This window comes from Rhinoderma darwinii, chromosome 5, assembly GCF_050947455.1.
Source record: "Rhinoderma darwinii isolate aRhiDar2 chromosome 5, aRhiDar2.hap1, whole genome shotgun sequence".
In the NCBI taxonomy this organism is placed as follows: Eukaryota; Metazoa; Chordata; class Amphibia; order Anura; family Rhinodermatidae; genus Rhinoderma; species Rhinoderma darwinii.
Window position 1 is genome coordinate 136,188,173 of NC_134691.1, and position 288,358 is coordinate 136,476,530.

Below are 288,358 nucleotides of genomic sequence, written 5' to 3' on the forward strand. Positions count from 1 at the left end.
GCCAGCCCTCCTTCGGAGGAAGATCCTGCATGTGTTTTGCCTCCAGGTATAATCATTTCCTCTGTTGATTCTGACTTAGTCTCCGAAATTGCGGCTAATCAAGGTTCAGCTCCCGGGAATCTTCCTGAGAGCAAGCTGTTTGTTCCCCTGCAATTCCGGCTAAGGGTACTCAGGGAAAATCATGACTCTGCACTATCTGGCCATCCAGGCATCCTGGGTACCAAGCATCTCATTGGCAGAAACTATTGGTGGCCTGGGTTGCTTAAAGACGTTAAGGCCTACGTCGCCGCTTGTGAAATTTGTGCTAGGTCCAAGACTCCCAGGTTCCGAGCAGCGGGCTTACTATGTTCTTTGCCTATTCCCCAGAGACCTTGGACCCATATCTCCATGGATTTTATCACCGATTTGCCTTCATCTCAAGGCAAGTCGGTGGTGTGGGTTGTAGTAGACCGTTTTAGTAAGATGTGCCACTTTGTGCCCCTCAAGAAACTACCCAATGCTAAGACGTTAGCTACCTTGTTTGTCAAACACATCCTGCGTCCCATGGGGTTCCTGTCAATATTGTTTCTGACAGAGGGGTATAATTTGTTTCATTGTTTTGGAGAGCCTTCTGTAAAAAGTTGGAGATTGATCTGTCCTTCTCCTCGGCCTTCCATCCTGAAACTAATGGCCAAACTGAGAGGACTAATCAGTCTCTAGAACAATATTTAAGGTGTTTTATCTCTGACTGTCAATATGATTGGGTCTCCTTCATTCCCCTCGCCAAATTTTCCCTTAATAACCGGGTCAGTAACTCGTCAGGGGTCTCCCCCTTTTTCTGTAATTTTGGGTTTAATCCACGGTTCTCCTCCGTTTCACCTCGTAGTTCCAACATCCGAGGTAGATGTCGTTCATCAGGAACTGTGCACAGTCTGGGCCCAGGTTCAGAAGAACCTAGAGGCGTCCCAGAGCATACAAAAGACTCAGGCCGATAGAAGACGTTCTGCTAACCCCTTGTTTGTGGTCGGGGATCTGGTGTGGCTATCTTCTAAAAATTTGCGCCTTAAAGTCCCATCCAAAAAATTTGCTCCCCGTTATATAGGGCCGTACAAGGTCATTGAAGTCCTTAACCCTGTCTCCTTCCGACTGGAGTTACCCCAGTCTTTTCGAGTACACGACGTGTTTCATGCCTCCCTCCTTAAACGCTGCTCCCCGTCCTTGGCTCCCTCGAGGAAACCTCCGGTCCCTGTTCCCACCCCTGAAGGGGTAGAATTCGAGGTGGCCAAGATTGTGGACAGCAGGATGGTCCAAGGCTCTCTCCAGTACCTGGTCCATTGGAGAGGATACGGGCCTGAGGACAGGACTTGGGTACCCGCCCGGGATGTTCATGCTGGGGTATTGCTCAGGAGGTTCCATCTTCGCTTCCCCAATAAGCCAGGTCCACCTAGAAAGGGTCCAGTGGCCCCTCTTAAAAGGGGGGGATACTGTAAAGGATCTGCCAGACACAGCTTCTGTGTCGACGCCCGTGGGTAATCAGTCTGCACCTGCTCCTAAGTCTGAGAGAGTGACACGATCTTCTGCCAGTCAGGCTGGGAGGCTGAGGAGTGGGAGAGCCTATCACAGCCTGGCCAGACGGAGCTAGCTCCCGCCCTCTGTCTATTTATACCTGCATTTCCTGCTCCTCCTTTGCCTGTGATTCTTTTCTGTTTCCTGGCTCTGCTGCTCCTGCTATTATTATTGACCTTGCTTCATTTTTGACCCTGGCTTTACTGACTACGCTCCTGCTCTGCGATTTGTACCTCGTGCACTCCTGGTTTAACTCGTTCACTACACTTGTTGCTCACTGTGTTGCCTTGGGCAACTGCCCCATTTCCCTTAGCTTCTGTGTCCCTTGTCTGTTTGTCTGTCATGCACTTATTGAGCGTAGGGACCGTCGCCCAGTTGTACGCCGTCGCCTAGGACGGGCCGTTGCAAGTAGGCAGGGACTGAGTGGCGGGTAGATTAGGGCTCACCTGTCTGTCTCCCTACCCCGTCATTACAGAACCAGAACCAAGCTCAGCACATATATACAGCACCAGAACCAAGTTTTGTACATATAGCACCAGAACAAAAGTCAGTACATATATACAGCACCAGAACAAAGCTCAGTACATAACTAGAGCACCAGAACAAAGCTCAGTACATATATACAGCAGTAGCACAAATATATCTCAGGACAGAGATCATTTGCAAATTCAGTTCAACAACTGCCATATAAGTTTGTATTGTGTAAAACTACAGCTCCCAGTATGGCCACAACAATGGTAAGGGTATGCTGGGAGCAGCTGTTTCACAAAAAAAGAATGATACACCCATCATGTGGCTGCAGAACATACAGTGACTACAGTAATGACACAACGCAATGAGAAGAACAAACATGTACATCTAGTGACTCACAGGTGATGTCTTCTCAGATTCTAGTCGTTCTTTTACTCTTATCTTCTCCACCCTGTCCAAACCTCCACGCCGACGTCTCCGAGCCACGACCTATTTCTGTAGCGTTTGCCACTCAGATGTCTTCGGTTCCCCACTTTTCCAATATTTCCGCGCCTACAAACGAAGATAAAATTCTTGTGGTGCCTCATACTTATCCCCTAAATATAATAGCACCATACATTACGCCCCTGAATATAATAGTACCATACACTTTGCCCCTGAATATAATAGTACTATACACTGCACCACTGAATATAATAGTACCATACACTGTGCCCCTGAATACAATTGTGTCAAACACTGTAAAGTAAAGCACCACACACACACACACACAGTAACCCCTGTAGATAGTGCCACTCATAGTGCCCCCTGTCAAAAGTGCCACACACAATGATCCAATAGATAGTGCCTCTCACAATGCCCCCTGTAGTGTCACACACATTGCCCCCTTTAGATAGCGACACACACAGAGCCTCCTGTAGATAGGGCCATTCACAATGTCAGCTGTAGCAGCTATTCACAGGCATTGCAGCATTTTCTCCCATTGAAGTGAATGGGTGAAAAGGCTGCAATACCTGTGAATTGCTACTAAATGTGTGTCGATGACTCACAGTGAGGAAGAGGAAATAAAGGGGAAGCAGCGCTCGTAAGACCACTGCAGCCTTCAAAACAGCTGATCGGCGGGGGTCCTGAAAGACAGACCCCGACCCATCAGCTATTGATGGACTATCCTGAGGATATGCCTTTAAAGGGAATGTGTCGCTAGAAAATTATTATTTTTTTTTTTAGTTAAACAGTTAGTGTATACTTGATTAGACATTGTTATCATTTTTTTCCATTTTTTCACAAGTCAGGAAATATTATAAATTAGATTCTAATTTATAACATTTCCCTCTGCTGGTCACTAGAGGGAGCAATTCCCAAAATTGCAGCATTGGCATGTGGTAAAGCAACCACATTGCTTTATGCTGAAAATTTGGTGTAAACACACATGCTGTAGTGAGCTCTCAGAATCCCCCCTCCCTTATCCTGGCTAGTGCCAGGAGAAAGGAGGGGATTGAATGTTCAAGCCTCCTACACTGTGTGCCACCATTTTTTGAGCTAACACACAGTGTAGTAGGCTTACATACAGTGGTAATCACACCGTAAAACACGTACATACACAGACCTAACTTACCTGCTCCTGCCGCCGCCGCTCCCTCCGGTCCGTCTGCTCCCTCCACTCCTAGTGCTTGCTTCAGAACACATGTCCGGAAGCCGCGACCAGTAGTAGTCATCTTACCGTCCGGACGCGGCTTCCGGTCCACAAGAAAATGGCGCCGGATGTCGCTCGGCCAAAGACCTTCCATTTGGACTGTGTGGGAGCGGCATACGCCGTTCCCACACAGACGGCGTACAGCATAGTGAATGGAACGGCTCCCGTTCGCATTCTCTATGGGGCTGTATGTGCCGTATTCCATGTCTGTATGTGTCGTTAATCGACACATACAGAGATGAAAAAAAAAATGGCAGCCCCCATAGAGAAGAAAAAGTTTGAAAAAAAAAAAAGTAAAACACAAACACACAAATAAATAAAAACATTTTTAATAAAACACCAACAGCAAATTGATCTAAAAAAAAAATTTTCGCGACACCCTTCCTTTAATTTTTAGTGGCTGGAAGACCCCTTTAATACGGATTACATGTTGAGGAAATAATATCAGTGGGATTTCTGTATTACGGCAAAGGGTCATCATTATGAACAGGTAAGAATATGTACAAGATTTTCATCACTTTTTTCTTACAAATGTGTGTAATTTATTTGTTTTAGATAAGCAAGTTTCAAAAGAATGGAATTGTAAAACAGCAACTTCTGACATTATTGCAGCATCCTCTTCTGTCAAGCTGTTAAATATTCAGTCATTTCTTTGTATATCTGTTTCTGGGAAAGCTGGGTAACAGCTAAAATGTCTCCAACACCTTTGTTTCTTTATCCTTATAACTATACAGATTTTCATTCATGAGTCTGCAAAATATCAAATAGTTGCCACTCAGCTTTGCCAGAAACTGAAGGAGCTAAGAAATGGCTGAGTAGACTCTGACAGAAAAAAATCTTGTAGTTACTGAGAGAATGCTCTTCAATGGATCTCTTACATTGTGTTTGATAGGATGATCCTGTACCAGTGACCATCCAATGGAAAAGCTAATTACAAAATGATACATGTCTCTATGGAATGTGGGATAGCGCAGTATAATATTGAGTATAAGCCACCATTATGTGTTTAGGCTTTCTGTTGCATTGCATAGCTCAGTTTAGTCAACAAAAAGTCATTAATATCATGAGGTATTATTCATGAGCCATAAGAGACTAAATACTTTTTAAAGTTTTGATGTAGTTTATTGTCATGCTACAAGTGTGGTCATATAACATACAAAGATATGAATGGCAGACTTCATGAGCCCAGTTTAGGTTCCTTACTGAGTATAATAATGAATACATATAATGTGCCATCAATTTCACATGTATTTTATTATATTCTCTTCCTCATGATAACTTAATTTCCATTGGCTGGTGAGATTTGCCAAATCATGTGGTTCCCTCCAATAAGGCAAAAAAAAAAAACAAGCCATCCACAGAAGCATTTTCCTATTGGCTGTGTAGTTATGGGCGGAGTTTAATTATACCACCCACCTAATTTGCATAAAAGAGGCGTGTATGTATGCAAATCACGTGACTTGCCGTCGTCACAATGATATCACTTTGTCCCGCCCCCTCACTGAGTATGAGTAAGTAACGCGAGACTTTTGTAGGAAAGCTCAATACTAGGCACAATAGAGGGGGTAGGTTAGTGCTTTTAAGGGGGTGCACAGTGGAGGCTTTTTACACCCCCCCAAACTTGGTGTACCCCCAATTCTTCCATTACACTCTGAAATAGTAACTGGAACCCTAAAAAATTTTTTAATACAACAGCGAAGGGGGCGTGGCTTGATTGGGCACTAAGCGCATGCAGATTATAGGGTCTCTGACGTCACTTCCTACCTATATACCCAGCCGCCATTTTCTGGCGGTGAGACAGTTACGGGGGACGGAGCATCGGTAGCGGGAGAGGAGCGGACGCAGTTTCCTGGACAGCACGCCCACCCACACGGTGACTGATAACGTTCATACCCAGGGGGCGGGGAGAGCGGCGGCAGTGGCTCATCCCGGCGGGAGGAAGCGGTGGTTGGAGGCGTAACCCACGGCCGGGGCACTTATAATCGGAGCTGCTCCCTCTCCAGCACAGCCGGGTAAGTGCAACACGTGCGGCTATTGTGTGCGCGGCGCAGCGTTCGCTGATTTATACCCAACAACAAGTGCGGGACCGGGCGCCGGAGCGCGGGCTTTTATCCCCAGCTGCTCTCCTGGCGCTGACTCCTCCCCTTGCTATCTGACGGCAGCGCCATGTTTCTCGGTGGCCACCGGGGCTATTCCGCAGTTGTAGGCGCCCCTTATACGCTGCCCCCTAGGGGGCTGTGCCGAGTACATGTGGAGCGGTGTATTTACATACATGTTTGTATGAGATGTTCCGCCCTAAGCTGTCAGCGGCCTTCATTCTATAATGATTGTATGGTGCGATCTGCAGCTGCCTAGTGACCGATGCTGATCTGGCTACACCGCCTGTAGTGTTAGTATGTGGACACTGACACAGCAGCTGCTGCCGCCGTCTGGAGATGCTGTTACCCGGAGCCAGGCACTAATGTCCCCGTGATAACTGTGTAGGAAGTGTCTGCTCTACATCCAACTTTTATAGCTTTTCTTCTTTTTAATAAACGATCATTGTAGTTTGTGCGAGTTATTTTCTGCAGCTCCGTTAAGAACAGAATACACATTTCTTTTAACTGCCATCCACATGGCGGTACCAAACCTAACGTCTGCAGCTGTCTATAGGCTGAACATACGTATGTTAACCGTTCTGGAGGTTCTTAGTCAGGACAGGTCTGTAGTGATCATAGTCAGGGGCCCTGATGAATAGTCCTGCTCTCCTAACCGGAACCAGATGGACTTCTCTGGTACACTCAGATTTCTGTATGGTTGTATTCAGTTATCCATTTACACACTGGGGGAGACTTACAAAACTGGTGCAAAGGAAAAGTGGAGCTATTGCTCACTGCAAGCCAATCAGATGGCTTCTTTCACTTTCAAAAGGGCCCCTGAAAAATAAGAGCTTGAACCTCCCATTTACACAACCATTTACACATTATTATTATTCCCAATTTGAGTGGCAACTTTTTACCGTTAAGCCATGCCTCTAACCCTGCCCAATTCCTGTCCATACAAGCCAAGTTCCCTTTGTGCCACCACACAGCCAGGGTAGGAACAGACAAGGTTGATACGCATCGTATCTGACCTAGAACCCGCAGCGCCTTCTGGTCCAGTTCTTCACATTGTGGTGCGTTTTTTTGGGCAGAATTTCCGCTTTGGAAAGCAGAGTTAGAAAAAAAATAAATGTTCATACCCTGGCCATACTCATGGCGACTCGGCCCTCTCTTCTGAGCGTAGCCCGGCGTCCGGGGATGATGCTGTAGTCCATGTGACCGCTGCAACCTTTGATTGGCTGCAGCATCCACATGGGCTGAAACATCATCCCAGGAGGCCGGGCTGCACTCAGAAAAGAGGATCGCATCGCTAGAACTACGGCCGGGGGTAAGACCCTACTCACACGATAGGGTTTCACCGCCAAGGACACCCGGCCGTCAAAAAATAGGACGTGCCCGGTTCTCGACCGTTCTCCCGGCCGCCCAACTCCCATTGAGTCTATGGGGCTGAGTAATACACGGCCATCACTGGTATGTGTTCCGAGTAACGGCCGTGTCTTTCGTCGCTCGCTCTCTCCTCCTCCTCCTCCTCACAGTGTGAAATGCATAGGAGGAGGAGGGTATTTTTTTGCTCCCTGTAGGAGCGGAATCCTCAATCCCAACGCTGTGGCCGGGGATTGGGGATTCCGCTCCAGGAGAAGTCCCTGACTTCACTGTCCATATATGGACACTGACATCAGGGACTTATGGGTCTGTGTGCCACTACCTACAGAGGGGTCTGTACCACTACCTACAGAGGGAAGTGTGTGGAAAAAATTTTACAAATGAAATTCATCCATTTTTAAAACTGATAGGGAGAAAAGTGGATGCAAAACGGGTAGAAATCAGGCGTTAAAAACAGACATGGCCCCCGTATTGGCCCCCCTACACACGGTATTGTGCCCTCGTAGGGCCCCCCTACACGCGGTATTGTGCTCCCGTAGGGCCCCCACTCGCGCGGTATTGTGCTCCCGTAGGGCCCCCCACTCGCGTGGTATTGTGCTCCCGTAGGGCCCCCCACTCGTGCGGTATTGTGCCCTCGTAGGACCCCCCCACTCGCGCGGTATTGTGCCCTCGTAGGGACCCCCACTTGTGAGGTATTGTGCCCTCGTAGGACCCCCCCACTCGCGCGGTATTGTGCCCTCGTAGGGACCCCCACTTGTGAGGTATTGTGCCCTCGTAGGGACCCCCACTTGTGAGGTATTGTGCCCTCGTAGGGACCCCCACTTACGTGGTAATGTAAAGTTTTACATGCCCAATAACTTCAAAGGGGAATATCCGCAACAAATGTGCAGTAAACTAGCAACCAGCCTGTTTGTTTTTTACAGTATAGGTAAAATGTAACTATATTGTGATCACTGTTACCGAGGTTTTCACAAACATTGACGTTCCCAATAAGATCTGCATTATTAGAAATGACCAGATCCAACAGATCTTCATCTCTAGTCGGGTCTTCCACAAACTGGCCCATAAAATTTTCCTGCAACAGGTTGAGTAAATGTCTCCCCTTTGCAGTTGAAGCCGAACCATGACACCAATTAATATCCCGGAAATTAAAATCTCCCATTATCACTACAGTACCCGCCTGTGCAGCCCGCTCAATCTGTTTATATAGCTGACCTTCCATCTCCTCAGTTATATTGGGGGGGGTCTATAGATTACACCAAAAGTAATTTTTTTAGTGTTTACCTCCCTTTGTAATTCCACCCACAAGGTTTCAACCTCCTCACAGTCTTCACCCACTATTGTCTCTTTCACACTCGCCTTCATATCATTTCTCACATACAGACATACACCACCACCTTTCCTATTTGTCCTGTCTTTCCAAAACATTGTAAAACCCTGTAGATTTACAGCCCAGTCATGTGAAGAGTCCAGCCATGTCTCAGCAACACCAACTATATCTATATCTTCTTCCAGTCCCAAGGCCTGCAGCTCCCCCATTTTGCTTGCTAGACTTCTGGCATTTGTGAACATACACTTTAACTTGCCTTTAATTTTTTCAGTTTCAGAAATGTGATTATTTGACATTATTTGGGCATTTATAACCCAGCCCTGATCTATACTTCTTCACGTCTTTGTCTCTGACCTGTTTGGAGAGCTCCTTGGTCTTTATGTTGCTTGCTTAGTGTTGCAGACTCGGGGGAGCCTTTAAAGAGGCTCTGTCACCAGATTATCAAATCCCTATCGCCTATTGCATGTGATTGGCGCTGCAATGTAGATAACAGTTTTTTTTTTTTTTTTTTTTTAAAACGATCATTTTTGGCTAAGTTATGAGCAATTTTATATTTATGCAAATGTAACTTTCTAATGGACAACTGGGCGTGTATTGTGTTTTTAGCAACTGGGCTTGTTTACTTCTTTCACTGCACAATCACACTGTGCTGTGGATCATGCTGGGCTGGAACAACGAGAAGTGTATGACACTGATTGGTCAGCCTCATACACTCCTCTGTACAACACCCAGTTGGTAAAAAGTAAAAGCACGCCCAGTTGTTCATTGAGAAACTCATTAGCATAAATCGAAACTAGCTCATAACTTGCTAAAAAATGATCGTTTTTCAAAATAAAAACCACTGCTGTTATCTACATTACAGCGCCAATCAGATTATGTAGGAGATAGGGCACTTCTAATCTGGTGACAGAGCCTCCTTAAAGGGAATGTGTTGCCAGAAAAACCTTTTTTTTTTTTTTTTTTTAATTAAACATTTAGTGTGTAGGTGATTAAACATTGTTCAAATTTTTTTTATTTTTTTCACGAGTCAGGAAATATTATAAATTAGATTCTAATTTATAATATTTCCCATTGCTGGTCACTAGATGGAGCTATTCCCAAAATTGCAGCATTGCAAAATTGGGTAAAAAGCCCTCGCTCTAGTGAGCTCTCAGCATCCCCCCCTCCTTTATCCTGGCTAGTGCCGGGATAAACGAGGGGTTTGAACGGTCTAACCTCCTACACTGTGTGTCGCCATTTTTTGAGCTAACACAGTGTAGAAGGTTAACATACAGTAGTAAACACACACAAACACACATTGAAATCTCTTACCTGCTCCTGCCGCCGCGGCTCCCTCCGGCCCGTCCGCTCCGTCTGCTGCCGCTGGTCCAAGTGCACAAGTCCGGAAGCCGCGACCGGAAGTAGTAATCTTACTGTCCGGCTGCGACTTCCGGTCCACAGGAAAATGGCGCCGGACGGCGCCAATTTCAAATTGGACTGTGTGGGAGCGGCGCATGCGCAGTTCCCACACAGACGGCGTACACAGAAGTGGATGGGACGGGAGCCGTTCGCAGTCCCTATGGGACTGGCTGCCGTATTCCATGTCTGTATGTGTCGTTAATCGACACATACAGAAATGGAACAAAAAATGGCAGCCCCCATAGGGAAGAAAAAGTGTAAAAATAAGAAAAAGTCAAACACACAAATAAATAAACGTTTTTAATAAAGCACTAACATCTTTAACATATGAAAAAAAAATTTGTGATGACACTGTTCCTTTAAAGGGAACCTGCCACCAGCATTTCACCTATTGAACTCCACTCACCCCTCGCTGGCTGCTGCTGTCAAATGTTCATTGCCGTTATCTCCTCACTTAAACTCCTCCTCCGACCGTAAATAACAGTCTGCAAACATTTTATGGTAATAATCCGGCAGTCTCGTTCGTTCCTCTTCTTATGCCCGCCCACCGCCGAAAACTGCCCAACCCTGAATGCCGAAATCTCCTCTAAGATAGCGCGCATGCGCCCATCATGTATGGTCTGACACCCTCCCATGCTCCGTCCGGGCCTAAAATCTAGTATCTGCACATGCGCTGCTATGGTGTGCAGTTGTGCGCACGCACCAGAACAAAAAATCGATGCGCAAGTACAGGGTTTCGTGTGTGCTGGGAGAGGCAAGGAGCGGTCAATCAAAAGTAAGAAGGGAGGATTAACTTGGAAAGGCTTGAGGAATGAAGATATGACTCTTTTCGACTAAAGATATTACTCTTTTATGCTCATTAGCATACGACACAGGAACACTAAAAAAGTAATACTAAAGGTACAGAGCCTACTTAGAAGATCATTTTTGGTTACATAAAAATTCTTTTTTACCCACTTCCACCGGGTAATGCTGGTGACTGGTTCCCTTTAAGAACAGTTGTATTTATACTGGCATCATGTGACCCTTTGATTGCACACAGGGTAGACATTATTCAACGAATTGTGACTTCTGAAGTTAATTGTTTTGACCGGACCTTATTTAGGGGTGTAGATCTATGCACTAACAACTTTTTTGTTTTTTCTTTTTAAACCAGGAATATATTTTTTTTATTCCAGTCTAAGGCCTCATGCACACGAACGTGCTTTTGCGGCCGCAATTCCCCCGAAAATCCACGGGAGAATCGCGGCCCCATTCATTCCTATGGGGCCATGCACACAACCGTGGTTTACACGGTCCGTGCATAGCCCAGGAGCCCGCACCGCAGAAAGAACGGACCTGTCTTATTACGGCCGTGTTCTGCGGTCCGGGCTCATTGAAAATAATGGCCGCGGCAATGTGCACGGCCCGCGATCTGCGGGCGGCTCGCGGCTGTCACTCCGTGGCCGGCCAACCCGAAAATCACGGCCGTGCACATGGCTACGTTCGTGTGCATGAGGCCTAACAATTTGGACTATTTTGTCAGGTCCATTACATAAAATCTAGTTTTTAAATCCTTTTTAATTCCAAAAACTGTAAAAACACCAAGGGGGTGAATACTTGGCTCTGTGAATCCCTGCTTATTGTGGGCTAAAGAGTCCAGTGGGTGGTTTTAACCATTAATTGACAGCCTTCTCTGTGTGAGTATGGCATTAGCTTGTCAAAGACTAGTAGGACCGCCCACTGGACTATTAAGCCCAAAGTTAGAAGGGATTTAAATCAATAAATTACAGGATATACTGTATCTTTTTCACACCACTATATATCAGTCACGTGCATGAGGCCTTAGAATCATTGCCAAGCTCTTCTAATGCACTGCACAGCATTATGGGGGATGTAGTTTTATAATACTATGCACTACAGAGCCTGGTATTAACAATGCATGATGACTAAGACAGCAGGGAGGAACTTGGAGATGTGAAGTTGTTATACAGCCTGACAGGTAACCGATAAGTGATATAATTGCGATTATAGTTGTGAATGGCGTATAAAACATGATTTCACATGATGTTGGTTTTTTTATTTTTTTAAGTGCTGCCAAAATGTTCCAAACACCTGTCACTAATCTTGAGAAAATAAGGAGGGCACGAAAAAGGGTGAAGCAATTGTTGCTGCAGATTGGTCTAGAAACCTGCAGAGATGCATTTGAGGTAAGGAACACAAGCATTTGTATATGTGGTTACTGAACCAAGAAAAACTGTTCAGCTCCCCTACTAAGGCTTCGTTCACATCTGCGTCAGGGCACCGTTTCGTCGGAGCTTTCCGTTGGAACGGAGCCCTGACTGACATAAACGGAAACCAGAGGTTTCCGTTTCCATCACCATTGGTTTCAATGGTGACGGATCCGGTGCCAATGGTTTCCGTTTGTCTCAGTTGTGCAGGGGTTCCGTCGTTTTGACGGAATTCATAGCGTAGACTACGATAGCTACAGTATGACACCAAGAAAATCACTGTTAGGGTATGTTCACACGCACTAATTACGGACGTAATTTGCGCGTTTTTGCCCCGAATTACGTCCGAAAATAGCGCCTCAATAGCGCTGACAAACATCTGCCCATTGAAAGCAATGGGCAGACGTTTGTCTGTTCACACGAGGCGTAATTTACGCGCCGCTGTCAAATGACGGCGCGTAAATAGACGCCCGCGTCAAAGAAGTGACCTGTCACTTCTTTGGCCGTAATTGGAGCCGTTATTCATTGACTCCAATGAATAGCAGCGCTAATTACGTCCGTAATTGACGCGGCGTTCAAGCGCCTGCACATGCCGTTACGGCTGAAATTACGGGGATGTTTTCAGGCTGAAACATCCCCGTAATTTCATCCATTACGGACGCCCTCGTGTGAACATACCCTTAGAACCATTCACCGAGCGTTCATTCCGATGTCCTGGAATGAAAGTTCCATAAATCCTCACATATTCTGTATATTTGATATTAGTTGTCCTAACTTCTCTTGCATTTGTGAGCTAAGCATGTTTGGTATTTGTCTAGAACAATAATTATACGTATATGTGCTGTATTCAAATTATGTATTTTAACTGTGCATCCAGTGTTAACATAGCATAAGGTCACATTATGTATAGGTCCTTACAGAAGTATCAATAGAGATGCAGGGTTTAGGGACAGTCAGTTAGTTTTAAGAACCAGCAGCACCTTGTGTAAATCCATTTTAAAGGGAAGGTATCATGATTTTTTAGCAATTATATTGCTTTTTATATAATGTTAATAAAAAAGACTTTTATTTATGTTGTCACTTTCAAGTTTTTGATGTATTAATACTTTTACTTCTTTATGGGGGCTGCCATATTTTTTTTCCCATCTCTGTATGTATCCATTAACGACACATACTAAGATGCTATACGGCACATACAATCCCATAGAGAATGCGAATGGGAGACGTTCCATTCTCAGAAACGTGCACCGACAGACCAGAACGAAGCTCGTTCCTAGAGAGAAATCCGTCGCCATTTTCATTTGGAACGGAAGCCGCTGCCGGACAGTAAGATGATGACTTCCAGCCGCAGCTTCCGGCCATATGTTCAACGCAGCGAAGGCGCGAGGAAGAGGAGTGTAGGCGTCAAAAACTTGGTAAGACGCTCAGAAAATAGCGCCACACAGTGTAGGCGGTTTGAAAACATTCAAACCCCTCCCCCGCCTGGCACTAGCCGGAAGAAGGGAGGGGGGATTGTGTGAGGACACTAGGAGAGTGTGTCCACCTCAAATTTGCAGCATAAATCAATGAGGTTGCTTTACCACATTGACCATGCTGCAATTGTGGGAACTGCTCCCTCTAGTGGCCAGCACATGGAAATGTTATAAATTAGAATCTAATTTATAATATTTCCTGACTTGTGAAAAAAATTAAAGCAATGTGTAATCACTTAAATACTAATTGTTTAACTGAAAGAAAAAAAACAACTGTGAACTGCTCGCTCTAGTGGCCAGCACATGGAAATATTATAAATTAGATTCTAATTTATAATATATTCTCACTTGTGAAAAAATTAAAAAAAACATTAAAACAATGTGTAATCCGTTATATACTCATTGTTTAACAGAAAAAAATTCTAGCGACACATTCCCTTTAAAGGGTATTAGTTAACCTTTTAGGCGACTTTTCAGAATAAGCGGTCATGTGTGTGCATGAGGAATAACCTCCTTGTATGACTATCCTACATTTTTAGCAGTTTTCCCTCGTCTGCAGAGTCTCTTATTCTCCATTTTCTCTGAGCTAGTGGGTGGAGTCTAACTGCTATGATGTCTCCCATACATTACGCTCATAGGAAACACACCATCCCGTTCCCCAATCGCTTTGTAGCACACCCTCAGAAGCAGCAGCAGCAACATAGAGTACGTTACACAGCAGTTTTGAGCAGTGTAGCTGTGAATCCCTCACTGGGGTGAGATAAAACACCAGAAGCTGCAGCAGCGTCTGTCTCTCTGCGCCTCTCTCCCTGCAGCTTCTCCCTTCCCTCTCCAAAGACTTCTATGGGCAGCATGAAACCTGATGCCTCAGTGAGCTGATAGTTTGTCTCCTCTCAAAAAGGATTTTGGCAGGGAATTAAGAGTAAATGATCAATGCAGGGGGGTGGGCTGTTACAAGTGCTTGATAAGGGGGAAAAAGGCACATTTTTCTCAAAATGCATTACAAATTTCTTATTTGCTTGTACTATTGATTTATGCAAAGCTTGTTGATAGGTTATTGACCATTTAAAGGTAATCTGCTTGATTATTTTGGCACCGCAATTGGTAGATCTTTTAAAAACATGTGCCCATATAGCTTTCGATTTCTTCCTATTACCTTACTTGCTGAGATGATCTTTATTGCAATATGCAAATCAGGTTGGAAGTGCCACTCGCGCAATCTGATTTTCCACAAGTGTTCATGGCATCTAAGCCTGCTAAACTCCTCCCCCTTGCTCCTCCTGATTGACGTCCCCACGCTAATCAAACGTCAGAGTTATCCTAACAGCCTTCTTGTGCATGTGGCGCTCCCAATATGCCCGGCTCATGTGCAGTGATTGGCTGTAGGAGCAGATTTTATTATTTTTTTTTCTTTGAGTTGCAATTTTTGCGGCGGAAACGCAGCATTTCCATCGCAAAAATTGCAATAACTGCTGTTTGTTACGGGTTTAACCTCCCCATTGAATTCAATGGGGAAAAGCAGCAATTCCGCAGCATAAATTGACACGCTGTCGATTAAAAATAATTTTCCTCAGGTTTCCTACGTGTGTGTGCATGAGATTTGTTCAAATCTCATCCACTTTGCTGCTACTGTACTACGTGGTGGATTTTCCGCAATGAAATCGGTTGCGGAAATTCTACAGTGTTTATCCTAGGTGTGAACAGGGCCTTAGGCTGTCAGTCAGTCTGGATTTTAGTTATGCTCCAGAAACAAATGGTGTCAGAGGATTCTTGCAGAAAACGTCCTCCTGATCGCGTCAGTTTTCACCTGGCAGACAAATGAAATTGTTCAAAGGGACGGGGCTTTTTTTTTATTTTATTTTTTTTTTGTCCCTCATTGCATATAATGCACTACAGGATTATGAGGAGGGGAAAATTTCTGATCTCATGGGGACACATAAAATAACATATTATTCAGGTTTGATTGCAATATGATACCGATGTGGATCAAAGGAAAGGATTATGTTGAGAGGAATTGCTAGGATTTATTTATATTTTGACATTTTTGTGTATTTCGTATCTCTTAAAGTTGCAGGGCTTCAATTAACTACTAAATTGGTATCAAACACATCAAAAAATTTGACCGTTAAATTCTTTTTACCATGGGGCCAAGGCTCTCAACTGATTTCTTTTTATCATGGAGCCCTGCTGCAGAGACAGATTTAAAACCTAACATTCTGGCTGTCTGCAGCCACCACTAGAGGGAACATGGGAGCTTTCTGTACACTGTTCTTATTGAGTTCAATGTATAATAGTATGCAGTACGCTTCCTCAATGAGTCGAGTCTAGGGTAAATGCTGCCATCTATCAGTTCGCTGTCTAGGGTAAATGCTGCCATCTATCAGTTCGCTGTCTAGGGTAAACGCTTGAGGCTCTGTTCACATCTGCGTTGGGGTCCCGTTCAAACATTCCGTCTGAGCTTTCCGTCAGAACAGGACCCTGAGCAGACACAAACTGACACAGAGGGAAGCCAGAGGTTTCCATGACCATTGATTTCAATGGTGACGGACCCGTCGTTTTGCCGGAAGCTACGCTATTGCTTACGGCAAAACGACGGGTCTGGTGCACAACAGAGACAAACTGAAACCAAGGTCACCGGATCGTCACCATTGAAATCAATGGTGATGGAAACGGAAACCTTTGGCTTCCGTTTGTGTCTGCTCAGGGTCCCGCTCAGACGGAACGTCAGGATGGGACACCAACGCAGATGTGAACAGAGCTTTATTTATAATTAAATGTGATAATGTTGTTTGTTTTTTTTTTATATTTGGTGCCTAAAAAAATATAATTTTGGCTCTTACATTTTAAGACTTGGTAGCCAAATGCAACCAAGTGATTTTTTTAAATTAAATGGGAGAGCAAGATATAAGCATATTGTCACTTATATTACCTCTGGGACCCTTACGGATTGCAAAAACTGGGGTGGCGAAAACCCCCTCCTCGTTCGTTCTCACTGTATCCTCCGCAGAGAAGAGGAGCTTGCAAGTAGCAGCAGTCGAGCATGTGCGCTCGCTGCTCTATTTAATACCTATGAGAGTGACGGCAACATCCGAGCGGTGTACTTGTTTGTTTCAGTCAGTCCCACAGGCGTTGATTGGAGCGGAAGCGCGCGCGTGCTTGGCCACCACTCCATTCAATGTCCTCTTCACTGAGGTCGAGCAGTGAGGAGGAACAGGGAGTTTGAGACCCCTGTTTTCACGATCGGTGGGGGTTCCAGCGGTGGTGCCCCCAGTGAGCTGACATCTATCACCTACCCTTTTAAGGGTATGTGCACACGATGAGAGGCTTTTACGTCTGAAAAGACAGACTGTTTTCAGGAGAAAAAAGCTGCGTAGTTTCAGACGTAAATGCTGCTCCTCGTATTATGCGAGGCGTCTGTGACGCTCGTAAATCTTGAGCTGCTCTTCATTGACTTCAATGAAGAACGGCTCAAATTACGTAGCAGTCAAACGACGACGCGTAAATTACAGGTCGTCTGCACAATACGTCGGCAAACCCATTCAAATGAATGGGCAGATGTTTGCCGACGTATTGTAGCCCTATTTTCAGATGTAAAACGAGGCATAATACGTCTGAAAATAGGTTGTGTGAACCCAGCCTAATACTTGCACTGTGTGAAGTCAATCGTGTATTGAACACGATGACCTTCATTTACAGGTTTTATACAGCATGAATTTACACATTTTCTTTTCTATCTTCACACATTGACTGCAGTTTACAAACTCCAGGCAAAACGGAATTTTCAGTTTTGCATGGAATCTTCTATGCAGAAAGAACTCCACACGTGCAATGTGACAGCTCAGTCTGCCATGTAGCTCTGCAACAATGTTAAATGGCATGCAGGAAGACTACTGTGATATCTCAAAATGTAAAGTGTACAGGTACGCAGGAATGTTATTAATAAAGGATATATTTCTGAAGTGCATGTTACTGATGTGCTAAACCTACAGCAACAATAAAAAAAAAACACAACCTTCCAGCATGCTGTCTATCTGAATAAAAATCTGGGCTACTTTGCCATATATGAAGTCAACACAACAAGACTGAACATATAGGGCATGACCACACGTGGCGGATTTCCTCCGCAACTGTCCGCATCAATGCCGCACAGAATCTGCGTTGCAGATTCTGCTGCGGATCTGCACAAAATGTGCAGTAAATTGATGCGGACTAGCTGCTGCGGACTGCGGTAAAAGTACTTCCCTTCTCCCTATCAGTGCAGGATAGAGAGAAGGGACAGCACTTTCCCTTGTGAAAGTCAAAGAAATTCATACTTACCGCCCGTTGTCTTGGTGACGCGTCCCTCCTTCGGCATCCAGCCCGATCTCCCTGGATGACGCGGCAGTCCATGTGACCGCTGCAGCCTGTTATTAGCCTGTGATTGGCTGCAGCCGTCACTTAGACTGAAACGTCATCCTGGGAGGCCGGACTGCAGACAGAAGCAGGGAGTTCTCGGTAAGTATGAACTTCTTTTTTTTTTTTACAGATACATGTATATTGGGATCGGTAGTCACTGTCCCGGGTGCAGAAACAGTTACTGCCGATCGCTTAACTCTTTCAGTACCCTGGACAGTGACTATTTACAGACGTCTCCTAGCAACGCTCCCGTCATTACGGGAGCCCCATTGACTTCCTCAGTCTGGCTGTAGACCTAGAAATACATAGGTCCAGCCAGAATGAAGAAATGTCATGTCAAAAAAGCAAGACGGATCCGCAGCACACATAACATGTGCATGACAGCTGCGGACTTCATTGCGGAACTTAGAATCTCCATTGAAGTCAATGGAGAAATTCCGCCATGAGTCCGCCACTGCTCCGCAACAGACAGAGCATGCTGCGGACACCAAATTCCGCTCCGCAGCCTATGCTCCGCAGCGGAATGTTACGCATCGTCTAAACGAACACTTCTAAATAGAAGTGGAAGTCAATGCAGAAACGGCTCCGCTGCGGATTAACGCTGCGGAGTGTCCGCAGCGGAATTTAAGTGAAATTCCGCCACGTGTGAACCCAGCCATACAATAACAGATGGAAGTCTTAACATTGCCAATGTATAGAGAAGTACAGGGTACTATTGCTGAATTCCCCATTCTCTCATGGGCTTAGTGGGAAGGGATGCTGGCAGCAGTGCCATGGTAGGAGGTTTAGTAAAAACTGGTGGATGGAAAGTGCAGGAGTTGGCATTTTTCTAACCTGCATTAGCAGGAGGAATACCTTTTTAGTGATTGGTTTTTTTTGGCTGTTTTTCTGTGCACTAGTTGTTAAGACTTCATTCACTCCACGTTTTGTCTCTGTCACAGTAATATGCTCAGATAGCAAAAAAAGCCTCCAAACAAGTCAAATTATAAAAAGTATCTAAACGTGTAATGTGAAGGGTTCATAGGTTTGGCCAGTATCCTTTTGGCATAGAAGCAAAATAAATATATTTTATTAATTTTTATTTTTAGAGTGAAAGTAAATGGCTTAAGTATGCAACTTTATGACAAACCGTTGAGTAGGGAGATAAACGTGATGCGAAAGGCCTATGGGGTTGTGATCTTGTACAGCCTTTAGCAATAGGTAGTATTGACGTGATGCACCTGGAAATTTTTCTGGCGCTGCATGACTAGTTTGGACATAGGCACAAGGGTCCACAAGGTAATATTGTGACGAGCCTGTGTACTGTTGTATTTTATTTGTAATTGATTTATTTCTCGTATCAGTCTTCGGGCTAGGCCTCATGGGGTGGCATTGACGCGGCTGAAAAATGTGCCACCATGCTGTTTGGCAAGGTTGTCAATTTGCTTGTCAAAAGTTTGCAGCCATAAAGGTCTATTCATTAATGGCAGCGTGATTTTACAGGTAGTTTTCCTGCACGGCCATTAACCAGCACTTTTGTAGCATTCTGGTGATGATTGTGCATCACCGTCGTCCTGTGTCCTTCCAGGTACATTCACAAGATTCATCAAATGCTCCAAATAAAGAGGTGTTTTTTTATTATTTGGGAACCATACTATTTTGTAATATAAATACTTTTAAACTACTGCTCACGTACTTTTCTTGTCTCCTGATCACATCAGCGCTGGCTTCTGTTCATCTGTTCCCTCAGCCTTTCCGTCAGAGGAACTTCTGAATGGAAAGAGAAACGGAAACGTATTGCTTCCGTTTGCATTACCATTGATTTCAATGGTATTATTTTTCCTTTCAGTTGGTTTGTTTGCCTCGGTTCCGCTAGGTTTCCCTTTGTTTTTTTTTTTCACGGAGACAATAGCGTAGTGGGCTACGCTATTGTTTCAATGGAAAAAACCTGAAACCTAGCGGAATGGAGGCAAACTGATAACTGAAAGAGGAAAAATAGCAGTGAAATCAACGGTAATGCAAACGGAAGCGATAGTTTCTGTTCCTCTGACGGAAAGTTCGAAAGGAAAGACTACACTGATGTGAATGGGTCCGAACACCAAGCAGTAGACGCCTGTCTCAGCACAGTCGAATAGTATAGCCTATGGATGTGTCCTGTGTTGTTAATTTTTGGGGCAAACCGAATAGTACAAAACATGGCATTGGTCACATGACCCATGACATTCAATTTGCGTGTCAGAGACATGCGGAACCTGCTGACACTAAAACAGTCAGTCTTGCTGACCCGACTGATACAGGATTCAGAGCAAGGTCCTGGATACACAGTAGCTGTATCTGAAAAAGTAAAAATAATTCTTAATAAAAAGTAATTAGAAAGTTGAACCAATCACCGATATACTATAAAAAACAAAGGCCTGCCCCCCCCCCCCCCCCCCAAAAGAAAACTTACACCATTTTACATCCATGGGCTGTGTATCTAGCATTGCAGATCAACCTTGTTTACCTGAACATAGTGGAAATGAAATACCAAATACAGCCAATAGGCATGAGTGGTACTGCTTCTCGAAAGGAAAACTACCGGGTTTTTTTTTTGTTTTTTTTTTTAAATCCATTAATTAATGCCATTTGCACACAGGTTGGAATGTTGCAGATTTGAGCACCGGAAATCTGCAGTGGATTAACCCCTTAAGGACACGGACAATTTTTGCCTTGAGGACAGAACTATTTTTTTAGATTTCCCTCTTTGCGTCCCAACGCTCCTAACTCCTTTATTTTTTGTATGACGTAGTTGTATGAGACTTTGTTTTTTGCGGGACAAGTTGTACTTTATGTAGGTACCATTTTTGGGTGCAAATACATTATTTAATTTCTATAAATTTTTATTTTGTCAAAAAAGCAGTTCCGCTGCAGTTTTAATATATATATTTTTTTTTACACCATACACCGATCATCATAAATAATGTTCTACATTTGTTGTACAGGTTGTTACGGTCATGGTGATACCAAATATGTCTATATAATTTCATGTTTTGGGACTTATATTTTAAAAAGTTTATTTATTATAAAAAAAAAATGTGTTTCTGTGTATTTTTTATTTACATTTTTTTTCCATTCATTTAACTTTTTTTTTTTTAATCCCATATCCTCAGTATGCCCTAACAACAGGAAATAAGTTCAGACAGCCCTGGGGTCCTTCAATGGACCCTGAGCTGTCTGGCCATACGAGTTGTGGGCTTTGATCGCGTCAGTTATTTTCTGTGACACGATCAAAGTGCAGACCCCCCTCCTTGAACGCCGCGATCCGCTTTTATCACAGCATTCAAGGGGTTAACGCCAGAGAGTGGATGTTTCTCTCCTCTCCGCTGTCAGAGCGGGGCCGTGGCTGTGTATTACAGCCATTGTCCCGCTCTCGATCGCGCACACAGACGGCTGTCACACAGGACGAGAATGCTCGTCCTAATGCGCGAAGTACTCGCCGCTCAGAATGAGCATTCTCGTCCTGTGTCGGCAACCAGTTAAATTGACGTTTATGTGGATGCGATTTGAACTGATCTCACCCACATGCTGCAGAAGCAATTTCCGCCTGGAAATCGGATCATGCTGCAGATTTTCCAATCCTCAATATACTCATTCTGTTATGGATGTTCACAGCAGATTTCCCTTTTCAATGTAAAAGGGGTGAAATCCGTGGGGGACACATGCAGATTTTGGTTTTGGGAAAAAAATTTGTGGGACTTACGCTGTACTGTCATTCACAGCGTGATCTCGTGAGATCACGCTGTGCTGTGATTAAAGAGGCTCTGTCACCAGATTTTGCAACCCCTATCTGCTATTGCAGCAGATAGGCGCTGCAATGTAGATTACAGTAACGTTTTTATTTTTAAAAAACGAGCATTTTTGGCCAAGTTATGGCCATTTTCGTATTTATGCAAATGAGGCTTGCAAAAGTACAACTGGGCGTGTTGAAAAGTAAAAGTACAACTGGGCGTGTATTATGTGCGTACATCGGGGCGTGTTTACTACTTTTACTAGCTGGGCGTTCTGATGAGAAGTATCATCCACTTCTCTTCACAACGCCCAGCTTCTGGCAGTGCAGACACAGCCGTGTTCTCCAGAGATCACGCTGTGACGTCACTCACAGGTCCTGCATTGTGTCAGACGAGCGAGGACACATCGGCACCAGAGGCTACAGATGATTCTGCAGCAGCATCGGCGTTTGCAGGTAAGTCGATGTAGCTACTTACCTGCAAACGCTGATGCTGCTGCAGAATCAACTGTATCCTCTGGTGCCGATGTGGCCGACACGATGCAGGACCTGTGAGTGACGTCACAGATCTGCACTGCCAGAAGCTGGGCGTTCTGAAGAGAAGTGGATGATACTTCTCATCAGAAAGCCCAGCTAGTAAAAGAAGTAAACACGCCCAGATGTAAGACACATAATACACGCCCAGTTGTACTTTTACTTTTCAACATGCCCACTTGGACTTTTGCAAGCCTCATTTGCATAAATACGAAAATGGTCATAACTTGGCCAAAAATGCTCGTTTTTTAAAAATAAAAACGTTACTGTAATCTACATTGCAGCGCCTATCTGCTGCAATAGCAGATAGGGGTTGCAAAATCTGGTGACAGAGCCTCTTTAAGTCCCACACAAACTAAACTGAAGTGTTGGGTGTGTGAATAGACATCGCGTCCTGGCTGGAGGCAATGTCTATTCACTGTTAAGACACTTCAGTAAAGTTAATGCGGTTGTATGTGACAGCACAGCGTGAGCTCGCAAGATCACACTGCTTAGTACAAATAGACATGAACGCCCACTTGGTGAAAAGTTTAAAAATGCCCAGCTGTCTATTAATAAACTAATTAGCATAAATCTAAAATTGCTCATAACTTGCTTAAAAATGATTGTTTTTCAAAATACAAACCACGGTTACCTACATTACAGCGCCGATCAGATGATGTAGGAAATAGGGCACTTATAATGTGGTGACAGAGCCTCCTTAACATACCTTTTGTAGCACAGCTTGTAATTGGCAATGCGAAGTGCTCTGTGCCACGTGTTCTATACATTCTGGGTTGGTCACCTAAAATGTGTAATTGCCCTATTTTATGTTGTCATTGCTTTTATATCTAGCCTTTTAATACTTTGCATGTCAGCTTAGTACTGGTGCTCAATAAGACAGTAACTGATGCAGCTTGATACACTATGGACACATGAGGTTGAAGCTGAAAGATTTGCTGTTTTCCCACTAAAATTTTTTATCACCTATCCACACGAAAGATGATAAAGACCTGATTGGTGGGGGTCCGGCTGCTGGGACCCACATTGATCATAAGAACAAACGTCCTGGAGCGCTCTATGAATGGAGCAGTACTGCGCATTCTCGGCCACCGCTCCATTCTCGTTCTATGGGACTGCTGGAGATAGCTGAACGCTGTACTCGACTACCCCGTAGACAGAGACTGGAGTGGTGACCGAGCATGCGCAGTACTGCTCCATTCACAAAGAACACTTCAGAACGCTTGTTCTGGGGATCACCCATCAGAAATGTTTCACCTATCCAGTGGATAGGTGTTAATTGTTGATTAAAATCACAATGTGTAGAAAAATAATTGCTTAGCTGGGTGGGCTTCTTCCAGATGTGCATGAGTTGTTTCTGGAGCCACAGTAACGCTTGCAATACATAAAGTATCAAAACCTATATATTCTTTTGTTTGTTTTTTAGGAAATCAACACTTATAATCCAGGAGACACACATTTTTCCAGTACATCATGGGAGGATGTCTCGCTTTGGGAATCTTTTGGACGCAGAAATGTATGTCTAACACTAGCTGTTGGAAAATAGTGTAGAACAGGTTTTTAAGTTTTCTGGTCTGTCACATATGCACAGATAAGGATTTGCTGGAGCTAGATTTCTGACTATATTTTCATTCCCTGAAAGATTTCTGTGCATTTTTATTTTTTTTTAAATTTACACCGCATACATTTTCACAAAAAAAATATTTTTATTTGTACATAAAGTAGTTTTTGTTTTGTCGTAATTGCAGAAATAATGTTGCCTTGAAGGTCCTCCATATGCAGACTGCATATTAACTAGTAACTTTACATACCACCCATAAGGAAACCTTGAACTTTCCAAAACTCTTATTCAGATCCTCCCTTGATGTCACTGCCTTGTGTAATGTTAGTCAATTTCCTTATTTTGATTGTTACTGAATTTTAATGAAAGATTTTAACATATTTTAAGCATATGTTAGGCCTCGTGCCCATTCATTTCAATGGGGCCATACACACTTCAGTTTTTTTAACGGAACCGTGCGGCCGTTCTGTCAAAAATAGGACAGGTCCTACTCCTGCCTGGTTTTGACGGAACAGTCTCGGCCTGTTCATTGATTTGGTCCGTGAAACAACGGGCTGCACACGGAAGCGGCCCGTGTTTCACGGAACAGTCATTAGCGGCCGTACAAAGGCCAACGGAAGTGTGCATGCATTCTCAATCTGGTTTCTGGCTTCAGTTGCATGTACTGTTACTGATAAAAGCAGCATCCAGCTGTTTCTGGCACTCCCATAGACTATAATAGTGCGGGCCACACATCTGAACAGACAATGCTTCTCCTTTCCCCCCATAGCCAGACAGATTACAGTAAATTGGAGGTACCCAGTTTTAGCAATATGAGGTGTCCCAGCGACTGGACCCTAACCAATTAAGCATCTATCACCTGTCCTGTGGATACATGATAAATGTTTACGTTGGTAAGCCCCCTTGATGCATACTATTCGTGGTTGTTACTGTGTACACTTAGATATTTTATGATCACTTGTTTACCTTTTGGATGGTGATAATGTGCTGGATTTGCTTTGGAAAGGCTAGATAAATACATATGAGAACTATGCATACGAGCAAGAGGAAATATATATGGAATTGTCACTCCCTCCCCTTCAATAATTTCACTGTAATTTAGAGGAATTATTTAAAGAGGCTCTGTCACCAGATTTTGCAACCCCTATCTGCTATTGCAGCAGATCGGCGCTGCAATGTAGATTACAGTAACGTTTTTATTTTTTTAAAAACAAGCATTTTTGGCCAAGTTATGACCATTTTTGTATTTATGCAAATGAGGCTTGCAAAAGTCCAAGTGGGCGTGTTTAAAGTAAAAGTCCAAGTGGGCGTGTATTATGTGCGTACATCGGGGCGTTTTTACTACTTTTACTAGCTGGGCGTTCTGACGAGAAGTATCATCCACTTCTCTTCAGAATGCCCAGCTTCTGGCAGTGCAGACACAGCCGTGTTCTCGAGAGATCACGCTGTGACGTCACTCACAGGTCCTGCATCGTGTCGGCACCAGAGGATACAGTTGATTCTGCAGCAGCATCGGCGTTTGCAGGTAAGTAGCTACATCGACTTACCTGCAAACGCCGATGCTGCTGCTGCAGAATCAACTGTAGCCTCTGGTGCCGATGTGGCCGACACGATGCAGGACCTGGGGCAGGAAGTGAGTGACGACACAGCGTGATCTTTCGAGAACACGCTGTCTGCACTGCCAGAAGCTGGGCGTTCTGAAGAGAAGTGGATGATACTTCTCGTCAGAACGCCCAGCTAGTAAAAGTAGTAAAAACGCCCCGATGTACGCACATAATACACGCCCACTTGGACTTTTACTTTAAACACGCCCACTTGGACTTTTGCAAGCCTCATTTGCATAAATACAAAAATGGTCATAACTTGGCCAACAATGCTCGTTTTTTAAAAATAAAAATGTTACTGTAATCTACATTGCAGCGCCTATCTGCTACAATAGGGGTTGCAAAATCTGGTGACAGAGCCTCTTTAATATATAAAAATCAGTCTCTTTTTTTTTATTTTAAATTTAATATTTAGATGATTCTGTTGCATAAATGTCATACTCTGTGTTTAATATACAAGTTAAAATTAAGCATAGTGCCAGTCCTGGACAAACATTAACCCATTAGTGACCGCCAATACGGCTTTTAACGGGGCCACTAATGGGCTTTATTCTGATTCATATGCCTTTTTACGGCGCTGCATCAGGATAAAGTAAACAGAGCAGGGAGTGTCAAATCTCCCTGCTCTCAGCTGCCAGATGTAGCTGAAGGCTGGGGTCGTCCCTGCTCTGCTGGGTGAGATCGATGTTAGTATCGATCTCACCCGTTTAACCCTTCAGATGCGGTGCACAATAGCGAGCACCGCATCTGAGTGGTTTTGGAGAGGGGGAGGGAGCTCCCTCTCTCTCCCACCGACACCCGGCGATACGATCGCCGAGTGTCTGTGTCTCCGATGGCAGCCGGGGACCTAATAAAGGCCCCCAGGTCTGCCTGTAATGAATGCCTGCTAGATCATGCCGGAGGCATGACCTAGCAGATGCCTGTCCGTTTAAACGGACAGGCAGTAATACACTGCAATACAAAAGTATTGAAGCGTATTATAATAGCGATCGCAGAATCGCATATTAAAATCCCCTAGTGGGACTAGTAAAAAACAAAGTTTAATAAAGTTAATTTAAAAAAAAAAGTGAAAAAAAAATGAAAAACCCACCTTTTCCCCTCACAAAATGCTTTACTATTAAAAAACCAAAATAAAGTAAAAAAAGTTACGCATATTTGGTATCGCCGCGTCCGTAACGACCCCGACTATAAATCTGTTACATTATTTAACCCGCACGGTGAACGCCATAAAAAAATGTAATAAAAAACTATGGAAAAATTGCTGTTTTCTGTGAATCCTGACTTTTTAAAAAAAATTGATAAAAAGTGATCAAAAAGTCACATCTACTCCAAAATGGTACCAATAAAAACTACAAGTCGTCCCGCAAAAAAAATAGCCCTCATACAACCGCATCGGCGAAACAATAAAAACGTTACGGCTCTTCAAATATGGAGACACAAAAACAAATCATTTTGAAAAAAAAGTGTTTTTACTGTATAAAAGTAGTAAAACATATAAAATCTATACAAATTTGGTATCGTTGCAATCGTAACAACCCGATGAATAAAGTTATTGTGTTATTTATATCACACGCTAAATGGCGTACATCTAAGATGCGAAAAAGAGTGGCGACATTTCCGTTTTTTTTCTATTCCCCCCCCCCCAAAAGTTAATAAAAGTTAATCAAATAATATGTACCTCAAAATGGTGCTATTAAAAAATACAACTTGTCCCGCAAAAAACAAGACCTTATACAGCTATGTCGACGAAAAAATAAAAAAGTTATAGCTCTTGGAATGCGACGATGGAAAGACGTAAATAATGGCTTGGTCATTAAGGTCTAAAATAGACTGGTCATTAAGGAGTTAAGAGACCTTTACAAGCATGCAGTGCCTATTACTCCTCTGTTTTTTAATGTACTTTAGGGCTCATTCAGACAAGCGTATATGTAGTCCATATGATGTCCATTAAAACAACGGGCGTCACACGGACTCATGTACTTCAATGGGGCTGTTCACACGACCGTTGTTTCAATGGAGCGTGTGAAGGGTCCATGGGAAAATGGGACATGTCCTATTTTTTTTGCTCTTCGCATCCCTCCATAGGCTTTAGTCGAGGTTCACCTCGGATGTGCAAATTTGAAAATGGTTTTCGAGTTTTATGTAAATAAAGCTGTATAAGAAGTTTTGCAACTTTATAATAAACAGTGTGGGATTGACACAAAGTATAAGTGGATGATGAAAGCATAGTTATTTACATCCAGAGGCTCAAAACCTGTACATACCGAATACTGCTGAGAGGTAGATACAATTGTATCAAGTCTAGGCAATCATCTGAAGGCGAAGTACATGAGCAGCAACACAAATCTCTGATAGTTTGATTGTCGGTTGATTAAATCTTTTATTTTGGACTGAAAATCATCAGTGTAAACAGGGCATGTGCTGCCAACATTATGTAAACTGAATTGTGCCCAAATGATCGTATTAACGATCGTTTGTTCGCATACAGTCGTCCCTATACAGTTTACATTCGCCTGTGTAAGGGGCCTTTAAACGAGCGCCAATCGACCTGTAATAATTGCAGATCAGCGCTCATTATAGGCACATAACCGTCCGTGTAAACCCCGTTTAAGACTGTACAAACCTCGGTTATTACTTTTCCATCAAGCTTCAGTTGCTTTTTGACAGTCAGAATAGCGTAGCATGCTGCAGTATTGTATCCCGAAAAAAACAAAATGGAAACATAACTGATTTACTATAAGTCAATAGAGGAAAAAAAACAAAACAAACGGATCAGTCTTAACTGATCATTGGTTATGGTTCATGTAAAAAGAAAATGACGCAAGTGTGAACAGAGCTTTACAGAGGATTGTGTAGACTGGATACAATTGTATCCACCTTTCAGTAATGGGGTATATAAGGGCCTGTTCACATCCGCGTTGGCTTTCCGTTCCTGGGTTCCGTCTGAGGTTTCCGTCGTGTGAACCCCGCAACGGAAAGTCAAACTGAAACCACAGCTTCCGTTTCCGTCACCATTGATATCAATGGGGATGGAAACATTGCTAATGGTTTCCGTTCGTCACCATTCCGGCAGGTTTCCGTTTTAACGACTGAGTCGACTGCGGTATTGATTCCGTCGGAAAAACGGAAACCAGCCAGAATGGTGACGAACGGAAACCATTAGCAATGTTTCCGTCCCCATTGATATCAATGGTGACGGAAACGGAAGCTGTGGTTTCAGTTTGACTTTCCGTTGCGGGGATCACCTGACGGAAACCTCCGACGGAACCCTGAAATGGAAAGCCAACGCTGATGTGAACAGGCCCTAAGGCTATTTTGACATCTGCATTTCGTTTTTCCGTTGGGGGTTCTGTACCCTTAGGCCTTATTCACACGAACGTGTCTGTTTTGTTCGCGTAAAAAACGTGGCGTTTTTCCTGCGTTCCATTTCCGTGTGACAGTGTATGGTGCTTGTCAGCGTTTTAAACGCGCGTATGTCATGCATTTTTTCAGTCGGCAAAATAAACTGAAGGAGGTGTTTTACTTTTTCTCATAATTTCTTTAGCAATGTTGCGTGAATCACGCATAGCACATGGATGGTCGTCCGTGTGCTGTCCATGATTTTCACGCACCCATTGACTCCAATGGGTGCGTGATGCGCAAAAAACACAAGTATAGGACATGCAGTGAGTTTCACGCAGCGGAGACACTTCGTGAAAAACACTGAATGGCCCCATTGACTTACATAGGTCCGTGTGACGTGCGTTGTTTTAACACGGATGTGAAATACGCTCGTGTGAATAAGGCCTTAAAGGCAAGAATCGCTTTGCATGCAGTGTGGTCCATTGGGTGCCGTTAAATTTGTCTTGTGTTATGGCTTCGGTTATAAACAGATGTGAACAGAGCCTTAGGTCTGCAGGGATTTTCAGCATCCGAATGTAGACCAAAATGTGTTAGAAAGTTGCAGAGCTTTTCGTTACAAAGTGATCTCTTTAAGTATAGTCACAAAAACAAAGCTTTCATTATTAACCCTTGCAATTGTATTACAACGATGAAGATTAAATGTCTTTTCATATATTTATTATAGTGGAGGATCAGTGGTGATGATTCAGGGGCTTCATATTTGCTCACTTGGTAGGAGTATACCAGAAAGCAATATCACCGAACTTCTGCCCCAAAAATCTTTATACAGTGACGGCGTAAGGGTAAGGTCGCACGGAGCTGCACTGGCCCAGCTGCGGCACAGCCGTGCCGGCACCAATGTTTTGGGTAAAATGGCCCTTTGCCTGCAAAATTGTGCAGCAATTAATTAATACGCTCTTTATGTCCGCACGATTTTGCAAGCAAAAGGTGATTTTACCCGCAATAACGCGCGGCCATTAACAGGCTGTTTAACAACCGCACCGAACATGGTGCCGGCGTGGTTGTTGGCCACTTTGTGGCTGTGTCACTGTCGCACCGTGTGGCCTTGCCCATAAAAACGGAATCCTGTGCCAGCTAGCCCACAGCTGTTTACACTACCAGTTTGAAATTGGTTTAAAGCATAGAAACCATTGTACATGTGATTATACAGGGTTAGTGGTGTTTTTAATAACCAATGAAAATACACATTTATCGCTAGTTTATACCTCTGTTTTAAGGATTGGTTTTTCTTTACACCATTTATATGAATATGCAAATTAATCTACATAAAATACTTTGCTTTCATTACCTTGTACTGTTACCTGAGTTACAATGTGTATTAGTTCAGAGCTGCATTCAAAATCCAGCTGAAGGTCAACAAATCAATCTCTGTACAGACCCTGAACAAGCAGGAAATGCTTACAGATTATGGATCAGCAACGTACAGATTTGTGAATGCAGGTATGGATGATATGTTACAAGACATGTAACTCAAGATCGGTACAAGGGAGAGAGTAACTTAAAATACATTGCTTTTCACATGTTCGGGTCTGTGATTGTGGAATATAAACTGCATACACAGAATTTGGAGATTTTAACTGGTTTACTCTTTCTTTTTAGCATTACAGATCAAAACGGTTCTGCTGCAGTCTCTGCAAATTCTCAACTAGGCTGCTCTCTACATTCAAAAGTCATCTACGACGCTACCATGAAGATGAGAAGGACCAGGAACTTATGTCTGCTTGTCCAAGCTGCCCATTCACATCGCAAACAAAGAATGTTGTAAAGCATATGCGGATATTTCACTCTAGTGTCCGTAAAGTACAGTCTGCTGGTGCAAAAGAAAGTCCAAATACAGTCCGATTTTCTTGTACAAAATGTAGCTATACTGACGTTCTGTATTATAGTTTGAAAAGGCATGGTCTTATGACCCATCATCATGATGAACTTGAACATTATTTTGGGGAGAAGACTGAAGAGCAACTCAAATGTTCTTCTGTATTCAAGATCAATCCAGATAGGTTATACTGCAAAAAATGCAATTTCATTACTAGTAACCGTGATGCTTTGATTTTCCACATTATAACATCTGATAAGCACAGAGATCTGGACCTTAAACTTAGAACTGACATTTCTGATTCTAATCGACCACGGGTTAGAGGAGCATACAAAAAGTCTCTAATTCCCACTGTAGCTCTTCCACCTAAATCACCAGTGTTGGTGCCAAATGCCACACCTGTGCCCCCTCCAGCCACTCAAGATGTAAAAGTAATTTCCCTTCCACAAAATGGTCCTGATGGACCATTAGTGGGGGCACCCAATCCCCTTATCCAGAAAATAGTACCAGTATCTACAGTTTCTGAACCTGCAGGAAGTTTGGGCCAGAAAATCTCTACTACAGTTGCGCCTTCTGCTCAGGTTGGCTTTGTTACTGCTCAACTTTCTCAAAACCAGAGCATTACCCTTCAGGCGTCTCTTCCTCAATCTGTCTTCCTGTCTCCAAGATTTCCTTTGAATCAGCCTGTTACTGCAACTGTCCTTTCTTCAGGAGGTCAAATTATCTCCAGGACTCAGGCTGGTGTGAGATCTGTTCTGCCCATGAACCAAACTTTGGCTTTGAATCAGTCAACTGTTTTAACCTGTCCACAGTCTTTACAGTCTGCTTTAATAAATGTGAATACGGGAATGCGACCCACCGTCTTTCCTGTAAATCAATCAGTAAGGCCTAACAATATTTTATGCAATCAAGCTGGCATTCCTCAAAATACGATCCTTACTTCTCCCATACTTAGACAGCTGATTCCAACCGGAAAGCAAGTAAACGGCATACCGACGTACACACTTGCTCCCATCTCAGTAACGTTACCAGTTACCCCATGTGCTTTACCTGCTGTTAAACCACCAAAAGTGCCAGCACGATTATCTCGGCCTGATAAACGTATTCAGGTTTCAACTTCTCCGGCTAGCGCGCCATCTCCTGTTATACAGCTGGCACAAAATATGTCGCAACAGCCCCCAAATCCTACTGTTGCAAAAAGTCCAGTCATTGCTCCACCTGCTTTAGGCAAGGAGGCGAAGCAATGGAAGACATGCCCTGTTTGCAATGAACTCTTTCCCTCGAACGTGTATGAGGTACACATGCAGATCGCTCACATAAAGCAAGAAAATAGTCCTGACAAACCGATTGAAACTTCTACCACCAATGAGGCAAAGGAAGTTGTAGTCATAGCTGCTCATGCATCATTTCTGAAAGTCCTGAAAGATAAATCCATTAGATGCGTTACCTGCAAGACGTTTACTGATAAAGACGACGAAGTGTTAAAACACTTACTTATGCATGGCATGATATGCCTGTACTGTAAAGCGGTTTTCCACGAACTAAGAAACTTTGTCTATCATATGAAAATTCTACATGTAGGCAAAAAGAAGGTGCATGGGGACTTTGTCAAGAAAGGGATCACAATATCAAATGATGCTAATGGTGAGGTAGTTTTTCCTTATTTTGACTTGACCTTTAATACATCTAGGGAACAGCTCGGAGACAAAGAAATGCACCTTGCTGTAGTTACTGGAAGCAACGCGATGACTGCGAAGCCAATTTATATAAAAATACTATACACGTCAGAATTTGGCGGTATAGAAGAGAAAGCCTCAAAATGTCAATTTTGCAACAGTGCTTTGTCTAGGACTGAGGGATATGAGACCCATTTGAAAGAAAAGCATCACATAATGCCCACAGTGCATACAATACTAAAGACTCCTGCTTTTAAGTGCATTCATTGCTGTGGCGTTTACACTGGCAGCATGACACTGGCAGCCATTTCAGTCCATCTTCAGCGTTGTCGAAATGCACCAAAAGATAGTACCTCAGGAGCGGAGCTGGTTCCTGAAAATGGGGAAAGCGCAAATGATTATGTAAAACCAAATACTACTGGTGATACTCAGGGAGCCTCAAATGAGTCCAAGAACAAGTATGGTCCCAATGCTGCAAAAGTCCTGTCTCCAATGTCTTCTAAAAGGAGGAGGCTTGAACCTGATCCTTTAGAGTCTACTGAGCTGTTGCACTCTCTCGATATCCTTGAGATGATTCCAGACGCTAGTGCAACGGTATCTCACGAATCGAAGAAAGAATTTTTGTCCAAGTATTTCCACAAGAAACCATACCCCAGCAAGCAAGAAATCGAGCTGCTGTCTGGTGTACTTGGAATGTGGAAAAGTGACGTTGCCTCGTTTTTTGGTACGAAACGTTATGTATGCCTGAAATTTCTCCGAAATCATAAACAGAGAGTAATTCTTGGATTTAAAATGGCGGAGCTCAAACGAGTGCAGCATGAAGTAGACTTGCGGGAAGACTATTAAATGCATTATTAGTTGACACATGGCTGCGTACACCCGGTCAGCATTTCCATGTCTTTTATAACGTCATATAGAAAGTTTGAGGGAAGCCTGGTAGAAGTTTGGATGTTAACACTTTTTTTTATTTTGTCAGTTTGCATTTTGTTGTTTTCCCTGTTCTGGTGCTCTCATTTATCAGCCCTTTTTTCCCATTTTGTACATTTCTGTACATTTTGATTTTAAATATACAGTTTTGTCATAACTCTATTTTTGTCTTGGATCATTTATGTTCGAAATAAAACCATGTGTACACACCTATGATGGCAGCTTAGAGACATTCAGTGGCCGTGCTGGATGATGGAAGGTGTAGTACATCATAGGATCTGCATTTGTTTATTGTAGGGATATCTGGGTAAGGAACCAGTGTTCTTAAGATACAGTATAGTACCTACCGCACATGATCTTAAAGGGTTGTCGCACGTAGGGCATTTCTGACCTATTCACAGGATAGATCATAAGTGTCTAATCATTGGGGGTCCCCACAAACACTGGAGCGGGGGGTGGTCCTGAACCATCCTTCCTCCTCACTCCACAAGTGAGGAGTTTAAATGGAGTGGTGGTCACGCATGCGCCATGCCACTTTATTCAATTTCTAGGGGGTGACCAAAACAGCCTTTCGTGGGATAACACCTAAGTGTACCGGGTGTGTTCTTGGGTCTTGTACACAGCGGTTGTTGAAGTCTTTTATATTAAGCTGGCCGTTATCTTGTGTAACCGGTGATCAGACATAACAATATGCTGCTCTGTGGTATTTTGTTGTCCCCCGTCCCCCCCCCCCCCTTTTTTTTTTTCTTCTTCCTATGAAAACTGTCTGGGCAAAGTTCCTCCGGTAAAGATATACATTATCCTTTGGTGGTGGCTGTGCTGAACTTCATACATTGGACTAAGAATTTTGAGCATCTCAACATGTGGCATTCGAACCATGAATGAATTCATCTACGTACTGGGTGGAGCATGATTTTTGGGTGTATTTACCAAGACTATTTTTTTCCCATTATGGAAATGTAATTCTGATTTTCTGCAATTTTTATTTTTTAATGCGTAATACAGGACTTTTTTTTTTTTTTTTTTATATACATATATAAATATTATATAATTTATTAGTAACTTTGGGAAATCAGGAACCCCTAGTTGTAGAATATGTATCTATGGTGCCAGTTGGGCTCCCTCATTTCTACTCTAACGTATTATGTGTAGAACATGAAAATTTCACTTTGGCCAATTTGGACTTGCTTTTGTTTAAAATAAACATATAAAAACATTTTACGTTTGCATTGTCTGTTTTAATATTTTGTTGCACATGTTTCTTTTTCATAAATTGTGTAAATGTAGTTCAATCGTCAAGGTAATTCTGAGAAGCCCGACTCCTGTCACCCAAAATTACAACTTCTCTTCTGAGCACAAGTGTTGGCTGACTGTATAATATTGCAGACATTCACATCATTGGAGGCAATAACTAGACTCTGAGTTTTCTTAGCTTGAGACACCCTGTAGTAACCAGAAATGCCTCCAATGGTAGGGTGGATTTTATATACATTCATTTTACAGTATAATATGGCATATAATACATAAGGTACATTTGGCCTGACTTGAGCTTTGCCTTTTGGCTTCTCTTCATGTGTAATTCCATTTCAACTTTCAACAATGTAATCAGAGGTTAGCTAGTTTCTATTGACAAACAAAAATTATATTTTTTTAATATCTAATAAGGAACATTGTACTTTACCAACTCTGCATCATCCTAATTTAAGTTTTTCTTCTAGAGACCTCTTTAGTAGATATAGACTTATTACAGCCTCAAAAGCTTGGTGAATACTCACGTAGTGCAGTCTTAAAGGGATCCTGTCATCAACATCTTACCTGTTAAACTCGCCTGACCCCTCAATGGCCGCAGCTGTCCAGAGTTCGTTCCTGTTCTCTTCTTTCCTGAAGTCCTCCTCTGTCGGTAAATATAGTCGTTTAAACTTTTCCCGCCTTTTATGGTAATTATTTTCCCCTCTGGGACGCAGCTTCTTAACCACGCCCACTGCCACCACCTGTCTGGCCCTGACTGGCTAAGGAGTTGTCAATCAAAAAGAAGGAGGTGGAGTCCACTCTGAGATGCTGGAGGAATGAAAATCTGACTCTTTTCAGATGAAGATTTGACTCTTTTCTGCTCATTTGCATACGTGTGGGACCACTGAAAAACGGAATACTAAAGCTACAGAGCTTACTTAGAACATATTTATAGCTTAGATGACAATGATTTTTCACCCACTTTCACCAGGTATTGCTGGCTTTATAGCTAAAATGCTGGTGACAGGTTCCCTTTAACTATTAAAGTAAGAAATATTACAATTCTATAAAAAAATTATTTATAACGCGCGCTCTCATTATCACTTAGATCATTATCGTGGATCATGTAATAGGAGATAAATGTTAAATTGTTTTAAACATTGTAACTAGACAAATTTTACACAGTTAAACGCCACAATCTAAGGCGGCAAACGTAAAATTTAAGGGCACGTTCAGATGTGGCGGAATTTTTCCGCTGCAAATGTTGGTGCAGATTTGGGACAATGACGCAACGAATCTGCACCAACATTTGCATATTTGACAGGTAATTCAGACGTTGCAGAAAACACAGCGGACTTGCCACAGATTTCAGCTTCTGCATTGCAAAGGCTGAAATCTGCAGCGAAATTCCGCTTCTCTGCAACGTCATGAGCACGCTGCGGAGGGGAAATTCTGCACCGCAGCCTGATTTCCGCACATTTCTGCAACGTCTGAACTAAGTTTCCTAAAAATGTATAGAAACAAATGTAAAAAACGGCTGCTGCAGAATTCCACTGCGGACTGTCCACAGCAGAATTAAACCGCAATTCCGCCACGTGTGAATGTGGCCTAAAGCAAAACCGCTTGAATTCTGGATGCAGTTGGCAAACATACACGTGGAAGTCTCGTCTCCCGCTTTAAAGAGTTATTGTACTTGATATGGGGTATGAGGCAATTGAGTAGTTAGTCAATTTTAAAGCTCAATTTCACTTTTAGAAACCCTTCAGTTTAAGATCACATGCACAAATACAATGCAAATCTGCAGCGTAAGGCTGGGTTCACACGACCACATTAACGTCCGTAATGGACGGACGTATTTCGGCCGGAAGTCCCGGACCGAACTCAGTGCAGACAACTGTCCCGTACTGTAATCATGTTTTCAGTACGGGACAGTAGTTCCACGGAGAGGCAGGGACTCCTAGCATCGTACATAACTATGATGCTAGGAGCCCGGCTCCCTGCACTGAGTTCGGTCCGGGACTTCCGGCCGAAATACGTCCGTCCATTACGGACGTTAATGTGGTCGTGTGAACCCAGCCTTATACAGTACCAGTAAAGTAAATGAGATTACAAGTAATCTTATCTACAGGTCACAGAATGTTTTTGCATGTAGATTGGCCCGCGGTGCTGATCCTAAAATCTGCTGCATGTTTTTTTTTGTTTTTTTTTATAAATTCTTTTATTTTGTTTTTAAAGCATAAAGAAAAACAGATAATATACTCAGTACACACCAAGTCGGTATTGACATCGGCCTCAGGCCAGTAACTTGCATAGCAAAAGTGCATAACATTACAATGTAAGGCAGTTTACCGCTCTGAATATTATTGGAAGAAATGCAGATATGCACCCTGAACCCGCAGCGATGCATAATACTCCGTGGTCGAGCAGTAAGAGAAAGAAGGAAAAACGGGGACAGAGACAGAAGGGGAGAGGGAGAGGAACGCACCTGACATAATTGGGCCTATAGAAGAGGTCAAGAGGCCATGATGGCCTTGTATTCCACAGAGGATTGAAAACGGATCCATTCACGCCAAGTTCTGAGGAAGGCTGCATGAGACCCTTTCATTGATGCCGTGAGGGCCTCCATTCTCATAATCTCCTGGATCTTGCCACACCACATGCCCACGGATGGGGGACAGGTTTGTCTCCACAACGCGGGAATACATGCTCTAGCCGCATTCACCAAGTGGCGAACAACTGAGCGCCTATACGTGGACAACGGAATCTCACACAGATGGAGCAGGAAAAGGTCTGGTGACCTCGGGAGGGGGAAATCTGTGAATTTCAAGGAAATGCGCCACACCTCGGACCAGAAATCAGCCGGGAGGGGGCAGTCCCAAAAAAAATATGCAGGCTTGTACCCACTTGATCGCCACATCTCCAGCACAGAGGTGAAACCGCCGGAATCATTGCATGCAATCTGGAAGGCACCCTATACCAACGAGACAGAATCTTGAACCCTGCCTCCTGATATCTACTGGCCATTGAGGACTTATGTGTCATGGTAAACAAACGCTCTCGTTGTTCGGGAGTGAATGATAGACCCAAATCCCTTTCCCAACTAAGCAGATAAGATGGGGAGGGGAGATTGGAGGGCGAGATCAGAAGAGCGTAGAGTTTATACAGTGAATGGCGCACCGTGCCCGTGCATACATTTTCAAATGGGGAGCCCTCCCGCGAGTACGCCGCCGGATTAGCTATGGACGCCAGGTAATGTAGCTGGGTGGCGTGCCATGCAGAAAAGGGGACAGGGTCTGACAGAGACTATAACTGTGTGCCCGACATCCATCTCTCCTCTTGCAAAAAGTGTACCGCACGTCCCTTACCTGCCCTCAACCAAAGCAGGAAAGGACCACCTTCCCGCCCTGGTAGAAATGCAGGGTTGCCCAAAATTGTGTACAGAGGGGAGGGGGACGGGGAGATCTCTGTCCTAGGAAAGAGCTGTGCCGCAACTGCCAGGGTGGGCCCGATCGTCGGATGTGACTGCGCAACCAAGGGAGTATGTCTACCCAACCACGGTAAGGCCTGCAGAGGGACTGCCAGAAAAGCCTGTTCCATGGACACCCACTCCTTAATCTCGCTGTGTCTAAACCAGTCTAGAATTCGTGTCAAGTGGGAGGTATGGTGGTATGAAACAAAGTCCGGAAGACCAACACCCCCCTCGCACTTCGCACGAAAAAGCATGGAATGGGCAATACGCGCAGGTTTCCCCGCCCAGATAAATTTGTGTAGAAGAGACAGCAGAGATTGAAAGAACGGGCGTGGGACATGTATCGGGAGGGCCTGAAAGAGATGCAGAATATTCATTTTAAATATGGCGCACCTTCCAAACCAGGTGAAGGTACCCGCCGTCCAAGAATACAAGTCGCTCTTTACACGTTGAAGAAGCGAAGGGAAGTTCACCGCGTAAAGGCGAGAGAGATCACCGGGAAGGCGCACCCCCAAGTATTTAAGTGAGTCCCTCGCCCCTTTTAAAAGGAAAGGACTCGGACAGGTCATCGACCAGGGTCTGTGGCAATGAGATGTTAAGTGCCTCAGACTTCTGGTAGTTGATCTTGAAGTTGGAAAATTTAGAGTATCTACTCAACTCCGCCATCAGGTTGGGCAAGGAAATCCTGGGAGCCGTGAGAAAAAAGTGCAAATCATCCGCATAGGCAGCAATCTTATGGACCCTACCGCCCAGGGCTATGCCCGCAATGTCTGGATTAGAGCGAATATGGCACAGAAAGGGTTCCAGACATAAAATGAAAATTAATGGGGACAAGGGGCAGCCTTGCCTTGTGCCATTGGTGATTGCAAATGAGGGCAAATAGTGCCCGTTGACCTTAACCTGCGCCGATGGAGAGGAGTAGAGACTCGAGATCCAATTCATCATGTGAGCCCACATGCTGCAAGGTTGCCAGCATGAAATCCCAGTTGACTCTGTCGAAGGCCTTCTCTGCGTCCGTCGACAGAAAACAAATGGGAGGGGTCGCAATAACGGCTTGATACATTAAGTTAATTGCTCGTGTGGTATTGTCACGTGCCTCACGCGAGGGCTTAAAGCCCACCTGGTCGTTATGTATCACGTTGTGTAGGAGTGGAGTCATCCTCTGTGCCAGGATCTTGGCAAATAGCTTTAAATCCACGTTAAGTAGAGAAATGGGACGGTAATTCTGGCACAAGGATGAATCATTCCCCTCCTTGGGTATGACCGTGATATGGGCCCTTAAGGTGTCTCGGGGGATGGAGCCCCCTCAGTAATAGAATTGAATGCATGGAGGAAGTGGGGTGAGAGCAAGTCCGGATAGGCCTTGTAGTATTGTAGGGGCAGACCATCTGGGCCCGGTGCCCTCCCCGTGGGTGAGTCCTTCAGTGCCCATGACAGTTCTTCCGGGGAGATGGGTGCCTCCAAGGTCGCTATAGCCTCAGGAGGGATAGATTTCATCCCTGATGACCGAAGATACTGCTCGATCTTCTCCAGGTGACCCCCGCCTTCCGAAGAAGAAGGGGGTGCCCGTGGAAGATTATAGAGAGCGTGGTAATATGCACGGAAGGCTTCTGAGATGTCTTGTGGAAGTTGGAGGCGGTTGTTGTGTGAACCCAGGACATAGGGGACATAGGTACGTGAGAGGGTCTTCCTAAGTGCTCGGGCTATGGTCCTACCAGGTTTATTACTAAATTCATAGAAGTGTCGTCTGCATTTAACTAGGGAGGCCCTCGCCTTTGCAAGGCAGAGTGAACGCACCTGCTCTCTCAACTGTCCCAGCTCCGCCCCCACTACCCGGTCCTGAGATGCCTTATGTGACTGTTCCAGGCGATGTATCCGAGTCAGTAAGTCCCAGAGGTGTGCCGACCGTTCTTTTTTAAGCTTGGTGCCCACACGGATAAAGGCGACGCGCCCCACGCATTTGTGTGCCTCCCAGATACAAAAAGGGTCTACCTGGTGTGGCATTTATTGCAAAGTACTCCACCAGATCCCTGCGAATATCCGAGACCACCGTCGGATCCTGTAGGAGCGATTCATTCAATCGCCACTGCCAAGAACGATGGTGAGCTGACGGGCGGGAAAGAGTGAGATTAATAAGGGCATGATCAGACAGTGTAATGTCGTCAATGGAGGCCGACGTAAGGCTAGGGAGGTGTGAATGACGCAGAAAAAAATAATCGAGTCTGGAGTAGGAGTTGTGGGGAGCCGAGTAAAACGTGTAGTCTCTGGTCGAAGGTTGCAGAACCCGCCATGTGTCCACTAGTTGGTGTTCGTGCAACAATCGTCGTATACGACGGTGTGCTGCCCTGGGTAGAGAGGAGTGCCCTCTCGAGGAGTCTAACATGGGATCCAGTGTGACATTCAAATCCCCCCCAGTACTAGAGTGCCTTCCAGAAAGCCATCCAACGCCCCAAGAACTCTTTCCAGGAAGGCTACTTGACCAGTGTTAGGGAGATAGTATGAGGCCAGTGTGTACAGTGTGTTGTCCAGCTTACCCTTCACGAAAATGTACCGACCCGCTCTATCTGTGCAAGTCTCCACATGTTCCCAGTGCAACGAGCGTGAAATCAGGATAGAGGCCCCCTTAGTCTTGGAGTCAGGGGGACGTACTATGATACACGTCCGGGTAGTTGGAGTCTGTGAGCCTCTGTATACAGTCAGCCCGAAAGTGGGTTTCCTGCAGGAATGCCACGTGTGCTTTTCTTTTCCACAGCAGACGGAGAATGGAGAACCTCTTCTCGGGGATGTTCAGTCCCTGTGCGTTCAGAGAAATAACAGTTATGTCAGACATGATGGCGGACAGAGAAATGGACAGAGGGGGGAAGGGAGGGATAAGAAGACAGAGAAAAAGAAGAAGAGGAAGAAGAAAAGCTCCTACACAGATGCCGCTGAACAGTGGCGATAGGAAACACAATCACTCTAAGGTCGGAGTACCAAATCCCTCCAATACTCAACGAGTGCTATGCCGTCTCGGAGGAAAACCTCCCACCACGACACAGCGCTTGGAACCCTAATGGGGAACGAGGAAAGACAGCAGGGCGGGAAAACAGTGTCTCACGAGTACAGTAGTTAACACAAAGATGTCTCCAAAAAGAAAAATTTACATCAAAGCCCCGGACTCACTGGGTCATCTACCAGATGGGCCCACCTTCCCCTTTATAGCTAAACAGTGGAAACATCCCCATCCTTTGTAAAACCTCCCCCCCCCCCCCCAACCCGCAGCAAGTACAAACGTCTCCGGAGCAACCCCTTCAACGCCATCTGCCGCCGCCCGCAGAGAACCCTGTGGGAGAGAAAGGAGGGAGTAAAGTGCAGTTAACTGTCCACATGTGGAAGCTGAATATCAAACAATCCCTTCGAGGAGAGGGCCGAGGATCAACGGGCCCAACTCCGCGGTCTCCGTGCGGAGATCTTCGCCCTGAAGGTCGGGTCACGGGTAGCTCCGCTCCGGGGATGGGCGGGAGATGAGACACGAACTCCGGAAACAGACCACCTCTGAGAGCAAACGGTGCCGGGGGTTCAGTCCAGTCCGGTAACCGCACCGGTGAGATCTCCAGAAACCGGAACGCCTCCTCCAGGTCGTCTGGGGACCGGACCGCAAAGGATTGTCCCAGTCTGCGAAGAATAATGTGGAAGGGATGGCCCCATCTGTAGGTTGCGCCTGCCGCCTTTGTCGCTTCCAGTAAAGGGCGGACAATTCTGCGCATAGAGAGTGTCAGTCTCGAAACATCTGGCAGGACTGTGATCTCGGCTCCATTGAAGGGAACGGACCCCTTCTCCCAGGCTCTCCGGGCAATCTCTTCTTTCTGTTTGTAGAAATGCACTCTACAGATCACATCTCTGGGTCGATTGCCATCTCTATTGCGGGGGCCCGCCAATCTGTGAACTCTGTCCATCTCAATGGGCATATCCCACGGTCGGTCCAGGAGCTTATTAAAAATGTGTGTCACAGCATCATAAAGTCCATCTGGGGGTACGGACTCCGGTAAACCAATCAGCTTCAGGTTGTTACGTCTCCCCCGGTTTTCAACATCATCCAAGTGCAGGGAGAAGTCCCGTAATTGTGTAGCTTGGGTGGCCAGGGACTGTGAGAGGACCGAGATATCTACTGAGGACATATCCATAGAGTGCTGGCGCTCCAGGGTTTCCACCCTCGTTGCCAGCGCACGCACCTCCTGTGTGACCACGCCTATGGCCCTGTCGTGTTTCTCCTCTAGCCGGGCAAGACGGAGATCCAAGTCGGTTTTGGTGGGCAATACTTTGACCATCTCCCAGAGTTCTGCCAGGGTCCGCTCCATTGATAGTGGGGGGCCCAGGGATGGACCTGTCTGTTGTTCCCCTGAGTGTGTCGACGTGGCCATAGACCCACTGAAGATGGCCGGCGTATCCTGACTCAGCACACATGGCTGTGGTGGCGGGCGTTGTCGCACGGCCGTTGAAAAAGGCGCTTCTGGTGTCCCATGGCCGGGTGCTACCTGGGGTAGTATAGGGGGGGGGGGGGAAGGCCTCAGCCTGGGGCGGGGGAGAAGACCCTGGAAAGCCTGCCACACACTGACCTCCCTCCTGAGACGACATCTCCCCTCCAGGGGCACGAGAACAGCAGCCGAGCAGCGCCTGACCAGCGAGAGGGAGAGGCGGCGAGGTCCCACGAGGCAACGGAGGCTGAGTGCGGCCTACAGGAGGAGAGGATGAGGAGCGCGGCGGTGTGCCGTCCAAGGAGGACCGGAGATACCGGCCGATGGATGGAGTGCCCGAGGCGTCTGGAAGGTTCCTGCGGCTTCTCCCCATAGTCATGCTGCGTCGGGGATCGGTAAGTGAGCCCTTAACGGGCGATTTCTGCGGGGTGAGTCCGGAGCTCCGAGCGAACACGTCCTCACTCCCAAATCTGCTGCATGTTAATTTATCTTGCGTTTCCATCTCAAAATAGTATCTGACAAGTTTATTTTAGAAAAATTAAACGCATCAATATCTGCAGCAGATAATCCGCTGCTATTTCTGCATCAAAATGTACAATCCGCATAAAAATAAAAAAACCTGCAATACAAGTGTGGATTTTACCTGTGGAATTACCTGCGTTATCTACAGTTTTGATGCAGATTTTCCTGCATCAAATTACACAACTTGTTCATATTGCCTAAATCCATATAATTTACTGTTTTTGGACCAGTTTTAAGGTTTTTATGTTTGTTTGTTTTTTTCATGTTTATCTCCATTAGCTAGAAGACAGCACTATTCTACACAGGATGTTGCAAATTTATGTTCGAACTGGATTATGCCTTTTTATTTTATTTATAATATATATACATGTATGTGTATGTGTATATATATATATATATATATATATATATATATATATATATATATAACACACACACACACACACACACACACACACACACTCGTTGGCTGCTACAATATGCATATGCAGTAAACTTTTTTTTTTTTTTTTTCTCGTTAGATACCATGAAGTGGTAGTGGGAATGTCTTCCTTTTGCTATGTGTTAGGGTATGTGCACATGATAACTACAATTAAGTCTGAAATTACGGAGCGGTTTTCAGGAGAAAAAAGCTCCTGAATTTCAGACGTAATTGCATGTACTCACGTTTTGCGGGGGCGTCTTTTACGGACGTAATTGGAGTCAATGAAAAACTGCTCCAATTACGTCCCAAGAAGTGTCCTGAACTTCTTTTGACGAGGCTGTAATTTTACGCGCAGTCTTTTGACAGCGACGCGTAAAATGACTGTGATCATCTACATTACAGCGCCGATCAGATTATGTGGGAGATAGGGCACTTATAATCTGGTGACAGAGCCTCTTTAAAGTTGTCTGTTTATTGTGGGATAGATTTGGGCCATAAGGTCCAAGGCCTCTTGCGTGTCCTGTAGCCTATTGTTAGCTTTCCATTGTTAGATTCCCTGTGACGATTCTTTGCGGACAGCCTCTGTGAGCTTGGGCCTTAAACCGAGCAATATGTGCCTATCAATCTGCCTATGAGGGCAAAAGGAAAAACAGTTTGTACACCAACTGGCCCTATAAAGGGGGACAGGAGTTTGAGGATATGCAGACAAATTCAGTGGTCTGAAGGGGAGAGCAAGAGTCTGCCCTATCAATCACATTTCCGGTAGGAGGCTGAGTTTGGAGAAGTCATTCACAGTAAAGTCCTACACTGAGCAATGTGGTCTTGAAGCACATCGGGGTATAGCAACAACAATTGAAGTACAAGACTTTGTCAGTCAGAAAGTTGCTTCCGATGTAGGTAGAGAAACAGCTGTTGAAGATTGACTATTGTGTGGCACCATCGCTGTGGGTAAAGGTTTCAGACTGGGGAGAACATTATTATGGTACAAAAGGATCTGGATAAGTTGGAGGCTTGGGCAGAGAAGTGGCAAATTAAGTTTAAAGAGGCTCTGTCACCAGATTTTGTAACCCCTATCTGCTATTGCAGCAGATCGGCGCTGCAATGTAGATTACAGTAACGTTTTTATTTTTAAAAAACGAGAATTTTTGGCCAAGTTATGGCCATTTTTGTATTTATGCAAATGAGGCTTGCAAAAGTACAACTGGGCGTGTTGAAAAGTAAAAGTCCAAGTGGGCGTGTATTATGTGCGTACATCGGGGCGTGTTTACTACTTTTACTAGCTGGGCGTGTATTATGTGTCTTACATCTGGGCGTGTTTACTTCTTTTACTAGCTGGGCGTTCTGATGAGAAGTATCATCCACTTCTCTTCAGAACGCCCAGCTTCTGGCAGTGCAGATCTGTGACGTCACTCACAGGTCCTGCATCGTGTCGGACACATCGGCACCAGAGGCTACAGTTGATTCTGCAGCAGCATCAGCGTTTGCAGGTAAGTAGCTACATCGATTTACCTGCAAACGCCGATGCTGCTGCAGAATCATCTGTAGCCTCTGGTGCCGATGTGTCCTCGCTCGTCCGACACGATGCAGGACCTGGGGAAGTGACGTCACAGCGTGATCTCTCGAGAACACGGCTGTGTCTGCACTGCCAGAAGCTGGGCGTTGTGAAGAGAAGTGGATGATACTTCTATACACAACGCCCAGCTAGTAAAAGTAGTAAACACGCCCCGATGTACACACACAATACACGCCCAGTTGGACTTTTACTTTTAAACACGCCCACTTGGACTTTTGCAAGCCTCATTTGCATAAATACAAAAATGGCCATAACTTGGCCAAAAATGCTCGTTTTTTAAAAATAAAAACGTTACTGTAATCTACATTGCAGCGCCGATCTGCTGCAATAGCAGATAGGGGTTGCAAATTCTGGTGACAGAGCCTCTTTAACTCTGATAAGATTGTGCACTTGGGAACAGAAAATACATGTCACCATTACATACTAAATGGGAAAACAATGGGTAAAATGGACATGGAAAAGGACTTAGGACTTTTAGTTGACAGTAAATTGTCTCCTTACAGACATTAATGGCATATCGACCGCATATGCTCTTAATGACTGATGGATTCGGGTCCCACCTTTGAGTCCAGCACCTATCGCAAGAATGGGGCTCCCCATCCCAGTTTCTGCCTGGTAAGGCGGCTGCTGGCCGGTAAGGGTGGCCCGCTTCCCGACACAGCTGAGCTACACTGTTTCTGTAACTACACTCTTTCTGTAAGGCCTTATTCACATGAACGTGTATTACATCCGTGATACACGCGTGAAAATCACGCGCGTCGCACGGACCTATGTTAGTGAATGGGGTCATTCAGACAGTGATTTTCACGCAGCGTAAAACTCACGACATGTCCTATACTTGGCCGCTTTTTGCGCATCAGGCACACATTGAAGTCAATAGGTGCGTGAAAATCGCGCACGGCACATGGAAGCACTTCCGGGTGCCGCGCGTTATTCGCACTACAGTAGTAAAATAAATGAATTAAAAAAGAAAAACACCTGCTTTTATGTTTGTAAACATAAAAACAGAGTGTCATCACGTTGCTATATGAGCGGAAATCACGCAGGCATGCAGCAAATACTCATGCCACACGGAACTTTTGCGCGTGCAAAACGCAGCATTTTTTGCGTGCGCAAAACGGACACGTTCGTGTGAATAAGGCCTAACTCTCAAAAAAGTGAATGGGAGTTACAAAAACAGCATAGCACTTCCCTCTCTTGTGAGAGATGCGGGTCTAACCTCTGGCACCCGCACCTATCAGACATTTATGGCAAATCCTGTGGATATTCTATAAATGTGGGTCCTGAGACAACCCCTGTTAACTGTAACGGCCAGTGCTAGGCAGCTACTGCCAAATCAAATAAGATCATCGGGTGCATCAAATGGGGCACATGACAAGAACATAGTACTACCACTTTATAAATCTCTAGTTAGACCGCACTTGGAATATTGGGGCAGATTTACTATGTGTTGCACCAGAAATTTTGCCTAAGTTGCACCGTCTTTTTGGAACAAATTATTTTAGACAAATTTATCGTGAAATGCGCCAAAAATAACAAATGTTAGCGACTCCCCAAACAAGGGAGCATGGCTTAGCGGAAATGGGGGCGTGGGGAAAGATGTGCCAAATTGCACAAAAATTTTGTTGCAAAAAAGTGGACTAAAATAAGCCAACCAAAGGGTGGTCTAAAAATAGAAGTGTCTAACGGTGCACCAAATTTATCATCCGCTATAATAATTTGGCGCGTCTAGTCTAATTTGTCTGAATTCAAGGGGCATTAGTAAATCTGCCACTTTGTTTATAGTTCTGAACACCAGTGCACAAAAAGAGAGTAGAGCTTTAGCGATTCAAAGGTGAACTACCAAAGTAATAAATGGAATGGGTGGACTTCAGTACCTAGAAAGGGTAAATTAGGGTTATTTAGTTTAGAAAAAGACAGCTGGGGGGGTGACCTATTAACTATGTATAGATATATCAAAGGTCAATACTGAGATCTGTCTAATGATCTATTTATACCCAGAACTGTAACTTTAACAAAGGGGCATCCACTATGTCTAGAGGAAAGGTTCCTACACAAAAAATAGAAGGGGATTCTTTACGGTAAGAGCAAAGACTTTTTAACTTTCTGCCAGAGGAAGTTGTTATAGTGAATTCACTAGTTCCGGTTTTTGATGCGGAAACTGCAGAAAAATTATTTTTTATTATTATTATAATTATTTATTTATTCCTGCGAGCAGAAAAAACTGCTAGCGGGAAAAAGAAGAGTCACGCTCTTTCTTCAGGCGTTTCCGTCTCTGACCTTCCATTGACATCAATGAGAGTCAGGGAAAGTGTTTTTCGCAGCGTTTTTTTGCCCGCGGAAAAGAGTGCAGGCGGATTTTTCTGCCTGCAAAAAACATTACAATTATGTTTACTAGATTACTGGAGATGAGTCGTCGATCCAGAGATTTATGCCGATTGCCTCATGGGAGTTTCTGCTTTTCTCTGGATCAACATTTCAGGATAATAGGATGAATTGAATGGACTGATGTCTTTTTTCAGTATCACATACTGTTAGGGATAGAGGATTTTTATGTCACGCGTTTCAGCCCCGCTTTGTGACTTTACAAGGTCTGTCAATTTGTGACTGCTGTTATTCTTAGACACTTCCACTTCACAATAATATCACTTAGTTGATCAGAGCTGTTCTAGCAGATGAGAAATTTCACAAGCTGACTTGTTGAAAAGGTGGTATCCTGTGAGACTGCTACATTTAGTCACAGCTCTATTGTGTATGTGTGTTTGATTCGATGCACTTATTTGCAATGGGTGTGGCTAGAACAATATTTAGGAGGGGTGTCCACATATTTTTAGGCCATAAAACGTATCTTGAAATGGTTCTTTTTACTGTTGCAATTGTTTCTAGTATAGAAACTGTCATTGCAACTTAAAAATAGGAAACATGTTGCATATAGCCAATATGCAAAATAGCCTTAAAAAAATAATTTTAACTAAAACAGGAAAGTTATCAGTACTGCAAATTACTACACAAATTATAATAATTAAAAGAATCCAGTGTTAGCGGAGCCTAATCTCAAACCTGCGTGCACCATGACGTTCCGGTTGCAGTGACCAGTAAAAACCCAGTCGCAGCAGCACACAGACTATACATTCCATTACGGTCTGCCCATCTTTATAGCACACCCCCCCCCCCCACCCAATGTGGAAGAGTATACTGTTCCACTAATGCTGGGTTCGCAATGTTGTGGCCAACTTACGGTTTTGCTGCAAATCGGCACGATTTTCAAACTGATTAATGGCTGCGGTTAAAAAGCGGTTTACCTTCAAAACCGCTCACCCATTAACAATGAATTTAAAAACCACACAGATTTAAGGCAAAACTACTAGGCGGCACGGTTTTGGACATGCTGTGGCCCTACCATCCCTTTAACATGCTAATGCAGTTTTACTGGATTCGAAATGCTGTGAAAATAACATTCCCTCCAAACAAGAGATTTGAACACCCCCCCCCCCCCCATTTGGTGTAACATAAAAATGACCAGAGGGGATCCGAAACAAAAAAAAAAACTCTCCCCAATAGCATCTGGCTAGAATTTCCTGATTTTGGAATTCAATCTGCATACCTACTGGAAACCATAGCACTTAGGCTATTAAACAGACAAACCCTGTTTAGGAAGCAGGAGAAGAGGGGGAACCCTGCTTGATCATCTGCCCCTCCCACTAGCCGGAATGAAGAGCCGCTGTTCGCGCTCTCTCTCTGAGGACCCAGTTCAGCCGCAAATTACACGAACAACTAATTCATGTCAATGGGTGCAGTGTAATGTTAATTCCTATTGCAGCGTTGCCTTGTTATAGGCACATCCAGCTTTACTAAAAAAAAAAAAAAACTGTTTCAAAACTACCTCCAATGTCAGAAGCCGAGTTATATATAAAATAATCCGGTTTTCATACATTACAAAGGGGAGCGAGAGGAAATGGGATAATCTGCAGGACAATGATTAATACTAATACGGATTTATTTTCTATGGAAGACTGGTATTACAGTATATACAAAAGATATATTTTGAAATAACTTCTATCAGGAAGACTAGATTATAGTGTGTTCGGGTACCTTCACATCCAGCATTTTTTTGGGGAAAAAACACCACATTTTTCCTGACTTTTTGCGGCAAAAAAATGCTGTGGCCAGACGTTTTTTTAGTCTGTTTTTAGTTTTTTAGCTTAGTGCCGTTTTTTCAAAATCGCTCGCAAGCCTGGCTTTGGTATTTTTTTAATCCTTTAGTGGAGTTAATCTATCACAAATCTCCATAGGTTTTATTTTTTGCCTCTCCACAAAAATACTTGAACGTGTGGGGCTTTTTTTCATGGTGTTTTTTCCAGAACATATCGTGTTGAAAAGAATCTTTGTAAATCATGTCATTAAAAGATCATTTGATGCAATGTGAAAAACGCCACCTAAAAAAAAAAAAAACTCCGGTAGTAAAAACACAATATTAGCAAAAAAACAGCAGTCAAAAAACTATTTTACTGAAGAAAAAAAAAAAGGTTTTCTTGTAGATGCGTTTTCTCTTTGGCCAAAAAGAGTCACAAAAAGTGTGTGTGAAGGAAGCCTAACAGTGATCAGTCTGTGCTGTAAAAAGTGCAATGCTGTATTGTCTGTGGCCATGCCCTGCATATGAGCTAGCACAGTTCCCGTCTTCTGAGGCTCAGCTGCTGCTCGGGAAGTAGTCTTCAGTTTTGAACAGTGTGGGAGGCTCGTATCTTCTTGGCTGTGCTCTCGGAGAAGATGTTACTTTCTGTATTGGTAAAAAAAAAAAAAATGTAACAAAATTTGAACAAACCTTAAAATAAAATCCTTAAAAGGTGACCTATCAGGAAAAAAAAAGGCCTTTAACCCCTTGGCGACATTTCACGTAACTGTACGTGATAGTGACCAAGGATAAATATGGTGCGGGCTCACTGGCTTAGACCTTATTCAGAAAACATTCTATACCTCCGTGTGCTGTCCGTTAAAAAAAACGGACAGAACACGGACCTATGCAATTCAATGGGGCTATTCAGACGTCTGGTTTTTCAGGCAGCGTGTTTCTATTGCGTGAAATGCACTGCATGTCCTATTCTGGTCCGTTTTTGCGGACCACGTCGCCCATTGAGGTCCATGGGTGCGTGAGAATCAGGGACAGCACACAGACGTGATACCTGTGCTGTCCGTGTTTCACGCAACAGTTGCTAAAGAAATGTTGAGAAAAAAAAATGTAAAACATTTACACAATTCCCTATTTAGACGAGCGTGACCGTTTTGCATCTGCAAAAAACGGACCGTATTTAACACATTTCAGTTCTGTGTGCAATCAGTGTTTATTCCGTGTGTCATTGGTTTTTAATGTCAGTGTTGGTGTACATTATTTAATTTATTTACATTCTCAACATTTCTTTAACAACTGTTGCGTGAAACACGGACAGCACATGGGTGACAACCGTGTGCTGTCCGTGTCTTCAACGCACCCATAGACTTCAATGGGCGACGTGGCCCCCAAAAACCGACCAGAATAGGACATGCAGTGAGTTTCACGCAACGGAAACACGCTGCGAGAAAAATCACGGACGTCTGACTAGCACCGTTGAATTGGGACAGCACACAGACGTATACATCATTAGTTTGAATAAGGCCCAACACGGACATTAAAAACGGATTCCACACGAAACAAACACTAATGGAACATGGAACTGAAATGCATTAAGTACGGTCCATTTTTTGCGGATGCAAAACGGATACGCTCGTCTGAATAAGGCCTTAGCCAGCTCCATACTCCGTGGATGTCGGCTGACAGCCGACACCTCGCTGCAACGGCCGGGATCAGATAACTCCTGGCAGCTCTGAGACTCCTCTCCACCACACCCAGCTCTACCCTCCCTGTTTCTCTGTATGTCCCATGCATATTGTGCTGCTGAAGATATTATATCTTCTCTATCTAAGAGAGCAGGAGTGCAGTGATATAATAGGCAAGTCCATACAATGATTAGCTGCAGAATCATACAACTCCGCTGACACACACTGCCTGTCTATACGATCTGTGAGTGCTGTGTGCAGAGAGTTTAATGTATTTCTATGAGATGCCACTCCTCACTGCCTACTATGTAAAAACTGACAGGGAGAAATATATCACAAGCAGAATGCAAAGGAGACAGGTTGAAGCTGCATCACATAAAAACAGACTGCAGTGTGAGGACAGATGTTCTATGTCACTGATCTATCTATCTCTTGCTGCACTGAGATAGGATTTATAGCAGAGCAAGTGAAGTGTGATGAGACTCCGCCCCCTGTCTTTGACCCCTGGCTGCATTAGGGGAACCATACCAGAGGGGAAGAGGGAACTAAGATGTCAGACAACCCATATATGGCACATTAACTAAAACAGGCATACACAAGAACCGTTACAGTATTATTTAATAATAGCCTATGCTGCAGTATGTAGGTAAAAAAAATAATTGCTGGGGTGCTTCTTTAAAAAAATATTTTTTGTAAACTAGGTTAGGTGTAAGGTAATGGAAGAAATTCCCTCACCGGTGGTTTTATTGTAAAGTCATTCTCTCTGTTGTGCCGATAGATCACGTGACCCTTCACTCTCACTGTCTGAATCCTACAATGTCTGCTGTGTGGACCGAAAGTTAGTCTCTCTTTCCATGCAAGTCTACAAGAGCCCCAATGTGAGTCACTGTCACTACTCAGACTGTATGTTATGTAGTAAGTCTAGACTACATTGCAGGAACTCTCCAGATAAACAGTGGTAGGAGGGAGGTAGGGGGTGCACAGACCTCATACAAAAAGCCTTTTTGGGCGCACTCATTCAAGATTTGCATTGTGCTTTTAAAACGCAGACAGTAAACTTACACAAAGCCATGTACAAAATGGCTGAACAACTGACCAAGAATTGTTATACCAAACTCCTTCATGAAATTGCACACTCAGATTCTGTGGGCATGCATATTTATTTTAGTAGACAACTCTGGCAATGCCTTATCTTCCCTGGTGACAAGGGATCGGGAATGTTCTATACAACATCCTTCTTCCCGCCCAAAATCACAGCTGTCAGGGAACAGACTGCTGCCCCTTCTACATAGTGGGGGCAATTTATTGAGTAAAAGTGACGTTTTTATACGCCAGTCTTAATATAAAGAGCGCTGGAGTAAAATGTGCCTAAATTATTAAGAGGTGCATGCGAAAGAGTCAATTTCTGCTTTAACTTCCGCCAGTTTATGGTGTCAATTATAGTGAATTTGTCGGTCCGCGGGTGGCCACATCCAATCCCATTAAGCCCCGAGTGCTTCATAAATTCCCTCCCGTGTGTGCGAGCGGCTTAAGGTATTTTTGTAGCTTAAAAATCCCATCACGTCATGTTAACAGATACTCACAGAAGGAGAAAAGAGAGGGGAAGAGCTGATGTTTTGGAATATTTTCTTGAGTGGATTAGGAAACGTCCCAAGGTTGGTTTCAGCCTGTGTAACCTGCTCCTCCATCTGTGCCACGTTACTGCCAACCCTTTTCACAAAGGCCTGTTTAAAAATGAATACAACAGCACAATATTACCATGCAAATTACTGTGAAATCATGAAAACAACGGGCCAGATTTACTAATGTGATTGCGCCAATACCTTATCGTAAAATGCGCCGAAATGTGGGGCATTTCTGGCTCATAATGCTGCATCAAGTTTTAACCCTATTTTTAAAGCAAAAGTGCCAACAAGAATAGATGTTTGTGCCTCTCTAGACACTTTTGAACAGTTTCTCAAAAAGGGGGCTAAAAATGCGCCAAAGTACATCAAAATTTGGCAAAAACAAAACGGTCGCAAACTAAGCCAACCAAGAGGTGGTATAAGGAAGAAAAAAAGAAACGTCTAACTAGATACGCCAAATTTATTCTCCAGCATGCGCCACTGTGATGGATTTGGCAAATCTTCCGACAGTTTGCGCGGTCTAAATCTTAGATGGAATTAGTAAATCTGCCCTATTGTGTCCAGATATACGATGCAAATCTGATTCTTTAACTGGTTCAGGACCGGGCTATTTTGATCCTTCAGGACCAGACACCGTTTAGGCATTTTTAGGGGGAGTTCACAGTCTTTTGACAAGTTTTTTGACGCAGAAACCGCGTCAGAAAACGCGCCAAAAGACGGACGAAAATGCCTCTCTTGATTTCAATGGGAGACGGAGGCGTTTTTTTTCCCGCGAGCGAAAAGTAGGGACATGCTCTATCTTCGGGTGTTTACGCCTCTGACCTCCCATTGACATCAATGGGAGGCAGAGAAAGCGTATTTTGAGGTGTTTTATACCCTCGGAGCTCAATGGCCGTGGGCGAAAAACGTTGCGAAAATCGGCGTGCAGGCAGAGGAAAATCTGCCTCAAAATTCTGTTTGGAATTTTGAGGCAGATTTTCCTCCTGCAAAAAACTCAGCGTTAACCCAGCTTTAGCACGCGTTAGTTAAAACGGCCATAACTTTTTTTTTGTTTGGGCTAGCGACGTGATCTTTAAAAATGATTTAAAAAAAAAATTGCATACACATTCTATTTGCCATTTCAGAATTTCTAGGCTTAAAGTTTGAAAATTATAGTAAAAAATATGCGGCTTTACTTTTTAGCTATTTTTTTCTGGTAATAATGTAGTTTTACCCTAAAATAGACCTTATATTTGTGATAGTCATGGTCTACCGGAAATTTTGATATATTACAAGTCTATTTTAGGGTAATTGGGTCAGGACTAGCGTTACGACAATGATTGGCGGGGACATTTTTTTTTTTTGGGTTGATATTTTGTGTGTATTTATTATTCTTTTTTTTTGCACTTCATTTTAGTTTTATTTTTTTTTATTATTATGGTCTGTCCCTCAAAGGTCAGAAAAGGTCTTTGTGTGACTTTACTTTTTCTTCTTTTACACCATGTTTTTCCACTGTAAGGCTGGATTCACTATAAGGGTATGTTCACACGGCCTATTTACGGACGTAATTCGGGCGTTTTTGCCCCGAATTACGTCTGAAAATAGCGCCTCAATAGCGTTGACAAACATCTGCCCATTGAAAGCAATGGGCAGACGTTTGTCTGCTCACACGAGGCGTAATTTACGCGCCGCTGTCAAATGACGGCGCGTAAATAGACGCCCGCGTCAAAGAAGTGACCTCAATGAATAGCAGCGCCAATTACGTCCGTAATGGACGCGGCGTTCAAGCGCCTGCACATGCCGGTAAGGCTGAAATTACGGGGATGTTTTCAGGCTGAAACATCCCCGTAATTTCAGCCGTTACGGACGCCCTCGTGTGAAAATACCCTAAGAGGGCTGATTTCCCCAGTTAGGCTGGATTCACACGAGCATGTTCGGTCCTTAAAGGACGGAACGCATTTCGGCCGCAAGTCCCGGACCGAACACCTGCAGGGAGCCGGGCTCCTAGCATCATAGTTATGTACGACGCTAGGAGTCCCTGCCTCTCATGGAACTACTGTCCTGTACTGAAAACATGATTACAGTACGGGACAGTTGTCCGGCAGCGAGGCAGGGACTCCTAGCATCATACATAACTATGATGCTAGGAGCCCGGCTCCCTGCAGTGTGTTCGGTCCGGGACTTGCGGCCGAAATGTGTTCCGTCCTTTAAGGACCGAACATGCTCGTGTGAATCCAGCCTAACTGGGGAAATCAGCCCTCTTATAGTGACTATTGTCAAAGGGCTGTGCTGGGTCTAGTTAGACCCAGCAGCAGCCTGCCACTAACAGCACCCGGCGATCATGTGACCAGTCACATGATCACCGGGACCAATAGCCTATGCCTCTATTCATTTACACAGCGCTCATTGAGCGCTGTGTAGAAGAGATCAGAGAAGATAGAAGCAGCGAAAGCTCCTCAGGGTCCCCAGTAGTCACTGACTGCCGGAGACCCGACATTCAGCTGCTCGATCGCTCGGGCAGAAAGCTGAAACCCGTACCGTAAATAGTCAATGGCTCGGATTTTAACCCCTTCAGGACTGAGCCTGTTTTGGCCTTCGGGACGAAGCCGATTTTTTAAATCTGACATGTGTCACTTTATGTGGTAATAACTCCGGAATGCTTTTACCTATCCAAGCGATTCTGAGATTGTTTTCTCGTGACACATTGGACTTTATGTCACTGGCAAAATTTGCCCGATAGATTCAGTATTTAATTGTGAAAAACACCAAAATTTAGCCAAAAATTGCAAAAATTAGCATTTTTCTAAATTTAAATGTATCTGCTTGTAAAACCGATAGTAATACCACACAAAATAGTTACTAGTTACCATCCCCCACATGTCTACTTTAGTTTGGCATTGTTTTTTGAACATTATTTTATTTTTCTATGACGTTACAAGGCTTAGAACTTTAGCAGCGATTTCTCATATTTTCAAGAAAATTTCAAAAGGCGATTTTTACAAGGACAAGTTCAGTTCTGAAGTCGCTTTGAGAGTCTTATATATTAGAAAGTCCCCATAAATCACCCCATTTTGAAAACTGCACCCCTCAAAGTATTCAAAACAGCATTCAGAAAGTGTATTAACCCTTTAGGCGTTTCACAGGAATTAAAGCAAAGTAGAGGTGAAAGTTACAAATTTCATTTTTTTTATACAAAATTCATTTGTAATACATTTTTTTCTATACCACAGAAGGTTTTTCCCAAAAAATTTAACTTATTATTTATTGCCCAGATTCTGCAGTTTTTAGAAATACCCCACATGTGGCCCTAGTTCGGTCATGGACTGAAACACCGGCCTCAGAAGCAAAAGAGCACCTAGTGGATTTTGGGGCCTTCTTTTTTTAGCATATATTTTAGGTACCATGTCAGGTTTGAAGAGGTCTTGTGGGGCCAAAACAATAAAGACCCCCAAAAGTGACCTCATTTTGGAAACTACACCCCTCAGGGAATTTATCTATGGGTATAGTTAGCATTTTGAACCCACAGTTTTTTTGCTAAATTTATTTGAATTAGTTTGTGAAGATGAAAATCTACTTTTTTCTGAAAAAACGTAGAAATTTGTAATTTTTTCAAGGTATAAAAGAGAAAAAACACCCCAACATATGTAAAGCAATTTCTCCTGATTATAGCAATACCCCATATGTGGTAATAAACTGCTGTTTGGACCCACAGCAGGAGGACCATTTGGATTTTGAAATTCTGATTTTGCTGGAATGGTTTTCAGTGCCATGTCGCGTTTGAAATGCACTGGAGGGAACAAAATAGTGGAAACCCCCGGAAAGTGACCCCATTTTGGAAACTACACCCCTCAAGGAATTTTTCTAGGGGTAAAGTTAGCATTTTGACCCCACGGTTGTTTTGCTGAATTCATTGGAATTATTCTGTAAAGGTAAAAATCGACTTTTTTTCTGAAAAAAGGTAGCCATTTTTAATTTTTACAAGGAATAAAGGAGAAAAAGCACCCCAACATTTGTAAAACAATTTCTCCCGATTACGGAAATACCCCATATGTGGTAATAAACTGCTGTTTGGACCCACAGCAAGGCTTAGAAGGGAAGGAGCGCTATTTGGCTTTTGGAGCTCAAATTTAGCTGAAATGGTTTTTGGGTGCCATGTCGCATTTGCAAAGCCCCTGAGAGGCCAAAACAGGGGAAACCCCCCAAAAGTGGAAATTACACCACTTAAAGAATCTATCTAGGGATATAGTGGGCATTTAGACCCCACAAGTCTTTTGCAGAATTTATTAGAATTAGGCCGTGAAAATGAATATCGACATTTCTTCCACTAAAATGTTGCATTTTTTTCAATTTCACAAAGGATAAAGGGGGAAAAAGCTGCCCAACATTTGTAAAGCAATTTCTCCCGAGTACGGCAATACCCCACGTGTGGGCATAAATGGTTTTTCATTAGAAAGTAATTAACCCTTTCTGGACTGATCCATTTTTTTCTTTTCCTTCTTAGTTTTTTCCTCCCCGCGTTCCAAGAGCCACAACTTTTTTTATTTTTCAGTCAATAGAGCGGTATAAGGGCTTATTTATTGAGGGACGAGCGGTCGTTTTTATTGGTGCAACTTTTTGGTACATACAACTTTTTGAGCACTTTTTATTACATTTTTAGGTAGAGCCAAGGTGACCAAAAAAACAGCGATTTTGCCGTTCTAAATTCTTTATTTTTTACGTGAGACGCTCCATACATCACCCCCCACACTACGACATGCTATGTCATGGTGCGCGCAGGGGTTAATGCGCAGCGCATGGTGCGGAGTGAAAATTAAAATTTTCCACTCATATGCCATTTTAGTGCACTATATGTTATGCCCAGTTTGTGCCACTGAAGACAAATAACTCAAAATATTAACCGGGTTCTCCCGGGTATGGCGATGCCATATCTGTGGACGTAAATTGGTGTTTAGGCACGCTGCAGGGCTCAGAAGGGAGGGACGTCATTTGGCTTTTGGGGCACAGAGTTTGCTTGGTAGTTGTTCTGTTTGGGGTTTTACTGGTGTTTCAGTTTATAATGTGGGGGCATATATAAGCTGTGCGGGGTACATCAGGGCATAATAAGAGGGTATAATAATGCAGTAAATAAATAATAATCCGCAGAGGTGTGGCCGGTGTCGCACTGATAAATGGCGCCCGATCTTATCTGCTTTTGGAACACTCTGCACATTTTGCAGCGCCATATTCTGAGAGCCAGAACTGTTTTATTTTTTCTCCACCGAAGCCGTGTGAGGGTTTATTCTTTGCGGGACAATCTGTAGGTTTTCATTGGTACCATTTTGGGGTCCCAGAAATTTTTTGGATCACGTTTTATTCCATTTTTTGGCAAGCAAGGTGACCAAAAACCATCAATTCTGACATTGTTTTTTTTATGGCCTTCACCCTGGGCTATAAATGACCATTATACTTTATTCTGCGGGTCGATAAGATTACGGCGATACCAGATGTATATAATTTTTTTATGTTTTGCAGCGTTTGTGCAATAAAATCACTTATTTATAAAATAAAAAAATTTTTGTGTCACCATATTCTTAGAGCCATAACGTTTTTATTTTTCAGTCAAAAAAGCGGTGTAAGGGCTTGTTTTTTGCGGGACGGGATGTAGTTTGTATTGGTACCATTTTGGCGTACATGCGACTTTTTGATCACTTTTTATTGTATATTTTGGGAGGGTTGGTAACCAAAAAATTGTGATTCGGGCACTGTTTTTCGTTTATTTTTTTCGCGGTGTTCACCGTGCGGGAAAAATAATATGACAGTTTTATAGTTGGGGTCGTTACGAACGCGGCAATACCAAATATGTGTACTTTTTTTAACGTGTTAATTTTTTTCCTATAATAAAAGTCTTATTATAGGAAAAAAAGCATTCTTTGTCTATGTCACTTCTAACTTTGATTTTTACACTTTTTCAAAAAAATTTTATTATCTTTTTTTAACTTTTTTTACTTGTCCCACTAGGGGACACTTAGACTGGCAGCTCTGATCGCTGCTGGAACACATTACACTACACACGTAGTGTAATGTGTTCTAACTGTCATTGTGACGTAACTGTCACACTGACATGAAGCAGAGGAGGAACGGCCGGAGGCTGATCCTCCGAGGCTTCCGTACATGGCAACCCGGAGGTCATTGTCTGGCCTCTGGTTGCCATGATAAGGATCGCCAGCCCCCGCAAATACATGTGGGGGGCTGCCGATCCACTGTAAACCTCTTCGATGTGGTGATCGCAATCGACCACCGCATCGGGTTAATTGCCGATTTCAGCGGCGACAGGCCGCTGATCGGCAACGGGGAGAGCAGGGCTGACACCCTGCACAGTTAACCGCCGCTGCGGTGTAGCGCCGCGCGGCGGTTAACTTTTAAAGCGCGGACGTAACTGCACGCCCAGGTGCGCGAAGTTACTGCTTATCTGGACGTACAGTTACGCCAAGGTGCGGGAAGGGGTTAAGGACCCCGACCGCCGGACATTTATACACAGCCGGCGGTCGGGAATCAGTTAAATAATGTAATAGAGATGGCCTCACATATCTGATAAGTGAGGGTCCCGCTGCGGTGACCCTAATTAATCCTGAGAATGGAAATGGCAGATAGCGGGAACAGTTAGGGTAAGGACACACAAAGCGTAAACATTGCGGATTTTCTGCAACAAATTTTATTACGGAAAATTTGCAGCATATCACAGTAGCAACAGAGTGGATGAGATCTCAACAAATCTTATCCACACACTGCGAAAAAACCACAGAGAAACTGTTCAGCATGCCAAATTATGCTGCGGAATCGCTGGTTTTCTTTTGGGGGTTTTCCTTATTGAATTCAATGGGGGCATACATAATATTGCCATTTTTGCGGTGGAAAAGCTGTGATCCCGCCGCTAAAAACGCTTATCAGAAGGAAAAAAAATACCCTTTTTTTGGTTTAAAATGAATAAAAAAAAGATAATACTTACCCCGGGCGTTGTCATAGCGATGCGTTCCTCCCATGTGACTGCTGCAGCCAATCACAGGCTGCAAAGGTCACACGGATTGCAGCATCATGCCAGACGGCACGAAAAACAGGAGGGACGCGACGCTATGACAACGCCCGGGGGTAAGTATTCTTTTTTTTTTTTCTAGCACTGTTTCTACAACAGAGATTACGCCCAAAAGTCTGCACCACAATTTGGTGCAGTTTTTCAGGGGTGGAATTCCCTGCGGGTTCCGGGATAGATTTTTTACGCAGCGTATCTGCCCTATGTGTCCTTACCCGAAAAGTGAAGTCACACGTGGCAGATTTTGTCGTAGAAATTTTCTACAACTGAAAATCAGTTCACATCTGAATGTGCAGCAGGTGCATGAATCCGGTTCAATTCAGATAATTGGAACAAATATTCATTTGCAGAAAATTTCTAAAACAAAATCTGCCGCATGTGACGGCACCCTAATAGAAAGTGATCGCGCATCTGCCGCCACCTCTCCTCCAGGAACTGCACTCAATAAAACATTGCAAATAAGCCAAAATTGTTGTACCATATTTCTGAATAAACTACCGTATTAGAGTAAACACACTGCAGACTTTTTTCATTGTGTATGTCAAATCAGATCTGCAACGAAATCCGGAAACAGATTTTGGTGCAGATATTACCCTATGTGTTGCAAAGAGTGAAAACTGGTGTGAAAATCTGCAGCATCCCGCCAATTTTGCACTGTTTTTCCCCGATGCATGTGGATGGGATTTTTAAAACTCCATCCACATATATTGTACTGTAAATTGCTGCAGATTTTCTGAGCGGAATCGGCACTGAAAATCGACAGGAATTCTGAAGCGTGTAAATTCATTTTCTTTTGTAAGTAAGGAGCAGGGTTACATAGTCCTGTGTAATGCAACACATTTATCTATGTGATAAGTCATTTATTTACAACAAAAAGAACTGCACACTTATTGCAGGTAGATCTGATCTGAGGAGCAGTTACAACCAGAGATCGGCTCTCCAATCAGTGACGCTGATAGAACGGTCTAATATAGGACTGTGTGTAAAGTTTTACCGTCTCGTGACACTGGCACTTTACCGCACAAGAGACAGTGACAAAGCATATGCCGTGTTCTGTAAGATTTTGAGTCACATGACTCATGAATGAAAAACAAGACAAATACGATCGATCAGTGATGGTAGAAGCGATGAAGTACGTACTGACAAAATCCATTCAGCATTTATCAAGCACCAAGTTCATACCTCAAGCAAGTCAATTTTCTGGTACAGTTTTCTCATTTCGGCAGCTTTAGTATAAATCTGAGGCACCTTTTCATTAACTACTTGAGAAGTATCATTTCTAATCTGGAAAAGAAAACAATACTTTATGAATCAGTGGTAAATGTAGCAGTCAAACGTAAGGCTATGTTCACACGCTTAACAAAAACCGGCGGAAAATACGGAGCTGTTTTCAAGGGAAAACAGCCTCTGATTTTTAGCCGTTTTTTAAGCAACTTGCGTTTTTTCTGGGCGTTACTGAATAAATGAAAAGCGGCTCTAAAAACGGCTCAAGAAGTGACATGCACTGATTTTTACGAGGCTCTTTTTTACGTGGCCGTTTTTAAAAAAGGGGCGCGTAAAAAACGCCCCGTGGGAACGGAACGCCGTTTTTCCCTTTGAAATCAATGGCCAGATGTTTGGAGGCGTTCAGCGTTTGTATTTTCAGCCATTTTTCGAGGTGTTTAACCCCTTAATGACCGGGCCATTTTGCACGTTAATGACCAAGGATTATTTTTTGTTTTTTCACGGTCGCATTCCAAGAGTCGTAACTCTTTTTTTATTCCGTCGACATAGCCGTATAAGGGCTTGTTTTTTGCGGGACGAGTTGTATTTTGTAATTGTACCATTTTTAGATGCTTATAATACATTGATTAACTTTTATTAACTTTATTTTAGGAGAGAATTGAAAATAAGCAGCTACTCCAGCATTAATTTTCACGTTATAAATTTACGCCGTTTACTATGCAGCGTAAATAACATGTTAACTTTATTCTATGGGTCGGCACGATTACGGGGATACCAAATATGTAAAGGTTTTATATGTTTTTTCTACGTTTGCACAATAAAAACCCTTCTAGAAAAAAATTACTTGTTTTTGCATCGCCGCATTCCAAGAGGCGTAACGTTTTTATTTTTCCGTCGATGTGGCCGTACGTGGGCTTGATTTTTGCGGGACAATGTGTAGTTTTTATTAGTACTATTTTGGGGTACATAGGACTTATAGATAAAATAAAAGTTAATTTTTTATGGGGGGAATGGGAGAAAAGAGAGAATTTTGACGTTGTTTTTTGCGTTTTCTTTGGACGCCGTTCATCCGGCGGTTTAATTAATATGTTCATTTTATTGGTCAAGTTGTTACGAACGCGGGGATACCATATATTTGTATGTGTGATTTGTTTTGACCGTTTTACTAAATAAAACCACTTTTTGGGCCAAAAAAGTAGTTTTATTTGACTTTGACTGTAATTATTTATTTATTTTTTTCACAAACTTTATTTAACTGTTTTACATTTTTTTTTTTAGTCCCACCAGGGGACTTCACTATGCAATGTGCCGATCGCATATATAATGCTTTGGTATACTTCGTATACCAAAGCATTATTGCCTGTCAGTGTAAAACTGACAGGCAACCTGTTAGGTCATGCCTCCGGCATCACCTAACAGGCAGATGCTGAAGGCAGACCTGGGGGTCTTTGTTAGACCCCCGGCTGTCATGGAAACCCGACGGCGACCCGCGATTTGTTTGCGGGGGCGCCGATCGGGTGACAGAGGGAGCTCCCCCCTCTGTCAAACACATTAAATGCCGCTGTCACTATTGACAGCGGCATTTAATGGGTTAAACTGCCGGAATCGGCGCGCGCTTCGATTCCGGCAGTTGCAGCAGGAGCCAGGCTGTGTATAACAGCCGTGCTCCTGCCGCTGATCGCGTGGGTACAGTCTCAGTACCCGCGCCATCACAGGACGGATATATCCGTCCTCCTGCGCGAACTAGCAGCTGCTGAGGACGGATATATCCGTCCTTCGGCGTTAAGGAGTTAAGGCCCGAAAACAGGTCGTGTGAACATACCCTCTGTGATATCTACAAATATTACAAAATATTAATGCCGGAGAAAATTAAAAGGCAACAACAACCAAAATAGCGGAAAAGAGGTTTCACCGTCACAGAGAGTGATGGCATATCGCTTTCTGGTCGATGAGGGTCCAACGGCCAAGACCCCCACGATCCTGAGAATGAAGGGGCCGCAGCACAGTTTAGCGGCTGTGCTGGGTTACTGCAGCTCTGCCCCTAGTACTTGAATAGGAGCAGAGCTGCAGTACTACCACACGGCCACTATACAGTGGTCGGAGCCTTCTGCTTCCAGCACCCGGAGACAACCAGAACAGCTGATCGGTGCCGGGTCCGGGTGTCGGATCCCCACCGATCATACACTGATGACTTATCCTGTGGATAGGTCATCAGTATAAAAAAAAACAGATCCTAACCGGGACAACCCCTTTAACCTCCTTCAAAGTTTTTTCCCAGCACATGTGCGCTACTGGCCAACAGCTGATCAGAGAACTGCAGCACAGCCCCATTCAAAAAATGTGAAGTGTCCTCAGCGCTGCAGCACCTTCACTTTCAGGATCGGTGGGGTACAGAAAGTGATGGCACATGCTAGCGACAGGAATCAAGTCTGAGGGATCATTTTTTGGTCACTTCCAACTGGCCTCCATTGCCACTAAAGGAAGCTGTATTGAGAAGCGCCAAAGTCAAACTTCGCAGTATTTTGAGGGTATAACTTTGGTCCCTTTTACACCATGTTTTGGCATACATTTGTTTCCCAAGAAAAATCTAAAAGGATAAGTAAACTTTTAACATGTCATAGTGACATGTCCAAAGTTTTGATCGGTGAGGTTTGAGCACTGAGACCCCCATGATCGGTAAAATGCAGCGGCAGAAGCGTTCGGGCTAGCGCTGTGCTGCTTTGATTCTGAATGTCTTTTCTCGGGAAGACTAGCAGTGTACGGGCTCAATAGAAAGTTTATAAGTCGTACACCGCTCGCTCGGCATTCCGTGAAAAGCCGATGAGAAACTAAGCAGCACAGCGTTCACGCGAGCGTTTCTGCCGCTTCATTGTGGGGTGTCAGTGCTCGACCCCCCCCCCACACCAAAACTTCTGACATGTTATTATGACATGTCAAAAGTTTTTAAAAAGTTTAGTTACCCTTGAACTGTTTGCAATTGTATTCACTTGAAAAACTTTGCCTGATAGACTGAATATTGCTATGCCAGCAGTCACACTCCCACTGATCAAACATTGATCACATATTTTATCAATATACCATCAATGTCTGTGTTGGGAAAACTCCTTTAAATATCGGCTATCACATATTCTATGCTTTCTCTACGGATTAGATTTTTGTAAATATATGAGCCGTTGCTGCAGGGTAATCCCCAAGTCGTGGGAAGGTGTGAAATCCCCACAGCAATATATACATTTGTATGGTATTTGACACAATTCATACGTTCTAAACCCATGCTCCGGAGTCTGGACTTACCATATCCAACATCCCAACAAACTCATCAACTCTTACAAGTAAATCTTCCAAGCTCTTTTCCAAATTCTCAATCTGTAAACACACAGCATGGTTAGACACTTTGAGACTGGCTCCAGGTAGAGATGGGCAGTTTGTGCTTTTTGCTGCTTACTTAGCCCTTGCTTTCCAGTTGGGGGCTACTTTCCATTGTTATCAGACTGTGATTTTCAGTGTAGCTTTTTATTTTACTTTTTCCATAATAAATTATTCTGTAAGATGAAAAAGTGTGTTTTTCATATTTTTTTTGTGACTTTTCATTCATTCATTTATTAAAGGGGTTCTCCACTTTTTGAAAACTGATGACCTATCCACCGGATAGGTCATCAGTATAAGGTTGGTGCATGTCCGACATCCGGACACCACACCGATCCGCAACTCCGGCTGCCTCCGCGGACCGGATGATTGTAACGGGAGGCAATAGCTGGAGTCGGAAGCAGGTGGCTCCGACCACTGCAGCTCGGCCGCTACTCTTTGACCGGAGCCATCTGCTTCCGGCAACATCGTCCGGCACCTGGAAACAGCCGGTGTGGCGGCTCGGTGCGGCGTCCAGGTGTCAGACACGCACCGATCTTATACTGATGGCCTTTCCAGTGGATAGGTCATCAGTTGTCAGAAAGTGGAAAACCCCATTAAACTATTTTATTTAAGTCCCACTATGGGACTTTGCTATGTGATCATTTGATCGCTTTTATAATACACCGCAATCCTTCTGTATTGCAGTGTATACAGAGTTTCAGCAGATTTTGCATGTATTTTTTAAGATAAAACCTAGAACGGAACTTAAACAGAAGAAATATATAAAGGAAGGCCTTATCGGTCTGCTCTCCTGGATCTAATTCTGGTCAAATACATGCAAAATCTGTATTTTAGGGTATAAGGCTCTGGCCGAGCCTAGTATCCAAACATTGAAGGCAGACCAGCTACCATAGGCACCCCGCGATCACGTCTCGGGGCTGCCGCTGGGGTAACAGAGGGGGCCCACTCCCCCTGAAACCGGGTGGGATTGTAGGTAACACTGATCCTACCCGATAGAGCAAGAGCCCGGCTGATTTTTACATGACACGGGACACCCGTACCGGGCTTATGACACAGTGCCATGAAAAGTCGGCACTGCGGCATTAGTTACCTTAATGACCTTAGTGAAAAGGTTATGTACACCGTTGAAAGCTATTTTTATTTCTTTTTTTTAAATAAAAAAGGGCTATTAGGCCCCAAGTACATGACCGTAAAAAATCTCCGTTATTGTGGACCGTAATACGGTCCGCAATTACGGACCCATTCGGTTCATTGGGCGCGACACCTTTCCGTATCGCCACAGATAGGTGTCCGTGCCGTAGAACCGTGCCGGGAATTATGGAGCATGTCCTATTTTTCGTATTTTACGGGCCGCGCTCCCATACTTTGATTACAGGCATGGCCGTGTGCATGAAGCCTAAGGGTGTAACTTTCTAATTAGTTAATTTTTTTTAAAATAACGTTTACTTTTTGAGATACAGCTGCTTTGTATCTTGTATACAAAGCAGCTGTATCTAGCGCTGAATCCTGTATCCGTCAGAACCGCGATTCTCACAGGTTCAGTGTCAGCTGGATCCACCTGTAATCGATCACATCTAAGTTATAAACTTGACGTGATTGATAGTAGCTCAATCCTGCGTGTCAGACACGCAGGACACGCTCACGCTAAACCCGTCAATCCCACGGTCCTGACCGATTCAGGTTTCAGCGCACGTTACATCTGCTCTGTATACAGGATACAAAGCAGCTGTATCTCAAAAAGTCAAAATTATTTTTTAATGAAAATGAATGGTCGCAAAATCGGCCAACACTCAGACCCTGTCGTGTGAATAGTGCTCTTGGCAGCTCCTGAGCGGAGCTTCTTAGGCCTTATTCACACGACAGGGTCCGAGTATCGGCCGATAAAAACGGCTGTTTTTCCCGGTCATTTTGCATCCATTCCGATTCCGTTCCGGGCTGTGTTGCCATTTTTAACGGCCGATTTTGACCCGTTTTGCATGTTTTTTTCCCTGTCCGTTTTAAAATCTGATGAATTTCATTTAAATTTGTTGCCACACACTTCCCTCTTTAGAGAATGCCACAGCCCCCCTGGTAGGTAATGCCACCCAGCTCTCTGCAGGTAATGCCACCCAGCCCCTTGTATGTAATGCCACCCAGCTCCCTGTATGTAATGCCGCACAGCCCCCTGTAGGTTGCACCCCCCCCCCCCCCTTCGAGGAGAAGTCACTCACTTCTCCTGGAGAGGAATTCCCGGCCACAGAGTCGGGGATTCCGCTTCAGGAGTGACGTCGCTGTGTCCATATATGGACAGTGTAGTCACTCACTTCTCCTGTAGCGGAATCCCCAATCCCCGGCCGGGGATTGGGGATTCCGACTCCTACAGGGAGCAAAAAAAGACCCTCCTCCTCCTCACATGCACTCTGAGGAGGAGAGAGAGCACGAGCGATGGAAGACACGGCCGTCACTCGGGACACATTCTGGTAATGGCCGTGTATTACCCGACCCCATAGACTTCTATGGGAGCCGGGCGGCCGGTTAAACGGCCGAAAATAGGGCATGTCCCATTTTTTAACGGCCAGGTTTCCCGGGCCGTCAAAAAATCAGTCGTGTGAATAGCCCCATTAGGGGTCTATTGTTCCTACTGCAGCCGTGTGACGGCCGTCACCCGGCTGGTAAACCCTGTAGTGTGAATAAGGGCTTAGGGAGCATATAGTTTATGGGGGCCTCATATGCTGCCCTCGACTACATCCATGGGCTGGACCTTACAGTCAATGTCCCATGCCCCCTATTTCCATGTGAGAAATAGTCATTGTAACTAGTCAGGGTAACTTTGCCTGGTAGCTTTTTCTAATACAAAGCTCTTATGTCACAAATAGTGGCAGGAGGCGGAGGTTGGATTATGACAAAGGCATCCAGCATAGTGACAATGACCCCAAGGAGTGATACTAGTCAGTGCCAGCAGCACATCCTGTCACTAACCCAATGAACTACCGCAATCCGATCTCTTCTAAATCCAGCGCAGTGTACACACAACGTGACAGATAGAAAGCGGCAGACCGACAGTCACATGATTCTTAAGCCACGCCCTCACCTCAGAGCTCTGTTGTGCAGGGAGGAGGTACGTAGACAGCTGAGCTGTAGTAGACTTGAGTACTTCGTCACATGACTGTGAAGCGACCAATTCCTCATCGTTCAGAAGCCCCACTGAGGCGCCACTGCAGACGCTGTGACTCTGGGAAACATGACCGCTGTCCCCAGGACTGCCGCGGGAAACGCCACCTCCCGCTTCTTCTAACGGCTCCCACTGTCCCATACCAGCCGCCAGCTCCATGCGACCAGAAGACCAAGCGCGCTGCCTTGCTCACGTGACACGATAGACTACATATCCCTTACAGGCGCCGAGTTAGGTCAATCTTGTATAAGAGCGTTTATACCGCAGCCTAGGGCTAGAACACGTGATTGTTGATCGTGTGACCATACTGTGAAGTACTTTCTGGTCTACCTCAGTATTTTTGACGTTGTAATTAACAAGACGTAACTACTTGAAAGGTTCCCGAGTCCCATTATACGAATGTTTAGACCAAACAGCAGACAATGCTGGCTGTCACATGAAGTATAGAAAACTGTGTGTGATATACCTCACTGTCAGCTCCTGGAGATGAGCCATGTGTAGGGTAAGGGTGTGTTCACATCAGTGTTAGGCCCCATTCACATTGCTCCCGAAAGCTCCCGACGTACAAGGTAAATGTGTCCATAGGGCTCCACTATCCCGACAGAGACCAAAAGAGTGTCCTTTTGGCCTCCGCCGGGCTGGTGTACGTCGGTATACCTTTTTTTTTAAAGAAATACAGAGGACTCCGGCCAGGGCCAGCTCCAGGTTTATGTAGGCCCCTTTGCAGGAGAACTCACGACGGCAGTAAAATGGCAGAAAACATCACTTTGTGCCCCCCATACAGACGTTGGGCCCTGTTTATGCCCCCATATAGAAATTAGGCACCCAGTTTGTACCCCTATAAATTTAGTGCCCTCTGTAGATAGTGCGAAACAGCCCCCCTACCTGTAGGTAGCGATTTGGGGTTCCCTCGGAGTGGAATCCCCAGCCAGTGTATTGCCGATGCTCTGTCTGGGGATTCTGCTTCAGGAGAAACCCCTGACGTCACTGTCTATATACGGCTAGTGGTGTATGGGGTAACCCCAGAGCCAAAGTCCCGGGCAGAGTGCTACGAGCACTTTGCCTGGGACACTGCTCTGCTCCTGACATCACTGTTCATATATGGACAGTGATGTCAGGGGCTTCCCCAGAGACGGAGTCCCAGAGCAGAGCCGCTAGCGCTCTGCCGGGGACTCCTCCGGACATCACTGTCCATATATGGGCAGCGACAGCACCCGGCGGCCAAGTGGGCCCCGGCACTTGCCCGGGTTCGCCGGGTACTGACACCAGCCCTGACTCCGGCACTCCTCCTGCTGTCACGTTTCATAAATAAACAGTGACTTGAGGAGTTTTGCCAGGGACAGTCCACAGGCAACATATCTCACTGTATGCCAGACAGTGGGATACATTTGGGTCTTTTGTCTGAGGTATACATCGGGGGTCTTCCCGACGTATACCTCCGCCAGAAGCCCCTAATGTGATGTGAACGGGGCCTTAGAGTTCCGTTGATGGATTCCGTCAGACATTTTCATCGCAGGAACCCAACGGAAACCATAGCTTCCGTTTCAATGGTAATGCTTCCGTGGCTAATGGTTTCCATTTTTTTAGTGGAATCAACACTGTAGTCGACTGCACTATTGTTTCAGCCACAAAAATGGAAGCCTTACGAAACGGCGAGAAACGGAAACAAATCAATGGTAATGCAAACGGAAGCTATGGTTTCCGTTTGCCTTTCCGTTGATGGGTTCCTCCTCCGGAAAGCTCTGACAGAACACTGACGCTGATGTGAACAGGCCCCATGGTTGCCACAAGGCAGGCAAACTACAGCCGGTATTTATACTAGGAGGTTGGTAAAAGTAAAATATTTTCATTAGCAATAGCAAGTGCCGGTATTTTTGCATAATAAAACTGAGTGCGCAGTCAGGTTATTTTCTATTTGAATTGGGTACTTCTCCTTTGCCAGGATGCCCAGCCCTCGGGACGTAGCAGCATTAGGACTAGATCACGTGGAAGATTGGCACCAGAGGAGGAGTGGAAAGCCAGATACACTCACGTTCAGCAGCCAGACATGTGCACGCTGCCTGCACAGCCCCGAGAGCCAAGAAGTCGGAGGAGGATGCTTGAGTTACAGGGAGTCATTGTCTGTCAGGGGTTCCCAAACTGATGAAAAGCACATGCTGGTTGGGCAGAATTTGTTTTTTTTTGCAATTTGCCCACAATCTTGACCCAAAAAACGCTACAAAACTGCCAGGTGTACGTACACTCTGAAACTGGGCAGTGTTTTTAGGTGAAAAAAGTTGCAACACTAGTCATCTGCTGTTTTGTATTCCTGAGGGTAGCAGCCTCACCCCTTACCATTCATCGATGGCCGCAATGTAGACATTCAGATACACCGGAGCCGTCAGTCACAGGGGAAGTGGGGCAATTTTTACGTCCGGCTAACAGTTGGGTTATGGTCACTCGCTGTGTTTTCAGGCATTTTTCTGGGCGTAAACGCCTCAAAAAATGCCTAAAAACGGAAGATGAACGCCTCTAAAAGTCTGCCCATTGATTTCAATGGGAAAAATGGTGTTTCATTCAGCCTTTTCACGGCGCTCTGACATAAGCCCGGCACGGTTGTCCTGTGCCAGCTAAAGCGGTGTGGGGTGGTCTAAAGACGGCCGGGCACCTGCTCTAACGGGGCAGGATAGATATCAACATTGATCTCACACGTTTAACCTCTTAGATGCGGCGCTCAACAGCGAGCACCGCATCCAAATGGTTGTGGAGGGAAGGTGCTCCCTCTCTCACCCCATCGGCACCCTGCAATTGCAATCGCAGGATGGCGATGGCAGCCAGGGCCCTAACAAAGGCCCCCAGGTCTGCCTGTAGTGGATGCCTGCTAGGCCATGATTGAGACATGACCTAGCAGGTGCCTGTCAGTTTTACACTGACAGGCAATAATACGCTGCAATAGAGAAGTATTGCAGTGTATTAGAAAAAGTGATCAGAAGATCGCATAGTGAAGTCCCTGACAAGTGAAAATCTGCAGGCCGGCCACTGACAACTGAGGTCGGTGCCGGGAGTGGACCAATCCAGTCACCTGACATGAGGTCAGGTGACTGAACTGGTCCAGTCCTGTACCGTCACCGACCCCAGACAAAAGCGATCTAATCTTCGCCGCCTGACCACCCCCTCCTCCTGACAGTGGGTCGTGTCAGACAGAGCGGTAGCGGTAGGCTACCCCTCTCCGCTCTGTTTCCACTAAGTACAAGGGAAGGGGGGGGGGCTTTGTGGCGCTACTTACAAGGGAATGGGTGGTGCTATCTAGAAGGGGGGCTGTGTGTGTCTATCTACAAGGGGGGCTGTGGGTAGCTATCTACAAGCGGGGGCTGTGTGGCAGTATATACAAGGGGGGCTCTGTGGCAGTATATACAAGGGGGGCTGTGTGGCAGTATATACAAGGGGCTGTGTGGCAGTATATACAAGGGGGGCTGTGTGGCAGTATATACAAGGCGGGCTGTGTGGCAGTATATACAAGGCGGGCTGTGTGGCAGTATATACACGGGGGGGCTGTGTGGCAGTATATACACGGGGGGGCTGTGTGGCAGTATATACACGGGGGGGCTGTGTGGCAGTATATACACGAGGGGGCTGTGTGGCAGTATATACACGGGGGGGCTGTGTGGCAGTATATACACGGGGGGGCTGTGTGGCAGTATATACACGGGGGGGCTGGCTGTGTGGCAGTATATACAGGGGGGGGGCTGTGTGGCAGTATATACACGGGGGGGGGGCTGTGTGGCAGTATATACACGGGGGGCTGCGTGGAGCTTAATGCAGTGTATCCGCCCTGAATACGCCGTTAGTGTTCCTACCCTTAAACTCCTGACAGCACCTTCAGCTTTTCCCCCCAAATTAGAAAGATCTGAGGAACACAAGACAAAAAACAGCTCTTATCAAAGTGGCAGATATCACAGGTTCCTCATTGCCTCTTAAATGGAAGGTGGTCCACAGATCAATGTTCCCTATAATAAGGGGGGCTGTGTGGTAGTATATACAAGGGGGGCTGTGTGGCAGTATATACAAGGGGGGCTGTGTGGCAGTATATACAAGTGGGGGTCGGTGCGTCAGTATATACAGTATCAACATGGGGTAGTATCTACATGGGGCTGTGCAGCGCTATCTACTTGGGTGTGTGTGTGTGTGGCGCCATCTACTGGGGGGGTCTGTGTGGCGCCATCTACTGGGGGGTCTGTGTGGCGCCATCTACTGGGGGGTCTGTGTGGCGCCATCTACTGGGGGGTCTGTGTGGCGCCATCTACTGGGGGGTCTGTGTGGCGCCATCTACTGGGGGGTCCTGTGACGCCATCCACGGGGGGGGGGGGGGGGTCTGTGTGGCGCAGTCTACAGGGGGGTCTATGTGGCGCTATCTACAGGGGGTCTGTGTGGGACTATCTACTGCGGGATCTGTGTGGCGCTGTCTATGGGGGGGGGGGGGTCTGTGTGGCAATATCTACGGGGTGGTCTGTGTGGCAATACCTACGGGGGGGGGGGTCTGTGTGGCAATATCTATAGAGTGTCTGTGTGGCGCTATCTACAGGGGGGTGATGCTATGTACAGGGGGATGTTTGTGACGCTATCTATACGGGGTCTGTGGCGCTATCTATAAGGACAGTGGTGTAGTGAAGGATTCTTTCATTGAAGCCTATAATTGGTGTTTATAACCAGTCTATTTTACTGCTGGACTTGTAATATTATAGTATTTGAAAAAGTAATTAAAACGAATTAAAAGTTTTCTTATTCTCTTATGTAGTATGATATATTAGCGATTACTGGGGGTCATCAGATCACCCACCATTGATGGAGACTCGCCCTGCTCCCTAACTGACCCGCTCAGGAGCTGCCAATACTTAAAGGGAACACTGCCACGGATCACAAGATACAGTTCTCCACTCTCTTTTTGATTGTGATTCACAGAAGTTAAGACACTAAACATGAGCTTGAAATATTACATTGCTTCCTCGAGAGACTAAATTATATGACCAGGCAGCCATTTAAAGCTAAACAAGCACTGAGGGTGATAAAGTACCCCTGAATTTTCACTTGAACTAAGAGTGCTGCCTACTGTTTTGAAAGATTATATATACACACATATAAAATACATTAAAAAAAAAAAAATCTCTTTTCAGAGCATACGTTCCACAGACCTCTTTACCCCTTCACCTGGTTAGCTGTCAAATTATCTCTTTAATATCATCTGTTGGAGGGAACTATCCTGTATGTCTATGTCTGACTCGTAGGGCTTGTCCACACGTAGCAGAATTGCTGCATATTTTTTGTCCGTCCATCTGGAAAATACGTAGCAGAATACAGTAGCAGCAAAGTGGGTGAGTTTTAACAAATCTTATCCACACACTGTAAACTTTCCGAGCAGAAATTGACCTGCGGTGTGTATTTTTTGTACCACAGCATGTGAATTCCTGCTGCGGAAAGTGAACTGAATTTCTCCGTTTTTCAGAGATGTCACCATCTCCCAGCATTGAGAGAAACACTGCAAAATCCGCACCATTTTCTGCAGCGGAATTTCTGCTAGTTTCTGCACCAATTCAGTTACGGGTGGACAAGCACTTAAACAAGCCTTGCAACATGACTAAGGATACCAGGGTACTTACCCCTCGTCAGTACAATACAGGGTATTGGTTGGCTAAATGAGATGTAGTAGATGTATTGGTTCTCATAAAGGAGATACAACTGAAACCTGACAGGCTATGCTCCATGCTCCGAGCCTTGCTACATGACTAGACGATTAACCTCTTCACGCGCTGCTCTGCAATTGTACGTCCTGTAGAGGGCTTGCTTCCCGCATCAGGACGTAGAGTTGCGGAGTAGCTCCCGGCACACTCTGTCCTAATGGTCAGTGTCCGGGAACTGGGCGGTCAGCTGTCCCCCACAGCGGACACTCCAGTCTTGACGGTCAGCTGACCATCGCCGCTGATTTTGGCAATTAACCCCATAAATGCGGCGACAAATTTTGATCGCCACATTTAAGGGGTTTGAAGCACATCGGCAGCCCCCACGAAGTGATTGTGGGGGCTGCCGATGCTTGTCGTGGCAATCGGAGGCCAGATAATTACCTCCGGGATGCCATGTACAGAAGCCTCGGAGGAGCAGCCTCCGGCCGGTCCTCCGAGGCTTCCTGTCAGTGTGACTGTCACTTCACAATGACAGAATACATTACACTAGGTGTGTAGTGTAATGTATTCCAGCAGCGATCAAATCTGCAAGTCTGAAATGTCCCCTAGTGGGACAAGTAAAAAAAGTAATAAAAAGTAATAAATATTTTTTAAAAAGTGTAAAAATAAAAGTTAAGTTTTATAAACAAAAAATGCTTTTTTTTTTCCTATAAGACTTATATTATAGGAAAAAAAATTGACACGTTAAAAAAAGTACACATATTTGGTATCACCACGTTCGTAACGACCCAAACTATAAAACTATAATGTTATTTTTCCCGCACGATGGACACCCCAAAAAAAAAAAATCAATAAAAAACTACACCAGAATCGCTATTTTTTGGTCGCCACCCCTCCCAAAATAGAGAATAAAAAGTGATCAAAAAGTCGTATGTACCTGAAAACAGTACCGATAAAAACTACAACCCGTCCCGCAAAAAACAAGCCCTTACACAGCTTTTTTGACTAAAAAAAGAAAAGTTATGGCTCTCAGAATATGGTGACATAGAATTATTTTTTTATAAAAAAGAGATTTTATCACGCAAATGCTGCAAAACTTTAAAAAAAACGATATACATATGGTATCGCCGTAATCATACCGACCCGCAAATTAAAGTAAAACTATCATTTATAACACACGGTGCCGCAAAAAATAAACGAAAAACCATCAGAATTGCTTGTTTTTGGTCACCCGGCTTGCAAATTTTTTTTATAAAAAGTGATAAAAAATAAAAAAATAAAACTAAATAAATAAATCAATCAAAAAAAAAAAAAAAAAAAAAATCGCATGTACCCCAAAATGGTACCAATAAAAACTACAGATTGTCCCGCAACAAATAAGCTCTCACAGGGCTCCGGTGGTGAAAAAATAAAAAAGTTCTGGCCCTCAGATTATGGCGATGCAAAATGTGCAGCGTTCCAAAATCGGATAAGATCGGGCGCCATTTATCAGTGTGACACCGGCCAAACATCTATGAATTATTATTTATTTACCCTCTTATTATTCCCTGATGTTCTCCGCACAGATTAAATATGCCCCCACATTATAAACTGAAATACCAGCGAAACCCAAAACAGAAACCTACCAAGCAAAATCTGCGCTCCAAAAGCAAAATGGCGCTCCCTCCCTTCTGAGCCCTGCAGCGTGCCCAAACAGCAGTTTGCGCCCACATATATGGCATCGCCATACCCGGGAGAATCCGCTTAACATTTTATGAGGTATTTGTCTTCAGTGGCACAAACTGGGCACAACATATTATGCACTAAAATTACATATCAGTGGAAAATTGCAATATTCACATCATCCGCTGTGCATTAACCCCTTTGCGCACTATGACTTAATTGCACATCATGGTGCGGGGTTTGATGTATGGAGCGGGCCCACGTGCCGAGCCCGCTCAATACGCTGCGGGTGTCAGCTGTGTATTGCAGCTGACACCTAAGACTAACTGACAGGAACAGCGATCGTGCGGTTACAGAAGCCTGTAAAAATAACAATATACTGCAATACATTAGTATTGCAGTATATTGTACCAATAAAATATTGTACCAATAAAAACTACAACCTGTCCCGCAAAAAATAAGACCTCCCACTGCTCAATCAACCGAAAAATAAAAAAGAGTTACGGCTACAGAATGTGGTGAAACAAAACAATTTTTATTTTAACAAATAGATTTTTCTTTGTAAAAGTAGTATAATAGTTAAAAAAAAAAACTATATAAATTTGGTATAACTGTAATTGTATTGAGCCGCAGAATAATGTACATTTTTAGTTTTCACCGCATGGTGAAAGCTGTTAAAACAAAACCCCCAAAAAATGGAATCAGATTTTTTTCCTATATCAGCCCGCAAATAATATTTTTTTCAGTTTCCCAGTACATTTTATGGCACTTTATTGGTGTCAATAGAAACTACAGATCCTCCCGCAAGAAATAAGCCCTCACATCACTCTATTGATGGAAAAATAAAAAAGCTATGGCTCTTGGAAGGCAGGGAGTGAAAAAACGAAAATAAGAAAGCAAAAAATGGATCAGTCCTGAAAGGGTTAATTCATTTCTAATGAAAAAAACGTATGACCACATGTGGGGTATTTCCGTACTCGGGAGAATTTGCGTTACAAAAATTGGTTGTTTTTTTTCTCCTTTATCCCTTGTGAAAATGAGAAAATTCCACATTTTAGTAGAAAAAAATTGTGATGTTCATTTTCTTGGCCTAATTCTAATAAATTCTGCAAAAGACCCGTGGGTTTTAAATGCTTACTATATCCCTAGAAAAATTCCTTGAGGGGTGTAGTTTCCAAAATGGGGTAACTTTTGGGGGGTTTCCAGTGTTTTGGTCCTTCCTGGGTGTTGCAAACGCGACATGGCACCGAAAACCATTCCAGCAAAATCTGTGCTCCAAAATCCAAATGGCACTCCTTCCCTTCTGAGCCCTGCTGTGGGTCCAATCAGCAGTTTATTACCACATATGGCCGTAATCAGGAGACATTGTTTTACAAATGTTGGGGTGCATTTTCTTCGTTATTCTTTGTAAATATTAAAAATGTCTGTTTTTTCAGAAAAACAGTAGATTTTCATTTTTACAGACTAATTCCAATATATTTAGCGAAAAACCTGTGTGGTCAATACCCCTAGATAAATTTCTTGAGGGGTGTAGTTTGCAAAATGGGGTAACTTTTGGGGTGTTTCCACTGTTTTGGCACCACAAGACCTCTTCAAACATTACCACACTAGGGCCACATGTGGCATATTTCTAAAAACTGCAGAATCTGGGCAATAAAATATTGAGTTGCATTTCTCTGGTAAAACCTTCTGTTACAAAAAAAAAAAATGTATTAGAAATGCATTTCGGCCAAAAAAATAAAATTTGTAAATTTCACCTCTATTTGCTTTAATTCCTGTGAAACGCCTGAAGGGTTAAAACACTTTGTGAATGGTGATTCGAATACCTTGAGGGGTCCAGTTTTCAAAATGGGGTGACTTATGGGGACTTTCTAATATATAAGGCCCTCAAAGCCACTTCAGAACTGAACTGGTCCCTGAAAAAATGGCCTTCTGAAATTTTCTTTAAAATATGCGAAATTGCTGCTAAAGTTCTAAGTCTTGTAACGTCCTAGAAAAATAAAAGCACATTCAAAAAACGATGCAAACATAAAGTAGACATATGGGAAATGTTAACTAGTAACTATTTTGTGTGGTATTACTATCTGTTTTACAAGCAGATACGTTCAAATTTAGAAAAATGCTAATTTTTACACATTTTTTCTAAATTGTGTTTTTCAGAAATAAATACCAAATTTATCGACCAAATTTTTTCACTAACATAAAGTACAACATGTCATGAGAAAATAATCTCAGAATTGCTTGGATAGGTAAAAGCATTCCGAAGTTATTACCACAAAGTAACACGTCAGATTTGAAAAAATTGGCTATGTACTGAAGGCCAAAACAGGCTCAGTCCTGAAGGGGTTAAGGATATTAGCCAAGGACTACATCCTTAGGCTTCATGCACACGACTGTGCCCGTAATTACGAGCCGTAATTACGGGGACAAGCGGACATTTTTACGAGCTGTGCTCTCATTATAAAGTATAGGAGCACGGCCCATATAATGAAAAAATAGGACATGTCCTATTTTTTCATCAGGTTTCTACGGCACGGACACCGTCCTGAAGAAATACGGGAAGGTGTCCGTTGGCCATAGAAATTAATGGGCCCGTAGTGTGGAGAGGGGTGTCCATTTTTATATTTCCTGTCCAGCAGATGGGAGGTCCTTTCCTCCAGGGGTGCGGTTATGGGTTAGAGAAAAATAGATTGCCTGTAAGAGTAAATGTAGTCAACTTTTTTTAAGCTATGTTAGAAATGATTCTAAGTATTCGAAGCCTAAAAATTTAGTTAGCCAAATTATATTTTTTTGCCTCCAAGTTAAGAATCAACAAGAAGGAATTTACACTGGACTGTGGACTGACTAACCTCAGCATTTACATAAAATGACTAAATTGTATGGAGTGTAGGAGCTTATTGCACATTGTTATACACGCCAGCAATTTGGGGCAGTGATTGGCTCTCAGTATCACGTGACTGCTGCCTGCGCTTCTAGGACCAGAGCAGCAAACGGGTGTCAGCGCTGGAGTGTGAGGGTGTGTACCTATAAGTTTATTATATTATGCACTCCTGCATAATTTTAAAGCTCCTGGGTAACAGTTTTAAGCAAAATGGGGAAAAGATTTCTATAGAAGTAAAAAATAATTTAAAAAAAAGTATAACTTTTTATCATACATTGAATAAGATTATTTTTTTTTTTAAACCAGAATACAACTAGGCATTTTATGAGGTTAGATAAAAGGGCATATTTTTTCCCACCAGAAATGGTGCCATCCTTGTCCACGGGTATTGCAGCTTATCTCCCTTCAAGTTCACACTATAAATCTGCAACAGGCTCAATCGTGGCCTTAACCCCTTCCCCCTGCTTGCATTCTGGGCCCTAATGACCAAGCCATTTTTTAAGTTTTTCCATCGTCACATTCGAAGAGCTATAACAATTTTATTGTTCCGCCGATGCAGTTGTATGAGGGCTTGTTTTTTGCAGGACGACTTGTAGTTTTTATTGGTACCATTTGAGAGTAGATGCGACTTTTTGATCACTTTTTATCACATTTTTTTTAAGTCAGGATTAACAGAAAACAGCAATTTTTCCATTGTTTTTTATTTTTTACAGCGTTCACCGTGCGGGTTAAATAATGTAACAGCTTTATAGTCGGGGTCGTTACGGACACGGCGATACCAAATATGCGTAACCTTTTTGCTTTATTGTGTTTTTTTTAATAATAAAGCAGTTTGTAAGGGGAAAAAGTGGGTTTTTAGATTTTTGTTTTTCACATTTTTTTTTATTAACTTTATTCAACTTTTTTTTTTTACTTGTCCTACTAGGGGACTTTCATATGCGATCATCCGATCGCATTTATAATACACTGCAATACTTTTGTATTGCAGTGTATTACTGCCTGTCCGTTTAAAACGGACAGGCATCTGCTAGGTCATGCCTCCGGCATGACCTAGCAGGCATTTATTACAGGCAGACCTGGGGGCCTTTATTAGGCCCCTGGCTGCCATCGCAGACACTTGGCGATCTTATCGCCGGGTGTCAGTGGGATGAGAGGGAGCTCCCTCCCTCTCTCCAAAACCACTCAGATGCAGTGCACGCTATTGTGCACCGCATCTGAGGGGTTAAACGGGTGAGATCGATACTAATATCGATCTCACCCGGTCGAGCAGGGACGCCCCCAGCTGCCTCTGGCAGCTGAGAGCAGGGAGATTTCACGGCTGTTGAATAAAACTCATTAATGACCGCCGTGAAAAGGCTAATCGGCGGTCATTAAGGGGTTAAAGTGAATCTCTACCTTTTAAAGCGTACCTAACCTTTTCAGTTGACTTTTCAAAATAAGCGGTCATACGTGTATACACCATTTCTAGCCATTATATGATTTGTAGTTTTTCAGCAGTTTTCCCCTCTGTATGCTCTATTATAAATTGTCAGTTTTCCCCTGAGTTCAGTTTCAGAGGGGGAGAAGACTAGCTGCTATGATGCCTCCCACACCACAACAGAAAGAAGAGGAGAATCCTGCTCACATATAAAGCTGCAGCAGCATGAGGACACTATACAGCAGTACTGAGCAGGGTTACTGTAAATCTAGATCTAGGGTGAGACAAACACTTACTAGAAGCTGCAGCAGTGTCTGCCTTGCTCCAGCAGCTCCCTCCTTCCCATAGACTTCTATGGGCAGCAGTTATAAACTGTTCTCTCAGTGTACAGAATTTATCAGTGAATTCAGAGTATGTGATCAGTGCAGGAGGCCGAAGGACAGCAGTCTGAGAAGTTCAGAGGCATTTTTGTGTGGCAACATATACACAATATGAACAAAAGTATTGGGACACCTACACATTATACCTGCAGGAGCTTTTATGGTATCCCATTCTAAATCTATATGCATTAACAGGAAGTTGGTCCTCCTTTGCAGCTAAAACAGCTTCCACTCTTCTGGGAAGGCTTTCTACAAGACTTGTGTGTCTGTAGGATTTTTTTTCCCCCTTTCATCCAGAAGAGCATTTGTGAGGTCAGACATGGGTGTTGGCCTAAAAGGCCTGGCTTGCAATCTCAGTTCTAGTTTATCTTAAAGGTAGTCGATGGGGTTGAGGTCAGGGTTCCGTGTGGGCCAGTCAAGTTCTTCCACACCAAACTCATCCAACCATGCCTTTTCGGACCTTGCTTTGTGTGCTGGGGCCCAGTCATGAGGGAACAGAAAAGGGCCTTTCCCAAACTGTTACCACAAAACTCGAAGCATACAGTTTTAAAAATGTCTTAGTATGCTGAAGCATTAAAATTTCCCTTCATTGGAACTAAGGGGTCTAGGCCATCACCTGAAAAACAACCCCATAACATTCACTCTCCTTCTCCCTTCACTGGAACCGAGGGACCTAGTCCAACCCCTGAAAAACAACCCCATAGCATTATCCCTTCTCCACCAAACTTTACAGTTGGTACAATGCAGTCAGGCAGATAACGTTCTCCTGACATTCACCAAATCCAGACTCATCCATCAGATTGCCGGATAGAGAAACATGATTCATCACGCCACAGAACACGTTTCCACTGCTCCAGAGCTCAGTGGTAGCGTACTTTACACCACTCCATCCGACACTTGGCATTGTGCATGGTGATGTAAGACTTGCATGCAGCTGCTCAGCCATGGAAACCCATGCCATGAAGCTCCCGGCGCACAGTTTTTGTGCCGATGTAAATGCCAGAGGAGGTTTGGAACTCTGCAGTTATTGAGTCAGCAGAGGATTGGTGACTTTTGTGCACTTTGCGCCCCCATCTCTGTAACTTTACGTGGTCTGCCACTTTGAGGCAGAGTGGCTGTAGTTCCTAAACACTTCAACTGTGAGCGGTATTACTGCAAAGTGGATCGTGGAATATCTAGGAGGGAAGAAACTTCACAAACTGACTCTGCAATGGTGACACCCTATTACAGTACCACCCTCAAATTCAGTGAGCTCTTTAGAAGTACCCATTCTTTCACAAATGTTTGTAAAGACTGACTGCATGGCTAGGTACTAGATTTTATACACCTGTGGCAACAGGACTGAATGAAATCGATGATTAAGAGGTGTGCCAATACTTGTGTAGTGAATTACTGAGTTTGTTATATTCGCTTATACTACAAATGTAAAAACAATTAAAGTTTAGGTACTCAATAATTTTAGGTCCAAAATTATTTTCGGATTAATTTAGAAATATTTGTATTGGAGAGAAAAAACAAAATCGAGCGCTTCATGGTGAAATTAACGTAAAGGGTTAATGGACAGTAGGGAAACTGCTTACCTTTATGGTTGTGCAATATCAAGCCACAAGACTGTAGGAATATTTAAAACGGAGTTTCTCTTTGCTGTTCCACCCCTGGAAGATCGTGTAAATCGTCAACGACCGTAGTGAGGAAAAAAAATGGGAAGAGTAGGGTATTTGGGCACGGACTAGTCCTCCGAAAAAAATCGACATTCAATGTAAAAGTCTAAAACATAAAACTTTTAAGGCTATTTTCACAGATTGCGTATTTGTTGCAGAATTTCAGTTGCGGAATTCGCACCAAAGTACAGTACAACGTTAGTGAATGGTGTTTTAACACACCCCATTCACTCACAGCATATAAAGTCTGCTGCGGATTATAGGCCGACTGCACATTATTAAAGATTGAGGAAATGCTGAAGATTATTGCTCATTTTATTCGTTGAAAGAAATGAAAATCAGCAGCTAACTTCCGCCATAAAAACAACAACGAAATACATGCGTATTTCTTTGCAGATTTTTAGACTAGTTCCACATTGCGTAAATATAACAATGTGTTAATATAGCCTAAACTTTTTACATTGGATGCCATTTTTCAAAATACTAGTCAGCGCCCAAATACCCTGCGCTTTCCAGTTTTTTCTCACTAATTTTGTAATATAGTTTTATAGCAGTCCGAGCTCAGTTTGTCAAATACAGCGCTTCAATTTTCTGCAAATACAGAGTTAAAGGATACTATTCTTGTTGCCTGCAGCCACCACTAGAGGGAGCTTACGGAATAATATAATTGGGTTCAATTTATGAGACTATGCAGTTAGCTCACATACTCCCTCTAGTGGTGAATGCATGTAGCCAGCATGTTATATTTTAACTATGTCAACGTAGGGGATCTGGGGATCTGGAGATCTGTATCTGTATCTGACTGCTATAAAGACATGTTAAAGAAATGAATGCACACTGATTTGTTTTAGTTATATAGATTAAAATGGTTTTAAAGGACAGAAATTCACTTTAAGGTGCGTTTACCAAGATAGCAGTTTACGTTAACAAGGCTGGTATTAACAAAAGCAGGTGGATCCCAAGTTGGCATTTTGTTCCAAACAGAAGAGGGAGGCATTACTATTTGTAACCGTGTAATGAATTGGTTTAAGAAACCCGACAATTATGTCATTAACATTTATTTTAACAGACACCACATGCAGATATACATATAAACGCAAATCATGACCATTAAAAGTTAGTGTTCTGGCTTTATTTAACATCTTTTAAAATACAAATGTATAAAAACACTGATAGCTATGCATTTAGATTTGAGGCCTTAAATAAAGAAAAATCAATCTGGAATGTATTGTATATATTTCATGATTTAGTCCTTGTTCTCCACCCAAAGAATAAAGAGGTTTTTAAAGGCAAATTCTCTGGGCTATTATAAATGACACAAAAGTGGCAAAAAAATATTAAAAATGACCTTTTTGATATTTAGTGGTATTTTATATTCAACAACAAGCAGACAATTTAAGATGACTGCACAAAACAATTAACAAACCAAATGTTTAAGGGTCTATTCACACCGTATTTGGAGTATTTCCCAACGTATACCTCCGACATAGGCTCCAATGGTAGAAAAAAAAAAAGTATGCTGCGTGGTATATTTTTTTGCAGAAGACTGCACTACTCAATACAGTTGAAAAAAACCCAAAACAAAAACAGTTAAGGGCCTGTTCACATCAGCGTTGGCTTTCCATTCCAGGGTTCCGTAAGAGGTTTCCGTCGGGTGAACCTCGCAACGGAAAGTTTACTGCGCTATTGATTCCGTCGGAAAAACGTAAACCTGCCGGAACGGTGACGAACAGAAACCATTAGCAATGTTTCCGTCACCATTGATATCAATGAAACGGAAGCTGTGGTTTCAGTTTGACTTTCCGTTGCGGGGTTCACCCGACGGCTTTCCGTTCCGGGGTTCCAACGCTGATGTGAACAGGCCCTTACAGACCTACCAGCCTGATAGAGGCCAAAAGGATGCTCTTTTGGTATTCCCTGGGTGAATGGGGGCCTATGAATAAGTTTAACCTATGCGATGGGAGCATATGCCAAGCAGACACTGGAGTGTGAATTCAGCCTAACACAAAAATCCAAACTGACGGTACTGATGCGGTTTGTATACTATAAAGTAAACAGCGCTGATTTTGTTTTTTGTTTTATTGTAAAATAAGATAAATATTTTGTCAAGAATATTTTTTTCTTTTTCTAAATTGTAACAGGGTTGATGAACACATTTCTTGCAATCCTTGAGATCAGTCACCACTTTTTTTTTTTTTTGCGGTTTTTAGAATTCCTAAACTCCCACAGTGTAACAATACGGCATATTTATTGTAAATTAAAACACATTGGAAGATGTTGGAAGCACAATGATCCATTATTTCAGGGATGGTCTTAACAGGACTTAGACACGATCTGATTTAGGCAGCATAACATGATTCACAAACCACAATATTCACAGACAGAAAAAAAAAAAACGCATTGACACTCGTGGTGCACGGAGTATTTTTCTCCATTTACTGTAGCTCAAACATGATTGTTTTCTCAGAGTTTACCACAGTTGACCAGCAAGTGGAGCTGTTGAGCCAAGTAACCATGATGCAGTTTGCATTGGCTCCCTAATTGAAGACATCCTAGACTGGAAAAAAATATAGTTAGAAACCTAAACCTGGAGGGAACTAATAAGAGCTCTGAATTTTGCATGTACTGTTAACATGGTTATTATAGAGAAGTTGCAGGCCACCACATAAGGAACGTACCACAGAAATACTGAGTAGTTTCAGATTAATAACCAGATGCTGTGACCAGATTCTACTTACTGTTTCAACAGTACAAAGCCCTGCATGTATTAAACATAAAATGAGCTACATTTTCTACTCCTGTAGATTCACTATGAAAAGAGAAGTTTGGTAATGTGCCCCGTGAAGAAGCAGAGGCGAACAGCTTCACACCGGCAGGCACAAAACAGCATCCAAGCAAATCACTTCCCAGTACTAGCATGGAACTGGAAAATATACTTAGGGAACATAATGTACCATTAAACTGCTCAACATCAAAGTCACAGGCAAATGTTCAGATTTAAGCATTTCTCCTTTAAGACAAGTACCCTGTATGCCAATGAACCCATTGACAGACGATACCAATCATTAAAGTGTAATCACAGTGCCATCCTCCTCAACCCCTCCCTTGGGTATAACCAAGCTATTCCTTGGGTCAGCCTTTAAACTGCTCAGAATTTTGTGGATGCTTCCATTACTTTCCCGACCAGAATGGTTAAGAGCCATGTCCCTCTCTAATCTGTGGCTGAGGCTGCTGCCGTTGATTCTGGAAAGGCTGCCGGAAGGTAGACTGTGAGATTTGGGAATGTTGCGTGGCTCAAGGCTACCTTCAATGACAATATCAGCGTCATCGTCACTCTCCATGTCATCAGGGTTAAAATTCTGTAATAGGTGAGCAGATGGTAAGCTGTGGTGACTGGCCGTGCTATCTGTCGATTGCCCAGAGCTGCCAGACATCCGGCTACTCCGGATTACATTGTTTCTTTGGTTTGCAGGTTTGACAGTGATAATTAGATTGTGGCTGTTGGCAATCATCATATCTGTGACCTGGTCAAGAGTCTTTCCAGCTACCTCAATGCCATTGACTTCGAGCACCTCATCATTTACAGCTAGCAGCCCAGTGCTCTCTGCCAATCCACCTGGAACCATCCGAGAAATGAATATCCCTGGTACTTTCTCCAATCCATGAGGGGTAACTCTGACACTAGTTCCATCACGAATATAGAATCCCAGAGGTTTTTCACATCCATGCCTGTACAATCTCACGCGTCTATGTGTCTCAGGAAGTATGTCCACATCAATGATGGAGGAGACTGGTCTAAAGTCATGAGGCATGCTAATGTTGATATGAGGTTTCTTATGGCGAAGGCTGTCATTCCGTAATGCCACCAAAGCATTTTTCTTCTTTCTGTTCAATGTTGCAGACCCAAAGGTGCTGTAGTCAACTTCTTCTGCAAATAGATGGGACAAAATATTAGAATAAAAAAAACACATTGCAGCAACCATATAGAATGCTAATCTAGTCTACGAACAAGATCTTCATGACAGAATGGGGTCAGAAATGAGAAAGGAAATTGAGAACATTGAGCATATCAAATTTACAAGTAAAATGTTCCAAATCATTAAAGGAGCTTACCGGGACTTAAAGAGACCGTCAACTTCAAAAACCTACCTAAACTACAACAAACAGTTAAAGGGTAACTAAACTTTTTAAAAAAAACTTTTGATGTGTCATAGTGACATGTTAGAAGCTTTGATTGGTGGGGGCCAGAGCACTGGGACCCCCACTTATCGCTAAAACAAATTGGCAGAAGCACTAGGGTGAACGTTGTGACTTAGTTTATGACTGGCTTTCTTCGGAGAGCCGTGCGAGCAGTGTAGGGGCTCAATAGAAAGTCTTTGAGCCCCTAAACTGCTCGCTCGGCTTCTTTTAGCGATCGGTGGGGGGTCTCAGTGCTCCGGTATTATAGTTTAGTTTTTTTTTTCAAAGTTGACAGTCTCTTTAAACATTAATGACCTATCCTTAGGCTAGACCATCAATGTTTAATCTGTGGCAATCTGACCCCCAGAACCCCCGCTAATTAGCAGCATGAAGGGGTCACACTATACAAGTGTGGCTGTGCCTGGTACTGCAGCTCCGTTCCATTCACGAGCTACTATGCCTGTGCAAACAATGAAGGGGATGTGGAGTGGTGGAGGTCCCAGATGTCAGCCCTCCACAGATTTTTAGAGGCTATGTCACTAGTTTAGTAATGTCCTATCTCTCAGATAATCTACTACACGCTGTCACATGGATAATGCTAGTGAAAATTGTGTCCCAAAACGTTTATTATTTTAAAAGTGATGAGCTTTTTACTAAATATGTAAATGAGCCTTTATTACACAAGTGGGAGGCAACAGCAGCGATTCTGAGGTGGAGCTACGTCACAGCCTGTGACTCTGTCCTATCAGCATGCAGCTGCTTCACACACAGTATGAGAGACTGAGGCTGAAGGGAAGGGGGATCACTTCAAATAGCCATATATCTGGCTGTGGACCACCAAGAACAGCAGTTCTGGTGGCATATGAAAGATGAGATTCTAATCCTTCATATGACACCAGCAGTTCTAGCTGTGACACAACCGGAGATATCGCCAGTTGAATACACCGTCTGAAATGGGAGCTTTACTATAAGATCAGGCTGTGTTGCTGGGCAGGGAAGGGGGAGAAGCTGTATGCGGATTGGACAGAGTCATGCAGAAAACATTACACTGCCCAGAGTCAAAAGAAAGAGTCACCTCCTATTTGGCTATTAGAGCCACATTAGAATATTTTGAAAACTACTCATAACTTAAAATAAACATTTTTTTAAAACAAATCACACGTTAGTTATCAGCAGCAAAGCGCCTATTAGATTAGTTAGGAGATAGGGAATTAATAAACTGGTGACAGAGCCTCTTTAATGTTTAAAGAGGTTCTGTCACCAGATTTTGCAACCCCTATCTGCTATTGCAGCAGATAGGCGCTGCAATGTAGATTACAGTAACGTTTTTATTTTTAAAAAACGAGCATTTTTGGCCAAGTTATGAGCAGTTTTGTAGTTATGCAAATGAGGCTTGCAAAAGTCCAAGTGGGTGTGTTTAAAAGTAAAAGTCCAAGTGGGCGTGTATTATGTGCGTACATCGTGGCGTTTTTAATACTTTTACTAGCTGGGCGCTCTGAAGAGAAGTATCATCCACTTCTCTTCAGAACGCCCAGCTTCTGACAGTGCAGATCTGTGACGTCACTCACAGGTCCTGCATCGTGTCGGCCACATCGGCACCAGAGGCTACAGTTGATTCTGCAGCAGCATCAGCGTTTGCAGGTAAGTCGATCTTACCTGCAAACGCTGATGCTGCTGCAGAATCAACTGTAGCCTCTGGTGCCGATGTGGCCGACACGATGCAGGACCTGTGAGTGACGTCACAGATCTGCACTGTCAGAAGCTGGGCGTTCTGAAGAGAAGTGGATGATACTTCTCTTCAGAGCGCCCAGCTAGTAAAAGTATTAAAAACGCCCCGATGTACGCACATAATACACGCCCACTTGGACTTTTAAACACACCCACTTGGACTTTTGCAAGCCTCATTTGCATAACTACAAAACTGCTCATAACTTGGCCAAAAATGCTCGTTTTTTAAAAATAAAAACGTTACTGTAATCTACATTGCAGCGCCTATCTGCTGCAATAGCAGATAGGGGTTGCAAAATCTGGTGACAGAGCCTCTTTAAGCCCCAGAAAACCCCTACATGGGTTTGTTATCTTAAAAAGAATTGTACAAATAGGTACACAATAACTTTAGCAAAGGATCATCTCTAGGGAAATTTGGCTTATTACAAAATTGCATTTCATGTGACCATAATATAGCATTATTTTAGCGCTGTATTATGGCCACAACACCTGGATTCCCCCCACACGTCTATTGAACGGAACTTAGATTACCCTAGTTATCGACGTTCAGTTTGGTAGAATGATGGGAGATCCAGGTGTTGCAGCATTGTAAAACCAACCTCATGCCTGAATTGCACCCTTTGCCACTGGTAGCAATATGATTACTAGGGAAAAGCAGATGCAGGAAAATTTGCCCGTAGTTGCTCTCCCTTGCCCTTCAAGCAGAATGCTGAGAGTGTGGAAGGAAATCAGAGGAGAACATACAAACTCTAAGCAAATGTTGCCCCTGGTTGGATCCAAACCTAGGACCCCAGTGCTGTAAGGCACAAGATCTGACCACTAAACCATCGTACCTCCCAATTGCAGGTTATTCATGGAGTATTTAGAAAGTGAATTGTTACAAAGTGATTGTGTGAGCCCTTACTCCGCAGAAAGCTTGCAATAGCTGAAATGCCTATTGTGACTTTTACACAACTAAAGTGAAATAAGCAGATAGATTTTGGGCTTAAAGTATTACCTAGAAGCCATTTTTTGCAGAGTAAAAAGAGGTTTTCCCCACAGAATTAAGGTGCCGCAGTGCTACTTAAACACGGTTTGTGCCACTGATTTTTCCTGCACATCAGTGGTCCCGGTTACCCGTTGTGCAGGGAACTCCTAAACAGCCCTACTCTCAGTCCCTTTGTATTAGGGATCAGTGGGTAATCGGATGTCCAAGCAATATGCCATAATATTACTAAATGGGCATACCCTGTTTATCAGGTCGACCAATAGAAAAATACTGGTAAGAAGATATACCCAGATCACCAGGAGAAACATGAGGATATTGTAAACCACAATTAAAGCCTAGGTTTTTTCCAGTTTATAAAAACATGAATAAAAAAAGAAGAAGAAGAAAACAGACTGAAAGAGAGGGGGAAAAAACTGTTGACAAAAGGTTGGCAGAACAGAGTAGGATGTCATTGTTAGCAGAGATTTTATCAGTCCATCTGTCAGGTCCAGTCATGTCACAAGCACAAAGACACCACAACATGGATTAACAAATCCACCGATGGCATACCAGCACACAAAATACATGGAATAAAAGGGGTAATGTAACGTACAATGCATACATGCAAACGTATAGATAAAATAATAGCGTCTAATATTCTAATACCTGCATTCGTTTTTTACTAATGTAATCCTATTCGTGTACACAGACATACCGCATAAGTGAGTATAACAATCCCGCCACAGAGTACAGTATTCCGCAGACCTCGGTCTTGTCACATTAAAGCAGACCATACTCAAGATTAGAATCGGCCACAATGGGACCAGTCACGTCAGATCATTTATACCACAAACTGACCAACATACTAGAGTAAACTGGCAGATCAAGGACACAGGTTTTAGACAATTTCAGCCATTGACCTGCCGAAAAAAATCCCACATGACCTATTGCATTTTCAGCAGACATTGGCCATCATTCCCATACAATTTTAAAACAATGATCAGTCAAACTCTGCCACTATGAATGACTTTCATCTCATTTGTATGGCCAACTTTTCTGGGAAAATGGATGAGGTCTACTGAGGGCGCTTTAGTTTCTGCATGTCAATCCAAAGTTTTATAACCATCTATTTATATTCCATAATTCGTACAGCAACAACATTTACGCATTCACGTAAACACACAAACTACCTGGACATCCCATTGTTAGCAAATTAATAGCATCCCCAATAGCAGATTTAGGATTATCACAAGTTTTAGTCAGTCTTTAGATTTCTTCTACAAATGGACTGATTGTTTGAACTGTAGAGCACCCTTAAAGAGGCTCTGTCACCAGATTATCTCCTACATAATGTGATCGGCGCTGTAATGTAGATAACCGTTGTTTTTATTTTGAAAAATGATAAATTTTAGATTTATGCTAATTCGTTTCTTAACCCCTTTAGGACACAGCCTGTTTTGGCCTTGTGGACACAGATGATTTTTGCAAATCTGGCATGTGTCACTTTGTGGTAATAATTCTGGAATGCTTTTGCCTATCCAAGCGATTCGGAGATTGTTTTCTTGTGACATATTGTACTTTATGTTAGTGAAAAAAATTTGGTCGATAAATTCAAAATTTATTTGTGAAAAACTTCAAATTTTGGCAAAAATTTGCATTTTTCTAAATTTAAATGTATTTGCTTGTAAAACAGATAGTAATACCACACAAAATAGTTACTAGTTAACATTTCCAATATGTCTACTTTATGTTTACATCATTATTTTTCACGTCCTTTTATTTTTCTAGGACGTTACAAGGCTTAGAACTTTAGCAGCAATTTCTCATATTTTCAAGAAAATGTCAATAGGCTATTTTTTCAGGGACCAGTTCAGTTCTGAAGTGGCTTTGAGTGCCTTTCTATATTAGAAAGTCCCCATAAATCACCCGATTTTGAAAACTGCACCCCTCAAGGTGTTCAAAACCACATTCAGAAAGTATTTTAACCCTCTAGGTGTTTTACAGGAATTAAGGCAAAGTAGAGGTGAAATTTACAAATTTCATTTTTTTTGCCAAAATTCATTTGTAATAAAAAAACATCTGTAACACAGAAGGTTTTACCAGAGAAACGCAACTCAATATCTATTGCCCAGATTCTGCAGATTTTAGAAATATCCCACATGTGGCTATAGTGTCCTAATGGACTGAAACACCGGCCTCAGAAGCAAAAGGAGCACCTAGTGGATTTTGGGGCCTCCTTTTTTTAGGAATATATTTTAGGCACCATGTCAGGTTTGAAGAGGTCTTGTGGTACCTAAACAGTCTAAACCCCCCAAAAGTGACCCCATTTTGGAAACTACACCCCTCAAGGCATTTTTCTAGGGGTATAGTTAGCATTTTGACCCCACAGTTTTTTTGCAGAATTTAGTGGAATTAGTCTGTGAAGATGAAAATCACCTTTTTTTCTATGGAAACATAGAATTTATTCATTTTTACAAGGAATAAAGGAGAAAAAGCACCCCAACATTTGTAAAGCAATTTCTCCCGATTATGGCAATACCCCATATGTGTCATAAATGAATGTTTGGACCCACAGCAGGGCTCAGGAGGGAAGGAGCACCTTTTGGATTTTGGAGCACAGATTAGGCTGGATTGGTTTTCAGTGCCATGTCGGGTTTGCAAAACAGGGAAACCCCCCAAAAGCGAACCTATTTTGGAAACTACACCCCTCAAGGAATTTTTCTAGGGGTATAGTGAGCATTTTGACCCCACAGGATCTCTTTTAGAGCGAAGGTGACCAAAAAACAGCGATTTTGGCGCTTTAAATTCTTTATTTCTTACAGCGTTCACCGTGCGCAATAAATTACGTTTTACTTTATTCTGCCGGTCGGTACGATTACGGCGATACCATATGTGGACATTTTTTTTAAAGTTTTGCAGGGTTTGCACAATAAAATTTCATTTCTATAAAAGAATTTATTTTCTGAGACACCCTATTCTGAACCATCACTTTTTTATTTTTTCGTCAAAAAAAGCTGTGGGAGGTCTTGTTTTTTGCGGGACGGGTTGTAGTTTTTATTGGTACTATTTTGGGGTAAATGCGACTTTTTGATCACTTTTTATTCTATATCTTGGGAGGGGTGGTGACCAAAAAATATCGATGCTGACATAGTTTTCCGTTTATTTTGTTTGTGGCGTTCACCGTGCGGAAAAAATAACATTATAGTTTCATCGTTTGGGTCGTTACGAACACATTGATACCAATTATGTGTACTTTTTTTTTTCTTTAACGGTTTCATTTTTTCCCTATAATAAATGACTTATAGGAAAACAAAAATACTTTTATTTTTACACTTTTCTAAAACATTTTTTTTTTTTTTTTACACTTTCTTTTTTTTACCTGCAGCTCTGATCGCTGCTAGAATACATTACACTACCTAGGTAGTGTAACGTATTCCAACTGTCAGTGTGACGTCCCAGTCACTCTGACAGTTAGTCCACGAGGGCCAGCCAGAGGCTGGTCCTCAGGCTTCCATACGTGGCAGACCCGGAGGCCGTTGCCTTGCCTCCGGATGCCATCACAAGCATCAGCAGTCCCCATAATTGCATGGGGGCATGTCATGAGGGATCGTATTTCCTTCCACCCTACATGTGATTAATTACATTTTTAGTTGCTTTGTGAGGTAGCCTACTTGCGGTGTTTAACTGTCCCGCGAGATTTACTTACAATCCATTATCGTGTAGCGCTTACCTTCTCCTATTTTGGCAGTCTGGGCGAATTGTCCCTGACTTCTACTGCGCCTGCGCGTGCGGTTTGATGCGGCCGATGATGACCCCTGGTTGTCAGCTGACGGCGGGGGGTCACATGGGCAGGTGTCACTAATCGTGAGGGTGTGGGGATTGGTCAGTTCATGTTTGCCGCTAGAATACGAGGGGTGGAGTTTAGCGTTTATAGTAACGTAGCGCCTGCAATGAAGTATGCCGTTGACATCAATACGTGCATCTTTGCCGTGACGCACAGCAGAATATCTGCTGTTAAAGGATTCTATCGCTGGTGTGAAGGCCAGAGTTACCATTATACGGACCCCTGAGGATGAGTACCTGAAACGCGTAGGGTCGTTGTACTGTTTATGGAATGTTTGCATTGGGGATAGTCATATCGTGTTACACCCAGCACTAGGAGACCCGATCTATTCGGACGCCTGTGCTTTATTTTGGGATTGTACTACTGATGTGCCCTGGATATATGCTGTTTCCAGACATAATATTGTTATAAACACCGAGTTAGATGTATCACAATGACTCAGTGTTTTTTGTTTAATACGTTTTTTAACAATCACGGTGGGGCTTATGTCACAGTGGTGTGTTACCCCTGTTTTTAACTAGTTACTAATTAAAAGGTATTTTTTACTTTATTGTTACTTCAGTGAACTATATAATTTACTCATATTGTGGGAGCACAATTAGATTTCTATCAAACTAGACAGTGAAATTACATTTAATCCATACAGTTAATAATTTCAGTTTATCTAGGTATGGCAGCCTTTGCACTTTCTGAATTAAACACAGATGGGTGGATGAGTGAGGCCAAAAGCGTCTTTTCAGAGTGTGAACTGACGTATACAGTTCAGGGTGCATCTCTCAAATCCACCTTTAAAAATCTTAATAGACTGCACAAAGATTATACTAGAAGTTGGTGGGAGATCCAGAGTCTGGAAAACTATTTAAAGAATAAGATAGTTCCCAGAGGTCTCAGGGTCCCCATTTTCCCAGCATTAAGATTAAAAACCGCTAATATTAAAGAAAGGTGGGAACAGGAGATTACAGGGAGCTCACTTAGGCTGATGCAGATCTTGGTAGAGGAAGAAAAAGTCCAGTTTGACTTTATTAGTGTTGAGCTTAAAAAAGAGATTGAGGCAGCCAAGTCCTTGGTAGATACCCCAGGTTTTGAAAAAAAGGACAAAATCCTCCAACAAACTTTGGAAAGGTTTACTAATCATCTTAAGGAACGAAAACACTTCCAATTCCAGAGAGACCTACAGGAATTTAGGGAGAAAAAAGCGTATGATTTTGTCACTACACAACAACAGCAATATCAACAGACCAATAGGGGGCCGAGGGAATCTGACCCTTCCACATCAGAGAGTGAAACTACAGACTCTGAAAGAGTGGGCCCATTCTTTGGCGGTAGTGGTGGGAAACATAAATTTAGGGGAGGAGCAAGAAGTAGAAATAGAGGCCGTGGGAGAGCCTCTTCTAATAGTGGCAATAATTTTTTAGCCAACAATCCTCCCATTTCCCGCTATATGCTGAGGGGTCAAAAGGATTAGTGAAGGGGAATAACATGGATAGGCTTCAAATCATTAACCTTTCTGAATATAATTTGAGTGCATCAGAGATTACACTATTAGAAAAGGGACTTTCCTTTGTCCCTACAGTTAAATTTGACTCATTTTCGTGGATAAAAGATCTCAATTTATTTGCTCGCAAACTTAAATGGATAAAATTTTTTAAACACCATAATAGAAAAAAATGCATGGAATTAGGCCTAGAGGAGTCTGATATGGAAGGTCTTTCGGTCCTTGAGGGGCTATTAGAGGAATCTGGACGCACTCCAGGTATAGGTCCCTTCACCAACCTTAAAATGAAGAGTAGGAAATTGCCACCTATGGGAGACTTTACCAATGTGGATTTATTTGTGGATATGGTGGGAGATGAGATCAAAAGTCTCAGTCAGGATAGCAGGGGAATGGATAATAATTTGTCTTGGTCTGAACGATTAGCTCTGACCACTTTAGAGAAAAAAGAGAATATTGTTCTCAAATCATCCGATAAAGGTGGGAACATTGTGGTCATGAGCAGGGATGGCTATAAGAAGATGTGTGAGGACATTTTATTTAACCATGACTGCTATACCATTTTAAAGGATAACCCCACGGCATTATTCAAGAAAGAGTTGCTGAGCATTTTGAGTGATGCAAAGAGCAGATCTTTGATTAGTGCAGGGGAATTTGGGTTTTTATACCCACAATTTCCTGTTATGGCGTGTTTCTATAGCCTGCCCAAAATCCACAAAGGTTATCCTCCTTTACGTGGCAGACCTATTGTTTCAGGCATAAATAATTTAACTCAAAATGTGAGCACGTATGTTGACCAAGTGTTGCGTCCCTTTGTTTTGAGTCTCACATCATATGTGCGTGACACAATGGATGTCCTGAAACAGATTGATGGCATTTCCCTGGAGAAAGATACAATTTTGGCGAGTCTGGATGTCGAGGCGTTGTATTCATCCATACCGCACAAATGTGGCTATAAAGCGGTCGAGTACTATTTGGGATCTAGAGGTACCCAGTTTGTAGCTCATAACCAGTTTGTCATGCAGTTATTACAGTTTGTTCTTGAAAGAAATATATTTATTTTTGAAGACAAAATTTTCCATCAGAAATGTGGTACTGCAATGGGGAGTCCTGCTGCTCCCACCTATGCAAATTTATTTCTTGGCTGGTGGGAGGAGACAATTGTCTTTGGGGACAAATTTGTCAATTGGACTTCATCTGTTGGATTATGGATTAGATATATTGATGACGTGTTGATCCTCTGGAACTCTACAGCGGATGAGTTCCATAATTTTGTAGCAGCCCTCAACAAGAATGATGTAGGACTTAAATTCACATGTGAGATCAGTGAGAAAGAATTGTCTTTTTTAGATTTGAAAATCACAAAAACATCAGATGGCACAATCCACACTAAGGTACATAGGAAAGAAACAGCAACAAATAGTTTCCTGCAATGGAATAGCTGTCATCCCCATTCCCTCAAAAGTGGCATACCAAAAGGCCAATTTATGAGAGTACGTAGGAATTGTAGTTCTATGGGTGATTTTGAGTTCCAGGCCAAGGAGCTCAAAACAAGATTGAAGGACAGAGGTTTCCCCGAGAGGGTTATCAGGAAGGCCTATGAGGGAGCAAGGGATGCTGATAGGCAATGTCTTCTGGTCCCTAAAAAACGGAAAGAAGAACAGGTCACAAGACTCATAGGTACCTATGATTCCAAACAAAATGATATTATGCAGATACTGAATAGGTATTGGCGTATTCTCAGTTCTGATACAGATCTGGTAGATCAAATCACACAGAGGCCGTCTGTCACCTATCGGAGAGGGAAAAATATAAGGGACAGAGTCATGCACAGCTGTTTTGACCCCATTTCACCTAGGGGCACGTGGCTGGACAGACAAATACCAGGCACTTTTAGGTGTGGTAGTTGTAAAGCCTGTGATTTCATTTTTAAAGGTAATAGCTTCACTAGCGTCACCACACAGAAACAATACACTATTCGGGATTATGTCAATTGCAAGACTGCGGGAGTGGTCTACCTAATCACATGTCCATGCCCCCTTAACTATGTGGGAAAAACAGCACGACAATTTCGTCGCCGTATTAGGGAGCATGTTGGAGATATTGTCCATGATAGGGACACCCCAATATCTAAGCATGTGCATGCCAAACACCAAGGCCAGGCAGCATGTTTAAAGTTTCAAGCTATTGAACTTGTTAGACCCCCCAAAAGAGGAGGTGATTGGGATAACCTGATTTTACGCAAAGAAGCACAATGGATCCACAGACTGGAATGCATACATCCAGCAGGTTTAAATGAGCAGACTAATTATACATGTTTTATTTAACACTCCGTATGGACGACCTATCTCCCTTGGGTTGCCCAGGGGGTGGGTGAGTTCATTTTTGCCTAACACATGTAGGTTTGAGATGGCCCTATTGGTCTGCCGTTTTTTAACGGCGATCGTCTCTCGGTCCCCCATGTCATGAGGGATCGTATTTCCTTCCACCCTACATGTGATTAATTACATTTTTAGTTGCTTTGTGAGGTAGCCTACTTGCGGTGTTTAACTGTCCCGCGAGATTTACTTACAATCCATTATCGTGTAGCGCTTACCTTCTCCTATTTTGGCAGTCTGGGCGAATTGTCCCTGACTTCTACTGCGCCTGCGCGTGCGGTTTGATGCGGCCGATGATGACCCCTGGTTGTCAGCTGACGGCGGGGGGTCACATGGGCAGGTGTCACTAATCGTGAGGGTGTGGGGATTGGTCAGTTCATGTTTGCCGCTAGAATACGAGGGGTGGAGTTTAGCGTTTATAGTAACGTAGCGCCTGCAATGAAGTATGCCGTTGACATCAATACGTGCATCTTTGCCGTGACGCACAGCAGAATATCTGCTGTTAAAGGATTCTATCGCTGGTGTGAAGGCCAGAGTTACCATTATACGGACCCCTGAGGATGAGTACCTGAAACGCGTAGGGTCGTTGTACTGTTTATGGAATGTTTGCATTGGGGATAGTCATATCGTGTTACACCCAGCACTAGGAGACCCGATCTATTCGGACGCCTGTGCTTTATTTTGGGATTGTACTACTGATGTGCCCTGGATATATGCTGTTTCCAGACATAATATTGTTATAAACACCGAGTTAGATGTATCACAATGACTCAGTGTTTTTTGTTTAATACGTTTTTTAACAATCACGGTGGGGCTTATGTCACAGTGGTGTGTTACCCCTGTTTTTAACTAGTTACTAATTAAAAGGTATTTTTTACTTTATTGTTACTTCAGTGAACTATATAATTTACTCATATTGTGGGAGCACAATTAGATTTCTATCAAACTAGACAGTGAAATTACATTTAATCCATACAGTTAATAATTTCAGTTTATCTAGGTATGGCAGCCTTTGCACTTTCTGAATTAAACACAGATGGGTGGATGAGTGAGGCCAAAAGCGTCTTTTCAGAGTGTGAACTGACGTATACAGTTCAGGGTGCATCTCTCAAATCCACCTTTAAAAATCTTAATAGACTGCACAAAGATTATACTAGAAGTTGGTGGGAGATCCAGAGTCTGGAAAACTATTTAAAGAATAAGATAGTTCCCAGAGGTCTCAGGGTCCCCATTTTCCCAGCATTAAGATTAAAAACCGCTAATATTAAAGAAAGGTGGGAACAGGAGATTACAGGGAGCTCACTTAGGCTGATGCAGATCTTGGTAGAGGAAGAAAAAGTCCAGTTTGACTTTATTAGTGTTGAGCTTAAAAAAGAGATTGAGGCAGCCAAGTCCTTGGTAGATACCCCAGGTTTTGAAAAAAAGGACAAAATCCTCCAACAAACTTTGGAAAGGTTTACTAATCATCTTAAGGAACGAAAACACTTCCAATTCCAGAGAGACCTACAGGAATTTAGGGAGAAAAAAAGCGTATGATTTTGTCACTACACAACAACAGCAATATCAACAGACCAATAGGGGGCCGAGGGAATCTGACCCTTCCACATCAGAGAGTGAAACTACAGACTCTGAAAGAGTGGGCCCATTCTTTGGCGGTAGTGGTGGGAAACATAAATTTAGGGGAGGAGCAAGAAGTAGAAATAGAGGCCGTGGGAGAGCCTCTTCTAATAGTGGCAATAATTTTTTAGCCAACAATCCTCCCATTTCCCGCTATATGCTGAGGGGTCAAAAGGATTAGTGAAGGGGAATAACATGGATAGGCTTCAAATCATTAACCTTTCTGAATATAATTTGAGTGCATCAGAGATTACACTATTAGAAAAGGGACTTTCCTTTGTCCCTACAGTTAAATTTGACTCATTTTCGTGGATAAAAGATCTCAATTTATTTGCTCGCAAACTTAAATGGATAAAATTTTTTAAACACCATAATAGAAAAAAATGCATGGAATTAGGCCTAGAGGAGTCTGATATGGAAGGTCTTTCGGTCCTTGAGGGGCTATTAGAGGAATCTGGACGCACTCCAGGTATAGGTCCCTTCACCAACCTTAAAATGAAGAGTAGGAAATTGCCACCTATGGGAGACTTTACCAATGTGGATTTATTTGTGGATATGGTGGGAGATGAGATCAAAAGTCTCAGTCAGGATAGCAGGGGAATGGATAATAATTTGTCTTGGTCTGAACGATTAGCTCTGACCACTTTAGAGAAAAAAGAGAATATTGTTCTCAAATCATCCGATAAAGGTGGGAACATTGTGGTCATGAGCAGGGATGGCTATAAGAAGATGTGTGAGGACATTTTATTTAACCATGACTGCTATACCATTTTAAAGGATAACCCCACGGCATTATTCAAGAAAGAGTTGCTGAGCATTTTGAGTGATGCAAAGAGCAGATCTTTGATTAGTGCAGGGGAATTTGGGTTTTTATACCCACAATTTCCTGTTATGGCGTGTTTCTATAGCCTGCCCAAAATCCACAAAGGTTATCCTCCTTTACGTGGCAGACCTATTGTTTCAGGCATAAATAATTTAACTCAAAATGTGAGCACGTATGTTGACCAAGTGTTGCGTCCCTTTGTTTTGAGTCTCACATCATATGTGCGTGACACAATGGATGTCCTGAAACAGATTGATGGCATTTCCCTGGAGAAAGATACAATTTTGGCGAGTCTGGATGTCGAGGCGTTGTATTCATCCATACCGCACAAATGTGGCTATAAAGCGGTCGAGTACTATTTGGGATCTAGAGGTACCCAGTTTGTAGCTCATAACCAGTTTGTCATGCAGTTATTACAGTTTGTTCTTGAAAGAAATATATTTATTTTTGAAGACAAAATTTTCCATCAGAAATGTGGTACTGCAATGGGGAGTCCTGCTGCTCCCACCTATGCAAATTTATTTCTTGGCTGGTGGGAGGAGACAATTGTCTTTGGGGACAAATTTGTCAATTGGACTTCATCTGTTGGATTATGGATTAGATATATTGATGACGTGTTGATCCTCTGGAACTCTACAGCGGATGAGTTCCATAATTTTGTAGCAGCCCTCAACAAGAATGATGTAGGACTTAAATTCACATGTGAGATCAGTGAGAAAGAATAGTCTTTTTTAGATTTGAAAATCACAAAAACATCAGATGGCACAATCCACACTAAGGTACATAGGAAAGAAACAGCAACAAATAGTTTCCTGCAATGGAATAGCTGTCATCCCCATTCCCTCAAAAGTGGCATACCAAAAGGCCAATTTATGAGAGTACGTAGGAATTGTAGTTCTATGGGTGATTTTGAGTTCCAGGCCAAGGAGCTCAAAACAAGATTGAAGGACAGAGGTTTCCCCGAGAGGGTTATCAGGAAGGCCTATGAGGGAGCAAGGGATGCTGATAGGCAATGTCTTCTGGTCCCTAAAAAACGGAAAGAAGAACAGGTCACAAGACTCATAGGTACCTATGATTCCAAACAAAATGATATTATGCAGATACTGAATAGGTATTGGCGTATTCTCAGTTCTGATACAGATCTGGTAGATCAAATCACACAGAGGCCGTCTGTCACCTATCGGAGAGGGAAAAATATAAGGGACAGAGTCATGCACAGCTGTTTTGACCCCATTTCACCTAGGGGCACGTGGCTGGACAGACAAATACCAGGCACTTTTAGGTGTGGTAGTTGTAAAGCCTGTGATTTCATTTTTAAAGGTAATAGCTTCACTAGCGTCACCACACAGAAACAATACACTATTCGGGATTATGTCAATTGCAAGACTGCGGGAGTGGTCTACCTAATCACATGTCCATGCCCCCTTAACTATGTGGGAAAAACAGCACGACAATTTCGTCGCCGTATTAGGGAGCATGTTGGAGATATTGTCCATGATAGGGACACCCCAATATCTAAGCATGTGCATGCCAAACACCAAGGCCAGGCAGCATGTTTAAAGTTTCAAGCTATTGAACTTGTTAGACCCCCCAAAAGAGGAGGTGATTGGGATAACCTGATTTTACGCAAAGAAGCACAATGGATCCACAGACTGGAATGCATACATCCAGCAGGTTTAAATGAGCAGACTAATTATACATGTTTTATTTAACACTCCGTATGGACGACCTATCTCCCTTGGGTTGCCCAGGGGGTGGGTGAGTTCATTTTTGCCTAACACATGTAGGTTTGAGATGGCCCTATTGGTCTGCCGTTTTTTAACGGCGATCGTCTCTCGGTCCCCCATGTCATGAGGGATCGTATTTCCTTCCACCCTACATGTGATTAATTACATTTTTAGTTGCTTTGTGAGGTAGCCTACTTGCGGTGTTTAACTGTCCCGCGAGATTTACTTACAATCCATTATCGTGTAGCGCTTACCTTCTCCTATTTTGGCAGTCTGGGCGAATTGTCCCTGACTTCTACTGCGCCTGCGCGTGCGGTTTGATGCGGCCGATGATGACCCCTGGTTGTCAGCTGACGGCGGGGGGTCACATGGGCAGGTGTCACTAATCGTGAGGGTGTGGGGATTGGTCAGTTCATGTTTGCCGCTAGAATACGAGGGGTGGAGTTTAGCGTTTATAGTAACGTAGCGCCTGCAATGAAGTATGCCGTTGACATCAATACGTGCATCTTTGCCGTGACGCACAGCAGAATATCTGCTGTTAAAGGATTCTATCGCTGGTGTGAAGGCCAGAGTTACCATTATACGGACCCCTGAGGATGAGTACCTGAAACGCGTAGGGTCGTTGTACTGTTTATGGAATGTTTGCATTGGGGATAGTCATATCGTGTTACACCCAGCACTAGGAGACCCGATCTATTCGGACGCCTGTGCTTTATTTTGGGATTGTACTACTGATGTGCCCTGGATATATGCTGTTTCCAGACATAATATTGTTATAAACACCGAGTTAGATGTATCACAATGACTCAGTGTTTTTTGTTTAATACGTTTTTTAACAATCACGGTGGGGCTTATGTCACAGTGGTGTGTTACCCCTGTTTTTAACTAGTTACTAATTAAAAGGTATTTTTTACTTTATTGTTACTTCAGTGAACTATATAATTTACTCATATTGTGGGAGCACAATTAGATTTCTATCAAACTAGACAGTGAAATTACATTTAATCCATACAGTTAATAATTTCAGTTTATCTAGGTATGGCAGCCTTTGCACTTTCTGAATTAAACACAGATGGGTGGATGAGTGAGGCCAAAAGCGTCTTTTCAGAGTGTGAACTGACGTATACAGTTCAGGGTGCATCTCTCAAATCCACCTTTAAAAATCTTAATAGACTGCACAAAGATTATACTAGAAGTTGGTGGGAGATCCAGAGTCTGGAAAACTATTTAAAGAATAAGATAGTTCCCAGAGGTCTCAGGGTCCCCATTTTCCCAGCATTAAGATTAAAAACCGCTAATATTAAAGAAAGGTGGGAACAGGAGATTACAGGGAGCTCACTTAGGCTGATGCAGATCTTGGTAGAGGAAGAAAAAGTCCAGTTTGACTTTATTAGTGTTGAGCTTAAAAAAGAGATTGAGGCAGCCAAGTCCTTGGTAGATACCCCAGGTTTTGAAAAAAAGGACAAAATCCTCCAACAAACTTTGGAAAGGTTTACTAATCATCTTAAGGAACGAAAACACTTCCAATTCCAGAGAGACCTACAGGAATTTAGGGAGAAAAAAGCGTATGATTTTGTCACTACACAACAACAGCAATATCAACAGACCAATAGGGGGCCGAGGGAATCTGACCCTTCCACATCAGAGAGTGAAACTACAGACTCTGAAAGAGTGGGCCCATTCTTTGGCGGTAGTGGTGGGAAACATAAATTTAGGGGAGGAGCAAGAAGTAGAAATAGAGGCCGTGGGAGAGCCTCTTCTAATAGTGGCAATAATTTTTTAGCCAACAATCCTCCCATTTCCCGCTATATGCTGAGGGGTCAAAAGGATTAGTGAAGGGGAATAACATGGATAGGCTTCAAATCATTAACCTTTCTGAATATAATTTGAGTGCATCAGAGATTACACTATTAGAAAAGGGACTTTCCTTTGTCCCTACAGTTAAATTTGACTCATTTTCGTGGATAAAAGATCTCAATTTATTTGCTCGCAAACTTAAATGGATAAAATTTTTTAAACACCATAATAGAAAAAAATGCATGGAATTAGGCCTAGAGGAGTCTGATATGGAAGGTCTTTCGGTCCTTGAGGGGCTATTAGAGGAATCTGGACGCACTCCAGGTATAGGTCCCTTCACCAACCTTAAAATGAAGAGTAGGAAATTGCCACCTATGGGAGACTTTACCAATGTGGATTTATTTGTGGATATGGTGGGAGATGAGATCAAAAGTCTCAGTCAGGATAGCAGGGGAATGGATAATAATTTGTCTTGGTCTGAACGATTAGCTCTGACCACTTTAGAGAAAAAAGAGAATATTGTTCTCAAATCATCCGATAAAGGTGGGAACATTGTGGTCATGAGCAGGGATGGCTATAAGAAGATGTGTGAGGACATTTTATTTAACCATGACTGCTATACCATTTTAAAGGATAACCCCACGGCATTATTCAAGAAAGAGTTGCTGAGCATTTTGAGTGATGCAAAGAGCAGATCTTTGATTAGTGCAGGGGAATTTGGGTTTTTATACCCACAATTTCCTGTTATGGCGTGTTTCTATAGCCTGCCCAAAATCCACAAAGGTTATCCTCCTTTACGTGGCAGACCTATTGTTTCAGGCATAAATAATTTAACTCAAAATGTGAGCACGTATGTTGACCAAGTGTTGCGTCCCTTTGTTTTGAGTCTCACATCATATGTGCGTGACACAATGGATGTCCTGAAACAGATTGATGGCATTTCCCTGGAGAAAGATACAATTTTGGCGAGTCTGGATGTCGAGGCGTTGTATTCATCCATACCGCACAAATGTGGCTATAAAGCGGTCGAGTACTATTTGGGATCTAGAGGTACCCAGTTTGTAGCTCATAACCAGTTTGTCATGCAGTTATTACAGTTTGTTCTTGAAAGAAATATATTTATTTTTGAAGACAAAATTTTCCATCAGAAATGTGGTACTGCAATGGGGAGTCCTGCTGCTCCCACCTATGCAAATTTATTTCTTGGCTGGTGGGAGGAGACAATTGTCTTTGGGGACAAATTTGTCAATTGGACTTCATCTGTTGGATTATGGATTAGATATATTGATGACGTGTTGATCCTCTGGAACTCTACAGCGGATGAGTTCCATAATTTTGTAGCAGCCCTCAACAAGAATGATGTAGGACTTAAATTCACATGTGAGATCAGTGAGAAAGAATTGTCTTTTTTAGATTTGAAAATCACAAAAACATCAGATGGCACAATCCACACTAAGGTACATAGGAAAGAAACAGCAACAAATAGTTTCCTGCAATGGAATAGCTGTCATCCCCATTCCCTCAAAAGTGGCATACCAAAAGGCCAATTTATGAGAGTACGTAGGAATTGTAGTTCTATGGGTGATTTTGAGTTCCAGGCCAAGGAGCTCAAAACAAGATTGAAGGACAGAGGTTTCCCCGAGAGGGTTATCAGGAAGGCCTATGAGGGAGCAAGGGATGCTGATAGGCAATGTCTTCTGGTCCCTAAAAAACGGAAAGAAGAACAGGTCACAAGACTCATAGGTACCTATGATTCCAAACAAAATGATATTATGCAGATACTGAATAGGTATTGGCGTATTCTCAGTTCTGATACAGATCTGGTAGATCAAATCACACAGAGGCCGTCTGTCACCTATCGGAGAGGGAAAAATATAAGGGACAGAGTCATGCACAGCTGTTTTGACCCCATTTCACCTAGGGGCACGTGGCTGGACAGACAAATACCAGGCACTTTTAGGTGTGGTAGTTGTAAAGCCTGTGATTTCATTTTTAAAGGTAATAGCTTCACTAGCGTCACCACACAGAAACAATACACTATTCGGGATTATGTCAATTGCAAGACTGCGGGAGTGGTCTACCTAATCACATGTCCATGCCCCCTTAACTATGTGGGAAAAACAGCACGACAATTTCGTCGCCGTATTAGGGAGCATGTTGGAGATATTGTCCATGATAGGGACACCCCAATATCTAAGCATGTGCATGCCAAACACCAAGGCCAGGCAGCATGTTTAAAGTTTCAAGCTATTGAACTTGTTAGACCCCCCAAAAGAGGAGGTGATTGGGATAACCTGATTTTACGCAAAGAAGCACAATGGATCCACAGACTGGAATGCATACATCCAGCAGGTTTAAATGAGCAGACTAATTATACATGTTTTATTTAACACTCCGTATGGACGACCTATCTCCCTTGGGTTGCCCAGGGGGTGGGTGAGTTCATTTTTGCCTAACACATGTAGGTTTGAGATGGCCCTATTGGTCTGCCGTTTTTTAACGGCGATCGTCTCTCGGTCCCCCATGTCATGAGGGATCGTATTTCCTTCCACCCTACATGTGATTAATTACATTTTTAGTTGCTTTGTGAGGTAGCCTACTTGCGGTGTTTAACTGTCCCGCGAGATTTACTTACAATCCATTATCGTGTAGCGCTTACCTTCTCCTATTTTGGCAGTCTGGGCGAATTGTCCCTGACTTCTACTGCGCCTGCGCGTGCGGTTTGATGCGGCCGATGATGACCCCTGGTTGTCAGCTGACGGCGGGGGGTCACATGGGCAGGTGTCACTAATCGTGAGGGTGTGGGGATTGGTCAGTTCATGTTTGCCGCTAGAATACGAGGGGTGGAGTTTAGCGTTTATAGTAACGTAGCGCCTGCAATGAAGTATGCCGTTGACATCAATACGTGCATCTTTGCCGTGACGCACAGCAGAATATCTGCTGTTAAAGGATTCTATCGCTGGTGTGAAGGCCAGAGTTACCATTATACGGACCCCTGAGGATGAGTACCTGAAACGCGTAGGGTCGTTGTACTGTTTATGGAATGTTTGCATTGGGGATAGTCATATCGTGTTACACCCAGCACTAGGAGACCCGATCTATTCGGACGCCTGTGCTTTATTTTGGGATTGTACTACTGATGTGCCCTGGATATATGCTGTTTCCAGACATAATATTGTTATAAACACCGAGTTAGATGTATCACAATGACTCAGTGTTTTTTGTTTAATACGTTTTTTAACAATCACGGTGGGGCTTATGTCACAGTGGTGTGTTACCCCTGTTTTTAACTAGTTACTAATTAAAAGGTATTTTTTACTTTATTGTTACTTCAGTGAACTATATAATTTACTCATATTGTGGGAGCACAATTAGATTTCTATCAAACTAGACAGTGAAATTACATTTAATCCATACAGTTAATAATTTCAGTTTATCTAGGTATGGCAGCCTTTGCACTTTCTGAATTAAACACAGATGGGTGGATGAGTGAGGCCAAAAGCGTCTTTTCAGAGTGTGAACTGACGTATACAGTTCAGGGTGCATCTCTCAAATCCACCTTTAAAAATCTTAATAGACTGCACAAAGATTATACTAGAAGTTGGTGGGAGATCCAGAGTCTGGAAAACTATTTAAAGAATAAGATAGTTCCCAGAGGTCTCAGGGTCCCCATTTTCCCAGCATTAAGATTAAAAACCGCTAATATTAAAGAAAGGTGGGAACAGGAGATTACAGGGAGCTCACTTAGGCTGATGCAGATCTTGGTAGAGGAAGAAAAAGTCCAGTTTGACTTTATTAGTGTTGAGCTTAAAAAAGAGATTGAGGCAGCCAAGTCCTTGGTAGATACCCCAGGTTTTGAAAAAAAGGACAAAATCCTCCAACAAACTTTGGAAAGGTTTACTAATCATCTTAAGGAACGAAAACACTTCCAATTCCAGAGAGACCTACAGGAATTTAGGGAGAAAAAAGCGTATGATTTTGTCACTACACAACAACAGCAATATCAACAGACCAATAGGGGGCCGAGGGAATCTGACCCTTCCACATCAGAGAGTGAAACTACAGACTCTGAAAGAGTGGGCCCATTCTTTGGCGGTAGTGGTGGGAAACATAAATTTAGGGGAGGAGCAAGAAGTAGAAATAGAGGCCGTGGGAGAGCCTCTTCTAATAGTGGCAATAATTTTTTAGCCAACAATCCTCCCATTTCCCGCTATATGCTGAGGGGTCAAAAGGATTAGTGAAGGGGAATAACATGGATAGGCTTCAAATCATTAACCTTTCTGAATATAATTTGAGTGCATCAGAGATTACACTATTAGAAAAGGGACTTTCCTTTGTCCCTACAGTTAAATTTGACTCATTTTCGTGGATAAAAGATCTCAATTTATTTGCTCGCAAACTTAAATGGATAAAATTTTTTAAACACCATAATAGAAAAAAATGCATGGAATTAGGCCTAGAGGAGTCTGATATGGAAGGTCTTTCGGTCCTTGAGGGGCTATTAGAGGAATCTGGACGCACTCCAGGTATAGGTCCCTTCACCAACCTTAAAATGAAGAGTAGGAAATTGCCACCTATGGGAGACTTTACCAATGTGGATTTATTTGTGGATATGGTGGGAGATGAGATCAAAAGTCTCAGTCAGGATAGCAGGGGAATGGATAATAATTTGTCTTGGTCTGAACGATTAGCTCTGACCACTTTAGAGAAAAAAGAGAATATTGTTCTCAAATCATCCGATAAAGGTGGGAACATTGTGGTCATGAGCAGGGATGGCTATAAGAAGATGTGTGAGGACATTTTATTTAACCATGACTGCTATACCATTTTAAAGGATAACCCCACGGCATTATTCAAGAAAGAGTTGCTGAGCATTTTGAGTGATGCAAAGAGCAGATCTTTGATTAGTGCAGGGGAATTTGGGTTTTTATACCCACAATTTCCTGTTATGGCGTGTTTCTATAGCCTGCCCAAAATCCACAAAGGTTATCCTCCTTTACGTGGCAGACCTATTGTTTCAGGCATAAATAATTTAACTCAAAATGTGAGCACGTATGTTGACCAAGTGTTGCGTCCCTTTGTTTTGAGTCTCACATCATATGTGCGTGACACAATGGATGTCCTGAAACAGATTGATGGCATTTCCCTGGAGAAAGATACAATTTTGGCGAGTCTGGATGTCGAGGCGTTGTATTCATCCATACCGCACAAATGTGGCTATAAAGCGGTCGAGTACTATTTGGGATCTAGAGGTACCCAGTTTGTAGCTCATAACCAGTTTGTCATGCAGTTATTACAGTTTGTTCTTGAAAGAAATATATTTATTTTTGAAGACAAAATTTTCCATCAGAAATGTGGTACTGCAATGGGGAGTCCTGCTGCTCCCACCTATGCAAATTTATTTCTTGGCTGGTGGGAGGAGACAATTGTCTTTGGGGACAAATTTGTCAATTGGACTTCATCTGTTGGATTATGGATTAGATATATTGATGACGTGTTGATCCTCTGGAACTCTACAGCGGATGAGTTCCATAATTTTGTAGCAGCCCTCAACAAGAATGATGTAGGACTTAAATTCACATGTGAGATCAGTGAGAAAGAATTGTCTTTTTTAGATTTGAAAATCACAAAAACATCAGATGGCACAATCCACACTAAGGTACATAGGAAAGAAACAGCAACAAATAGTTTCCTGCAATGGAATAGCTGTCATCCCCATTCCCTCAAAAGTGGCATACCAAAAGGCCAATTTATGAGAGTACGTAGGAATTGTAGTTCTATGGGTGATTTTGAGTTCCAGGCCAAGGAGCTCAAAACAAGATTGAAGGACAGAGGTTTCCCCGAGAGGGTTATCAGGAAGGCCTATGAGGGAGCAAGGGATGCTGATAGGCAATGTCTTCTGGTCCCTAAAAAACGGAAAGAAGAACAGGTCACAAGACTCATAGGTACCTATGATTCCAAACAAAATGATATTATGCAGATACTGAATAGGTATTGGCGTATTCTCAGTTCTGATACAGATCTGGTAGATCAAATCACACAGAGGCCGTCTGTCACCTATCGGAGAGGGAAAAATATAAGGGACAGAGTCATGCACAGCTGTTTTGACCCCATTTCACCTAGGGGCACGTGGCTGGACAGACAAATACCAGGCACTTTTAGGTGTGGTAGTTGTAAAGCCTGTGATTTCATTTTTAAAGGTAATAGCTTCACTAGCGTCACCACACAGAAACAATACACTATTCGGGATTATGTCAATTGCAAGACTGCGGGAGTGGTCTACCTAATCACATGTCCATGCCCCCTTAACTATGTGGGAAAAACAGCACGACAATTTCGTCGCCGTATTAGGGAGCATGTTGGAGATATTGTCCATGATAGGGACACCCCAATATCTAAGCATGTGCATGCCAAACACCAAGGCCAGGCAGCATGTTTAAAGTTTCAAGCTATTGAACTTGTTAGACCCCCCAAAAGAGGAGGTGATTGGGATAACCTGATTTTACGCAAAGAAGCACAATGGATCCACAGACTGGAATGCATACATCCAGCAGGTTTAAATGAGCAGACTAATTATACATGTTTTATTTAACACTCCGTATGGACGACCTATCTCCCTTGGGTTGCCCAGGGGGTGGGTGAGTTCATTTTTGCCTAACACATGTAGGTTTGAGATGGCCCTATTGGTCTGCCGTTTTTTAACGGCGATCGTCTCTCGGTCCCCCATGTCATGAGGGATCGTATTTCCTTCCACCCTACATGTGATTAATTACATTTTTAGTTGCTTTGTGAGGTAGCCTACTTGCGGTGTTTAACTGTCCCGCGAGATTTACTTACAATCCATTATCGTGTAGCGCTTACCTTCTCCTATTTTGGCAGTCTGGGCGAATTGTCCCTGACTTCTACTGCGCCTGCGCGTGCGGTTTGATGCGGCCGATGATGACCCCTGGTTGTCAGCTGACGGCGGGGGGTCACATGGGCAGGTGTCACTAATCGTGAGGGTGTGGGGATTGGTCAGTTCATGTTTGCCGCTAGAATACGAGGGGTGGAGTTTAGCGTTTATAGTAACGTAGCGCCTGCAATGAAGTATGCCGTTGACATCAATACGTGCATCTTTGCCGTGACGCACAGCAGAATATCTGCTGTTAAAGGATTCTATCGCTGGTGTGAAGGCCAGAGTTACCATTATACGGACCCCTGAGGATGAGTACCTGAAACGCGTAGGGTCGTTGTACTGTTTATGGAATGTTTGCATTGGGGATAGTCATATCGTGTTACACCCAGCACTAGGAGACCCGATCTATTCGGACGCCTGTGCTTTATTTTGGGATTGTACTACTGATGTGCCCTGGATATATGCTGTTTCCAGACATAATATTGTTATAAACACCGAGTTAGATGTATCACAATGACTCAGTGTTTTTTGTTTAATACGTTTTTTAACAATCACGGTGGGGCTTATGTCACAGTGGTGTGTTACCCCTGTTTTTAACTAGTTACTAATTAAAAGGTATTTTTTACTTTATTGTTACTTCAGTGAACTATATAATTTACTCATATTGTGGGAGCACAATTAGATTTCTATCAAACTAGACAGTGAAATTACACCCTATTCTGAACCATCACTTTTTTATTTTTTCGTCAAAAAAAGCTGTGGGAGGTCTTGTTTTTTGCGGGACGGGTTGTAGTTTTTATTGGTACTATTTTGGGGTAAATGCGACTTTTTGATCACTTTTTATTCTATATCTTGGGAGGGGTGGTGACCAAAAAATATCGATGCTGACATAGTTTTCCGTTTATTTTGTTTGTGGCGTTCACCGTGCGGAAAAAATAACATTATAGTTTCATCGTTTGGGTCGTTACGAACACATTGATACCAATTATGTGTACTTTTTTTTTTCTTTAACGGTTTCATTTTTTCCCTATAATAAATGACTTATAGGAAAACAAAAATACTTTTATTTTTACACTTTTCTAAAACATTTTTTTTTTTTTTTTACACTTTCTTTTTTTTACCTGCAGCTCTGATCGCTGCTAGAATACATTACACTACCTAGGTAGTGTAACGTATTCCAACTGTCAGTGTGACGTCCCAGTCACTCTGACAGTTAGTCCACGAGGGCCAGCCAGAGGCTGGTCCTCAGGCTTCCATACGTGGCAGACCCGGAGGCCGTTGCCTTGCCTCCGGATGCCATCACAAGCATCAGCAGTCCCCATAATTGCATGGGGGCTGCTGATGTGCTACAAACCTCCTAAATGTGGTGATCGCAATCGAGCACCACATTTATCGGGTTAATTGCGGAAATCAGTGTCAATGAGCCGCTGATCGGCAACACTGGAGAGTCAGCTGTCGGGGACAGCTGATCTCCCAGTTCCCGATGCACACCTCGTCACCGACAGTGTGCATCGGGAACGACACAGTGACTTCCTGTCACTCTGACAGGAAGCCTATCAGGACCAGCTGAAGGTTGGTCCTGATGGCCTTCCGTCCATGGCAGACACGGAAGCCATTGTTTGGCTTCCGTTTGCCATACTAACTATTGGCAAACCCCGCGATTTCGGACCGGGGTCTGCAGATATGCTAGAAACCCCTAAAATTTGGCGATTGCAACCGATCGCCAAATTTAAGGGGTTAATTCGCCGAAATAAGCGACAAAGGACCGCTGGCCGGCAAGAGTGGAGTGTCAGCTGTTGGCGACAGCTGACCTCCCGGTTCCCGATGCACACTGTCGCCGACAGTGTGCACCGGAAAAAACTCAGTGACTCTACGTCCTCGTGCGGGAAGTAACCTCCCGCAACGACGTACAATTACTTACTCGTGCGGATAGGGATTAATAGACAACTGGGCGTGTTTTTACTCTTTACCAACTGGGCGTTGTGCAGAGAAGTGTATGACGCGGACCAATCAGCATCATACACTTCTCATTGTTCCAGTCCAGCTTCTTTCACTGCACAATCACACTAACAATGGGCTGGAACAATGAGAAGTGTATGATGCTGATTGGTCACCGATTGGTCAGCGTCCCAGTTGTCTATTAAGAAACGAATTAGCATAAATCTAAAACTGCTCATAACTTGCTCAAAAATGATCATTTTTCAAAACAAAAACCACTGTTATCTACATTACAGCACCAATCAGGTTACGTAGGAGATAGGGCACTTATAATCTGGTGACAGAGCCTCTTTAAGATAAGGGTTTCCTTAAAATATCATGTGTGAGTTAAAAAATGTCATATACATTATGCTTTGTGCATTTGGCAAATCCTGCAGCTCATAGGTTTCTGCTAGTAGGCCTTTTTTGTTCAATTAAGAATGCCTACTAAGATCTGAAAAATTACGCTGGAAAGGAAGAATCACATATTACAATATAAAAAATAATGGAATTCGTGCTCTGTCAGTACTAGTATTCAATAGGGGTGTCAACAATATAAACTTGATGACTGACGTTTGGGATTTAGACTTGAAGTTTGGTTCTAGGGCAATTATGTGGGCAAGGAATGTTAACTGCGTTTTAAAGTTGAAAGATTTCACATCAATCAATACAGTGGCATACATAAAGAACGGAGAGCCTAAAAGGAAAGAAAAACAATGAGACCCCTTTCAGGTCCTGCTTACAACCACACTACTTACCACTCAGAGCATCATCCCATTGTCTGGGCAAGGAAATATGCCACTTTCTTGTTTCCCAACATTGCCTGTGGAGTTTCTCACCACCTATTAAAATAGATACGTGGCCAACCTTGAATGATCCCCTCTTTCTAGAGGCCTCACATCAGCCGCATGAGCGGACTCCATGGTATGTATGCCCCTGCTGGTATAATAAATTCACTGGGGTTTCCTGATCCAGTGAAATTCAGGTCACATGTGTCTGTCTGTCCATTTACTTCCCTGCACTAGACTTTTTGCATGTCCAGTATCAGAAGCCAGCAAAGTGTATGCAGACCAGCCGTCACAAATTACTGGGGCCTATCCTATATTAATACAGTAGCAGCAGCGTGGATGAGATTTAAACAAATCTCATCCACATGCGACGTAAAAAAACTTTCATAAAATCCACCTGTGGTGCCTTTTCTTTTTTAATACACAGTATGTCAATTTATGTTGCGGAATAACTGGTTTTCTGCTGCGTGTTTTCTCCTTTGAAATCAATGGGAAGGTAAAACCTGCAACAAATAGCTGATGTTGCAATTTTTGCAGTGGAAAAGCTGCTGCAAAAATCGCAGCTCAGAAGAAAAAAAAAACCCTATACTTACCCAGATCTCTCTGGTCCTGCATCCAGCCCAGCCTCTAGGGATGACTTCTCATCCCATGTGACTGCTGCAGCCAATCACAAGGGTAAGAATAGACTTTTTTTTAATGCGCTATTTTTCTCAGCGGACATTCCGTCCGAAAAACTGCACCACATTTTGGTGTGGTTTTTCAGACGCTATTTCCTGCAGCGCCCAGGGCGTATACGCTGTGTACTTTTACGCAGCGTATCAGCCCTGTGTAAACATGTCCATATACACGTTTAGCCATAACATTAAAACAAACTGACAGATGAACTGAATAACTGATTATCTGGTTACAATGGCACCTTCAGTGATTGTTGCATTTTTTCTGCTATCTCCACCACTTTAAAAAAAATGACGGTGGGGCTTAGCAAAAGAGGCAAGGCTACACAGACCGGCAAAAATGTATTATAATTTACGCCAGAAACAGTTGTAACTTATAGTGGAGATAGACTCCAGCTTATATCTGGCGTAGATTTCCCTTTCTGGCGCACGGATAGCCAGAGATTCTCCTAACTTATTAAGAGGCGTGCGCCTCTTAATAAATTAGGAGTATTTTACGGCCGTATACGATCTGCAACTGCGGATAGCATAGGACACATGCTTTCCTATGGGCCAATGCACACGGTTTCCCCGATCTGTGCATTGCCCGGAGCCTGATGGCAAAAAAGAGGTCATGTCATTATACGGTCCGGGATCATTGAAATCAATGCACATCTTGTGTGTGCACGGTCTGTGATTACGGCCGCCCCTTGGATGACACTCCGCGGTCCGTGCTGTAATCACGGACCGTGCACACAGCTACCGCCGTGTGCAGGAGGCCTTAGAGGTCTTGTGGAGTCCATGCCATGATGGGTCAGAGATGTTTTGGCGGCACAAGGGGGACCTACACAATATTAGGCAGGTGGTTATAATGTTATGGCTGAATGGTGTATGTTCGATTCTATAAAGTGCACATTTCCCAAATCAAAGACAGACAAACTACAGTGGTAAATACTGCTCTCACTTATGCTTATTTTAAGACAAAGCTGCCAGATAAGTTTCTATAAACAGTCTTCCACAGACTGTCAAGAGGGACACGTGGTCTCAGAACCACATACCAGTCTATGGACTCTCCTTTGGGAACCAAAGAACACTAATCGAGAGTTCTGGAAAACACTTCAAAGACACGATTGCTTCCAAGGAGGAGGAAATCTCTTCACACAGCTTAGTCAGGCCAATACAGATGTATCATCCCTTTGAACTACAAATGACTGGGCAGTGTCAAGATTAGACAGAGCTTTTCCCCCATAGTCATTTTAAATCATTTACTATTTAGGCCACCGAGAATGATCAGGGCCTCACACAGGCAGTGTCTAACGGTCTAACAGAAGCAATTTATAAAGGCAAACTCTTTTCATGTTTAAAGGCTATCGACACCTTTGGGGTCGTCTTGTCTTTTTTTTTTTTTTATTGAAATGCATTTATTAAGAAAAACTACTTTTGTCATTAATTCACGGTTTAACTTCTGCAGCTTCAATGTATCACAGTACATAGAAGCTGCATACAGCCATTCTGAGATGTATACATAAGAGAGTTTTTCACGCAGCCATAGACTTTAATGGGCGACAAGGTGTGCAAAAACGCACCAATAAAGGACATGCAGTGAGTTTCACGCAATGGAAACACGCTGCGTGAAAACTCACGCATGTCTGAATAGCCCTGTGTGCTGTCAGTTATTTCAATGGACAGCACACGGACGAGAATTACGCTAGTCTGAATGAGCGCTTAAAGAGGCTCTGTCACCAAATTTTCCAACCTCTATCTCCTATTGCAGAAGATCAGCGCTGCAATGTAGATAAGAGTAACGTTTTTTTTTTTCAAAAACTAGCATTTTTGGCCAAGTTATGACCATTTTTATATTTATGCAAATGAGGCTCTTAAGTACAACTGGGCGTGTTTAAAGTTAAAGTACAACTGGGCGTGTATTGTGTGTGTACATCTGGGCGTTTTTACTTGTTTTACTAGCTGGGCGTTGTGAATGGAAGTGTATGATGCTGACGAATCAGCATCATCCACTTCTCTTCGTTACCACCCAGCTTCTGGCAGTGCACAGACACACAGCGTGTCCTCGCGAGATCACGCTGTGACGTCACTCACTTCCTGCCCCAGGTCCTGCATCGTGTCGGACGAGCGAGGACACATCGGCACCAGGCGACAGAGGCTACAGTTGATTCTGCAGCAGCATCGGCGTTTGCAGGTAAGTCGATTCGTCAGCATCATACACTTCTATTCACAACGCCCAGCTAGTAAAAGAAGTAAAAACGCCCAGATGTACACACACAATACACGCCCAGTTGTACTTTAACTTTAAACACGCCCAGTTGTACTTAAGAAAGCCTCATTTGCATAAATATAAAAATGGTCATAACTTGGACAAAAATGCTCGTTTTAAAAAAAATCAAAAAAAACGTTACTCTTATCTACATTGCAGCGCCGATCTGCTGCAATAGGAGATAGGGGTTGCAAAATCTGGTGACAGAGCCTCTAAGCCTCAAGCAAACATCTGTTGCCATTTATACGGCCGCAAATTACAGATCCGCAAATCACGGACCATACACATATGGCTTCTGTGTGCGGTCCATAGTTTTAACGGACCAATGAATAGAATGGCCGAGACTGATTTGCAAAATCGGGCAAGAATAGGACCTGTTCTATGTTTTTGCAGAACGGCCACACGGTTCTGCAAAAAAACGGAAGTGTGCATGGCACCATAGAAATAAATGGGTCAGTGTGCGAGCCGTAAAAAAAACGGATAGTACACTGAAGCATTTCACTGAACTGTGCTTGAGGCCTAAGGCAGCGTTTTGCAGCGGTTTGCGTGGTGTTTTTTCATGCAGTTTTGAGTGCGGCCAGATGTTACATTTAAAGTCTATAGTAAAATATTAAATGCACTACACAAAACTGCATTTGGGTTTGTGGCGTTTTTGAGGCATTTTTGTGATCAGTTGAGTTTTTCTTATGCCATTTTTTCCCATAGGCTTTTCTGTAGGACTTAAAAAACGGCAGAAAAAAAAGCTTGTACAAAATGACACTAAATGAAAAACGGCACAAAAATAACGCACCAAAAACACCAGAAAAAATGCACGTTTTTTTTTTTAAAAAAACGCTAGCCTTTTTTTTCTTAGAAGCGTTTTATTGTGCAGTTTAGTTTAAAAAAAAATCTGGTTTCTATGCTCGCTGCCAAAATAATGAACAAACTTTAGGAGTGATTGACAAGAATGGTTTGACTGCGACCATTGATCACAATACACACTGCGTGATCATGCAGTTCTCATTAACTAATTGGAGTCATCTGTACTGCATTACAGGGAGATCTGCACTCTTAAGCAACAAGGTTACATAGTCCGAGCACATGGAGTGGTGACACTTTGTAATAGGGCTAGACAAAGTCACTCATCAGGTCCCCTTGGTAACTAGAAAGTGGTCCTTTGTGATCCGGTCTGTATTGCATTCCTGTTTTATTTAGAAGAATGTGCTACCACCCACAGCTGAATGCATGGAGAAGGGCTGCCAGTCACCGTCTCCAATCTGCCAAGTGGTGACATCAATGTGTGTGGCAAGGTCACCACTGTGGCCAATTCTTCACTGGGGCGGTGACGCTTTGAGGACGAGACGTTATCTCGCTGAGTATGTAAACAGGTCATGACAGGGGGACCTCTGCACCAGTGGCTTGGCAACCACGTAGAACTTAAAGGTTATATTACTAATCCTCATTTAACCCTCTTGGAGCCTGTACGACCGTAAAATCGGCCGTAATTACAGGCCCATTCATTTCTATGGCTGACGGACACCTTCCCGTATGTTTACAGGAGGGTGTCCGTTCCCTAGAATCCTGCCGAAAAAAAAAAATAGGACATGTCCTATTTTTTCATTTTACGGACCATGCTCCCATACTTTATAATGGGAGCACGGCTCGTAAAAACGTCCGGCTGTCCACGGCCGGCCGTGCCCGTAATTACGGGCTAGTTCGTGTGCATGAAGCCTCAGGCCTCTACGGCATGGACACCCTCCCGTAAACATACGGGAAGGTGTCCGTCGGCCATAGAAATGAATGGGCCCGTAATTACGGGCGATTTTTTTGGGTCGTGTGCATGGGGCCAAACTGACTGCTACTTCCTCACCCCTGGTTCTCCACAACCACTCAAGTTGTACATTCTTTATATTACAGCGTGCGAGCAGTCCACGTGATATGTGATCGCAGTATGTAAGTGTTTTATAGGAGTTTACAACACCATACAAGAGTATGTGCCTCTCCCGTGGCACATCATCCAGACATGTAAGAATAAGTTCACTTTTGTCTGTCTGTGATTCAAAACCCCCAGTGATCAATAGTTACCAAAGTTCTTTAGAAGCTTAGAAATATGAAAGATGTTCACATTTCACACTTCTTTATCCTTCTGAAAGTCTGATTATCTTAATGCGTTCCTTGCAGCATATATAGTATAAAACAGTACCGTGTCTGATGGTATTTGGATGAGCGGAGGATTCAGATTCACTCCTGTTGCTTTGCAAGTCCGTCGGCAGCAAAGGGTTAGATGGAAGAATTATTTATAGGTGTATATTCAGCAAAGGTGAATATACACTTTAAAGAGGCTCTGTCACCAGATTTTGCAACCCCTATCTGCTATTGCAGCAGATCGGCGCTGCAATGTAGATTACAGTAACGTTTTTATTTTTAAAAAACGAGCATTTTTGGCCAAGTTATGACCATTTTTGTATTTATGCAAATGAGGCTTGCAAAAGTACAACTGGGCGTGTTTACAGTAAAAGTCCAACTGGGCGTGTATTATGTGCGTACATCGGGGCGTGTTTACTTCTTTTACTAGCTGGGCGTTAGGAATGGGAGTGTATGATGCTGACGAATCAGCATCATCCACTTCTGTTCGTTAACACCCAGCTTCTGGCAGTGCAGACACACAGCGTGTTCTCGAGAGATCACGCTGTGACGTCACTCACTTCCTGCCCCAGGTCCTGCATCGTGTCGGCCACATCGGCACCAGAGGCTACAGTTGATTCTGCAGCAGCATCAGCGTTTGCAGGTAAGTAGCTACAGCGACTTACCTGCTAACGCCGATGCTGCTGCAGAATCAACTGAAGCCTCTGGTGCCGATGTGTCCTCGCTCGTCCGACACGATGCAGGACCTGTGAGTGACGTCACAGCGTGATCTCTCGAGAACACGGCTGTGTCTGCACTGCCAGAAGCTGGGCGTTGTGAAGAGAAGTGGATGATACTTCTCGTCAGAACGCCCAGCTAGTAAAAGAAGTAAACACGCCCCGATGTACGCACATAATACACGCCCAGTTGGACTTTAGCAAGCCTCATTTGCATAAATACAAAAATGGTCATAACTTGGCCAAAAATGCTCGTTTTTTAAAAATAAAAACTTTACTCTTATCTACATTGCAGCACCGATCTGCTGAAATAGCAGATAGGGGTTGCAAAATCTGGTGACAGAGCCTCTTTAAGGCATTAACCACTAACACAAGTTGTCTGGTAAATTCATGTTTGATCAGTCTTATGTGGCAGGTGAATATACCCCTCTGCTCCATTTTAATGTCAGTCTGAGTGTGACTGGGTGGTTTTAGCGGACTGGAGAATACATACATGAATAATGTCGGTCTGATACCTACTATACGGGTTTCCCTAGCTACACAATAAAAGGGAAGAGGATTAGCAGCTTCTCTCCTACGCACTTTCATATTTCCTTAGAAATCAACCCAGTGATAATGCAATTTTAAAGAAGCTCAGGTAAATTATTTATTGCCCTGCAATTCTGAAAGCTGACTGAGCAAACTAACCTAATGATCTGTCCATTATTCGATCTACTGGGCAGCCTAATACAGGCATAAACCATCATAAGTGCTTCTTCCATTGCTTATTATACTAAACGTTATTCAGATAATAAACAATACATTTCTACTATACTGTATAAAGTGAGTCCTATTCTCTTGCTTGGTCCAGAACACTGTTCTATGGAGGGGAGCAGGTCTTAAACTGGCCACAGACAAAGATTTGCTGCGGTATAAGGCTGGGTTCCCATATAGCGTAAACGCTACGGAATTCTGTTCGGAAATTCCGAAGCATTTACAGTAGCAGCAAAGTGAATTAGAAAATCTCATGCCTACGCTGCAGAAAAAAAAACGCACAAAAGTCGTGCGGAAAGTGTTCTGCGGTGCGTTTGTCAATTCCGCAGCATGTCAATTTATGCTGCGTGTTCTATGCGGAGATGCTGAGGGTTTGGCTCATAGACTTCAATGTGGACCAGAAATTCCGCAACAGATTTGTTGTTGTTGCGGTTTTTACAGCGGAAACCCAGTAGAAACCGCTGGAAATCTGCAGGTGCACATATACTTTGCTATAACCGATGTTCAACACTAAATCCGCAGTCAAAACTGCTGCGGAAAAAACGCAGCGTTTCCACAGCAATATGAGCAAGAAACACGCACTATTTGGTGCAGATTTCTGTGCCAGATATACCAGCGTTTTCTAGAGATTCTGCTGCAGAAAATCTGCAGCATATTTTGTGTGTGGGAACATACCCTTAAGGTTTTATCCATCAGGATTTCTGGCATATCCACAGGTGGCGATCCCTCCTCTGGGACCACACCTATTAGGAGGGTGAAGGGGTAACCAGACCTGTAAGCAGAAATAGCCGCATTCGAAAGAAAACTGAATGGATAGCTAGCCGCACATGTGCACTGCCAAGCAATGGGATGCCTGTTCTGCTCTGATAGGTGGAATCCTCACATTGCATGTGCAATAAATGTCTAAAGTGGAAAACCCCTTTTAAACAATTTTTACTTAGATATTGCCATTTTTTTTATGCAGTTGTGACGGTCAGAAAGTGTGCCATATTGGTTGCCACTTTTGAATTGAGAAAATGGTCAACTTTCTATGAAAAGTGGTTTGTTGTTAGTTTATGAAGCTACTGCAAACTTGGCAAACAATATGGTTGTACTTACTCTGATCACGTTTGCAAAAATGTGTATCTATAAAATAATAATATTAACCATACTTCTCTAGCTGCTGGCTTACTAATATATGGCCATTGTGTTTTTAGTGGAAATCCTCTTTAAAATGGCAAAATTAATTTTGCCTGTAGCCACTGCAAGAGGAGGAGCTTGCTTAAAGAGGATCGGTTACCAGATCCTCTGCATGTAATCTGCATACATTATTAAATAGATCTTAGACCTGATGAAGCTGGTGTACTTACTTTGAAAATCCATGTAAGACTGGCTGTATAATCCTCTTTAAAAGTTTTCCTGTCGAATATTAAAATAAGCATTTTATGAGACCAGGTATATGTAGGAGATAAATTCAAAACTCCTTCCACTATTCGTGTCCCTCCTCCAATCCACCATGCTGGATTCTCACACAAACTCAGTACAAGTTTTGGTCTGCAATTACAGCTTCTATCTCCATTTGCTGTTCTTTTTTTTTTTTTTTCTACGGCAAAGCCAGGGAGACTGCCACTTGTGCAGAGTATGTGCGTTATTTCAGCATGGTGCAGAGAGGAGGGACGCTTTTGGGAGATTGTCAGCTGTAGGCGGGTGGAGATTCAGATTACATCATACATATAGTCTCAAGCATATAATTGGTCTAAAAAAAATGCTCATTTTAATATTAGAAAACTTTTGGAATGGATTATACAGCCATTATTACACAGATCTTTAAAGTAAGTACATCAGTCTCAACAGGTCTAAGAGAAATATTTAATAATGGATGCAGTTTGTAATGTGAAACCTGGTGACAGATCCTCTAAGTCTGAATTATACAGCAATATTAAATATGTATGCATTTTCTTCTCCAAGTTCCACTTAGTAGAGCCAAAATGGTATTACCGTATTTAGCTCACATATACCTGTCAGAGGGTTTGCAGCTCTGCATAAAATAAATAAAAACAGAGCTCAGAACTCTAAAAATATATTATAAACATGAATCTGCACAATTTTGGGCCACTTTAGATAACAATAGGTACTATTTAACAAGTATATAAAATCTTGAATCATTTGTAACCTCTTATCTGAGTGCATGCATTTCCTTCATAAAGTAGTAGTACCACAGAATTATCAGAAACTAACAGCTGGAAAGTCCAGCTGCGAAATAACTCCTGCTGGGGTTTGTCCTTGACCATTTGCCAAGTGCATTTACAATAACCTTGCCGCATCAGATGCTTTGCAAGTTCTTTAGCACTGCAGCTTTTTTTTTTTTTTTTTTTTTTTTTTTTTAGCTTTGACCACGTTCCATAACAGAAAACAGAATTGTAAACCTGTTTGCTTAAAGCTCTGTCTTCTTTAGACTATATAAAGTACAACGTAAAATAACACTTAACAGCTCATTTCTTATCTACAGTTTTCCTTTTTTCATTTAGAAAATAGTCAGTGGAAAAAGCTTTGGGGAAATTACGCAATGTTATGAGCCAGATCAGAAGGGTTCTCACACTCCCCAGCACAGCGCCGGCACCTGCCCAACCGAATAAAATGCTTAAGGCAGATTTCCAGCTGGCTTTCCATACAACTGGAATTCCATGCACCCTCCAGCAGCACAGTAGCCTTGTGACCAGCTCCGAGGATCACTGGCATCAGGAACCCATCAGAGACCTGCATGTTGCTGTACACATCTGAGACTATTCTATCGCTTGCTTACTCACATAGGAAATAACGTTCAAAACCTCAAGTCATTGAGGGAGGTTAATTCTGGAATGGAATTTGTCCACAATATCAATTATAGAGATCATACCAGGGGGTGATAACTCGCACAAAACAGGTTATTCTGTACGGATTTGCAGAGTTCAAATAAAACTGCAGAATTGTTCATATATTGCACTGGAAAATGGCGATTAAAAACCCACACAATCTGAATCCGACATAGACGTGGCAGCTGCAATCTAGTATAGTACAGCTGCTGCATTCATACAACAGCACATGTCTGGCTGGCAGCAGTCATGATCTAGAATTTATTTATAATACTTCTAAACAAAAAACATAATATTTTCTGTAATTACAAATAAAAATAGAAACCTTTTAGCAAAAGATTTCCTGGAAACCTTACACTTAGGCGAGGTTCACACGAACGAGTGCACACTCGGACGTGCAAAACGGCAGTTTTTCACGGATCCCCATAGAGTTGAGTCTATCGAGGGATTCGTGAAAATGGAAGAAAATAGGACGTTACATTTCTAACAGACCCTTCGCATGGTCTGTTGAAACAACGGCAGTGTGGACAGCTCATTGAAATACAAGCGTCCGTGTGACGGCCGTAAATTGTCGTATACTTACGACAAATGGATGGCAACAGCTCAGAAGCTGAGTCAGTGCCATCAGCCCTGGATGTCAGCTGTATCTTACAGCTGACAACCTGCTGTAATGGCGGGGACCGAATTTAGCTTCGATCCCCACCATTAACCCCTTAAATGCAGTGTTCAAAAGCGATCGCTGCATTTAAGGTGTTTGCAGCTCATCGGCACCCCAGCAATGAAATCGCCGGGGTGTCGGTGGCTGCAATGGCAACCGGAGGCCTAATAGTGGCCTCCTGGTCTGCCTAGTACTAAAAACTTCCAGCCCCCAGCCTGGAGGCAGGGCCTAAAAGGCTTTTTGTAGCCGCCAGCAAGATGTCGCTGTCTCAGGAGAGGAACCGGTGTCATCAGCGGTGGATGTCAGCCGTATGTTACACCTGACATCCACCTGTAACGGCAGGAACCGGAGCTAGCTCTGATCCCTGCTATTAACCCCTTGGATGCAGCGATCAAAAGCGACCGCTGCATCTTTGTGTTTGTCAGCAGATCGGACGCCAACCGAAGGCAGGGCTGCCGACTGCTACTATGGTAACAGGAGACCTAACAATGGCCTCCTGCTCTGCTATGACAGAAGCCGATCAGGCCCCGCCCGGAGACGAAGCCTAATTGGCTTGTGGTCAGTGAATGACTGACAGATCTAAAACATTTCACTACATAGGTAATGCAATATATTAGAAAAGAAAATCTGACAGTTGGACCTTCAAGTCCCCTAGTGTGACTAAAGAAAAGTGTAGTTAAAAAAAAAAAAAAAAAAAAAAAAAAAAAGTGTACAATAAGTTGTCAAAAATAATAAAAGTTTCAAGTAATAAAATAAAACACAATCCCCCTTTTTCCCTAATCAAGTCCTTTATTATTGAAAAAAAATAATAAACCATACATATTTTGTATCGCCGCGACAGTAACGTCTTAAACTATAAAAATGTTATGTTATGTATTACACGCGGTGAACTGCGTAAAAAAAAACCTTAAAACACTATGCCAGAATTTCAGTTTTTAAGCCACTTTGACCTCCAAAAATTTAAATTGATCAAAAAGTCGCATGTATCCAAAAATGGTACCTATAAAAATAATAGATTGTCTCTCAAAAAACAAGCCCTCATACAGCTCCATCGACTAAAAAATTAAAAATCTATGGTTCTCACAACATGGCGACAGAAAAAAAACAAAAAACATTATTTTTACAAAAGTAACTTTACTGTGCAATAAGTTGTAAAACAAAAAAAAAGTGCTATAAATTAGGTATCGCCGGAATCATACTAACTATGCCAGAATTATGGTGTTTTGGTCACCTTGCCTCCCAAAACAAAATAGGATAAGAAGTGATCAAAAAGTTGCATGTACCCCAAAATGGCACCAATAACTACAGCTCATCCCACAAAAAAAAGCCCTCATACCACTAATAAAATTAGTTAAGGCTCCAATAAGTCAGGAAATAAAAATATGCGGTTGTGCCAGCCCGAGGGAACATTTCTTCTGTTTCAAGAGAACCAGGAAGGGGAGGGCCCAAACATATCTGCTGGAAGCGACGGTGCCCTTATTATACCAGGACAACACTTCACAGCAAAATTTCCCAAACTGCAACGGTGTAGAGTGTGTACCAAAAGAGGATAAGAAAGGACGCCATATATAAGTGCAACACTGGCTTGTGCAGAAAGGGTTGCTTCACAGCGTAACACACATCTATGTATTATTATTTTTATTTTTTTTACCCCATTATTATACCACCTGACTGCCCCTGATGTACTCTGCCCAGCTTACATGTACCCCCACATTACACTGAAATACCAGTAAAACTCCAAACAAAACTACCACCAAGCAAAATCTACACTTCAAAAGCCAAATGGCGCTCCCTCCCGTCTGAGCCCTACAGCGTGCCCAAACTGCAGTTTATGTTATATAGTTACATAGTTACATAGTTAGTACGGCTGAAAAAAGACACATGTCCATCAAGTTCAACCAAGGGAAGGGAAAAGGGAAGGAAAAATTTCTACACATAGGAGCTAATATTTTTTTGTTCTAGGAAATTATATAACCCTTTTTTAAAGCCATCTACTGTCCCTGCTGTGACCAGCTCCTGCGGTAGACTATTCCATAGATTCACAGTTCTCACTGTAAAAGAAGCCTTGTCGCCTCTGCAGCTTGAACCTTTTTTTCTCCAGACGGAGGGAGTGCCCCCTTGTTTTTTGAGGGGGTTTTACAAGGAACAGGATTTCACCATATTTTTTGTATGTGCCATTAATATATTTATATAAGTTAATCATGTCCCCCCTTAGTCGTCTTTTTTCAAGGCTAAATAGGTTTAATTCTTTCAATCTTTCCTCATAACTTACATTCTCCATGCCCCTAATTAGCTTCGTTGCTCTTCTTTGTATTTTTTTCCAACTCCAGGGCATCCTTTCTATGAACTGGAGCCCAGAACTGGACTGCATATTCTAGATGAGGCCTCACTAATGCTTTGTAAAGTGGTAATATTACATCCCTGTCCCGCGAGTCCATGCCTCTCTTAATACACCACAATATCCTGCTGGCCTTTGAAGCAGCTGATTGACACTGCATGCTGTTATTGAGTTTATGATTTACAAGTACACCCAGATCCTTCTCAACAAGTGAATCCGCCAGTGTAGCTCCCCCTAGGACATATGATGCATGCAGGTTGTTGGTACCAAGATGCATAACTTTACATTTATCTACATTAAACTTCATCTGCCAAGTGGACGCCCAAACACTTAGTTTGTTTAAATCTGCCTGTAATTCATGAACATCTTCCATAGTCTGAACTATATTACATAGCTTGGTGTCATCTGCAAAAATAGAAATAGTGCTATTAATCCCTTCCTCTATATCATTAATAAATAAGTTGAATAATAGTGGTCCCAGCACTGAACCCTGGGGTACACCACTTATTACCGGGGACCATTCAGAGTAGGAATCATTGACCACAACTCTCTGGATACGGTCCTTGAGCCAATTCTCAATCCAATTACAAACTATATTTTCTAAACCTATAGTCCTTAATTTACCCATTAGGCGTCTATGGGGGACAGTGTCAAATGCCTTTGCAAAGTCCAAAAACACTAAATCCACAGCGGCCCCTCTGTCTAGACTTCTGCTCACCTCTTCATAAAAACAGATTAGGTTAGTTTGACAACTTCTGTCCTTAGTAAAACCGTGCTGGCTGTCACTTATAATGCTATTTATTGTCACATAATCCTGTATATAGTCCCTCAATAGCCCCTCAAACATTTTCCCCACGATGGATGTTAAGCTTACTGGTCTATAATTACCTGGGGAAGACCTAGAGCCCTTTTTGAAAATAGGCACCACATTTGCCCTGCGCCAGTCCCTTGGCACTATACCAGTCACTAGAGATTCTCTGAATATTATGAAAAGGGGGACAGAAATAACTGAACTAAGCTCTTTAAGAATTCTAGGGTGTAACCCATCTGGTCCCGGGGCCTTGTGCACATTTATTTTATTTAATTTAGCTTGGACCATCTCTACATTCATCCAATTCAGTATATCAACTGATATATTAACAGCACTGGCACCGGCTACATCAGCTGCTCCTTCTTCAGTTGTATATACAGAGCTAAAGAACCCATTTAGTAACTCTGCCTTCTCTTGATCCCCTGTGATCAACTCCCCATTACCACTATCTAGGGGTCCTACATGTTTAGACCTGGGCTTTTTTGCATTTATATGCTTGAAGAATTTTTTGTTTTTGTTTGTAATTGTTTTACTATCCTTGGCCACCTGCCTTTCATTTTGTATTTTTGCTAATTTTATTACATTTTTACAGATTTTATTAAGCTCTTTATATTTTACAAAGGCTACAGCTGTACCCTCAGATTTGTATTTTTTAAATGCCCTTTTTTTGTCATGTATTGCCCCTTTCACAGAAGGTGTAAGCCATGTGGGGTTTAATTTGAGTCGTTTATACTTGTTACCTATAGGAATACATTTTGCACTATAATAACTCAAAGTAGATTTGAAAATCTCCCATTTATCATTTGTTCCATTATTTGACATTAGTTCTTCCCAGTCTATATCCTGAATTGCCGCCCTCATCCTGGGGATATTGGCTTTCTTAAAATTAAATGTTTTTGCCCTCCCAGCCTGTGTTTGTTTTTTACAGTATAGGTAAAATGTAACTATATTATGATCACTGTTACCGAGGTTTTCACGAACATTGACATTCCCAACAAGATCTGCATTATTAGAAATGACCAGATCCAACAGAGCTTTACCTCTAGTCGGGTCTTCCACAAACTGGCCCATAAAATTTTCCTGCAACAGGTTGAGGAAATGTCTCCCCTTTGCAGTTGAAGCCGAACCATGACACCAATTAATATCCCGGAAATTAAAATCTCCCATTATCACTACAGTACCCGCCTGTGCAGCCCGCTCCATCTGTTTATATAGCTGACCTTCCATCTCCTCAGTTATATTGGGGGGTCTATAGATTACACCAAAAGTAATTTTTTCAGTGTTTACCTCCCTTTCTAGTTCCACCCACAAGGTTTCAACCTCCTCACAGTATTCACCCACTATTGTCTCTTTCACACTCGCCTTCATATCACTTCTCACAAAGACATACACCACCACCTTTCCTATTTGTCCTGTCTTTCCGAAAAACTGTAAAACCCTGTAGATTTACAGCCCAGTCATGTGAAGAGTCCAGCCATGTTTCAGCAACACCAACTATATCTATATTTTCTTCCAGTATCAAGGCCTCCAGCTCCCCCATTTTGCTTGCTAGACTTCTGGCATTTGTGAACATACACTTTAACTTGCCTGTCAGTTTTTCACTTTTATTATCAGAAATGTGATTTGACATTAATCGGGCCTTTTTATTTACACTGATGTTTTGTAACGAAAGGATCTCCTTATCTTGTTGTCTAGTCCTCTCCCCACATTCTGTTTCTCCCCCCACCAATATAGTCTGACCCCTCTCTAACCTGGCTACCCAGGTTCACATATATGGCACCATCACACCCGGGAGAACCCTTTGAACAATTTTTGGGGTGTGTCTCTCCAGTTGCATAAGCTGGGCATGACATATTTGCCACTGAATTGGCATATCTGGGGAAAAATGTAAATTTTTTACTTTGCACCATCCACAGCGCATTCATTTATGGAAAAGACCTTATGCTCACTACACCCCTTAATAAATTCCTTGAGGGGTGTAGTTTCCAAAATGGGGTCACTCCTTAGTGGTTTCTTTTATTAGATCACATAAGAGCCTCTGCAATTGTGAACCAATACTTTGTAAATCGCCAAATTAGGCCTCAATTTCGCATGGTACGCTTTCTCTCCTGAGCCCTGTCGAATGTCCAGGCAAAAGATTAGTGCCCCACGTAGGGTGATTCTAAAACCGGGAATCACAGCATAATAATTAGAGAGCTGTCTTATGGTGGCACAACATATTGGCATATCTATGGAAGACTTATAAGAGAAGACATTTTTTTAACCTGTAGATCAAACTTTGTGATCTATGTTCTTATGAGTCCATGTAAACTATTGTATGTAGGTGAGACTCAATACACACAAATCTACGATCAATACAAAGAAGACTGAATTACCTATCCCCAGACATTTCTGTGAAGCCCAACATAGGGTTAACCAGCTTCGCTTTCTTATCATAGATCATGTACCCCCTCTTAGAAGGGGTGTTGATAGGGAGAAAGTATTAAAAAGGAAAGTGGTGGAGTGGATTAGTAGACTTGATACGCTGCAACCTAAGGGACTCAACTTTGAGTATAATCTAAAAGCATTTTCATAGATTTCTTCTGACTTTGGATTGTGATATTTTCCCATACTGTTACTAGAAGATATTGTCCCCTTATGTAGTAAGTGTTAATTTAATTATTTTTTATTTATTTAATTTAGTTAGGGGTTTATATATTTATTTTTATATTTACATTATATTAGATCGCACATATTTTTTCTGGAATTTTGAGTTTTTTGCGAGTTTGGATAATTATCATTTTTTTATTTTTCAGGTCTGATTTATAAATAACTGAATGTCTTCTCCGGATGCTGACCCAAGCCGAGGGACACATGGACGTTTAGAGTGCTTTTCCCGTTGTGGATGTATATACTGTATAATATTATTGTACTTTATTACTACACATGAGAACCTTAGAACCCTTTTCGTATCTAGACACTATGACGTGGTTTTATCCACAGTCATACTGGTCATGTTTTCGGACCATTTTACCTACATTGGTGATATTGGTCGGGTCAAGTAGGAGTCTTTGACTTTAATAGATTTACGCTGGGGTCTGTGACTTGTATTCTCGATGCTTGTTCTTTATTTTCTCTCCGGCGTACTTGTACGCATGCGTGGTAGCTAAGGCGCTAACATGGGGCTGTTTTGACAGTCGCTCACGTGATAGCTTTATCGCATGACTTCGTGCTTGTTCATGCGCAGTTGGACTACATGAACGCCGTAGATGTTTGAACTTGGCGCACTACACGTCCCATGTTATGTACCTTCGTTTTGGGTGAGTGCCAATGTTTGTATGTTCATCTATAAAATATACATACATGTGCATTGATTTCTTCCACCTGAGTCTGCGCAGCTGCAGAATATTTTGACTCTGATCAGGATATCTTGTGCGATCTGTCACTATGTCACTTTATGTGAATAAGACACCTTTTTTGATGTTCACTAAACACAATTTTACAAATGTCATAACATTATGATGATGGACCTTGTATGGTCGACTTAGTATACACTTATACATTTTAAATTCTCTATTTGAATGTTTATATCCGTTTTGTAACTCCTTCCATTGTGGGATGTATAAAAGCACTGAATTGTTTGAGATATATTGCTTGACAAAGGCAGCATTGAGCAGCTGAAACGGTGCACCTTTTTCACCGATGGGTGAATTCACTACCTACTTTTTTGAACCTTGGAGTTCTGCCTCTTTCTCCTTACATATGGAAAAAAAAACACATTTTCACTCGGCAACATCGAGTGCACACTAATTTCTGCAAAACACCTGCGGGGTTAACATGCTCACTACACCCCTAGTGGAATACCTTGAGGGGTGTAGTTTCCAGAATGGGGTCACTTCTGTGGGGTTTCCACTGTTTTGGTCCCACAGGGGCTTTGCAAATGCGACATAGCGACCAGAAACCAATCCAGCAAAATCCATACTCCAAAAGCGAAATGGCGCTCCTTCCCTTCTGAGCCCTACTGTGTGCCCAAAAAGGAGTTTATGACCACATATTGGGTATTGCTGTACTCGGGAGAAATTTCTTTACAAATGTTGAGGTGCTTGTTCTCTTATTTTTTTGAGAAAATGAAATATTTTGAGCTAAAGCTACGTCTTATTGGGAGAAATTTTTATTTTTTATTTTCACTGCCGAATTCAAATAAAATCTATGAAATAACTGTGGGGTCAAAATGCTCACTACACCCCTAGATGAATTACTCAAGGGGTGTGGTTTCCTAAATGAAGTCACTTTTTGGGGGTTTTCACTGTTTTGGTCCCTCAGGGGCTTTGCAAATGCAACATGGCCTGCGCAAACCATTTGAGCTCCAAAAGCCAAATGGCGCTCCTTCCGTTCTAAGCCCTGAAGTGTGTCCAAACAGCCGTTTATGACCACATGTTGGGTATTGTTTTAGGTTGTGGTGCTTTTTCTCCTTTAGTCCTTGTGGAAATGTGAAAAAAAATATATCTAAAACCTACATTTTCTTTGAAAGAATGTAGATTTTAATTTTCACGGCCTACTTCCAATAATTTCTGAAATAAACCTGTAGGGTCAAAATGCTAACTATACCCCTAGATAATTTTCTTGAGTGGTATAGTTTCCCAAAAGGGGTCACTTTTAGGGGATTTCCACTATTTTGGCACTGCAAGAGCCCTTCAAACCTGACATGTTGCCTAAAAAATATTCTAATAAAAAGGAGGCGTAAAATCCTCTTGGTGCCTCTTTGCTTCTGAGGCCTGTGCTTTGGTCCAGTAGCACACTAGGGCTTCACATGGAATATTTCCTAAAACTGCAGTAACTGGGAAATAAATATGGAGTTTCTCTGGTAAAACTTTGTGTTACAAAATTTTTTTTATTAAAAATGAATTTCTGCAAAAAATAAATAAATAATAGAATTTGTAAATTTCACCTATACTTTGGTTTAATTTCTGTGAAATGTCTAAACGGTTAAGAAACTTTCTAAATGCTCTTTTGAATACTTTGAGGGGCGAGGGGTGAAGTTTTTAAAATGGGGTGACTTATTGGGGGTTTCTAAGGCCCTAAAAGTAACTTCAGAACTGAACTGGTCCCTGTAAAAATTGTCACTCACTTCTGAAGCAGAATCCCCGACCCTGTGGCCAGGGATTCCTCTCCAGGAGAAGTCAGTGACTAAACTGTCCATATATGGACATTGAAGTCAGTGACTTCTCCTGGAAGGGGGGGGGGGACTTGGGTGGCATCACCTACAGGGGACTTGGGTGGCATCACCTACAGGGGACTTGGGTGGCATCACCTACAGGGGACTTGGGTGGCATCACCTACAGGGGACTTGGGTGGCATCACCTACAGGGGACTTGGGTGGCATCACCTACAGGGGACTTGGGTGGCATCACCTACAGGGGACTTGGGTGGCATCACCTACAGGGGACTTGGGTGGCATCAGCTACAGGGCGCTGTGTGGCATTACCTACAGAGAGCTGTGCGTGGCAATAAATTTAAATGAAATTCATCCGATTTAAAACGGACAGGGAAAAAACTGATGCAAAATGGGTAAAAATCGGCCGTTAAAAATGGCAACACGGCCCGGAACGGATGCAAACCGGCCGGGAAAAACGGCCCAAAACGACCAATTTTATCGGCCGACACTCGGACCCTGTCGTGTGAGTGAGGCGTAAAGCAGATACATTTAAATTTAGGAAAAAATGCTAATGTTTGCAATTTTTCACAAAAATTTTGGTGTTTCACAGTTGAATACTAAATGTACCGAGCAAATTTTACCAGTATCCTAAAGTCCAATGTGTCACGAGAAAACAATTTCAGAATCGCTTGGATAGGTGAAAGCATTCCGAAGTTATTACCACATAAAATGAAACATGTCCAATTTGAAAAATGAGGCTCTGTCAGGAAGGTCAAAAGTGGCCAAAGAGGGAAGGGGCTAAAAGGATATTTCCATATAATAATGTTATGGCATATCATTAGGATTTACCAGAACATTAGGGTCGTTGTGTCTGATATATGACCAGAAAACGAGAACAAAGGTGTGTGGAGGGAACTGCAACAAAGCCCCATTCAAGTGAACGGGGATGTGCTACAGCACCAGGAGTGTCGCTGTTCAGGAAAGATCTCTAAAGGAGCAGCAGAAGTGGCCCTGGCAATCAGACCCCATGATTAGTGAGTGATGCCATAACTGGGCAATATGTCATCCCTTACTTTGGTGGAGAAACCCCTTTAAATATTATGGGCAAAATGACAAACCGGTCCGAATGTCATACAAGGAAATGTACAAGCATGTCTTTTATAGTAACTTTACTCCCTGTCTAAATTATATGTTAGTAAAAACAAAAACATTTTTCCGGTCTCCAGAAATTCAATACAATCTCTCGTGGCCAAGTTCCCTGTGCCACATAATTTCATCTAAAAGCAGGCCTGACAACAGGAGGAGAGTTATGTTTACTCCGCTCTAAACGGTTCTATATGGAAATGTGGATCAGTTTAATTACAATGTATTTAGCTCAATCACATAGTGCTTGATGTATCATTCTTGTGTGACATAACCAGCACTCTACATGCCTATACAAGAACCACCTCCTCCTGAATAGAAAAGTGCAGAGGCGGCCCACACAGCTGTAAACCACTCACAGCCCTTCCCTCCAGACAAAACCAGCCTGGCTACATGTGACATGCATCTAGGGCATGCTTAGCATAGCCCGGTTGAACAAGGTTAATAAAATGTTTAATATCTTGACAGAAGTTTTTCAACTTAAGTGCTCCACATATGGACTGAGCCGCCACCATAAAGATGAAATGTGGCACTGCAAGATGGGGACTTTTCTGGGTCCCATTCAATGACTATAAGCGGAGATTAAAACTAGCAAGGAACAGGCACAGAAAGTAAATTGTAAAATTGCATATCTTCATTATATAATGAAATAGCTTTATTTTCTGAAACTGGAATACCCCTTCAATGATCTGGTGTTTGTGCACTTCAATTTAGTACCTTCGTCCACATCTAGCAATGTTCCTGGGGAAAGGTGGATGGTCCTTTTGACTCACAGGGTTTCCTAAACTGGATACAATTTAATCAAAACCCTAGGACTGCTTCATACGGCCGTGTTTGGTCCATGAGATACAGACCGTATGTGTGCCAGTTCAGGGTGCCGGACTCCTAGCATCATAGTCATCCATGACACTGAGTCACTGCCTTCCTGCGGGACTACCGTCCTGTAATAAAAACATGATTACAGTATAAGGCAGTATTCCAGCGGGGAGGTAAGGACTCCTAGCATCATAGATCGCTATGATGCTAGGAGTTTGGCTCCCTGAACTGTGTTCGGTCCGGGAAATATGGCTGACATACTGTGCGTATCTCACAGACGGAAGACGTCCGTGTGAAGCCGGCCCCAGGCTTAGTTCACATCGCGTTTTTACTTTACATTTAGAGTACATTCTGGGAATGTTCTCAGTGTATGAACTGAATGAGAAATTTAGTTTTAGTTTAGTTCTTTTGCCATACTATCAACCAGTTTGTTTCAGCATAGCTTTTTTTGTTTTTACTTTACAGAAAGCGTAGTTAAACATGATCTCCAATACTAAGGGTCCCAAAAAGCAACAACATATACCACGTGGGGCATACCTCAGGATACCCCCGGTATGTATTTTTTTATATGTATATTTATTCTCAGTATGAATATTTATACATTCAAAGTATACACACTGAGCATAATGCAAAAATAATATGTGAACAGAGCCTAAAGGTGTTTTTACACCGGACAATTTTAGCTGGAAAAACGAGCGTAGATCAACAAGACAGCTTGTTGATCGGCACGCTCTTGTGCCTTTCACAAGGAGCTATGCCTAGTAATGTATGGGGACGAGCGGTCGTTACCACGATCATTGTGAGTAGAAGTGTATGACGCTGACATCAGCGTCATGCACTTCTCATCATTCCCACCCAGCTTCTTTCACTGCAGACACAGCGTGACGTCATCCACAGGTCCTTCAACCTTGGCGTCGGACAGAGAAGATACATGGGCTCCAGCCGTCCGAGAGGGTAATATGCTAGTCTCTAGGGAGTTTGCTATGATTACCTGCACATGGTGTTGCTGCTGCAGATTCAACTGTACCCTCTGACGCCTGGAGCCGATGTGTCTTCTCTCTTCCGACGCCACGGTTGAAGGACCTGTGGGTGACATCATTCCCATCCAGCTGGTCACTGCAGACACACAGCGTGACGTCACCCACAGGTCCTTCAACCTGATTTGTCAGCGTCATACACTTCTATTCACAACGCCCAGTAGGTAAAAACACAATACACACCCAGTTGGTAAAACGAGAAAACACGCCCAGTTGTCCATTGAAAAGCTCATTTGCATAAATATAAAATTGCTCATAACTTGGGCAAAAATGATCGTTTTTAAAAAAAAACAAAAAACTTTGCAGTTATCTACATTGCAGCGCCGATCAGAATCAATAGGAGATAGGGATTTGATAATCTGGTGACAGAGCTTCTTTAAGTATGGTGTGTAAAGATAACACTTATCAGAATGCAAATCACCAGAGCAAGCTGTGCACAGACATTGAAATTGGAGATCTGAGCTAAGTAGCCTGTTGAATTGAGAATGCAGGCTGTACCTCAGGATCGGTAGAAGTCAAGTGATGCACAAATAAAGGCAGCAAAGCTTGAGACAGAAAGATTGATAAATAACCACACTGTTTTCTGGCACAAAAAAAGTTGCAAAAGGGCCCAAAAGTCACAATTTGCAGTGCAGATTACCTCTTTTGGCCTTTTTACACTGCACTTGCCACTTTTGTGGAAAGGGGCGTGGCCACAGCGGACTGACAAATTTAGTATAATTTACGCCATAAAAATGGAAAAGCAGATTTTACTGCCCCCTACCCCTCCAATAGATAGTTAAATTAAAAAATGATGCTCACCTCCCCTCCAGGTCCCCTCAACATGATGCGACTCATACAACATACTGGCACTGGGCAGCACAAGGACGTTGTATGCGATGCAACACTGATGAAAATTTTATGGCCGATATGGGGGGAATGGATGGCACATGGCCACAATAGTTGTGCCACAGTTGTGGTGCACGGCATGGCCGAAAGAGGACATTTAAGAGTTTTTCGCCTCTTAATTAACATGCCGGATCTTATACCAACTTTTCTTTTTATTAAGGCTGGCATGTGGAACGCCAGTTCTAATAAATTGCCCCCACTGAGACTCATTGCCAAAGACAGTGGGGGAGATTTATTTAAGTTGGTGCAAAGGAAAAGTAAAGTAGTTGCAAATAGCAACCAATCAGGCTCAAGCTCTTATTTTTTTGAGACCCTCTGATTGGTTGCAATGGGCAACTACTCCGCTTTTCCTTTGCACCAGTTTTGCTGAATCTCCCCAAGTGTGACTGAAGGCCCTTTTGCACTGACCGGCCTGTTCAACATTCCCATCGATCAGCCAACGAAAAAGCAGTCGGAGGATCAGTTTTTTTTACGTGGCCAAAAAAATGAATTTGTGCTGCCGACAAGATTCAAACCTTAAAGGGATGAACGTTTGTATTAACGATCATTTGGCTCCATAATCATGATCATTGATCCATATACATGGAGCAAACTAGTGCAGATCGATGTGTTAATATCGTTGATCGGTGCTGGTTACCAGCCAGGAAATCCGGCTGTGTAGAAGAACCTTAAATATTCTATAAATTATAAAAAGGTTAAAACTTAAAGAGTTGGCCCTTTAAAAAGTAATGAGGGAGAAATTGTGGAGGGTCAGGAGAAAGCAAGTTTATGAGAAAAAAATCATCTACTGTGTTTGCAATCGTATTGCACGCTCCCACACTAATAATTTTTCACTAAAACTGGAGGTACGCTTTAAGGATTTAATAGTGACAGGGTCTATTTCACAGGTCTGACTCATAGCAAACATAGTGCCAATATTCAAAAGAGGGGTAAAAAAAATAAAGTGAGCCCAGAAAACAATAAGCCTGTAAATTTAATCTCTGCATTAAATACAGTGCTGCAAGTAACTGGGTAAGTAACTGGTTTAGTGATAGAAAACAGCAGGTGGTTATTAATGGTACATATTCAGATAGGGACACCATTACTAATGGTCAGTATTTGGTCATATTCTATTTAATATATGCTCTATACTCTCTCATGATTTATTTATAGCCAGGTTTGAAACAAGAGGCATCCTCTACATCTGAAGGAAAGAAGATTTCTACACCAACATAGAAAGGGGTTCTTTACTGTAAGAGCAGTAAGATTATAGAACTCTCTGCCAGAGGAAGTTATGGTGAATTCACTAAAATAGTTCAAAAGATGCCTGGATGCCTTTGAGTGTAATAATATTACAAGTTATGGTTACTAGATTACTGGAGATGGGTTGTTGATCTAGGGATTTGTTCTGATTCTTCTATTTGAAGTCTGTAAAGGGACTTTTTCCCTAAGAGGAGGAAAATTGACTTTGGACTTCCTCTGGATCAATTATATTATGGGATAAAAGGCTGAACTGGATGGACTGATGTAAGTTTTTAGCACTACAAACTATTGACTATGTAATGCTTTTTCCAAAGTTACATTTTTTTAATTAAGAACAAAAGAAACAGCACCAAGTCCTTTGCATTCTTCTGGCAGGTGAGGGGGAGGAAATGTGAATAACAAAATACTAAGGGTGAACACTAGTACAGATGCTCCCTATACTTTAAAGACTTTATGAGGCAAGGAACACTAGTGCCTACCTGCTGAGATGGCACAGGGGGACCTAATTACACAATAAATCCCCTTTTTAAAAGTACTTCAGATGTGGAAAGAAGTTCAATGTTTTAAGAACAAGGAGAACAGGATCAACAGGAAGAAATCCAAGATAAGGGATGAGTCAGGGCGTGGTAAGAGCTTACATCGCCTCTAAAGAGCACACTAAAATATCTTAGCAAGAACGGTTTTATACAGACCAAGGCCAAGCATTGAGTTTTACATTTTTCCTAGGTATAAAATATGTACGCAATGAAGACTTTTTTTGGGGTCAAAGTAATAAAAAAAAACGCACAAAAAAAACCACAAAAAAAAACAACAAAACATACTTGTGCTCATAACTGCTCCTTTTTTCTTTTTAGCAGTTTATGCTCAAAGCTGCAAATCCTAATACAACTAAGGAAAGGAAGTTGCAACCATAGTCAGCCATTTTGAAGTCATGTCACTGAGCCTTTAGGTCACACCATGATGTACTTGCACACATATGTCACCCACTGCATGCGACAGCATTGGCAAACAAATATGCAAATAATTTTCTTTTATTCTTTGCACCTGTGGCAACAGAAATATACAGGCAGTACAAACCACTAAACATTTTACCCCTGAGGAAGCCGAATGAGCTAGCGGCGATACACGTAGGACCCCTATTGCAGTGAACTTGTGGACCAGATTATCGCAAACCACGTGCATTTGGATATAATATGACCTTTTTTCTAATTGGGTTTTTAGATTATCTCACTTAGATGCTACTTTATTACTTTTTGCATTTGCACTTTATTCCCTCCGTAGGGGACATAATAGGGGCTTTGATCACAATCAGCCTGGTAGTCCTTGGACTACAGATTACATCCCTGTCCTTTTAGCCCTCTGTACAGGATATGAAAATCTAGGCTCTATAGAGTATGTCTTAGGGAGCACTATTGTAGCATAACCTGTAGGGTTAGGGTGACTAGGAAGTATAGGAGCCAGTAGCCTTTAAAATGCACACACTTGATTGGATTGCCAAACTTTATAAATGTCATGGCCTGGTAAAACGAGTGAGACTTAGCAGGTAAGCAACACAATTAGCAAATTCCTGTTTGCAAAACTGGAATCCATCTCCACTCTTGATAACAGATAAGAATGTCAGGCAGTTCTCTGGTGATAATCACAGACCTCAATAAGACTCAACCTGCAATTGTAAAACAAACCATAGAAAAAAAGTCACCCAATGTCTGAGGTTGTTAATAAAAATAAACCAAGTCAGAATTCTGGACTAAAAGTGGTTATATACGCCTCACTTCCCCATAAACATACACGCTCAGCTCGTCAGAGCACACATGTTGTTTCAATAGGAACAGGGGCATGAGCCGCAGCCAGACACATCTAGAAGCAGCCTTTCTCCTGTGAGAAAAACGATGGGGCTTGTAGAAATCCAACATGCCCAATATTTCTTTCACCCCATCTGACGTAGAGGAGGAATCGGGTAGCCCCCATATACATTACATCACCAGCCGTTCCTGCTTTGTCTAATGAGTAGAGGTAAAGTCTAGTAAGACTTTGAAAGTGAGGTGTGTGTGTGTGTTTGTGTGTGTGTGTGTGTAGCTCTCAAATTAGTTCTTAAAAATAATTTTTACTTTTTGAGATACAGCTGCTTTGTATACTGTATACCGAGCAGCTGTACCTTTCGCTAAGACCTGTATGTGTCAGTTCTGCGGAATGAACTTAGATGTGATGGATAACTGGTGGATCCTGCGTCTCAGACAAGAAAAACCCGCTTTCACTGAACCGGTCAGTCCCGCGGACCCGATTGGTACAGGATTCAGCGAAGGATACAAAGCAGCTGTATCTCAAAAAGTAAAAATAACTTAAAGTGTAACGAAACGTTTGACAAACTTCTGACATGTCATAGTGACATGTCAGAAGTTTGGATTGGTGGGGGTCCGAGCAGTGAGACCCCCACCAATCTCTAAAATGTAGCAGCCGAAGCCCTCGTGTGAGCGCTCAGCCGCTTCGTATCTGTTCGGCTTTTTCCGGAAAGCCGACGTATCGGAGTACGGGCTCATAGACTTTCTATTGAGTCCGTACACTGATACATTTATTTAAAAATAAAAATCACTTTTAAAGGTTTACATAGCCTTAAAGCCATACATTAGTGACTACTCATTCATAGTTCATTGGTGTTGATCGACATCTACATAAAATCTTTTATGCAAAGGAAAATGTATACAAATTAACTTATGACATCAGCTTGCTCATGCCCAAAAAACAAATGCGTGTTGCGTGTAGCCAATTATGTCAAAGAACATTCGTCCAGGAGGATATTGGTGGGTGTTTTCATGACATAATTTGTTGGCACATGCTTTTTACATATCAGTCGTACGAAATGAATATTTCTGCACGCTGTCAACGATGGTTCAAGAAAAATTCCCCAAAAAATCCAATGTGTCAAATCAGGTCCCAGTCAAATTTCGGGGGTTGGTCAATGTCGAATATGACCATTCCTGTTTGAAAAATGAATGATTGATAGACAATTCTCTAAATCTGTCATTTTGGGCGATCAAAATCAGTACCGTATGGCCAGCTGAAAGGAGGGGAAAAAAAAACAGGTCAATGTTTCGTAACTAATTACCCAATTAAAAAAATATATATTAAGAAGGGAGAACAAAGATCACTGAACTCGGCCATTACATCTGACACCCGCTGCTTATGGCGCGGCTCCAACTCCTAAGCCAGTGCCATCATTGTGCCGTAAATGTATGGCAATTCACGTTCAAGCACACCCGCCCATGTCAAATATAAGCCATGGGGCAGGAATGGGGTGAAAAGCAAGTGATGTAAACAATAGTAAAGGTAAAAAAGATCCACGGCACTCACCATTCAGTTGAATTTTCATTTAATGCTGCGGCAGACTAACACAGGCAGTATGGATGTGGAGCACAACGGCCATAGGCTTGTGCTCCACATCCATACTGCCTGTGTTCGTCTGCCGCAACTTTAAATGAAAATTCGGAGTGCGCCATGGATATTTTCTACCTTAACTATTGTACCTGTGCTTGTCTCATCATACCACTGAGCACCACCTGTTGTGGATCCAATTGAATCTGTTTAGACCTGTGCGGTCGTCTGATTACTGTGACTTATAGTGCTCCAAGAGCCAAAGCAGTGCCGATCTTTCTTACTTTGAATATTTGTCCAGTGATGTAAACTGTACTCTATCAAATATAAAAAAATAATTACGTATCGTTTGAGAGCACTCACAAGTTCCATGACCGGTTCAAAGGGGAAAAAAAAAAAAAAGACCTCCTGCCAGGGCCCTGTGCTTTAATAGAACTTGTCTGTGCCTTCTATTATATTCTTATCGTTTAAGGCAGTACTATATTGTCACATATGGTCCTTTTAATGTACTGAATTGTAACAGCATAAGGCCTCATGCACACGACCGTATTTTTTCACACCCGTAAATACTGGCGTAAATACGGGTCCGGTGTCACACGTATTCCACCCGTTTTGCACCAGTATTTACGAACCCGTGCTCGTAAATATGGGTCCGGTGTCACACGTATTCCACCCGTATTTACGAGCACGTTTTTGGCAGCAAAATAGCACTGCACTAATCGGCAGCCCCTTCTCTCTATCAGTGCAGGATAGAGAGAAGGGACAGCCTTTTCTGTAATAAAAGTTAAAGAAATTCATACTTACCCGGCCGTTGTCTTGGTGACGCGTCCCTCTCTTAACATCCAGCCCGACATCCCTGGATGACGCGGCAGTCCATGTGACCGCTGCAGCCTGTGATTGACCTGTGATTGGCTGCAGCGGTCACATGGCCTGAAACGTCATCCAGGACGTCGGCCCGGATGTCGAGAGGGACGCGTCACCAAGGCAACGGGCGGGAGACCGGACTGGAGGAAGCAGGAAGTTGTCGGTAAGTATGAACGTCTTTTATTTTTATTTTTTACAGGATAGGGGATACATGTCTTTTGTTTATGGCAGAGCGGGGAGATACCTCCCCGCTCTGCCATAGTTTTCATTGTAGTCCCGGCGGTAGTTACGCCACTGGGCTGTGGCCTGCAGACCGGGTAGTCCCCTGACCTCGCCTCACCTCGCAACGCTCCTGTAATCACGGGTGAACACACGCAGCCACCCATGATTACGGGAGCCCCATAGACTTCTATGGGATGCCCGTGCCGTTATTACGGCATGAAATAGGGCATGTTCTATCTTTTTTAACGGCACGGGTACCTTCCCGTGAGCAAACGGGAAGGTACCCGTGGCTAACAGAAGCCTATGAGCCCGTTATTGCGGGTCGTAATAACGACCCGCAATAACGGGTGTTTTTACGGTCGTGTGCATGAGGCCTAAGCAGAGTTAAAGCATATTTTCACCCAGAACTTTCCTCTACACAACACACAGGCTCAAAATGGACAATCGGAGAAGTGGCACTTTCAGTTTTAATCATATTTGTAATAATAAAGAAATAAAAACACAAAAAGGTTTTAATTTTGTTTCTGATTATTATATAATAATAATTTGCAGCGCAAAATACAAAGAATTTAACATCTTAACTCCCATGCAAGCTTGACTGCTAACTTTGGTCAAAAGTATGAATCTCACAATTGAAGATCACATTCAGAAGTGCTTACCACATGAAGTCCCACTGAAGTGAATGGGAGATTCTGACTACATACTCTATGATATAAAAGGTGTCCAAGTCAGAAGACAAGAGACATTGGATTTACACTCAAGCTGGGTTCACACACCCTATTTACGGACGTAATTCGGGCGATTTAGCCTCGAAATACGTCCGAAAATACGGCTCCAAAGCGTCAGCACACATCTGCCCATTCATTTGAATGGGTTTTACTTTGTACTGTGCCGACAGAAGACGGCGCGTAAAAAAGATGCCTGCGTCAAAGAAGTGCCTGTCACTTCTTGAGATATAATTGGAGCCGTTTTCCATTGATTCCATGGAAAAACAGCTCCAATTACGTCTGTAATGGACGCTGCGAAAAACGGCTGCACATGCCATTACGTCTGAAATTCCGGAGTGGTTTTCTCCTGAAAACAGCTTCGTAATTTCAGGCGTAACGGAGGCTGCCGTGTGAACATACCCTCACAGGAGTGTCACAACCACCTTGTTCTAACAATCAGTAAGGCAGGGTAAATCACAGAGCAAAGACCCTTAGGCTGGATTCACACGAGCACATTACATCCGTATTGAAAACATGATTACTGTACGGGACAGTTGTCCTGCAGTGAGGCAGGGACTCCTAGCATCGTACATAACTATGATGCTAGGAGCCCGGCTACCTGCACTGTGTTCAGTCCGGGACTTGCGGCCGAAATACGTTCCGTCCATTACGGACGTAATGTGTTCGTGTGAATCCAGCCTTATGGATGACATCTGACATATCCCGGTGACATTGTAAATCTTCACTTTAAGCTCACAACGACATTCGTCTACTGATATTGCTACGGAGGCCGTTTGGAATTTAGCAGTAACAACTGCAACAAAGGATAGGTCAGGCATCTACAGTTGACCAGGTAAAATTAAACAAACTGACTAGTTGGTAGTTAGGCATGCTCTAACACCATCATAAGTAAGATCTGCCTGACAACGTTGCTCGTTACCCTGCTGGAAGAAGAGAAAAAAAATTAAACTAAAAAAGCAAAACACAGCCTGCTGCACCAGCAAGGGTGTCTGCCACCTATGGACACTAAGCTAATTATTTGCCCCTTCTTCAGTATAAGGCCCTGTTCACACTGAGTTTTTTTGGCGCGGAAACCACTCCGCAAAACTCGTCAAAAAACGCCCAAAAATGCCTCCCATTGATTTCAATGGGAGTTGGACGAGTTTTTTTTACCACGAGCAAAAAAAAACGCGTCACGGTAAAAAGAAGCGTTGACCCATCTTGAGGCGGTTTCCGCCTCCAAAACCCCATTTCAATCAGTCAGAAAGGGTAAAAAAAAAACAAAAAAACACCTCGACGAGTGTTTTGACGAGTTGATGTCAAACCACTGTGCAAAAAAAGTCTGGAGCAGTTTTTGCAGGAGGGATTCTCCTCCTGCAAAAAACTGTGTAAACACAGCCTAACCCCTTCGACAGGCACGGAGTTAGTCAGTCTGTACTGAAGCAGAAGGAGAAGCAGAACACAAGTTAACAGAACCATATAAAAGAAAAAAAAACACTGAAAAAACAAACATGTCAACCTTTTAAACTTAAAAAAAAAAAAAGGGATGGGAGCTGTGTCCTCCTACTGACTGGACGAGAAAAGGATTTTATGGTGAGTACTCAAAAAATCCTATTTTCTCATTCGTCTCATCGGAGGACACAGACCATGGGACATTCAAAAAATATTCACATGGGTGAAAAGAAAGGGACATCAGCATCTACTCCACAGTTGCTCGCAATACCTTGCAACCAAGGGAAGCATCTGCTCATGCAAAGGTATGTATCCTTAAGAGTTTTGTGAACGTGTGCAATGACGACCAGACAGCCGCCTTGAGGATCTAAAGAGCAGCTTTATGGCGCACAGATCAGAATACACCAATCGACTGAGTGAAATGGGCCGTGGAGTTTCTTCTCTTTCAGCCAGTAGACTTGCGAATATCAAACCGCAGACATTGTAGTTTTAGAGACCGCCAAGTCTTTCCTCGGATCCACCAGACCACGAACAAGCTGTGGTGAAAGGAGGAAGTGACTAATAGGTAGTCCTGTAAGGGGCAGACCACATCCAATTTGTAAAAGAGTGTTCATTAGGGTGCATGTGACGGGCAGTAGGCTGGCAAAATGTAAACTATGTCCTCGTTAAGACAGAAGGAGGCAACCTTGGGAGACGCACTGTGCAGTGCACAGCTTTATCTTGATGGAAAGTCAAATACGTAAACCCTCCAAATAGAGGTCACCGCCACAAATAGAGGTCACTGCCACAAGGAACACCACCAGGTGTAACGAAATCTCAAAGGAGGTTTAAAATAAGCTAACTGCATTGCAGAGAAAATGAAAGTCAGATCCCAAGACTGAGTTGGGGGGACGATAAGGGAGCATAGCATGTGCAACCCCCTGCAAAAAAAAACTTTGGACATGGGATTTGGACACCAGAGGTTTGTTGAAAAACAAAAAAAAAAAAACAAACCAGACAATGCGAATACCTACGCCCTCCCTGAGGAACGCCAGCAGCTTGGGCAAGGAGAAAAAACAAAGTGAGGAAGACATCGATCCCCACACCCCTGCAGATACGTCTTCTAAGTATGGTGATAAATGCGGGTTTGGAAAAGGTTTCCAAACCTTCAACAGTTTTGGATTGCCCACTGCGATTAGCCTCAAGCGTTTAGCGCTGCAGGTTCAACAGTCATGCCATTGAACGGAGCAACTGTAAATTCGGGTGGAAGAGAGGCCCTTGAGGGAGTAGAAAGTGGCAGAGGTAAGCGTCAGGGAACGTCGGCTAGTAGAGCCACCTCGGAGTATCAACAACGGCGCGGCAAAGATGGTCAGAATCTCATTAGCCTAGTTCCTCTTGAGGAGCTTGGGGAAAAAAAAAAAAAAAAGATAGCGGGGAAACCTGTAAATCAAAAGTGATCCTATGGAGACACCAGAGTGCCAACCGGGTATGCCTCGGAATCCTGAGACATGGAGACGAAGTGGGAACCTGGCAAGTCGAGATATCAGAAGGTGCACATTCGGTATGCCCCACTTGGAACAGATTTGTTCGAACACCTTACAGTAAAGGGCTCACTACTCCCCTGGGTTGCCCCATTCATGACAGATAATTCGAAAACCAATTGTCAACTGTGGGAATGTGGATGGCAGAGAGAACAGGAACTTGAAGCACCACCTACTCTAGAATCTTGGCTGCTTCTGCCATTGCCGCCGAACTTGGTGTCCCACGCCTTGGTGATTGGTGGAGGCATACAAGTGCCAGACATTGTATGTCTGGACTCAGACCAGACTGCCATCCAGAAGAGTCGTCTAGTAACAGAGGAAAATCGCCCTCAGTTTCAAAATGTTGATTGGAATACTGGCTTACTGGTGAGACCAGAGGCCCTGGCCTGTGAAATTCCAGAAGGCACCACCCCAACCCAAAGCCTGGTATCTGTGGAAAGGACCTGCCAGCGGAGCAAGAGAAAGGAGCGACGGAGGGAAGAAACCGGTGGATGGTCAAGAGATGGATTTGGTGGTCTAAGGAATCCAGACAGCGGTTCCACTGGGAAAGGATCACCCTCCAATGCAGACAATTGTAAAACTGGGCGTGGCCATAATTGAAGCCACAATGGTGCCCAGAACCTTCATACAATAGCGGAGTGAGGTGGGACTAAAAACTTCAAAATTCTTAGCATGAAGAAACAGGAACGACTCCTCCTTGACTCAAGATTGAGTCCAATGCTTGGAAAAATCTGGGTTGCCCTAGCAGGGCGTGCGGACTGGAAGATCCTATCGGGTTAAAGGCGTACAAATTCGATTTTGTATCCTGAGAGGACTACGTCCTGCACCCAAGTGTCCGAGATTTGAGAGAGCCAGACGCCTTTTAAGAGTACAAATCTGCAACCCACTGGAGACAAGTGAGGGCTCATCTTTAGGCAAAAATGGTCTTACTCGCTTCTGCAGGCTTTTATAAATAAAATAAATGAAAGACAACTAAATAAAAAAAAAAATTACAAATTTACCTTATTACTCTGCTACTTGCCTCTCCGGAGTTTCTGAGGCTTCCACATACGATGGCAGCGCATACATACAGGACCTGATAAGAGAATGTTGTGTGCTGCTTCAGACACTGGAGGTGGTGTGTTGCATGCCTGCATTGTATAGAACGCCTTGCATGCACCGCAGCCCAATGTAGGAGCTTCAGAACATCGGTGGGCGAGAAGTGGAGAAGTAACATTTTTGCAATTTTATGTCCGATCGGAAGGGAAAAAAGGGATGGGGCCCGCCAATATGGCCATAATTGTTAAGCCACAATTGTGGCACCTCCTAATAAACCTGTCGCATCTTGCTCCTGCGAAGCAGAAAGCAAAGACTGCTGTATGAATTGCAAGTCTTAGTAAATCTGCTCTAGTGTTTTACCAACAGTGGTGTATAGCTAAAACTGAGAGATGAATGAAAGCATTCTTATGAAACTTTTCACTGTTAATTTTTGATCACTAGGTTTGTACTCGGTTATTCAATTATGTTTCACTGTAGATATTCAGGTACTCATACGCTTAACTCAAGAGGTTAAAAAGAAGAATTGTGTTTATTGATTTACTCTTAAAAAGCCATAGTCCCAGCTAATATATTAAAATAAATAAAAATGGGGGGAGGGGGGAGGTTTCATATACTTGGTATAAGTTTGAAATTGGAGGATTTCTTGGGGACGGCCTCTTTAAATAGAACAGCTTTGCGGTCTTTCAGGTTGCTTTGTCACATTCTCCCTGCTCTGTTCCTGACAGTATTGTGTTTCCCTCTGGCAGTAAGCTACAGGTGGACTATACGCTATCAGACCTGTCCCTTCCTCTTTGGGGTATGTTCACACGATGTGTTTTCAGACGTAATTCGAGCAGTTTACGCCTCGAATTACGCCTGAAAAAACGGCACCATTACGCCTCCAAACATCTGCCCACTGCTTGCAATGGGTGTTCTGTTCCCACGAGGCGTAATTTTACGCGTCGTTTTCAAAATACGGCACGTAAAAAGACGCCGCTTCAAAAGAAGTGCAGGTAATTTCTTGGGACGTTTTTGGAGCCGTTTTTCATGGACTCCATTGAAAAACAGCTCCAAAAACGGCCATAAAATACGCCGCAAAAAACGCGAGTTGCTACAAAAACGTCTGAAAATCAGGAGCTGTTTTCGCTTGAAAACAGCTTCGTATTTTCAGACATTTTTGAGTTTGCGTGTGAACATACCCTTACTGGTATTTAATCAGACCCTACGCGTTTCCATATCTGTATTTCTTCAGGGGTCTTAGTAACAAATTACAATTTTCTGCATTTGTTATTGTGCTGTCCGGCAACATAATGGCCTGGATTGGCATCGATAGCAGCCTCCCTTCGCGCTGGACACTGTGTGTACTTACGCAGGAGTCTCCTCCCATCTAATCTGGACAAGCCCCTTTCTAGACCAATCGGCGAGAGTTCCGCCCACCTGCATCATAAAATCACATGACCGGGTGACGTTACCTCCCATTTCCTTTCCAATTGGTCAATCTAGTGTTATGGGGCGTGTCTGGAGGTATCCTCCTCCGTTTCCAGGGATACGCTAATGCTCCGGTCAGTGTATTGTGCAGGCTTCTGACCTACCATCTGTGTTTATTAACCCCTTAGTGACCAGCCCATTTTAGGCCCTAATGACCAAGCTATTTTATTCGTTTTTCTATAGTCGCATTCAAAGAGCTATAACGTTTTTCTTTTTCCGTCTACATAGCTGTATGAGGACTTGTTTTTTGCAGGATTAGTTGTGCTTTTTAATGGCACCATTTTTGGGTACATATAATTTTTATATTAACTTTTATTAACCTTTTTGGGGGGGGATTATAAAAAAAAACTGAAATTCCGCCATTGTTCTATGCGTTTTTAAATTGACGCCGTTCACTATGCGACATAAATAACATGTTACCTTTATTCTATGGGTCGGTACGATTACGGCGATACCACATATGTAGAGGTTTTTTTATGTTTTACGACTTTTGCACAATAAAAACACATTTGAACTAAAATTATTTGTTTTTGCATCGTCGCTTTCCAAGAGCCGTAATTTTTTTATTTTTCCATCAATGTAGTGATTTTTTGGGCTTGTTTTCTACGGGACAAGACGTAGTTTTGAATGGTACTGTTTTGGGGTGCATGGGACTTATTGATTCATTTTTATTATGACTTTTTTGGGGGGCAATGGAAAAAAATTGCAATTTCGCCATGGTTTTTTGCGTTTTTTTTTTACGGTGTTCACTTTGCGGTTTAAATTACATATTAACTTTATTAATGGAGTCATTACGGTTGCGGCGATACCACATATGTGTACTTTTTTATTTTTTTTACACTTTTACTAAATAAAACCACTTTTTATGGAAAAAAATGGATTTATTTTTTTACTGTACTTTTTATTAATAATCTTTATTTCACTTTGATGACTTATTTTATTAGTCCCACTAGGGGACTTAACTGTTCGATATTCCGATCGCTGCTATAATGCTCTGGTATACTTCGTATACCAGAGCATTATTGCCTGTCAGTGTAAATCTGACAGGCAATCTGTTAGGACGTGCCTCCGGCGCGTCCTAACAGGAATATGTCCAGGGCAGACCTGGGGGCTTTTATCAAGCCCCCGGCTGCCATGACACCCCATCGGAGACCCGCGATTTCATTCGCGGGCGGCCGATGGGTGACAGAGGGAGCTCACTCCCTCTGTAAACAAAGTTAAATGCCGTGGTCGCTATTGACGGCGGCATTTAACGGGTTAAACGGCCGCGATCGAAGTAAACGTCGATCGCGGGCGTTGGAGCAGGAGCTCAGCTGTCATCAGACAGCAGAGCCCCGGCTCCTGCCTGCACGGGAGACCCGTGCAGGACTTAGACTAGGCTGACGTGAAAAGGCGTCAGCCTAGCCTAAAGCCCATTAGTGAATCACGTGAAAAGGCGTATTAGTGGTCACTAAGGGGTTAAACAAAAGTAGCGATGGACAAATAGAGGTATTTGTAGATGGTTCTCATTAACATTGTAACCATTTGCTGGAAGTTTATCATCCTTTTAATGTATGATTGTCATTGATCTCCTTGTATTATGTCTACAGAAGGGACACTGGGACTATGCCTTTTTAATAACAAATCAATATACGCAATTCTTTTTAACCTCTTCAGTTAAGAGTATGAGTACCTAAAGGTCTACAGTGAAACATTCTTATTAAACCCAGTGTTGATAAGCGGAGAATTGTGTTCTATCACAAAGTATCAGTAACACCAGTTATAAACAAACCCTCTCTTCTTGACCAGGTGTTCCCTAGCAGGAGAGGTTTGAATGTCTCTGGAATGCCAGATCCTTCAAGGGATCAGACTAAAGCTAGGAATAACACACATTTAAACGCATATTTATTGCCAAACAAGAACATGAAAAGTAAAAGTGAAAACAAGAATGTGATATGAGGCCTCAAACCCTTACAAGAATGTGGAGGATTACATACAAAATGTACTTCAGTAGCCACAGCCCTACTCTCATAGGAAAATGGTCTGTTTATGTAAGACTTCAATTATCCCAAAATAAACCAGAATAGGAACACAGTAAATGCTCAGACATAAATGGTAAACCATGTTCCGACCTTTTTTTTTATCCCTACAACCTTATATAAAACTCAACTGTCCCTATGAAACAAACATTCTTGAATACAGTGTAACTTACTAAGCAGAAAGCGACCAACTTCAAAATAGGGACTTCTAAAGTTCAGTAACCTAATTAAACATTAAATTTGGCTATCTTTATCATGTTTTACACACCACTTAATGCAGCGCAAATAATTTCCCTCGCCAATTCTTGCACTACTGGAGCTTACAATCTATTGTGCCTACCATAAGTATAAAAAAATATTCACGAGAAGCCAGTTAAATATTCTATTCACAGTGCCTTGCAAAAAAAAAAATAATAATAATTCACACGCGCCCCCCCCCCCCCTTTGGTGTTTTTCCTGTTTTGTTGCATTACAACCTGAAATTAAAATGGATTTAAAATTAGTCCAAATTGTTACAGTGGAATGAAAAACAATGCCTTGTTAAAAAAAACAACAACAAGTGCATATGTATTCACCACTTTTGTTATAAGACCCCTAAATAAGGTCTGATAAAACCAATTAACTTCAGAAGTCACCCGTTAGTGACCGCCAATACGCCTTTTCACGGCGGCCACTACTGGGCTTTATTCTGATACATACGCCTTTTCACTGCGGTCATTAGTGGGCATCCCTGCTCGAACGAGTGAGATCGATATCAGTATCCTTCTCACCCATTTAACCCCTCAGATGCGGCGCTCAATAGAGAGCGCCGCATCAGAATTGTTTTGGAGGGAGCTCCCGCTCTCTCCCACCGACACCCGGCGAGAAGATCGCCGAGTGTCTGTGTCTCCTATGGCAGCTGGGGGCCTAATAAAGGCCCCCAGGTCTGCCTGTAGTAAATGCCTGCTAGGCCATGGTTAAATAAAGGTTAATAAAGTTAATTTAAAAAATGTAAAAACATTTTTTTAAAAACCCACTTTTTCCCCTTACAAAATGCTCTAATATTAAAAAAACAAAATAATGTAAAAAAAAGTTACACATATTTGGTATCGCCGCGTCGGCAACGACCGCAACTATAAAGCTATTACATTATTTAACCCGCGCGGTGAACACCGTAAAAAAATAAATAAAAAACAATGGCAAAATTGCTGTTTTCTGTGAATCCTGCCTTAAAAAAATGTGATAAGGGATCAAAAAGTCGCATCTACTTCAAAATGGTACCAATAAAAACTACAAGTCGTCCCGCAAAAAAAAAGCCCTCATACAGATGCATCAGCGGAACAATAAAAAGTTATGACTCTTCAAATATGGACACACAAAAACAAATAATTTTGAAAAAAAAAAAAAAAAAAGTGATTTTACTGTGTAAAAGTAGTAAAACATACAAAATCTATACAAATTTGGTATCGTTGCAATCGTAACAATCCGCTGAATAAAGTTAGTGTTATTTATACTGTACGGTAAATGGCGTAGATTTAGGACACAAAAAAAGTGGTGACATTTTTTTTTTTTCTATTCCCTCCAAAAAAAAATAAAAAATTATATGTACCCCAAAATGGTGCTATTAAAAAATACAACTTGTCCCGCAAAAAACAAGACCTTATACAGCTATGTCGATGCAAAAATAAAAAAGTTATAGCTCTTGGAATGCGACGATCGAAAGACGTAAAAAATAGCTTGGTCATTAAGGTTTAAAATAGGCTGGTCACTAAAGGGTTAATTGAATAAGTTCACCCTGTGTACCAAAGGGTCACAAGATGTCAGTATAAACACACCTGTTCTTAACCCCTTAGTAACCAGGCCTGAAGGACAAAGCTATTTTTTAAGTTTTTCCATCGTCTCATTCAAAGAGCTAGAACTTTTTTTATTTTTGCATCGACATAGCTGTATAAGGTCTTGTTTTTTGCGGGACAACTATTTTTTAATAGCACCATTTTGGGGTACATATGATTTATCGATTAACTTTTTTTTTAAACTGTGGCAAAATTGCTGGGTTTTTTCTGTGTCCTAAATTTATGCCGTTTACCGTGTGATATAAATAACACAATAACTTTATTCAGCGGGTTGTTACGATTGCAACGATACCAAATTTATATAGATTTTGTATGTTTTACGACTTTTACACAGTAAAAATTTGTTTTTGTGTCTCCATATTTGAAGAGCCATAACTTTTATTTTTCTGTCGCTATATGAGGGCTCTTTTTTTGCGGGATGACTTGTAGTTTTTATTGGTACCATTTTGGAGTAGAGGCGACTTTTTAGATAAATTTTGTTCAAATTGTTTTGTTTTTTTTAGGGAGGTTTCACAGAAAACAGCAATTTTTGTATTGTTTTCGTATTTTATTTTTACGGCATTCACCGTGCTGGTTAAATTATGTAATAAGTTCATAGGTGGGGTCATTACAGACGCGGCGATACCAAATATGTGTAAAAAGTGGGTTTCTCATATTTCTTTTCACCTTTTTTTTTATTAATTTTATTCAACTTTTCTTTTTTTTTTAAACTTTTTTACTAGTCCCACTAGGGGACTTCAATATGCGATCGTCCGATCGCTTTAATAATACACTGCAATATTTCTGTAGGAAGGTGGGGTGAGAGAGGGAGCTCCCTCCCTCTATCCAAATTTACTCAGATGCATCTGAGAGGTTAAACGGGTGAGATCAATATGGATATCGCTCTCACCCGTTGGAGCAGGGAGAGCAGGGAGATTTAACGGCTCCCTGCTCTTTTTATTCTGATGCAGCGCTGTAAAAAGGCAATTGCATCGTCGTTTTGACGGGATGAATACCGTAGTCAACTACGGTATTCATCCCGTCAAAACGATGGAACCCTTGCACAACGGAGAACAGCTGAAACCATTGGCACTGGATCCGTCACCATTGAAATCAAAACGGTGACGGAAACCTTTGGTTTCAGTTTGTGTCAGTCAGGGCTGCGTTCCAACGGAAAGCTCAGATGGAACATCGGAACGGAGCCCTGACGCAGATGTGAACATTGCCCATTAGTGTTTTTACGGCAGCCACCAAGGCTGTCACAAAGCGGTTAAAGGCCCCTGAGTCTGCAACACTAAGCAAGCAACATGAAGAAAAAGGAGCTCTCCAAACAGGTCAGAGACAAAGTTGTGGCGAACTATAAATCAGGGTTAGGTTATAAAAAATAGTCCAAACTTTGAACATCCCACAGAGGACCATTAAATCCATTACAACAAAATGGAAAGAATATGCAATGACTACAAACCTGACAAGAGAAGGCCGCCCCCCAAAACTCACAGACCAGGCAAGGAGGACATCAGAGATTCAACAAAAACACCAACGATAACACTGAAGGGGCTCCAAAGATCCACAGTGGACATGGAAGTATCGGTCAACAGGACCACTATAAGCCGCACACTCTACAGAATAGGGGTTTATGGTTTAAAGCACAACATAAGAAAACAAATTTTGAAACAGCATGTGACAGACTCCCCAAAAACATGGAAGGTTATCTAGTCAGACGAGCCCCAAAATTAAGTTTTTCACCATCACAGGAAATGTGCCGCAAACCCAACGTTTACAATCACCTCAAGAACACCATTCCCACAGTGAAGCGAATAGAGACATACCCCAAGAGACTTGCATCTGTAATTGGAACAGAAGGTGGCTCCACAATGTATTGACTTCAGGGGGTGAAATCTTGCACATTAAAAGTTTTTTTTGTCTTGGTTATTGTTTGCAGCCCGTAAGTGAGAGTACTACATTATGCAATATACAGTAAGTCTTGAGAAATTCCACATGTATTGTCCATGCAGTCGCTTATACGAATATCAACCTACCACATTACTGGGGCCTGCAGCCCTTGATCCCGAAGGGCTATTTAATATATTTTGTCTCTCAATTGTATCAAAAATCAAACACTTATGGCAGATCAATTCAATATCTAGTAAAGGTGTATAGTGTAAATACCAGTTTAGTAATGCTGATTATGCCCACACATACAAAAAACGTCAGCGCTTGACCATTAAAGATGTTACACTTTGTGCAGTAATATAGATCATCTTCATCAGAGTGCAATGACCGTAGACACCTCTGTGTGCGCGCTGCTGCCGCGCTTCTCTGACACTTTCACAATTATTTGTTTTTGTGTCTCTATATTACGCTCCTGATCTGCCAGGGAAACAAAACCGCTAGTATCAGTATGAGGAGCCCTCCAATTCTGTTGTGCATGCAACTGTTGCAGAAATTTCAGGTTACTGTTACATGAGACTTTTCCAGCTGTCAGAAGAAAACCTGTCTGTCTATCTGTATCTCGACAAAAAAAAATAAGACTGTTACCAGATAGTTTCAGGAGCACACAGAATGGCCTGCCGAGGCAGGTTTTTCTTCTGTTTACTTTTAGCATTTATTTTCATGTTTTTTTTTATATTATGAAACACATGGAGGTTGTGTTCTCTCTCTTCCCCCTTCATGCCATGTGGGGAAAGGGAGTGAGAATTCTGGCCAAAACACTTTAAAGAGGCTCTGTCACCACATTATAAGTGCCCTATCTCCTACATAAGGAGATCGGCGCTATAATGTAGGTGACAGCAGTGCTTTTTATTTAAAAAAAACAATCTGTTTTCACCACTTTATTAGCGATTTTAGATTTATGCTAATGAGATGCTCAATGCCCAAGTGGGCGTGTTTTACTATTAACCAAGTAGGCGTTGTACAGGGGAGTGTATGACGCTGACCAATCAGCATCATGCACTCCTCTCCATTCATTTAGGCAGCGCATAGGGATCCTGCTAGATCCTTATGTGCTGTCTTATACTAACACATTAACGATACGGAAGTGTTTAGACAGTGAATAGACATTCCACGGGATGTCTATTCACAATCTCTGCACTTCGTTACTCTGTCTGTGGTAGTTACAGCAGAGGAAGTCCTCTTCTGTAACTACCACAGAAACAGTAACGAAGTGCAGAGATTGTGAATACACATCCCGTGGAATGTCTATTCACTGTCTAAACACTTCAGTATTGTTAATGTGTTAGTATAAGACTGCACATAGTGATCTAAAAGGATCCCTATGCGCTGCCTAAATGAATGGAGAGGAGTGTATGATGCTGATTGGTCAGCATCATACAATCCTCTTTACAATGCCCACTTAGTCTAAAGTAAAAACACGCCCACTTGGGCATTAAGCAACTCATTAGCATAAATCTAAAATCGCTAATAAAGTGGTGAAAACAGATAGTTTGTTTTTTTAAAAAAAAAGCACTGCTGTCACCTACATTATAGCGCCGATCTCCTTATGTAGGAGATAGGGCACTAATGTGGTGACAGAGCCTCTTTTTAAGCTGTGTTCACACTTGCATTACTCCATCGCACAACATATACAGCTGGGCCTGACCCCGACTGACGCTATTGAGAACTATTTTTCCCTTCAAATTTGAAAGGGGTCTCAAAACGAAGATATAGACGTAGTCTTGTTGCAACATTTTTTTGTCCAGGTAATTGTAAATATTGTCAAAGTGCAATAACTATGAATGATCTGTAATATAGAATAGTAATTACAGGGAAAGGTTAGTCAACAAAGAACATTTGGCAAATTAAACCGGTGTAGACAAAAAGTGGAGAAGTTGCCTATGGCTCCCAATCAGATTACAACTTATTCTTGTAAAACGCGCCACTTTTTTTTTCTGTTAACCCCTTAATGACCAGCCTATTTTAGACCTTAAAGAGGCTCTGTCACCAGATTTTGAAACCCCTATCTGCTATTGCTGCAGATCGGCGCTGCAATGTAGATTACAGTAACGTTTTTATTTTTAAAAAACGAGCATTTTTGGCCAAGTTATGACCATTTTCGTATTTATGCAAATGAGGCTTGCTAAAGTCCAACTGGGCGTGTTGAAAAGTAAAAGTACAACTGGGCGTGTATTATGTGCGTACATCGGGGCGTTTTTACTACTTTTACTAGCTGGGCGTTCTGATGAGAAGTATCATCCACTTCTCTTCAGAACGCCCAGCTTCTGGCAGTGCAGATCTGTGACGTCACTCACAGGTCCTGCATCGTGTCGGACACATCGGCACCAGAGGCTACAGTTGATTCTGCAGCAGCATCAGCGTTTGCAGGTAAGTAGCTACATCGATTTACCTGCAAACGCCGATGCTGCTGCAGAATCATCTGTAGCCTCTGGTGCCGATGTGTCCTCGCTCGTCTGACACGATGCAGGACCTGGGGAAGTGACGTCACAGCGTGATCTCTCGAGAACACGCTGTGTCTGCACTGCCAGAAGCTGGGCGTTGTGAAGAGAAGTGGATGATACTTCTCATCAGAACGCCCAGCTAGTAAAAGTAGTAAACATGCCCCGATGTACGCACATAATACACGCCCAGTTGTACTTTTACTTTTTAACACGCCCAGTTGTACTTTTGCAAGCCTCATTTGCATAAATACAAAAATGGTCATAACTTGGCCAAAAATGCTCGTTTTTTTAAAATAAAAACGTTACTGTAATCTACATTGCAGCGCCGATCTGCTGCAATAGCAGATAGGGGTTGCAAAATCTGGTGACAGAGCCTCTTTAAAGACCAAGCCATTTTTTACATTTTTCCATCGTCGCATTCCAAGAGCTATAACTCTTTTATTTTTGCGTCGACATAGCTGTATAAGGTCTTGTTTTTTGCGGGACAAGTTGTACTTTTTAATAGCACCATTTTGGGGGACATATTATTTATTGATTAACTTTTATTAACTTTTTTTTGGGGGGGGGAATAGAAAAAAACCTGAAATTTCGCCACTCTTTTTCGAGTCTTAAATCAACGGCGTTTACCGTGTGATATAAATAACACCATAACTTTATTTAGCGGGTTGTTACGATTGCAACGATACCAAATTTGTATAGCTTTTGTATGTTTTACTACTTTTACACAGTAAAAACGCTTTTTTTTCAAAATTATTTGTTTTTGTGTCTCCATATTTGAAGAGCCGTAACGGTTTCATTTTTTTGCCGATGCGGTTGTATGAGGGCTTTTTTTTTGCGGGAAGACTTGTAGTTTTTATTGGTACCATTTTTGAGTAGATGCGACTTTTTGATCACTTTTTATAAAAAAAATTTAAAAGTCAGGATTCACAGAAAACAGCAATTTTTCCATCGTTTTTTATTTAATTTTTTACGGCGTTCACCGTGCAGGTTAAATAATGTTATAGATTTATAGTCGGGGTCGTTACGGACGCGGCGATACCAAATATGTGTAACTTTTTTACTTTATTTTGGTTTTTTAATAGTAAAGCATTGTGTAAGGGGAAAAGCTGGGTTTTTCATTTTTTTTCAAATTTTTTTTTTCATTAACTTTATTAAACTTTTTTTTAACTTTTTTACTAGTCCCACTAGGGGACTATAATATGCGATTCTCCGATCGCTATTGTAATACACTGCAATACTTTTGTATTGCAGTGTATTACTACTGCCTGTCCGTTTAAAACGGCCAGGCATCTGCTAGGTCATGCCTCCGGCATGATCTAGCAGGCATTCACTCCAGGCAGACCTGGGGGCCTTTATTAGACCCCCGGCTGCCATTAGAGACACAGACACTCGGCGATCGTATCGCCGGGTGTCGGTGGGGGAGAGAGGGAGCTCCCTCCCTCTCTCCAAAACCACTCAGATGCGGTGCACGCTATTGCGCACCGCATCTGAAGGGTTAAACGGGTGAGATCGATACGAATATCGATCTCACCCGGCAGAGCAGGGACGCTCCCAGCCCTCAGCTGCCTCTAGCAGCTGAGAGCAGGGAGATTTGACGGCTCCCTGCGCTGTTTACTTTATCCTGATGCAGTGCCGTAAAAAGGCTATTGCATCAGAATAAAGCCCGTTGGTGGCCGCCGTGAAAAGGCGTATTGGCGGTCACTAACGGGTTAAGTGCTAACTACATCCATACAGAAATACATACCAGAGTCGAAAACTTTTTTTTTATCCCAAGACTTGCATAAAGTACCTGGGAGTGTTTCTGTTGTGCAAATTCCTTTTTCTGTGCACTCTGGAAAACAAGTTCACGTGACCTGAACGCGGTCTATGTAACCACACGCTACTATTGAGAGGCAGACCCCAGCTGGCATGTCCAGATATATAGCATGCCTACTGTTACCAGACACGCCACCGCTCTATACCTACCAGATATAGCATATAGAGAAAATGAAAAAAATAGAACTCTACAGGATCATTGTTTCTCAGCCACATTTAGAAATGAGAGCCAGTACCCAACCGTGGTTGGCACAACCAGCACCATCATCGAAACAGCTTCATATTCACAGCGAAGACGAATGCACCATAACCAACCCACCTCATAACAGTGCAAATACTCCCTCATTTACGCTACCATCACATTTTACAACATTTGCTATACAGTTATATGTTGTCTATAGATCAAGGCCCGGCTGAATATTTTAAGGGAATGTAACACAGCCACAAATTCAATATGTATGCAAAGAATGTGCACTCCAACTGTTCCGCTACTGTGCCAGTTAAATGTCATCAGCTCTGCTAGTAGGACAAGGAAAGCATCGATACGCGGAAGACACTGAACACGTCACTGTATATGAATCGCTTTCTGATCCATCTGGAGTGCCAAACGTCAAAGGTGCAGAAGTAGAATCTGAAAGATGAATTGATGTTTAAAGCAGAAAATGTTCAGCGCACACACGAAGACGCAGGCAAGGTGTAGACGGTCTCTGTAATTCACAACCAACTATGTCTTCTACCATCTAGAGAAATTGGAGGCATTTTGCAGCCTTGTACATCTGAAGTACTGATGTTGTCCGTTACAGTTTTGGCATATGAGAGGCAATGTATAAAGTCAATAAAGAAAGATTCTGGGATAAACACAAGCAGAGTTTTGCTCATGGTGCGGAATCTATCACCACTCTACTTTCCTGGCAATCTCAACATGTTTTATTATTCATGCAGGCCGCCTGCACTCTACTCTATGTACGTTAGGGCAGGTCTAAGGGTGTGTTCACACGTATATATCCCTCTGGTGTGATACATAAAAAAACAATGGGAAACTGATGCCAGAACTGATCTCATGGTTTTCAAAGAAATCAGTTGTGGTATTTGGTGCATCAGTGATGGACCAGTCTACTAGATGGATCATTAAACGTTGACTACAGCATTTCTCTTTCCAAGCTAGTTGACAAGCCTGGCGCTGTGCCCCATTTAAGCGTATGGAGCGCCAGACGGGACGCCGGGTACGGCGCATCCATGCATGGTTGCTTGCAACTCATAATACAGATGACTTATGTGTCCCTTCACAACTAGTGCGGAGAATAGTCCACATACAGAATACATTGGATCTTATATATGTATATATCAGTCAGTTGGAATATCACAATCCCTGGCTCCAGTGTGACGGTCACTACACAAGTGCTAGAGCATAGAGAGAGATGAAATCCTCAGATGTCATTGTATTTAATGAGAATACATGTTACCTTACCGTAAACATTAAATTGTAAGTTCTTAAGGCAAACCGTAAAAGTACAAAAGCAAATGAAGGAAATTCGTGAATCTGTGCTTTCATAACAATGAAATCTAAATCTGGATTGCGAATAGTAATCTGCAGCATTGTAAAGGGGGATGATGCTGATCATGCAGATATCAGATATTACAGGTTAGAGCAGACCTGGAGCATCCAAATCATGTTGCGACAACCAACAAATTTCATAACATAAAACAAATTAAAATGTGTTTTCCAAATACGTAAATTTATCACCTATCCACAGAATGGGTCATAAATGTATGATCGTGGGGGGGCTACAGCTGGGACCCCCAACGATCCCAAAAAATGGGGGTCCTGTTCTTCCCGACAGCTCAACCGTGGTAAGGAGGAGTTTGAATGGGATGGCGGTCAAGTATGCCCGCTGCCAGTCCATATAAACAGTTTGGCCCCCGGCCATCATACTTTTATCCCCAAATATTCTGTGCATAGGTGATACATTTTCTTGGGAATATTGTGCTTTATAAAATACATGGTATATGGGGAGAACATGCAGATTTTGGCTGGATTTGAACTCATTGCTGCTGTAAAGTGCTAACCAATGAGGCACAGTATTGCAGTTCTGCTATAAAATAAAACAAAGATATCATGTGACACTGTGGTCACTTAGGCCCAGTTCACGTGGCGCTCAAAGTGTTTTGCAGTGTGCACATTGACCTATGGAGCCGAGTGCTGGCGGACACACATGCTCAGTCAGGTCTCTGCATCGTGATGCTATGTTCACTGCAGAGCAGCCAATATAAATAGCTTTCTGCCCTGCTGGTCAGGGAAGGAGCAGACCCTCTGCAGTAACTTGACAGTTTAGATGAGAAAAAAAAAAAAAAAAGTCATGTCAGCCAGAGGGGAAAGTAGACCTATTCTGCTTAGCCCCTCCCCCCAGCAGCACATATTAGCAGCTGCTCCAAAAGAGACACAGGAAAGCAAACTGGGAGAAAAGTGTTTTTTAATTCGAGAAACATTGCGCTTTTTAAAAAAGCTATTCACAGTATTTCTGGACTTTTGGTATTGAAGAGATTCATAGAAAAATTATACAACCGGTTGTTAAAAAAAAAAAAAAAAAAAAAAAAAAAGGAGAAATATCATACAGCTGAAAATAGTAAACACTTCCTCCATGGGGAAAAAGGTTGATCTTGGATGGCAAATTGTTTTTCCTGATGACATACTTGCTGCATCAGCACTTTTGCTCAGCTCTGCTTTCTGAAACTCCTCCACTGGAAAAAATTCAAACACTCACTCACTACTTATTCATAAGAGCTTCTGCATTAGGCCTTGAGTCACTAGTTTTATAGCAGATGAACAGCGAGCACCCAGCTGTAGCCAAACAGCATAAGGTGAAGTTCACATCTGCGTCAGTATTTCCGATATTCTGTTCCATCATAGGAACAGAATACCGAAGATAACGGATGTGACAAATCTGTCAAGTGACGGATATCAAAGGCGCCCGATGGAACCTATTGACTTAACCAAGTTCTGTAGGGTTTACATAGTGTTCCCCGTTTTATCGGACAAAATAGCAGAGCACGCTGCGCTATTTTGTCCGGCATTTTTTACAGGCTGTGGCACATTTGATTTTCAGAGCTCTGGTTGGTGCTTTACAGAAAATACTAGAGAATGCATAGGTGTTAAATCCTTGATATATTTATATAATAGATCCAAATATAGGGCAGGATAGCTACTCTATTTTCCACCGCTGTCCCGTGATCTGGTACAGGGCTGGCTTTAGGTTAACAAATCGTATACGAAGCATCTCTTTCCACAACGGGCCCTGGCATCTGCCCAGCTTTGCCAGGTGCTGACACTGGCCCTGATCATGTTAGCAACCTACAGACTGATAGTCACAGCACTTTATAGTCTGCAAATCGTACACAGCAGCTGTAGCCAGCCGTGGTGCATAAATGGAAGCTACAGGGAGTTTAAAGAGGACCTGTCACCTCTCCGGACAGGTCTATTTTAGTAAATACTTGTATTCCTTCTGAAATAACAAGTCTGGAACATATTTTCTTAGAACTCGGGAGTTGTGCCATTCTTCTGTTACTTCCAGAAATGTAAGAATTTATGAACAACTGGGTGCTCTTTAAAGGGGTTCTCATTGACTTTTATATTGATGGCCTATCCTTAAGATAAGGATGAAAAGTGATGCAAAGACAGGAATCCCTGTTTTTGAATCACTTCCGGATTCTTTTGCGGTGGTGAATCACACCGACCGGTTTGGGGATAGCTGCAGCCAACTGGACACTATATACGTCCTTCTTGCCTACACCAGGGTTGTACCTGGATTGGTACAACCTGACCAGTTGGGAAACTCCATTACTCTCTTCTACTACTTAATTTATCCTGATTGATTTGCACGATGTGGCACTGTGAGTCATCTTTTCTCTTTTAGATTTACTTATCCTTACGATAGGTCATCAACATCAGATCGATCGGGGTCTGAGCCCCGGCACCCCCAAAGATCAGTTGTCTGAGGAGTCTGCAGCGACGAACGCCTGACGTCTTCATAGTTTTTTTAGGCACAGTGCCTTACAATTTTGTAGCTGCTGTGCCTGGGATTGCAGTTCCCTGCAGCCCGGTCCCATTTATTTGAATGAGACCTGAACCGCAATCCCAGGCAAAGCCGCTGTGGAAGTGTACGGCGCTGTGCGTAGTAAACTATAAAAGAGGCCGCATCTTTCGGTCACCAGTGCCCCATTAGACAGCTGATCGGTAGGGATGCCAGGAGTCAGACCCCCACTGATCGGATATTGATGACCTTTCCTGAAGATAGGCCATCAATAAAAGTCCTAGAGTACCCCTTTAAACAGACCTGGCTGTCCTGCTCCATTTTCGGATTACATAGTCCTGCAGTTAGGAACAGTATAATCGTTATTAGATCTATAAAATAAATTATTGATGGTACTGGCATTCTTATATTTTATCCAAACCAGAAGTACGCTTTAAAGAACACTTGGAGGATCACCTACATGAAATGTTTTTTTCCCAAAGTTTAAAGGCTATGAAAACCCTTTGTGACATTTTTTTTATTATTATTATTCTTGTAACTTACAGTATGTATATGTTGATAAGTAAAATACTTGATTATACGCTCTTTTGCAATGTACATTTATTAAAATGTTGTACCATTTTGGCGCTGCAGCTTCTATGTTTCCACTTTACATAGAAGCTGCATAACGCTGCTGCAAGCCGAATCCATGAGCTGGAAAAAAGATTTTTGTATTTCTCGTGTGGATCCATTGGAGGACACAGCACCCAGTGTATATGCTCCTGCCACTAGAAGCATGGTGGCTCAGTGGTTAGCTGGGGTCCTGGGTTCAAATCCAACCAAGGACAACATCTGCATGAAGTTTGTATGTTCTTCCCATGCTTGCGTGGGTTTCCTCCCACACCCTAAGAACATACCAATAGGGAATTCACATTGTGAGCCCCAATGGACCTCTGTACAGCGCTGCGGAATATGTTGGCGCTATATAAGTAAAGAAATAAATAGAAGGTGACACTAGAAACAGGCGGATCCACACGAGAAGACGCTCACCACAATGAGATCAAATTCTGCTGAAATGGAAACAAAGTATCTGCGCAACAACATGTCCGGATGTTTCCTCTCCTTGGTTAATAACTTCTCAAACTCACTAGTTTTAAAAACATTGCTTGTGGCGCCACTGGCGCTGTAAGGGTGCTTCTTAGAGAGAACAGGAGATGAGGGTCATCCCTTACATCAGCGGTCCCCAACCTTTTTTAAACAAGGACCAGTTTCATGCGTAAATACTGCAGATTCCGTTGCGGAAAATCCGCAGCATAATACAGTAGCAGCAAAGTGGATGAGATAGAACAATCTCATCCACACACTGCGCAAATAGTGAGTGGAAAAAACGCTCAGAAATTGACATGCGATACAGAGTTTTATTCCGCAGCATGTCAATTGTATTTGCATAAACGCTGCTATTTGTTGCAGGTTTTACCTCCCATTGAATTCACTGGGAGGTAAAGGCCGCAACAAATAGCAGTTGTTGCATTTATTGCTGCGGTATCGCAGAGGATCAGCCGCAAAACGGAAACTCCGAAAAAAATAAATCTACTTACTCAGAAGTCTGTTTCTTCCTCCAGGCCGTCCTTCCCTTGAGACTCCTGCAGCCAATCACAGGCTGTAGCGGCAGTCACATGGGATGAAACGTCATCCCAGAAGGCCAGCCTGGATGAGGTCAGAGGGCCAGCTTCCTGGGATGGCGCTTCATCCCATGTGAATTGTATATTCCCAGTAATAGATCAACGGTCTGGTTCCCATTATACCCTCCTACTTAGAAACAAATATATAGAGGAAGGGATAATATATAAAATATAAATTTTAACCATATAAAATGGAACAACAATAATAGTATCAATTGTGCTATTATGACTAATAGCAAATACACAGCTTAGTATTCAGCTTGCCAAACACTAAATTTCCATTCCATAGTGTGTACAGCAGGATTGCTCAGGATCATAGGAGTTACACAATGGTATTCTGTCTGTCCCTATAGCTTAATGTATTCCTAGCTGTAGACAACGTACCGGGCACCTGTTCTAAAAAGATCGACCCCGTTGCCTCTGGAACCTGTCTCTGTAATATAGTACGTAAATTCTAACTACAGCTCCTGCTCCTACGCGTTTCACCAGGTTTACTGGCTCGTCAGGGAGATAGTGAGCATCACGACATGACAGATATTATGGCAATGGCAGCGGGTGTTTGAAAACATGCTCTTTTTGGAGCGAATACATACACAAAAAGAGCGTGTTTTCAAACACTCGCTGCCATTGCCATAATATCTGTCATGTCGTGATGCTCACCATCTCCCTGACGAGCCAGTAAACCTGGTGAAACGTGTAGGAGCAGGAGCTGTAGTTAGAATTTACGTACTATATTACAGGGACAGGTTCCAGAGGCAACGGGGTCGATCTTTTTAGAACAGGTGCCCGGTACGTTGTCAACAGCTAGGAATATATAGGGACAGGCAGAATACCATTGTGTAACTCCTATGATCCTGAGCAATCCTGCTGTACACACTATGGAATGGAAATTTAGTATTTGGCAAGCTGAATACTAAGCTGTGTATTTGCTATACGTCATAATAGTACAATTGATACTATTATTGTTATTCCCTTTTATATGGTTACAAATTTACATTTATATTTTATAGATTATCCCTTCCTCTATATATTGTTCATCCCATGTGACCGGCTGCAGCGGTCTCCTGGGATAAAACGTCATCCCACGATGCCGGCCCGCTAGCAGTCAGGCTGAATGCTCAGCAGTTTTCTGCAGCGGACATTCCGGGTAAAAAACACGGCACCACAATTTGGCCACCGGGGCGGATACCAGATACCGCGGCCCAGTACCAAATGATCCACGGCCAGGTATTAGTCGGCGGCCCGGTGGTTGGGGATCACTGCCTTACATGCAAAGTGTCTCTTACAGCACGTATTAACGTCTGCATAGCAGTTGACATCTGCGATTCCTGTTTTGATTCTGAATCCGAGTCAGCAGACACACAGTAAGAAAGAGAATGATTCACATTGGAGGCAATATTATCATTGAAGACTACAATTGGACCCCCCCCCCCCCCCTGGAAACAGTTTGACTAGGAATGGGACCTGTCCAAGGCACTTCTGCGCCTTATAGGGTCTACTGCGAGAAGTAGACTGAGTATTATCCAAAGGAAAGGAAGTAGGGCCTCAATCTTGGAAGGCAAATGCTCCAAAGATTGCACCATGGACTGGGATAGTCTTGAAATGTCCCCTAGGGCCTGGGTAAAAAGAGACATCGCCCAGTCTGGGGGTACCACATTCTAAGGGGGAGCCGTCTGGGGGCCCAGGATAGCAAGCAGTGCGGGCAGAATGGGTAGACCGGCTGCGAGTAAACTTTATATCCCAACCGGGTGAGGCATAAGTAGCCTTGTCCACGTTTATAGACTGCTTGGTAACATCCTCTCGAGGAGAAGACATGACAGAAAGGAATGAAGAACATAAACAAGCAGCAACGTCTGAAAAATAAAATGAACCCGTGGGAAAGTACAAGAAACAATAACAGACAAAAGGCTGGCCTACCAGACCCTTGGAGCGGTGTACCCCTGTGGATGAAGACAGGAGAGGGATGGCACCACAAAATGAGCAGTAGCAATGCTGAAGTCCTCAAAACTTTGAACATGGTGACAGAGTTCAAAAGACCTAAGCCCCGCCTTCAACCTCACCTCCAAAAAGTTCTTCCTCCAATCAAGAACAGACACTAGGAGGGAGGCCATAGGCTGAAAAAGGAACACCTGACAGGCCGGGGACGGAGGCAAAATGGAACAAGCAAATGCGGTCTAGGCCTGACAAAAGTCGTGGAGCTATATTAGAAATCCAGGCCGCAGCGATTCTCATACGGAAGGGACTCCCAGCACTTCTTCAGACAGCAGAAGAAACAGAGGGGAGGAGAATATACTTATCATTGGGTGCACGCAAGGTCACCTCCTCAGTAACCTCACACATATAGTGGGGTACAGGTACTCAGTCTGCGAAAGAAGAAAATATAAGTTAGGTTACTGATGGAGAGGGAGAAACAGAGCAAAGGACTGCCTGGTTTCCCGACTCCCGAAGGAGGCAGCGATGTGCAGCCACATAAACAGAGATTAACGTTAATCAAGTATTCCTGATAATGAATACACATGAAATCCAGCCTGGATGTCATGTGTATTCAGAATCATGACACTTCTGACTCTTTTCTTTGAGATTTCTAGCAAGGGAAATGAAATCTCGCAAGATTACGGAGCTAAACAAGATTTTGTTTCCCTTGCTGCAAATCTCACAGAAAAGAGTCAGAAGTGTCAGGATTCTGAATACACATGACGTCCAGGCTGGATTTCATGTGTATTCATTATCAGGAGACTTGATTAACGTTAATCTCTGTTTATGTGGCTGCACATCGCTGCTGTGTAAATCAATGGAGAGGAGTGTATGATGCTGACTGGTCACTGATTGGTCAGCGTCATACACGTAAACACGCCCAGTTAAAAACACAATACACGCCCAGTTGTCCATTTCAAAGCTCATTTGCATATATATAAAATAGCTCATAACTGGGCCAAAAATGAACGTTTTTGTTAAAAAAAAAACACGTTACTGTTATCTACATTGCAGCGCCGATCACATGCAATAGGAGATAGGGATTTGAGAATCTGGTGACAGAGCCTCTTTAAGTGTACAGTGCTACAGACAGACAATGAGAAATTCAGCTCTGCTACATCTGTATTAAAAATACACCCATAGATATCTAAACTGTTGGAAGGCATCTGGCAGACAAGAGAAGTAAAGAAGTTCCGTATTTTTTCACATTGTCCATCAAGGTCAAAATGAATGGATAGATTTAACAAAAAAAAATAAAATTCAATTAAAAAAAAAAAGCCAAACAAAATGTACAATTATTCACCATTACACAAATATATAAAAAGACTATGGTTTATAGTGAACAGGAACATTGCACTGGCTGTCCTCAAAGTACCTTTACAGAATAAAGTCAACAAATACATAAAGACATTTAAAATAAGATATGACAAAGGCAAATATTGAAACCTAGCACATGATAAGAAAACGATAAACTGTCTCTACAATGTGAGAATGATCACCTTCTGTTTAGTTATGTGATATATCCTACTTAAAGTGCTACTTTTTTTTATACAAATACACACTCTCTCATGTACACCAAAGACACATGCAGAATACACCACTTCAGGTTTCAATAGATTATAATTGCAAGATATCTACGGGAAACGACTTAAAAATGTCCTGTTCTTGTAAGACTTCTGATACAGTAAGTGAAGATATCAAACAGAGATCTGCAAAAAACGGACCGCGCGCGAATGCCTTCCGTGTACGGTCTGTTTAACAGGCCATTGAATTGAACGGGCGACACGGTTCCACAAAAACGGACAGGAATAGAACCTGCTCTGAGTTTTGCAGATCGGGCACACAGATCAACAAAAAAAAAACAAAACAGATGTGTGCATGTCCCTATAGAAAAGAATGGGTCAGATAAAAAAAAATAACGGATGAAGCGCGTGAGCCCTAAACGTTATCATTTGGTTCTGCCGACATTTCCCTAATAACCAGTTATAGAATATAGACCCTTTTACACATTTCATATGAATATTCGTTCCCGATGTTTGCCCTATGTAAACAAGGCAAAGATCAGCCGATACACGAGCAAACCCTCGCTCATCGGCTGATCGCATCTTTTATGCGGACAAAAAAATTGTCATAACGATTGTTCATCCCCATACTAAACGAACATTGCTCAGTTTAATAGGGAGAAACGAGCGCGGATTAACAGTCTGTATTGTCGATCGGTGCTCGTTTTAAAAGTTGTAAACACGGGCGACATCTGTCCGTGTAAAGCCATCATATGCCTCCTCTGCCCCCTAGAGAATAAAACAACTCCATGATGCCTACGGTAAGCTCCTACTCTCAGTCTTATCAAGGTTTGTCTGACTTTAATAACTAAAACCTCTGAATCGGCCAATTTCATAAAACACTGATCTGTAGGTGATCAACCAGCCCACATGCAGATAAGGGTCTGTTCTCATTGGAGTCATGGCTTTCCATTTTACAGTAGCCCTGATGGATACGTCTTGCAATGAATCCTGACAGATCCTATTTTCTACTAAAAAGAATAGTGCACTGGAAAAGGGAAGCCAGCAAAATCAGTAAGTTTCCCATGTCTACGGCGAGCTTGAGATCACCGAACAGCAACATGCATAATACAATTAATATTCAGTCAGATGACAAAGACACTAATTGAATAGAATCTTAAATAACTAAGGTCCAATATAATATCTTGTAAATTCTAAATCGGATATATATATATATATATATTCATTTTCTATTAGAGTGTGCGAGTATGCGTAAAAACTACAGTTGAGTTTTGTCTAGAGACAAGATGCTCCTCTCACGCGTAAAGCATGGTGGTCAAATTGTGGAAATTCATTAGTGGGACACCTGGCCTCAGAGTAGAGTGTCAAGGACCGCCCTGTATCACAACAAAGTAGGAGGTAGTCCTTGCAATGCACATAATGCTTGCTCCGGGGGACGCTGCAAGCGGCAGAGCCGCTACACCAGCTGTTATGCGGAACAGAGCCAGCATTACAAGTAAAAATTGCAAGTGGAGATGTGTTTTTCTTAATAGATACTGAAGTCAACAGGGAGAAAAACAGAACATGCTGTGGTGGAGAAAGGGAAAAAACAGCTGGGGCTGAAAATTGCACAGTGCAATTTGGGGGTGAGAACTTGAAGATTCTCGTTCACTCATGTAATGCCCTGCATAAGGTCGGCCATACTGATACTCTACTAATGTTACAGAGGAGCTGTCACCTCTCCTGACATGCCTATTGTAGCAAATACTTGTATTCCTCATGACAGAATTCTGCATTGTGCCATTCCTCTGTTATTTCTCGTAGAAATGTATGAATAAATTGACAGCTGGGTGCTACCATTCCCCTTGTTACTCTTGGCACTGCACTGATTGGACATGGTCAGTCTGTGTAGGGACACGCCCCCAACTAGTAACACCCAGTTGTCAGTTTATTCATATATTTCTAGGAGGAATAACAGGGGAACAGCGCAACACAGAGTTCTAAGAAAGTACGTCCCAGGATTATTTAATGGGGGAATACGATTATTTACTAAAACAGACATGTCAGGAGAGGGGACAGGTCCTCTTTAAAGGAAATTGCTAAAGAAAACATTCAGTGCAGTGCACAAAGTGTTAGGAAAACACATTCTATTTTCAATAGACGAAAATGGAGGGAGGTCTCCTGTTTCTAAAGTCAGGTATTTCAAAGGCCAGCAACGTACCGTGTGTTTTTCTGCCATTGCAGGGAGATTGCGAGCAGGAGGTGTATTCATTAGTGAAACGCGTACACTAGTGACCTGCTATCAGCAAGAGAACGAAGGATTATTAAGTGTCAGCGTCTGACCTCAGGGTTATTGCATGGTCTCATGTACTCTCACCACCATTAACAAACCCTATTCATCAAACATCAAATGTGTTGCTAGAACCAAATTGGTATATCAGGCTCGGTACACCAGAAAGCATTTTCAAATCTAAATTTACAAAACAACATTTTGTTAGAGCATAAAAATAGGTATTTTATCCTTATTTAGGAATGGTTTGGAGAGACAAGTAATTTGCTTCTTTGCTGTCCCTTTAGGCCAACTAGACAGAAGTTCCTCTGGTTTATATCTTAGAGACAACCGTATGGGTATGTTCACAAGGCTTAGCAAAATACGTCTGAAAATACGGAGCGGTTTTCAGGCGAAAACAGCTCCTGATTTTCAGACGTTTTTGTAGGAACTCGCATTTTTCGCTGCGTATTTTACAGACGTTATTGGAGCTTTTTGTCAATGGAGTCAATGAAAAACGGCTCCAAAAACGTCCCAAGAAGTGACATGCACTTCTTTTTTCACGCCGTATTTTGACAGCGACTCGTAATATAACACCTCGTGGGAACAGAACACCGTAAAACCCACTGAATGCAATGGGCAGATGTTTGTAGGCGTAAATGGAGCCGTTTTCTCAGGCGTAAAAAGCCCGAATTACGTCTGAAAACAGTGCGTGTGAACATACCCTATATCAGGCCACTTATCCAGCTTGTAGATGGTCTTTACAAGCGTATTAGCAGTCAACACTATATAAGAAAAAATTAAATAAATAGTCTAAACCTAATTTGGCACTACAACCACAATTTAAGAATTTATCCCAATATTTTCAGGTGTGTCACATCTATATAAAAAAACTCCATCAGGGGTTACATCACTCTTGATGGCAGAATAGCACAGCATGTAACGCTAGTCTTGCCGTCAAAATAATAGAAACCCAGAAAAACTCCATTATAAGTCAATGGGGTCCGCTGGTGACCGGTTGGATCTGTTAGGGTATGTTCACACACACAGTTTTCAGATGTAATTCGGGCATTTTACGCCTCGAATTACGCCTGAAAAAACAAAACGGCTCCATTACACCTACAAACATCTGCCCATTGCTTTCAATGGGTTTTACGATGTTCTGTTCCCAGGAGGTGTAATTTTCCGCGCCACTGTCAAATTACGGCGTGTAAAAAGACGCCCGCGAAAAAGTGCAGGTCACTTCTTGGGACGTTTTTGGAGCAGTTTTTCATTGACTCCATTGAAAAACAGCTCCAATAACGTCCGTAAAATACGAAGCGAAAAACGCGAGTTGCTACAAAAACGTCTGAAAATCAGGAGCTGTTTTCGCCTGAAAACAGCTCCGTATTTTCAGACGTATTTTGTTAAGCCGTGTGAACATACCCTTATAGCCTCATGGCATGTGACATATCAAACGTTCCTTGCCTGAAAATATAGACCAACTGCATGTAAATGGTAATTGGGCTCATGTTGACAGAAAATATGGAAAAGTTATATAAAATTGTAATGTAATTTTGGATGAAGTTACATAAAAGGGATTCCATAGAGTTATATAAACATGGCTGAAGTAACAAAGCACATATAGCAGCACAAAGGCCCATTTATACTTTCTGATAATCGGCCAAAGAAGTGTTCGTAAGAAGTTTCGTTCCCGATCATTGTCCCGTGTAAACATGGCAGCGAACAGCTGACAAATGAGCAAATGCTTATCTGTCCGCTAGATGCATATTTTAAGCTGCCTAAAAAATAAATCGCTGTTGGCAGCACATCTCCCTGTGTAAACAGTGCTGCCAACAAAATGTAAACTGGGGACGGTTGATATTTTATAAAAATAGATTAGGGGCTGCTTACATCATGTTTTTAGCCTTTGTTTCGCACATACATCGGGAAAGCGCCCTACGTATATGCTAAACGTCTCCAGAGAGCTCCATTAGCCCGATGGTGGCCAAAAAAAGTGTCCTTTTGGCCTGTCGGGCTGGTATACCTTTTTTTGGAGGATCGAATAACGTAGTATACTTTGCTATTCCATCCTTATGGATCTCACAAAAAAAAACAACCCATATACCACGTGGTATACGTTTTTATTTTTAACATGGGAGCCTATTTGTGACTGATGCCACTGTATGGCATCCGACACACGTATAAAGTTAAATGTGTACCTTGGGTTGCTTCCCCAGAGTCGGAATCCCTGGGAAGAGCATCAAGTAGCGCTCAGTCCGGGGATTCCAGCCCTGGGGAAGCCCACAACGTCGATCTATATATCCCGGCCAGAGCATCGTTAGCGCTCTGGCTGGGGACTCCAGGACTGGAGTAGCCCCTGACATCACCATATATGAACAGGGACATCAGGGGCTCCTCTAGTAGCGGAATCCCCGTTGCCGACACACTGGTTGTGAATTGTAGGTTTTTAAAACTTCTAACGTCACTGTCCATATATGGACAGTGACGTCAAGGGCTTTCCCAAGACAAGTGTCCTCGGCCAGAGCACTTTCAATGCTCCGATCCGTGACTCCGTAGTTCAAAGCCCCTAACATCACATATAGGGACAGTGACGTCAGAGGCTTCCCCAGGCACAGCGCCACTTGAAGCGCTGTGCTAGAGAAGTTAGGGTGACGTATCCCACTGTATGACTATGCAGTGGCATATGTCGCTATCTTCTGTCGAATATATGTCGGGACTCTTTGCGACTTATCTCTCAGACGGAAGAAAAAAAAACAGATGTGGACAGGCCCTTAATATAATATTACATAATAAAATTGGAAACATGGAGCAGTGCTGTGCAGCTTTAACTCGTGGATAGCCCTATGAACTACTTTGTGCATTTTAGCTTTACCATCTTTGCAAGTCTAACCTGCACATACTGTGCACAGTTTGCTAGTAAAGCAAAAAAAAGTGATTGCCAAGTAATTTGAAAAACTGTAGATTTAATTCTCATGTGTGAGGAAGGAAAAGGTAAAGCTGTTCTATGACCTGTGATTGTTGTGAAAATGATGCCAGAAAAAGAGCTCATGGAAATAAAACCAGTGTCCAGCATGACACCAGAGAAGTCAGGTTTTGGAGTTATTCTGGAATAAATCGCTTTAATTCTTCATATTTTATTTCCATTCCTTCACATTGTCTATCAAAAGACTGTGAATATCTCAGCAGCAAGAGGAAGAGGACCGCAGGCAGAAAACGGCATTCATTAGTACTCGCAGGAGGTAGGACACACACGTTTACTCTTAATAAATGTGAATGACATGGAAAAGGAGCAACAAGCCTGAGATCAGTCAGACATGGCCTGTTTAAGACCACAAAAGACTGACCTACTGTGGAATACGTAAGCGGGCCTTTCCCTTGAGATATCAAACAGGCAAACTGCCGGCTGAAACTATTCTTCCTGACTCCACCATAAACATGCACGCTTGGCACGGCAATTGGGGCCATTGCGGTGGCTTATCTCCCGTGAGAACACGGGAACGGGCATGTTGTAATTCCATAACATACTGACTAATGAAACTTAGGCACACTACAAGCATTAAAAAAAAAAAAAAGTCTCTTTGTAGATTGTAAATAGACAATTATGTTAGTCTGTTTTAGGTTTCTGGGGACAGCCTGATCTGATGGTGCCCAATATGAATCCAAAATGATTTAACCCTACCTGATGTTATTGTTCCCCAAGATAAGCCCTATGCTCATACATTAGGGTCCTGCCTTATCAGTTTACAAGTGGGAGCGACAAACAATTCATTTAATGGACGTCACATTGGGTGATGGAAATCGCAATCACCACTCTGTGGTCTCCATTGAAATAATCGTCACCTGCAATTTGCTCTGGGACAGAAGTTGTGTAGAATTTGTTATTCTTGCAGCCCGCTGCGCCAGTGCCATTTCATCGAGTCCGCCAGTGCGAGAACTGCTGCTTTTATTAGCAGCTCTCCACTCAGTCATAGTGCGGGGGTTTGGAGCAGCAAAATTCACATTGAAATCCCCTGCAAAGTCCACATGTAACAAATGCGAATTTTACAGCAAATTTGAGGCAGACTTCATTGGGCACATGGTTTTAGAGTATAAAACCCCACTCCTACAAAGAGGATAGTGGATAATGCGGTTTACTCATATACAAGTTTAGACCTTTGCTTTAATTCATTCAGTGGTTATTGAAACTAGAAACATTTGGGCTTTTTGAAGCTTCAAAACAACATACATATCACTTTCTCATTCGCATTCCTTTTCAGGATCTAAAAATTGGAACAGCAGCACAGAAATTCAAAATCATTATGATTTGGAGGCCTCGAAACGATTAACACAACGAATGCTTTGCAGCTTTGAGACTGCGTGGTCCAGTATTCGGTTATTTAGAGAAATGCCACCATAGTCCATAGTCAAAAAACGTATTAAACATTTCTATTACTGAGCGGACATCAGTGTACAGATGATAGACAGCCACAGCCAGTAAATGTAATAAGCCAAGGTTTGGTCAGGCATCAGTACACGGCTCAAAAGGGAGTTAATATATAGCTAATAAAACCCTACAAATACATTCCTTACAATATCAGATGCACATCAAAGACGACGAGTACTGCCCCGATTACTAAAACAGCGTAACTTTTGACATGATGAGCGTCTATAGAGGTTTTGTATTCAGCTGAAGTGGTCAAGTACTACTATTCACATCTGGCAACCTGTTTGCATTACATCTATAGACTGCCATAAGCAGCGGTTATAAGCCTTCCATCTGATTTACTGAGCAACCACAAGGAATTTAGATTCCTAATGCAGTCTTTATGGGGAGTTTTATATAACAAAGTAGGGAATTGCTATTTAAGCAGCTTTCTGAAAAGGAGGTCCAAGGTAAAATCACTCTACTCTTTAATTTACAGGTTAGGAACGAAGTTCATTTTTATTTGATATGAAGGTATTACAACTTGAAAACAGACAGCCTGCAGAAACTAGCGTGCGCTTATGCCAAGACCATATGTAGATGGCTGACGTCGGCGTCTGCTACTTTTTTGTTCTGCACGTGTGTTTTCAGAGAAACAGAGGCCAGAAGCTTCTCACGAAATGGTAATATTGACAAAGGAAAAACACTTAGACGATGGCGTCTTCTGTACAAAATACATGATACAAATACCGGCCTCCGGTCTTCTGCAGCCATAAAGGACAGATAATCTTATACAGGAGATGCTCTACATAGCAAAAATTATCTAATAATTCAGAATATTAATGTTTCTTATGTAAGCAGCTACAGCTATACAACAGACTAGGACTTCATGCTTTTCCTACTGGGCCTTATCAGCCAGAATATGGTGATGCCTGGGCCTAACCCATTGGTCATCGTCCACAACAAAATTAAAAACGTATTGCAATTTGTCTTTCATATATTTATTTCTCTCCTTAAACGGTTTTTCCTCCTTAAACGGTTAGTCCAGAAGTTCAGAAGAACGGTCGGGATGTCATCGGATGTACTGAATTTCAATAAGGATGGCGTTTTCAATAGGGTGGAAAAAATCCATCAGGAAAGCCAAGTTTGGTACGGGTATGTTGCCCCCGAGTACATTCAAGTTGTTCCTCTGGCAAGGTCCTTTTGAGGACCAAAGGACCTTTCTTGCAGAGGAACAACTTGAATGTACTCGAGGGCAACATACCTGAATGACACTTGGCTTTCCGAATGGATTTTTTCCCCGCTTTTGAAAAGTTACATTGAGGCTATTAATACCTGCCGGATATAAAAATAATGTTAGATTTAAAGCCTGGCTACTCTGGGATCATGCCTGGGAAAAACTGAATTCCATCGGAAGCCTACAGAGGAGTATACTCTTGCCTTGCACATGGTATAACAGTATACAGACATATCTACTGGAGGGGACATTAATAAGATACGTTTTTTTCCCCTATTTTGTACTAGATATATAATTATTGTAATCTGATTATTCAGCATTATATGCAATCTGTTGGCATCCTTAATAAGGAATAATCACAATCTTTGTATATAGCCTGGCCAGGTGCAGCTGGGGGGGGGGGGGGGGGGGGTTTATATTGTATTGTCATTTTTAGTGATTTATGTTTGGTATTAACCGGGAAATTGGTATTTTTTAATTATTCACTTAATAAATTTGATATAATTTTTTTTCCCCCAGTGTGTGCTGGTTATGTCCTTGAATTTTGCTTTTTTGTCAACTTTATTTATATTTGAATGCTAGTTTAATACCCATTTTTTATATATTACTTAGGCCTCATGCACACGACCGTAAAAACTCCCGTTATTACGGGTCGTAATTACGACCCGTAATAACGGGCTCATAGACTTTTATTGGCGACGGGTGCCTTCCCGTTTTCTCACGGGAAGGTGCCCGTGCCGTTGAAAAAGATAGAACATGTCCTATTTCAGGCCGTAATAACGGCACGGACAGTCCATAGAAGTCTATGGAGCTCTCGTAATGACGGGTGGCTACATGTGTGTACCCGTCATTACGGCAGCGTTGCTAAGCGACGTCAGTAAATAGTCACTGTCCAGGGAGCTGAAAGAGTTAACTGATCGGCAGTAACTCTTTCAGCACCCTGGACAGTGACTACCGATCAGTATAAACCTGTAAAAAATAAAAATAAAAGACTTTCATACTTAACGACAACTTCCTGCTTCCTCCAGTCCGGTCTCCCGCCCGTTGCCTTGGTGACGCGTCCCTCTCGACATCCGGCCCGACGTCCTGGATGACGTTTCAGGCCATGTGACCGCTGCAGCCAATCACAGGTCAATCACAGGCTGCAGCGGTCACATGGACTGCCGCGTCATCCAGGGATGTCGGGCTGGATGTGAAGAGAGGGACGCGTCACCAAGACAACGGCCGGGTAAGTATGAATTTCTTTAACTTTTATTACAGAAAAGGCTGTCCCTTCTCTCTATCCTGCACTGATAGAGAGAAGGGGCTGCCGATTAGTGCAGTGCTATTTTGCCGCCAAAAACGTGCCCGTAAATACGGGTGGAATACGGGTGACACCGGACCCATATTTACGGGCACGGGTTCGTAAATACTGGTGCAAAACGGGTGGAATACGTGTGACACCGGACCCGTATTTACGCCAGTATTTACGGGTGGGAAAAAATACGGTCGTGTGCATGAGCGCTAAATCATTTCTTTTTAAGTGGAAAACCCCTTTAACCCAGTAGAATAAAATAAGCACAAACGGAGTCAATTTTGTTACTAAACCAGATTATATCGGTACAGCAAGAGAATTGCTTTTGCATCATATGAACATTTATGTCAAAACTGCCTCCCTAGCTGCTCCTCACCAAGAAGTGTTTGGCGTCTCACCAGTGGGGCCCAACTCCGTTTGAGAATCACGGCTTTAAATCAAAATCAGACTGACAACTGCCTGAAGAGGACCCTTATACACATTAATGTTTTCTATACTTGGATACAAGTTTTAGACTGACAAAAAAACATTAGAAAGCCGTCAGCTGAAAGCTTGTTCGGCCGACAGATCTTCCTCCCGATTTCCACCATACACTTGCACGCTCGGCCGAGCAGCCAATATCGCTTGGCCCACATTAATCTGTGTATGGCAACCTTAACAGGTAAAACGTTCCCTCCATAGCAAAATAAAAAGGTCTTATTCCCCATAGCGAGGTTTTCTGTTCTTATCAACAACCATGACGGATTCGTAGAAATCTTTTCCAACAGGTCAGATTATAGAGATTCGATCATTTTTCTTATCTGTATATAGGTATAATTTCTATGTTCAGAACATATTAAACAAGTTCTTAGCGCTACATAAGAATACCAGGAGCAGCAATTTCTTTCCTGTCAATTCAAATATTTATATTACTAGACACAACACTAAAGCCTCGTTCACATGAACGTATTTCACATCCGTGTGTTGTCTGTTTAAATAACGGTCAGCACACTGACCAATGCAAATCAATGGGGCTATTTACACATTCGTGTTTCATCACGGAGCGTGTGTCCATTTCGTGAAATTCACGGCATGTTGTATTCTAGTCTGTTTATGCAGATCAGACTCGCCCATTAACCCTTTCAGGAACAGACAAATTTTCAGTTTTTATGTTTTTTGTTTTTTTCCCCACCCTGCCTTTACAGCCGTATGAGGGCTTCATTTTTACAGAACAAATCGCCCTTTCTGATGGTACTATTTAATATTGTGTATAAAGTACTGGGAAGCTGGAAAAAAATTCAGAACAGGGTGGAATTGAAAAAAAAAACAGGAGATCCACCATCTTCTTACAGGCTTCGTTTTTACAGAATTCACTGTACGGTGAAAATGACACATTACCTTTATTCTGCCACAAGCAGGTCTCAATACAATCTTCCGATAGAAGGACTGGGAGCTTTCACAAGGTTCCCAGCTGCTATAAGAATACACCAGCTCCCGTCACGTGGGAGCCAGTGACCGACCCTGACGTGAAATGGCCAGTAAAAACCCCTCAGATGCTGGTGGTCACATCTGACACCGGTATCTAAGGGGTTAAATGCTTGCGATCAGAAATTATTCATTGCCGCTGGGTGCAACACAGAAGAGACCCGGCAGCTGTGGCGCGCGTTCGGCTTCTGAGTTGGCACCATTTTTAAAAACCCTTTCCCAACGTAAGTAGGCATATTAGTGACGGGAAAGGGTTAAAAACTATAGGTGCATGAAAAAAAGGGGACAGCACACGGACGACATACGTGTGATGTTCGTTTTTCAAGCTTCAGTTGTTAAAGGAACGCAGATAAAAAAAGAAAAGTAAAACCAGGTAGTGCTTACAGTGAAACATGAACGAGAAAAAGGGATGACACATGGAAACCACACTGACAACACTGAGGGCTTATTCAGACGAACGTATAATACGTCCATGCAATCCAGATATTCCTCCAGGACAGGATAAATATTTGACGTTTGATTTTTAGGGATCACTCACTACACAGGCTTCTGAATGCTGCGTAATTTGGCTGGGAACATGTAGTGTTAATATATATTGTATTTTAACCAGTCAAACGCTTTCGGGTTATTTTATTTCCTAAAAAGATATTTCATTTCAACGTGGAGGTGACATAACTGGGCCAAGTCTCGTTTTAGGGTACACAAATGATGACACATTCAAAGAGGATTAAAAAAAAAATGAAGGAGCGGAATAACTTTAGAGAACAAAACAGCTAAGGATACTTGTAGGCAGAGAAAATCAGGCTGCTGAGAAAATTAGGATTTTTTTTGCATATAATCCTTGATTTTTCTTCAATTCGAGGAAAGAAATTACTATTTAGATAAAATGCAAGACACACTGCCCATATAGCTTAACTCCACTATGACACATACTTGCATGATTTTTTTTTGGGTGACCAAAGATGACCATATCTTTGGAGTCTATCCTTAAACTGGCCATAGACTTAGAATGAATGTCCGCCATTAAACAAGCTACTTAAAGAGGCTCTGTCACCAGATTTTGCAACCCCTATCTGCTATTGCAGCAGATAGGCGCTGCAATGTAGATTACAGTAACGTTTTTATTTTTAAAAAACGAGCATTTTTGGCCAAGTTATGACCATTTTTGTATTTATGCAAATGAGGCTTGCAAAAGTCCAAGTGGGTGTGTTTAAAAGTAAAAGTCCAAGTGGGCGTGTATTATGTGCGTACATCGGGGCGTTTTTAATACTTTTACTAGCTGGGCGTTCTGATGAGAAGTATCATCCACTTCTCTTCAGAACTTCTGCCAGCTCACGCTGTGACGTCACTCACAGGTCCTGCATCGTGTCAGACGAGCGAGGACACATCGGCACCAGAGGCTACAGTTGATTCTGCAGCAGCATCAGCAGGTAAGTAGCTACATCGACTTACCTGCTAACGCCGATGCTGCTGCAGAATCAACTGAAGCCTCTGGTGCCGATGTGTCCTCGCTCGTCTGACACGATGCAGGACCCGTGAGTGACGTCACAGCGTGATCTGGCAGAAGCTGGCAGAAGTTCTGAAGAGAAGTGGATGATACTTCTCATCAGAACGCCCAGCTAGTAAACGTATTAAAAACGCCCCGATGTACGCACATAATACACGCCCACTTGGACTTTTGCAAGCCTCATTTGCATAACTACAAAAATGGCCATAACTTGGCCAAAAATGCTTGTTTTTTAAAAATAAAAAAGTTACTGTAATCTACATTGCAGCGCCTATCTGCTGCAATAGCAGATAGGGGTTGCAAAATCTGGTGACAGAGCCTCTTTAATTTCTTAATACGGTTTGATTTCTGATACCTTGCATAGACAGAGTTACAACGTGCCGACTGCCTGCCGCTCTCACTAGAAGGCGCTTACTGTATTCTCACGATAGTACAGAAAAGCGTGTGGTAACACAATCCTAGATAACCATATGAAAAGTGCACATCTTACACTATGGTAAAGTCTGGACAGTACAAAAATCACACAGAGAGTATGAATTACTTCAATTACCTGTAGCTGGCATTTTGGCTGCTCATGGACCCCAAGGAAAAATACCTCGACGCGCATTTCGCACCCTTCATCAGGTGTTTTTCCTTGGAGTCCATGAGCAGCCAAAATGCCAGCTACAGGTAATTGAAGTAATTCATACTCTCTATGTGATATTTGTACTGTCCAGACTTACCATAGTGTAAGCTGTGCACTTTTCATATGGATATCTAGGATTGTGTTACCACACGCTTTTCTGTACTATCGTGAGTTTATACGGCATTTATGGTTTTTAGCTTATGGTCTCAGAGGTATCATTTTTAATTGTGTTTTAAATTTATTTTTTGTATGTATATTTATTGTTTTTGAGGGGGTCCACAATTGTGTCGTAATAAAGGATATTTATGGACTTTTTGTGTCTGTAATGATTGCTGGTTATGTCGAGACTTTTTTTTGTTTATTTACGTTTGTAGTATGTCTTGGTATTATATTTAAGCTTTAACGATATTATAGGTGCTAATGCTCACTGTATCCTGTCTAAACACTGAACTCAATCAGGACTGGGTTAAGTTTTGAGGAGGAAATGGGAAGAAAAATTTGGTTTAGACTCCCATCTACTAACTCAGAGACCCGGTCCCCATCTTAGTCACATACAGGAAAAATGGCTGAACATGCACGTGGTCCTCTCCACTGAAGTTTATGGTAGTATAGTGTCAGAAACTCCCTTATACTTAAAAAAAAAAAAAAAAAAAAAAAAAAGAGATCATGCATGTACACCTCTCCATCTGTTCCCAGCTAGATAGGAACACCTAACGGCCATCAGGGACGGTGAGTTTGGAGGTCCCTAGATCCCCAAGGACAGAGGCCACAGGGCACGTTCCCCATGACTCCGCTCTACAATCCCGTCTTAAACAGAGGAGGCCGCCATCATGAGGTCTAAAGGTCCTTTTACATGGGCCAATAATCAGGCAAGTGAGCAATCATAAGAACTCTCATTCACGATTATTGCCTTGTGTAATCAGGACAATGATCAGCCAATGAATGAGCAAACGCTCATTCATCAACTGATCGGCTCATTTATGTGGCCTATGAAACGGTCACTAGTCAGCAGCACATCTCCCTGTGCATACAGGGAGATGTGCTGCCGACACGATGGATATGTATAAAGATGATTGTAGTAATGTTCGCTTGTCCCAATACATAACCTATCATTGCTCCTTGTGAAAGAAGCAAATGAGCGCCTATCAACAACTGTCTGGATCGCTGCATGTTTTTACGGCACACATCGGGCCGTGAAAAAGGAACCTTAACGATAAAATGTGTGGTTCTATCAGTTTAAAGAAAAGTGATTTTGAAAGTCGAATTAGACCTTAAAGAGTTTCTTCATGAGCAGGTACCTAAATTTCACTTACCGGAACACAACAGTGCTTTAACTTTGTAATATACAATGCGTTTTAATCTGGTACCCAAATGCTGAGGGACTGCGTAAGTTTATCGAAAACTCACCTACGAAAGAGGAAGATGGATGTAGATACCCAAATTACAGATTTCACAGTACAGAGTGGCAGATTAACTAAATATTTATTTGGCCAGGATCACACACACAGTTTTGGCTCAATTTTTTAAAACCAAAGCCAGAAGTGGATCCAAAAGGAAGAATGGGTATAGAGAAAAGACTGATCGGTTTTTTTTCTGGTGTCCACGCCTCTGTTTGGCTCAAAAAACGGAGCCAAAAGCTGCCACAAAAACTGCACCAAAATAGTGTGTGTGAGATTCTGGCTCAACAAGGGGTATAACTAAAAATAAAGGGGTGTGGACTAGTGGAAAGGAGGCATGGCTTTAAATGCCTCAAAATTGTGGAGAGAAAAAAAAAGGATGATCAGAAGTAAGCCAACCAACAAGGTGGCATACGGTTAGACAGAAGTGTCTAAAGATGCACCACATTTTTCATACAGAAAGAGCAATTATGATAAATTTGGCCATCTAGTCTAGTCCTAAGCTGTCCTTATTTAAGACCGTACCAGTAAATCTGCCCCAGTGTATTACAAAGCTTCTTACGCTCTATTAACCCTTTCATGACCGAGGGTCACTGATGCCTGTGTCCAGGTCAAATTTTCCATTTTTGATATGCACTTCTTTAAACGATAATAAAATGTAAACAATATTATTGCAAATGCTTTGAATATCACAACTATTTTTACTTTGTTTTTATTACAAGACTTTTGGGGCTTTCAATTTCTAGATTAGTGTAATTAATTCTGTGTTTTTAATTTTTATTGAGCAGACAAATCACTAAAAATGTGAAAAAAAACCACTTGAGATTATATGAACACACACACACACACACACACACACACAGTAATGCTCTGTAACAATTAGCCTTCTTCTCTCTCGTCTCACCCTGGATCCCTGTGAGGGGAGAGTGAAGAGGGCTATAGAAACACGGCAGTGAAAAAACGTCAGTCAACAATGGATCGCCGGTCAGTTTATCATGGCTGTTTTGCATCAATGTGCCTCAAAATTTTAATCCATTTCCCAGCCGTCTGACCGTTTTTAACCGCTATTTGCCATCCGTTTTTCATGGACGTTAAAAAAAATGGATGCATTTTAATAGTTAGGGTTTTTATGTCCCCAACCCCCTGAAAACACCAGAGTGTCCATGTAGATAATGACGCAATACCACTGTAGATAGTGCCACCGTGCCCACGTAGATCATGCCAGTGCCCAAATAGATCGTGCCCACTGTAACTAGTGCCAGCTCTCTGTAGATAGTGCCCATGTAGATAGAGCCAGTGTCCCCTGTAGGTAGTGCTAATATATTGCCACAGTGCCCAAGTAGTGCCACCCCCCCTGCAGATAGCGCCACCCCCCCCACCCCCCCGTAAATGGCACTACCTTCCTGTAAATAGCAACACTGTAGCTCCCTGTAGGAGCAGAATCCCTCTGGCTGGGGATTCCGCTCCTACAGGGAGCCCCTGAGGTCTCTGCCCATATATGGACAGTGACGTCAGGGGTTAACTAATCCCCTGCCAGAGCGAGGATTCCGCTCCAGGAGTAGCCCCTGACGTCACTGTCCATATATGGATAGTGACCCCAGGGGCTTCTCCAGTAGCGGAATCCCCGGCTAGAGTGTCGGCCAGGGATTCCGCTGCTAGAGGGAGCCACTAACGTCACTGTCCAAATGGACAGTGACGCCAGGGGCTCTCTCTAGAAGCGGAATCCCCGGCCAATACAATCTGACACCGGGGATTCCACTCCTAGAGGGAATTCAGGTGGCGCTATAAACAGTGGGGGGTGCAATGCTATCTACAGCAGGTGTGTTTCTATCTGCAGGGGGCATGGATCTATCTACAGCGGGGATGGACAGACGGCGGGGGCTCCCTCTAGGAGGGGAATTCTCGGCCAGAGCGCTGGCCGGGGATTGCGATGCTGGAGGGAGCTTAGGTGGCGCTATCTGCAGAGAGTTTTGCACTACCTACAGGGGGGCACTATCTACAGTAGAGGGTGTATTCCGTGCCTGTTAAAGCCCCGGCCGACATGAGAGTGCAGCGCTGCTCACACTGAAGCAGCACTGCACTCATTACACGTTCCAAGCTGCCAACGTCTATATACGAGACAACCGCACAGGGAATCGGCAGTTGGAACGTATATAGCCGTAAGGCAGTCGTGAAGGGGTTGAATACGCTTTACCCGTTCCTGGAGAACATACTATTTCAATAATACCAACACAAGTTTTAAGAGACCGATATGAGCCCTCAGCCACTCGCACAGCAGCAATAGTGAAGTTCGTGAAGAGAAAAAACAAACTTCAGTTAGTGGCAGTAAAAATAGTCTCAACATAGCATGGCATTGAATTTAAATATGTATAAAACGGCTCCTCATACTACCTTACCCAATGAAAACAAATAACTTTATGACAAATGCCTTAGGTTAGTGATTGTGTGCTTTGATCTCACTACATTGCTTTATTAATTCTAAAATGATGTTCTGAAATTAATGTAATTAATGGAGCTTCAGAAATCTCGTTAGTTAATGGTATGAACGTTAATGCTCCTCATTACTTATTACATATGCAATGACACCACAGCCCATCACTTTTCGATGCAAAGGGATGTTAATAATGTGTTATCACCCAGTTAACTGGTTTTAGCTAAGCACTTTTAGGACTGTAACAATGAAGCTTCAGTTGTGATGTATCTGATATATGTTGCTACGTGGTACTCATTAGTAGACTTTTTTTTTTTGGTTTCCTAGTAAATATAAATGCAATTTCATGGCTTTTACAGCACATTATAGGTCAACTGTATTACTTGTGTTCTTTGAAAAGGAGCTATTAAGGTCATGCTCAAAGGGCTTCAGGGAGATACGTAGGGGGATGGGTCCAATACACTCACGCAAGCTGTGAACTGACCACAAAAATCTTGTAAAATACTTAAAGTAAATTCATGAAACCTTTTGTATGCTAGAAACTATGTAAAATGAGCCAAACTTTTGCAAAGTCAACTGCTGTTTTTGTATACCACGAAGGTCAATAATACTTACGCTCATAAACAGCTTTTGCTAACCACACTGAAGAAAATAAAAAAAATATTGCTAACCTGAAGGCAAGGTCTTATCACCCAAATGTCATGTCCAGTTAAACAGAAAGTTGTCAGTGAGTCAACCAAGGCTGTAATGGCCTCTAGTTATCTAGATTGTAATCTTAATAACTGAAGCATAGGAAGCTGCAGAATAGAAGATAAAATCTTAAATTCTGTGCACCAATGTAGCATACTACTTCCTTTAGAACAATTAAATAAATAGTGAACCCTTTGGAATTATCTGGATGTATGGCTCAATAAAATAAGCTAACCATCTAGGGTAAAATAATCACAATAATTAACAGTCCTGAATAACAGAAAACAAACATTATAAAGCACCATGGGTATAAAGTGATAGCTTTGCATCGTAGAACACACAGAATCGAGAAGACGGACGGGGGGGGGGGGGGGGGGGAGGATTTATTAATTGCTTTACATTTTTGTGCCGTCAAAAAGTCGCAAGTTATGGCGAACGCCATATTTGTGCAAATTATTTGTGACTATTTTGTCATTTTACACTTTTCTTGCCACTTTTAAAAAGTGGCAAACACATTCTGGTGTTGTATAATGAGGGGGTGTATAGCCTCCACACACTGAGATAAACTATAACTTACGCCAGAAAAAGGATTTGGTTTTTTGGCGCACGGACACGCAAAGATCCGCCAAAATAATTAAAAAGTATGCACCTCTTAAGAAATTTGGCTAATTTTACTCCAGCGCAGTTCGGTTTAAGCCTGGCTTATAAAAACCCCAGTCCTAATAAATAAGAACATTCTTTTCAGAAACATTCTTAATTGCATACAACAACTATCTGAATATTGATCTAAGAGCTTTAATTCCCCAAAAAACTGCTAAATTCTGCACAATATAATGGGAAGTATGTAATATTTAAAAAAACTCACAAGAGCTAAATAAAAGAACAACAACAAAAAAACAACCAAAAGCTTAACATAGATCATACAACTTAAATCAGGGGTTAAGCTTCTCTATACCACAGTCCCCATTTTGGTGGACTGGCAGAACCAACAGTATGGACAATCTTAAAAAAACATTTTTAGTTTGGAATTTGTGTTGATCATAAGTGACATTTTGGAAGTTCTTCAAATTAACAAGAATTTAAATGTTTTTTTTTTTTTTTTTCTAACAAAGGGAGCGCATGAGCGGTGTACGCAATTTTATGTCATTCGTCAGGGCCATACTTTCGGGAAATATGTCAGGATATTTTCCCAGCCCCAGCAGAGACTGAGCAACCGGGACCATTTTTCAAAAACACAGACTAGTTTCTAGGATTCACATACTTTATGAGTGAGTTTCCAAGGATTTTATAATGTATTATTTATAATGAAATAATTTATGCTGAAAAAAAGCACATTATGAAAAAAATGAAAAAAAAAAAAAAAAAAAAAGAGAAAGAAACATGGTTAGCATCTGTGTGGTCCAACTAATCCTTTTAAACCACAACCATTGAACACAAACATCCAAGTAACATGCTAGCATTTAACTTGGCAGTACATCAAGCTGAGTGTTCTTTAATGCTTGGACCCAACCTACCACTACACAGTCCGAATACAAACGTGACATCCTTTTAACTTGCATAAGAAATCAGACCATTGTACTTCCAAAACACGAAGAATAAAGAGGTCATCTTACCTAGCTTTTGTATGAATACTCGGAGGAGTGGGTTGGCACTTGAAACCGCTTTACAGAAATTGTCATCATTGTTAATTGGAAGAAGATCACCATGAACATCGGCATAGCCAAGCATCACATCTACATTGGAGATATTATGGACCTGAAGGAGAAGATTGTAGAAGTCCTCAAACGTCCCAGGCTTGTATCGATTTAAGGAGAATCTTCTAAACTCTGCTCCATACTGAAAACAAGATACACAAAGTCAATTAAAACTTCTTGATCATAGTTAGGAGTCTTCTAAAAGGCAGACACCAGAAAGTATTAAGGCTGGGTTTTCACGCTCGTTTTTTTGCGGATTTTCACTGCAAAACATCACATTTTTGCCGCATCTCACAAAGCGTTTTGCCAAGATTACATGCCAATTGCTGCACAAAATGCACCAAAACAGCAGCATGAAAATCCAGGCTAAAAGTGAAAATCTACGAATTGCTAACATTTGTCTGGACATCCAGATTCCACCACCATCACATCATATTTGTCTACTATTTCAAACTCTCCAGGAGTCTCGAGAAATAGGGGAGATTTACCGTATGTCCGGCAGAGCAGACAAGTCTCCCCAACGGCTTTTAGCCGGTCTGTTACTCAGAGGGCACTGGGCAGGCATTTTTAGGGGGGCACTTTGCTGGCACTGTGAATAGAGGCACTTTTGCTGACATTATGTGGAAATAGTCTATATTTTTAGGTGGAATTTACATAGAAAATAAATGTCCACAGCATGTTTCAAGTCTTCTGGAAAATTATTGTAAAAAGTATTCAAGCATGGATACATATGACGGGTTAATATCCAGAAGGCCATGCAGCATGTGTTCTCTATCCCAGACGCTACATATTGATTAACCAAACATTGCAGAAAGGTCAGCTGCCAATCTCCAGCAATGACCCAAGCTTTAACTAAACGAAAACATAGAAAACATAAAATATTTTATTTGATGTACACAACCGAAGTTCACAACTCATGCAATGTTTTTAACACAACCAAAAAAAAAGTGTACGCTAACCCTTAGCAATGGTATAAACCACAATAGTAGATTGACTAACTATGGAAAAAACTCAAACCACAACAATCCTTCTAGCTCTACTTTCCATAAAACCAGTAGAGACTTACTAGTAAGACATCACCATGGTACATAAAAGATTAAAATGTTGATAATATAGAATCACTGATAAACTAGTAAGAATTCAAAGCCCTCCTTTATCTTCCGGTGTAGACCTAAGTTATCATTAGGACAAACAGTTCAGCCAGAACCAGCCCTTGGATTGCATTTCAAGAAGAAAACATTAGTACAGGAGAAAGTAGATTAATGTCATGAAATTATAATGTGATTTCCACCCCACAAACGAGAAGGAATCCATACAATAGAACACAGATGCCCACGTAGCAATAGTATATATACATTTCACATGGACAATCATTAAATACACAGAATAGCCTCTAAGCAGGAACTATGCACTACACGCTTGAAAGTACAATGAGCTCTGCGTATTCCCTCAACTATGTATATAGAATATCCTGAAATAAGCGAAGTAGAATGGTTTAGCGGGAGATTATTTTAGTATCGACCGTCACAAAGTCAGGGAAGATAGACTATATACAGACAGAACTGCTTTCATGGGTACTAGTGATGTAATATGATGAACTATACAGGGCACAAAACAATAAGACACCCCTATATCTGCGCATCCACTTGTTATAGTAGGATTGAAAAAGCAGCTTTATGTAAGCGGATTAGTATTCCTACAATAAAGCAATAGAAAATTATTTGTGCCACATTCTGTGCCGCAAGTCCACATGTCAACAAGACATTTGCCATGCTCACAAGCAGCGGATCATTTCAGCTGCAGAAATGTTCTGAAATCCACCTCAAAATTTGTAGCCTGTTCACAATCCACACAGATTTTTTTTTCTGCAACATGGGAATGGGGTTTTGTAAAGCGCTATTCACACGCATTGTAATGTATTTTGTATTCAGAACACACAACGCAAATCCACAACAAATGTGCCACATGCGAACGTGGCATAAAGGAGTATTCAGATGGTAGACATTTATACCATATCTATAGTTCTAACTCGGGTAGTGTCCCTCGCTGCTCCTTAGAACCCGACCGCAAAGGGGAGGAGAAGCAGGAGTGTGTAGGTAGAGCATTCGAGCACATTATAGTCTTTCAGTAGATACAGGAACAACTTTGCTCGGCTATATCCATAACTCCCCATAGACTATAATGGAGAGTGTTGCTCACACATGGCCAACAGTCTCTTCTCCTCCCCCTTGCAAAAAGCTTTCCACAATACACATTACGAGATCAGATCTGGCTTTTGGCACTAAATGGTTCCTATAAAGAGCCATATTACAGCTGTCTGTATGCAGCCTTAGGACTCATGCAGGAGTGTACTATGGCTCCATACAACCTGCAAGTTATACATAGCCATAATACGCACCCATAGATTTCTACTCTACCTCTGGATGCTTCCGTGCAACTACAGCATCATTCAAGCAAACTTAAAAGGGGTAGTATAGGACTAGAAAAACCATGTCTGCTTTCTTCCAAAAACAGCTCCACACCTGTCCATGGATTGTATTGCCGATAAACTTCATTGAAGTGACTGAGGCGGAGCTGCAATACCTCACAACCGGTGGACAGGTGTGGCAATGTTCTTGGAAGCTAGCAGTCATGTTTTTCCAATACTATGATACCGATTTGATTGCTAGGATGTAAGGCTGCGTTCACATCTGCGTCAGGGATCCTTTTCCATCGTTCCATCTGAGCTTTGTCGGAAAGGAGTCCTGACTGACACAAACGGAAAACATAGGTTTCCGTTTCCATCACCATTAATTCAATAGTGACGGATCCGGTGCCAACAGTTTCCGTTGGTCTCCGTTGTGCAAGGGTTCCGTCGTTTTGACAGAATAAATACAGTAGTCGGGTACGCTATTGATTCAGTCAAAACGACGGAACCCTTGCACAAATGAGACAAACGGAAACCGTTGGCACCGGATCCGTCACCATTGAAATCAATGGTGATGGAAACAGAAACCTAGGGTTTCCGTTTGTTTCAGTCAGGGCTCCATTCGGATGGAAAGCTCAAACGGAACGTCAGAATAGAGCCCTAACGGATATGCGAACGAAGCCTAAACATGTATGAAATTCCCTATACATAAAACATAATAGTAAAAAGTGCACAACAACACAGTAAGCATGGCAGATCTCCATGCAAATGTGCATTTAAAGAAAACAGTTAATTTAACTTTTTCAAAACAACCCATTAAAATTAACTGCAGACTAAGGCCTCATTCACACGGCAGGGTTTCCCGGCCGGGTGCCGGCCGTTCATAAATCGGCCGGCACCCGGCTGCATTAGGAATGATAGACCCCTAATGGGGCTATTCACACGACCGATTTTTTGACGGCCGGGAAATCCGGCCGTCAAAAAATAGGACATGCTCCATCTTCGCCCGGGTACCCGGCCCCCATAGAAGTCTATGGGGCCGGGTATTACACGGCCATCACCGGAATGTGTTCGAGTGATGGCCGGGTTTCCCGGCGCTTGCGCTCTATCTCCTCCTCCTCACAGCGCAGAGTGCATGTGAGGAGGAGGAGTTGATGCCATTCTGACGAATGGCATCGCTGTACACTGTGTTGCAGGGCCGGGGTGTACAGCAGGTGGAGGGAGCGCTGCGCTGGCTCCCTTCCCCTGCTTGTTAAAAGCACCCTGGCTCGGCGACACCTTCGATGGCGCCACTAGTAGCAGCAGCTGCTGCGGCTGCTACTACTGTAGCGACGCCACTATAGCAGAGCGGGGAGGTATCTCCCCACTCTGCTATGTGCTAGCCGCACTTTAGCTCCTTGAAGGAGCGGAATCCCCGTGTTTTCGGGGATTCCGCTCCTGGACAGAGCGCTTGATGTCTCTGTCCATATCTGGGCAGTGACATCAGGGGAAACTCCTGAAGCGGAATCCCCGAACACATGGGGATTCCCCTTCAGGAGCTGCCGCTGATGTCACTGTCCGGATCTGCCCGGCCCGGCACGGATGCATAACTTTATGCAAACCGGCCGGGCAAAATGGCCGATTTTACCGGCCGACACTCGGGCTCGGGAACGACCCGGTCGTGTGAATCCCGCCTAAAGGCTATGTTCACACTGGGTATTTTGCCGAGTTTTTTGACGCGGAAACCGGGTCGCAAAACTCGGCAAAAACGGCCCGAAAATGCCTCCCATTGATTTCAATGGGAGGCGTCGGTGTCTTTTTCCCGCGAGCAGTAAAACTGCCTCGCGGGAAAAAGAAGCGACATGCCCCATCTTCGGGCGCTTCCGCCTCTGACCTCCCATTGACTTCAATGGGAGGCTGAGAAAGCGTATTTCGCGCTGTTTTATGCCCGCGGTGCTCAATGGCCGCGGGCGAAAAACGGCGTGAAAAACTCCGCGAAAATCGGCGTGCAGGGAGAGGAATATCTGCCTCAAACTTCCAAACGGAATTTTGAGGCAGATATTCCTCCTGCAAAATACCCCGTGTGAACATAGCCTAATTGTGATGTATTTTGAATCTTGCAGAGCTGAAAAAATAAAATCTCAGAATGTGTTTAAAGCCTCTAATAAAAAAAAATAAAAAAAAAATCAGGCAAATGTGCAAGTTGTTTAATTCAATTTCACTTAGGTTTAATTATCTCTTCATCTGAAAGTTACATTAAATGCTAGTCCCCGAGGACAAGTTCACCACAGGTCTGAAAGCTATAAACGGAATCACAGAAAAAAGTACAGAGATATTCCTCTGAAGCTGTACAAATCTAGCAAAAACATTTTTGTCTAAAATTCGCAACGGACACTAAAAAAAAGTGATCTGATTTATAAACAGGTCAGATGTACCTAACAGGATTGTAATACAATGTTATAAAATTAAGTTGCCTAAGACGCCAGTGACCAAATTGTTCAAAAAATATGGACAGAACCTGGACAGAAAAGTGGTGGATAACGTTTGTATGTCAGTACCATTAAGTGCAATTTGAAAGAAAACGCCAACAAAATTTTGTACGATTCTGTTTTTATTTTCCACCACTGAACCTCAGATATACAGTATTAAAAATTCTATGACTGGCCCCTTCTACTGTGGGTGCGCTGCACCAAAGACTGTAATACACTCCTGCCAACATTAGAGCAGTAGCACATTATGCAGCCTTCCTCTTGTGCCCCCTCCTTGGTGGCCACCATCTCGTTCCACAGCACCTAATTAACTTAGGGATATGCAATATTTAGATGTTTATATGTAAATCTGAAGTCTGACATCCTAAGGGCCCTTTTACAAGGGCCAATAAACATACACAGGACTGATTGATTCTTTTATGTGGGCCAAAACATATTTGCGTGTCGCAATGGGGAGGTGCTGCCGACAAGATGAAAAATGTATGGGGACCCATACGTTCTGATCGTTGCTCAATTTAAATGGAGCAAACAAGTGCCTATCGGCATGCTGTTATTGTTGATCGGCACTCATTACCAGGCAAAAATCTGCCCATGTAAAACCACCTCAATCCCAGGCCACTGTGCCCATTCATAGAGTTGGTGCTACTAGGAGAGTTTGCTAATATACAGTTACCATTTTATGACTACATTATCCAGTGAGAATAGGTTAGGCCCCATGCACACGAACGTAAAAATCCCCGTAATCACGGGCCGTAACTACGGCCCGTGATTACAGGACCATAGACTTCTATTGGCCACGGGTACCTCCCCGTATGCTTACGGAATGTGCCCCGGCTGTTTAAAAATATAGAACATGTCCTATATCAGGCCGTAATTACGGCACGGGCAGGCCCATAGAAGTCTATGGGGCTCCCGTAATTACGGGTGACTACGTGTGTGCACCCGTAATTACGGGAGCGTTGCTAGGCGACGTCAGTGTAAAGTCACTGTCCAGGGTGCTGAAAGAGTTAAACGATCTGCAGTAACTCTTTCAGCACCAGGGACAGTGACTGCCGATCACAATATAGATAAAGCTGTTAAAACAAAACAAAAAACAAAACAAAAAAAAAAAAAAAAAAAGGACATTGATACTTACCCAGAACTCCCTGCTTCTTCCTCCAGTCCGGCCTCCTGGGATGACGTTACAGCCCATGTGACCGCTGCAGCCAATCACAGGCCAATCACTGGCTGCAGCGGTCACATGGACTGCACGTCATCCAGGAAGGTCGGGCTGGATGTGAAGAGAGGGACGCGTCACCAAGACAATGGCCGGGAAAGTATGAATTTCTTTTACTTTTATTACGGAAAGGGCTGTCCCTTCTCTCTATCCTGCACTGAGAGAGAGAAGGGGCTGCCGATTACTGCAGTGTCATTTTGCAGCGAAAACGTGCCCGTAAATACGGGTGGAATACGTGTGACCAAGGACCCGTATTTACGCCAGTATTTACGGGTGGACAAAAATACGGTCGTGTGCATGGGGCTTTTTTGGCCTCATGCACACGACCGTAAAAACTCCCGTTATTACGGGTCGTAATTACGACCCGTAATAACGGGCTCATAGACTTCTATTGGCGACGGGTGCCTTCCCGTTTTCTCACGTGAAGGTGCCCGTGCCGTTGAAAAAGATAGAACATGTCCTATTTCAGGCCGTAATAACAGCACGGACAGTCCATAGAAGTCTATGGAGCTCTCGTAATGACGGGTGGCTACGTGTGCACCCGTCATTACGGCAGCGTTGCTAAGCGACGTCAGTAAATAGTCACTGCCCAGGGAGCTGAAAGAGTTAACTGATCGGCAGTAACTCTTTCAGCACCCTGGACAGTGACTACCGATCAGAATAAACCTGTAAAAAATAAAAAGACGTTCATACTTACCGAGAACTTCCTGCTTCCTCCAGTCCGGTCTCCCGCCCGTTGCCTTGGTGACGCGTCCCTCTCGACATCCGGCCCGACGTCCTGGATGACGTTTCAGGCCATGTGACCGCTGCAGCCAATCACAGGTCAATCACAGGCTGCAGCGGTCACATGGACTGCCGCGTCATCCAGGGATGTCGGGCTTGATGTGGAGTGGGACGCGTCACCAAGACAACGGCCGGATAAGTATGAATTTCTTTAACTTTTATTACAGAAAGGGCTGTCCCTTCTCTCTATCCTGCACTGATAGAGAGAAGGGGCTGCCGATTAGTGCAGTGCTATTTTGCCGCCAAAAACGTGCCCGTAAATACGGGTGGAATACGGGTGACACCGGACCCATATTTACGGGCACGGGTTCGTAAATACTGGTGCAAAACAGGTCGAATACGTGTGACACCGGACCCGTATTTACGCCAGTATTTACGGGTGGGAAAAAATACGGTCGTGTGCATGAGGCCTTAGGCCTCATGCACACGACCGTAAAAACACCCGTTATTGCGGGTCGTTATTACGACCCGCAATAACGGGCTCATAGGCTTCTGTTAGCCACGGGTACCTTCCCGTTTGCTCACGGGAAGGTACCCGTGCCGTTAAAAAAGATAGAACATGCCCTATTTCATGCCGTAATAACGGCACGGGCATCCCATAGAAGTCTATGGGGCTCCCGTAATCATGGGTGGCTCCGTGTGTTCACCCGTGATTACGGGAGCGTTGCGAGGTGAGGCGAGGTCAGGGGACTACCCGGTCTGCAGGCCACAGCCCAGTGGCGTAACTACCGCCGGGACTACAATGAAAACTATGGCAGAGCGGGGAGGTATCTCCCCGCTCTGCCATAAACAAAAGACATGTATCCCCTATCCTGTAAAAAATAAAAATAAAAGACGTTCATACTTACCGACAACTTCCTGCTTCTCCAGTCCGGTCTCCCGCCCGTTGCCTTGGTGACGCGTCCCTCTCGACATCCGGGCCGACGTCCTGGATGACGTTTCAGGCCATGTGACCGCTGCAGCCAATCACAGGTCAATCACAGGCTGCAGCGGTCACATGGACTGCCGCGTCATCCAGGGATGTCGGGCTGGATGTGAAGAGAGGGACGCGTCACCAAGACAACGGCCGGGTAAGTATGAATTTCTTTAACTTTTATTACAGAAAAGGCTGTCCCTTCTCTCTATCCTGCACTGATAGAGAGAAGGGGCTGCCGATTAGTGCAGTGCTATTTTGCTGCCAAAAACGTGCTCGTAAATACGGGTGGAATACGTGTGACACCGGACCCATATTTACGAGCACGGGTTCGTAAATACTGGTGCAAAACGGGTGGAATACGTGTGACACCGGACCCGTATTTACGCCAGTATTTACGGGTGGGAAAAAATACGGTCGTGTGCATGAGGCCTTACTCTGTTATTTCTGAACTTTTGTTCTCAGATTTGCAAAACCCTCAGACAGCACCACTGTTCGAAATTATCCTTGTAGAAATATTAAAGCAAGCTAACCCCTTCCCGCCGCAGCCATTATTCAGATTTTCACTTTAGTTTTTTCATCCCCACCTTCCAGAAACCATAACTTTTTTATTTTTCCATCGATATAAACACATGAGGGCTTGTTTTTTGCGGGTACGAGTTGTAGATCTTCACGACACCATTTATTGTACCATATAATGTAGTGGGGAACTGGCAAAATTTTCTTTATGGGGTGGAATGGGGGGGGGGGAGGGGACTGCGATTGCTCAATTTTTAAGGGGGGGGGGGGGGTTGGTTCGTTTTTGCGGTGTTTACCGTGCAGTAAAAAAAGCACATTAACTTTATTCTGCGGGTCAATACGATTACGGTGGTACCAAATTTATATAGGTTTTTTTTAAATGTGTTACAAGGAAAAAAATGGTTGTTAAAAATAAAATTTGTGTTTCGTCACCATATTCTGATAGCCATAACATTTTTATTTTTACATTGACTGACTGGTAGGAGGGATTATTTTATGTGGGGTGAGCTGTAGTTTCTATTGGTACCATTTTGGGGGACATAAGAGTTTCTGATCACTTTCTGGTGTTTTTAATTTTTAGTTTTGTTTACGGCTTTCACCGTGCAGGTTAAATAATGTTATATTGTAATAGTTGGGACTTTTACTGATGCGGCAATACCAGTTAGAGGGAAAATATATTTTTTTAACATTATATATATAAAAAAACAACTTTAACTGTATTTAAACTTTTTTTTTAATAGTCCCCCTAAGGAACTTGAACCAGCGATCGTTTGATCGCTTGCACTATAAACTGCAATACTAATGTATTGCAGTATATCATTATACTGACAGCCTACAACGAAGCCCTGCCGGACAAGTTTAGTTCTGAAGTGGCTTTGAAGGGTCTATATATTAGAAACCCACATAAATCACCCCATTTTAAAAACTGCACCCCTCAAAGTATGCAAAACAGCATTTAGAAAGTTTCTTAACCCTTTAGCCATTTCACAGGAATGAAAGCAAAGTAAAAGGTTATTTCAAGATATACCGGTAATTATTTTTTTTGCAGATATTCAAATTTAGGGCCAGTTCACACGTTGCGTAAATACTGTGGATTTTCCGCAGCGGATTTCATTGTCGAAAATACAGTAGCAGCAAAGTGGATGAGATAAAACAAATGTCAGCCACACGCTGCGTAAATACTGAGAGGAAAAAACGCTCAGAAATTGACCTGCGGTGCAGAGTTTTATTCCGCAGCATGTCAATTGTATTTACGTAAATGCTGCTTACTTGTTGCGGGATTGCCCCATTGAATTCAATGGGAATGTAAATCCTGCATCAAATAAAAATTTTCCGTTTTTTTTGCAGCGGGTTCGCAGCGATCCCGCCGCAAAAAACGCACCTCAGAAAACAAAAATTATATTAAAACTTACCTAGGAGTCTGTGTTTCATCCTCCTGGGGTGACGCTTCATCGCATGTGACCGCCACTGCAGCCAATCACAGGCTGTTGCAGAGGTCACATGGATGCAACGTTATCCCAGGAGGCCGGCCGGCTAAGTGCTGCAGTTTTTCGCAGTGGACATTCCGGGTGAAAAATTGCACCACAGTTTGGTGCGCTTTGTCGCTTTGGAATTGCATGCGGCGCACAAAGCACATACGCTGCGTGCTATTACGCAGTGTATCCGCCCCGTGCGAACTCAGCCTTAATCCTTTTTTTCTGTAACACAGCAAGTTTTAACAGAGAAAACAACTCAATATTTATTCCCCCCCCCCCCCCCGATTCTAAAGTATAGAAATATCCAATATGTGTCCCTAGTGTACTACTAGACTGCAACACAGGCCTCAGAAATGAAGGAGAACCTAGAGGATTTTGGGGCCTTCCTTTTATCAGAATATATTTTAGGCACCAAGTCAGGTTTTAAAGAGGTCTAGTGGTGCCAAAACATAGGAAAAACCCCAAAAAAGGACACCATTTTGGAAACTACACCCTACAGGTGTTTCATGGATTTTATTAGAATTGGGACACGAAAATGAGAAATTATTTTTTCCCGAATAAGATGTAGATTTAGCTAAAAATAAAATCATTCCCACAAGGAAAAAAGCACCCCAACATTTGTAAACCAATTTCTTAAGAGTATGGAAATACCCCATATGGTGTCAAACTGCTGCTTGGACACATGGCAGGGTTCAGAAGGGTAGGAGCGCTATTTGGCTTTTGGAGCGCTGATTTTGCTGGATTGGTTTCTGGGCGCCAGGTCACATTTGCAGAGTCCCTGAGGTACCAGTACAGTTGAAACCCCTAAAAAGTGACTCCATTTGGGAAACTACAACCCTTGAGGAATTCATCTAGATATAGTGAGCATTTTGACACCAAGTTTTTTTTTTCTGAATTGATTATAATTGGCCAGCGAAAGTTAAAAAACATTTTTTTTCCAATAAGATGTAGTTTTGCCTAAAATGTTTTAATTTCACAAAAAATGAGAGGAAAAGCCCCCCAACATTTATAAAACAATTTCTTCCCAAGTATGGCAATACCCCATTTGTGGTCATAAACTCCTGTTTGGACACATGGCTGGGTTCAGAAGGGAAGGAGCGCTATTTGGCTTTTGGAATGTAGATTTTGCAGGAATGGTTTGCCATGTCGCTTTTGCAAAACCCCTGATGTACCAAAAACAAAAAACACAAAGTGACCCCCATTTTAGAAACTATACCCCTAAACTTGAATACACTGTAATGATGCAAAGTGAAAATTGCAATTTTTCCACTGATATGCCGTTTCACCACACAATATGTTGTGCTCAGCTTGTGCCACTGTAGAATGGTACCCCATAAATTAAGCGGGTTCTCCTGGGTATGACAACACCATACATGTTGATGTAAACTGCTGTTTGGGCACACTGTATGGCTTAGAAGGGAAGGACCGCCACTTGGGGCGTTGATTTTGCTTGGTAGTAGCTTTGTTTGGAGTTTTATTGGTATTTTAGTTTATAATGTGGGTGCATATGTAATCTGTGCGGAGTACATCAGGGCATAATAAGAGGGTATAATAATGGGGTAAATAATAAAATTATCAATAGATTGTAGTATGCTGTGAAGCAATCACAGTTATGCACATGCCAGTGTCACACCGATAAACGGTGTCCTTTCTTATCCCCCTTTTGTAACACTCTGTACCTTTTTGGGACTTTTCCTCCTTTGTAGTTTGGGAAATTTTGCTGGGAAAGTATTGCCCTGGTATAATACGGACACCCTCGCTTTCAGCAGATGTGCTCTGTCCCTTCCCGCCTTGCTCTCAGATACTAGGGCCTTGATAACCACTTCTTAAAGTTGAAGCAATGTTCCCCTCAGGCCTGCACATCGGGATATTTTTTCATCACCGCCTTACTAATGCCATAACTTTTTTTTTTTGATGGAGCAGTGTGCAAGCTTCTTTTTTTGCAAGACAAGCTGTAGATTTCATTAGTACCATTTTTGGACACGTGCAACTATTTGATCACCTTTGATTTAATTTTTTGGAAGAGGAAATGACCAAAAAACAAGCAATTCTGGAGATAAAATTATTGGGGCTTTCACCTTGCGCCATAAATCGAATGTATTGCAGCTTTTGCACAATAAAATCACTTTTTTTTAAAAAACAAACAAACATTTGTTTTCTGCGTCGCCATATTCTTACAGTTTGTTCATACGCTGTGTTTTCAGACGTATTTTTTGGTGCGTAAACCCCCCCAAAATACACCTGAAAAAATGATAGCTAAACGCCTACAATCATCTGCTCATTGTACGAAACGCAATTTTTCCCATTGATTTCAGACTGGGCGTTTTTTACGCCGCCATTTTAAAAAAAACTAGCATGTCAGTTCTTGAGTCGCTTTTGGAGCGGTTTTCATTGTGTCAATGGAAAACCTGATCCAAAAACGTATAGGAAAAAAAAGGCCTAAAAAAAACAGTTTCAGCTTAAAAAACGGCTGAAGATTAGAGACTGTTTTTTCTGAAAACAGCTCCGTAATTTTCAGCCGTTTTTGACTCCGTGTGAACATACCCTAAGACCCAAAACATTATTTTTTGTGCAGCAAGAAAGCGGTGTCAGGGCATTTTTTTGCGGGACGGGCTTTCGCTTTTATTGGTACTATTTTGGGGTAAATGTGACTTATTAAATTTTTTGGGAGGAGATATGACCTAAAAACAGCGATTCTGGGGTTGTTTTTCATATTCTTTTCTTACGGCGTTCACTGTGTGGGATAAATTATGTAATAGTTTTATAGTTTGGGTCGTTACGGACGCGGCAATACAAATTACGTATAGTTTTTTTATTTTTTCCAATAATAAGACTTTATTTTTATAAACTTTTTTTTTTCGCCCCACTAGGGGAGATGAAGGCTTGCAACACTGACCGCTATACGAATACATTACACTACCTACGTAGTGCAATGTATTAGAGCGGTCAGTGTGACAAGATCAGCAAGTCTATTAGGACTTGCCAAAGGCGGGTCCTAACAGGCTTCGGTACTTGACAGACCAGGAGCCCATTGTTAGGCCTCCAGTTGCCATATCAATCATCGGAACTCCCGCAATCGCGTTGCGGGGATTGCGATTCGCTGAAAACCCCTCAGATGCTGCGGTCGCTATGGAGTGTGGCATCTGAGGGGTTAATCTGCCGGATCGGAGGCTAGTTCTGGTCCTGGCCGTACAGGAGGGTATCAGCTGTAGTATACAGCTGATATCCGGCAGTGATTGTTCGTGCTCCGCTTCAGAGACAGCACCATTACGTAACTGTACTTCGGTTTGTGGGAACCACTTCCCGACTGCACCGTATATATAAGGTGCATGTCGGTAAGGGGTTAACAAAAACCCCCCGCAAAATGATAGGAAGTAAAAAGCAACACAGGGGGAATCAATGGAGGTCCCAGTTTATGTCCTCCATCCTCACAAACTAATGTAGCCTTCTAACATGTATATGGGTATTTATATTTTGTGAATTATGAATATCTAGAATACTGTATTGTACACCAATAATCACTCCAAACATACCATGTTAAATGTAGGGGCAGACCTACCATTGGCGCAGTAGGTAAGGGGGCCCACTGTCACCTTAAGGCAACCCTCTTCTGTCTGTTAGATTGCATGTAAATGCCTGAGTTGATGAATTTTAAAGAGGCTCTGTCACCAGATTTTGCAACCCCTATCTGCTATTGCAGCAGATCGGCGCTGCAATGTAGATAAGAGGAACGTTTTTTTTTGGTTTTTTTAAACGAGCATTTTTGGCCAAGTTATGACCATTTTTATATTTATGCAAATGAGGCTTTCTAAAGTACAACTGGGTGTGTATTGTGTATGTACATCTGGGCGTTTTTACTTCTTTTACTAGCTGGGCGTTGTGAATGGAAGTGTATGATACTGACGAATCAGCATCATCCACTTCTCTTCGTTACTACCCAGCTTCTGGCAGTTCAGACACAGCGTGTTCTCGAGAGATCACGCTGTGACGCCAGGTCCTGCATCGTGTCGGACGAGCGAGGACACATCGGCACCAGAGGCTACATTTGATTCTGCAGCAGCATCGGCGTTTGCAGGTAAGTCGATGTAGCCTCTGTCGCCTGGTGCCGATGTGTCCTCGCTCGTCCGACACGATGCAGGACCTGGTGCAGGAAATGACGTCACAGCGTGATCTCTCGAGAACACGCTGTGTGTCTGTGCACTGCCAGAAGCTGGTTGGTAACGAAGAGAAGTGGATGATGCTGATTCGTCAGCATCATACACTTCCATTCACAACGCCCAGCTAGTAAAAGAAGTAAAAACGCCCAGATGTACACACACAATACACTCCCAGTTGTACTTTTACTTTAAACACGCTCAGTTGTACTTTAGAAAGCCTCATTTACATAAATATAAAAATGGTCATAACTTGGCCAAAAATGCTCGTTTAAAAAAAAAAACTAAAAACGTTACTCTTATCTGGATTGCAGCGCCGATCTGCTGCAAAAGGAGATAGGGGTTGCAAAATCTGGTGACAGAGCCTCTTTAAGGCTAACAATTACTGATGAATTGTTGGGGACATAAGGGGGTGATTTATGATGAAATATTGGAGAGCAAAGGGCCCATATAGTGTTCTTGCACAGGGGCCCTCAGCTGCCTGTGTTCGCCCCTGGTTAAATGTATATATTGTTAACAAGGCAATTTCTCAATAATAACCCTAGTTAGTAATGTTGGCTTTAAATGGACAAAAATCAAGCAAATGTAGTAAGGGCAGCTACTGGATGCATTTGAGACCTATTCATGGATGGGCAGATAACGCACACAATTGCTTGTCCATGATGCAGGTTTGTTGTACCTATTTGAATGGGGCTTGGCTGCAAAATAGATTTAAGCTGCTCACAGGCATTAGGCTTTCTTCAGCAGATCCAGCTCAGCTATATTCTCTATGGTCCTCATAAATCCTGGCCGTTCATTTTGTCCCTGCAGCCTCAGATCAGCGTCACCAGTTTTATTCTGTTGCAGATCTTTCTTCCCGCCATCAAAAAAAGATGCATAGTAATAGGGGGTAAACTCAGGTGGGATATCTGCACACAACCTTTAGCTGGCAATTATCTAAGGTCTATAGTAATATTTGCTGAAGCCTTCATTGATGTCTACCTTTCCTCTCTACTTCATAGACCAGTACAAAACCAAAAGACTAGCACATGAAAGACTAGAAGAACAGAACGTGATGTGTAGATAACAGGATGATGGATTTTTAGCTTAAAATTACCCAGGAGAAGCAGCAAAGACTAGACATTTACAAATACCAGTGTTTAAACCATGCAATAGTTAACTATTAAAAGTTACACTCTGTTCACACTGCCTTCGCCCTGTGCCTTGGACTTGTGTCGGGAAAGTTCCCGGCCAAAATAACATAAAAAATAGCAACACGATTAAGGCTATGTTCACATCAGCGTCAGGTTCCGTTCGACCTTTGTCGGACGAACGGAAAGCCAAAAGAAAACCATAGCTACCGTCTGCATTGCCATTGATTTCAATGGTAATGTATCAGTTGGTTTCCGTTCCGGAAAGTTTTTTTTCGCGGAAACAGTGTAGTCGACTTACCTAAGGCAAACATTTACCAAATGGAATAAATATTTATCCTGAAAAAATAAGCTAGTGTGGGCATAAAACATTAATTTCTCACTGACAACCTCACATCTCTACATATAGAAGTTTATACTATGATCACGCACATCTCTACTTCTTGGAGTACACCTTAGATGACATATACAAGAAGATTAGTCACAACTGTTTTCATACTGTAATAATGGTCTTGGAGTTCTACCTACAGGTCTGACAAGCGTATATTACAAACAAAACGTCCTATTATTCATCTCGGCCTCTCCTATATATAGCTTCTGCTCGGTGTGTGATGTAGACCAGTTTCCTGTCCTCTATTTTAAGAGAGCAATCGGTCTAAAAATGAAAAGGTAACGAATGACAGGGCACATTTTAGGAGTTATGCTGGCGACGGAGGAGAAGATCATTAAAATGTTGTTCCTTATGTCACAGAGGGCAGGGTGAACTGAAGATTAAATAGTTGATAAAGTCTGTAATTTAGAGGTTGTTGAAACAAACATTTCTGTTAGAACCGCCAGATAAAACACAGTGCATCTAATAGGAGGGCACACGTGCTGGAGGAAGGAACGCTTTTTCAAGTCTAAACAATCTTTCTTTGTGCATACCATTAGCTCACTGGCTGCAAATTGATTTGGCCTGTAAGAAGTCGACGACCTTGCAGAACAAGTCACACAAGAACAGGGACAACTGTGGTCTTTTCAATGTTCTCATGTTACCGATGGCCATAGACACGAGATTGAAAACGGATGTCAGATGCGCAATACTTTTGAATGATAGCGTCACAAACATATACAATCATGCACATAAAAAAGTTGTCCGACAAAATGTAAACCCCCCTTCGGGTGCTCTTTTATAGAATCTGATTAGCTGTAGATCGCCCATTTGTAACATAAAGTTCCCATTATGACACTAGATGATTTTTTTTAAAGAAAAAAATCTGTCAATTAATGGGCAACAATCCTGAAAAAGCTATAATCGTGCAATTCAGCCAGTTTATGATTGCATTGATTAGCAGTTATCAAATAATGGTAAAAAATCTGGCTTCACCCCTACAAACAATTGGAAAAAAGGCTTTGCCGCATATAAACAACACTGGAAAGTGAAGAGCCATTTAAAAACGTACATTTTAAATGATGATAATTTTAGACTAAAAATATACAACATTTCATCATATAAATGTCCCAAATAAATAAGTCATTTCATATTGAGCTTCAATATTGTCCCAAAACCAGTGCAGATACTTCTACTTCCAACCATGGTTCCGACGTTCTTTTCACAAGGTATGCCACGAATGGGAAGCGGGGATGTTTTGTGGTTGGGACATTCTTTTCTTCACAAGGGTGGTGTGCCCATTATAAAAAAAAATGGCCCTATTATTCAAACTCGTTCAGTCCTTCTTCAGTAATAGGGTAATTGTAACTACATGGGCCCTGTACGGGAACCTGTCCCAAAGGTACCTTTAATATGCCCCGTCTTCCCAACGCATTTCATTCTGAAGTATTTTAGAACTCCTCAGGGTAGCAAAGTTGACTTAAGCCTGGCTAATCACAATAATGGGGCGTGAACTGAACCAGGGCAGGAGGGTGAAGTACACACGTTGGATTTAGGACAATATTGGAGCACAATATGAAGTTACTTGTTTAATAGGATATTTTTAGTTTCAATTTATTATCAATTAAAAGTAGTCCTTACCAGTAAATGCGGGTCTATTACAGTCTGGATACCTCTCTGCACACGGAAAGAGAATTTAATGAAGCATTAAATTAAAATGACTAAATTAGAAAATCTATTAGACCAGAAGACCTGTTTCAGTTCACAAATTCTTCAGCTTGCTAGGAGAAAATAGAGTACTGCTTTGGGAAGACCAGACCCAGATGATTTGCAAGACTGAAGAACAGTTTATTCTAGTGTCAGAATGGAAAACTCCATCCGACTTTCTAAGTTGAACTTCCTGAATTAGCGAACAGTGACTACGAGGCAAAGCTTCCTCAGAATTCACATTTAACTTAGTCCAATGCGATCTGGAAATAGATTTATGCATGTTATGAATACAATGAATAGTTCCTACAGTGACTCAATGTTTATTGGCCTAAAACTTTGTAGTATATCTAAACTGTGTTGGTATGAAGTTGTGTGAGAGTTATATATTTATTACCCAAAACAGGAAAGGATCCCATCATTGCTAAGGCAGGAAAACAATTAGGAAATGTTTTCATGCATTCCCATGAAGCGATCCAATCCAATATTTGGCTATATACACACATAGATAGATATATATATAGATATAGATAAATATATATATATATATCTATCTATATCTATATCTTATAGTGTCCTAATAAGGCCTTAAACTAGCCATAAATCATCCTCTCAGATGTCAGGGGACAGTCGGGCTGCCACCATATACATTAAATTGTTGGAAGATCCCGTCACCGTATGTGAACGTCCAGCTTTACCGTAAGGCTGACTAAACTAGATCCTGTTGGAAAAACATACAAAAATATTGATCCTAAGATTGCATGTGAAGTTTAACAGAAAATATAGAAACTGCTTCAGCAGTTATTCTTTCTAGCCTCTATATTTCTGTATGTAATTTTTCTGAAAATAATCAAATAAAAGCAACCCCTCTACTTCTATCAGATGTGAAAGAATCTGCTACATTTAGTCGGGTTGAGAGTGAAGCACAGCTCTATATAATTAAATTATGAGGCACAGAACATTAATTCAGAAGTCTACATGAGGTCTTCCTGACGCCCATAGCGCTTTATTTATATGCCAATATCCTGCTGGACTTTTCCACTGTTTAACTTCAACAATTTGCCTCAAAGTTATTTGAAATATCTCCAAGTCTACCTCTGACAATAGATCAAAACACGCTCATATTTTATCATTTCTTTATTTAGTTAAACATTCATCTATGAACAGGGCATAAAATAAAAGCTCCTTCAAAGTTTGAACATTGCTGCCTACTGAGAAGGAAGTCACTGTCCATCGGTCAGAAAGTTCTTTTAGTTTAAGAGGAATTCATGATACCCTAGTTGAGAACTTTAAAAATAAATAACTATCAGGTTAGCCAGCACAAAGTGTGGAGACATGCATACACTGTAAGCCAAAAGTAAGAAAGACCCATCACATGGGTAAAATCTAGCGGTTATTTTTTTTTTAAAAACACAAAAAAAAACTAAAAATAAAACAGCACGGATATCGGCAGCACAACCAGCCTCAAGACCAAACAATATATCTCCTAACCTCAGGGGAGTGCCCACAGTATGGCCTCATGCACGTCCATTATTTTTTATGAGCCTGGACCACAGAACACAGCCGTTATAAGACATGTCCGTTCTTTCTGCGATCCAGGCTCCTGGGCCATGCACGGACCGTACAGGCTCATAGAAAATAATGGACGTGGCCATGTGCACGGCCCGCGATTTGCGAGAGGCTCACGGGTGACACTTCGCGGCCGGCGGACCCGAAAAATCACGGTCTTGTGCATGAGGCCTTAATAACCCTGGTCCAAGGGAAACAAATCCAAAAATTAGGGGTCCAAATTAATTTAGGGGTCTGATTGGGGTGTGTATTAATTTAGGGGGTCTGGTCAGGGTTCTAAATTAGTTTATAGATCTGGTCGGCATCAGAATGAATTTGGTCATCTGGTCTGATATCTACACAGGTGACATGGGTGCCATGTGTGAGGAGAAGGTGGAGACTTCATTCAGGTGTGCCACGAAAGATGTAAGAGCCTACAGGAGCGAGAAGCAGCAGCCAGCACTGGAACTTGGCGAGTGACTCCACTGTGTAAATGCAACAGCTTGAGTGCAAGGATTTTTTTTTATTATTTTTTTGCTCCTCTGCACACCTAGTGTTTCCACCTTGGCCTTCACAGAGGCCCTGCCCACCAGTCTCTCCCCCCTGCCCGGGTGCGTATCTCCCTGGCCCCACTCCCACAGAGTCCTCCCATTTAGCTTCTCTCCCTTGTCCGCTGACTATCTCCCGTATCTGTCCTGCCCCACCACAGAATCACTGTCAGTTTGCGTTTCACCCTGACCCAACACCTTGACTGAATGGGGCCCAGAAGTTTCTGAAGGCGGCCCCGATATCAAGAATACAGCTATGTCTCCATACAACAATAGTAGGAGAAAGGGACATGCAATCACATTTCTAACCATCTCGAGTTACCAAGGCAACGGTTATTGTGAGGTAGCAATGGCTAGGAGTAACAACAGCTCAGCCACAAAGCAGAGAGTCAAAATACAAAGTCACAAAGAAGGGAGTCAAAATACAAAGTCACAAAGCAGGGAGTCAAAATACAAAAAGTCACAAAGCAGGGAGTCAAAATACAAAGTCAAGTGTTGAAGTTTGTAGCAGGTAAACCTCGATAGTTTTCAGCTGCAACACTTACTACTGAGTTCTGAACTACTACTGGAAACAAAACGAATAGTCGGGAGATACATGGATTGATTTTCCCCAGCAGAATAGATTTATACCTGAAAACACCATAAGCAGCGCAAAGCGTTAACTAGAACGGCCTAGACTGGAGCAGTGGAAATATGTTCTGGAGTTAGAAATCTCGTTTCAACATCTGGCGGTCCAATGGATGACTCTAGTAGACCAATTCCAAGATAAATGTACAATGCTAACTGTTACGTATGACGGAGGAGAATAGTTTTTGGCTGTTGACTAAATGAGTTGATCAGGGTCTATTCCTAGCAGTCAAGGAAATCTTACATTATATAGTATACAAGGTCATTCTAGAGAATTGTACACGGACAACAGCTTGAAGGTCCCCTCCGTTTTAGCATGCCAAAACCCCAGTGCACAGAATTTGGTCTAAATAAAAAAAATTTGGTGTGGGAGAAGGTGACTGGCCTACCTAGTTCAAATACAATATAAAAGTTTAGGGATGAATTGGTATACTGACTATAAAGCCTGGTTCACACGTAGCATAAACACTGCAGATTTTCCGCAAGAGAGATTTAAATGTGGAAAGTTGGCAGCGTATTACAGTACCAGCAAAGTGGATGAGATCTGAACAAATCTCATCCACGCGCTGCGTAAAAAAAAAACGTTCATTAGTGACCTGTGGTACGGGTCTTGTTAATCTGCAGCATGTCAATCCATGCTGCGGAATCGCTGGTTTTCTGTTGTGGGTGTTCCCTATTGAATTCAACGGGGCAGTAAAGCCGCAACAAAAAGCAGAAGTCGCGATTTGTGAAAAAAGCTGCGATTACGCCGCAAAAAAACCACGAATGCGAAAAAAGTCTATACTTACCCAGATATCTCTATTCCTGTATCAAGCCCAGTCTCCAGGGATGACGTTTCATCCCATGTGACTGCTGCAGCAATCGCATGGGATGAAATGTCATCCCAGGAGCCCGGGCTGCAGGACGTAAGATGGGATGCGTTGCCATGGCCAAGCTTAGACTTTTTTTTTTTTTTTATGTGCGGTTTTCCGCAGTAGTCATTCTGGGCAAAATAAACTGCAACAAAATTTGGTGCGGATTTTCCGTCAGAATTCCCTGTGGCGTCCAGGCTGGATACGCGGTGTAGCTTTACACAGCGTATCCGCCCTGTGTGAACATGCCCTTAAAGTTTCACCAAACATTGACGGCCGACCTCAATAATGCGCTTCTGGTTGAATTGAAGCAAGTCTCTGCAGCCATGGTTTAAAATGTGGCGGAAAGCCTTCCTAGAATAACAGAAGGAGAGGTAAAACATTGCATAATAATCTGACCCCACAAAATATTGTTATAATACCGTAAGAACATGGCATATATGTTCCGGGGTGGAAAGGAAGGGGGGAGATTTCAAAGGGCGACAGAGCAGGTTTTAGTTTTAATTGTCCTATTATCCAAATTATAACGTAAGAGTTTTGGTTTTTTTTTGACAGTCATTTTTTTCTGTCTAAACCTAGTCACACCAAACATTCACATTCTAAACCTTCCTCAGCTCTGCAGTGAATAATCAGGTTAGACATATTACCATCTAAGATTTATTACATGCCTTAAGGCTGGAAAGAAGTATTTGTCAGCATTCAAGAACCTGAGAAAATACTCCACGTATAAAGGGATTGGTTTTCCCCACGACACTATTTTCATGGCTTCAGCTTAGCACAAACAATCAGGGTATATTTCACACATGGCAGATTGGTTGCAGCAATGTCTGTGACTGTTCCACTCATCTGAACGGGGGTGCAGAAATCCATGCACATGCTGCAAAAACCACCTCATTCAGATGTATGGAATGGAATTTCACTCGCAGAAATTTCTGAAACAAATCGGACGATATGAACATACCCTCAGGATGGATTCACACACAGCATTTTGCTGAATTTTCCGTGGAATTTTATTTGGCGTTTTTCAGTGTTATTTTTTGTGGTCAAAATTGCTACGCCAGCTGTTATTTTAAAGTCTATAGTGAATTATTGAAAAGGCTACAAAAAAGCATATGTTTTTGGTGGGTTTTTTTTTTTTTGTTTTTTTTTTTTATAAAACTCTGCATGGTGAGGGTATGGCGTTTCTCTATAGGACTAGAAAAACGCATGTTTTAAAAGGTTCAGGTTCCGACAACATGTTCATAGACCTGACAATAATCATTAATGATCAGACTGCAAGTGACGACCATTAACAGTCCTTATGTCTATAACACTAAATCACCAAACCGCATACCATGGGCGAATCAATTGGCCGAGTTTTCACTTTAATTCTCTAAAAGAGAATCAGACACAGGAAATTGAATTCAGTATTGCAAATCTACAAGAACTGAAATGCATCATATTTAATTGGAGTAGTTGAAATGTAAGATGTTGCTTAGACAAGTACGGGTGTTGGCATCCGGTGGCTCTCTTCACAGCGTGCAAAACTGCAAGTCCCGGCAAGCAATGAAAGACAAATCTAGTGGTTTTCGGGACGGCAAATAGTGTTTCTAAGGGCTCATTCAGACGAGCGTACTACTCGTCCTTGTGCTGTGCATTAAAGAGGCTCTGTCACCACATTATAAGTGGCCTATATTGTACATGATCTGATCGGCGCTGTAATGTAGATTACAGCAGTGTTTTTTAGTTCGAAAAATGATCATTTTTGACAGAGTTATGACCTATTTTAGCTTTATGCTAATGAGTTTCTCAATGAACAAGTGGGCGTTGTACAGAGGAGTGTATGACGTTGACCAATCAGCGTCATACACTTCTCCCCATTCATTTACGCTGCAGATAGCGATATAGCTATATCGCTAATTGCATTTACATAAACATACTATAACGCTACTCATGTGTCATGACAATGAATATACATTACCTCCAGCCAGGACGTGATGTCTATTCATTCTCCTGACCACTTCTGTAGCGTCTCGGTGATTTACAGCACAGCAAAGAAAGATCTCGCTGTGAATGACCGCTTACAGCGTAATCTCGCGAGACTACACCTGCTATGTTGTAAATAGGAGACGCGCTACAGAAGTGGTCAGGAGAATGAATACACATCACGTCCTGGCTGGAGGTAATGTATATTCATTGTCATGACACATGAGTAGCATTATAGTATGTTTATGTGGCTGCACATAGTGATATAGCTATTTCGCTGGTGCTGTGTAAATGAATGGAGAGAAGTGTATGACGCTCATTAGTCACCGATTGGTCAGCGTCATACACTCCTCTGTACAACGCCCACTTGGTCATATAGTAAAACACGCCCAGTTGTCCAATGAGACACTCATTAGCATAAAACTAATATAGGTCATAACTCCGTCAAAAATGATCATTTTTCTAAATAAAAAAACACTGCTGTAATCTACATTACAGCGCCGATCACATCATGTACAAGATAGGCCACTTATAATGTGGTGACAGAGACTCTTTAAAATCACTCACATCACATGGACCCAGGCAATTTAATGGGGCTATTCACACATGCGTTGTTTTTCACGCATCGTGTATCCGTTGCGTGAAACTCACTGCATGTTCTATATTGGTGCGTTTTCACCCACCTAGTCGCCCATTGAAGTCTATGGGTGCATGAAAACCAAGGACCGCACACGGACGACATCAGTGTGAAGTATGTGTTTCACAAATAAAATACATAAAAAAGCAGAGAAATAAATGTAACAAAAAAATAAAGTGCTTGCACGGACGTGATAAACGCATGCCACACGCAAAGCACACGGATGTCAATATGCAGCGTACACGGAAAAGAAATGTGGGAAAAACTACCAGAATTTGGACTTCGATACCGATACTTTGTGTAGTATTGCGATACTCTAATACCAAAACGATATTGGCAACAAAAGAAAAAAAAAATTATGTTATGTGAGTCATGTGGTGTGCTGAATTTTGAACCTCCATGTGCCTCACGATAATAGTAATTAACCCCATCATATTCCTCCCAGTCATAATGGACAACATTGGGTAATGCGTGAGGTACATGATGGGGTTAATTAGTATTAATGTGAGGCACATGGAGGTTCAAAATTCATAATACCTCGTGCCTCAGAAAGAAAGTAGTTTTTATTTTCTTTTTTAACAGCGTAAACATAATAAATGAAGCTATATATTTGTTAGGGTCATGACAATACCGAAAGTGTGTATATTTTATGTATTGAGACTTATTTTAATTTTTACTGTTAAATTTTTGTTATTTTTAAACTTTAATGTACAGGCATATATCTATATACCAGTCCATTAGCCTGTGTACTGATAGTACACAGGCACTAGTTAGGCCATACCGAAGTATGCCCTAACAACAAGAAATATGGTCAGACAGTCCTGGGGTCCTTGAATGGACTCTGGGCTGTCTGCCCATATATGGTATGTCTCTCAATCACGTCACAGGGATTCCCCGTGGCGCAATCCAAAGGGCCCCCCCCTTCTAATTTTCCCCTTGAATGCTGCGGTCAGCTTTGATCGCAACATTCAAGGGAATACCGGCAGAGGTCAGAGATTTCTCTGATCTCTGCCGTTAGAGCGGGTTTGCGGCTGTGCAATACTCCGCTCCTGACAACAAGTGTATGGGCGCAGTCAGCATGAGGTGATGCGACCAGCGCTGCACTAATAAGCGGCAGCGCCGGCACTGAAGACAGAGAACATGGGGGTGTTTTGCAGTGCAGCGAGGGTCACATCACCTCATTCTGAATGCACGCACCCACTTGTCAGGAGCGGGGCAATGGCTGACGGAAACCTCCAAGGGAATCCCTCAACAGAAGGGCAACAGTGATGTGAACAGGCCCTAACAATGCACAAGTTAATAAAATGTAACCTGCTCGATAATCTCTAAATAGAACACTATGGAGCAGGTTTACACTCTACAGAAGACAATAATGCTCTCCAGATTAGGGATGGGTAACCTTCAGCCCTTGTGCTGTTCTTCCGCCAGCTCAAGAAAATCCTTATTGTTGGAAAATACCATATGTGGGGATAGTTTAGAGAGTGCCTTTCAGGGTAAAATGAATGTATTAAACTGGCTTTTCTTCATTGTTCATATTGCAGGACATTATTCAGAAACCATCCCTGCAATGTGTTGTTTGTGCATCTGTGGGGAATACAGAAAACATATAGAACATTGGTAAATAATCTATTTAGAAGTAATCCACTAAGAATTTAGAAAAATAGTAAAATTGTAAGACCTCATAAAATGTGCCGCAGTTTCTTGTGCACCATACAATGATGTAATGCAGAGGTATTCTCTCCTAGAAGAAATTCTTAGTAATACGCCGCCCGAAAATGCATGTCACTTTTTTATCTATTTTTTTCGAAATTGAGACATGAGCAATTGACAACAATGGAGCTACAATATGGCCCAAAGAAGTGTATGAGTTGAACAGAGCCATAATACACCAACACGCACGAGGCTTAAAGGATTTGTCCAGAACCCAAAAAATTGACGGCCTACGCTCAGGACAGGCCATCAATATCTGATCAGTTGGGGGCAGACTCCCGCCAATCAGCTGTTTTGAAGGGGACGAGGTGCTCATATGAGCGCTGCTTCCACTTCATTTCCTTTGCTGCACACACTGTAAATTGCCTACACACTTGTAGCGCCGGTTCACAGTATTACAACCGTCGCCATTGTCCAAGTCCAGGAGCCAATGGGACATCTTTACGAATACTGGTGCACCAGTACTAAAACCGTGTTGATGAATACAGCGCAGATACTGAGCTGTAACAAGGTCTTACACGTCATAGCTCAATGACACGGTTTTTGTAACTATGTTATATGGCAATGAACTTGAAAGACACCATCTTTTCCCTATACTTTAAGTGGCAGGGAAAAAAAAAAACATAGCTTTGATAGAGGACATTCAGCTGGAACTTCATTGCACTAGAAAAATAGCACAATGACATTTATAAATATGCCCCAATGTGACTTGGACATCAATCTGAACTTTCACCGACATCAACAGAAAACACCCCAAAAGAACTCCAGCAGAAAATTTGTAGCTGCACGCTCTACCTGTTAGCCCCGCAGTAAGGTCTCAGCAGTCACTTGCATGCATATTGCAACAGAGGTAAAAAGATTTGTCATATACTTGATCATTACCATCATACACAGCTGCAAGAAGACAAAAATAGTTTTTTTTTTTTTATAAAGCTCCAACATGTTTTGCAGCGGTTTCCAATTAGGAGAGGCAACAAAAAAGTAAAGTGCAATCAAAACAAATGAACAATGAAACAAAAGTGGAAAGGACCCAATAAGATGGATATTACCAAAGAAATCAGAAACATGCCATTGATGTGCCTGAAGAACCAAACAGAGTGAAAAAAAACAACCTTTATCCACATAAACCTGACACCACATAACAAAAAGGCCATCCCTTTCTCAATGTAATAACCTACTTTTCATAATATAACCATGTAGTTACATAAGGCCTAGGAAGACTTCTGAATCAAATGGGTTATTATTCTAGGGAGAAATGAAACACCACAAACAATATTGTGAAAATGTGAAATACGGTGGGAAGTCATAGGGGACTGGATGGAAAAGTATCAAGAAAAATCTTGGAGACTTAACAAGCGTATATTCTCTGAAAGAGGTTCATGGCTACGCTCATGTTCCCTATTTATAGTCATTTTTCAATAATAAAAGTAATGGGAATTTACAACCGCACACAGCCGTCTACAGCAGTGTATATGCCATACAACATTTCTGCAAGGACATAGAACTGAATGCCCATTTTGGTGCCCAAGCAGACACCAGAATTCCAGTTAACGCTTTTGGTAGATAGTAGAGGATGATTCTTCTGGTTGGAAGGTCTTTGTCTATCAATGACAGGAAAACACATCACGCATAGTATGATTTGTTATGCATGATGTCACGCCTGTCCTATCACGCACACTGATTTAATGATGGGAAACATCACTCTGCTTTACCAATAAAGAAAGCAAGAGCCTAGAAAACTGCTCCGAGCTCCAGCTGCAAGTTGGGACAGGACAGGAGATGAAAGCTTAAGTGATGAGTATACACTGAACCTGCGCTGACTCACAGAGGTGTGGAAGGAGGCTGCTGCTTTTCAGAAAATGCCACTTTATGATCGGTGGAAAGCTCACATTAAATTGTTTTACAATCGCAAAGGTAGATGAACGCATTTGTGTTGCGGAAAACCGAGCCCTCTCCTTGTACTGCGGATAGAAATGATCTGGTAAAGGGGCCTGAGCGGTGCTGCAGTCTTAGGAGGCCTTTCCATGCATAGCTCACCAGTGTCCTTCCAAGTGTTCTCAGCTGCCAGCCTATAGCATACATCTCCAGACCACAACATGTGCATGCTGTTAACGCCAGGCATTCCCAAAGAACACCCCCTCCCCTGCAATCCATGAAAACACACAATCCTAGGGCAGTTCTCAGAATGAAATGACAATTCCTGTTCTTTAAATAGTAAACACTCAAGTAACACAACTAGTCATGTCACGAGGCGACTCCAAAGCACGGTGCTCATGTCACAGTCATTTAAACCCCTTACAGGATCTGATATTTTCTATATGGCTTGGCATTTTTTAGGCATATCAATTAAAGTGGATGTTGATTTCCATAGATTCCTATGCAGGAACAGACACTCATCTAGGACAAGGACCCCCTTTGAGGCCTGTTTCTACACAGTAGTTGGCATAAGTGAGTCAAATTAGGGATATGGTTATGATGCCAATCCTCCTGTTTACACATATCAAGGCAATGTACCAACCTAGTAATATCTGGCCTGAGAGTGCTTTATATTGTATGTATACACATCAGTTTCCACAAATGTCTATAAATACTCATTATCTGCATTCAAGCAATCGCTTAATGTAAACAACTGCAACAAAAAGCAAAATAAACACAAAACGGATACAATGTATCACTCTCAAGCAGCAATTCCAGCCAAGCCAGGAGCCGGGGCTCATTCACACATGACAAGTCCAGGTGACATGTCCTGAGCTGCCCAACATAGGATACATTCCCTGGCTACATGGACCTCTAGCTGGAGCTCATACACGAGGTTCCCAGCACATTCTTCACATTCCCCAAGTGAGCGCCACACAAGAAACAAAAGAGCTGGATGTGAGTGTGTGACCACCATAGGACGGACGGGCTCCCCAACCGTCCCCATCCCTCAGCCTCTATGCAGAGCTCCATTCATTAGCAGGACAATACATGGCAGCTAGGAGGGGTGTGGATACGACCTGGACGGGGGACACAAGCCTCACCTTGCTCTTCACCTCCACGGCGCTGCTCGCCACATAGCGCAGAGTCTGGGACTTACTAAAACTTCGATTCATCTTCACTGCTCGCCCCCCCTCCCCAACGCCACCCAGCCAAGTTATCCCCAGACTGTAGTGTGGGGGGCACAGGTCCCGAGCTTCCCCGGCTATCCGCAGCACAAGCCGGATCCCCACAGACACACGCAGCTGCTCGGTGTCCCTCTGGCTGATGTATTGTGTATCCAGTCCCAGCGTTCCGCTCCCACAGCCCCGCAGTTCTCCCAGTCACGAGCGCCTACTCTGGTAACAGCGCCGCTGCTGCTCCTGTTTGGAATGAGCACAGAGCTGTGAGATCCACAAGAGGCCGAACAGTCCAGCACCGCTCTGTCTCCTTCACAGGAGCTGCAGCGCCATCTTGGCGGCTACTGTTGCTGCAAGCTTGAAGCTGTCACTGGAAGCAAATCGTAATGATTCTCATAAATCACAGGGCTGAGCCTCACAGTAGTACAAGGATAATTCAGAATAATGGAATTAAACACGACAAATCATTTTACATAGCAGCTGTGCTATCGTTTATTATCTCTCACAGTATGCAACGTACATTCAGATATATCTATGGTTTATAATGTGGCCCCAAACTTCCAGCATAATAAATACCCGATAATAGGGTTCCAGCAACAACTGCCCTATAATAGATGCCTCTATATCACATTGACAATCACAAATACCTCCATGTTATGCAAATTATAGATGCCCCCATAAGTACTAGCACCTTAATACTAGCCACAGATGCCTCATAATAGTGTACCAGACCCAGACGCCCACTTAACATTGTACCAGCCTCCGACCCCCGCAACAATTTGACAACCACAGATTCCAGGCACATATGCATACCTCCCAACTTTTGAATTCGGAAAAGAGGGACATTTTTAAGCCACGCCCCTAACCACGACCAATATCCCGCATAAACACATCAAATCATGGCCAGATCCTTCTTCAAATAACAAGATCATGTTCTCACTTCGGATCTCTAGACTTACAAAAAAAAAACTATAGATATCACCAATATTATGGATCAGGTTATATCGTCTTTATGTTACTTTTCCTATCTTGGGTATAAAATTTGCTCATCACGGCGGCAGCAGCTGCAGGACAAACCAAAAGGCTAAGAACAAAGAATGACAAGAGGGAGACCCTGTGGTGGATGACTTTTCAATTGACAGGTAGCAGAGTTACATGATGGGGATTTTTTTTCCAGTTGTGTAACTCGAAACTCTGCTACCGGTCAATGGAAAAATCATCCACCAGAGCCCCCTTGTAGATCGCTCAACACACAGCCCCCTGTACATAGCGCCACACACAGCCCCCTGTAGATAGCTCCACACACAGCCCCCTGTAGATAGCTCCCGACACAGCCCCTGTGTAGATAGCTCCACAGACAGCCCCCTGTAGATAATACCCCACACAGCCCCCTGCAGATAATACCCCACACAGCCCCCCGTAGATAGTGCCACACACAGCCCCCTGTAGATAGAGCCACATACAGTCCCCCTGTAGATAATACCCCACACAGCCCCCCCCGTAGATAGTGCCACACACAGCCTCCCTGTAGATAGCTCCACACACAGCCCCCTGTAGATAGCTCCACACACAGCCCCCTGTAGATAGCGCCACACACAGCCACCCTGTAGATAGCGCCACGCACAGCCCCCCTGTAGATAACGCCACACACAACCCCTTGTAGATAGCTCCACACACAGCCCCCATGCAGATAGCTCCACACACAGCCCCCATGCAGATAGCTCCACACACAGCCCCCTGTAGATAGCTCCACACACAGCCCCCTGTAGATAGCTCCACACACAGCCCCTCTATAGATAGCGCCACACACAGCCCCCTTTTGTACATAGCGCCACACAACCCCCTCCCCCTTGTACATAGTGCCACACAACCACTCTTCCCCCTTGTACATAGTGCCACACAACCCCCCTCCCCACTTGAACATAGTGCCACACAACCCCCTTATACTTTGTGCCACAATGCCGCCAGAGTGGAGAGTGGTAGAGGTAGCCTACTGCTGCTACTCTCCGCTTTGCTTTGACGTCACTCACCATCAGAAGAAGGTAGCAGAAACAGATGTCCCATAACTCACAATTCAGCAACAGATGTCCCATAACACTGCCAGCCACAGAGGTCCCATAACCGTGCCAGCCCCAGATGTACCATAACACTGCCAGCCACAGATGCCCCATAACACTAGCAGCCACAGACATACAATAACACTGGCAGTCACAGATACCCCATAACACTGCCAGTCACAGATGTCCCATAACACTGCCAGACACAGACGTCCTTAACACTGCCAGCCACAGATGCATCATAGCACTGCCAGCCACAGGTGTCCCATAACATTGCCATCCACAGATGTCCCATAATACTGCCATCCACAGATGCCCCATAACATTGCCAGCCACAGATGTCCCATAACACTGCGAGTCACAGATGTACATAGCAATACCAGCTACAGATGTCCCATACCCATACACACTGCCTGCCTCGGTTGTCCCATAACACTGCCAGCCACTTATGGCCCATAACACTGCCAGCCACAAATGTCCCATAACATTGCCAGTCACGTATGTTCCATAAGTGCAACTGAAGGCCCTTGTTCAAAAGCTTTGTGTTGACCCTCACTCTAGCACCTGTTTTTCAAAATTGTACCTACTCACAATAGCTTGCTCCTTTATTTTATTTTTTTTTTAAATTTGTTTTTATTAATTTTCCGTATAAACAACAAAATAACAACATAAAGTCATCTCAGGCGACTTAGTGCACTTGAAAAACATATACTGACTTGCAAGTCAGGCAGATAAGAAAAAAAATAAAATAAATAATACATTCTCTGTGCCTTTATACAGAACGAGAGTTTATACATGTCATTACCATGTCTCCATTGTGCTTATCTCGTCTCAGCGAGTGAACAATCGTGCACTTTAGCCCCCTTCTCGGCCACACAACCGTGGGCCATACTGCTCGGACACATAACCAAACATAGAAACCAACATACTATCAGAAAATAAAACCTTCATTGCCCGCCGCCTCTCCTGTTTACCACGTGACATCCCCCCAGTCCTCCTTTTAGAAGTCTGTTGCATCCATTTCCTGTCCCCCGCTGTCTACACTCCCCCCTTCTACACCCTATCTCAGGCATGTATGGAAGTCCTACTGCAGAATATCCCCAGCCAGCCTCCTCCTCTGATACCATGTAGTGGGTTGGAAGCAGGTATGTGTTTTATCTTTTACTCCTTGGGGTAGTAGAGAAATAAAGCCCTCCCAGATCTGAAAGAAAGTCTTAACCCTTTTTTCCTTCTGGTGTGAAGCCTCCACCCAATCCATCTTCATCATAAAGGATAATTTTTCCAGGAAAACCTGAAGTTGTGGGGCCTGGGTGTGGTTCCACACTTGCAGTATTGCCTTCCTGCCTGCTGCTGCCAATAAATGTAGGATGCGAAGTTCGTGTCGGGTATGATCCTGTGTGCCTGTTTCCACATACCCCAGTATTGCCCATTGGGAGGTCAAAGCAAACTGACCCGTCATGTTGGTCTTTGCAAAGTCTCCAACCCTCTCCCAGAACTCCCGGATACGAGGGCACGCCCATAGGCAGTGGTACAAGTTTGCCTCCGTCTCACCACATTTAAAACAGTCCGAGGTCTCATACAGTCCCATCCTGTGGCCCCTTTGGGGTGTAATATATGCTCGATGGGTCACCTTGAGCCACATTTCCACATATCTTGCTGAGGGCAAGAATTTGTGCGCAAAGATTGTGGCCTGTAGTATAACTGTAGGGGTTAAAGTCGCATCGTCCGCCTCCCATTTCGCTAGGCCTGAGTCAGGGGTACTATATTCTATGGAGGGATGGAGAAATTTGTACAATCTAGATATTCTCGCAAGATGTGTTCCTGGCTCTAGTATCAGTGATTTAAAAGGGGAAGTCCATTCCTCAGGTGAAATGTGACCCAGCACCACCTGCGCATAACTCTGGGCCTGTATATAGTTAAAAAAGGGGAGAGAGATGTGTGGGTATTTAATTTGTAAGTCCTGTAGGGAGAACATTGTATGGAGCGTGGGATGCAAGAGGGCCCCCAAGGAATTAATACCATTATCATGCCAGGAGGTAAAAATACGGTGTGAGGTACCCTGCTGAAACCGCAGGTTCCTGACCAGGGTCAGTGCTGGAGAGAATTGGGTGTCTAGGTGTAGCATGTGGCGGATCTTATGCCAGGTCCTCCAAATTGTAATTATGAGCGGGTTGACCCTAGAGTCAGTAGGCAACATGTCATATGGGAGATGTAGAAGGTTTATAAGGGATATCCCCGGGGTAATAGACTGATCCACCTGAGGGGTAGTGTAGTATGAGGTGCCTTGTGCCCAGTCCGATATCACCCTGGCCAACGCCGCCAGATTATAAGTCCTAATGTTGGGGAAGTTCAGACCGCCGTTAGACCTGTGTTGTTGTAAAACATGAAACGGGATTCTCGGCCGGCCCCCCGCCCAGATAAATTCCCTGTAGAGTTTATTTATAAGCTTTTCATCCTTCGGTCTCAAATACACAGGCAGGGATTGAAAAAGATAAAGAAGTTTAGGGAATTCCACCATTTTCAGTAAATTTGCCCTGCCCATGAATGAGAGAGAGAAGTGTTGCCAAGATTTCAATGTGGATTCTAAGGCTACAAGATATTTCGAAATATTGCAGTTATAAAGGGTAGAAGGCGCTCTAGTGATCTCAACTCCCAGGTATTTTATCGAGGAAATGCACCATTTCAGGGAGAACTGCGATGACCATAGGGGCGTGCAAGGGCCTTTTAGAATTAGGGCTTCACTTTTATCCACGTTCAGGGTGTAGCCGGAAAGTTTCCCCAGCGTTTGTAGTTCCTCCAGGGCCCGGGACAAAGTGTGCCTGGGGTCCTTGAGCACAAGAAGAAGATCATCCGCATATGCCGTCATCTTCAATTCGTATCTCCCCAGATGTACACCTCTGAACGTGGATGACATGGAAATGTGGTATAATAGGGGGTCTAATGACATGTTGAATAGGATAGGGGAGAGGGGACAACCCTGTTTTGTGCCCCTGAATAAATCTATCGTTTGAGAAAGGTGTCCGTTAATAAAGAGGTTCGTAGTGGCCTGCGTCTGTAAGGAGTGCAGGTACGTCAGAAAGGTCTGACCAAAATTCCTACCCCGCAGCGTTTCGTTTAAAAAGGGCCAAGAGACCTTATCAAAAGCCTTTTCAGCATCTAGACTGAGTAGCATGGTCGGAAGTTGGTCAGCCTCCTGTGCCCGCACTGTCGCAGCAATCACCGCCCGAATGCTTTTAGAGGAGTATCTGCCAGAGACGAACCCCATCTGGGAAGGGTGGGCGATTGCGGGAAGGAATGTCTGTATACGATTAGCTAAAATTTTAGACAGGAGTTTGTAGTCCTGATTGAGCAGGGAGATAGGTCTGTAGGACTGGGGTAAGACTGGGTCCTTATTTGGTTTAGGGATAATTATGGTTCGAGAGTCAAAAAACGAGTCTACTACCAGGTTGTTGCGGTAAATGTCGTTGAGTAAGCGAGTTAGATGTGGGACTATGTCTGGGGATAGCATCTTGTAGTACTCAATCGGAAAACCGTCTGGCCCTGGGGATTTGTGGTTGTGTGAAGAGGAGATAGCTAGGCGGACTTCCTCTTCCGAGATGTCCGCCTCTAAAAGCGTGTTTTGTTCCTCAGAGACCCTAGGCATGGAAAGAGTTTCCAAAAAGGCCTTCACTTTTGACATATCAGTGGGAGCTGCCCTGTAGAGGTCTTCATAGTACTCCGCAAATATTGCTTCAATTTTCTCAGTTTCCGAGTGTAGATCCCCTGAGCGTGTGTCCCTTGCCAAAAGCACACGGCCCGTGTTGCGTGGGGGTCGCGTGAGATATGCCAATAGGGATCCTACCCTGTTCCCCCACCTGTAAAATTTGTTTTGGGAGGTCTTCACCTGCCACATTGCGTGCCCCTGTAAGAAAGTGTTCAGTAGGCCCTGCGCATCTAAGAATTCTTTTTTAGAGTCAGGGGTGGGGTTGCCCGCGTGTATGGATTGTGCTCTAAGGAGATTAGATTGTAAATCGAGAAGTTGTGTCTGTGTTTTCTTACGTTTTAAGTTTACATAACTTATTATATGCCCCCTCATCACTGCTTTAGAGGCCAACCATATCAAGGCTACGTCATCTAGCTGCTGGATGTGATCATGGATATAGTTATTCCAGTGTGTTTTTAGATAGCTTCTGAAGTCCTCTGACTCATAAAGGTACGATGGGAATCTCCACAGATTCGTCCGGGGCATAGGGGGCAGCCCCTCTAAGGTTAGGGACACAAGGGCGTGATCTGATATGGCGATGGGTCGGATATCAGTCCGTGTCACTCTTGAGAACAAGTCTGTAGTGAGCATTATGTAATCGATTCTGGAAAAAGAGTCGTGTACTGCAGAGTAGAAAGTATAATCTCTCACTTGTGGATTATGGAGTCTCCAGGGGTCACATAAGGAGAGATGTTCCATGAAGAAGGCCATCTGCGAACTGGGAGGGGAGTCAGCATGGTCTCCACCCGATTTATCGAGGGGAGTGTAAGAAGCTAAATTATAGTCTCCAGCCACAATCAGGTCCGAGCATTCCCTTTGCAACAAGAATTCCAGTAGTTTAGGATAAAAACCGTCAGTCGTCAGGTTGGGGGCGTAAATGTTAAGAAGAGAGTACGATTTGTCAGCTACAATAAGTCGGATGTACACAAAACGGCCATCAGGGTCAGAATACCTATCTTGGATGGAGTATGGCAGGCCTTTCCTGAAATATACAGCGACCCCACGTGTCTTGGTGGAGTACGTGGAGACCACTGGCGCATCTAACCAGGATGCCCGGATAGGAACATAGTGGTCCGTTCTCCAGTGAGTTTCCTGCAAACAGATGATATCTGCGCGTTGGCGCTTTATATGTGTGAGCACTTTGCGCCGTTTTTCAGGGGTATTCAGACCTGCCACATTCCATGACACTATGTGTAGGGTGGGGGGTGTATGGGACTCATGTGATGTGCTTATTAGGGTACTCATCCTGTGTCTAGACGTATGACTTCTGTCAATATGATCCAAACGCTATTACGACGCCACTTCCCGTCCCAGCGAGCGCGAAGTGTAGTCAGCATACAAGAACGGGGGGACCGTTTCCGGTCACAAGAGGCTACAGGTAACCTAAAAGAGAGAGGCGGCAAGCATGAAAACCTAACCAAAAAACAAAATAACATCATCATACCAGTAAATACATTACATTGAGTAAGGTGGGTACTATAAACCCTCCCCCATCTACAGGCGAAAAAACACAGATAGCTTCCATAGAGCAAACCAAGGATCTCACGACCCATTTAACCAACAAGAAGCCAATAGGCCAGAAAGTGAACAGTCTCCGCCACAGTATAATGAATACATATCAGTCCGCCACCGCTGGAGGATATCTTCTGGCAGCTTCCTCCGGGGAGTCGTACAGCCGGGCCCGACCATTCTCCACCACACGTAATTTTGCCGGATATAGCAGCTGAAAACGGATATTGTGGTCATGGAGATGTTTACAGATTGGTGTGAAAGCTTTGCGCTTCTGGGACACTTGAATGGAAAAGTCCTGAAACATTAGGATTTTGTGGCCTTGAACCCGAAGCTCTGGGGCCTGTCTGTACGCCCTGAGGATCCTTTCTTTAACTGTCCAGTTATGGTAGCGGGCTATGACAGCCCTCGGCCTGCCCCCTCCACCCTGGTCTCTCCTCTGTCCCAGGCGGTGGGCCCGCTCAATGGACAGGGGATCTTCCGGCGTTTGAACTCCAAGAGCCCTGGGCAGATCAGTAGACAAATACTTGGCAAGTGTTTCCGCCGTAACATCCTCCGGGATACCAACGAATCGCAGATTATTGCGCCTTTCTCGATTTTCCAAATCATCTAGTTTTTCTTGCAGTGTGTGAATAAGGGCATCTTGATGGGTGGTTAGACCCTCCAGACGAGTCACCTCCGTCTCACAGGACATGGTTCTGGTCTCCAAGTCCCCCAGCTTCTGGGAGTTTGCGGTCACCTGAGCCAGCACCGTGTTAATAGAGGATTGTAGAAGGTCCAATCTTTTGTCAAAGATAGGGATGATGAGGCGGGATACCTCTTGTGCCACTTCAGCGGCCTGGGTGTGCATTAACGATACTTGGGAAGACGGACTCGGAGGCCCTGAAAGATTTGGTGGTGTTATGTCTCCAGACACTGACTCGCCGGAAGGCGTCTCCTGGTGTGATTGTGCGGCCGCCACGGCCAGGCCCTTTGATGAGCCCTTTCCATTTTTCCGCTGTGTAGACTGCATCGTGGAGGCTGTCGCGGTAGAAGGAAGCGCCGTCGAGGAGGATCGGGTGGCTCTAGCTTGCCCAGATTTATGCAAGTACTTGTCCATCCAGCAGATGGTAAAGGCCAGGCGGGCCGAGAGCTTTTATATACGGGATAAGTGCACTGTGGGGGAGGGCCGCTCAACTCACATATACAGCGGCATGAAGATCATCAAAAGCAGGAGAGGGTCCCTCAGAAGACCAAATACACGTCCCAGGAGGGATTTTCTATGGTTATTCCCACCGCTCAGGATGTCTAGGCAGTAGGTGAGATAGTGGCTATGTCAGCAGAAAGATGTAAATTAGGCGTCCATACAGCGTTTCAGGGTATGATTTGCCACGCAGACTTTGTCCCCTCTCAGTGGGAAGTGGGTGCAGGGATATAGAGCAGTCCTGTGTTATGTGGGGTGTTATGGGGTCCTCAGCAGCCTGCAGGGTGTATTCGCTGTGTAGCAGGGTCTACTAGCAAGGGGATAGGGAGATATGTGCCTCCTCCCCCCCCCGCGTTTGACTTATCTGTGCCGGTCCGGATCGGCTTGCCCACCGACTCCCTTCTCTCCTCGGGGTCCTCTCCGGTGCGGCAGCGTCCTCACATCCAAGCCCTGCTATGGGCCGGGAAGCAGGCGTTTAGGTCCGAGGGCCGCCCGTGCTCTGCGATCTCCCGCCTGCAGTGGAAGCGCCACGTGGTCCGCTCTCCAAGATGGCGGGGTCCAGCCTCACCACCGCGCGCGGCGTCTCTGTGCCCACTCTCTGGGCCGACTTCCAGTGCCCTTATGTCGCTCCCGCGACTCAGCAGACCGGCTCCTCTGCTCCTGCCCGAAATCCGCGCTGTGCAGCTCCGGTATCTCGTCCGCCGGGCCGAGTTCTTAACAGCCTGCGGGAGCTCAGCTAAAATCTTGCTCCTTTATTTAAAAAACACTACTAGTATTGTGAGTTATTCTCATAATAGATATCTACTTAAGGCTGGGTTCACACAGAATTTTTTGCAGGCAGAAAATCTGGCTGCACGCCGATTTTCGCTGCATTTTTCGCCCACGGCCATTCATGGCAAAAACCACCGCGAAATACGCTTTCTCTGTCTCCTAGTGATGTCAATGGGAGGTCAGAGACGTAAACGCCCGAAGATAGGGCATGTCGCTTCTTTTTCCCGCGAGAAAAAAACGCCAACGCCTCCGCCTCCCATTGAAATCAATGGGAGGCATTTTCGGACGTTTTCTGCCACTAACTCCAAGTGTATAAAAAAATGAATGTTCCGTGGAGATGAGGATGGGAACTCTGCTCCCTGGATGTTGTTTCCTCTGGTATATAGTGGGGGATGTTCCCTGTTGTCCAACAGTAGAAGGAGATTTTGGATGTTAGCGTGCTTGGTGATCATTGTGATTCGCCGATGTTACACTTAGTGAGGTCTGACATCAGGGTATGTTCGCTGGTGCCCAAGTGTTGGCTCAAAAATATATGTATATATATATATATATATATATATATATATATATATATATATATATAACTTCTGGAGCTAGGATTATACACAGCTAAATGTAGCATGGTACTGTATATACACCATGACAATATTTTAGGTACTATAGTATCCTTATAACAGTGACAACCACAGTGACAGCAACTGATCACCCATAACAGTAACAGTGCCCTCAATCTACCGTGCTTTGTAAAATAGCAAGCCATTGTGCCCCCATAACAGTCAGGTCATAAATTTAACTCATGCACACTCTGGTAGTAGTGACTAGCATGCACTGCAAACATTGGTGTGTCATCGCTGAGAGGGGGCTGACAATGAAGACATAGTGATCAACTCCACTGTTCCAGATGAAGTGGGCTCCCTGATGGGCCCTATTCTCTCTGTTGTAGCTGGGCCGCATTGTCAGTCACTTATAGCAGGGAGTATTGTGCCCTTCTCGCCCTCTATACCTCTATGCAGATGACCTGGCTGGCAAATTAAATAGAGCCATGTGTATTTTACAATGGAGCATATGCATAGCATCATGCATTACCTTAATTTAGTTACAGCATATGTGACAAGTTAGACTATTGTTTTTTCGCATGACAAATATGAAAACTGTCATAAATATTATTAGCTAATTTAAAAATTTCTATGCACCAACAGATGTTTCCATTTCTCCCATAGAAAAAAAATGAGAGTGCCCGTAAATGTGTGGCCTCTTCTGTGTTCTTCTCCCCCTTGACCCCTGAATCCGGCTCGGCCTGCCTTGACTGATAACCCTACACTCCATTACACCTTTGTTAGACAGTTTTGTGCCCAATATCGCTGACCGTGTCTTAGATACAATCTCGTCTGCTGACTACTTGGTATGGAAGACCATGTGTATTATTCCCTGTTGTTACGGTAAGTAAACTCCTTCTTAGGTCCTTTTATCCAAAGTTATTCCGTAAATAAACTTGGGGAAAACCACCATTCACCCAATTCTTGAGGCCAACAGCTTAATTTTGATCAAAACCAGTCTATGGGAAGGGAGGTCCTATAGATGAAAAGTGTAATCCGCTGGGGTTTTTCTGGGATATTTGTTATGACCGGAAGCATTACACATGTCACATCTAGCATGTAACAAGCAGGTAAATGACTCCTGAAAATCAGAAGTGACTGAAGTTAAAGAGGCTCTGTCACCACATTCTAAGTGGCCTATATTGTACATGATGTGATCGGCGCTGTAATGTAGATTACAGCAGTGTTTTTTATTTAGAAAAACAATAATTTTTTACGATGTTATGACCTATATTCGTTTTATGCTAATGAGTTTCTCAATAGACAACTGGGCGTGTTTTACTTTTTGGCCAAGTGGGCGTTGTACAGAGGAGTGTATGACGCTGACCAATCAGTGACCAATCAGCATCATACACTTCTCCCCATTCATTTACACTGCACATAGCGATATAGCTATATCGCTATGTGCAGCCACATAAATACACTATAACATTACTGCAGTGTCATGACAATGAATATACATTACCTCCAGCCAGGACGTGATGTGTATTCAGAATCCTGACCACTTCTGTAGCGTCTCTGTGATTTACAGCACAGCACAGCCAGATCTCGCTGTAAATGACAGCTTACAGCGTAATCTCGCGAGACTACGCCTGCTATGCTGTAACTCACAGAGAAGTGGTCAGGATTCTGAATATACATCACGTCCTGGTGGAGGTAATGTATATTTATTGTCAAGACACTGCAGTAACGTTATAGTGTGTTTATGTGGCTGCACATAGCGATATAGCTATATTGCTATCTGCAGTGTAAATGAATGGAGAGAAGTGTATGACGCTGATTGGTCAGCGTCATACACTCCTCTGTACAACGCCCACTTGGTCAAAAAGTAAAAAACCCCAGTTGTCCATTGAGAAACTCATTAGCATAAAGCTAATATAGGTCCTAACTCCGTCAAAAATGATCGTTTTAAAAAAAATAAAAAATACTGCTGTAATCTACATTACAGCGCCGATCACATCATGTACAATATAGGGAACTTATAATCTGGTGACAGAGCCTCTTTAAACACAATCTCTCACTTCCCAAGTCATATTCACTTGGAACAAGCTGAAGGTACTCTTTGTAGCCGTCCTTGACCTTGCAATACTGATACATAAGAACAAAGGGGGAGTTTTACTAAGGCAATTGTGCTAGAATTCTGGCTCAAATTGAGCCCAAAAAGTGGCACACATGACATTCGCTAAATATATTACTTGTTGCGCCTCCTCAACAGTTTTGAAAATGTCTAGAAAAGGGACGTGGCTAAGGCTGTGTTCACATCAACATCGGTTTTTGTTGAGGGGTTCTGTCTGACCTTTCCGTCGGAAGAACCCCTCAACGGAAAGGCAAACGGAACACATAGGTTCCGTTTGTATTACCATTGATTTAAATGGTAATGCCTCCGTTGCTAATGGTTTCCATTTGTCACCGTTGTATAAAGTTTCCGTTCTTCAATAGCGCAGTCGACTGTGGTTAGTTGTCATCAGTTTTTACCATCCATTTTTAACATCAGTTTTTACCACAATGTTCCACGAAGAAGGTAGTCTAGGGTCTGAAAATGTGGCAATTTTATCACAGTGGTGCATAGTTTGTGATAGATTGGATACATGTTGTGTACCATGTCAGGCATACCTCCCAACTTTCAAGTATCACAAAGAGGGACAACCAAAGCGGTGCGCGCAGCTCATCGCAACATTTTTTTCTTTTAAGCCACGCCTCTAATCCCACCCAATCCCCGCCCATACACACCCGATTCAGCCCACACAATATCATGCTCCCATAGTGCCTCCCACACAGTATAATACCAAATAGCTGCCCCCACACAGTATAAAGCCCCATAGCTGTCACCATACAGTATACTGCCCCATAGATGCACACATACAGTATAAAGATGACACAGATGCCCCCATACAGTATAATGCCCACACAGATTCTCCCATGTAGTATAAAACCCATACAGATGCCCCATGCAGTATAATGCCCAAACAAATTCCCCCATACAAAATAATGCCCCCATAGCTGCTCCCATACGTTATATTGCCCCCTTTGCTGCCCCTAGTGCTAGTGCCCTTGTGGATAGTAACAGAGTGCACATGTAGATAGTGCCCATGTACATAGCACCACAGTGTCCAGTGTAGATAGTGCCCCTATATAGTGCCACTGTGCCCATGTAGATAGTGTCACACCCCCCTGTAAGATAGCACCCCCCCCTGTAGATAGCGCCATTGGGGATTCCTCTCCTAGAGGGAAGCCCTGATGTCACTGTCCATATATGGACAGTGACGTCAGTGGCTATTCGTTGAGCGGAATCCCTATTGCCGACTGTGGCCGGGGATTCCGCTCCAGGAGGAGCGACTGACGTCAATGTCCATATATGGACAGTGACCTCAGGGGTTTCCTCTAGGAGCAGAATCCCCGGCCAGATAATCGGCAAAGGGGAGTCCGCTCAAGGAGTAGCCACTAATTCTGAAGCAGGGAACAATCAGTTCCCTGCTTCAAAATGAGTTCAGAGCGAAGGAGCAGAGGGAGCTCCTCCGCTTGCTAAGGACTCCCCGGGCACAGCGCTACTTTAAGCGCAGTTCTCGGGGAAGCCCTTAATGGTACTGTCCATATATGGACAGTGACTTGAGTGGCTACTCCTTGAGCGGAATCCCCGTTGCCGGCTCTGGCAGGGGATTCCGCTCCAGGAGTAGCCACTGACGTTACTGTCCATATATATCTGTCTTATAATAGCGCTGTGCCTGGGGAGTCCTCGGCGAGCGGAGGAGCTCCGTTTGCTCCTCCGCTATGAACTAATTCTGAAACAGGTAGCTGATGGTTCCCTACTTCAAAATTAGGTTGACAGCAGAACATACCCCCGGCCACCCAGGACAGCGGGTCACAGCCCGGATTCCGGGAGTGTCCAGCTGAATCCGGGACAGTTGAAGTATTTGTCAGGGCTCTCCTTCTCTGCTCCGGCCTTGGCGATACACTGAAGTCTGACACACACATTGTAATGTTATGTGTGTCATATTCAGTGCAGCGCCAAGGGCGGCGCTGACAGAGGGAGCCCAGAAGGCAGCTGCTGTCCGCTGACCTCCCCTCAGATCTTCGAAGCAGTCTTGTGAGCCTGCAAAGACGCCAAGCACTAGCCCTAACTTTAGGGAGTAGCTAGTTTTTGGCGCCTTTACAGCTACCCAATCCCACCTCACATCTCCTACCCACCCCACACGATGCTGGGGTTGCTGTTGTTTTTAAAAGTCCGGGTGTTGGCTGTTAAAACGTCCGTCTAGGTCCGTTTTTGATGGCAGTTTTACATCTGTTTTGTATCCGTTCCTTCTCCGTGTTTCCATTTTCGATGAAATTTTAAAAACAGATGAATTTCATGTGTAGATAATGAAACAGTGCACTCTGTAGATAATGCCACACCCCAGCAGATAATGCCACTGTTCCCTCTGTAGATAGTGCCACACTGATCTCTGTATATAGTGTATAGTGTCACACCCCCCTGTAGATAATGCCGCAGTGCCCTCTTTAGATAGTGCCACACAACCCCCTGTATATAGTGCCACACCCCCTGTAGATAATGCCAAGGTGCCCTCTGTATATAGTGCCACAGTGCTCTCTGTGTATAGTGCTACACCCCCCCTATAGATAATGCAGCACCCGGCGTGGTAATCCCCAGCCAGAGCATTGCCGATGCTCTGGCCGGGGAGCAGGAGCGGAATTTAGTGCCACCCATGTCCCCCTGTATAGAATGCTACCCCCCTTCCCCCATAGATAGCGCCACTGTATCTCCCTCTAGAAGCGTGATCCCCGGCCAGAGCACGCTGTGGCTGGGGATTCCCTCCAGGAGTAACCCCTAATGCCACAGTCCATATATGGACAGTGACTAGGGGCGTAATTAGGAAAGACTGGGCCACATACCAAACTTTGACTGGGTCCCCCCTAGGTGCCACACGTAGCCCCCCTTATAGATAGTGCCCCCTGTAGATAGTGCCCCCTGTAGATTGTGCCATACAGCCCCCCCTGTAGACAGTGTCACACCCCACATGTAGATAACGCCTGCCACCTCCTTCTTGTAGATAGTGGCATACAGCCCCCCTGTAGATAGCGCCATAAACCCCCTTTATAAAGTGCCACGCAGCCCCCTCCTCTGTATATAGTGCTACACAGTCCACCCTAGTAGATAGTGCCACACAGCTCCCTGTAGATAGCACCACACACAGATCCCTGTAGATTCTGCCACACACAGCCCCGCCTAGTAGATAGTGCCACACAGCCCACCTTAGTAGTGCCACACAGCCCTCCTTGTGTTTAGTGCCACACAGGTCCCCTGTACAGTGCCATACAGCCCTTCTTGTATATAGTGCCACACAGACCCCCTTGTAGAAAAAAGCAGAGGATTGGAGCAGCACTGTGAACAAATGCCTGACTATGCTGGTGCAAAGCTTCAAAAATAAAGGAGTGACCTCTCCTTATGTGTTAGATATCCAAAAAAGAGAACGTGAAGCAGCACTCAAATTAAGTGAAATTATTCATCCAACATGGAACCGCAACGTTTCACCTCCTCTATGAAGGGTGTAAAGGATCTGCCAGGCACTACTTCTGTGGATACTCCCAGGATTAATCCGTCGACACCTGAGGCCAGACCTCTTAGACTGACACCGGCTCCCACCAATCAGGGTGGCAGGCTCAGGAGTGGGAGAGCCTATCGCGGCCTGGTCAGTCGGAGTTAGCTCCGCCCCCTGTCCATTTATACCTGCCGTTTTCTCTTCCTCATTGCTTGTGATTCTTCTTGCATTCCTGGCCCCACTGCTGCCTTGCTCCAACCTGCTTCTGCCATGCTTCTGCCTTGCTTCAGTTCCCGCTTATCCTGCTTCGCTCTGCCCCTGGCTTGCTTCCTGCTCCGTGCTCTGCGTTTGTATACTCCACTACATCCTGATCCTGACTGGCTCGTTCACCACTCCGTTTCCTCACGGTGTTCCGTGGGCTACTGCCCCTTCCCTTGCTTGTTCCCTGTTTGTATCCCCTTGCACTTAGTCAGCGTAGGGACCGCCGCCAAGTTGTACCCCGTCGCCTAGGGCGGGTCGTTGCAAGTAGGCAGGGACAGGGCGGTGGGTAGATTAGGGCTCACTTGTTCCCTTCACCTCCTTCCTGCCATAACATAATCACAAGCCCATACCTAGTCTACCATTTCTCCTACGCTGACGCTATCATGGACCCCCTTGAGACCCTGACCCAGCAGATGCAGGGCCTCTCCCTACAGGTCCAGGCCCTGGCTCAGAGGGTCAACCAGTCTGATGCTGCCATAGTAGTACCCCTCACCTCACCTCTAGAACCCGACCTCAAGTTACCTGACCGGTTCTCAGGGGACCGTAAGACTTTTCTCTCCTTCCGGGAGAGTTGCAGACTTTACTTCCGTCTAAAACCTCACTCCTCAGGTTCCGAGAACCAGCGGGTGGGTATCATTATATCCCGACTCCAGGAAGGGCCCCAAGAGTGGGCCTTCTCCTTGGCTCCTGACGCCCCTGAACTTTCCTCCGTTGATCGTTTTTTCTCTGCCCTCGGACTCATTTACGACGAGACTGACAGGACTGCCTTAGCCGAGAGTCAGCTGGTGACCTTACGTCAGGGTAGGAGACCTGTTGAGGAATACTGTTCTGATTTTAGAAAGTGGTGCGTAGCTTCTCGGTGGAACGACCCGGCCCTAAGGTGCCAGTTTAGGTTAGGATTATCTGACGCCCTGAAGGATCTGCTTGTTAGCTACCCCTCTTCTGACTCCCTAGACCAGGTTATGGCCCTAGCAGTACGACTTGACCGACGTCTCAGGGAACGTCAGCTTGAACGTTTCAATGTTTTCTCCTCTGACTTCCCTGCGATTCCCCCCGAGGTCCCGTCTCCTCGCTCTTCCACGGAAGACTCGGAGGTACCTATGCAACTCGGGGCCTCCATGTCCCCTCGACAACGTAGAGAGTTCCGCAGGAAGAATGGTCTCTGCTTCTATTGTGGGGATGACAAGCATCTACTGAACACCTGTCCCAGGCGCAAGAATAAGCAGCCGGAAAACTTCCGCGCCTAAGTGATCATCGGGGAGGTCACTTGGGCGCACAGGTATTTCCCGTTAATATGAAACACAATAAAATTTTGCTTCCCTTTCAGGTCTCGTTTGCTGGCCGGTCTGCCACTGGCAGTGCCTTCGTGGATTCTGGCTCATCTGCTAATATCATGTCTGTGGAATTTGCTATGTCTCTAAAAATGCCTTTTATTGATTTGCCTTATCCTGTCCCGGTAGTGGGTATCGACTCCACTCCTCTTGCTAATGGTTATTTTACTCAGCATACTCCTGTTTTTGAACTCCTTGTTGGCTCCATGCATTTGGAGCAGTGCTCTGTACTGGTGATGCAGGGATTATCGTCCGATCTGGTATTAGGTCTTCCCTGGTTGCAGCTGCATAATCCCACGTTTGATTGGAATACTGGGGATCTCACCAAATGGGGTAGTGAATGCCTGACGTCATGTCTTTCGGTTAACTCTATTTCTCCCCGTGAGGAGGTAAACACGCTACCTGAGTTTGTTCAGGACTTCGCTGATGTGCTTTCTAAGGAGGCCTCCGAGGTGTTGCCCCCTCATAGAGAGTACGATTGCGCCATCGATTTGGTACCTGGTGCTAAGCTTCCTAAGGGTAGGATATTTAATCTTTCATGTCCTGAACGTGAAGCTATGAGGGAGTATATCCAAGAATGCCTGGCCAAGGGTTTCATTCGCCCCTCGACTTCTCCTGTAGGTGCTGGCTTCTTCTTCGTGGGGAAGAAGGATGGTGGTCTTAGGCCGTGCATTGACTATCGGAACTTGAATAAGGTCACAGTAAGGAACCAGTATCCCCTTCCTTTGATTCCGGATCTTTTTAATCAGGTTCAGGGGGCCCAATGGTTCTCTAAGTTCGATCTACGGGGGGCATATAACCTTATCCGCATCAAAGAGGGGGATGAGTGGAAGACTGCGTTCAACACGCCCGAAGGTCATTACGAATACCTGGTCATGCCCTTTGGGTTGTGTAATGCCCCTGCCGTCTTCCAGAATTTTATTAATGAAATTCTGAGAGATTACCTGGGAAATTTTCTTGTAGTGTACCTTGATGACATACTGGTGTTTTCCAAGGACTGGTCCTCCCACGTGGAGCATGTCAGGAAGGTCCTCCAGGTCCTCCGGGAAAATAATCTGTTTGCGAAAACCGAAAAATGTGTGTTTGGGGTACAGGAGATACCATTTTTGGGGCAAATCCTCACTCCTCATGAATTCCGCATGGACCCTGCCAAGGTTCATTCTGTGGCGGAATGGGTCCAACCTGCCTCCCTGAAGGCGCTACAGTGTTTTTTGGGGTTCGCTAACTATTACAGGAGATTTATTGCCAACTTCTCGGTCGTCGCTAAGCCTCTTACGGACCTCACTCGCAAGGGTGCTGATGTCCTCCACTGGCCTCCTGAGGCCGTCCAGGCTTTTGAGACCCTCAAGAAGTGCTTTATCTCGGCCCCCGTGCTGGTTCAGCCCAACCAAAGGGAGCCATTTATTGTGGAGGTTGACGCGTCCGAGGTGGGAGTGGGGGCCGTCTTGTCCCAGGGTACCAGCTCCCTCACCCATCTCCGCCCCTGTGCTTACTTCTCTAGGAAGGTTTCGCCCACGGAGAGTAACTATGATATTGGCAACCGCAAACTTTTAGCCATTAAATGGGCTTTTGAAGAGTGGCGTCACTTCCTGGAGGGGGCCAGACACCAGGTAACGGTCCTTACTGACCACAAGAATCTGGTTTTCCTAGAATCTGCCCAGAGGCTTAATCCTAGACAAGCTCGATGGGCGCTATTCTTTACCAGATATAACTTCTTGGTTACCTATAGGGCTGGGTCCAAAAATATTAAGGCTGATGCACTGTCACGTAGTTTCATGGCCAATCCTTCTTCTGAGAAGGATCCTGCTTGTATTTTTCCCCCTGGTATAATCGTTTCTGCCACTGATTCTGATTTAGCCTCTGACATTGCGGCTGATCAAGGTTCAGCTCCCGGGAACCTCCCTGGGGACAAGCTGTTTGTCCCCCTGCAATACCGGCTAAGGGTACTCAGGGAAAACCATGACTCCGCACTATCTGGTCATCCTGGCATCTTGGGTACCAAACACCTCATTACCAGAAACTATTGGTGGCCTGGGTTGCCTAAAGACGTTAGGGCTTACGTCGCCGCTTGTGAGGTTTGTGCTAGGTCCAAGACCCCTAGGTCCTGACCTGCGGGCTTACTACATTCTTTGCCCATTCCCCAGAGACCTTGGACCCATATCTCCATGGATTTTATCACCGATTTGCCTCCATCTCAGGGCAAGTCGGTGGTGTGGGTGGTAGTAGACCACTTCAGCAAGATGTGCCACTTTGTGCCCCTTAAGAAACTACCTAACGCCAAGACGTTAGCTTCTTTGTTTGTTAAACACATTCTGCGTCTCCATGGGGCCCCAGTCAATATCGTTTCTGACAGAGGGGTACAATTTGTTTCCTTATTTTGGAGAGCTTTTTGTAAAAAGTTGGAGATTGATCTGTCCTTCTCCTCTGTCTTCCATCCCGAAACTAATGGCCAAACGGAAAGGACTAATCAATCCCTGGAACAATATTTAAGGTGTTTCATCTCTGACTGTCAATTTGATTGGGTCTCATTCCTTCCCCTCGCCGAATTTTCCCTGAATAACCGGGTCAGTAACTCGTCAGGGGTCTCCCCGTTTTTCTGTAATTTCGGGTTTAATCCAAGGTTCTCCTCCGTTTCTCCTGGTTGTTCCAATAATCCCGAGGTAGAGGACGTTCATCGGGAACTGTGCACAGTCTGGGCCCAGGTTCAGAAGAACCTAGAGGCGTCCCAGAGCGTACAAAAGATTCAGGCTGATAGAAGACGTTCTGCTAACCCCCGGTTTGTCGTCGGGGATCTGGTGTGGTTGTCGTCTAGGAACTTGCGCCTTAAGGTCAGTTGGAGTTAGCTCCGCCCCCTGTCCATTTATACCTGCCGTTTTCTCTTCCTCATTGCTTGTGATTCTTCTTGGATTCCTGGCCCCACTGCTGCCTTGCTCCAGCCTGCTTCTGCCGTGCTTCTGCCTTGCTTCAGTTCCCGCTTATCCTGCTTCGCTCTGCCTCTGGCTTGCTTCCTGCTCCGTGCTCTGCGTTTGTATACTCCACTACATCCTGATCCTGACTTGCTCGTTCACCACTCCGTTTCCTCACGGTGTTCCGTGGGCTACTGCCCCTTCCCTTGCTTGTTCCCTGTTTGTATCCCCTTGCACTTAGTCAGCGTAGGGACCGCCGCCAAGTTTTACCCCGTCGCCTAGGGCGGGTCGTTGCAACTAGGCAGGGACAGGGCGGTGGGTAGATTAGGGCTCACTTGTTCCCTTCACCTCCTTCCTGCCATAACAAAGGGATTTTCAAGTGTAAAATGCCTTCATAGGGGAGGTGAAACGTTGTGGTTCCATGTTGGATGAATAAATTCACTTTATTTGAGTGCTGCTTCACGTTCTCTTTTTTGGACAGCCCCCCTTGTATATAGTGCCACACAACACCCCTCCCTTGTAGATAGTGCCACACAGTCCCCCTAGTAGGTAGGGCCCCACAGCCCCTATAGATAGCGCCACACACAGACCCCTGTGGATTCTGCCACAAAGCCCCCCTTAGTAGTGCCACACAGCCCCACTTGTATTAAGTGCCCACAGCCCTCCTTGTATATAGTGCCACACAGCCCCCCAGTATAGTGGCATATAGCCCCCCTTGTATATAGTGCCATGCAACCCCCCCTTGCAGATTGTACAACACAGCCCCCTCCCTTGTAGATAGTGCCAGACAGCCCCCTCCCTTGTAGATAGTATCACACAGCCCCCAGTAGATAGCGCCACACAGCTGTAAGCTGTCATTTACAGCGTGATCTCGCGAGATCACGCTTGCTTTCATTAAGTCCCACACAAACGTTACCAAAGTGTCGGGATTGTGGATAGACCGCGTCCTGGCTGGAGGTGATGTCTATTCACTCTCAAGACACTTCAGTAACGTTAATGTGTGAGTATCTGACTGCACATCATGATCTAGCAAGATCAATATGTGCTGTGTAAATGAATGAAGAGATGTGTATGACGCTGATTGGTCAGCGTCATACACTTCTCTCCACAACGCCCACTTGGTCAAAAGCTAAAAAAAAACGCCCAGTTGGGCATTAAGAAAGTCATTAACATAAATCTAAAATAGGTCATAACTCCGTCAAAATTGATAATTTTTCTAAATAAAAACCACTGCTGTAATCTACATTACAGCGCCGATCACATTATGTATAAGATGGGCCACTTATAATGTGGTGACAGAGCCTCTTTAAAGAGGCTCTGTCACCAGATTATAAGTGCCCTATCTCCTACATAATCTGATCGAGGACACATCGGCACCAGGCGACAGAGGCTACAGTTGATTCTGCCGATATGTCCTCGCTCGTCCGACACGATGCAGGACCTGGGGCAGGAAGTGACGTTTGAAAATCTGGTGACAGAGCCTCTTTAAAGACCAACTGGGCGTGTTTTTACTTTTGACCAGGTGGGTGTTGTAAAGAAGTGTATGAGGCTGACCAATCAGTGACCAATCAGCCCCATACACGTCTCATTGTTCCAGCCCAGCTTCTTTCACTGCACAATCCCACTGTGCTGTGGATCATGCTGGCCTGGAACAATGAGAAGTGTATGAAGCTGATTGGTCACTCATTGGTCAGCCTCATACACTTCTTTACAACACCCAGTTGGTCAAAAGTAAAAACACGCCCAGTTGGTCTTTAAGAAACTAAATCTAAAATTGCTCATAACTTGCTCAAAAATGATTGTTTTTCAAAATAAAAACCACTGTTATCTACATTACAGTGCCGATTTGATTATGTAGGCGATAGGGCACTTATAATCTGGTGACAGAGCCTCTTTAACTACATTGTCCAGCATGCTCAGTTGCTAGTTAGTTCACTGAGGTACTAACAATGCGTGCCTATATATTATTCAATGTGTGCTTTCAATGCTAACATACATTATTTATGTACGTAGATGTGTGTATGTGCTTATGGATTGACTTTATATCTTTACATCAATGGTGTGCAACCTGTGACTCCCCAGCGTGTTGTAAAAGTCATCTTTATTTTTTATTATCCCTGAACCTTTTCCAACATGAAAATTTGTTTGATTGGTCAGAATACGTATAGTATATGTTTTTACATTTTTCATGGACATGAATGATATATACAACATTGGGAAGGTTTCCCATGTAGAAAATAATTTTCATCATACAAATATCACTTAATGTATGTCAAATGTATTCCACTTTAACAACTATTGGACTGAATGTGAAAAATTTGGGAATGCTGGTTTGATTGAGGAAAATGCTCCTGTCTATGGTCAGTTGTAATCTGGCTATACACTTGTGATTTTAATCATCTATAATGTCAGATTTAGACCATCTCTTGCTATCATCAGCGACTTCTCGTGACACATGACACAAGATTCTGACCAAGGACAAAAACTTTATCTGATGTGTGGAAATCTTCCTGAGGCCTCATTCACACGAGCATGTTCGGTCCGTGATATATGGACCGTATTTTGGCAGTATTTCCCGGACCGAGCACGCTGCAGGGAGCCGGGCTCTTATCGTCATAGTTATCTATGACGCTAGGAGTCCCTGCCTCGCTGCGGGAAAACTGTCCCGTACTAAAAACATGATTACAGTACAGAACAGTTTTCCCGCAGCAAGGCAGAGACTCCTAGCGTCATAGATAACTATGAAGCTAGGAGCCCGGCTCCCTGCAGTGTGTTCGGTCCGGAAATACTGCTGAAATACGGTCCGTATATCACGGACCAAACACGCTCGTGTGAATTAGGGCTTAATGTAAGAAGGATCGGTGCCAAAATGTATGCGCTACTATTGTTGACACCTCAATAATATTCTCTTCTGGCTATTCACAGATCTATGCGGAGACCTATCTGCATTTTGTCGTTCATCTCTCCGCCGCTAATATATGGACAGCTTTAGTTGCTGCAGGACTACTGTGAGTTTTTCCAGCTGCCCACAGTGCTGATCATCTTATGCAACGGAAAGAAAGCTTGATGTCAGGGGCGTAGCTAAAGGCTCATGGGCGCGGGTGCAAGAATTCAGCTTGGGCCCCCTTACCCCTCCCCAACACCACCATCATCAGACCCTTGCGCGCGCCTATGCCCAGACGCCTTGCCCAACAGCCCCCATAGTATAATGCCCCCACACAGTATAATGCTCCCATAGCTGCCCCCACACAGTATAATGCCCAATAACGTATAATGCCCCCAATAACAGCCCCATACCGTATAATGCTCCCCATATCAGCCCCCACAGTATAATGCCCCACATAGCTGCCCCATACATTATAGTGCCCCCCATATCAGCACCCATACAGTATAATGCCCCCATATCAGCTCCCCATACAGTAAAATTCCCCCCATATCAGCTCCCCATACAATACAATGACCCCCATATGAGTTTCCCATACAGTATAATGCCCCCCATATGAGCTCCCCATACAGTATAATGGCCCTCCATATCAGCTCCCCATACAGTATAATGCCTCCCATATGAGCTCCCCATACAGTATAATGCCCCTTCATATCAGCCCCATGCAGTATAATGCCCCCATATCAGCCCCATACAGTATAATGCCCCTCCATATCAGCTCCCATACAGTAAAATGCCCCCCATATCAGCTCCCCATACAGTACAATGCCCCCCATATGAGCTTCCCATACAGTATAATGCCCCCCATATGAGCTCCCCATACACTATAATGCCCCTCCATATCAGCTCCCCATACAGTATAATGCCCCCATATGACCTCCCCATACAGTATAATGCCCCCATATGAGCTCCCCATACAGTATAATGCCACCATATGAGCTCCCCATACAGTGTAATGCCCCCATATGAGCTCCCCATACAGTAAAATGCCCTCCATATGAGTTCCCCATACAGTATAATGCCCCCCATATGAGCTTCCCATACAGTATAATGCCCCCATATGAGCTCCCCATGCAGTATAATGCCCCCATATGAGCTCCCCATACAGTATAATTGCCCCCATATGAGCTCCCCATGCAGTATAATGCCCCCATATGAGCTCCCCATACCGTATAATGCCCCCCATATGAGCTCCCCATACAGTATAATGCCCCCATATGAGCTACCCATACAGTATAATGCCCCCTATATCAGCCCCATACAGTATATTGCCCCCTATATCAGCACCATACAGTATAATGCTCCTCCATATCAGCTCCCATACAGTATAATGTCCCCATATGAGCTCCCCATACAGTATAATGTTCCCCATATGAGCTCCCCATACAGTGTAATGCCCCCATATCAGCTCCCCATACAGTAAAATACCCTCCATATGAGCTCCCCATACAGTATAATGCCCCCCATATGAGCTTCCCATACAGTATAATTCCCCCCATATGAGCTCCCCATGCAGTATAATGCCCCCATATGAGCTCCCCATACCGTATAATGCCCCCCATATGAGCTCCCCATACAGTATAATGCCCCCATATGAGCTACCCATACAGTATAATGCCCCCTATATCAGCCCCATACAGTATATTGCCCCCTATATCAGCACCATACAGTATAATGCTCCTCCATATCAGCTCCCATACAGTATAATGTCCCCATATGAGCTCCCCATACAGTATAATGTTCCCCATATGAGCTCCCCATACAGTGTAATGCCCCCATATCAGCTCCCCATACAGTAAAATACCCTCCATATGAGCTCCCCATACAGTATAATGCCCCCCATATGAGCTTCCCATACAGTATAATGCCCCCATATGAGCTCCCCATGCAGTATAATGCCCCCATATGAGCTCCCCATACAGTATAATGCCCCCCATATGAGCTCCCCATGCAGCATAATGCCCCCATATGAGCTCCCCATACAGTATAATGCCCCCCATATGAGCTCCCCATACAGTATAATGCCCCCTATATCAGCCCCATACAGTATAATGCCCCCCATATCAGCACCATACAGTATAATGCTCCTCCATATCAGCTCCCATACAGTATAATGCCCCCATATGAGCTCCCCATACAGTATAATGCCCCCCATATCAGCTCCCCATACAGTGTAATGCCCCCATATCAGCTCCCCATACAGTAAAATGCCCTCCATATGAGCTCCCCATACAGTATAATGCCCCCATATGAACTTCCCATACAGTATAATGCCCCCATATGAGCTCCCCATGCAGTATAATGCCCCCATATGAGCTCCTCATATAGTATAATGCCCCCCATATTAGCTCCCCATGCAGTATAATGCCCCCATATGAGCTCCCCATACAGTATAATGCCCCCCATATGAGCTCTCCATACAGTATAATGCCCCACAGTATAATGTGTAATACAGTATAATGCCCCCTATATCAGCCCCATACAGTATAATGCCCCATATCAGCCCCATACAGTATAATGCCCCTCCATATCAGCTCCCATACAGTAAAATGCCCCCATATCAGCTCCCCATACAGTACAATGCCCCCCATATGAGCTTCCCATACAGTATAATGCCCCCCACATGAGCTCCCCATACAGTATAATGCCCCTCCATATCAGCTCCCCATACAGTATAATGCCTCCCATATCAGCTCCCCATACAGTATAATGTCCCCCATATCAGCCCCATACAGTATAATGCCCCTCCATATCAGCTCCCATACAGTATAATGCCCCCATATGAGCTCCCCATACAGTATAATGCCCCCATATGAGCTCCCCATACAGTGTAATGCCCCCATATGAGCTCCCCATACAGTAAAATGCCCTCCATATGAGCAACCCATACAGTATAATGTCCCCCATATGAGCTTCCCATAGAGTGTAATGCCCCCATATGAGCTCCCCATGCAGTATAATGCCCCCATATGAGCTCCCCATACAGTATAATGCCCCCCATATGAGCTTCCCATGCAGTATAATGCCCCATATGAGCTCCCCATACAGTATAATGCCCCCCATATGAGCTACCCATACAGTATAATGCCCCCCATGCAGTATAATGCCCCCCATCTTATCAGCCCCCATGCCATATCAGCCCCCCATGCAGTATAATGCCCCCCTGCAATATCAGCCCCCCATGCAGTATAATGCCCCCCCCCCGCAATATCATCCCCCCCATACAGTATAATGCCCCCATATGTGAATAATAGAAAAATAGCATAATTACTTACCTATCCCCGTTCCCACATCGGGTGGAGGATCCTTCGCCTCCTCCGGTGTGTGCTATGAGTGACTCGGAGCAGACAGGCGCGGAGATGTCGCTACATCCGGCCAGCCTGCGTCGAGCCGCTCAAGGCACAGTGAATGCTGGATCAAGGAGACGTCAGCTCCTTGCTCCAGCATTGAATGGAACCGGGACCTCGGTGAGTGACTCGCGACCCCCCGGAGGTCTTCACACGAATCCCCAAGGGGACGCAACCCACAGTGTATAATGTATTGTGTTGTATTGTGCAGTTTGCGGTGGAGAGAGGAGGGGGGGGGCTGTAATTTAACGGCCCTCCCTCTCCACTGCAAACAGCACAATACAACACAATACATTACAAAGCAACACAACACAATACATTACAATGCATTACATTACAATACATTACATTACAATACATTACAACACAACACATTACAATACAGACTGCAGCTCACCTGCGGCTCTTCCACTGCACTGACTGGAAGACGTGTCACGTGACAACACGGTCACATGGTACACTAGGTGTACCATGTGACCGTAACCAGGAAGTGCCGGCATCACGGCACAGAAAATTCATTTGCTGCATGGCAACGGGGGCCCGTGGGCCCCCAGGCTTAGGGGCCCGGTCGCAACTGCGACCGCTGCGACCCCTATAGCTACGCCACTGCTTGATGTTATCATTCAGTTTTAGACCCTCTTCACACAGAATTTTTTTGCAGCCAGAAAAAAATCTGCCCCAGAATTCCTTCAGGAATATTGGGACAGAGTTTGACCTGCCTGCTCTTTTTTGCCACGGTTTTCGTGGTGTTTTTCTCTGCATTTTTTGCCCACGACCATTGATGCTAATGTAAGGTCGCGGGAAATAAATGCAGTGAAAAAAGCTCGGAAACAAGCGCCGCAGGTTTTTTCTGCCTCCCATTGACTTGCTTAAAGCCGTCTGGGAAAATAAACGTGTCTGCCTCCCATTGAAAACAATAGAAGGGCGATTTCTGGCGGTCCTTGGCGCTGATTCCGACGCGGTTTCCGTGTCAAAAATCAGTGCCAAGAAACTCTGTGTGAACAGGGCCTTAGGCTACAGGAAATCAGTGCAGGAAAAAGAACGGAGATTCTGTCTGTCAATTGAAGAAGCGCTCTTGCTGCGTCTGTTTTACATCTAAGCTTCTAAAGTTGTGAACACGCACAGATGTAGTAATAAGTAAGTGGTGGACATCAGAAATAAAAGGGGCGTCCACCTACCGAAAAGTAAAAATAGTTCCTGAGCACTGTGAGAAAGTAAGACAGATTTCCAAATCCAGTGACTCATGGCAAGACCATGAAAAGTTGGTCAGTATACTTATGAATCACAGACTTCCAGGCCATGGATATACAGAAACACTCTATATAGCAAATAACAATAGAAACACATAAAAATAATGGTGCCCAAGAATTTTATAGGGGCGCCCCATAGAAATGGTAATTAAAGGCAAACTTCAGGTTGGTTGCTATGAGCCCAGTATTTCTGTGTACTAGCTTTTAGTAATGTCCACTACTGTTTCCAAGTGTATTACAATGTGTGGAACTGTATAGGCAAATGTAGCTGTCAATCGGTCACTAAGTGAATCCCCAGACCTTTATTACTTATATATACCTTTACTAATATAATATGAATATACTCAGCAATAAGCAGTAGGTGGACATTAATAGAAAGGTGTAACATTTATTCATGAGAAACATACTATTTCTTTCCCACACAGCACAATATTACTGACAAGTAGGGAGGATTATATATCGGAATCATAAGAGATATTTTGGAATATGTGGAATTCTGAATTAATAAAAGGGGGGCTCCCGTTCAGGACCCTCATCTATTAGCCAGGGTAGAGAGCTGCTACAAAGAGCATTTCTCACTATGGAGGACCGGTCATTACATGATTTCAATGAGAACCGTGTAATGCTTTATTTTCCCTGTGGTGGTGCTGCAGAAGAATTGAATACTGTAGGTTCCCATGCAGATTACAGTTTATCACTGAGGACTCAACGGGACAGCCTGTAATCAGCGTTTCACCTTGGGACTCTTCTTATAAAACGGCATTCTCCAAAGAGTTTAACCCCTTGAAATATATTAAGCTTTTTACTCTGTGGTCATGACATAGATATTGGAAACATATTTTTTAATTAGGGAAATAAATTTTTACTATCAATAAAAATGTAACTGGAATATTATAACAATATGTATCATAGTGACCTAGATTTACACTTGTTTCTATTTAAGAAGCAGCAGTCATGACACGAGCCTGTCAATGACTGAAATTTTTGGTAAGTTATTGTATTGATAGAACTAGCTGTGTGACATTCTGAACTGGATTTTCTAAGTAAATATGCTTGAAATTTCTTCGCTGGAATGTATAAGACACAACATATGACATACAGCATTACTCACAACACAGGTTATGCATTACTGCAAAGTTTATTATCTATCTATGCAGATGACACTAAAAAATGAAAGTGTGCACATCATTAAAAGTAATAGTGCAAGTATTATTGTTACTACAACAGACTTTTACTTGTCCCTTGAGGCACATTCAATGGCTGGAGAGTCATACTTAGGCACCAATGATGGCCAGTTGTCTGTGTTGTTCTTTTTGAAGTTACAAAATAACTGAGATGCCAAATTGATATCTTGGAAAGGAACATTTTCAATGTGGCACTGTTGAATGATGAATACTACTTGTAATGTGCTGGCATCTTCTAATCCCTGTTATCTAGATCCTTGACCCTTAAACCATCGAGTTATATTCTCATCTGTTTTTCAATCATCAGCATGTGACCGTCCTATGCTAGCCATAAACATTCGATTTTTTGTTACCTAATGAAATACACATGTATGTTTGGACAATATGAGTGTTCATGTTTATGGAAAAGTCAGGAAAGTTAGCTAAAATGTTCACCCGACAGTTATTAAGGCCCTTTTACACCGGCCAATAAGCGGCCGGTGCAGTGAGCGCCGACCAACGAGACATCGTTGATTGGCACTCGTTGGCTCCTGTCACACGGAGCTATGGGTGGGGACGAGCGGTCGTTACTCTGATCGCTCGTCCCCACATGTCGGCACCGCATCTCCCTGTTTACACAGGGAGAGGTGCTGCCGACAACAATAATATTTTACTTTTTTTAAAACAATATGATCAGCAGATGATTGAGCATTTGCTAGTTTATCTGCTGATCGCTGCCCTGTTTATACAGGGCAATTATCGGCAACAAGCGTTATATGAACGCTCGTCTTCACGATAATCGCCCAGTGTAAAACCCCCTTTAGTCTATTGCCAGTTTAACATGTCCAATCCTTTGTTCCCCTTGGATATAGGTGTGGCAGAGGTTTATGGTACCTGCTTATCCCTTTTCCCTATGGATTGAGTTACTTATTCCAAATGATGCTTAATAGAAAAACAAAGAGAGAGAGAAAACGGCGCTCCTCTAAGGTAATACCATCGGGGATAATGTGTGGAAAAGATAGGTGAATTTGGTTTGACTCACCTGATGGAGTTGTGCGGGATCGTCGGCACAACTCAACTTTAGAGCAGATCGGGATGCTGTACCCCTATATTCGGCACTCTCGGCAGGCCTCCAGAGTTGACCCTGGGTGTATGGCTCTGTGGATGGAGACATCCCCCGTGGTCCAATAATTAGTAGACAGTGTGAAAAATACTCCTTTTGTGGGGTGCTCTCTTGCAATATTCTTAAATGATCCACCATAAGTATTCGCAAAAAATAGTGAATTATTCCTATACATACATAAAAATACCAGTGTTATGCATTACTACCTCGAACTAAGGTCTTCGTTACTATTTTTTCGAATACTTATGGTGGATCATTTAACCCGTTAGTGACCGGCCCATAGTGTTTTTACGTCGGTCACTAACGGGCCTTATTCCGATGCCATAGACTTTTTACGTCGCGGCATCGGAATAAGTAAACAGAGCAGGGAGCTGTCAAATCTCCCTGCTCTCAGCTGCCAGAGGCAGCTGAGGGCTGGGGGCGTCCCTGCTCTGCCGGGTGAGATCGATATTAGTATCGATCTCACCCGTTTAACCCCTCAGATGCGGTGCTCAATAGCGAGCACCGCATCTGAGTGGTTCTGGAGAGAGGGTGGGAGCTCCCTCTCATCTCACTGACACCCGGCGATACGATCGCCGAGTGTCAGTGTCTCCGATGGCAGCCGGGGGCCTAATAAAGGCCCCCAGGTCTGCCTGTAATGAATGCCTGCTAGATCATGCCGCAGGCATGACCTAGCAGATGCCTGTCCGTTTTAAATGGACAGGTAGTAATACACTGCAATTCAAAAGTATTGCAGTGTATTATAATAGCGATCGGAGAATCGCATATTAAAGTCCCCTAGTGGGACTAGTAAAAAAGTAAAAAAAAAGTTTAAGAAAGTTAATAAAAAAAAAATGTGAAAAAAAAAGGAAAAACCCACTTTTTCCCCTTACAAACTGCTTTACTATTAAAAAAACAAAATAAAGTAAAAAAGTTACACATATTTGGTATCACCGCGTCCGTAACGACCCCGACTATAAATCTATAACATTATTTAACCCGCACGGTGAACGCCGTAAAAAATTAAATAAAAAACGACAGAAAAATTGCTGTTTTCTGTGAATCCTGACTTTAAAAAAATGTGATTAAAAAGTGATCAAAAAGTCTCATCTACTCCAAAATGGTACCAATAAAAACTACAAGTCTTCCCGCAAAAAAAAAGCCCTCATACAACCGCATCGGCGAAAAAATAAAAACGTTACAACTCTTCAAATATGGAGACACAAAAACAAATAATTTTGAAAAAAAAGCGTTTTTACTGTGTAAAAGTAGTAAAACATACAAAAACTATACAAATTTGGTATCGTTGCAATCGTAACAACCCGCTGAATAAAGTTATTGTGTTATTTATACCACATGGTAAACGGCGTAGATTTAGGACGCAAAAAAGGGTGGCAAAATTTTAGATATTTTTCTATCCCCCCCCCAAAAAAAGTTAATAAAAGTTAATCAATAAATAATATGTACCTCAAAATGGTGCTAATAAAAAATACAACTTGTCCTGCAAAAAAAAAAGACCTTATACAGCTATGTTGACGCAAAAATAAAAAAGTTATAGCTCTTGGAATGCGACGATTGAAAAACGTAAAAAATAGCTTGGTCATTAAGGTCTAAAATAGGCTGGTCATTAAGGGGTTAAGAATCTTGCACGAGAGCGCCACACAAAGGAGTATTTTTCGCACTATCTGTCTACGAATTATTCCAAATGATGGAATGAGATAGTACACTGATGAGGTTGTGACAAAAGTCAATGGAAATTGCATTGAATACTAATAAGTGTTTTACATTGTGATGTGGTGTAGGTGACAAGCCTCAGACTTGAAATACACAGAAGTCACATCAGGTCAGACACTGTGCCAGTACATGTAGCCATGTAGATTTAGCATAAGCACCAAAGCAACATATTAAAAATGATTTGAACATGTCCTTAGTCATCCTCATAAGTAAAGGAACATTATTGACTAGATGTATAATTATCTGACATGTTCGTATACTGAGTTATAAAACAGGAGACCTTATAACAACTCCTTTAGTCAATGAAATACAATATATTTTCTAGGAGCTAAGCTATTTCACATTCTTTATATTTAAGTAACTTTCCTTCTACAACTACAACATGTTCCAGGCACTCTGTGTAGTTGACCAGAGAACAAAGGAAGGATTGTTTCCACTCTGTGAACATTATAAACAAAACACAAAAAAAAATTAAATATCTAATACTAAAGACAGATGCAAAGTTCAATAGGCACCAACCCTTGAAATAATGGTCAGTCCTAGACATGCCAATGGAGCTCCCCTTAATTACATTCCATTGTGTTTAATCTTCCTGAAAAGAAAATAGTGTCAGGGCCAGAGATAGCATGAGGGAAAACATGACCACATTCTGCTTATCACATATTCCATCACGTTCACGGATCCCCACAAGGGAGAGAAAACGGACTATATGTACAAGAAAGCAAAAGACAAGAGGATAGGGAATGTACCCAAGTGACTTCGCTTACCCGTGGGTGACAGTCCAGAATGCATGGGACTGGGAATGTTTGTAGTACATTGATTTTGCATCCTTGAGCAACAACACTAAAACAAAGACCTTTTCACAAGTGTTCATACTAAGAGCAAGGACTAGAAATCAAGGCTGTTTACAAAAAGAACATAAAGTATATTGCTTTTAAACAGTCCATAATTAATAAAAAAAATAAAAAATTCCATATATATTTATATATATGGTGTTGTTTTTGCAGTGTAAATCTGGTCCGTGTGCATTGCGTTATTGCATCTGTGCTTTGCGAGTGGCATGTTTTTTCACGCACTCACAAAGCACATATTTTTATTTTTCAATGGAATTGATGCGCATCCGTGTGCTGTGCGTGATTTTCACGCACCCATTGACTGCAATGGGCGCATAGGTGCGTGAAAAACGCACCAATATGGGACATGCAGTGAGTTTTACGCAACGGACACACGCTGCGTGAAAACTCCTGCATGTGTGAATGGCTCCATTGAAATTAATTGAGTTTCACGCACAGCACACGGACGAGTTTTACACTCGTCCGAATGAGCCCTTAAAGGAACACTCCGGTCAAAAGTGAAAATCAGCCAGCATATGGTATTTATACATGTGTTCCTTACTTTCACATTGTATAGTCTTTGTGCTTCATGTTGTTTGCTGTTACTACACATTTTCCACATAGCAGCATCAAGTGGCTGCTCTCCATGACGTTGAATCAGCTACGCGTTAATTATCTCTCCTTACATAGATATCAGTTGGCGGGTGCACACAACTAAGCTCCTCCCAGTCTGGGAAAATGAAACTTCCAGTTAGAAACGATGCGCCATAGTCTTACTGACAGGAAATGAGGGATTTATTCATGATAACATTGTCCCAGCCTTATCATCACTGGTGTCCTATTAAGGGGGTTTTACACTGGGAGATTATCGGGCAGACAAGCGTTCATAGAACACAGGGCAGTGATCAGCAGATGAACAAGCAAACGCTCGATCATCTGCTGATCGTATCGTTTAAAAAAAGTAAAATATTATTGTTGTCAGCAGCACATCTCCCCATGTAAACAGGGAGACGCGCTGCCAACATGGTAATAACGTATGGGGACAAGCGATCGGAGTAACGAGTGCTCGTCCCCGTCCATAGCTCCGTGTGACAGCAGCAAACGAGCGCCAATCAACAATGTCTCGTTGATTAGCGCTCGCTGCACCGGCCGATTATCAGCCGTTGTAAAAGGGCCTTTAGTATCATGAAGGGGGTGGTCATCATTGTAAAATTATGTGATTCTGTTTGTGTATATTTCCTAAACTGATTTCCAAGCGACTCAGGACAGCACTGCTCTATTTTTATGGCAGCACAGGCTTCAACTACGGCCTAGTAGGGGACAATAGGGGAGTAACATTCAGATACATGAAACTTTGGCGACTTGTAGAGCTCCATGACTCTGACCAAAAGCTGATTTTTAAACTTTTGACTGTAGTGGCACTCAAACGATTCCCGACTGCCGGCTGTATATAAACATCTGGCGGTTGGGGTCCTTAAAACCTGCGCCATAGAGTATTTATGGAGCAGATTTGAGCTCGCTGCCCGAGCGATCGGGCAGCTGAATGTCGGGTCCCCGGCAGTTAGTGACTGCCGGGGACCCTGAGGAGAAGATAGAAGCAGCTTTCGCTGATTCTATCTTCTCAGATCTATTGTACACAGCGCTCAATGAGCGCTGTGTATATGAATAGAGGCAGCGGCACTTCCTCTATTGGTCCTGGCGATCATGTGACTGGTCACATGGTCGCCGGGTGCCATTTTTGGCATGTTGCTGCTGGGCCTAACTAGACCCAGCATAGCCTTATTAGTGACAACAGTCACAATAAGAGAGCTGATTTCTCCTGTTACAGTGTCTTTTCTGACCTTTGGGGAACAGGCCATAATAATAAAAAATAAAAATAAAGTGCAAAAAGTCGTAATAATAGATAAACATAAAATACCCAAAATAAAGGTTCCCTCCCGCCAATCATTGTGGTAACGCTAGCCCTGACCCACTTACCCTAAAATATACATGTAATATATGACAATTTACAGTAGTCAATGATGATCACAAATAAAAGGTCTATTTTAGGGTAAAACTATCTTATTACCGAAAAAAATAAGCTGAAAAGTAAAAAAAGCATATTTTTTTAACTATTATTCTCAAACTATAAGCCTAGAAAATTTAAAATAGCAAAAAGGATGTGTACAAATAATTCTAAAAAAAGAAATCTGCATTGTCCACGAAAAAACATTGCAAAAATCACGTTGCTAGCCCAACAAATAAAATTTATAGCCGTTTAACGCATGCTAAAATGGCTAAATGGCTAAAGTGTCTGGTCCTGAAAGCTCAAAGTTGCCCAGACCTGAACCGGTTAAGTCTAGTATCCACTGCTGCTGTACACTACAAGGAATCAGCATTTAGTTTTAAATATGATTCAAATTACATTTTTATTATATTTAATATTGGTGTATTTGTTTTGCAGATACCATTTGGTTAATAAGATCTATACTGAATGTTCTTTAACCCCTTCCTGCTCCTTGACGTACTATTCCGTCATGATGAGCGATGCGTTCGCGCTCCATTTCGGCCGTCCTCCCAGCACATAGAGGAGCTGTGACAACTGCTGCCTCATACAGCAGTTTCCGCAGCTGCTTCAGCGGGGACCGATCGCGGTGTTCCCGGCTGATTAACCCCTTAGAAGCCGTGTTCAATAGTGATTGCGGCTTCTTAGGGGTTAAAGCACCATCGATGTCCCGCTACATAATCGCGGGCGTTGCTATATCAACCGGAGGCCTAAAAATGGCCTCCGGCTATGCCATCTACAGAAGCCTAGTGGGTACTAACAAAGTCAGGACCCACTATTCTTGCTCTCAGCGAGTAGCTAACAGCTCTAATACACTGCACTACGCATGTAGTGCAGTGTATTAGAATAGCGATCAGGACCTCCTGCCTTCAAGTCCCCTAGTGGGACAAAGTAACAAAGTTAAAAAAAGTTTAAAAAAAAGTTGTATAAAAATAGAAGAATAGAAAAGTTTGAAAGTAAAAATCCCCCTTTCTCCCTTATCAGTCATTTATTATTAAGAAAATACATAAATAAACAATACATAATTGGTATCGCCGTGTCCGTAACGGCCTGAACTATAAAAGTATTTAGTTCTTTATCCCGCGCGGTGAACGCCATAAAAGCAAATAATAATAAACCATACCAGAATCTCAATTTGGTACTGATCGAAACTACAATTCGTTAAGCAAAAAACAAATCCTCACACGGCTTTCTTGACGGAAAAATATTGTCATGGCTCTTAGAATATGGCAACACAAAAAGTAATTGATTTTTTATAAAAAGTGTTTTATTGTGCAAACGCCATAAAACGTAAAAAACCTATAAACATAAGGTATCGCCGTACTCGTATCGCCCCGCAGAATAAAGTGAATATGTCATTTATATCGCATGGTGAACGCTGCAAAAAAAAAGGAAATAAAAAACAATAGTAGAATTGCTGTTTTTTTAGTCACAATGCCTCTTAAAAAATAGAATAAAAACTGATCAAAAAGTTGCATGCACCACATGAAAACTACAATGAATTCCTCAAAGGGTCTAGTTTCCAAAGTGGGGTCACTTTTTTTTTTTTTTTAATAAATTCTTTTATTTTCAAATTTTCACAAACATAACACGTTAATGCCATAAGAATATGCAACCGTATAGTACGTCGGCACGCAGGCCAGTATAAGTGTGCACTCTGAATGGTAAGTATACAATCAGAAATAAATAAATGAGACACACCCCATGCATCCTGGACCTGCAGACATGCACTAAAGCTCACGGGTAAACATATCTTAAGAAGAGGGAAGAAAAATAAAAAGAAGAGAAGAGGAATGACAGAGAGAGGAAAGGAAGGGACGAGCTCCGTTGTTGTTTGCCATGCAGTAAAGACAAATCAAGAGGCTACGATGTTCCTGAACTCCAGTGATGATTGGAACCTGACCCAATGATACCAAGTCTTAAGGAACTTGGCGTGGGTACCTCTCATGGATGCCGTGAGATCCTCCATCCTCATGATCTCCTGTATCAAACCACAAGCTGAGCGACGGCGCACTGGATTGTCTCCACAGCGCTGGAATGCATGCCCTGGCAGCATTCACCAGATGGCGGACCACAGAGCGACGATATGTGAACAGCGGAACCTCGCACAGATGGAGCAAGAAGAAGACCGGTGTGCACGGGAGCGGGAAGTCGGTGAATTTGGAGGTGATACGCCACACCTCTGACCAAAAGGCAGTCAGCCTCGGGCACTCCCAAAAAACATGCATTATCGTTCCCACTTGGTCACCACATCTCCAACACAGCGGGGAGACCGCCGGAATAATGGCATGCAATCTGGAAGGCACCCTATACCAACGCGTTAAAATTTTAAATCCCGCTTCCTGATACCTGCTGGCCATGGATGATTTATGTGACATAGTGTACACTCTATCTTCTTGTTCAGCCGTGAGTGTGATTCCCAAGTCCCTCTCCCACCGGAGCAGATATGCAGGTGTGGAGAGGGTGGATGGGGAGATCAGTAGGGAGTATATTCTGGATAGTGAGTGATGCAACGAGCCGGTGCCCACGCAGAGGAGTTCAAATGGGGTTTTTTCCCGAGCATGTTCCGCAGGGTTAGGCAAGGACACAAGGAAATGTCTCAGTTGAGTAACCTGCCAGGGAGTGAGGGGGAGAGGGTCTATCAAAGACGTCAATTGCGGGCCAGTCATCCAGGACTCTCCATACAGGTAATGAGAGGCTGGACCCCTGCCTGTCCGCAACCAGCTCCTGAATGGACCCCCCTCCCGCCCTGGAGGAAACGCCGGGTTACCCAAGACTGGGAACATGGGGGACGGAGAAGGGGAGATCTCTTTCCGGGGAAAGACCTTAGACGTAGCCGCCAGAGAGGGCCCTATCGTAGGGTGTGTCCGCGCTGACAGAGAGGTATCCCTGCCCAGCCAAGGCAGGGCCTGCAGGGGGACTGCCATAGAAGACTGCTCCATCGACACCCATTGTTTGACCTCCGTGTGGCGGAACCAGTCCAGGATGCGCGACAAGTGCGAGGCCTGGTGGTAGGAGACAAAGTCTGGGAGCCCCACGCCCCCTTCACTCTTAGAGCGAAAAAGCGTGGAGCGGGCTATACGAGCCGGTTTCCCCACCCAAATGAAGCGGTGGAGTAAGGACAACAAAGTTCGGAAGAAGGTACAGGGGATGTGGATCGGTAGAGCCTGAAAGAAATACAAGATCCGCGGTAGAATGTTCATTTTAAAGATTGCACATCTGCCGAACCACGTGAAGGTGCCCCTCATCCAGGAATCCAAATCGCTCTTTACACGTTGAAGGAGAGGAGGATAGTTAACTGCATAATGGCGAGAGAGATCCCTGGAGAGCTGGACCCCCAAGTATTGGAGCGAGTCTCTAGTCCACTTAAAGGAGAAGGACCCCGACAGGTCGACTACTAGGGACTGCGGCAACGATATATTAAGAGCCGAAGACTTCTAAATGCTAACTATACCCCTCGATACATTCCTTGAGGGGTGTAGTTTGCCAACTAGGGTCACTTTTGGGGGGTTTCCACTGTTTTGGCACCGCAAGACCTCTTCAAACCGGACATGGTGCCTAATAAAAACTAGGACTCAAAATACACTAGGTGCTCCTTTACTTTTGAGGCCGGTGCTTCAGTCCAGTAGCATACTAGGGCCACATGTGGGATATTTCTAAAAACTGAAGAATTTAGGCAATAAATATTGAGTTGCGTTTCTCTGGTAAAATCGTCTATTTTACAGAAAAAAATTGAATAACAAGAATTTTCTGACAAAAAAAAGGAAATTTGTAAATTTCACCTCCACTTTGCTTTAAAGAGGCTCTGTCACCAGATTATAAATGCCCTAGCTCCTGCATAATCTGATCGGCGCTGTAATGTATATAACAGCAGTGGTTTTTATTTTGAAAAACGATCATTTTTGAGCAAGTTATGAGCAATTTTACATTTATGCTAATTAGTTTCTTAAAGACAAACTGGCCGTGTTTTTACTTTTGACCAAGTGGGTGTTGTAAAGAAGTGTATGAGGCTGACCAATCCGTGACCAATCAGCCTCATACACTTCTCATTGTTCCAGCCCAGCATGATCCACAGCACAGTGTGATTGTGCTATAATATAGATGAAAGAAATGAAAATGCGGCACTCACCCATTTGCAAATCTTCTTAACTTTATTGTGTCACCTTGGCGAGGGTAAAAGCATTACAGGGAGGACAGCTAGTTGTAGATTACAGCCTGTTTCGCGCTGGAGATCGCGCTTCTTCTGACCTGTACAATGTACAGTGTGATTGTGCAGTGAAAGAAGCTGGGCTGGAACAATGAGAAGTGTATGAAGCTGATTGGTCACTGATTGGTCACTGATTGGTCAGCCTCATACACTTCTTTACAACACCCACTTGGTCAAAAGTAAAAACACGGCCAGTTGGTCTTTAAAGGGAATGTGTCGCTAGAATTTTTGTAAAATTTTTTTTAGTTAAACAGTTAGCGTATAAGTGATTAAACATTGTTCTAATTTTTTTAATTTTTTCACGAGTCAGGAAATATTATAAATTTGATTCTAATTTATAACATTTCCCAGTGCTGGTCACTAGATGGAGTAATTCCCAAAATTGCAGCATTGGCATGTGGTAAAGCAACCACATTGCTTTATGCTGCAAAATTTGAGAATACACACTCGCTCTAGTGAGCTCACAGAATGCCCCCTCCTTTATCCTGGCTAGTGCCAGGAGAAAGGAAGGGATTGAACGGTCAAACCTCCTATACTGTGTGTCGCCATTTTTTGAGCTAACACACAGTGTAGTAGGTTTACATACAGTAGTAATCACACACTAAAACACGTACATACACAGACCTAACTTACCTGCTCCTGCCGCCGCCGCTCCCTCCGGTCCGTCTGCTGCGTCTGCTCCCTCCGCTCCAAGTGCACAAGTCCGGAAGCCGCGACCGGAAATAGTAATCTTACTGTCCGGCCGCGGCTTCCGGTCCACAAGAAAATGGCGCCGGACGTCGCTCGGCCGAAGACCTTCAATTTGGACTGTGTGGGAGTGGCGCATGCGCCGTTCCCACACAGACGGCGTACAGCATAGTGGATGAAACGGGCCCCGTTTGCATTCACTATGGGGCTGTATGTGCCGTATTCCATGTCTGTATGTGTCGTTAATCGACACATACAGAGATGGAAAAAAAATGGCAGCCCCCATAGACAAGAAAAAGTTAAAAAATAAAAAAAAGTAAAACACAAACACACAAATAAATAAAACATTTTTTAATAAAACACTAAAGGCAAATTGATATAAAAAATTTATTTTTCGCGACACTCGTCCTTTAAGGAACTAAATAAAAAATTGCTCAGAACTTGCTCAAAAATGATTGTTTTTCAAAATAAAAACCACTGGAGATAGGGCACTTATAATCTGGTGACAGAGCCTCTTTAAATTCCTGTGAAATACTTTAAGGGTTAAGAAACTTTCTAAATGCTGTTTTGAATGCTTTGGGGGTCTAGATTTTAAAATGGAGTGTTTTATGCGGGTTTCTAATATAGAAGGCGCTCAAAGACACTTCAGAACCGAGCTGGTACCTAAAAAAAAGATTCTTTTGAAATTTTCTTCAAAATATGAGAAATTGCTGCTTATGTTCTAAGCCTTGTAACATCCTAGAAAAATAAAAGAATGTTCAAAAAACGATGCCAACATATAGTAGACATATGGGAAATGTGAAGCAGATACATTTAAATTCAGAAAACTTATCTTTTTTTCCACATTTCCTCTAAATTTTGCTATTTTTCAAAAATAAACACTGAATATATAGATCAAATTTTACCACTAACATAAAGTCTGCATTGTCTGCAAGGTGGGGTTCCAATTTTAGAGGCATTTCGCAACTCCCATAAACTATAATGGAGTGAACAGCATGCATGCATGGCCACGTCTTCACCCCTTTTGAAGAAGCACTCTGAAAAAACCTGACACACTGCTTTATGCGTAGTGCAGGGCCTGCGGAGCCTGGGAGGGCAGAGAGGGCAAGGATTCAAAGGGCACCAAAGAGAGAATACCAGTGATGCACTGCCCCCTCAGGCTTGTACTCGGCATAACACAGTTACAGTTTATGCCCCTCTTAACAGTGCCTCCCAGTAGTGCCAGCAACATGGTACCCTTCATAACAGTGCCAGCCACATAGTGCTGCTGGGAGACCGCACAGAATGGCTTCATGGGCCACAGGTTGTACATCCTTGGTATAATCTAGTATCCTCCCTGAAAAGATTGTATCTTGCAGCCCAGGGTGGTATGGCATGGCAGGCAGGTTAAAGAGGCTCTGTCACCAGATTTTGCAACCCCTATCTCCTATTGCAGCAGATCGGCGCTGCAATGTAGATAAGAGTTTTTTTTTTAAAAAAACGAGCATTTTTTAACGCTGATGCTGCTGCAGAATCAACTGTAGCCTCTGGTGCCGATGTGTCCTCGCTCGTCCGACACGATGCAGGACCTGGGGCAGGAAGTGAGTGACGTCACAGCGTGATCTCTCGAGAACACGCTGTGTCTGTGCACTGCCAGAAGCTGGGTGTTAACGAAGAGAAGTGGATGATGCTGATTCGTCAGCATCATACACTCCCATTCCCAACGCCCAGCTAGTAAAAGAAGTAAAAACGCCCCGATGTACACAAATAATACACACCCAGTTGTACTTTTAATTTAAACACGCCCAGTTGTACTTTAGAAAGCCTAATTTGCATAAATATAAAAATGGTCATAACTTGGCCAAAAATGCTCGTTTTTAAAAAAAACAAAAACGTTACTCTTATCTACATTGCAGCGCCGATCTGCTGCAATAGGAGATAGGGGTTGCAAAATCTGGTGACAGAGCCTCTTTAAGTCTCTGGACTGTTGTTGAAAATTGAGGTGTGGCTAGTCAGACAAAAGTTTGAGAGTATACAAAGTAATCCAACGCCCATCCAAATCAGTAGACAATAGCAGCCACATAAAGAGGGCCATGATGATCTCCACGGAAGATACATAGTGGCAGTTTTGCCAGGACCACAGGGTTTAATGTATTGGGCTGGGTTCACACACCCTATTTACGGACGTAATTCGGGCGTTTTAGCCCCGAATTACATCCGAAAATACGGCTTCAAAGCGTCGGCACACATCTGCCCATTCATTTGAATGGGTTTTACGATGTACTGTGCCGACGGTCATTTTTTTTACACGTCAAAAGACGGCGCGTAAAAAAGACGGCCGCGTCAAAGAAGTGCCTGTCACTTCTTGAGAATTAATTGGAGCCGTTTTCCCTTGACTCCATGGAAAAACATCTCCAATTACGTCCGTAATGGACGCAGTGAAAAGCGCCTGCACTTGCCATTACGTCTGAAATTCCGGAGCTGTTTTCTCCTGAAAACAGCTCCGTAATTTCAGCCGTAACGGAGGCTGCCGTGTGAACATACCCTTAGAATTCAGTTGTCACTGAGTTACGCAATATAATCAAATAAAAATTTAAATCAGTACGTTAAGACTTGACTTCAATGGGTGCGTGATGCGCGAAATACGCACAAAGAACGGACATGTCGTGAGTTTTTCGCAGCGGACTCACGCTGCATAAAAATCACGCAACTGTCTGCACTGCCCCATAGACTAATATAGGTCCGTGCGACGCGCGTGAAAATCACGCGCGTTGCACGGACGTATATCCCGTTCGTCTGAATAAGCCCTAATTCTTCACCTTGAGATTCTTCTCACCTCATAACTAATTAACTGTAAATACCTTCAATGCTCCTTTACTAATTACCGCTCTGTTATTAGCGGTAAACTGGCCATGTATGTAAATACTATTGTGAATTATCCTAGCAACTGAACAATTGTGATTGATAAACGACGTCTATGGTAACAAAACCCACTCAGTTTTGATTGTTATAAACCTGCACATAGGTCGGAACATATTGTTCATGCTTTACATATTTTTTGTACAAATTCCTGAACAGTGTTTGCTAAATTGTACATGTGGATAAGGCTTTGTTCACATCTGCGTTGGGGCTCCGCTCATGGGTTCCGTCTGAGATTTCCGTCAGGGGAACCCATGAACAAAAACTAAACTGAAACAAACGGAAACCATAGGTTTCTGTTTGCATCACCATTGATTTCAATGGTGACGGATCCGGTGCAAATGGTTTCCGTTTGTCACCATTGTGTAAGGATTACGTTGTTTTGACGCAATCAATACTGTAGTCAACTGCGCTGTTCATTCTGTCAAAATGACGGAACCCTTACACAACAATGACAAACGGAAACCATTTGCAACTGATCCATGACCATTGAAATCAATGGTGATGCAAACGGAAACCTATGGTTTCCGTTTGTTTCCGTTTGGTTTCCGTTCATGGCTTTCCCTGACGGGAAGGTCCGACGGAACTCATGAACGGAGTCCTGACGCAAATGTGAACGAAGCCTAAGAGGGAGATATGAGTTGCTGATATGTTTAGCTTACATATTATTGCCTTTACTGGATACAATAGTAGCAAACTTTCAGCTATGAGAAATATTAGGACTATACAGCCCAAAAATAACATAACAGGTAAAGCCTGTTTATATATAAGGAAGTTACCCTTCTCCACCACCATTCACCGATACTTGAAATTCATTTTTGCACTGATTGGAATGTTTTTCAAGCTGCCAGATATCATGGTGAAGCGAGCAACAGAATCCAGAACACTGGCTATTGTCTCAGGGTCAATACCTTGGGTAGAGACATAGTGAGGATATATTAACCCCTTCAAGACACAGCCTGTTTTGGCCTGCAGGACACAGCCAATTTTTTCAAATCTGACATGTTTCACTTTATGTGGTAATAACTTCGGAATGCTTTTACCTATCCAAGCGATTCTGAGATTGTTTTCTCGTGACACATTGGACTTTATGTTACTGGCAAAATTTGCTCGATACGTTAAGTATTTAATTGTGAAAAATACCAAAATTTAGCAAAAAATTGCAAAAATTAGCATTTTTCTAAATTTATATGTATCTGCTTGTACGACAGATAGTAATACAACACAAAATTGTTGCTAATTAACATCACCCATATGTCTACTTTAGATTAGCATCGTTTTTTGAACATCCTTTTATTTTTCTATGACATCACAAGGCTTAGAACTTTAGCAGCAATTTCTCACATTCAAAAGGCTATTTTTACAGGGGCCAGTTCAGTTGTGAAGTGGATTTTAGGGCCTTATATATTAGAAACCCTCGATAAGTCACCCCATTTTAAAAACTTCACCCCTCAAAGTATTCAAAACAGCATTTAGAAAGTTTCTTAACCCTTTAGATGTTTCACAGGAATTAAGGCAAAGTAGATGTGAAATTTTCACATTTCTTTTTTTTTTTGCAGAAATTCATTTTTCATCTATTTTTTTTGTAACGTAGAAAGTTTTACCAGAGAAACGCAACTCAATATTTATTGCCCAGATTCTGCACTTTTTAGAAATACCCCACATGTGGCCCTAGTGCACTTATTGACTGAAGCACAGGCCTCAGAAGCAAAGGAGCACCTAGAGGATTTTGGGGCCTCCTTTTTATTAGAAAATATTTTAGGCTCCATGTTGGGTCTGAAAGGCTCTTGCGGCACCAAAACAGTGGAAATCCCCCAAAAGTGACCCCATTTTGGAAACTATACCCCTTGAGGAAATTATCTAGGGGTATAGTGAGCATTTTGACCCCGCAGGTTTTTTGCAGAAATTATTGGAAGTAGGCCGTGAAAATGAAAATCTACATTCTTTTAAAGAAAATGTAGGTTTAGCTAATTTTTTCTAATTTCCACAAGGACTAAAAGGAGAAAATGCACCACTACTTTTGTAAAGCAATTTCTCCCGAGTAAAACAATACCCCACATGTGGTCATAAACGGCTGTTTGGACACACGGCAGGGCTTAGAAGGGAAAGAGCGCCATTTGGCTTTTGGAGCTCAAATTTAGCAGGAATGGTTTGTGGAGACCACATCGCATTTGCAAAGCCCCTAAGGGACCAAAATACTGAAAACACCAAAAAAGTGACTCCATTTAGGAAACTACACCCCTTGAAGAATCCATCTAGGGGTGTAGTGAGCATTTTGAACCTACCGGGGTTTCATAGATTTTATTAGAATTGGGCAGTGAAGATAAAAAAAATCCTTTTTTAACAATAAGATGTAGCTTTAGCTCAAAATTTTTCATTTTCTCAACAAATAAAGGAATAAAAGAACCCCAACATTTGTAAAGCAACTTCTCTGGAGTACGGCAATACCCCATTTGTGGTCATAAACTGCTGTTTCATAGATTTTATTAGAATTGGGCAGTGAAAATAAAAAAAAACCTTTTTCTTCAATAAGACGTAATTTTAGCTGAAAATGTTTCATATTCTCAACAAATAAATGAAAAAAAGCACCGCAACACTTGTAAAGCAACTTCTCCTGTGTACAGCAATACCACATATGTGGTCATAAACGGCTGTTTGGGCACAGAGTAGGGCTCAGAAGGGAAGGAGCGCCATTTGGCTTTTGGAGTACAGATTTTGCTGGATTTGTTTCTGGTCGCTATGTCGCATTTGCAAAGTCCCTGTGGGACCAAAACAGTGGAAACCCCCCAGAAGTGACCCCATTTTGGAAACTACACCCCTCAAGGTATTCACCTAGGGGTGTAGTGAACATATTAACCCCACAGGTGATTGGCAGAAATTGGTGTGCACTCGATGTTGCAGAGTGAAAATGTTTTTTCAATGGATATGCCAATATGTGGCGCCCAGCTTGTGCCACTGGAGACACACACCCCAAAAATTGTTAAAAGGGTTCTCCCAGGTATGCCGATGCCATATATGTGGAAGTAAACTGCTGTTAAGGGGGGATTCACACGAGCGTGATTTGCGCGCGTGCAGTCCGCGTTTTTTCTGCGCGCCACGCACAGCACTATAGAAGTCAATGAGGCAGTTCAAACAGTGCGTGTTTCTTGCGCAGCGTTTGTTCGCTGCGTACTATACGCGACAGGTTCAATAACTCTGCGTATTTCGCGCATCACGCACCCATTGAAGTCAATGGGTGCGTGAAAATCATGCATGTCATACGGTGGCAGCAGCTGCGAACGCGCGTTTTTCACGCACTACACGTTGTCTCTATGCTAAGGAGTTTGAACTAACTAGTTGAAACCAGCTGAAAAGCAGGAAGTAGCTTAGACAGCAGGTTTTGAAAAAGAGGCCAAACCGTTTGCAAAAGCACCACAAACACCTTGCAGGCATGCCTCGGCAGATTGATGTGGCGAAGCTCATCAGGTTAGTTCAGGAGCGTCCGGAGGTCTGGAACACCCATGCGGAGTCGTACCATGACCGCACATTGAAGGAGGCAGCATGGGAGCAGATAGCAGAGGCGCTATTCGAGCAGGAGTGGGCCGACAGCCGCACCCGTGACCGCCAACGAATTGGTGAGTGGATATCTGTGTGTCGACATTGATGTGTATAATGACATCCATATTGGCTATTGCGTCCCTGCTGAATAAATGCCTGTCATTGGCAACGTTTCCGTTCAGTGGCATCTTTATATAGTATCATCAACTTAGGTTTGTTCTTGTGTAGACGTGTGGTACAGTAGTTTATATGCACTGTCTGTGTGCGCAGTCACATCTGGTGTGTTTATTGAATGATGTGTTCTTTATTAATCATACAGTGGACGATGTAAAGAGACGGTGGCGCAGCTCAAGGGACCAGTTCCGTCGAGAATATGGATCCGGCGGCCGTAGCGGAGAAGGTGGAACACGAAAACGGCGCTACATTTATTACGACCAGCTGTTGTTCCTGCGGGAAATAATGGACATGCGACCGTAAGTACTCGTTGTTGTCCCTTTCTGCCCACGTCACCTTCCAAAAATGTCAGATACGCCAAAGCAGCTTTGTGTTTGCACATGACATTTGGTTCCTCAACTGACGTGTCCCCTATATTCTAGAACTAGCGACACTCTGGATGCGTCAGAAGAGGAGGCACGGCCCGAGTGTAGCCAGACATCCGAATCCGCCGCTCCCCTGGTCGCCCTAACCCCGGAGGCCACCAGAGAGGATCCTGGTCCAGTCGCCTCAGCGCCTGAAGCAGGACAACCGGAGCAAGTGGCACCTAGCCATGCAGCACCCCGCCGCAGACGCCCTGTAAACCCACCCGCATGTACACAGGTGGACGCCCGTGTTCTGGAGTACCTGCGGCGTGCTGCTGATGAGGACAATCATGATTTTTTTTGTCGGAGCATGGCACCTTTGATGCGGCGGGTACCAGTGGATAGGTTGGTGCGGCTGCAATCCAATATGCTGTCGCTAATCGACAGTGCGACACCTCCGCTAAGTCCAGGCCGGTGCTTTACATCAATAGAGCACTGGCGTAGTGTCTATATGCCCTCAGCGCGGGCCCATTTGCCAGGGCCCTCCCAACCTGCCCCCGTCTTCTCGCAGATGGCGCAATACCCTCCTGCCCCAAGATACCTCTCCCCTGCCCCAATGCCTGGCCCAGTCCGTCACTTTCCTCCATACTCCCTACCTGGCCCAAGTTTACAGGCTCACATGCAGCCTCAGGGCTACCCACCGCAGTATCACCCCCACTATGCTGTGCAGGAACATCCTCCTCAGGGCCGGTGACAGCATAGTGGTGCGGAACTGTCTGGTTACAGCTCGCCGCCCCATGCCTATCAGAATCTGTAGGGGCAAGTGTGTTCTAAGGCCACATGTTACAAACCCATGACATGCTAGAAATCCGTACATGTTTCTTTTGTATATGCATCATGTTGGTGCCATTATTTTTTCGGGTATGTTTTCCCGCGTGTGTATTTTGCTGGTATGGCGTGTATGTGCCACAAACATAAACGCAAAAGTTTTATATATTTCACTTCCGTGTGGACAATCCTTTTGTTACCTTGCGCACCATTTCTACAGCCTCTACCGCTATGAAGTGCCATGTTGTAAGAGGTTGGGACGGTATGACATTTCTCCACCACATCGTTGAGGTCTTCGTTGGTCGGAAGGGGTTTGGAATACCAGGAACTGAGGTGTAATTAGTCTAGTTAGTGTTTGTCCATACCTAACTTTACTCACCCAGAAAGGCGCGCAGACATATAGGGCATGAAATACATTGTCTCCACAAGAGGATGTTATGTCCATGAATTCTTGGCGTCTAAAAAGGGTATTCCAAGCGCCTACCGAGCTTTAAGCTCGCAACCCACGTCAACGGGCCTCAAGTTTTGCGAGTCCCTAACCCTCTTCCCCCCCCCCCAAAACAAAAAAGGACTAGAGGGATAAACAGACATTCGATAAAATAATAGTAACTTCCCCACACCTCAAATGGCAGCGTTCTGCCAGGTTACATCTCAAGGCTGGCTGTCAAAATACTCCGCAAATTGGTGGCGCACTCGCTGGCCACATGTCGGTGGCCGCCCAGGCCGAGCAGCCTGGCCCAGGCTGGTGGTGGGTGCAGATGTTACCATATATTCCCCATCATGAGCGGCATCATGGATGCGGGTAAAGTTGTGCAGCACAACACAGGCTTTGATCACACATGTCACATTTGACGGCGACATTTGCATTGCTGTCATCAGGACCCTCCACTTGCTGGTCATGATGCCAAAGGCGCATTCCACGACTTTCCGTGCTCTGCATAGGCGCTGATTGAAAAAGCGCCTACGGTTATCCATGGCCCTCCGCGCATATGGACGCATGACGTGTCTGCTGAGGGCAAAACCTTAATCTGCAACCATAACATAAGGAACGGGTGGACCGCTGGTGCCAGGGAGGATGCTAGGCTCGGGGACATCAAGTTGGTTAGACATTAGACGATGGCCCATTCTGGACGAGCGAAAAATGCGGGCATCCGCAGAGCTTCCATAGGACCCGATGTCCACGATGGTAAAGCAGAAATTACAGTCCGACAAGGCAAGCAAGACTATGGAAAAAAACTGCTTGTAGTTGAAGTATCGAGACCCAGAGTGGGGCGGTTTCTGCACACGGATGTGCTTCCCATCGAGTGCACCAATACAGTGGGGAAGTCGGTTTCAAACTGCTGCGCTATGCGAAGCCAGTGTTGGGCCGTAGGCTGAGGGATCACGCTGCTCTTCAATCTCAGCCACAGGACCACACAGGTTGCTGGGACAATGCCGGAAATAGTGGACACTCCAAGAAGGAATTCAAAATGAAGGGAATGGTAGCTATTGCCAGTCGCCAAAAATCTACAGGAAATCATACAAGCAAACCACAAAGCAAACATGTTAGGTAGGACATTAAGCACATAAAAGAATGTGTAACCTGGATAACAAAACAGCACATACCGTAAGGTGACAAGGAGACGCTCCTCTGGGGAAATACAGCGTCGCATGTTGGTGTCCTGATAGGTTATTAGAGGCCGAACCAGCTTCAGCAGCATATCAAAGGCAGGCAGAGGCAGGCGGCAAAAGGCGCGAAATTTCTCGGGGTGACGACGGAGGTCAGCAAAGAGGGTATGAAAATGCCCTTTAGAGGTGCGTTGGGCCACTATTGGGTGAACCCACATCCTACCTGATCTCCGCCGGTGTGGCCGTAGTGGCCGCGGTGCTACCGCGTTGGCCAAACCTCCGGGATAGCATCCATGCTAATAGGACACGGGCCAGAGAGCTAGGTGGCATCAATGCAGTGTGGCAGACAAACTTCCCGAAAATACTGGTTGCAACACTGGGTTGCACCCAAAGCACACAAATGAATTAACACAGGTGCACACATCAAGCAGGGGTGTTGCATTCTTGGCCTTTTTGGAGGCTGCCGTCAACAGAACAGCTGCGTGCGTTTTTTACACGCGCGGGAAAAACGCATGTCTTACGCGCGTATTACACGCACACATGGTTAAAATACGCATTGCACACACTGCTGACACGCGCGCAAAACGCAGCGTTGTTTGCGCGCGCAAAAACGCAACGTTCGTGTGTATCTGCCTTAAGGCACACTGTAGGGTTCAGAGGGGAGAGAGCGCCATTTGGCTTTTGGAGTGTGGATTTTGCTTGTAGTAGTTTTGTTTTGAGTCTTACTTGCGTTTCCGTTATAATGTGGGAGTACATGTAAGGCGGGCGGAGTATATAAGGGGCATAGTCAGGTGGTATAGTGGGGTAAAAAAAACAATAAAATAATTCATAGATGTGTGTTACGCTGTGACACAATCCTTTCTGCACATGGCCGGTGTCGCACTAATAAATGGTCTTTACTTATTCCCCTTTTGGTCCACACTCGGCACTTTGAAGTTTGGGGAATTTTGCTGGGAAAGTTTTGTCCTGGTATAATTCGGGCGCCCTCGCTTCCAGCAGATATGTTTGGGCCCTCCCCTTCCTGGTTCCCTAATTTTAGGGGCCTTGATAATTTGCCACTTGAAACAGAAGAAACGTTCCCCCTCGGGCCGGCACAACTGCATATTTTTATTTCCTGGCTTATTGGTGCCTTGACTAATTTTATTTTTTCATAGACGTAGTGGTATGAGGGTTGTTTTTTTATTTGTGGGACGAGCTGTCGTTTTTATTGGTACCGTTTTGGGGTACATGCGACTTTTTGATCACTTGTTATCCTTTTTTTTTTGGGAGGCAAGGTGACCAAAAAACAGCAATTCTGGCATATTTTTTTAGTTCTTTTTATACAGCGTTCACCACGCATTATAAATTACATATTAGCTTTATTCTGCGGGTCAGTCCGATTCCGGTGATACCTAATTTATAGAACTTTTTTATGTTTTACAACTTTTTGCACAATAAAATAACTTTTGTAAAGAGAATGGATTTTTTCTGTCGCCAAGTTGTGAGAGCCATAACGGTTTTACATTTTTAGTCGACGGAGCTGTATGAGGGCTTGTTTTTAGCGAGACGAGTTATAGTTTTTATAGGTACCATTTTTAGGTACATGCGACTTTTTGATCACTTTTTATTTCAATTTTTGGAAGACAAAGTGACCAAAAAATAGCAATTATGTCAGTATTTTTTAGTTATTTTTTTTACGGCGTTCACTGTGCGGAATAAATAACATCATATTTTTATAGTTAAGGTCATTACGGTCGCAGCGATACCAAATATGTATGGCTTTATTATTTTTTTCAATAATAAATGACTTGATAAGGGAAAAAGGGCGATTTGTGTTTTGTGTTATTATTTGAAACTTTTATTGTATTTTTTACAACTTTTATTTTTACTTTTTTTTACACTTTTTTTACACTTTTCTTTAGTCCCACTAGAGTACTTGATGGTCCAATGTAGTGAAATGTATTAGAACTGTCAGTTGTTCACTGACAGCAAGCCGATCAGGCTCCGCCTCTGGGCGGGGCCTAATCGGCTAACGTAATGGCAGATAGGAAGCCATTGTTAGGCATCCTGTTGCCATTGTAACAGTCGCCAGCCTTGCCATCGTATGGCAGGGCTGCCGATTGCATACAAACCACTTTGATGCAGCGACTGCATTGAATCGCTGCATTGAAGGGGTTAATGGCAGGAATCGGAGCTAGCTCCAGGTTCCTGCCGATAGATGGGGGTGTCCGCTGTAACATACAGCAGACACCCACTGCTGATGACGCCGGCTCAGCTTCTGAGCCGGAAGCTCAGCCGGCGCCATCTTGCCGATGGTACCGGAAGCCTCCTGGGCCCCCCCCGACGACGGGGCATAGGAGGATTCCGTTACTGGCAGACCGGGAGGTAAGTATTACCCCTCCGATCGCCTTTGCAGCCACCGGCAACCCAGCGATCACGTTACTGGGGTGCCGGTGGCTATAAACGCCTCACATGCTGCGATCTCTATTGAACGCAGCATGTGAGGGGTTAATCGGTCGGATCGGATGCTAGCTCCGGTCCTGGCCGATACCTCAGGGTATCAGCTGTAACATACAGCTGTCACCCGACGGTGATGAGGCTGGCTCAGCTCCTGAGCCAGCTCCATCTGTTTCACGTACAGTTACGTGGAATTGCGGGAAAACACCAGCTCCCATGACGTAACTGTACGTGAAATTGCGGGAAGGAGTTAAAGCTAGCTATTAAAAGAAAAATTGGCTAAACTTAGCCATATATTAGGGATTTCATGCAGCTGTTTTCTGAACGACTTGTCATGCATGGTTGGTCTGTGATTGTTGTTATTCTGAATGACAGCGCCGTAAGTTAAAACGACAAATCGCCAATTGATCTTTGTCTTGATCTGTGGCCTGGTCTAGGCTTCTATTGATGGGATGCAAAACTGTCATTTGGCATGAGTGACTTTACAGGACTACACCTGACAATGGCGGAAAAAATCCAACACGGCAGATCAACTTTTCCACAGATATTTTTCTTCGGTCGGAGACTTTCACGCTCATTCAAATCACAAAAAGGTGGTGACATTCAGCTAATTTTCTAAATAGGCCAAAATCTCTAGTGTATGGCTAGCTTAAATTGCAGAGATTTCTGTGCAAGTTTGTGTGTTTCTTCACCAGTGAGACAAGGCGGGAACATAAAGAGACAAAAGCAGGAAATTGTGTGTGATCATCCACAACATTGGCGGAACTACCTCCATAGCAGCCATGCTTGCAAATGGAAAAAACAAAAAGAGAAGACGGCGCTCCTCCAAGGTAATAACATAGGGGTATAGGGGCTTAGTAATGATCAGATAGCGAATGTAAAAGCGATTCACCTATTCAGGTTTTGCAGATTCATAGACACAACTCATCAACTTTCATGCATATCGAGTCATTTGACTCTGGGGTGCACAATCTGCAAGCCTCTGGAGTGGACACCAGGTGCGGGCTCAAAAGCAAAGCTTCTACGGTTGCCTGTAGTGATTTGGTGGGAATGAGGAGAGAAAAGGACTCCTTCATTGGGCGCTCTTGTGCTGGTAGTAATTTGTTCTTCGCTTTCTCGACAAGTGGTTCTGGTAGAAAAATATTTTATTTCTGAATAAAAGACATGCAAGACGTTTCAACCTCGCAACGCATTGCATGTCTTTTATTCAGGAATAAAATATTTTTCTACCAGAACCACTTGTAGAGAAAATTTGAGTTTCTTTTCGCTGACAGAGAGCGAATAACAAATTACTACATGCACAAGAGTGCCCAACAAAGGAGTCTTTTTTTATCCTCATTCCGACCAAACCATAGGAGCCGCTATGGCCTTCTAAACATCTGATTACCACCAAGTAATGGGCAAATAAAACATCCAACATATACAGCCTATTTGTTGAAGAACACATGTGGGGCAAACAAGTTTGACACAAAATACCTTTCTGACAAGGGAATGATTTAAGAATAGAATAGATAAGTAGATATATCATTCCAAATTGTAGGTAAAAAGGACAGCAGATATGGGCACACTGAACTTAAAAACATACAATAGAGAAGGAAAGTATAACAGTGATTGTAGTGAAAAAAACTGTTAGGTGCTGAAGTATCTGTCACGTTGGGTACGTGGACCCACTGGACCGTACTGCCTTGATGGTATGGTAGCTGGCCAACAGGACACAGGTCACAGTCCATAGTTCGTATAGTGTACATGTGGTAACTCAGACAGTAGCAAGACAGGCTCGGCTGGGACTAGGCAGGCGCCAGGCATGGTGTAGCAGGACATGCGTGGTATACAGCACAGCACGACTTCAGCTCAACATGGCACTTGACCAGGATAGCACGGGATACAGGTTACAGGTAGCAGGAATGGGAAACACTAGGAACTGGAAAACACTTAGGAGAACATTTGCATAGACAGACTAGGGTACTAGGGTACTAATTTCCCTACAGGACCCGGCCGGGAGAAGCGGAAGTGAGCGCTGGCGTCTCCTGAGGAGATGGGGACCAGCGCTCACAGTTCCATGGCTGCGGGCATCAGGAGGTAAATGAGCCTGACGGCCCGCGGCCATGGGCATGACAGTATCCCCCTCTTACGCCCCAGAACGAGAGAGAAACTTCTTCAGGAGAATAGGGGCATTGAGGTTCTCTTCTGGTTACCAGGACATCTCTTCAGGAACAAACCCCTTCCAATCCACAAAATAAAAGGTTATTCCACCCACTCTCTTGGTGTCCAGGATCTCCTTAACCTCAAAAGTCTATGATGAACCACTGGGAGCCATTGCAGGAGTGGAAGTCTTGGAGTAGCGGTTCAAGATCTCCGGCTTCAGCAGGGAGACATGGATGGAGTTCTGGATCTTGAGGGTAGGAGGCAGCCGAAGTTTGTAGGAGACAGAGTTGATTTGTTGCAAAATCTCGAAGGGTCCAAGGAACCTGGGAGCAAACTTGTACAATGGCACCCGCAGCCGGATATTCCAGACCTTAGTACATGGAAGAAACTGGGGAGGCTCTCGTCTTCTTGTGTCTGCCTTTCTCTTCATGCGGTCGTCCGCCAGCAGAATAGAAGATCGGGTCTGCTGCCAGATCTGTAGAAAGTCCCTGAATGCAGAGTCAGCTGCAGGCACCTGGGACGTAGTGGAAACAGGAAGAGGTATTCGAGGGTGTTGGCCATAGACAATGAAGAATGGACTCTTAGCGGTGGTTGCTGTAGGAGAACTCAGCCCAAGGAAGCAGCTGCACCCAGTCATCGTGCTGCCTGGAAATAAAGTTGTAGCTAATTCTCCATAATCTGGTTTATTCTCTCGATTTGAGCATTGGACTGGGGATGGTAGGCAGAGGAAAACTCCAACTTCATCCCGAGGAGTTAGACGAAGAGATTGGCCAGTTGGGAAATGGACAGTAGGCCGGTCAGTGGAATGAAATGAGCCATCTTGGAGAATCTGTCCACCACCACCCAGACCGTATTGAAACCAGCAGAGAAAGGCAGTTCCAAGACAAAGTCCATAGCAATATGTTGCCGGGGGGCATCGGGCATAGGCAACGGCTGGAGTAGGCCCGCCGGTGTTGAGTGGGCAATTTTATTTGCTGCGCACACCGTGCAGGAGGAGACAAAGTCTGTGATGTCTCGCGTCTTACGGACATCCGCGTGACCTGCCAATTTGGAACTGTGTCCCCAGCGGAGGATTCTTCTTCTGTCAGCCAGATGCACAAAAGGGTTGACAGGGATGATGCAGGACGGGTTAATGATACTCTGTGGAGACGCCATAGTGTCCTTTGTCTTGAATAACCTGGAGAGGGCATCGGCCCTCACATTCTTGTCGTCCGGATGATAGTGGAGCTCTAACTGGAACCGGGCAAAGAACAGAAGAACAGCGACCACCTGGCCTGGCAGGGATTCAGTCGTTGGGCCGTCTGGAGATAAGTGAGGTTCTTGTGGTCCGTAAATATCAAGATGGGATGAACTGCGCCCTCTAATAGATGTCACCACTCCTCCAGAGCCAATTTGATGGCCAGTAACTCCCGATCCCCAATCGAGTAGTTGCGTTCTGCGGAAGAGAAGAGCTTAGAGTAATAGCCACATACCATTGACTTGCCCTTGGAGCCTCTCTGGAGCTGGAGTGCACCAGCACTGACAGAGGAGGTGTCCACCTCCAACGAGAACTGTCGAGAAACATCTGGATGATGGAGGATAGAGGCTGACCTGAAGGCACTCTTCGTGCTATTAAATGCAGCCTCTGTTTCTGGAGTCCACACCTTGGCATTCATGCCTTTATTGGTGAGGTTAGAGATAGGAGATGTCAGTGAGGAGAAGTTTGGAATGAACTGTCTGCAGAAATTGGCGAATACCAGGAAGCACTGTATGGCCCTCAAGCCTTGAGGGTGTGGCCATTCCAGGACGGACTTTACCTTTTCAGGATCCATCTTGAGACCTCGGTTTGAGATGATGTAGCCCAGGAAGGGTAGAGCATCTTTCTCAAACACGCACTTCTCCAACTTGGCGTACAGGCGATTCTCCCTTAAGCACAGCAAAACTTGACGGATATGTCTCCGATAAGTCATTGGATCTGGAAAGAAAATCAAGATGTCATCAAGATAGACCACAACACAAACATAGAGGAGGTCACGGAAGATATCATTAACGAACTCCTGGAAGACCGCTTGAGCATTACACAGGCCGAAGCGCATTACTAGATATTCATAGTGTCCGTCACAGGTGTTAAATGCAGTCTTCCATTCGTCACCCCGGCGAATCCGAATTAGGTTGTATGACCCACGCAGGTCTAGTTTAGAAAAAATCTTGGCACCACGTATGCGATCAAACAGTTCAGAGATCAATGGTAATGAATATCTATTTTTTACCGTTATCTGGTTGAGACTCCGGTAGTCGATGCAAGGACGCAGGGAACCATTATTTTTCTAGACGAAGAAGAATCCGGCTCCTGCCGGGGAGGAAGACTTCCATATGAAGCCCCTCTCCAAGTTCTTCTCTTTAACATAGGTGAACATCGACAGAGTCTCTGGCAAGGAGAGAGGATATACCCTACCACGGGGAAGGGATGCACCAGGAACTAGGTCGATAGGACAGTCATACGCCTGGTGTGGGGGCAGCATCTCTGCCTCTTTTTTGCTGAAGACGTTCGAAAATGCAGAATAATGACCAGCCAAGGACTGAGGCAGAGGAGGCTAAGCCGAACGAATCTGCACCAGGCAACGGCTGAGACACTCGGCGCCCCACTGGAGAACCTCTCCAGAATTCCAGTCCAGGACTGGGGCATGTAGTCGGAGTCAAGGCAGACTCAGGAGCACGGGGTTGACGGCCTTGGGCAGGACAAAGAACAAGAGGAGCTCGGAGTGGAGAGCTCCCACTTGAAGCCTCAACGGTTTGGTCACAGCTACAACTGGGTCTGGCAGAGGTAGTCCATTCACGAATGCAACCATCAATGTCCTCTCCAGAGGGGTAGTGGGCAATTGGAGAAGATCCAAAAGGTTTCTACCGAATTAAATTACCAGCGGATCCAGAGTCCAGATTCGCTGAGACCCGATGCGCTCTCTCGCTGGACACTATGGTCACGGAAATGGACAATTTAGACGAAAGTCCTTCTTTACCCAAGGTTGTCTCTCCCACCAACCCTAGGCTCTGGGGCTTTTGGGGACACAAACGCACAAGATGGCCTCCGAGGCCACAATATAGACAGAGTCCCGAAGTGCGTTAGCGTTGTCTCTCCTGGGTAGATAGCTTAAACTGGTCGGTCCTCAGAGACTCTCTAGGAGGATCAGCATCTGAGGACAGCAGGGGTTGCTGCAAGGTAGGAACCGGACTAGGGAATCCCCCCTCCCAACGAGCTTCTTGGAGCCATTCTCGGATCCTTATATCAATCCAGGCGGCCAGAAGGATGTGGTCATCCAGGGAAGACGGTAGATCTCGGGCGACAAACTCGTCCTTAAACTTAGGAGAAAGTCCCTGCCAGAATGTAGCCACCAGGGCCTCATTGTTCCACAACAGTTCTCCCACCAAGGTGCGGAAATGGATGGCGTACTCTCCCACGGAGGTGTCTCCCTGGCGTAGGTTCAGCAAGGAGGCGGCTGTAGACGATATTCATCCAGGCTCCTCAAACAACATGCGAAATTTCCGGAGGAACCCCTGGAAGTCACGGGTCTCCGGCCCTTGTCTCTCCCAGATAAGGTTCGCCCATGCAAGGGCCCTGCCAGTGAGGAGAGAGATGATGAAAGTGACCCTTGCTAAAGTGGATCTGGCACTGGTTCAAAAATCCATGGCAGGCCCTTGCGTCACCATCATAGCGGTCAGGAAGTGGCAAAAAAAATCAGGGATCAGCACTGCCAGGAGGTGTAGTCGGAGGATCAGTACTGCCAGGAGGTGTAGTAGGAGGAACGGCAGCTTGCACCTCCAGCCAACGTGCAATAATGTTCAAGGTTTGGAGGAGTTGGTCCTGTTGAGACCGGAGGTCTAGCATATCCGTCCGCATCTCTTGTGACGTCATTGTGGTCTTGGATTGACCAACCGGGTCCATGGCCTGAGCGTACTGTCACGTTGGGTACGTGGACCCACTGGACCGTACCGCCTTAACGGTTTGGTAGCTGGCCAACAGGACACAGGTCAGAGTCTAGAGTTTGTATAGTGTACCTGTGGTAGCTCAGACAGTAGCAAGACAGGCTCGGCTGGGACTAGGCAGAAGGCAGGCGCCAGGCGTGATGTAGCAGGACAGGCATGGTATACAGCACAGCACGACTTCAGCTCAACACGGCACTTGACCAGGATAGCACGGGAAGCAGGTTACAGGTAGCAGGAACGGGAAACACTGGGAACTGGAAAACACTTAGGAGACCATTTACATAGACAGACTAGGGTAACGACAACAACGCTCAGGCATTGCAGGAAGAGGCTGGGCCCTTCTTATAGTCCAGGGTGTCATGGGCTAATTTAGTACTAATTTCATGTGCGCGCACTGGCCTTTTAAGAGCGGGCATGAGCACCCTAAGGGACCCGGCCGGGAGAAGCGGAAGTGAGCGCTGGCGTCTCCTGAGAAGGAGATGGGGACCAGCGCTCACAATTCCATGGCTGCGGGCGTCAGGATGTGAGTGAGCCTGACGGCCCGCAGCCATGGGCATGACAGTATCAGATATTAGGTGTTACTAATTCACACACAGCATTTTGGTCACGTTTTTGTGGTATTTTTGTCACATTTTGAGGGAAATGGGGAGCCAGCAGCAATATGTCTGCTTCTAAATTCCTATTCATACAAAATTCAACCACTTTTCTTTGTGAATTTTTTTGTGCAGTTTTGAACCTAGTAGCATTTTTTACAAATTGCAGAGAGCTCTAAATGTAGGGCCGGATTATCATCGGTGCTGTTGGAGCTCCTGCTGCGGACCCGTGCTGCCACCCTGGGCCACATGAACTGCTTTGAAAATCTCTTTATATCTCTTAACCCCTTTAAACACTCACACATTTTTTTGGGTGCATTGCTTCCTTGGGGTGACTTTACTGCCTTAATGATGTCAATGTGCTGATGCATTTCCTATAGGGTACCAGTGCATGTGATTACGTCATAATAGTGGTGACATCACAGGTGTTGACATCGTAGGGGTGATGATGTCATAATGGCAGTGACATAGTTTGATGTACCGCCTTTAAAACGGACCTGTTACTAGCTCATAAAAGTTGAACTGATTTACTGAGCTGAATAGCGCTGTCTGCCTGATTTCAGTGCTTTTTTTTTTTGCTTTTTTTTCTGGACCCCCCCTATTCCACATATATGGCCCACTGTTGAGGTTGCTAATTTGCTGTAGTTAGCCAACAGTGCATGAACTACTCTCTAGCTGCCATGTACTGATTGGTCAGCATAAGAGGCAGGGAATCTGGCTCCACCCCATTGGCTAACTACAACAAATTAGCATATAGGGACCTAACACAACAGTGGGCCACTTCTCTGGAATGGGGGAGGGGTCCAGGAACAAAGGAAAATCAGAGTTGGAATCAGGGAGACAGCACTATTCAGATCAGTTAACCAGTTCAACTTATATGACCTAGTGGCAGGTCCTCTTTAAGCCCTAGAATGGGTGGTAACGTCACAGGGATTACATCACAAATGAAGGTATGGCAGGCGACATCACAACGGGTATTGCTCCTCTAAATTGAGTAGTGGTTTCACCCAAGAGTAGATGCGTCCCCTTTCAGGGCCCTATAGGGGTGAATATGCTACGGCTTGATGTCATTGGTGCCAACGTCATTGTCTTTGTGACATCACTGCTGATGACAGACTACTGGCCACTTATTTTAAAGTTAGAATTTACAACATCCGGCATGATATTATCTCCCAGCCCCGTAGTAACATCTATCCCCTTCCCTCCCGCACTCCCTCTTCTTCACTTTCAGAATTTGACCCAATAACAGAAGAAGTCTCCAGGCTCCTCTATTCTAATCGTCCTACTACCTGCCCTAGTGATCCTATCCCCTCACACCTCCTCCAGTCCCTCTCCTCGGCTGTCACTAGTCACCTGACTAAAATATTTAACCTCTCTCTTTCCTCTGGTATCTTTTCCTCCTCTTTTAAACATGCCATTATAAACCCATTACTGAAAAAAAACAACCCTTGACCCAACCAGTGCTGCTAACTACCGACCAGTCTCTAATCTCCCCTTCATCTCCAAACTCCTGGAACGCTTGGTCTACTCTTGCCTTATTCGCTATCTCTCTGCCAACTCCATTCTAGACCACTTACAATCTGGTTTCCGCACTCTACACTCCACAGAAACTGCCCTTACTAAAGTCTCAAATGATCTCTTGGCGGCTAAATCGGACGGTAAATACTCTCCCCTGATTCTTCTGGATCTCTCTGCAGCCTTTGACACTGTAGACCACCAACTCCTACTTAACATGCTCCACTCTATTGGCCTCAAGGACTTCTCTCTCTTGGTTTTCCTCGTATCTCTCTGACCGCTCGTTCAGTGTGTCATTTGCTGGTTCTACTTCTTCTCCTTATCCACTTGTTATCGGGGGTTCCTCAGGCATCAGTCCAGGTCTACTCCTCTTTTCTCTCTACACAGCCCCTATTGGACAAACCATCAGCAGATTTGGCTTGCAGTACCATCTCTACGTTGATGACACCCAATTATATGCCTCTTCCGATGACATCAGCTCTGCTCTAATACAACACCAGTGATTGTCTGACCGCTGTCTCTAACATCATATCCTCTCTATCTTTCTAAAACTGAGCACCTTGTGTTCCCACCATCTACTAACCTCCCTAAACCAGATGTCTCCATCTCAGTGTGTAGCAGAAAAAGAATGGCCACAGCACTCTGCGAACACCAATGCAACCTAAACTACTAAATATAAATAAATATGCATTACTGCTAAATCTACTTATAATAGGGAGGTTCTTAGTCCATCTCAGTGTGTGGCACTATCATAACTCCTAAGCAGCACACCCGCTGTCTCTGGGTTATTTTTGACTCAGATCTTTCCTTTACTCCTCACATTCAATCACTTTCATGCTCCTGTCATTTTCACCTCAAAAACATCTCCAGAATCCGCCCTTTTCTTACTGAGGAAACAGCCAAAACTCTCATTGTTGCTCTGCTTCACTCTCGTCTTGACTACTGTAAGTCATTACTAGTCGGTCTTCCCCTCACTAAACTCTCCCCTCTCCAATCTATCCTTAATTCAGCAGCCAGGCTCATCTTTATGATCAACCGCTACACCAACGCCTCTACCCTGTGCCAGTCACTGCACTGGTTGCCCATCCCCTTCAGAATAAAATTCAAACTTATTACTCTTACCTACAAAACTCTCCACAGTGCTGCCCCTCCTTACATCTCCGCCCTCATCTCTGTCTACCACCCTACTCGGGCTCTACGTTCTGCCAGCGACCTTAGATTAAAATACTCCATAATCCAAACCTCTCACTTTTGTCTCCAAGATTTTTCTCGTGCTGCACCAGTCCTCTGGAATGTGCTACCCCAGACAATCAGATTAATTCCCAATATCCACAGTTTTAACCGTGCCCTGAAAACAGATGTTTTTAGACAGGCCTATAACATTCCCTAATCTGACTCCTTTCCATGGCCCCCCTTTTAGATTAGTCATCAGAATAAGATTCCCTCACACTCCTTCACTTCATGTCCGTCATACACGGATACTGGCTGGTGACCGGCACATGCAGCTTTATGTGTACCACCCCATGTGTATAAAAAATGGCTGGACTATTGTACAGAACAAACACTGTTACACTTTGTGTCTCCCTTATTTCCTTATAGATTGTAAGCTCTTGCGAGCAGGGTCCTCACTCCTCTTGTTTGAATTGTAAGTTTAACGTTGCCACTATGTAATGTCTGATATTGTCTGTTTCATGTTCCCTCTAAATTGTAAAGTGCTGCTTAATATGTTGCAGCTATATGATTAAAGATTACTATTATTATGACGGCATCAGTTTGGTTGTCACAGATATAAGCTTTTAGGACCCCTAGAGGGCCCTAGTGCAAGTGGTGACATCATAGGGATGATGAAGTCACAGGGGTGATGATGTCATACATGTCTTACTTAAGGCCTAAGAATGGGTGGTGACATCACAGGTGATGTCATCACAGGTGGGGGCATTGGTCAGTAACATCACAAGAAGTGCCAACCCTATAAATTGACCACTGGGGCCAACAGCTGCCAGACAGATGCAACTATTGTTAGGAAACGTCCATCCCTTTAAGATTACCTTGACTACTAGTCTAGCTTCTTGGCGGTTCTGGTTTTGGTTGTTCATCCTATCCCTTTTCTCTGTACTTCTTCCTATTAGGTGTAAGGGTGGAGTACTTAAACCTGGGTTGCTTCTGTGTTCTTTGCTTGTGAATTTCCTTGCTGCATGTGTTTGATCAAGCTTCTGACTAAACCCTGTAAATTTCACCTCTACTTTGCTTTAATTCCTGTGAAAAGTCTAAAGGGTTAAGAAACTTTCTAAATGCTGTTTTGAATACTTTGAGGGGTGAAGTTTTGAAAATGGGGAGACTTATTGGGGGTTTCTAATATATAAGGCCCTAAAAGCCACTTCACATCTGAACTGTTCCCTGAAAAAATAGCCGTTTTAAATTTTCTTGAAAATGTGAGAAAATGCTGCTAAAGCTCTAAGCCTTGTAACATCCTAGAAAAATAAAAGGATGTTCAAAAAACGATGCCAATCTAAAGCAGACATATGGGGGATGTTAATTAGCAACACTTTTGTGTGGTATAACTGCCAGTCTTACAAGCAGATACATTTAAATTTAGAAAAATGCGAATTTTTGCAATTTTTCTCAAAATTTTGGTGTCGTTCCCAATTAAATACTGAATGTATCGAGCAAATTTTGACAGTAACATAAAGTCCAATGTGTCACAAGAAAACAATCTCAGAATCGCTTGGATAGGTAAAAGCATTCCAAAGTTATTACCACATAACTGAGAAAAATTATGATATAGGTAATCATGAGCTTCTTGCTATTAAGTGGGCATTTGAAGAGCGGCGCCATGTTTTATAGAAATGCCTGTACTTGTTCAACCTGACCTTTCTAGCCCCTTTATTGTTGAGGTTGATGCCTCCGAAATAGGTGTCGAGCTGCGTTTTCTCAAGAATCTTCTGTATTGACTAATTTGCATCCATGTGCTTTTTTTTTTCCTCACAAATTTTCCACCACTGAGAAAATTATGATATAGGTAATTGTGAGCTCCTTGCTATTAAAGGGAATGTGTGGCGAATTAAACGTTTTTTTTTTTTAAGTAAGTTACTTATTTCTATTATGTTTTTTAAGTTTTTTTGCTATATTATAATTTTTTTTCCTCCACATGGTGGAAAGTATTAAAAATTTAATAATAATTTGACATGTTTTCCTATGTTGGCCACCAGAGGGAGCACTTCCCAGAATTAAAAGCAAGGTGAATAAGGCAAAGCAACCTGACTCACAGCTGCCGTAAATGTGGGAGGGAATCTCACCCCCTCCCTATTTTTGGCAACAAGCCAGGAAAAGGTGTCTTCAAATTGCTAAGCATAGTCCGGCTGCCATTTTGGGAGTGATTGTACAAATGGCAGCTGCAGAAGCTATAGGACACACCAAAAGGCTAAGGGTATGTTCACACACTCAGGGTATGTTCACACAGGCTTTTTTTGGCTGAAAAATCGAAATCAGAATGCCTCCAAACATCTGCCCATTGATTTCAATGGGAAAAACTGCATTCTGTTCCGACGGGGCATTTTTTACACGGCCATTTTTCAAAACGGGGAAGTAAAAAACCAGCTACGAAAAAGAAGTGCATGTCGCTTCTTCAGCCGTTTTTGGAGCCGTTTTTCATTGACTGTTTAGAAAAACAGCTCCAAAAACGTCCGTTAAAAACGCAGCGAAAAACGTGACTTTGAATAAAAACCGTCGGAAAATGAGGAGCTGTTTTCCCTTAAAAACAGCTCCCATATTTTCAGTCGTTTTTTATTTTGTGTGTGCACATATCCTTAAAGGGAAAACAGCTCCTGATTTTCAGCCGTTTTTTTAATCAAACTCGCGTTTTTCACGGCTGTTTTTGGAGCTGTTTTTCTATTGAGTCAATGAAAAACTGCTCCAAAAAGGTCCCAAGAATTGACATGCACTTCTTTTTCGCGGGGATCTTTTTACGTGCCGTTTTTTGAAAATGAGGTGTAAAAAAATTCCCCGTCGGAGGGGACACCGTATTTCCCACTGAAAAGAATAGGCAGATGTTTGCAGATTTTCAGCCATTTTTTTAAGATATTTACGGCTCGAAAAACAGCTGAAAACACTACATGTGCACATGCCCTAAGGGTATGTTCACAGGGCTTAATTTTGGCAGTTTCTCGGGCCATAAAAAGTAGAACGCCTCCAAACATCTGCCCATTGATTTCAATGGGAAATACGGCGTTCTGTTCCGACGTGGAGTTGCTAAAAAAACTTCTGCAAATCATGAGCAGTTTTACCTTGAAAACAGCTCCGTATTTTCAGACGTTTTTGATTTTGTGTGTGCACATACCCTAAGAATGATGAAAGGGAAGTGAATGACATTTTACTTGCCAAAAACCGCATAAAAAAATGCTTGATTACGGTTTTCATTTTCATAATTGGTAAAGCGCGCTGTTAGTACATACAACACTTCTTTACACACGTATTTTTTAAAAACGCGTTGTGTAAATAAAGGAGTGTCGAGTCAATTTCTTGCACGTAAAATGTGCCAAATGTTCCCATAGTCAATGGGAGTCCCAATTATGCGTCAAAAAGCGCACACAAAATGCGTAAAAAAAGACGTGAAAAAAGCGTCAAACGCTTGATTAAGCTTTACATTTACATCAATGGGAAAGCGAGCCGTTAGTTTTTTACGCAAGTGTTTTTAAAAAACGCGCGCACACACACAGAGCTATACTGCGCCCACACACACACACAGCTTTGCTGCGCCCGCACACACAGTTCTGCTGCACCCGCACACACAGCCCTGCTACACGCGCACACAGCTCTGCTACACACAGACACACATACAGTTGCAGCTGGTGTGCGGGAGGGTCGCGAGCTAGGGGGCCGCGAGGGGAGGGTCGCGAGGGGGGCCACGAGAGGGGGGACTGTGTGAGAGAGAAAGGGACAGACAGAGAAACACACACCTTAACTGCAGTGTGGCCAGTCTTCAAAATGGCGCCGGATTTCCCCCTACAAACCAGCTTCTATGCTGAGTCACTCTGAACTGCGCTTGTGCAGTACAGAGGCAGATGGCAGATGCAATGGACGTGAGCAGTTAATTGTGTCCTATGCACTGTGCTGCCGTATTCCAATAAGTGTTAATAAAAAAAACATTGTGTGTGAAAAAATAAATAAAATCAATATAATATTTTATTAAATAAAAACACATAAATTAATGAAAAATAAATAAATCATGACACTGTCCCTTTAAGTGGGCATTTGAAGAGTGGCGCCACTATCTAGATGAGGCTAGACATCAAATTTTATGACTGACCATAAAAACCTGAAGTTTTTTAGAATCAGCCAAAAGACTCAAACCCAGACAGGCTAGGTGGGCCTTGTTCTTTACCAGATTTGACTTTATTGTAACCTACAGACCCGGGTCTAAAAATGTCAGGACCGAAGCCTTATCTCAAAGTTTCTGTTCCTCTCAGGTCCCCAACATTCAGCCTGAACCTATTTTGTCTAAAGGGATAGTGGTTTCTGCAATATCGCCCGATCTTGCAAATGAGATTAAAGAATGTCAGCAACTCGCTCCGCAAACCATTCCTGCTGGGAGATTGTTTGTACCTCTTCAGTTTAGATTTTGTTTGCTTAATGAGTTACATGATTTTGTTTTGTGTGGTCATCCAGGGATAACTGGTACTAAAAAACTAATCTCATGTCTCTACAGGTGGCAGTATGTATCTCGTGATGTTATTTCCTATGTCTTTGCTTGTGATGTCTGCGCTCGCGCTAAGACTCCTCGAGTTCGTCCTATGGGTGAACTACTTCCATTGTCTGTGCCACAGAAACCTTGGTCTCATCTGTCTATAGATTTTATCACCTTTCTGACTCTCTCTGAAGGGAAAACTGTCATTTGGGTTGTGGTGTACCGTTTCAGTAAAATGTGTAATTTCATTCCATTGCCGCAACTCCCCGATTCCAAATCTCTGTCTAAAATATTTGTTGATCAAGTGGTTCGTCTGCATGGTATTCCGGAAAATATTGTCTGATAGGGGTGTACACAGGGGTGAACCTAGCCCCTCTGCTGCCTGAGGCGAACTATAAAAAGACACCCCCCCCCCCAAATCTATCTGAGTTTTTGTCATTACTAGCTTTACACAACAAACACGCAATATATAAAAAATAAATAAATAGGAAAACATTTGTTGTTTATTTGTAAAGTGCTGTTTAATGTATAGAAAAGATTTAAAGAACTCTTCTTACTGTATTACTTTAGTATCATAGATCAACAACGCAGCATTAACACTGAAAATGGTTTAACACATCTTCTATGCCCCCTTTTTATTACCTAATTGACTTATGATTTTTAACTGAGTTCAGTGGCCCGGCGTGGACGGCATGATGCAGTGACATCATCGTCCCGGGCAGTTCACGTCATCAGCGTGCTCCCGATCTCTTGTAGGCCTCAGGCCTAAACCAGGCTGTGACCTACAAGAGCAAACGGCGGAGCAGGGAGACAATGGCGAGGGGTTGGCTGGTAAATTTTAGTCTGGGGGGCAAGCACACAGCCCTGGCCCAAGAGTAGCGGCCCATTCTGGGGGCACTGGGCAATTGGCGAGTTTGCCACCCTAACACCGCTACAGAAAAAATCTGCTACCTGTCAACGGAAAAATCATCCGGCAGGAGGAAAAACGTTTCTTGATGGCGGAGTACAAGAAAGCCTCACCTGGGAATTAGACTTTCTTGTACTCCGCCATGGGGAAACATTTTTGACTTTTCAGTTGACAGGAAGCAGTTACATGAAGGGGATTTATTTTTCCTTGACCTCTAGTTTCTATTGTGGCAAATTTAAGTTTTTCTAATTTCTATACTGCTAACTTTTTTTTGGTAGGTTCCGCTGGACAGTTTGGACTACGTCGTAGATCCATTGGACTACTTCGATGATCTTTTGAAAAAAAAAAAAAAATGGTGAAAGAGGGTTGCATGGGGGAGTTTAGATTTCAATTAAAAAAAAAAATTCTTAGGTGTTTTTTTAATACTTTATTATGGCCTTAGTAATGGCTGCTGTCTGATTGAGAGCGTCCATTACTAAGAAGGGGCTTAGTGTTATCACTAACCCCTATTATTACCCTGGTTCTCACTGCTGCGAGGGGAGTACGATCCAGTACCCGACCATCTGAAGCGACGGCAAGGCAGCAGGGCAGCCGCAGGCTGGTTTTATCAGGCTGGGAAGGGACAAAAACCGTGGCCCTTCCCATCCTGTTAATGCTAGGCTGCAGCTTCTTTATTGTATCTGGCTGGTCATGAAAAATAGCGGAAACCCCACATCATTTTCAAAAAATAAATAATTGAAAAAAAATTACGTGAGATTCCCTCCATTTTTTATAACCAGACAGATACAATAAAGCAGCAGCAGCCTAGCATTACCAGGGTGGGAAGGGCCACGGTTTTTGGCCATTACGAGCATTATATTACCAGCCTGCGGCCACCCCAGTGCCCGCCCTTCTCTTCAGATGGTCGGGTGCTGGATCGTACCCAGCTCTTCCCGGTACTCCTGGTGGCGTTGGGTACCGGGGTAATAATAGGGGTTAGTGATAGCCTTATTACTGGCTAACACTAAGCCCCTTCTTAGTAATAGACGCTCTCAATCAAACAGATGCCATTACTAAGGCGGTAATGAAGTATCAAAAAACAGACATAAAAAAAATTTGGAAAAATTTTATTGAAATAACTCTTCAACACAATCCACTTTAACCATTTTATTAAAAAAAAGAAAAAAAAGCTTAAATCAGCGAAGTAGTCCAACTAATCTACGACGTAGTCCAAATGGTCCAGCGGATACTGCAAAACAAAAATTAGAAGTATGAAAAATAAAAATAAAGATGGCTGCCCCCACAGAAGTACAAACATATGAATAAATAGTTACTTTAGGGAACATATTAAAATAATTCGAAAACTTAGACCCATAAAGTAAAACATACACTACCGTTCAAAAGTTTAGGGTCACTTGGAAATTTCCTTATTTTTGAAAGAAAAGCACAGTTTTTTTCAATGAAGATAACATTAAATTAATCAGAAATACACTCTATACATTGTTAATGTGCTAAATGACTATTCTAGCTGCAAACATCTGGTTTTTAATGCAATATCTACATAGGTGTATAGAGGCCCATTTCCAGCAACCATCACTCCAGTGTTCTAATGGTATATTGTGTTTGCTAACTGTGTTAGAAGGCTAATGGATGATTAGAAAACACTTGAAAACCCTTGTGCAATTATGTTAGCACCGCTGTAAACAGTTTTGCTGTTTAGAGGAGCTATAAAACTGACCTTCCTTTGAGCTAGTTGAGAATCTGGAGCATTACATTTGTGGGTTCGATTAAACTCTCAAAATGGCTAGAAAAAGAGAGCTTTCATGTGAAACTCGACAGTCTATTCTTGTTCTTAGAAATGAAGGCTATTCCATGTGAGAAATAGCCAAGAAACTGAAGATTTCCTACAACGGTGTGTACTACTCCCTTCAGAGGACAGCACAAACAGGCTCTAACCAGAGTAGAAAGAGAAGTGGGAGGCCCCGCTGCACAACTGAGCAACAAGACAAGTGCATTAGAGTCTCTAGTTTGAGAAATAGACGCCTCACTGGTCCTCAAAATGCCAGTGTCAACGTCTACAGTGAAGAGGCGACTCCGGGATGCTGGCCTTCAGGGCAGAGTGGCAAAGAAAAAGCCATATCTGAGACTGGCTAATAAAAGGAAAATATTAATATGGGCAAAAGCACACAGACATTGGACAGAGGAAGATTGGAAAAAAGTGTTATGGACAGACGAATCAAAGTCTGAGGTGTTTGGATCACACAGAAGAACATTTGTGAGATGCAGAACAACTGAAAAGATGCTGGAAGAGTGCCTGACGCCATCTGTCAAGCATGGGGCATGTAATGTGATGGTCTTGGGTTGCTTTGGTGCTGGTAGTGTGGGAGATTTGTACAAGGTAAAAGGGATTTTGAATAAGGGAGGCTATCACTCCATTTTGCAACGCCATGCCATACCCTGTGGACAGCGCTTGATTGGAGCCAATTTCATCCTACAACAGGACAATGAGCCAAAGCACACCTCCAAATTATGCAAGAACTATTTAGGGAAGAAGCAGGCAGCTGGTATTCTATCTGTAATGGAGTGGCCAGCGCAGTCACCAGATCTCAACCCCATAGAGCTGTTGTGGGAGCAGCTTGACCGTATGGTACGCAAGAAGTGCCCATCAAGCCAATCCAACTTGTGTGAGGGCCTTCTGGAAGCATTGGGTGAAATTTCTCCCGATTACCTCAGCAAATGAACAGCTAGAATGCCAAAGGTCTGCAATGCTGTAATTGCTGCAAATGGAGCATTCTTTGACGAAAGCAAAGTTTGAAGGAGAAAATTATTATTTCAAATAAAAATCATTATTTCTAACCTTGTCAATGTCTTGACTATATTTTCTAGTCATTTTGCAACTCATTTGATAAATATAAGTGTGAGTTTTCATGGACTACACAAAATTGTTTGGGTGACCCCAAACTTTTGAATGGTAGTGTATGAAATAAAGAAAAATGAAAAAATTATAACACCTTTCCTTTAAAGAGAACCTTTCACCTCCCCATACATGTGCAGCATGTAATGGTCAGGGCAGCACAAACTCTGGGGCACTTTACATTTTTTTCCTAGCCTCCTTCGTTATTTAGATATCGGTGCTGTAATATTTTGCTCCCGATATTTAAATAACCCCATGAACTGTCAATGGGGAGGTAACTGGCAAAGGGGTGTGTAACATCGCCGTGACACTGTCCAATCAGCTACGGACGGTGTCACAGCAAGATCTGGAGAGAGGAGAGCGTGTGCGCGCATTTCCGCCACCACTACAGAACAGAAGAGGAGAAGAAGAGTGTGAACTGTTCTTCTTCTGTTCCATGTTATCGGAGCAGTGCGCGCACGCACGCTCTCACTTTTTAGCTCTCGGCAGACAAGGACAACAAGACTGATCTCTCGCGAGAGATCACACAGTCTTGTACTTGCCTGCCGAGAGCTGAAGAGTGAAAGTGCGCGCGCGGTGGTGCTGTGTTTCTACATGTAGTCCACTTTTTAGTGGTGAGACTTGATAAAATGAGAAAGATGGGACCACCGGCGCTGCTATGGTGAACAGTAATGCAAAGACTTGGACGGACATCAAGGCAAGGGTTTAATTAACAAGGGCTACGCGTTTCAACACCGGACTGGTGCTTCATCAGGCCAATACAGAATGTGCGGTTCAGGCACATTTATATACACACAGAAGGGAAGAAAAAACGCCAAGGGGACAGGTCAAAGGTCAACCACATTACAGGAGTAACATATATCATGTCTAAAATAAATACATAAGTACATAATAACTATATAAATAATGTTTGGGAAACATTTGTGACATTATCATTAACATAAATACATAAAAAAGAGAATGACAGGAGTAAAAGTGGTACGGCTTGTGATGCCGTTTTTGAGTCGGTTTGTGACACAGATAAAAGTCATCTTATTACCAATGATCGCAGTATGATAACGTGACACTAGACAATGGATTCTACATGTCTGTATAAAATTGCAAGGAAACGTAATTGAGTTGATGTAACAACTAAAGTACAGAGACGCTAGATGAGCGTCCCTGGTTGCTAGGTCACCTGAAAAGTACGGTGGCCGGAGGCGACCAAAAAGACCAGGCGCTGGAGCGCATGATGGAACGCACGTAGCTATAAGACAGCAATAGCCGATCAATGGAGGGAGGCGAGCGATGGACAGTGAGTGCCGATCGATCGATCAAAATAGGTATTTAAAAATAAGAATACATTGTTAGATAAAACTATGTTAGACAATTAGATATATTTGGGCAACATGAAACATGTATACAAATAATTTCTTTAAAAAATAGCTTAGCCCCTTAATGACCGGGCCATTTTGTACGTTAATGACCAAGGATTATTTTTTGTTTTTTCACGGTCGCATTCCAAGAGTCGTAACTCTTTTTTTATTCCGTCGACATAGCCGTATAAGGGCTTGTTTTTTTGCGGGACGAGTTGTATTTTGTAATTGTACCATTTTTAGATGCTTATAACATATTGATTAACTTTTATTAACTTTATTTTAGGAGAGAATTGAAAATAAGCAGCTATTCCAGCATTAATTTTCACGTTATAAATTTACGCCGTTTACTATGCAGCGGAAATAACATGTTAACTTTATTCTATGGGTCGGCACGATTACAGGGATACCAAATATGTAAAGGTTTTATATGTTTTCCTACGTTTGCACAATAAAAACCCTTTTAGAAAAAAATTACTTGTTTTTGCATCGCCGCATTCCAAGAGCCGTAACGTTTTTATTTTTCCGTCGATGTGGCCGTACATGGGCTTGATTTTTGCAGGACAATGTGTAGTTTTTATTAGTACAATTTTGGGGTACATAGGACTTATAGATTAACTTTTATTTTATTTTTTATGGGGGGAATGGGAGAAAAGAGAGAATTTTGCCGTTGTTTTTGGCGTTTTCTTTGGACGCCGTTCATCCGGCGGTTTAATTAATATGTTCATTTTATTGGTCAAGTTGTTACGATCGCGGGGATACCATATATGTGCATGTGTTATTTGTTTTGACCGTTTTACTAAATAAAACCACTTTTTGGGCCAAAAAAGTAGTTTTATTTGACTTTGACTGTAATTATTTTTTATTTTTTTTCACAAACTTTATTTAACTGTTTTACATTTTTTTTTTTAGTCCCACCAGGGGACTTCACTATGCGATGTTCCGATCGCATATATAATGCTTTGGTATACTTCGTATACCAAAGCATTATTGCCTGTCAGTGTAAAACTGACAGGCAATCTATTAGGTCATGCCTCCGGCATCGCCTAACAGGCAGATGCTGAAGACAGACCTGGGGGTCTTTGTTAGACCCCCGGCTGTCATGGAAACCCGACGGCGACCCGCGATTTGTTTGCGGGGGCGCCGATCGGGTGACAGAGGGAGCTCCCCCCTCTGTCAAACACATTAAATGCCGCTGTCACTATTGACAGCGGCATTTAATGGGTTAAACTGCCGGAATCGGCGCGCGCTTCGATTCCGGCAGTTGCAGCAGGAGCCAGGCTGTGTATAACAGCCGTGCTCCTGCCGCTGATCGCGTGGGTACAGTCTCAGTACCCGCGCCATCACAGGACGGATATATCCGTCCTCCTGCGCGAACTAGCAGCTGCTGAGGACGGATATATCCGTCCTTCGGCGTTAAGGAGTTAGGGTGAAAAAACATATATAGTTGCAATCATAATAACAACCCCATGATCGTAATACAATATTCATGGTGTTTTTTTCTAAACTAAAACATTGGTCTCCCTAGGGTATTAGGGTGATAAGAAAAATATAGTGGCCGAAAAAATGAACCAGGTGTTGGAACACATAAAAATAGTGCGGAAAGGGGCGACGACCCGAACAACCAGGCGATGGGACACAGAAGTACAACAAGCTCACCCGAGCACTTCTGCTGCTTCGTTTTAGCGATCGGTGGGGATCTCAGTGCTCGGTCCCCCACTGATGAAAACTTCTGACATGTCAGTATGACATGATAAAAGTTTAGTTACAGTTTAAAGGCTATGTACACCTTTAAAAACTTATATATATATATATATATATATATATATATATATATATATATATATATATATATATATATGAAAAAAGATATCTATCATTGTGATTGGTGCAAGTTTTAATTACTTTTTATTGAAAATTATTGTTACTTTTTGAGATACAGCTGCTTTATATCCTGTATACAGAGCAGCTGTATATAGCGCTGAGACCTGAATCCATTAGGTCGCATATTATCGATCAGATCTAAGTTATGAACTTAGATGTGATCGGTAACAGCTCGATCCTGCAGGACCCGCTGACACTGAATCAGTCAGTCCCGCTGACCTGACGGATACAGGATTCAGCGCTATATACAGCTGCTCTGTATACAGGATACAAAGCAGCTGTATCTCAAAAAGTAACAATAATTTTTAATAAAAAGTAATTAGAAAGTTGCATTAGGGTGGATTATTCCAGCCCCATAGAGCCCTTGGATGCAGTAAAATGCCCAGACCCCCCTTGCAGTATACTCCAGGGTACCGGTCCCAGCAGCTTCAGCCGACCGAGTTAAGGCAGGAACTTACCTCGTGCGTCTCGTCACTTCTCCTCTTCGCTCGACCGCTCTTCCTTCAGACCTGCTCCTCTCTGGTGGCGTGTGCTGCGTACAGCGAGGAGTGTTACACATGTGCCCATCATACGGCAAGCCTGATAAGTCTGCATGCCCCCTCCCCCCAGTCCATTCCGTCCCTGGCTGAAAATGCCGCCCGTCATTTTTGGGTAGGTGGCGCCACCTGAGGCTGTCGGCTCACCTCGCCTCATGGCAGGTGCGGCACTGGGTGTACAATTTGTGGCTAACTTCTGGAGGGCTTTCTGTAAGAAACTTGGAGTACAGTTATCTTTTTCTTCTGCATTTCACCCTGAGACTGCGCTTTAATCAAACCTTGGAACAGTATCTTAGGTGTTATATTGCTGATAACCAGGCTGAATGGGTCTCGTAGCTTCCATTAGCGGAATTTGCTATAAATGATCGTCACCATGTTTCTCTTGATACCTCGCCGTTTTTCTGTAATTATGGTTTTCATCCTCGTTTTGGTTCATTTTCCGCCGCTTCGAGTGATAACTCTGAGGTAGAAGTTGAATCAAATAAACTGTGCACAGTTTGGGCTCAAGTTCTATTGAACCTGAAGAACTCCCAAGTTATTCAAAAGAAAAATGCAGACAAAAAACGTACTGTGGGTCCTGTGCTTTGTATGGGTCAAAAGGTGTGGCTTTCTACTAAAAATCTGCGACTGAAAGTACCGTCTCGTAAATTTGTTCCTAGGTTTATTGGTCGATATGAAATTGTTTAAGTTATTAAACTCTTCCCGCGCTACGCCGCAACTGTACGTCCTGTAGAGGGCTTGCTTCCCGCGCTAGGACGTACAGTTGCGGACCAGTTCCCAGCGCAGTGTCCGGGAACCGGGAGGTCAGCTGTCCCCGACATCATGGTAAAACAGGATAGAGTTATCATCACCAGTGGCGTAACTACCGCTATAGCAGCCGTAGCGGCTGCTACGGGGCCCACGGCATGAGGGGGCCCGTATCGCCCACCGGCACGGGCCCCCACCATGGCCGGAGGCTCAGCTAGCAGCCGCTATGGCTGCTACAGCGCAACGCCACTTAACACTATGGCAGAGCAGGGAGGTATCTCCCCGCTCTGCCATTAAACAAAAGACATGTATCCCCTCTCCACAGGATAGGGGATACATGTGTGATCGCTGGCAGCGATAAGGAGAACGGGGGACCGAAAGTCTCCTGCAGTTCTCCATCACAAACCTCGGACTTCGGGGGTCTGTGTCAGCAGCTCCGTAGAAATGAATGGAGCGCCGGTCGCGCTTGTGCGCATGCGTGACCAGCGCTCCTTTCATTTTTATTGAGCTGCGCAGACGCCGGAAGTCCGAGGTTAGTCATGGAGAACTTCGGGGGACTTTCGGTCCCCCGTTCCCCCTATCAATGCCAGCGATCACACATGTATCCCCTCTCCTGTGGATATCCTGTGGATAGGGGATGCATGTCTTTTGCTTAATGGCAGAGCAGGGAGATACCTTTTAGATGTCTTTTAGTAGGACACACTGTAGGTCAGACTTTTTTGGGAGGGGGGACGCTGTATGGCGTTCCCTACAGGGGGGGGGCTGTATGGCGTTCCCTACAGGGGGGGGCTGTATGGTGTTCCCTACAGGGGGTTGTATGGCGTTCCCTACAGGGGGGGCTGTATGGCGTTCCCTACAGGGGGGGCTGTATGGTGTTCCCTACAGGGGGGGGCTGTATGGCGTTCTCTACAGGGGGGCTGTATGGCGTTAGCGCCATACAGCCCCCTCTGTAGATAATGCCATACAGCCCCCCCTGTAGATAACGCCATACAGACCCCCCCCAGTAGATAAAGCGATACAGCCCCCCTGTAGATAACGCCATACAGCCCCCCCTGTAGATAACACCATACAGCCCCCTCTGTAGATAACGCCATACAGCCCCCTCTGTAGATAACGCCATACAGCCCCCCCTGTAGATAACGCCATACAGCCCCCTTTGTAGATATCTACAGGGGGGGGGCTGTAAAAAAGGCACTATCTACAAGGGGGGGGTTGTGTGACACCCAGGGGAGGGGGGCCCCAGTCAAAATTTGCTATGGGGCCCAGTCTTTCCTAGTTACGCCCCTGATCATCACGTTGCTTAGTATTCTTCTTCAGATGGTTACTGTAACGTTATGACCAGCCAATCCCACATCTCCCGGATGGAACAAAAGACCAAGTTAGTAGAGTGTATTGGTATCACCTAGGAGATGAAGAATTTTTAGTTTTCCAGAATAAATAGATTGAATTATAAGTGAAAAACAAAAGATTGTTTACTAGAGCCAATATTTAATAGACCAACTATTTAATATTGAATATGTGATGTGCTACATAATGCGTGCAAAAAATGTGTGGAAAACCCCCCAAAAAAATAACCCATGTGAATCGTGTGAAACATAAATCATGAAGTGCAAAATTGTGTTAAGGTGTTAAGTAAGTGCTTATAAAAATATAAAAAAATGTATAAAAAAATTGAACTGAAACTGAAGAATACTAAGCAACGTGATGATAACCCTACCCTGTTTTACCATATATAATTTCATACAAATGTTTACCAAATGTTCTCTTTTCCTGTGATTGTTCTATTATAGGATCTCCTCTCTAGTTGGCCCCTTTTGACTGTTTTGTGGGTTAATATCATATGTTTTATATGAATTGGGCAAAATAGTACGTGATATGCACTCACTGGTCAATATTTATGTATACAAGAGTGCCTTATTGAAATCCGATTTAGATATCATAGACTGTGAGGTATCATGTGCATATATTCGCATATACATCTTCTGTCACTATTTTTTCATTGTCTCTCTTATTAGTCAGGACAATCGATATAGATTTTCCATACTATAATTCATTATTTTTCCATTAAGCACTTAAATCCCTTCCTAGTAAGGGTATGTTCAACACGGCCTATTTTCGGCCGTTTTTCGGGCCGTAAACGCCCGAAAAATGGCTGAAAAATCGGAAGCAGAAGCGTTTTTCACTGCATTTTTTAAGGCCGTTTTCCAAAACGGCCGCGTAAAAAAATGGCCGTGAAAAAGAGGGGCAGGTCACTTCTTAGGACGTTTTTGAAGCCGTTTTTCATTGACTCTATCGAAAAAAGCTTCAAAAACGGGCGTAAAAAAACGCAGCGAAAATCGCAAGTAGCTTAAAAAATGTCTGAAAATCAAGAGCTGTTTTCCCTTGAAAACAGCTCCGTATTTTGAGACGTTTTTGAGTTTGTGTGTGAACATACCCTAAGGGTTTTTTCTTATGCACTTAGCACTTTTATATGTGTACCTTGTGTACACACGTGAAAGAAGATGTATAAATATTGGAATTTTTACTCCCTCACAATCTATAAGAACAAATGTCTGTTATTCCTAAATCCTCTGATATTGATTGTCACTCCGTTATCTTCTTTATTTTTTCGTATTTCCATTTGTCTTGCTATCTTGTAGATATACATAAACATATCGCCAGACTATTTTTTCTAATACTTATTCCATTTGTGTATTCCTCTTTGTCACAATTCCGGCCCATCTTGGCTTTGCCGTCCTCTTGCGCATGCGCCGTCTTCCGGACGCATGCGCATTAGTCATCGGCAATAGCCGCTTCCGTTCTCTCACCGTTCTTGGTCTGCGCATGCGCAAGAATCCGCATCTTGTTCCCATGGTGACGGTCCTGGCGCATGCGCATTCTGTGTGGCAAGACACCGCTTCTCTTGACGCCGATAGCGAGCTTCCGCCGGGTGTACTGCGATTGCGCCGGGGCCGGCATCAGGTGCACATGGTGCTGGCTCTGGCGCATGCGCACTGCACATGAGCGGACGCCGACTTGTGCCACTCAGATTGTCCATTGGTGCATTGAGAGGGGTAAGTGCGTCCTAGGGTGCATTCTATTGCACTAATTACTATCATTTATTGACAATACTATATAATATGACCACATTCCCATACATAAATTAACCCCTGAAGAGGCCACATTGTGGCGATACGCATGGGGCTTACAATCCCCTCTTCCCCTCATGGTTCAGGACAAGGATATGCTGGTCTGATGCAAACATTTTTTGCTATATGTCTTATACCAAGAAAGCATATTGAGGGGCATTTTAAGTGTTTTTAACCATTCATGTGGTGTATTAACTTTAAATAAATAAATTTTTCTTTTTTGTTACATATATAGTAATTTCATGGTATTCTCTTTGCCTCACACACCTTACCTGCAGTGCGGCCAGTCTTTATAATGGCACCGGCTTTCCCCCTACGAACCAGCTTCTATGCTGGGTCGCTCTGCGCATATGCAGTACAGAGTGAGCTAGGAGAAGCAGGAGGATACAATGAACGGGAAACGTTCATTATATCTTATGCACTGTGCTGCCGTATTACATCTGTGTTTGTGTCGTTAAGGCAAAATTCACACGAACGTATGCGTTTTGCACGCGCAAAAAAAGGCAGCATTTTTTGCGCATTGCAGTTCCGTGTGTCATAAGTGTTTGGTGCGTGGCTGCGTGATTTTCGCGCATATGGCATCCT

General features: G+C 43.4%; 3 protein-coding genes across 7 annotated transcripts; 1 reads left to right on the top strand and 2 right to left on the bottom strand.

Annotated features, from left to right (window-relative positions):
• The first annotated feature begins 5,163 nt into the window (after positions 1-5,163).
• Positions 5,164-34,459, top strand: ADNP2 (ADNP homeobox 2). Of its 3 annotated transcripts, none has more exons than XM_075826543.1 (4): positions 5,164-5,220; positions 11,973-12,090; positions 23,684-23,773; positions 30,424-34,459. In XM_075826543.1, exons 2-4 carry the CDS (start codon positions 11,983-11,985, stop codon positions 33,160-33,162), a joined length of 2,937 nt encoding a protein of 978 aa, XP_075682658.1. In that variant the 5' UTR covers positions 5,164-5,220; positions 11,973-11,982; the 3' UTR covers positions 33,163-34,459. The 3 variants fall into 3 exon arrangements, with proteins under 3 accessions (XP_075682658.1, XP_075682657.1, XP_075682659.1); XM_075826542.1 differs by lacking the exon at positions 5,164-5,220 and adding an exon at positions 5,431-5,721; XM_075826544.1 differs by lacking the exons at positions 5,164-5,220; positions 23,684-23,773 and adding an exon at positions 5,431-5,721.
• A 14,435-nt stretch (positions 34,460-48,894) lies between these two features.
• LOC142652720 (biogenesis of lysosome-related organelles complex 1 subunit 4-like) lies at positions 48,895-67,358 on the bottom strand. 3 transcript variants are annotated; one of them, XM_075828395.1, is made up of 5 exons: positions 67,123-67,357; positions 63,915-63,986; positions 60,579-60,680; positions 52,310-52,450; positions 48,895-49,692 (listed from the first exon to the last, which is right to left on the bottom strand). In XM_075828395.1, the coding sequence occupies exons 1-5, from the start codon at positions 67,297-67,299 to the stop codon at positions 49,603-49,605; spliced, it is 582 nt and encodes a 193-aa protein (XP_075684510.1). In that variant the 5' UTR covers positions 67,300-67,357; the 3' UTR covers positions 48,895-49,602. The 3 variants fall into 3 exon arrangements, with proteins under 3 accessions (XP_075684510.1, XP_075684509.1, XP_075684511.1); XM_075828394.1 differs by having other exon boundaries at positions 67,060-67,357; XM_075828396.1 differs by lacking the exon at positions 63,915-63,986 and having other exon boundaries at positions 67,060-67,358.
• Positions 67,359-81,877: 14,519 nt separating this feature from the next.
• Positions 81,878-211,721, bottom strand: PARD6G (par-6 family cell polarity regulator gamma). Its single transcript, XM_075828397.1, has 3 exons — positions 211,327-211,721; positions 183,198-183,420; positions 81,878-84,723 (listed from the first exon to the last, which is right to left on the bottom strand). The coding sequence occupies exons 1-3, from the start codon at positions 211,396-211,398 to the stop codon at positions 83,861-83,863; spliced, it is 1,158 nt and encodes a 385-aa protein (XP_075684512.1). The 5' UTR covers positions 211,399-211,721; the 3' UTR covers positions 81,878-83,860.
• Between the last annotated feature and the right edge of the window lie 76,637 nt (positions 211,722-288,358).

Excerpts from the sequence above, each read along its gene's own strand:
- ADNP2 (XM_075826543.1), top strand. The coding sequence starts at position 11,983 with ATGTTCCAAACACCTGTCACTAATCTTGAGAAAATAAGGAGGGCACGA. Across the intron at positions 12,091-23,683 it reads CCTGCAGAGATGCATTTGAG|GAAATCAACACTTATAATCC; the intron begins GTAAGGAACACA and ends TTTGTTTTTTAG. Across the intron at positions 23,774-30,423 it reads AATCTTTTGGACGCAGAAAT|CATTACAGATCAAAACGGTT; the intron begins GTATGTCTAACA and ends CTTTCTTTTTAG.
- LOC142652720 (XM_075828394.1), bottom strand. The coding sequence starts at position 67,299 with ATGGAGCTGGCGGCTGGTATGGGACAGTGGGAGCCGTTAGAAGAAGCG. Across the intron at positions 63,987-67,059 it reads CTGCACAACAGAGCTCTGAG|ATTGAGAATTTGGAAAAGAG; the intron begins GTGAGGGCGTGG and ends GTGTGTTTACAG. Across the intron at positions 60,681-63,914 it reads TTGTTGGGATGTTGGATATG|ATTAGAAATGATACTTCTCA; the intron begins GTAAGTCCAGAC and ends TTTCTTTTCCAG.
- PARD6G (XM_075828397.1), bottom strand. The coding sequence starts at position 211,398 with ATGAATCGAAGTTTTAGTAAGTCCCAGACTCTGCGCTATGTGGCGAGC. Across the intron at positions 183,421-211,326 it reads CCGTGGAGGTGAAGAGCAAG|TATGGAGCAGAGTTTAGAAG; the intron begins GTGAGGCTTGTG and ends TCTTGTTTTCAG. Across the intron at positions 84,724-183,197 it reads AGTATTCATACAAAAGCTAG|AAGAAGTTGACTACAGCACC; the intron begins GTAAGATGACCT and ends ATCTATTTGCAG.